General features: G+C 43.8%; 2 protein-coding genes and 2 long non-coding RNA genes across 12 annotated transcripts; 2 read left to right on the forward strand and 2 right to left on the reverse strand.

Annotated features, from left to right (window-relative positions):
• Positions 1-53,129: 53,129 nt before the first annotated feature.
• LOC117185936 (neurogenic protein mastermind-like) lies at positions 53,130-223,450 on the reverse strand. 8 transcript variants are annotated; one of them, XM_033398865.1, is made up of 7 exons: positions 222,533-222,830; positions 151,514-152,492; positions 77,793-79,850; positions 55,388-55,676; positions 55,236-55,312; positions 54,170-55,175; positions 53,130-54,087 (listed from the first exon to the last, which is right to left on the reverse strand). In XM_033398865.1, the coding sequence occupies exons 2-7, from the start codon at positions 152,195-152,197 to the stop codon at positions 53,420-53,422; spliced, it is 4,782 nt and encodes a 1,593-aa protein (XP_033254756.1). In that variant the 5' UTR covers positions 152,198-152,492; positions 222,533-222,830; the 3' UTR covers positions 53,130-53,419. The 8 variants fall into 8 exon arrangements, with proteins under 8 accessions (XP_033254756.1, XP_033254750.1, XP_033254749.1 ...); XM_033398859.1 differs by lacking the exon at positions 54,170-55,175 and adding an exon at positions 223,255-223,450 and having other exon boundaries at positions 53,131-53,947; positions 55,248-55,312; positions 222,533-222,634; XM_033398858.1 differs by lacking the exon at positions 54,170-55,175 and having other exon boundaries at positions 53,131-53,947; positions 55,248-55,312; positions 222,533-222,826.
• Positions 80,841-82,440, forward strand: LOC117194205. 2 transcript variants are annotated; one of them, XR_004474773.1, is made up of 3 exons: positions 80,841-80,983; positions 81,721-81,975; positions 82,060-82,440. It is a non-coding gene; the product is annotated as an uncharacterized LOC117194205 (long non-coding RNA). The 2 variants fall into 2 exon arrangements; XR_004474772.1 differs by lacking the exon at positions 80,841-80,983 and adding an exon at positions 81,438-81,534.
• On the reverse strand, positions 90,276-90,824 carry LOC117194204 (acylphosphatase-2-like). Its single transcript, XM_033398866.1, has one exon. The coding sequence runs from the start codon at positions 90,715-90,717 to the stop codon at positions 90,385-90,387; it is 333 nt and encodes a 110-aa protein (XP_033254757.1). The 5' UTR covers positions 90,718-90,824; the 3' UTR covers positions 90,276-90,384.
• On the forward strand, positions 110,094-110,353 carry LOC117194207. The gene is made up of 2 exons (XR_004474774.1): positions 110,094-110,255; positions 110,312-110,353. It is a non-coding gene; the product is annotated as an uncharacterized LOC117194207 (long non-coding RNA).
• Positions 223,451-259,502: the final 36,052 nt, after the last annotated feature.

Raw genomic sequence — 259,502 nt, forward strand, 5'->3', positions numbered from 1 at the left:
TTCCCATTGAGGCATTCTTGAGAGTCCATCTGCTATATTTAAGGTCCCTTTTATGTGTTCAACTGTATATTGAAAACCTGACAAAGTCAGTGCCCATCTTTGCATTCGTGCAGAGGCCATCAATGGAAGTCCTTTCAGGTCTCCAAATATGCTTAGTAATGGTTTGTGATCTGTTCGAAGGATGAACTTGTTTCCTAAAAGATACTGTCTTAATTTACTCACACAGAACACTATAGCCAGGGCCTCTTTCTCGATTGTACTGTAATTATGCTCGCTTTTGGATAATGCTCTTGATACAAATGCTATTGGTTTGATATCTTCATTGCATTTATGTGATAAAACACCTGAAACTGCATGACTGCTAGCATCAGTCGTTAATACTAACGGTTGATCTGGGTTGTAGTGAACTAAAACTTGTTCAGAAGTTACTTCTTTCTTTACCTCTTCATATGCACTCTGACATTCGCGTGTCCAATTAAATTTTGTATTTTTCTTTAATAATGCATATAAAGGACTCATTATCTGAGCGAAATTATTGATAAACTTTGAATAATAATTTACCATGACTATGAAAGCTCTAAGCTGTGATACGTTTTCCGGAGCCGGTGCAAACAATACACTCGCAACTCTATCATTGTTTTTGCTCAGTCCTATCCTGTCAATTGAAAATCCTAGGTAACAAATTTTGGATTTAAAGAACTCACATTTCTTGTCATTTAATTTAAGTCCAACTGATTTCAGTTTTCTAAGTACAGCTTTTAGGTTTGAAATATGTTCTTGAAGATCTCGTCCTGTAACTGTTATGTCATCTTGATAAACCACAACTCCTCGCATACCCTGAAACAACCCTTCCATTGTTTTTTGAAAAATAGCTGCTGCAGTTTTTATACCAAATGGTAAGCGTTTAACTTTCAATAGTCCAATATGTGTGCTCCAAGTACACAAATTTTGAGATTGCTCATCTAAATTTAGCTGATTGAAAGCATTTGACAGGTCAAGTTTTGAATACAGTGTACCCCCTTCAAGCGCTGCAAAAATGTCGTCTATTCGAGGTAGTGGATAATTTACGTCGACTAAAGACCGGTTTAATGTAACCTTATAGTCACCACAAATTCGTATGTCACCGTTTGGTTTTAAAATCGGTACCAAAGGTGTTGCCCATTCAGAACTAACAACTTGCTCTAAAATTCCATCATCTATGAATTTTCGTAACTGCACTTCAATCTTTTCTTTCCATGCTAATGGTACTGACCTAGGCTTGAAAAATATTGGTTTTGCATCTTCTTTTAATAGTAACGATATCGTATTCGTAGTATATGAACCTAAACGAGGCTCAAAAACTTCAGCAAACTCCGATTTAATCTGTTCTGTAATTACAGAATTTGGTTCATTTACGTAAACATTGTTCACCTGCATTAACTCAAAATTAAAAGCTCTCAAAAATGTTCTACCTAGCAAAGGTGGACTCACTGCATTGGTTACAACAACAACAATTTGTTTTTTTAGACCTCGATATTCGATCGTTGCATCGTACTCACCAATAACTTTGATTGAATCTCCATTGTAATCTACATATGGAACTAGACATTTTCTAAGTGGTCTGCTGGTATTTAAGCTTTCGTAAAATGTTTTTGGAACCAATGTGCACGGTGCACCAGTGTCGCAAGCAATTTTCGTTATGTTTCCATCAATTTTTACAGGTAAATAATATACTCCACTAGTTGAGGTTGTATCAACGCTATAGATAGAAGTTATAATTATTGTACGATTTCAACGAAAGTACAAAATTGTACGATTAGACCTAGACAAATAGCTAACCATAAATAGGTTAAGATTTCCCAGCCACCTAAAGAAATAAACGATAATATGCTCTAAATATAAATATGTGACATGCACTACTGACCTAAATAAATATACAACGGACAGCTGCATGCATTTGTGTACATACACTGTTAAGATATTTACGGCACTATCATAAAACACATTCTGGATGACCTGCATGTGGTCAAATCACACACCATCTGCATGATAACCATTGTGACCGTCATAAATATGACCCTTGGAATATTCCACTGTTGGATTTGTAGTAATTGCTTAGTCCTAAATAGAGATAACACATTTCCCTAGCAATATGATACTCAGAGCTAATTAAACATACCTAAGATCCTAAGTAAACAATCATACTCATAGAAATTGTATATAAACCTTGCATTTTACCAAATAAAATCAGTACGAAAGAAAACTCTGACGTATTCACATCTCCGAAGCCCAATTTGTTCAAGTACCGATTGCGGCGACCATTTGTTACTGGTACATGAACCGGTGGCATACATACATAACATTTTCAGCATACGATTGTCATATTGACAATCACACAAAATCAAGTGAATCTACATCAACAGATTCATTTGATTTATTCATTTGGTGACCCCGACGTGATGAATTGACATTCACCACAAAATCAAGTGAATCTACATCAACAGATTCATTTGATTTGTTCATTTGGTGACCCCGACGTGATGAATTGACATTCACCACAAAATCAAGTGAATCTACATCAACAGATTCATTTGATTTACTCATTTGGTGACCCCGACGTGATGAATTGACATTCACCACAAAATCAAGTGAATCTACATCAACAGATTCATTTGATTTGTTCATTTGGTGACCCCGACGTGATGAATTGACATTCACCACAAAATCAAGTGAATCTACATCAACAGATTCATTTGATTTACTCGGAATGTTCTGTAGTATGTGCACGTTGTTTGTGCACCATTTTCTCAGCTTAAATCCAGAATTTTGTAGGAGTTGGTTAAGTTCCTTCTGTTTCTGGAGGGCCTCTGGTATGGAATCTGCTCCTGTTAAGCAATCATCCACATAGAAATCCTTTTCTAGTGCATCAGCTCCAGCCGGGTATTCTATCTTGCTCAAAAGGGCAAGAGAGAATACCCGGCTGGAGCTGATGCACTAGAAAAGGATTTCTATGTGGATGATTGCTTAACAGGAGCAGATTCCATACCAGAGGCCCTCCAGAAACAGAAGGAACTTAACCAACTCCTACAAAATTCTGGATTTAAGCTGAGAAAATGGTGCACAAACAACGTGCACATACTACAGAACATTCCGAAGGAAGACATGATTCCAAATGTACAACTGGAGGATACCACTTATGAAGACTGCAGCGTGAAGACCCTGGGAATAACGTGGATGCCTAAATCCGACCATTTCTGTGAAAAAACGGAGATTGCCACTAAGGAAACAATATCCAGAAGAGATGTCGTATCCGAAATTTTTAGGATCTTCGATCCGCTTGGATTGTTTTCACCTGTTGTGATGAAAGCAAAAATCTTTATGCAGCATCTCACAAAGGAAGGTTTTGACTACAAAGAAGCGCTTCCACTTCATCTCCAGGAGGAATGGAAAAGGTACAGGGAGGAGTTAAAATTATTAAACTCCATACAAGTACCACGTCATATATTCCAAGGACAAAGTCCGATATCATCAGAGATACATACCTTTGTTGACGCATCGGAGAAAGCATTTGGAGCTGCAGTATATATCCGAGCAATACATAAGGATAAGCGGGCAACGATTCAATTGCTATGTGCCAAATCACATTTAGCGCCCATCAATGCATTAACATTACCCCGTTTGGAACTAAAAGCGGCGGTGTTAGGTGCTCAATTGACAGCAAAAGTAAAGGAAGAGTTATCAATGGAAGATGCATCAACCTTCTTTTGGTCTGACTCAAGGATCGTATTATCATGGATTAACTGCTCGTCATCCATCCGAGACAAATTCGTAGCTACAAGAATAGCTACGATTCAAGAATTGACGATACAAAGACAGTGGAGGCATGTCTCATCCGAAAATAATGCAGCAGATGTACTCTCCAGAGGAATGACGGCGACGAAGTTCATAAAACATAGCATGTGGTTTTATGGACCACTATTTTTACACGGCCCAACATCTACATGGCCACCACCATTTGTGGCTACAAAAGAGGAGTTGATCAGTGCAAATCCCCAAAAGATTGGTCAGTCATCAATTATGACTATCACTCAGGAGGATGACCTAATCTACAAAATAAAGCACAACAACTCATACAACAAGCTATTGAGAATAGTAGCTTACATGATGCGTTTTCGAGGAAAGAAAACGCACACAAGCAAGACTGTCCAAGTCAATGAGATGAAAGAAGCTCAGAAAATTGTCATTCGTTACATACAACAGAATGACTTCAAAGAAGACATACGTCATTTAACAAAACATAAGGAAACACAAAAGGGAAGTTCGATTAACTCTCTAACACCATTCATGGATCAGGAGGGAATCTTACGAGTAGGTGGTCGACTGGAAGCGGCAAACATTTCATTTGACGCCAAACACCCAATGCTCCTGCCCTACAACGATCCAATTGTGAAGTTGATCCTTGGTAAGATACACAAGGAAAACATGCATTGCGGCCCCCAGGCATTGCTGACAGCATCACGACAACAGTACTGGATACTCAAAGGAAAAAACATGGCCAGAAGTATTGTGCAGAACTGCGTGAAATGCACTAGAGCCAAGCCTAAGCTACTAGAACAAATCATGGGAAATCTGCCACCTCTTCGAGTCACCCAAGCACGGCCATTCCTCAATTCTGGTGTTGACTACTGTGGACCATTCAAAATCCACTATAAAATTCGAGGAAAGAAGCCTAATACAGCGTACATAGCTATATTTTGTTGTTTCGCGACTAAAGCAGTACATCTGGAGCTTGTCAGTGATCTCACCACAGAAGCATTTTTAGCGGCACTTCGGCGATTCATCTCTCGTCGAGGAAAATGTCAAGTGCTCCATTGCGACAATGCTACGAATTTCGTAGGAGCCAGGAACAAACTTCAAGAATTAGAAGAAGCCATATTCTCGGAAAAGGCAAAAGAACATATTGTACAAGAGTGCAACAACAAAGGGGTACAGTTTAAATTTATACCTCCTCGCGCACCACACTTCGGCGGCTTATGGGAAGCTGCAGTAAAATCTGCCAAACATCTCCTCTTAAAAAAATGTGACGACGGCAAATCTAACTTATGAGGAGTTAGAAACGGTTATAGTCGAAATAGAGGCCATACTAAACTCTCGACCATTAACACCGATATCTGACAACCCAAACGACGTAACAGCACTAACGCCAGGGCATTTCCTGATAGGAGAGCCGTTAACCGCACAAGCTGACAGTGAGCCATCCCAGCAGCCAAAGACGCTAGGAAATCGATGGCAAGCAGTGTCAAAGTTGAAGCACTCATTCTGGACACAATGGTCCAATGAATATCTTCAGCAGTTGCAACAGCGTCAAAAGTGGAGGAAGTCTTCGGCTAACATTAAGGAAGGAACATTAGTAATACTAAAGGAAGACAATACACCAGTATTACAATGGCCACTAGGAAGAATCATTCGATTGTTTCATGGCAAGGACAATTTTGTACGAGTGGTGGAAGTAAAAACGGCAAAGGGGATTTTCAAACGAGAGATCCAACATGTAGCTCCACTATTCAACGAAGAGAAACCCACACATAAACATCCGATAGATGATCCATCAGAAAACGAAGAATCATCCGAGGACAGACAGCCTAGGAAAAGGACACAGCCGAATAAATTGTCGTTAACCATGACAATGTTTGTAATGTTTTGCTGGTACCGTTAGCGATGGCACAGTCAATCAACATAACCCAGTTTGGATCAAAACCGGGTATATACTTTGAAAGAGTAGGAACCAGCCAACTTGCGACAACTGATTGGACCATCATTGTCTATTACAATTTAAAGCCCTATTGGAAAGACATGAACACATTCACCATGGGGACTACAAAAATTGGACATCTATGCACACAACTTCAACTAGTAGACGCATGCACCAGTATGTATCAGCACTTCAAACATATAGAAGAGGACCTGCAAGCTGAAAATACACTAATAGCAAGAACACGGAGGCAAAGGGCACCGCTGGACATCATTGGAAACATCGCAAGCAGTCTATTTGGCGTATTAGATTCAACATATGCCCGAGAAATGTCGGAAACTATAGCAAAGGTTAAGGATAACGAAGATCACCTATTAACCTTGCTTAAAAATCAAACATCATTGATTGACTCTACAATCAATGTGATAAAACGGGATGAAATCTCAAATTCCAAACGATTAAGTCGAATTGAGGATTTCATCACCGAGTCAAAGGGAAGGGCTGATCATTTTAGCGCCTTTCAATGGTACACTACGTTGTCTACTCAGTTGACTCTATTATCTGCAAATCTTCAACGAATGCAAGCAGAGATCATCAATGTCCTGACAGATATCCGACACAATACAATTAGCCCTATGCTAATATCCCCCCGACAACTTAAGGAACAACTGGAGCAGATACGGGATCATTTAAGGCCAGGACAAGCACTTCCAGTAACTCCCGACAATATGCTCATGGTGTACCAGATGATGAAAGCAGAAGGCACTATAATAGAGGATCATGCAATTATCAAGGTTACATTTCCATTAGTCTCAATAAACGAACTGGAAATATACAAATTGACAGCGATTCCGGTGCCAAATAAAAATGGGATAAGCATGTTTGAAATAAAAACACCATATATGGCAATCAATAGTCACCGAGACGAATTCGTTGAACTATCAGAGACTGAATTCAAAAACTGTCATCAAAGAGCAAACAATGACTTTGTTTGCTATAATAAACAAACAATGTTCTCAGCCGAAACAAGTTGTGAATTACAAATGTTTCACAACAAAACGGACTCTTCATGTCACCTAGTCAACACAAAAAAATCATTTTTATGGTTGAGCATGCATAAAAGAAATCGATGGATTTTTGCAACAAAGTCATCATTAAAGCTATCAGCGGTATGTGCAGATGGCATTTCGGATATTAAGCTACAACACTCAGGAATATTGATCGCCGAACCTGGATGCATCATTCGGAATTCGCTAATGACTGTCACAAGTCAGAGCACATTGGAAACTACTCTGCAGTTATCATACGCTCGGTTTGGAGATAGTGATCTCAACGAAACATCAACTGAACGTTCTACAAAGAAGGTTTCAAGGAACAATGAAAAACTGAACTACGAGGAGCTGTATCAAATGGAAACGAATCTGCTACCACCTAAAGGTTTCAAGTTACCCCACAATCTTGAAACCATTGATCATCATCATATTGCCATCTACATTGCACTGCTCTTCATCATGATCATTGTAATGATTCATCTGGTTAAAAGGTGGTACACAACAAGACTCCCTTCTCAGCAGAGACATACACTTAGCTCATCAGCTAGTGAAGAAAACGCACCAAGGCATCCGTTCACAATCAATATTGATGATGGTTGAGCATACTATGTTCAACGGCCGGGAGGATGTACGATTTCAACGAAAGTACAAAATTGTACGATTAGACCTAGACAAATAGCTAACCATAAATAGGTTAAGATTTCCCAGCCACCTAAAGAAATAAACGATAATATGCTCTAAATATAAATATGTGACATGCACTACTGACCTAAATAAATATACAACGGACAGCTGCATGCATTTGTGTACATACACTGTTAAGATATTTACGGCACTATCATAAAACACATTCTGGATGACCTGCATGTGGTCAAATCACACACCATCTGCATGATAACCATTGTGACCGTCATAAATATGACCCTTGGAATATTCCACTGTTGGATTTGTAGTAATTGCTTAGTCCTAAATAGAGATAACACATTTCCCTAGCAATATGATACTCAGAGCTAATTAAACATACCTAAGATCCTAAGTAAACAATCATACTCATAGAAATTGTATATAAACCTTGCATTTTACCAAATAAAATCAGTACGAAAGAAAACTCTGACGTATTCACATCTCCGAAGCCCAATTTGTTCAAGTACCGATTGCGGCGACCATTTGTTACTGGTACATGAACCGGTGGCATACATACATAACATTTTCAGCATACGATTGTCATATTGACAATCACACAAAATCAAGTGAATCTACATCAACAGATTCATTTGATTTATTCAATTATCATTATCAAAATTATTATCAGAATAGGTGTCATGTTTTGTTTGAGATACATAATTTACGGATTTTTTTGATTTATTTTTACAAATGCTCGCCAAGTGACCTATTTTTCCACAGCTGTGACATTTGCATGCCTTATACTTGCAATTGTTTGAGTTATGATTTCGCCAGCCACAGTGTGTGCATGGCTGCTGCTTCTTTTCTCTGCCAGCGTCGCAGTCGTTTTCGCCGTCGCTTCTGCCGCCTCTGTAACTCACATTTCGGTTGCCCTTGAAATGACTTCTGCCGTTGCTCTTTGCTTGATCTCTGTTCTCGCCTCTTTGCCTCTGCCATTGACTAGTCCCGTTCTTTTGATGCATGTAGTTGACGTTGTGTTCTGTCTTCCTTGTGCTGATCTTCGTCTCCATGATCATCGCCTTCTTGAGTGCATCAGCCAGAGTTAGATTTTCGTCTTCTTCACATATTCTTTCATATATAGGGTTGGGAAGGCTCATCACAAATTGGTTTAATACAAACCACGCTTCCAGATTTGAGCCAAATTTGCATTCCAATGCCAATTGTTTAACTCGAGCATACCATTCCGCTACAGTCTCATCTTCACTTTTTGTGGACATGTGAAATTTTTTTCTTTCTCTGAATATGAGTGTAGGTGGTGTGTAGTGTGTTTTTAAAATTTCACATAATTCTTTGTATGCTTTTGATACGGGTGATACCGGATTGCACAAACTATGTAGTACAGTGTAAGCCGCTGTACCGATCGACTTCAACAAAACTGCCTTTTTTGTGTTTTCCTCTTTCACATTCAATTCGCACAAATGTATGTCGAATTTTTCCTTCCAAATGCAGAACGTTTCTTGGTGTGGCGAAAACTCAGCAATTGTTGCCATTTGATAGAATGTTGGTGCTTCATTTTTCGTCATGTTGCTATTCATATATTATATGCACTTTTAACATGTGTATGTATATTAATACGTTTTATTTTATGCTCGTCGCCAATTATGTAGTGTATTGACACTCAGACTTAAGCACGCGTTGTCTTCAAGATTCTCTTTTATTCTATATCCATTGGATGGTGTGACCGTATATAGATATTAATATAATACCTAACAGGGACTTACGAATTACAGTTGAACATTTTGTCGCTATTCGATGTCGCAAGTGAACGTAAGTCACTGCCGTTCAACAAAAAAATGGACAGGGAGCGACGGACACATTGCCTGGTGGATTGTGATATCGAATAAATCTGTGATGGAATGTGATATTGGAATAAGTTAGAGTAAGTCATGTAGGTAAATGTTCATTGTAGTTTCGCACCAGTTTGTTTAAAACAAAGCCGCTTTCGTGTTTTTATACCCGATACTCAAAATGAGTATTGGGGTATATTAGATTTGTGGTAAAAGTGGATGTGTGTAACGTCCAGAAGGAATCGTTTCCGACCCCATAAAGTATATATATTCTTGATCAGCATCAAAAGCCGAGTCGATTGATCACTGTCTGTCCGTCTGTCCGTCCGTCCGTCTGCCCGTGTGTCCGTCCGTCCGTCTGTCCGTCTGTCCGTCCCCTTCAGCGCCTAGTGCTCAAAGACTATAAGAGCTAGAGCAACGATGTTTTGGATCCAGACTTCTGTGATATGTCACTGCTACAAAAATATTTCAAAACTTCGCCCCGCCCACTTCCGCCCCCACAAAGGGCGAAAATCTGTAGCATCCACAAATTCAATAATACGAGAAAACTGAAAGCGCAGAATCGTAGAGGATGACTATATGTTCTAAAGTGTGAAATCTGAACCAGGTCGTATAATTATTATAGGCTGAATCAAGAAAACAATTTCATTCTTTCTCGCTCTGTCTCTCTCTAACACACAGGTTTCATGGTCGGTTTTGCCAATTGCAAAATATGAGTTCAAGGATCTCAGAACCTATAAGAGCTAGAGCAACCTAATTTGGTATCCACACTCCTGTGATATCGGACCTTGGCCGTTTTGTGTCAAAATTTCGCCACACCCACTTCCGTACCCGCAAAGGACGAAAATTTGGGGCATCCACAAATCTCAGAGACTATTAAGGCTAGAGTAACCAAATTTGGTATCCGCACTTCTGTTAGATCTCACTATAAAACGTATATCTCAGAATTTCGGCTTACCCCCTTCCGCCCCCACAAAGAACGAAAATCTGTTGCATCCAGAATATTGAGGATACGAAAAATTCAAAAACGCAGAATCATAGATATTGACCATATCTATCAGATCGCTGAATCTGGATCAGATCAGATAATTTTTATAGCCAAAAGGAACAAATCAATTTGCAGTGGATACGCAGCGCCCGACGTCACGCTCAGACTGATTTTCTGTCTCTCTCGCACGCACTCTTTGTCGTGTCGTTTAATATTAGCGGCGTCTGCCGGAGAGCCATACTGACTTAGAATCGGGTTTAAATGTAGAGTTGCGGTGTCCGCAGCAACGCACAACGTTCCCCCTCGTTGAACCTGTTGTCTGTCTGCCGAGAGGTGGTGAGGAGTAGGTGGCCCGGGAGTCGTAAAGACAACCCGCGATGCATCTGTTGTCATGGAAGATCGGTATGATGGATGACAGGAACAAATCACAAGCAAAGTGAGCTCATGCACCGTGAGGCTTCTCGTTTATCGGCCATCGCTTAGAGCGATGACTAGAGTAGATGACAGGCCACACAAAGGTGGTGTTGTAGGATATCCGTAGGGCGACTGTCAAGTGGAGCGCAGAAACTGGAGCGGTTACTGGTCCCGGCTAGTCACGTGTCCCCCTCTTAATGAATTTTGTAAGAAGAAGAAGAACTGTTAGGAATTTTTATACCCGATACTCAAAATGAGTATTGGGGTATATTAGATTTGTGGTAAAAGTGGATGTGTGTAACGTCCAGAAGGAATCGTTTCCGACCCCATAAAGTATATATATTCTTGATCAGCATCAATAGCCGAGTCGATTGAGCCCTGTCTGTCTGTCCGTCCGTCCGTCTGTCCGTCCGTCCGTCCGTCTGTCCGTCCGTCCGTCCGTCCGTCTGTCCGTCTGTCCGTCTGTCCGTCTGTCCGTCCCCTTCAGCGCCTAGTGCTCAAAGACTATAAGAGCTAGAGTAACGATGTTTTGGATCCAGACTTCTGTGATATGTCACTGCTACAAAAATGTTTCAAAACTTCGCCCCGCCCACTTCCGCCCCCACAAAGGACGAAAATCTGTGGCATCCACAATTTTAAAGATATGAGAAAACCAAAAACGTAGAGTTGTAGAGAATGACCATGTCTTTAAGACTGCGGAATCTGAATTGGATCGTATTATTATTATAGCCAGCATCAAGCAAACAATTTCATTTTTTCTCGCCCTGTCTCTCTCTAACACACACGTAGCATAGGCGGCTTTGCTTAGAGTAAAACATTAGCGCCTAGATCTCAGAGACTAAAAAAGCTAGAGCAACCAAAATTGGTATCCACACTCCTAATATATCGGACCGAGACGAGTTTGTTTCAAAATTTCGCCACACCCCCTTTCGCCCCCGCAAAGGACGAAAATCTAAGAATATTCAAAAATCTCAAAGACTATTAAGGCTAGAGTAACCAAATTTGGTATCCGCACTTCTGTTAGATCTTACTATAAAACGAGTATCTCAAAATTTCGCCGTACCCCCTTCCGCCCACACAAAGGACGAAAATCTGTTGCATCCACAATATTGCACATTCGAGAAAACTAAAAACGCAGAATCATAGATAATGACCATATGTATCAGATTGCTGAATCTGGATCAGATCAGATAATTTTTATAGCCAAAAGGAACAAATCAATTTGCACTGGCTACGCAGCGCCCGACGTCACGCTCAGACTGATTTTCTGTCTCTCTCGCACGCACTCTTTGTCGTGTCGTTTAATATTAGCGGCGTCTGCCGGAGGAGAGCCATACTGACTTAGTATCGGGTATAACCGTAGAGTTGCGGTGTCCGCAGCAACTCACAACGTTCCCCCTCGTTGTTGTTATACCCAATACTCAAAATGAGTATTGGGGTATATTAGATTTGTGGTGAAAGTGGATGTGTGTAACGTCCAGAAGGAATCGTTTCCGACCCCATAAAGTATATATATTCTTGATCGAGATCAATAGCCGAGTCGATTGAGCCATGTCTGTCTGTCCGTCTGTCCGTCTGTCCGTCTGTCCGTCCGTCCGTCCGTCCGTCCGTCTGTCCGTCTGTCCGTCTGTCCGTCCCCTTCAGCGCCTAGTGCTCAAAGACTATAAGAGCTAGAGCAACGATGTTTTGGATCCAGACTTCTGTGATATGTCACTGCTACAAAAATATTTCAAAACTTCGCCCCGCCCACTTCCGCCCCCACAAAGGACGAAAATTTGTGGCATCCACATTTTTAAAGATACGATAAAACCAAAAACGTAGAATCGTAGAGAATGACCATATCTTTTAGACTGCGGAATCTGAATTGGATCGTATTATTATTATAGCCAGCATCAAGAAAACAATTTCATTTTTTCTCGTCCTGTCTCTCTCTAACACACACGTAGCATAGCCGGCTTTGCTTAGAGTGAAACATTAGCGCCTAGATCTCAGAGACTATAAAAGCTAGAGCAACCAAATTTGGTATCCACACTCCTAATATATCGGACCGAGACGAGTTTGTTTCAAAATTTCGCCACACCCCCTTCCGCCCCCGCAAACGATGCAAATCTGGGGATATTCACAAATCTCAGAGACTATTAAGGCTAGAGTAACCAAATTTAGTATCCGCACTCCTGTCAGATCTCACTATAAGACGTATATCTCAAAGATTCGCCCCACCCCCTTCCGCCCCCACAAAGGACGAAAATCTGTTGCATCCACAACATTGAGAATACGAGAAAACTAAAAACGCAGAATCATAGATAATGATCATATCTATCAGATTACTGAATCTGGATCAGATCAGATATTTTTTATAGCCAAAAGGAACAAATCAATTTGCACTGGCTACGCAGCGCCCGACGTCACGCTCAGACTGATTTTCTGTCTCTCTCGCACGCACTCTTTGTCTTGTGGTTTAATATTAGCGGCGTCTGCCGGAGGAGAGCCATACTGACTTAGTATCGGGTATAACTGTAGAGTTGCGGTGTCCGCAGCAACTCACAACGTTCCCCCTCGTTAGGTTTTGTGTTGTTGAATGTGTTTGAAGTTTGAGTGTCTTAGGTGTCGATCGAATATATATATGTATGTTATTATTTTTTTATTTATTCAAATATTTAATTGCATATATCTCGTTAACGGCGCTAGTTGGCGCAATATTTATATCGGTATTTATTTATTTATCGGAGTATTTATTGGTCCGAAACGTGGTGTTATTTATTCTTACTAGTTATTTCTTTGGGTATTTATTTCTTTATTTATATATATTATCTTAGTTTAGGAGTTTCCCTTTTTATACCCGATACTCAAAATGAGTATTGGGGTATATTAGTTTTGTGGTAAAAGTGGATGTGTGTAACGTCCGGAAGGAATCGTTTCCGACCCCATAAAGTATATATATTCTTGATCAGCCCTGTCTGTCTGTCCGTTTGTCCGTCTGTCCGTCCGTCCGTCTGTCCGTCCCCTTCAGCGCCTAGTGCTCAAAGACTATAAGAGCTAGAGCAACGATGTTTTGGATCCAGAATTCTGTGATATGTCACTGCTACAAAAATATTTCAAAACTTCGCCCCGCCCACTTCCGCCCCCACAAAGGACGAAAATCTGTGGCATCCACAATTTTAAAGATATGAGAAAATCAAAAACGTAGAGTTGTAGAGAATGACCATGTCTTTAAGACTGCGGAATCTGAATTGGATCGTATTATTATTATAGCCAGCATCAAGAAAACAATTTCATTTTTTCTCGCCCTGTCTCTCTCTAACACACACGTAGCATAGGCGGCTCTGCTTAGAGTAAAACATTAGCGCCTAGATCTCAGAGACTACAAAAGCTAGAGCAACCAAATTTGGTATCCGCACTCCTAATATATCGGACCGAGACGAGTTTGTTTCAAAATTTCGCCACACCCCCTTCCGCCCACGCAAAGGACGAAAATCTGGGGATATTCAAAAACATCAGAGACTATTAAGGCTAGAGTAACCAAATTTGGTATCCGCACTCCTGTTAGATCTTACTATAAAACGTATATCTCAAAACTAAAAACGCAGAATCATAGATAATGACCATATCTATCAGATTCCTGAATCTGGATCAGATCGGATCATTTTTATAGCCAATAGGAACAAATCAATTTGCAGTGGCTACGCAGCGCCCGACGTCACGATCAGACTGATTTTCTGTCTCTCTCGCACGCACTCTTTGTCGTGTCGTTTAATATTAGCGGCGTCTGCCGGAGGAGAGCCATACTGACTTAGTATCGGGTATAACTGTAGAGTTGCGGTGTCCGCAGCAACTCACTACGTTCCCCCTCGTTTTTTGTAATATTGGTGTTGCTCGGTGCAGATGCCACAAGAAGGGGGTAGTCGACAGTATCATACGCGATCACGCGTAAACAAAACAGTGGACCAGATAGGAGAAGTGTCAGGGGCACTGTTTGATCAAGATCGGGAGGAACTTGGAGCTGTGGGTGGGTTGCCAAGAACACCGGTCCAAGCCAGGTCAGAAGAATGGCCAATGTCCGATCCTACACCCACGCTTGCTTCCGAGATGGCATCAGCATCGTTGGCCCAGGCTCATGCGACACACAGGGCAGCGAACACTGACTCGATTAGTCGGGTGTTGCAGGAGGAGTTGCGTAAGGGGTTTATCGAGATGATGCACCAACTCAACGAGGTACTCCAGCCGGTTAGACAGCTGCAGCAGCAGAAGGATCCGCAGCGGGAGGAGGTTCACCACGAGCAGGAGTATCGAGGAGCGATCCCGAAAAGGAAGCGGTCTAGCACGACTGATGCGCCGATTCCGCCACCAAAACCATTTTTGGCTCGCTCGGGGCGAGGTGGTATTGGTCCGGAACCGTCTTCAGGAGTAAGACCGACCGCATCCAGTGAGCAGCATCAACGGGGTGGGCATCAAGCGCGAAATTGGCGAAACCCGATAGCACTCAGACACTCGGGTCAGGGTCGTGGCGAGAGTAGGAGAGCTGGTGGGATTCCTCGAGAAGATCCGCATCCAAATCCCCCGGGTTATAGACCTTGGCCACGGTGGGGCCGAGTCGAAAAATGGGACGTGACGTTCGACGGAGACAGCAACAAAATGACAGTCGAGGATTTTGTGTTCCGAATTGAATTCCTACAAGCCCAATGCCGCTGTCCGTGGGATGAAGTTCTAAAGGGATTTCATCACCTGGTTACAGGAAACGCGCGGGAATGGTACTGGCAGTACATCCGTGATCATGGCGGTGGTGTTTGGCAGGAACTAAGGGGCGACTTAATTGCTCGTTTCCGAGGCACGGCGTCCGAGTTCGACCGCATGAGAGAACTGCGAGAAAGAATGCAGCGGTCAAACGAGAGTGTGGAAGACTTTTTCCATGTCATGAGAAAGCTCGCGTCGAGGTTGGAGATGCCACCACCTGAAAAGGAGATGGTACAAATCGTCAAAAAGGCACTCACAGATGAGATAGCGAGTTTCGTCTACGGCTTACGGGTTTATTCCTTAGACCAACTGCGGGATGAGTGCGTGGAAATAGAGGCACATCTGAAGAGGAAGGCTCGATCTTCGTGGCGAGGAGCACCCAAAGCCACAAACTATGGTCGCGGGGCGAATGCGAACGTCAGCGAGGTCGCGCATGATCGGTCGAGTAGCGATGAACAGGCAGAGGTCATTGAGGAAGCGCAAGTGCTGGCGTTTTTCTCTGCCAAACTGAATTGCCACCAAAAAAACTACTCGCAGAATCATAGATAATGACCATATCTATCAGATTCCTGAATCTGGATCAGATCGGATCATTTTTATAGCCAATAGGAACAAATCAATTTGCAGTGGCTACGCAGCGCCCGACGTCACGATCAGACTGATTTTCTGTCTCTCTCGCACGCACTCTTTGTCGTGTCGTTTAATATTAGCGGCGTCTGCCGGAGGAGAGCCATACTGACTTAGTATCGGGTATAACTGTAGAGTTGCGGTGTCCGCAGCAACTCACTACGTTCCCGCTCGTTTTTTGTAATATTGGTGTTGCTCGGTGCAGATGCCACAAGAAGGGGGTAGTCGACAGTATCATACGCGATCACGCGTAAACAAAACAGTGGACCAGATAGGAGAAGTGTCAGGGGCGATGTTTGATCAAGATCGGGAGGAACTTGGAGCTGTGGGTGGGTTGCCAAGAACACCGGTCCAAGCCAGGTCAGAAGAATGGCCAATGTCCGATCCTACACCCCCGCTTGCTTCCGAACTGGCATCAGCATCGTTGGCCCAGGCTCATGCGACACACAGGGCAGCGAACACTGACTCGATTAGTCGGGTGTTGCAGGAGGAGTTGCGTAAGGGGTTTATCGAGATGATGCACCAACTCAACGAGGTACTCCAGCCGGTTAGACAGCTGCAGCAGCAGAAGGATCCGCAGAGGGAGGAGGTTCACCACGAGCAGGAGTATCGAGGAGCGATCCCGAAAAGGAAGCGGTCTAGCACGACTGATGCGCCGATTCCACCACCAAAACCATTTTTGGCTCGCTCGGGGCGAGGTGGTATTGGTCCGGAACCGTCTTCAGGAGTAAGACCGACCGCATCCAGTGAGCAGCATCAACGGGGTGGGCATCAAGCGCGAAATTGGCGAAACCCGATAGCACTCAGACACTCGGGTCAGGGTCGTGGCGAGAGTAGGAGAGCTGGTGGGATTCCTCGAGAAGATCCGCATCCAAATCCCCCGGGTTATAGACCTTGGCCACGGTGGGGCCGAGTCGAAAAATGGGACGTGACGTTCGACGGAGACAGCAACAAAATGACAGTCGAGGATTTTGTGTTCCGAATTGAATTCCTACAAGCCCAATGCCGCTGTCCGTGGGATGAAGTTCTAAAGGGATTTCATCACCTGGTTACAGGAAACGCGCGGGAATGGTACTGGCAGTACATCCGTGATCATGGCGGTGGTGTTTGGCAGGAACTAAGGGGCGACTTAATTGCTCGTTTCCGAGGCACGGCGTCCGAGTTCGACCGCATGAGAGAACTGCGAGAAAGAATGCAGCGGTCAAACGAGAGTGTGGAAGACTTTTTCCATGTCATGAGAAAGCTCGCGTCGAGGTTGGAGATGCCACCACCTGAAAAGGAGATGGTACAAATCGTCAAAAAGGCACTCACAGATGAGATAGCGAGTTTCGTCTACGGCTTACGGGTTTATTCCTTAGACCAACTGCGGGATGAGTGCGTGAAAATAGAGGCACATCTGAAGAGGAAGGCTCGATCTTCGTGGCGAGGAGCACCCAAAGCCACAAACTATGGTCGCGGGGCGAATGCGAACGTCAGCGAGGTCGCGCAGGATCGGTCGAGTAGCGATGAACAGGCAGAGGTCATTGAGGAAGCGCAAGTGCTGGCGTTTTTCTCTGCCAAACTGAATTGCCACCAAAAAAACTACTCGCAGAATCATAGATAATGACCATATCTATCAGATTCCTGAATCTGGATCAGATCGGATCATTTTTATAGCCAATAGGAACAAATCAATTTGCAGTGGCTACGCAGCGCCCGACGTCACGATCAGACTGATTTTCTGTCTCTCTCGCACGCACTCTTTGTCGTGTCGTTTAATATTAGCGGCGTCTGCCGGAGGAGAGCCATACTGACTTAGTATCGGGTATAACTGTAGAGTTGCGGTGTCCGCAGCAACTCACTACGTTCCCCCTCGTTTTTTGTAATATTGGTGTTGCTCGGTGCAGATGCCACAAGAAGGGGGTAGTCGACAGTATCATACGCGATCACGCGTAAACAAAACAGTGGACCAGATAGGAGAAGTGTCAGGGGCGATGTTTGATCAAGATCGGGAGGAACTTGGAGCTGTGGGTGGGTTGCCAAGAACACCGGTCCAAGCCAGGTCAGAAGAATGGCCAATGTCCGATCCTACACCCACGCTTGCTTCCGAGATGGCATCAGCATCGTTGGCCCAGGCTCATGCGACACACAGGGCAGCGAACACTGACTCGATTAGTCGGGTGTTGCAGGAGGAGTTGCGTAAGGGGTTTATCCAGATGATGCACCAACTCAACGAGGTACTCCAGCCGGTTAGACAGCTGCAGCAGCAGAAGGATCAGCAGCGGGAGGAGGTTCACCACGAGCAGGAGTATCGAGGAGCGATCCCGAAAAGGAAGCGGTCTAGCACGACTGATGCGCCGATTCCGCCACCAAAACCATTTTTGGCTCGCTCGGGGCGAGGTGGTATTGGTCCGGAACCGTCTTCAGGAGTAAGACCGACCGCATCCAGTGAGCAGCATCAACGGGGTGGGCATCAAGCGCGAAATTGGCGAAACCCGATAGCACTCAGACACTCGGGTCAGGGTCGTGGCGAGAGTAGGAGAGCTGGTGGGATTCCTCGAGAAGATCCGCATCCAAATCCCCCGGGTTATAGACCTGGGCCACGGTGGGGCCGAGTCGAAAAATGGGACGTGACGTTCGACGGAGACAGCAACAAAATGACAGTCGAGGATTTTGTGTTCCGAATTGAATTCCTACAAGCCCAATGCCGCTGTCCGTGGGATGAAGTTCTAAAGGGATTTCATCACCTGGTTACAGGAAACGCGCGGGAATGGTACTGGCAGTACATCCGTGATCATGGCGGTGGTGTTTGGCAGGAACTAAGGGGCGACTTAATTGCTCGTTTCCGAGGCACGGCGTCCGAGTTCGACCGCATGAGAGAACTGCGAGAAAGAATGCAGCGGTCAAACGAGAGTGTGGAAGACTTTTTCCATGTCATGAGAAAGCTCGCGTCGAGGTTGGAGATGCCACCACCTGAAAAGGAGATGGTAAAAATCGTCAAAAAGGCACTCACAGATGAGATAGCGAGTTTCGTCTACGGCTTACGGGTTTATTCCTTAGACCAACTGCGGGATGAGTGCGTGGAAATAGAGGCACATCTGAAGAGGAAGGCTCGATCTTCGTGGCGAGGAGCACCCAAAGCCACAAACTATGGTCGCGGGGCGAATGCGAACGTCAGCGAGGTCGCGCAGGATCGGTCGAGTAGCGATGAACAGGCAGAGGTCATTGAGGAAGCGCAAGTGCTGGCGTTTTTCTCTGCCAAACTGAATTGCCACCAAAAAAACTACTCGGTAACAGAGAAGGAGTGTCTGGCAGCCCTCATGGCGATCCTTAAGTTCCGTCCTTACGTAGAGCTTATGCCTTTTACAGTCATAACTGACCACGCCAGTCTCAAATGGCTCATGACCATGAAGAACCTGGATGGTCGCTTAGCTCGTTGGTCCCTTCAACTGCAGGCCTTCGATTTCGGCATAGAACACCGGAAAGGAGCGGACAATGTAGTGGCAGATACATTGTCGCGCAGTATTGAAGAGCTGGAAGTGGATCCGAGTAGTATCCTGGGGTTTGAAACGGTGGAGTTTGAATCTGGAGAATATCAGGAGTTAAGGAAGGAAATAACAGAGAACCAAGACCGCTTACCTGATCTCCAGATTGTTGACGGCATATCAGCGCATATCAGCGCTTGAATATCAGCGCATGCGCTTTGAACGATTGGATGATCAACTGGAGGGCGCCGTCTGGAAATTGTGGGTTCCGAGTTCGCTGACGGCCGCGTTGATAGACAAAGCACATTCGGAAGAGAAGACAGCGCACGGAGGAATCGCGAAAACCTTGCACTTATTGCGTAGGCAGTTTTACTGGCCGCACATGGCGATAGAGGTGCGGGATTATATCCGACGGTGCACCGTGTGCAAGGAGTCGAAAGCGCCGAATTATCGGATGCAGGTCGGGATGGGGCAAGAAGTGGTCACTAAGCGCCCGTTCCAAAAACTTTATATTGATTTTTTGGGCAAATATCCGCGGTCAAAGAACGGTCAGGCGTGGATATTTATTGTAGTTGACCAGTTCTCTAAGTTCACATTCCTAAAGACCATGACCAAGGCCACAGCAAAGGAAGTTGTAAGATTCCTCGTTCACGAGGTGTTTTACAAGTTTGGAGTGCCGGAGATGATGCACTCGGACAATGGGGCTCTGTTCGTCTCGAAAACTTTTAAGGAGATGACCGAAGCATTCGGAGTCACTCATATGAGGACGCCAGTGTATCCTCCGCAGGGTAACGCAGCCGAACGCGTGAATCGCACAGTACTCAGCGCGATTCGGGCGTATCTGGAAGACGATCACCGGGACTGGGATGTGCATCTGCCGGAGATAGAACTGGCTATTAGGAACTCGGTTCACGAGGCGACAGGCGTAACACCATTCTTTGCAGTCTTCGGGCAGCAAATGTAGTTGCATGGGTCATGCTACAAGCTGGCAAAGCGACTGCGGTCAATCGGCGAGCATGACATATCGCTGCTGGAGGGTCAGGACAAGCGACAACTCATCCAAGAGAGGATTCGCGCTAGTTTACATCAGGCATACGAGCGTAGTAGGGTAAGGTACAACCAGCGAGCTCGGGTGTTTTACGCGAGGCCGGGACAAGAGGTATTCCGCCAAAATTTTGTCCTTAGTGACTTCGGAAAAGGCTTTAATGCCAAGTTCGCGCGAAAATTCATCCGATGCTGGGTAGTGAAGCCAGTAGGAGAGAACGCGTATGCTCTGGAGGACCTTAACGGCCGTCCCATAGGAGTGTACCACGCCAAAGACCTGAGAATGTAGTGAGGTGTGGGTGTGGCCTACGTTGGGCGCGGCAGAAGAATGCAGGGCACGCCGGCGTGTGCTCAATAGTGTTCCGGAATCCGGTGGGCATGCCCACGCGTATGTTGTCCCTCCTGGGACTGACGACATACTCGTGGTGATGTTCCAGTCCCACCTGAACGATAGGTGGCCAGGGCTGAGGGCGACGCGCCATCTAGCGGAAGTCCAAGGAGGCTCGATGGTGTATTGGGAAATCGGGGGGAGCTGGAGCCGTACTGGGGATATAAGTAATAGAATAGGATTAGTTATATGTATTAGTAAGGGAAAAAGGGGATAAATAGGAGTGAAAATATTAGAAAACGTGGATTGGATTATGGAAATCGTGGAGCGTGGACGGAAGAGTAACGTCGAAATTTGAAATTTTGTGCTTAAAACAGAAAGTTTGAAGTGAGTACAGAACGAGGGGGAACGTTGTGAGTTGCTGCGGACACCGCAACTCTACATTTATACCCGATACTAAGTCAGTATGGCTCTCCTCCGGCAGACGCCGCTAATATTAAACGACACGACAAAGAGAGAGACAGAAAATCAGTCTGAGCGTGACGTCGGTGGCTGCGTAGCCACTGCAAATTGATTTGTTCCTATTGGCTATAAAAATGATCTGATCTGATCCAGATTCAGCAATCTCATAGATATGGTCATTATCTATGATTCTGCGTTTTTAGTTTTCTCGAATGTGCAATATTGTGGTTGCAACAGATTTTCGTTCTTTGTAGGGGCGGAAGGGGGTGGGGCGAAATTCTGAGATAAACGTTTTATAGTGAGATCTAACAGAAGTGCGGATACCAAATTTGGTTACTCTAGCCTTAATAGTCACTGAGATTTGTGGATGCCCCAGATTTTCGTCCTTTGCGGGGGCGGAAGGGGGTGTGGCGAAATTTGGACACGAAACGGTCAAGGTCCGATATCACAGGGGTGTGGATACCAAATTTGGTTGCTCTAGCTCTTATGGGTTCTGAGATCCTTGAACTCATATTTTGCAATTGGCAAAACCGACCATGAAACCTGTGTGTTAGAGAGAGACAGAGCGAGAAAGAATTAAATTGTTTTCTTGATTCTGGCTATAATAATTATACGATCTGGTTGAGATTTTACACTCTAGAACACATAGTCATCCACTACGATTCTGCGTTTTTGGTTTTATCGTATCTTTAAAAATGTGGATGCCACAGATTTTCGTCTTTTGTGGTTGCGGAAGTGGGCGGGGCGAAGTTTTGAAATATTTTTGTAGCAGTGACATATCACAGAAGTCTGGATCCAAAACATCGTTGCTCTAGCTCTTACAGCACTTGAGCACTAGGCGCTGAAGGGGACGGACGGACGGACGGACAGACGGACAGACAGACAGGGCTCAATCGACTCGGCTATTGATGCTGATCAAGAATATATATACTTTATGGGGTCGGAAACGATTCCTTCTGGACGTTACACACATCCACTTTTACCACAAATCTAATATACCCCAATACTCATTTTGAGTATCGGGTATAAGAAGCGGGCGAGAAAATAGGTTGTAATGCAGAAAATTTTACTCACAGCCGGCAAGGAAGATAGCCACCAGAACCGGGCCAGAAGGCTTCCTGGAGAGGAACACTGGAGTTCGAGAAAGTCGACTGCAGAGAAGAAGACTGTCCAACGTGAACCTGAGTGAGTTCGTTCCAGTTGCGCGTGTGTGAGCCAAGTAGCGTGGGACGTGTGAAGGGGGAGGGTGAAAGAGGACGATTTAGCTGCCAGGGCGATTCTAGCCACACCGCACGATCGTTGCATCGCCTTCCAGTGCGTGCCACACGTTTAGTCTCATTCACCACGTAAAAACCCGAAACCCTATTCACACACACACACGCGCACACGTATACACGGACCTATATAAATTTAGGGCTGACCGGCCACGGCCAGCGATCGCCCGCGTCGTTTGAACTTAAAGGAAAAAAAAACATAATCCGCACTCCAAACACCGTTCCACATTAAATGTTATTTTGTTCTGTGTGTTTTCCTTTATTTAGTATTTAGTATTAGAGTAAACTGTTTAACGTAAAATCTTGGCCATTGAACTAAATATGTAAAAACACCAACACCTTTCACGAACCTAAATCTGCGATCAGCTGTTCAGTGCCAGAAGATTAACCCTTAGTGGGTGACGCCGGGGTCCCATCAGTCCACCGTACTTGGTCGAGCGATTTGTGGAAAAATATTGTTTATTGTTTATGTCCCGGGGACCCTTAACAAGAGCTCTTGGTAGGTTAAGTCTCCGTAGGGGCCTGAGTTAAATTAACTCCTTTAAAACTGGATCCACTCATCTACACATATTCCATTACGTATGGGTGAGGGTATCCCTGTTGATTGAACGAAATTTCAGCAGTTATTTCCTTGTTTGCCTTTGTGTCGAACGTTTTGGTGTTTCTTTGTGGTTAGTGATAATTTTGAGTATAGCTATTTATTAATGAGAAAGATGAAATTGTTAATTTATAATTATTAAAGCTTGGACTTATACTGAAGCATGATACCGTAAATTTAAAATAGAGGGAGGACGCGTGGCGGACGCCATGGATTAGGCCAGCCGTTACCGTTCCAGCAGAGGGTGGCCAAAATGAACGTTGTGTTTGGTCACAGGTAGGGCGGGCGCGCGAAGTGATAACACCCAAGCTTCACCCACTTGATAGCCGTCTGTTTATGATTTTCTTTGTCTGTAGGTTGTTGTTAGTTTTGATGTCCCGAGAAGTAGTATGTCTCCTTTTTATACCCTTTACTCAAAATGAGTATTGGGGTATATTAGATTTGTGGTAAAAGTGGATGTGTGTAACGTCCAGAAGGAATCGTTTCCGACCCCATAAAGTATATATATTCTTGATCAGCATCAATAGCCGAGTCGATTGAGCCCTGTCTGTCTGTCCGTCCGTCCGTCCGTCCGTCTGTCCGTCCCCTTCAGCGCCTAGTGCTCAAAGACTATAAGAGCTAGAGCAACGTTGTTTTGGATCCAGACTTCTGTGATATGTCACTGCTACAAAAATATTTCAAAACTTCGCCCCGCCCACTTCCGCCCCCACAAAGGACGAAAATCTGTGGCATCCACAATTTTAAAGATATGAGAAAACCAAAAACGTAGAGTTGTAGAGACTGACCATATCTTCAAGACTGCGGAATCTGAATTGGATCGTATTAATATTATAGCCAGCATCAAGAAAACAATTTCATTTTTTCTCGCCCTGTCTCTCTCTAACACACACGTAGCATAGGCGGCTTTGCTTAGAGTAAAACATTAGCGCCTAGATCTCAGAGACTACAAAAGCTAGAGCAACCAAATTTGGTATCCACACTCCTAATATATCGGGCCGAGACGAGTTTGTTTCAAAATTTCGCCACACCCTTTTCCGCCCCCGCAAAGGACGAAAATCTGGGGATATTCAAAAATCTCAGAGACTATTAAGGCTATAGTAACCAAACTTGGTATCCGCACTCCTGTTAGATCTAACTATAAAACGTGTATCTCAAAATTTCGCCCCACCCCCTTCCGCCCACACAAAGGACGAAAATCTGTTGCATCCACAATATTGCACATTTGTAGTGGCCAGTGAAGCAAACCCAGATTAAATTCCCTAATAATTTCCCAGATATAAAGCAGATTCGAATCACGCGCCAACTTGATTAGTTCGAACACCAAGGCTTTAAAAACAGCTAATTCGAATATGGAGCTTTAATTGCTCGAATGTTCCTTTTCGTCTCTCGAGACCGAATTCCATGGAAGGGTCCCGTTAAAGCTCGTCTATGCCGCTTAAGCCGACAGCGACGGTGAACACGCGGATCAATTCCATTTTTCTCCCAAAACACTTCGGTTGTGCCTGTGCCAATAGTGCCAAACTCTAGTGGAAGTTCACGTGACCCTGTATTACATAATACATACCAAATTACATAACTGCAAGTCGGCGGAGAATCGACTAAAAAAAGGCAAGATCAAGCTATATTGTGTGGTCAAAGTGCAAAGTGCTACGTAGAGAAAAAGAAGGTGATTATAGAGGAAAGCAGGTTTGGTACATTCAATGAATTCCGAATCTATTACAGAATCTCTTGGTCACTGGAGGTCTGCCGTGCTTTAGCGCTCTCACGCCTAAACCCCCCAAGCAACCTCCAGTGTCTCATTTTGGGCCGCTTCGAATTACCAGCGTTTCCGTTGTACGGACGATCTGTATCGACCTTTGAATGCCCTCTAAGCGTATCTTGCGAGATGCAACTCAACATCCTTGATGCGGAATCGACAACGCCTAGGAATTAAAGTGGAAATTTATGTCAGCTAAAATTGTGCAGAAGATGTGAATACAAGATCAGGAATCGGAATTTAGGGTGACCTGTGTCGTGGACAACATGTGATCATCGATTCGTGAGTACGAACATACCCGCGAAATAGCAGGGTATAGCAGCGGTGCAGCGTAATGAAAGGGAGAGCGTGATAGCTCACACGCCAAGAGCGAGCTTTCGTTCGAAGAGAATTCGGACATATGCGTGCGTATGCACACACATATAAACGTGCATTAATTGATCATCGACATTCTCTTTGCTTTGTCTTGTTCTTTTCTTTTGCTTGCATTCTTGTGTTTGCACTGCAATTAAATTTGACTTTAAATGTAAAATCATATAAACATATACAGTTATATTAAGGAATATCTTTCCTATAGAATTAATTTCTTTATCATATGTCTTAAGTCCTTTCCTAATCAACTCAATGTTAAGCGTTGGTTCACTCTGGCAATGTCGGCCAGAATATCATTCTTTAGTGTGGACGTTGACATGCAATGACTGCATCTTTCAAGAGGCGATGCAGTTACTGCACCGTCAAGTGGCCCGTGTGACACCAGCAGAAGGCTGTTACGCGCGGATCCCAGGCAAAACGCAGCCCTCCTCCCGCCCAACCGACCGAGGGGCGCTGCCGCATGACGCGCGGTGCGTAGCCGAACCAAACGCGAACATGCAAGAAAGATAGCTATTAGACTAACATTCGAGGAAAATTAGTACTAAACTAACTAAGAAACTAAGCATGCAATCAAAGTACAAATACCACTACAGTTACTAATTAATAGAAAGGTGTGTAAGGATTAATAATTTAATAAGAGGAAGAGAATTAGTGGTGGATATAATATGGTAGAGGGAATTATAATCCGAGCATAAGACCCTAAACGGTTCATGCAAGGAATAATTCGATCTACAAAGTGGAAGGAAGTTGTGCATAAATATCACACCAAGCATTTTTCTACGGTTAACTAAGGATGGGAGGTTTACTAATAGTAGTCTACTAGAGTAAGATGGGAGTCTTACACCCGCATCCCAGTTAAGGCCCCGCAGAGCAAAGAGTAAAAAGTTTTTCTGTCCTGAGTCTATACGGTCCTGGTGTACTTTGTACTGAGGGCACCATACACAGGAGCCGTATTCTAAGATCGGACGAACAAGCGAGGTATAGAGAGTCTTTGTTATATAGGGGTCGTCAAATTCCTTTGACCACCTCTTTATAAACCCAAGCACGCTCATGGCCTTATTTACCATGGTAGAAATGTGTTCGGAAAACTTTAACTTGGGGTCTAACATAACACCCAGATCATCCACCAGGGTAATTCTCTCAAGAGAACCACCAAATAGGGTGTAAGGAGCCAACAAAGGGCTAGAACGATGAAATGTCCTAACTTTGCATTTCGAGGCATTAAGGTGTAACAAGTTTGCACAACACCATGACTGAAAGTTATTGAGATCGGATTGCAAGCGAGAATGAAATGAAATGTCCTTGTACTGGACACAGAGTTTAACATCATCCGCATACATAAGTACTCGAGAGTATGTTAATACTGAAGGTAAGTCATTAATAAAGAGTGTGAAGAGTAAGGGGCCTAGATGGCTGCCTTGTGGTACTCCCGAAGAAACCTTTACTGGGAAAGAGAGGGAGTTTTTGAAGAGGACTCTTTGAGACCTAGAACAAAGATAGCTAGAAATCCATCTCAGGAGGTTGGGCGGAAACCCTAAAAGGTCAAGTTTATGCGCTAAAAGGGAATGGTTTACAGAGTCGAATGCTTTACTAAAGTCGGTGTAAATAACATCCGTCTGTAAGTTACCTTGAAAGCCTTTAATAATGAAAGAGGTAAACTCTAACAAGTTCGTGGTGGTTGATCGCCGCCTTATAAATCCATGCTGAGTTGGAGATATAAGTGACTTGCAGAGATGTTGCAAGTGCGGAGTTAAAACCCTCTCAAACATTTTAGGAATAGCGGATAACTTTGCTATACCTCTATAATTTTTTGCATCAGACTTGCTACCTTTTTTATGGAGAGGAATTATAAACGATTCCTTCCAGATCGGGGGGAAGCAAGAAGAATCAATGGATAGGGTGAATAGTTTAAGCAAAGGTCCACACAGAGCCTCGGCGCAGTACCTGAGTACACAACCTGGAACCCCGTCTGGACCCGGTGAAAACACCGGCTTAACTAGTCGAAGATCATGAAGTAGGGAACATTCATTTAACAAGGGACTGAAAATGCCGTTCGACCTCGGTAAACCGTATGGGTACGGATGACCAGAGTAGCTTTCCTCAGAATAGGTGGTTTGGAAGAATTGGGCAAAAAGATCGGCAATTGCCTGATCATTATTTGCCGACGTATTACAAAATGATAGCGAGGATGGGTGTGCGGACGTTCTACGCTTACTGTTTACGAAGCTGTAAAACTGTTTAGGGTCCTGAGAAAAACGTATCCTGCATCGAGATAGGTAGTTCTTATAGCATTGAGCATTAAGAACTGAAAAGTTTGACCGAGCTAATACATAGCGAGAGTGAGAAGTAGGAGAACCCACTTCTTGAAATTTTTTATAAAGTCTTGATTTTAAGTTTTTTAGACTGGATAACTCTTTGGTAAACCAAGGGGGTTTTCCAGATCTAGTCGGACAAGAAAGCGGGACACAAGAATCGAAAAATGTGCCAAGAGCATTGTAAAAAATGTTTGTGCCTTTTATGATATCAGTGCACAAGTACAAAGCGGACCAATCAAAATCCCTAATGAGGTTATTAAGCTTCGCAAACTCGGCTTTACGAAAGCAGCGGACACGTTCGGGCAGCCTACTCGACCGATCCAATACAGTTGGTCCTATATCTAGCGACACCTCGAAAGTAGGGTGGTAGGCGTCTTCAGGTATAGTGAGCGGAAGGGCTCGGGTTAACAACACTATGGTCGGATCCGATACAAAGCACAGATCAAGCAATCGACCCAAGGAATTATTCACATGGTTGACTTGAGACAGGGATAGGTCAAGCAAGCCGTCAACAAAGTCATGTCGTGACATGGGCACTAGGATACTAGACTCGTTTACCGAAGACCAAACAGTTCCTGGCAAGTTGAAGTCACCAAGAACTATCATACGATCTTTATCAGATAGCGAGGAAGAAACAGCGGTTAAAGCGGACAAGTGCTGCTCATAAATTGAAATATCCGAAGAAGGTGGGATATACGAGCAAGTAATGAATATAGCGAAAGCGGGAAGAATCAGTTTTACACACAGGAATTCCAGTTCCTGTTGAACTTGGACTGTGAAGTGTTCCGACGTGAAGTAAGAGTCCACTGCAATTAGAACCCCCCCTGCCCGTCGAGACGAACGGTCCTTTCTAAAAGTTGTGTACCGACCTGCCAAAACCTCGGAACTAAGAATGTCCGGCTTTAACCAGGTTTCAGTAAACACAATAACGTGGGAAGCAAATGCAACACTATCCCGGAAAAGAATGCTGAGCTTACTACGCAAGCCTCTTACATTCTGATAGGTTACTAAAAGAGAAGTTAGTTTTTTGGAAAGGTGGAAGCAAGACGGGAAGTTGAGGAAGAGGAAGTTGAGGTTGAGGGTGGCACACTGGAAAGGTTTGGAAGGGATATGGGGGGCCTATTCTTCTTCTTAGCCTTAAACTCCTTCACCACCAAATGCTCCGGCCAAAATTTGGCGGAGCAAATGGTGTCAAATTGAGTTGGGGAGATGCTTATCTTAAACGAGGCTATCTCCCTGGCATAAGAGAAGTTAAATTTCTCCACCTTTAAACCCACGGCTTTTATTTTGCTTTGAATAAAAGCAATTACATCATTAGATGTGAGGTCAGGGGCCAGCCGTGAAACAAAAACTTGTCGTTTTGGTGGGACTCCCACCAGTGGTTTAGTCACCACAGGCCTAGTACCTGTGGTGGCAATATCCGGAGGTCCGGAACGTCTATTTACTGGTGGGATCGGTATAGACGGGACAACTAGCGAACTTGCGGACACCACGGACACGGACGCTGCAGACGTACTTGGCTGCACATTCTCCGAGGCGATGAATTCGGCTACCGAATCTGCGTCGCCAGCAGCTGTCGTTGCCCTTGGAGTGGCAAACGAGATCAACTCCTGCACACTTGGAGTGGTCGGAGTCAGTTTTTCGGCGGCGCACGGCTGAGTGACGGTTGGCAATTGCAGATCCCGCGGAGTGACCTTTTTGCGCCTCGGAGACTCATTCAGCAGTTTTAAACCGCTAAACTGAGCCTCCATGGCTAGGAGCCGATCGTATTGGTTTTTAAAACCAACGGTCAGCTCCTTAAAGCCACTCCGCGTCTGCCTCATGAAAGCCACCATGTCTTTCTCCACCGCACGGCATGCCTCGCAACTGTAATGCAAGCCATTACGTTTGGCTATAGCATCACTCACGAGGCCAGAAAATCCAGCGCATTTTGCGTGCACTACGCTGTCGCAGAGCCAGCAGGGGACATTCGGCTGATCGTGGGTGATCTGCTTCTTACAGCTTTTTTTGGCACAGACCACAGCGTATTCCATTTTATTTTATTATTTATTTATATATATACTATTATTTGCTTTTCTTTAATTAATTACTATTTTTATATCCGATACTCAAAATGAGTATTGGGGTATATTAGATTTGTGGTAAAAGTGGATGTGTGTAACGTCCAGAAGGAATCGTTTCCGACCCCATAAAGTATATATATTCTTAATCAGCATCAATAGCCGAGTCGATTGAGCCCTGTCTGTCTGTCCGTCTGTCCGTCCGTCCGTCCGTCCGTCCGTCCGTCCGTCCGTCCGTCCGTCCCTCCGGCCGTCCCCTTCAGCGCCTAGTGCTCAAAGACTATAAGATCTAGAGCAACGATGTTTTGGATCCAGACTTCTGTGATATGTCACTGCTACAAAAATATTTCAAAACTTCGCCCCGCCCACTTCCGCCCCCACAAAGGACGAAAATCTGTGGCATCAACATTTTTAAAGATACGATAAAACCAAAAACGCAGAATCGTAGAGGATGACTATATGTTTTAGAGTGTAAAATCTCAACCAGATCGTATTATTAACCAGATATTATTATAGCCAGAATCAAGAAAACAATATCATTCTTTCTCGCTCTGTCTCTCTCTAACACACAGGTTTCATGGTCGGCTTTGCCAATTGCAAAATATGAGTTCAAGGATCTCAGAACCTATAAGAGCCAGAGCAACCAAATTTGGTATCCATACTCCTGTGATATCGGACCTTGACCGTTTCGTGTCCAAATTACGCCACACCCCCTTCCGCCCCCGCAAAGGACGAAAATCTGGGGCATCCACAAATTTATGAGACTATTAAGGCTAGAGTAACCAAATTTGGTATCCGCACTTCTGTTAGATCTCACTATAAAACGTATATCTCAGAATTTCGCCCCACCCTTTTCCGCCCCCACAAAGGACGAAAATCTGTTGCATCCACAATATTGCACATTCGAGAAAACTAAAAACGCAGAATCATAGATAATGACCATGTCTATCAGATTGCTGAATCTGGATCAGATCAGATCATTTTTATAGCCAAAAGGAACAAATCAATTTGCACTGGCTACGCAGCCCCCGACGTCACGCTCAGACTGATTTTCTGTCTCTCTCGCACGCACTCTTTGTCGTGTCGTTTAAGATTAGCGGCGTCTGCCGGAGGAGAGCCATACTGACTTAGTATCGGGTATAACTGTAGAGTTGCGGTCTCCGCAGCAACTCACAACGTTCCCCCTCGTTATATAATTAATATTGTTCCACAGCTACCGAAGCAGTTCATTGGGCCCAACGAGCTCGTCAAGGAAAGTGTTTGAATTTGGTAATGATCATTAGTTTCGTATTGAATGGAAATGATGACCTTCGTCAGTAAAAAGGCTCAGTTTTGCTATGAATTGTATTTTATATTCTTAAGTTAATGAACCTTTTGTTATATATGAATCTTTTGAATCTTGATTAATAGAACTATTTTGAATTGACATGAATTTGGAATAAATAACAACCATTCTGTCTAAGTACATAAAGCCAATGATGCATCGAGTGTAATAATGCAGCGGTAGTTACGTTAGGGGCCATGCCAACATCGTTCCACGCATTGCCGAAGGTAGGGAGGGTATAGAGGAACTAGTGATCTCCTACACCTAGGATCACTAAATTAAATACGCGACTACCGGATTCCTTCTTGCCATCTATGCCGACCGGGGATTGATTACATTTGTTTTTTTTTGTTTTGATCAAAGTAGATTCTGTGTAAGTGCACTTAAATTTTTATAATATGGCGAGAACAAGGAAGTATAGGGATAGGAAAGACCCCGACCCCATCCGGCGAGCTGAGCCCAGAGCGCAGTATAGTGCACTAACCCCGATTCCCTTTCCTGCTGAGGCTGCATTGCCAACAAGATTTAACCAGCCCGTAGCCGTAACATTATAAAATGGCGCCCAACGTGGGGCCGAAGACGAAACGACGTGCTATAATCGGAAAAGTGTAGAAAAGATACGATTATTTCCAGATGAGGATAATTCCGAACGGTTGGAGTAACCTTCGTGCTTCACGGTTAAGCTCTGTTAATACATCCATTAGCCTGTTAATTAGAAAATTCGGTATATCGTGTAGACAGCTTTTGGAATGGAGATTTCTATTCGACTGAGTAGGGATTGGTCTACCAAGAAATGACGGCGTGAACTGTATAGATGTCTGAAGAAAATATTTTATTAGAATAAAGATGTTAGTGCCGTGTATCTGAGCTGTGGAATTTGCGATTGCAATTCAGGATTTTGTATTGATCGACCCAACCAGACGCACGACCACTTTCAACTTTATAGGAACATGACTTGTTCGGTACTTGGAATGGCGGGTCTTAGAGAAACTTTGAGTTCCCGACGAGTATCAAACATAGTCTAATAGGAACCTTTACTATCCATTTAATTCAATAATCATAGAGGCAGAAGAGAGGAGTTACACATCGATGCAGAATTGGCATTTGTGGAAAAGACAGAAAATATTTTGCTGATTGAAAAAAAAAAAAAACTAAGAGGAAATATGGCCAGTAAAGATAATAGCTTTGAAACTGCATTAAATCAGCATGGCTATTGTCGCATTTGCCACGATAAACTTGAGAAAGATCAATTGTTTGCCACGACACCGTGTCAACATCAATTTCACCATTCCTGTTTGACCGATTGGCTTAAGAGTTCACCGAGTTGTCCAACCTGTCGCGGACTATGCACTACAGAATTGTTAGTTCGGGGAAATGTTGATTTGGCGACGGAATTAAATAACGCGGACCTTGCAGAGGTAGTAGATTCGAACACTGAAGGAATTCCCCTCGATGCGCCAGGGCCAAGTGGAAGTAGATTTCGAGGTAGAGGCAGAGGCGCTATTCCCAAGTCAAATATAGTAACGAGATCTAAGCAAAGGGAGGGAAATCCTACCCCTACAGACCCAACTAGCCAATCGCTGAATTCATCTAACGCCATGGATAAAAGTGAAATTGTTAATTTGGTAAGGTCAATGATGGGCACCCAACAAAAGACGTTGTTGGAGAAGCTAACCGCCCATATAGAGACAGCATTGGGCCATCAGCTGAGTTCGTTTCAATTGAGATCGGGACTTGCGGAGCAGGCTTCGAATTATCAGCATGTACCAGCAGACGTTAGGAGTAGAGCAAGCCAAGAGGCAGACTTAAGGAATACTAGCAATCGCTCTTCAGTTTCAATTTCACCAGAAAAGGTAGGACATGTTATTCAAAACTGGAAGGTAAAGTTTGACGGTAGTACGGACGGTCTATCGGCCACAGAATTTATTTACCGGGTACGTTCCTTGACGGCACAGACCCTGGGAAACAATTTCCAGCTGGTTTGCGATCATTTGCACTTATTGTTATCCGCAAAAGCAGGTGATTGGTTCTGGCAGTTCCATCGTAAACATGAAGAGTTCGCGTGGGAGACTTTTTGTCTGGCATTTAGGGATAAATATGACGATGCTGCCACTGATGTCGACATATGGCGTAGAATCGCGAAACGAAAGCAAGGGGAAAATGAACCTTTTGATTCCTATCAGAATAGTATAGAAGAGTTGGTGAATAGACTCGAGCGTAGCCTACCAGAATGCGACCTTGTTAAGCTGTTGATTGACAATTCGAAAAGTACACTTCATCACGAGCTACTACATTTGAATATCACTTCGATAAAGAAATTACTTTTAGAGGTTAAAAAGCACGAACAATTTTATTCGGAACTTCGAAACCCTTCTTACAAAACGCCTTTTGTAAACCGGCGCAACATCTCCGAGATCTCTCCGGAGAGGGAACACCTTGAGGAGCCTGAACCAACAATATCAGCGATCATGCGTAATAAGATGTCCTGCTGGAGTTGTGATAAGATAGGGCATAGATGGGATGATTGTGTGGAACCTAGAAGCATATTTTGTTACGGTTGTGGAACCAAGAATGTTTACAAGCCACGTTGCTCTAAGTGCCATCCTTCGGAAAACCGGCTGCGGGATGTGTCAACGAACCCCCTGTAGGCACATCCGTACCAAAACATAGCGAAAGCATCAGTCAGACTATGGATGAGGGTTTAGCTAAAACCGCTATGGACTCAGGATTTTTATAGGATAAACGACCAACTAGATATTTACCCTTACATGTAAGACTGTCAAATTACAAGAAAGCTAGAAATAGGATATTTGGCGATCTTTGTACCATATCAACTACGACAAAATCTAAAAGATTACGCAAATTTGGGAAAACAGTTGTTAGCACTCGACAATGCTTAATTGCTTCCATATTCAGTACGGGAGATAACCGACAAGGTTTACAACGCCTTGTTAGATTCTGGAGCGTCGGTTAGTTGCGTTGGCAACAATGCCGCCCGTGCTCTCCTTAACCATCCGAAATCACGTAAGTGTTCGGGAAGGGTTAAAACAGCCAGCGGAACCAAATGCTCGGTTGAGGGCATTTTCACAGCGACTATTACATATCGTAGTCTCACGGAAAGTATAGATTTTTTCATCATACCAAACTTAACCCAAGAGGTTTACTTAGGAATTGACTTTTTTAGGAAATTTAAACTTGCTGATCGACTCATGAGCGAAAGTGTCTCTGAGTTAGATATAGGTCCCACGGAGGATGAGGAAAGCTCACCCAAGTTACACAAACTTTCTAGTAAAGAGCAGGAGAGACTGCAAGGTGTCGTCGAATTTTTTCCTTCGTACGAACGAGACGGATTGGGCAGAACCTGCATTATTTCGCACTCGATCGACGTAGGTGATGCTAAGGCGATTAAACAAAGACACTGGCCAGTCTCCCCTGCGCGCGAAAAACTGATGTTTGCTGAGGTAGATAACATGTTAGCTCTCGATATCATAGAACCTTCTTGCAGTCCTTGGAGTAGTAATTGTGTTCTTGTTCAAAAAGGTGATAAGGTTCGGTTGTGTTTAGACTCTCGCGAGATCAATAAATACACGAGGAAGGATGCTTACCCCTTACCACATATTGACGGGATCTTAAGCCGCTTACCTCCAGCGCGGTATATAACTGGTCTTGATATGAAACATGCTTTCTGGCAAATACCATTGGACGAGCCATCACGACCGTATACTGCGTTTACCGTTCCGAATCGTCCACTGTACCAATATAAGGTCATGCCATTTGGTCTGACAAATGCACCTCAGACCTTATGCCGCTTAATGGACCATGTCATACCCCCACATTTACGGAATCGAGTTTTTGTATATCTCGATGACTTGCTTGTTCTATCGGATGACTTTGATTCGCACTTGATTCTTTTGCAAGAAATCGCACTATGCTTAAGAAAAGCGAATATCACTATCAACGTTCGAAAATCTAAGTTCTGCATGAGAGAGATTAAATATCTCGGTTTCATAATTTCGGATGGTCAGATCAAGACTGATTCATTTAAGATTCAGGCAATCAACGACTTCCCAATTCCAACAACGGTAAAGCAGTTACGACGGTTTCTCGGTTTATCCGGATGGTATCGACGTTTCGTCGAGAATTATGCCTCCGTGAGCTATCCATTGACCGAGATGCTTAAGAAACAGAATACTTCCTTAATATGGAATGAAACCGCAACCAATGCTTTTGAAGAATTGAAACGAAGATTAACATCCTCCTGATTTTCTTTTGGTCTCGGGTGCGTCCTAGCTCAAGAGAATGAAGAAGGCTTCGAAATGCCAATTGGATACATGTCGGTTAAGTTATCCAAAGCTCAACGGAATTATTCCGTTACAGAACTAGAATGTCTAGCAGTTATTAAGGGAATTAAGAAATTTCGAGCTTACATAGAAGGCCAGGAATTCTTAGTAATAACCGACCATGCAGCATTGCAGTGGTTGATGCGACAAAAGGATTTGTCTGGAAGGCTCGCGCGATGGGCTATACAGTTACAGGGATTTGATTTTCGCATTGAACACCGGAAGGGTTCACAAAATGTTATTGCTGACACTAGTAGTTATTATATAGGCACTTTGCTATGGGACAGTGTTAGGTACACAAAGGAGGAATATAAATTATAGAGAAAGTAGAAAGGTTCAAGGGCATCGAAACCGTTTTTCAGGAAACACTTAAAAAATACCTCTAAACTATCACATTAGATTCATTGCAAAGGGATGACCTACCTGTTTGAGGGTTGTTTGAATCGCAACACGGGACCAATCGTAAAAACAGGTTCATTGACAGAAAGAGGGAGGAGAGAGAATATAAATGAGTGAAGGATCGATTTGAGAGGATTTTACATGGTTGAGAAGGAGGATTGAGATCGAAGTTAGTTCACATTATCACCGATAGGTGGCGCCACCAAGTAGTAAAGGATAAGGGACGGCCGTATATTTAATATAAGTAGCTTAATTAATTTGTATGTCTTCCTATTATAATTTTATTCTTTGTGTGCTCCTGTATATATCTCCATTAATTTGTGTTCTCTTACCATTCAACCCTCTATACTTATAAAATATCCTATAAGTATTTATTTAACTTGACTAGTTAATAACATAGCAGAAATTGTTTCCCAATTCAATGTTAATAAAATATCTTATAAGTATTTATTTAACATGATCACGTAATAACATAGCAATATGATGCACATTTACATTCAACATGTTGCCAAGCTGCACATTCTTAAGCATATGTTGCTGCAACATGTTGCGAATTTGGTAATTCAGTCTAAAATATGACCGTCCCTTATCATTTACTATCGGTGATAATGTGAACTAACTTCGATCTCAATCCTGTTTCTCAACCATGTAAAATCCTCTAAAATCGATCCTTCGCTCATTTATATTCTCTCTCCTCCCTCTTACTGTCAATGAACCTGTTTTTACGATTGGTCCCGTGTTGCGATTCAAACAACCCTCAAACAGGTAGGTCATCCCTTTGCAATGAATCTAATGTGATAGTTTAGAGGTATTTTTTAAGTGTTTCCTGAAAAACGGATTCGATGCCCTTGAACCTTTCTACTTTCTCTATAATTTATATTCCTCCTTTGTGTACCTAACACTGTCCCATAGCAAAATGCCTATATAATAACTACTAACACGAATATTTCTATGTTTATCAATATCAATCATTAAGTCATATTCACAGTATACCAGACAAGTAACTGCTTCTGTAAGAGGCTCCGAAAATCGTCCTTCAATTCGGATGGCTCCTTGTGATATTAAATTTGAGCATACAGTTGAATTGTGATGGTCTGCAGTTAGGTCAAATGCTAATATAAAACTATTTTTATCAAACATTTCCTTTGTAATTTGTAAGCCTCGATCATAATGTTTTATTCCACTTGATCTGAATAGCATATTATATCCTCTAGAGCTTTGAGCATTTTCAGAGTTCGAGAAATCAAACTCAAGTGCCTGCGATGGTACTTGTACTCCATTAACCAATAGATTAAAGCGTTGAATTTTAAAATGATCCAAATGGAAGGGGTTTAATGCCCGATTTCCAGAATATGATTTGTTTTTTACCATGCAAAAAGCCAAAAAATTGGGAAGCTGTCCAATAACTGCATTGTCAATTGATAATGTATTATTTCCTGGATATATTGTAAATGATTTTACTTGAACTTTGCTGTATGGATAAATGGCATTTTTAGTTTGTAAAACATGATGATGAGCCAATAAAATGCTCGGATTAATAGTTATGTGGTTCATGAATAGTTGGGCCTCCAATATTTTAAGATTTGATTCAGTTTCAGATTCCATTAAATAAAATGCTGTTTTTTCAATGTTAAAAGTAATCCTCAAATCTACATTATTTATAAGCAGTTTTGGTTGATTAAATATATCTCCATGAACTTTTCCGAATAGTTCAACCTTATTACTGTTTTGAAAAATATTTTTGAGCATAATGGATCCATCGGTGTTAACGTATCTACCAGATATTAATTTACCATAATTAGGATAATAACCTTGAGTGGCTAAGTGACTTTCACTGGCATCACTACCATAGTTTAAAATCGTTTGCAAATACGATCTATAATGATAGTTATTATCACTCTGAGAAACCAAAATATTATTTAAATATACGGACGAACTTCTAAACATTGAATGCAAAATATTATTCACTACTCCAACATCGTTTCCTTCAATGTTGGTATTATCACTTTTTCTTAGTTGCACAACAAGTCTTAAGTAAACACTTGACAGGTCTCGATATGTTTCCCCATTTCCTAAGCAAACGAATTCAATTGAAGAAGCACTGTCCAACGAAGCTATGGGGTTATATGAAACTTCTTCTGTTCTCAGAATAGAGCTTTGTGTAGGATGTGGCTCAAAGAGATCCAATTCGCTTTTCATACATTCAATATGGGTGGTCATTTTGATTTAGAAAAAATGTCTCTTATAGTTAATTTCTTTGTTGATTTTTTTTTTTTTGGTTCTCGACTGCGTATGTTTGCTTCCTTCTTTAGATGATAAATGAGATAGTTTTTTCCTAGACCTTCTCTTTTTATTCTTTTTACCTGCCCCATTCTGGAATCGGGTTAACTTATTAATGGCTTTATTTGACAGGTTTTGCAAAGCAATTTTACTTTGTTCTTGGATAATAGTTCTTAAAGGTTTTCGACCAAACTCATTTATTACTGCCTTTCCAATCTCAGAAGCTTGGTTTTTAATAGCGTTTATCCCCGAAAGGAATAGTGGTTTTATGTAATTAAAAAGACCACTAAAAAAATTCCCAATTCCTCTACCTTGTTGGATAACTCTGGGTGAAACATAAAGACTTCCTATATGATTCAACCCTCCTCCACACTGATTTAAATAATATTGTTGATAAGATTTCGTCATGGTGGTTATTTCTACTCTGAATAAATTTCCATCTTTACAGTATTATTTATAGCATTTCTTTTCGTTTTTTAAAGTGAAGGGTAACAAAAATTGGAATTGCTGAAGATTCAAATGGTACTTTATACCCTTTGGAATCGGTAATTAAGATCGAAATTTCTTTTGGAGACCATATTTCAATGGGATAATATTCAATATTGTTGAATTGTATAAGTTGCTCTTTTCCATTATAATGTAATACTCGAAGACATCGAGGTCTTTTATTTCCAACACATCTTGGTTTGATAATGTCAGTGTAAACAAAAATCAACCCATTTTGAAACTGTTCAGACTCTATTGACTCATTTTCATATCGAAATGTTTCTCCATTTACTAAGCTAATAACGAATTCTGTTGTTTCTTCAGATGCGATTGAGGTATTCTCAGGCCTGCTTTTTATACATTTATTTAAATATAAGTCTGTAATTCCTACTTCCCAGTCATCGTTCATGTTTTCAGGAACATTTACAATGTTTGTAAATGCACACTTAACGTTATCATGATATACATTTAACGAATCATTACTAAGTACTGTCACGAAAAACTCTGTTACATTTACCATTTTTAGTTCTACGTTCTTTGCAGTTTATTAATTATAGGAAAACCAATTAATTTTGTTTTTTCCAATTTGCACGGCCTTACTGTTTCTAACAGCCCTCATCAACTTTTCTCGTCCACTTACGTATTTCAAGTCTTGAAATGGATTTGGTTCACTTTTATACCTCTTAAGTTTTACTCTTAGCTTTCGCTGTTTATCAGTAAGCTTCACTTTAGTCAATGCTGATTTTTTTGATGCTTGAGTGTCTAAAAATGAAGTATCCTCAACTTTACGCTTATTAGGTTTTGAGTTGAAAGATTTTTCGGTCAGAAAATCTTCATCATCGATGTCGTTAGGTAAATCAGAGAACTCATTTGTGATAGAGAGTTCTTTTTTTGAGGACTCATTATTTGTATTGTTAAGAATGGAAGTGTTAGGTTTTACATCTAACCAAACTGACTCGTCTTGTGTTTGTATTCCAATGCTTTGAGGTGGTGAAAGTCGTTTGTTCTGCGTAGTTCGTATATCCATTGTCTTATTTCTTTTTTATTTTGATAGTAACACAATTCTTGATCCATAATCCATTTATTAAAGTCACTAGTTTTTTTATCATTTAAAATAGGCAAAAACGTTATATTTATTAAATCGTTTTTCTGGGCATTATTTACCAATTTTTGATATGCATTCGGATGAATTAAAATAACTTCGGTTAATTGATGCTTATTTTTAAGCATTGTTCAATATTTTTCCAAAAATCCCCGAAAGCAATGAACTCATTTATTCCCTGAGTAAGATCAATAAGTAAATAACCATGTGGTTCATTTGTCACCTCCTTATATATTCTGAAGAGCTCCTGAGAATTTTCAGGAATTTTCAGGTAAAAATCCTCCTTTTTGGATGAGAACTTTTCTCTTAGAATTTATTGACCGTTTTGGACATGAAATAAGACGTAATGCATTTTTATACTTTTTTAGAGCATATAGTTGCTTTTTTGATATCTTATGATTTCCTCGTAGAGTATTCAACACTATCTCCACTAATGCTTTTACTAACTCAATGTCACAATTACTTATAATTGCATTACGAAGTTTATTATTTGCCCTTTTGAGCACATACAATAAATGTTTGTTCGCTTTCAGTCGATTTAGATTCTTTTTGTAAACCATTTTCATCTGAAAAGCAAACCGTATACTCAGAATGAAAAATATGTGTACGAAATCTAAGGAGATCATTTATTCCCTGAGTAAGATCAATAAGTAAATAACCATGTGCTTCATTTGTCACCTCCTTATATATTCTGAAGAGCTCCTGAGAATTTTCAGGATAAATTTGTCTTGCTAAGCATTGAAATTGTAGCTTATCTCTAGGATTTTTGAACGCAACGATGTATTTTGTGTTTAGTGAAATATCTCGAGTATGTGATGATTTATGAAATATATTTTGTGTAACCACTATTACGGATAAATTCCTGTGGTGTGATCCTTTTGTAAATAGCTCACAGACATTTTTATTAAATGCACCCATCATTAAGTCATCTAGTATTAAAAGAATAGGCTCATGATTTTCATTTTCAATTGTTTCGGGAACTCCTTTATAGTATTCGATGGTATTAAAATTTGGCTTAGCATGCTCCTCTCCATAACACCAAATTATTCGATTAATTGAAATGCTCAGCAAATAATTCCTTTTGTTTATTAAATTTTCTAAAAACGTTGTCTTACCAGATCCTGAAGGTCCGCAAATAAGCATTGTAAAAGGATGTATAAATTGCTTAAACATTTTTGGGGTATGTTTTATTTATTAATATTTTATAAATGTTTTCTAACATCTAAGATATTCTAATTACGCGTCTCCTGATCGCGCTTTTTGGGCAGTTTTTTTCTAAGTGAGTATCAGATCCGCAATAAACTGAAAATCTAAACATATGAGTCACTATTACAGTAGATAGCGTAGTTAGAATTTTCCAAGATAACAAATAGCTTAAATAAATTATTTAGAGCACATCTCAGAGGAATTTTTTTGTGGATTCTACAGTTTTGTAAAAAAATTTGGATAAAATGTGAGACTTTTTCCTATATCGATATCAATAATATTATTTGTTAAATACTTAGATAAAAACTTTTTTTTAATTTCACTACGTACAATAACGGTGCTAAATCTATTTAGTGGTGAAAGTATTTCACCTAAACTTAAATATGATATTTCACCATCTGACCATTCCAATCCATTTATGGTTTGACGATTAATATTTTGTTGTTTAATCATTTCATTATCCAATTCATTCAGATGATATGTTGGTTTGAAATGAAAGAAGTTTGGTGTTACTGTTCCGGTTTGCATAAACGCCAATTCCTTAATAAAAAGTTGTTTATTATTTCCAAAGAGATATTGAAAATCAACTATAACGCTTGAATTCCTGTCGATTGTGTTCATGTTGGTTTGAGATTTTGTAATAAACTGAATGAGTCGTTGATTCCTATCTCCTTTATATACAGCCCAATTCAGTAAGAGTTCTTAGTTTAACAAAAGCATTCAACCCAAATGGACACGCTTCAATCAAAAAGAATTAGGTCCACTAGAAAGAAGCAGGATCACGAAGTCATTTTCGGTCTCGAATATTATGTAGTACATAATTTAAAACTTAAATGCGGTTTTTCAACTACAAGAAAATTCACTCCAATGATATGGATGCAGCAAAGCAAAAACAATTTCGTCGGTTTAGATAAAGATGAATGGATGCAATTAGTTACATACAAGGAGTATATCCAATTGAAACTTGATCAGTATGATTTTTTGATGCCTGATACAATTATAGACCATCCATTATTGCCCACAATTAAGTGTAAGTTTAGATTTCGAAAATCAGATAAGCAGTATGTGTTTATAGTAAATCAGTTTGGAAATAAAATTGAATTTGATAGTGAGTCCTGGAGATCGTTTTTAAGATTAGGCATTTTTTTTACCACATTTTTATGTTGGAATACGATACTTAAGCAACAAATTATATACCTCTACTATAATAATATTATTCCTAAGTGTGCAGCCTTACAAAAATTTGATGTTCAACTAGCTGATTTAGACGGTACTTATGATAGAAATGTGCAAATAGATTTAACTCGTTTATGCTTTGAAATTTCCAAAAAAAATGTGTAATCAAATAAAACGCGATGTCCTTGAGTATAAGCGAACACTTTTAAATAAGCAATCATCCCAACATAACAATAGAAAATAAAAATTATATTAAAAATGAGTGAGCAACAAGTTGTTAATGAAATACATAAGCCTGCTAGAAGAAATTTCATTCGTCGTAAATTCGTACAAAAGGGAATTAATGGCAAATCGTGGCAAATCGATTTAGTTGAAATGATACCCTTTTATAAGGAAAACAAAGGATATAGGTACTTGCTGACAGTAATTGACACGTTCTCGAAGTATGCATATGCAGTTCCCGTTAAGTCTAAAACAGCTTTGGATGTTTTATCAGCATTGAAGAAAATATTAAAAATATCTAAACTTAAACCTATAAATATTCAGTCTGATCAAGGAAAGGAGTTTTTTAATGTAGCCTTCGGAGAGTTAATGAAAAAGAATAACATTAACCATTACCATACATATACACACCTTAAGGCATCTATTTGTGAACGTTTTAATAGAACATTAAAAAATCGTATGTGGAAAATCTTTAGTATGCAGGGTAATCATACGTGGATTTATACCTTGCATGACTTACTAAAAGATTATAATAATTCCTATCACCGTACTATAAAAATGAGGCCTATAGATGTAAACAAACAAAATGAAGAGTTTATTTTGAAAACAGCTTATAATATTTGTAAGGTATTTCCTAAACACAAGTTTTCCATTGGTGATCCTGTTAGAATAAGTAAATATAAAGGTATTTTTACAAAGGGCTATGATCCAAACTGGACAACCGAAGTTTTTAAAATTTTAAAAGTAAAGTCTACTAATCCTGTAACATATGAACTGGAGGACTATAAGGGGGAAATGATCAAAGGCTCATTTTATGATCAAGAACTCCAAAAAGTTAAAGATGAAAATGCTTTCTTAGTGGAAAAAATACTCAGAAGGAAAAAAGATCAAGTTTTTGTTTAATGGTTAGGTTTCGATGAAACCCACAATTCATGGATAGATAAAAAGAGTATATTAAAATAATTAAGCACGAAAAATATTTATCAGATTTAATTTATTTTTGTGTATTTTTTACATTGAAATATAGTTTTAATTATACACAAATTAAAAAATAATAATAATATAATGTTAAATTTACTTATACCATATTTTGTGTATTATTACTAGCACCTAAAATATTTTTAATTTCATAGTGATTATGAGCTAATGTTGAAATATTATCAGGTAATATACATCTTTTGTCATCCTTATAATTTAGACTTATCTTATTTACAATTTCAGTATAAATTTTATGACCTCTACTTCTAATAACTCTCTGTTGTCCATAATAAGTTTTTTTATGTTTAATGCATTCAATATAATGAGTATGAGTTAATCGTTTCACTACTGACTTTTTTACGCCTTTAACCTTTTTTACGTTATAGTCAGTGTTATCATCTTTAGCAATTAAATATGAGTATGCTTTCGCTTTTAATCCTGCAAACGACGTCATTATTTTTCCTGCATTTTCGTCTTTCATTAATCCAAGCTCTTTGTTATTAGCGAGATTGATACCGAATCTGATTGAGGCTAGGTAATTGGTTGTATCAAAGCGATTAGGATTGAATTTAATTACATCATAAAAATCTTCTTCTGATGATATAATAAATGAATCTGTATCCATATAGAGTATTTTTGATGATGGACATTTTACAGAATGAAAATTATAGAAATAGTCATACATTAACCATTTTGAAAGTTCTAGTACACTAACTCCAATGTATATGGGCTTATCATAAAAAATTCGGGACTTAGTTGATTCAATGGCAGCCAAATTATCTCCAAAGATTTCAACACTGTGGAAATTATGTCTTGCTATGCGTTGTCTAAACCCTGCTGAGTTTTGTCTTGAATCATAATGCTTAACTAATGCAACCTCACGACGTTTTTCTACATTCTCCATTGTTTTACCGTAAACGGCATTAACCATTAATTTGTAAAAGTTTATCTCAAAGTCATTGCTAGCTAATTTTCTAAGAGATGTATTGAGGTCAATATAAGGTTTCAGCCAACAGGACTGATTAAATGATAAAACTCTAGATATTTTTTCTAAAATCATATGTATTCGTATTATTAAAATTTCGCCTCAGCTAATTTTACCGCAGCAATTAAGTCATCATCATCTTCATCCCGAAGTAGTTCCTGGAGTTGAGATCTTTTATCATCATCCTGATTATCTACTAAATCGAAAATGTTGTCATCATCCGGGAAAATGTATGATGGATTATCATTATTAGGCGTTGCATTCCTTGGGTCATCGTCGTCATCATCCCATTTAATGTCACTTAACCAGGTCAAGTTGCTCTCGAGATAGGTTTGGGTCTTAATCCCAAAAATCAAGGACAGGTCTACGGAGCTCGGCTGAGAGTCCAGATTTATGGTTGATTCCGGTTGGGAATCGATAAAAATGATTTCGAGGTCATCCATCGTTGTTGAAAGATTACTAGTTTATGTACTAGCTGTTAGCTGTGAGTAGTTATTATATAGGCACTTTGCTATGGGACAGTGTTAGGTACACAAAGGAGGAATATAAATTATAGAGAAAGTAGAAAGGTTCAAGGGCATCGAAACCGTTTTTCAGGAAACACTTAAAAAATACCTCTAAACTATCACATTAGATTCATTGCAAAGGGATGACCTACCTGTTTGAGGGTTGTTTGAATCGCAACACGGGACCAATCGTAAAAACAGGTTCATTGACAGTAAGAGGGAGGAGAGAGAATATAAATGAGTGAAGGATCGATTTGAGAGGATTTTACATGGTTGAGAAGGAGGATTGAGATCGAAGTTAGTTCACATTATCACCGATAGGTGGCGCCACCAAGTAGTAATGATAAGGGACGGCCGTATATTTACTATAAGTAGCTTTAATTAATTTTTATGTCTTCATATTATAATTTTATTCTTTGTGTGCTCCTATATATATCTCCATTAATTTGTGTTCTCTTACCATTCAACCCTCTATACGGACATCTAGAAACCTAGTTTTCCAACCTATGTTTTCTATAGGATGTAAATTTCAGAAACTACACACATTTGTTTTCCCAATTCAATGTTTATAAAATATCCTATAAGTATTTATTTAGCTTGACCAGTTAATAACATAGCAGAAATTGTTTCCCAATTCAATGTTAATAAAATATCTTATAAGTATTTATTTAACATGATCACGTAATAACATAGGAATATGATGCACACTAACATTCAACATGTTGCCAAGCTGCACATGCTTAAGCACATGTTGCTGCGAGCGTCCCTTATCATTACTACTTGGTGGCGCCACCTATCGGTGATAATGTGAACTAACTTCGATCTCAATCCTCCTTCTCAACCATGTAAAATCCTCTCAAATCGATCCTTCACTCATTTATATTCTCTCTCCTCACTCTTACTGTCAATGAACCTGTTTTTACGATTGGTCCCGTGTTGCGATTCAAACAACCCTCAAACAGGTAGGTCATCCCTTTGCAATGAATCTAATGTGATAGTTTAGAGGTATTTTTTAAGTGTTTCCTGAAAAACGGTTTCGATGCCCTTGAACCTATCTACTTTCTCTATAATTTATATTCCTCCTTTGTGTACCTAACACTGTCCCATAGCAAAGTGCCTATATAATAACTACTGACACTCTGTCAAGGCAAAATGAATCGTCAGTAGATGACTTTATAGATCTAGGGCCGATCATCGATTTAGAGTCCGAGCATTTCACTTCGTTGGAATATCTTGATTTAATTGAACGCATTCAGCAGAACCAAGAGAAACTTCCAGATTTAAAAATAACAGATGGCTATGTATACAAACGCACCGAAGCTTCGATTGGAGATTCTGAATCTGACCACCAGTCGTGGAAATTATGGGTACCCTCTGGCCTAGTCAGTAGTGTTATCAAACAAGCCCATGATTCTCCTAGCGCATCACATGGCGGGATGGGTAAAACCGTTGAAAAACTTAAGAGATACCTGTTCTAGCCCAAGATGTTGGTTCAAATCCGAGAGTATGTGAATAATTGTGTCATTTGTAAACAGACCAAAAGTCCCAATATAGTATTACGACCACCATTGGGAAAGCCAATGCAATCAGAGAGACCGTTTCAACGACTCTACATGGATCTGTTAGGTCCATACCCTCGTTCAAAGGCAGGGAATATCGGATTATTAATAAACGTGGATCATTGTACAAAATTCCATTTCCTCTGTCCATTGAAACGATTCACTTCCGGAAAGATTTGCGAGTACTTAGAAAATTCCATTTTCTTTACGTTTGGAGTGCCGGAATCCATCTTAACGGACAATGGTTCTCAATTTCGATCAGGATTCTTTGAGGCTTTTCTAACTCGATTTTCAATTAAACATATTTGTACCGCTTTTTATTCGCCTCAAGCGAATGCAAGCGAGCGCTTAAACCGATCGGTTTGGCGGCGATCCGTGCGTACGTGGGAAAGATCACACTACCTGGGATCAACGACTGAATGAGATTAACGGTGCTATTCGATCCAGTCTACATACAACCACCGGAAATTCTCCTTACTTCCTTACGTTTGGGCAAAACATGATTTTGAATGGCAAGGATTACGAATTGCTCAGGAAACTTAACTTGCTATCAGATGATTCTAGAGTTAATTACCCCGATGCTCTGCAGTTGGCAAGGTATGCAGCAAAGGTCAACAATGCAAAGGCTCATGCAACCAACGCGAGGGTATACAATTTGAGGAGTAGAAACATACAATTCAACGTCGGAGATCAGGTTTACGTTCGCAATTTCTCCCAAAGCAACGCGTCTAAACAATTCAGCCATAAATTAGCGCAGGTGTTTGTGACAGCAACAGTAACGAAAAAGCTAAGTCCTGTTTATTACGAATTATCGAACGAGAAAGGAAAGAAAATGGGAGTATACCACGTAAAGGATATTCAAACCCGCTAATTCACTGTCCTTCTTTTCTTTTCGATTACGATCCCTGTCGATCACTCCGGGACATAATCTGGTGGTGGAGGGTGTAGTGGCCAGTGAAGCAAACCCAGATTAAATTCCCTAATAATTTCCCAGATATAAAGCAGATTCAAATCACGCGCCAACTTGATTAGTTCGAACACCAAGGCTTTAAAAACAGCTACTTCGAATATGGAGCTTTAATTGCCCGAATGTTCTTTTTCGTCTCTCGAGACCGAATTCCATGGAAGGGTCCCGTTAAAGCTCGTCTATGCCGCTTAAGCCGACAGCGACGGTGAACACGCGGATCAATTCCATTTTTCTCCCAAAACACTTCGGTTGTGCCTGTGCCAATAGTGCCAAACTCTAGTGGAAGTTCACGTGACCCTGTATTACATAATACATACCAAATTACATAACTGCAAGTCGGCGGAGAATCGACTAAAAAAAAGCAAGATCAAGCTATATTGTGTGGTGAAAGTGCAAAGTGCTACGTAGAGAAAAAGAAGGTGATTATAGAGGAAAGCAGGTTTGGTACATTCACTGAATTCCGAATCTATTACAGAATCTCTTGGCCACTGGAGGTCTACCGTGCTTTGGCGCTCTCACGCTTAAACCCCCCAAGCAACCTCCAGTGTCTCATTTTGGGCCGCTTCGAATTACCAGCGTTTCCGTTGTACGGACGATCTGTATCGACCTTTGAATGCCCTCTAAGCGTATCTTGCGAGATGCAACTCAACATCCTTGTTGCGGAATCGACAACGCCTAGGAATTAAAGTGGAAATTTATGTCAATTGTGCAGAAGATGTGAATACAAGATCAGGAATCGGAATTTAGGGTGACCTGTGTCGTGGACAACATGTGATCATCGGTTCGTGAGTACGAACATACCCGCGAAATAGCAGGGTATAGCAGCGGTGCAGCGTAATGAAAGGGAGAGCGTGATAGCTCACACGCCAAAAGCGAGCTTTCGTTCGAAGAGAATTCGGACATATGCGTGCGTATGCACACACATATAAACGTGCATTAATTGATCATCGACATTCTCTTTGCTTTGTCTTGTTCTTTTCTTTTGCTTGCATTCTTGTGTTTGCACTGAAATTAAATTTGACTTTAAATGTAAAATCATATAAACATATACAGTTATATTAAGGAATATCTTTCCTATAGAATTAATTTCTTTATCATATGTCTTAAGTCCTTTCCTAATCAACTCAATGTTAAGCCTTGGTTCACTCTGTCAATGTCGGCCAAAATATCATTCTTTAATTCTTTACTATTTTTATATAATTAATATTGTTCCACAGCTACCGAAGCAGTTCATTGGGCCCAACGAGCTCGTCAAGGAAAGTGTTTGAATTTGGTAATGATCATTAGTTTCGTATTGAATGGAAATGATGAGTAAAAAGGCTGTTTTGCTATGAATTGTATTTTATATTCTTAAGTTAATGAACCTTTTGTTATATATGAATCTTTTGAATCTTGATTAATATAACTATTTTGAATTGACATGAATTTGGAATAAATAACAACCATTCTGTCTAAGTACATAATGCCAATGATGCATCGAGTGTAATAATGCAGCGGTAGTTACGTTAGGGGCCATGCCAACATCGTTCCACGCATTGGCGAAGGTAGGGAGGGTATAGAGGAACTAGTGATCTCCTACACCTAGGATCACTAAATTAAATATGCGACTACCGGATTCCTTCTTGCCATCTATGCCGACCGGGGATTGATTACATTTGTTTTTTTTTTGTTTTGATCAAAGTAGATTCTGTGTCAGTGCACTTAAATTTTTATAATATGGCGAGAACAAGGAAGTATAGGGATAGGAAAGACCCCGACCCCATCCGGCGAGCTGAGCCCAGAGCGCAGTATAGTGCACTAACCCCGATTCCCTTTCCTGCTGAGGCTGCATTGCCAACAAGATTTAACCAGCCCGTTGCCATAACATTATACATTCGAGAAAACTAAAAACGCAGAATCATAGATAATGACCATATCTATCAGATTGCTGAATCTGGATCAGATCAGATCATTTTTATAGCCAATAGGAACAAATCAATTTGCAGTGGCTACGCAGCGCCCGACGTCACGCTCAGACTGATTTTCTGTCTCTCTCGCACGCACTCTTTGTCGTGTCGTTTAATATTAGCGGCGTCTGGCGGAGGAGAGCCATACTGACTTAGTATCGGGTATAACCGTAGAGTTGCGGTGTCCGCAGCAACTCACAACGTTCCCCCTCGTTTTGTCTACATTTGGCGGGCAAGGAGAACTACCCAGCCCTGGGGTCGACAGCTAGCCGGCGTTGCCCTCTGGGAAACAAGCCAAGTGTAACAAATGTCTTCGGTTGTTCTGCCACCGGGGAGCCCTTATGTGCTCAACTGTAAAAAAAAACCTTCCTAGGGAGGTTCCCATTCGCAGGTTGGGAGGCTCAACCTATACTCCCTCCTGAGGCTTCTCCTCATCCTGGAGGGCGTTCGTCTGAGTTGCGCCTGCTTCTTTAATGGAATGACATTTCACTCTCTCAGCATAGATTGGTATAAAAACAAGTTAAAATTTATTTACAAAAGAAATATTTTTCTATTTTATTTTGTTACCTTCGTTCTGTTTTCTTTAATATTCCCAACATTTTCCTTTGTTTCTCGGAGGACAACAAACGGCAATCAGAAGACCCGTGCACCAATCAATTTTGACCAAACAAAAACTAATCCAAAACGCTCTCTCAAGCAGAATTAGACTTTCTTCGAATTCAGAGACGTAGGCTAACAGAAAATATCTCGCTGTTTTCGTATTTTAAATAATTAAAGTTTTGGTTTGCCTTCTCGTTAATTGATATTAAGTTATGATTTTCTCGTTTCTTTCTGGCCCAAGCTTCGCAGGGCAACTGATCAATGGATCTGCGAAGCGAGGTGGCATCTCAACGATCAGATCACCGTACGGTCTAGCTCGCTAGTTTGCTTTCGCGTTGAAATATATACATATGTAATAATAATATGCCATATTGTATATAGTAATAATATGCGTGTATATATATAATATATAATTTGTATTTAATAATAGTTTATATATAATTTGCGGTTTTCGTATAATAATTATAAACAAACATAATTATAAACACTATATATTGTAAGTAGAAGATCTGTGGAAGTGGCATCCGAGTGCCTGGTTCAAAATTTCTATGGCCTCAACGGAGCGTCTAACTTATGGACTTATGGAATTGCTCTAATTAGTTGTCGTACAATAATTTCATTGCTGGAATCTCAGGCGTTTTCTTTAGCTTATTTTCTGCTGAATAGTGTCCCGTTTCTCCTAATACTCTCTATCGTTTTCTGTGTGGGCGTGGCATGGCATCACTTGGTAATGAGGCCAGGCGCATGCATTAAATATAAATTTCGATCTCTCCTTTATTTCTCAAAACATTTTGTGGCTCCTTAGCACTAATTACACATACACTATACTCGTAAATCGAATCGTTAGCGCTGCTTTTACAATAGTCAAATGTATATATATATATATATATCGAGTCGCTTGTATACGCGTATATGCGGATGTGTATGTATGTATGTTTGAATATTATGTGTGTGTTTGTGTTTTTATATCAATTTATTTAACAAACTACTAAAAATTACGTTTCACTACCAAAAACTACGCATAGTTGTATGTATATATAATATTTCCGTATATAGTGTATATTTGTTAAATATGTTTTGTTTGCGCTTTTGTCGCACTGTTGCTCCGCTTTTAAAAATTCCATTTAAAAATGAATTCAATTCAAAAATCAATGTACAATAATAATTATAATTATAATAATAATAACTGTTTCTCATTCACGAATGGATTTTGTTTTGTTTTTAAAAGTTCTCCCCTCTCCTCTCGCTCCTACGGTTCCTCCTTTGTGTCTGTGTTTTTGCTTTTTGTTGCTTTTTGTTGATTTCTTATTTGATTCGTAATTTCTCTTTTATTTTTCAATTTTTGTTTAAGCATTTAAAATATCACCAATATTTTTGCTCATTCTTCCGATTGATTCTCGATTTCGTTTTCCCCCCATTTTTTTTCTTAATTTTTTTTTTTTGTAGTCTTTTGCTTGTTTGTTGATTTTTTGTTTTATAAAAACTAAATAAAACGAGGGGGAACGTTGTGAGTTGCTGCGGACACCGCAACTCTACAGTTATACCCGATACTTAGTCAGTATGACTCTCCTCCGGCAGACGCCGCTAATATTGAACGACACGACAAAGAGTGCGTGCGAGAGAGACAGAAAATCAGTCTGAGCGTGACGTCGGGCGCTGCGTAGCCAGTGCAAATTGATTTGTTACCTTTGGCTATAAAAATGATCTGATTAATTTTTATACCCGATACTCAAAATGAGTATTGGGGTATATTAGATTTGTGGTAAGAGTGGATGTGTGTAACGTCCAGAAGGAATCGTTTCCGACCCCATAAAGTATATATATTCTTGATCAGCATCAACAGCCGAGTCGATTGGGCCATGTCTGTCTGTCCGTCTGTCCGTCTGTCCGTCCGTCCGTCCGTCCGTCCGTCCGTCCGTCCGTCTGTCCTTCAGCGCCTAGTGCTCAAAGACTATAAGAGCGAGAGCAACGATGTTTTGAATCCAGACTTCTGTGATATGTCACTGCTACAAGAATATTTCAAAACTTTGCCCCGCCCACTTCCGCCCCCACAAAGGACGAAAATCTGTGGCATCCACAATTTCGACGATACAAGAAAACTAAAAACGCAGAATCGTAGAAGATGACTATATCTTCTTGAAAGCAAAATCTGAACCAAATCGTATAATTATTATAGCCAGAATCAAGAAAACAATTTCATTCTTTCTCGCTCTGTCTCTTTCTAACACACAGGTTTCATGGTCGGTTTTGCCGACAACGTTTTGCTCACAACGTTCCCCCTCGTTTTTTTTTGTAGTCTTTTGCTTGTTTGTCGATTTTTTGTTTTATAAAAACTAAATAAAACGAGGGGGAACGTTGTGAGTTGCTGCGGAGACCGCAACTCTACATTTATACCCGATACTAAGTCAGTATGGCTCTCCTCCGGCAGACGCAGCTAATATTGAACGACACGACAAAGAGTGCGTGCGAGAGAGACAGAAAATCAGTCTGAGCGTGACGTCGGGCGCTGCGTAGCCAGTGCAAATTGATTTGTTCCCTTTGGCTATAAAAATGATCTGATCTGATCCAGATTCAGCAACCTGATAGATATGATCATTATCTATGATTCTGCGTTTTTAGTTTTCTCGTATCTTCAAAATTGTGGATGCCACAGATTTTCGTCTTTTGGGGGGGCGGAAGGGGGTGGGGCGAAATTAAGAGATATACGTTTTATAGTGAAATCTAACGGGAGTGCGGATACCAAATTTGGTTACTCTAGCGTTAATAGTCTCTGAGATTTGTGAATATCCCCAGATTTTCATCCTTTGCGGGGGCGGAAGGGGGTGTGGCGAAATTTCGAAACAAACTCGTCTCGGTCCGATATCTTAGGAGTGTGGATACCAAATTTGGTTGCTCTAGCTTTTATAGTCTCTGAGATCTAGGCGCTAATGTTTTACTCTAAGCAAAGCCGCCTATGCTACGTGTGTGTTAGAGAGAGACAGGGCGAGAAAAAAATGAAATTGTTTTCTTGATGCTGGCTATAATAATAATACGATCCAATTCAGATTCCGCAGTCTTAAAGATATGGTCATTCTCTACAATTCTACGTTTTTGGTTTTCTAATATCTTTAAAATTGTGGATGACACAGATTTTCGTCCTTTGTGGGGGCGGAAGTGGGCGGGGCGAAGTTTTGAAATATTTTTGTAGCAGTGACATATCACAGAAGTCTGGATCCAAAACATCGTTGCTCTAACTCTTATAGTCTTTGAGCACTAGGCGCTGAAGGGGACGGACAGACGGACAGACAGACATGGCTCAATCGACTCGGCTATTGATGCTGATCAAGAATATATATACTTTATGGGGTCGGAAACGATTCCTTCTGGACGTTACACACATCCACTTTCACCACAAATCTAATATACCCCAATACTCATTTTGAGTATCGGGTATAACAAAGTAACTTCATTGGCAGGGACGGGGCATGGGAATGGGCAGGGGCAGGGGCCTGGGTCGGGTTCGTTTCGTTTCGGGATGGGGTTGGCCAAGACCAATAACAACAATAGGCAACAAAACAAAAATTGTGAACAAAACTGAGGCAACAATGTGGTGGTGCTAGTGGTGCTGGTGGTGTGTGTGGTGGTGCTGGTGTATGGTGGAGACTACTTCAACGAATCTACGGCATATTAAAGTCCTGCAGATTGAAGTTGTCGTTGTCGAGGGAGTTGATCAGATCCTGCGTGGAGAAATTGCTGTCCACGGGCAGGTTGTCCAGGAATTCGAGACACAAGTCATTTGAGTTGGCCACCACCGAGTTGATCGTCTGGCTTATCGAGCTGGTGCTGGCAATCGTGTTGGATGCGTTGCCACCACCCGCTCCCACCCCACCGGCACCGACGCCGCCGCCACCGCCACCGCCACTTCCGTTGTTGTTGCTGGCCGATCCCGGACCGCCTCCCTGGCCCTGACCCTGCATCTGCAGCAGCTGCTGCTGCTGGTGCGTGGTCGTGGTGGTGCTTTGGACAAACTGCTGCTGCTGCTGCACAGTGATCTGCTGCTGGGTCTGCGTCATGTGCATGCTGGACATCTGCATCTGGCTGGCCATCATGTTGCCGCCGGCCGCCGACTGCTGCTGCTGCAGTAGCTGTTGCATCTGCATATTACCGCCTGCTCCGGGTCCCATGTGCTGTTGCTGCTGCTGCTGTTGCTGGCGCATCAGTTGCTGCTGCATCTGGGCTGGAGTCAGTTGCATTTGCGGTACATTCGGACCGGACATCATGCCGGCGCCGCCGCCATTTGGTCCATTGCCAGGCGCATTAGGGGCTCCGTTGGGCATGAAGTTTCCTGTTAAGGGAGGGAGAGGTGGAGGGGAAACCAATCAAGTTAATAAATGCAGCGACACGGATGCCATCTTCATTCCACTCACCACTATTGAAACCGCCTGGGCCCTGCCGCATGGGGCCCCCGGGTGCGGGGCCACCGAAGCCCATCTGCGACTGTTGCTGGGACATCATCATGTGCCGCCATTCCTGCTGCGATCCCATGGGCATGCCGTCGGGAGTCACTTGGACATTGGGTGGACGCTGCTGTGGCCCACCCATTGGTCCGCCCGCCCCGCCGCCGCCGTACGGACCTCCCATTCCGCCACGCGGACCGCCGCCAGCTACGCCGTGCTGCTGCATGTACATGGCCGCGTGCTGGGGCCGCATCATCCGTCCGGAGGGAGGGATCGGCTGCTGAGTCATGCGGCGCATGGCTGCCGCCTGGGCAGCGCTGTTGGGGAAGCGCCCGCCGCCGTTTCCGCCTCCACCGCCGCCCACGCCCACTCCTCCGACTCCGCCCACACCAACACCGCCCCCACCCACCGTCTGCTGCATCATCTGGGCCTTCATCAGCTGCGCTTTGGTGGCATTGTACTCAGGCGGAGGCGGACGCGCGCCCGACATGTGCTGCTGCTGCATGGCTTGGGCGCGCATCATCAGCTGTTGCTGCAGGAACTTGGCCTGGTTAGGCCCAGGGCCTGGAACGTGACCGGGACCTGACCCAACCCCGCCTCCCCCGCCGCCCATCATCATCTGGGCATTGGGGCCAGCCGCGTTCGGGTTCATTTGCATGGGGTTCATGGGTCCGCCCATCTGCATGCCCGGCATGCCGCCCATGGGTCCTCCCATCTGATTCATTGCACCGTTGCTGGGTCCACCGGCGGTCCCATTGCTGGGCATGCCTCCGCCGCCTCCGTTGCCGACGCCTACCCCAACGCCCACACCCACTCCAACGCCCGGACCCTGGGGTCCCTGCTGCATGAGCGGGACATTGGGTCCGTTTGCATTTGCCGCTGCCTGCGCCTGCGCCGCTGCTGCCGCCGCTGCTGCAGCTGCCGCTTGCGCCTGCGTCTGACGCTGCCGCATGTTGGGCGGCACCTGCTGCTGCTGCTGTTGTTGGGCGGCTGCCTGTTGCTGCTGGGCAGCCGCTGCTGCCGCCGCCGCAGCCGCCGCCTGTTGTTGCTGCTGCTGCTGTTGGCTGAAGCTCATGCTTTGGCTTTGGGAGAGCGAGAAGCCATCGGAGGTTACTGCAAGGGGAAGGTTATCGATTATCGATTTGGATTAGCTTTTGCGGAGGGAGGGAGAGGGGTAGGGACACTTACCGTTTGCGTTGCTCATATTTTGATTTGGTTGCTGCTGCTGCTGTCCGGGATTAGGTCCGCCATTGCCCACGCCCACTCCGACGCCCACTCCAGCTCCAGCATTTCCGCCATGCGGTTGCTGTTGCTGTTCTTGGGGATTGTTTCCGCCGTTGCCAGGCTGCTGCTGCTGCTGCTGCTGCTGTTGCTGCTGCTGGGCCTGCTGCTGGCTGAAGAAGACGCCCTGTTGGGCGGCCACGGAGACATTGCTCTTCATATCGCCACTCAGATGCAGATGCTGACCAGCCGACACCTGTTGGGATGGGAAAGAAAGGAAAGGAAACGATGCGTTGCGTTGCGGTTAAGGATGTTATTCATATGGAATTTTGCGGTGAGTCTGTCCCAGCCGCTCTGCCACTCTGCTAATTTGCCATCCCATTGCCACTCAGACGACACATTTTGGCCCAGGCCAAGACCTGACACATTGCTTGGCATCCGCAGGCAAAGCCGCAGCCAGAGACAGATCTGCAGCAGCCACGCCATCCCTAGGCGCCCAACACCTACTCCATTCGAAGCTGTCCCCACTTTGGCTGTCAGCTCCATGTGTCACACGCACTCGCAGACAGAGTGAAAAAGAGAGAAGGAGAGAAAAGGAGAGAGAAAGAGAGGCTTTCAAGCTTATTATCGCCACGATGGCTTTCGAATCCTCATTGACTGCCAAACACTCACACACTCCCTCAGAGGCAAATGCAAAGAGAGGGATAGAGAGGGAGAGAAGGGACGATGACAACAGCAAAGCATAAATCTTTCTTTTTCCTAGTCCACTACGTGCGTCTCTTTCTGTCTGCTGCTTTTCGCTCGCACGCACGCACGGCCGGGCACGGGCTCGGGCAAGCAACAAATTTGCCATTAATTTGTTATTGTAATGGGCCCGAGAACGGCGCAGCCGTAATGCAAAATAAACGGAGGACAGAGACAGGAGCGATCGACCTCCGCTATGCTGGCATTTCAATGCCATCCCTCTCCAACCTGTCGTCCTCGCTGCTGTCCTCGTCTCGGGTATCGTCCTCGTGCCAGTCGACTCCTCTCTCTCTCTCTCTCCCGCTCTCACGCATCAGCAGAGGCAGCAAAAATAAATCTTGAGGCCGCAGCGTCGCCTTTGCAATGGCCACTATGGAAGCACCGAACACCCTGGATTTGAAGTAATCCACTGTGCGTTTTCATTGCTCCCACTTTGTGTTCATGTCATGCCATGCAGAGAGACAACACCAGATTTCTGATCGCAAAGGCTTTCACTGCACAAGTATTTGTTCTAGTTGTTGCTTCTTCCTGCCTGCTGCTTCCGCTGCGGCATTACCCCTTTACCTGGCATTACTTGGCCGTTCGAGGGTATCAAGAGCTTCGGCCCTACCAAAGGATGCATGTTTCTTTTGCTGCCGCTATTGTTGTTGTTTTGTGTGTCTGTATGTGTGTGTGTGTGTGTTTTCTGCAGCTGCACGCATTTTCATTTCATCCCGGCCCGGCCCGGCGAACGCTGGCGCAAAGTACACTGATTAAAAGTCATGGACTCTAGTCGGGGGCCTAATTGAAGTTTAGTGCCTTGGCTTTGGCACTGGACTGCTCTTGTTGCTGGCCGTTTTCGACTGCTTCCCATAAATCATTTCGCCTTCGAGGCCTGAGGTGTGAAAGAACCGAGCCGCCCTCCGGTTAGTGTGCGAAACACAGAGCCACAGAGGGCAACAATCGCTTGGTTTGGTACATGTTGTACCCTGCGAGTGTGTCCTGTCCCTGCCGTAGCATACATTTTGGGTTCAGTGTTGCCGCACAAATTCCCCCATCAAGTGGAGTCGATGGGCTTCGATTGGCTCCATGGGGGAGGCAGGAAAGATCGATGTACAGAACGGTACCGAAGGAAACAAGTTCATAAAACAAATCATTACTGCAGCTTTCATAAAAGAGCAAACAGACATACGCCCACACACCACCCACCACCCAACACCCACTAATACATAAAATATCAATAAAAAAAAAGTTTAAAGGTAACTGGCGAGGACGAGGACGACGGCTTGGCGGCCATGTAACCACACCAGGAGCAGGGGAGCTGAAGCAGGGGCAGAAGCAGGGGCAGAAGCAGGGACAAGGAGCTGTACAGCTTTAGAGGGGTGTTGAGGCTTCTGGGGCAAGCCGGAGACACACAAGAGAGTGAAAGAGCGGCAGCAAGGACTCTTCTTCTAAGCAGGAAATGCGCATTTAACAAGCCAAAAAGATTGGCGCACGCCCCACGCGCTGTCAAGGGAATGATATCCTACTGGGTGCTTCGAGGGAAGTCAGGGGGCGGCTGCCTCTGGGGGTGGGTGGGTGTTTAGATGGTTTGGTTGGTTTGGGTATGCCTTGCATATAGACTTGACAATGATATATGTGACTATCCTGCACGTGTGTGTGTGTGTGTGTGTGTGTGTGTGTGTGACATATGTAAGCCTGAGAGCGCAAAGAAAAAAAGAAAACGGAACAAACCGAATGAAATAAAACTCCAAAAGAAGTTCGGTCCCCTTTTAAGTGTTCGAGGAGCAACAGAGCGACAAAGCTGGTAACACTGTATCTGGTACTTCAGGCTTCAGGCTTCAGACTAAGGATGACCAGGCACAACTGTACTACAGCCCGGGTACACTTGCACTTAGGATAATCGAAAATCCCCCAGTCTCCGTTCCGAAAGCAGGTGCGAAAAATCCCAACAAAAAGGTACAATTTTGATTAATTATTTTACAGACAAAAACCATCCTCCTGCAGTCTAGACTCTAGACCACACCACCAACCCACATCCCACTAGAGTAAGCAGAAGAAGCCTCTTTTCTATGCTAAACTACTCGTTTAATTGAAGTTACTTAAACATCCAACAACCAATACATAATCCACACGCCTACTGACGGCCACTAACAACTACCCAAAACATGATTTAGTCTGCGCTTTGCTTTAGTTTCGCTTTTCGCTCTTCGCCCTTCACTCCCATTTTCCATATTTCTCCCCTACTATTCTTTTTTTTTTGGCAACTGAAGCCAGAAAGTCCAAAATGAAGCCAAGAGAATGTACGGCAGGCGTACAGGGTGGGGAGTGGTTAGAGCCCCACAGGGCCACCCTGTTGGGTGTGCTGTCATTTGATATTTGTGCCCTGCCCTGCTCTCCTTCTCCACTGCACTCTCTGTGTTCCGTAACAAAATTATGACAAGGAGAGAGAGGGAAATGGAGCTGAAGAAAACCTAATTTGGCAAAGCGTTAAAGCGGAGCGAATTCGTTTTTTAATTGCCAAAGACAGGCAGCAAAAACCAGAGCCTGAAGCTGGACTAAAAGGCAAAGTAATGAACGGAAAACAAGTGAAAATCGTACGGAAATGCATTAGAGTACTATCAGGAGTGATCCATTCACTAGCGAGCATCGAACGAGAAATCCCTAAAGCAAACCTAAACTACCCACCTTTCCCAGCAAAAGAAAGGGCTTAAAAGGACTTCCAAGGTTGATCTCAGGAATCCATCGTTGTTGGCATTCCTTTAATTATGATCTAATTGGGTGTCGAATTCCCTGCACTGACTGACTGAACGACTGCTCCTTAGCACACTCAATCCAAACGCATTCCTGGCTGGCCTGAAAGTGCAATCTGCAAACTGCAATCGTCGACAGGATGCCAGGATGCTAGGATGCCAGCGGAGTGGCTATAACTTTCACAGACATTCCACAACAACATGAGAGGCCATAAATCCATTTCCATTCTCATCCACAGACCCATCATCGTCATCATCATCATCATCGTCCTTGTTGTTGATGCTGGCATATCAGCTAACTTTCAGCGCGGCAAGCGGTGGGCTCTACTCTACCTCTCCTCCCCAAGGACATGAGGGCCCCAGCGGGAAATGGAGAAAGGTGGATGGGTGTGTGAGAACTTTTGAAACAGTTGCAGTTTGCACACAATGCCAGACAATCTGCAACCAGCGAACCCCCAACTATCGAGGGAACACAGAGAAACGGGGAGGGAAAAAGGATGGATGGACACAATAGCTGAATCCTCCACTTCCACTCCGCCCCCCCCCTGTTTGAATGCGGTTGCTGCAACATCGGTGTCCGTGTCCAATTCTCTATGTGTGTGTGTGTGTATCTGTGTGTTTGGTCTGCATTTGTTGGCCAAAATGAACTGCACTATATGCATTTGTCATTCGGTCTGCAAAAGGGTCCTCCAGCAGAGGAGCTCGCTTAAATTACTGGGGCTTGGGCGGCGATGGATCGATTCGATTCGACTCGATTTGGTTTGTTTGTTCGTTCGGGGTCTCCATACAGAGACAGAGACAGAGTCAGATACAGATACAGAGCCTGTGACGGCAGTTGCAACTCAGACACACCTGTGTGAAATTTATGAAAACATTTTAATTGATCGCCTGTCGGAAAGTAAACCTGCCCAGCCTCTCTTCCTTCCTCCCCCTCTACTTTTCCTCTCTGCCAGAGCCGGAGCATCGGACTACCCTACTATTCGCTTGGGGTTGTTGTTAAAGCATTACACAAATTTTATGGCTATCAGAGAAGCAATTAAATTTACTCCCAAACTAAATTAAACATGAAATACAATAAAGAATATGTATCAGATCAAAACCAATCCGAAAGTGTTGGGGAAACACTTGTAATTTGCTTATATACAGATTATATGTATATACAGTTCCCAAATAGTTCGCCCGAGTCAGAGCCCAGGAATGCCCACCAATCGACAGATATAGAACGCTGCTCTGGAAATCTGAACAGTGATTTTATTACTTAGATTCATGTCTTGCCATCAATTACGAATACAAGGCGGTGGCAGAGGCGGAGGCGGAAGAAGGGAGAGCATAAAAATAAAAATTAAAATAAAATAAAAAGGCATTTCGCAGTTCGTTATTCCCATTCCATTCGCATTCGTTTGCTTAATTGTCTTGATGGATTTTTAAATTAAATTTAATTTTCAATTGCATTTTTAATCTGTTGCAGTGGCAGTTGCAGTTGTAGATGTGGTTTGCTTTAATGGCCCCCAAGAGCCTGAAAGCCTCGAAGCAACAAAAACTCATTCGCAAGTCATTTGGAGAGTGGAGAAAACGGCATCGATTTAGTAGAAATATTTTGCGTGGCGTTTCCGGTTCAATATTTGATTTGCACGGTAATTGCCGTGGATAATTCTGCAGCAATTGCCGGTGCACCGGCACCGTCAGCGGCAGCGGCAGCTAATTGGCATCATTAAGCGATCTGATCCAATCCCAATCATAATTGGATGATCATACTTTTATCCACTAACGAGCATCTGGAGAAATAATCCATCAGATCGGATCAGATGAGATCAGAGCAGAGTGCGGATGGGATGCTTATCGCCACACCATTGCTGGCCGATAAGAATGCGGAAAGCAGCAAGACGACGCAGCAGAGTCTTCGAATGAGTCACACGGCTGGCATCTGATAGATAAAACAGCTGCATGGCAACTACAACAAACAAAAGAGCGATGACAATGTCGGATGCTACATCGAAATAGCAATGAGAAGAATTCTTCCACCTCCCTTTCCCTTTCTCTCTCTCTCTCTGTCTCTGGCTCTTCTCTGAGTGCATCTATGCTGTGCTAAGCTGATAAAAACAAGAAATCAGTGAATGAATGCTACACAAAAAGCACCAAGAAAGGCCCATTTAATTGCCGAAATTCGATTAATGATAGTTTTATCAAGCGGCCTATCCACAGTATTCCAAATGAGATATAAAACTTTCTCTAATTTTATCAGATTTTTTGGGGGGGACCTACAATATTGCGCGTATTTTGTTTTTGCATACTCGGGACCGAGGTTCAATTACACAACTGCATCCCCGCACGCTGTATATTTTTATTGTGTTTTGCATTTCGGATGGAAAGACCGATTGCAAAAGAATAAATCTCGGAGCAATGAGACATGTTGGAAGCATGGGCGTCCGTCCACCCACCAGTAATTAAGCGAAATATTCAACAGAAGCCTCATCGAAAATGCCAAAGCTAGACCTATGCTTGCTCTGAGACTTCAGTAGAAGGCACAGGAATACCTTTGTGAAACATTTTTCGGATTCGTGTAAATTTCGGAAAATGGGAAAATCAGTTTTCCTCTTTGAAATTTTGCTGCTGGATTTTGCCCAAACTTTTGTCGGCACAAGGATCAACATTCGTTAATTTTATTTGCTCATCACACACACACGCACACACACACCGACATGCACACACAGACATTTTGGCAAACAGACGACAAAACAGAATGCAAAATAAACAAAATTTGGTCGAAAGAACCGACTGGCAGAGCAAACCTGCAAATTTGGCAAAATTATCGAGGTGTGCCGTCTCCCCCTCCCACAGGATCAGAAAATCACCTGCATGAAAATTCAACTTTGGGAATTTCCTTTTGGAAATTTTCGCATTCATTTTGTGCCAACCAAGAAACGGACTGTTAAGAGCAGAAAGAACCAGTTTTGAACCGAGCAAAAAAGCAGGGGAAATCGTTCAAGTTAATTATGTGAATCATGGGACTAAAGCCGCAATAAACTTCCATTAGAATAATCAACAACCACTCAATCAACCACCTCAACCACTGAAAGGGAATTAACTTATCCAGAGCAGGCCGCCCTTCTCCTCTCCGCTGTATGAGTATCTCATCCCTTCATCTGCCACTCTTCTGTGCCACATGCTTCCGAAAACTATACTTTTTTTCACTGCCAACATCATCCCTTCATTCCTCATCCTGCCACACACTAACCTCAACCATTTACATTTTCAATTAATTTGGCTCGACGATCTTTCAAGTGACTGGCATTAGACACGCACCGCAACCACGCCCCCACGCCCCTTCTATGCTGCCGCCACAGCAAAGATCAGATGAACGCATCCGCCAGGTGTTTTCGTCAGGAGTTGGGTTGAGGCTCTTTTAAGACTTGGAAGAACGATAGAAAAGTGAGGGCATTAGAGGATAATTAATAAAATAACCAACTTCGAATGGAATGGTCTGCATCTTGTGTTGGGCTAAAGCATGACGATATACATAAGTCACTTTCTTCACCTTTTCGCATTATAACAGGACATCTTAAGCCCCACGGACCTGTTACTCTAAGCCGTTTCATTCACACTCACTATACTATGTGCCTTTCACTCGCACTTATTGCTGGCATATTTTAAGGGACAGCTTTTTGGCCGATAAAAGTATAAGCTTGGAATTAGAGGAATACTTCGTGTCACGTCTCGAATCGGCACGAAAAAACACGACGAACGACGAAATAAGTAATCGTCAAGTGTTATCGGTTGTGCCGGTTCCTGTGATTTTTTAGTGCGTTTTATAAAATGAACTAAAAAATCACAAACGCTTCGTAAGTGATCATGCCGTATCGATAACTGCCACTATCATCACTATCTATTCATTTCTAAACACCGGCATTGCTTCACTCTTGTATAAATGGAAAATGGATTCGCAAGCACAAACCGAGTTCTAAACTTCTGTTGGAGGAGCTTCACTTTTCTGTTCAAAGACAGCCAAAACTGTTGTCATATGTACGTGTACTCGTATTCCAAAAAGGGCAAAACAAATAGGCACAAAAATTACTTAATTATTTAGCGTGACAATAGGTGCTCCTAGAGCGTGGGGCATGGGGCACGGAGTTACTGGATTCTCGTCTCGTTTTTATTGATTTTTCTTGGGAGCCGACTTTTTCTGCATGTTCTATTTTTAAGCAGTATTCCAAAGAATTTATTCGTTGACGTCAACAGCTTTTCCAACGTGTAAAAGTGTCATGAAATCTAGTGGCGGGATACATACATATGCATAAAATAGTATCAGGACGATCAAAGATCGCCACAATCATATCTGAAAAGAACTTGAAACCATACAAATCTGAGATTTCCCAGCCCAACAATTGCCGCACCCTGGCTAATCCCTTCAGCGTTTTCCGCAGTCTGATTTCGTGTTTGGGGCCATAAAAATCTGGCAAATGTACAACAACTTTTCAGACCACTTGGCTGGTGTTGTGCTGTTGACCTCTCGCCCTGCAACTGGCCACTCGATTCTTTCCTACTGCTGCTGCTGCCGCTGCTGGAAAAGTAATTAATTTGATAAAGTGGCCGGGCAAAACGTTTGTGGCACGGGGCACGTGGCACGGAGCACGGGTATGGGGATGCCCAAGGTGTCGTTATGAGGGAGCGAGAGTGAGGGACTTGTTTGGAATAGCAGACATATTAATGACTACGCACACTCGCGTACATGTGTATGTATCTAGGAGGGGGAGAGGGGTGAACTCTTGTATGGCGCCTTCCGCTATACACATTGTTGGTGGAGTTGAAGCAAAACAATTTTCTCACTCAAATTTTTCTTTCTTTTCTGTTTACGGTTCTCGCCGGGAGCCTCCCACTCAGCAGCTGATCACTGAGCTGCCAGTCAGGTGATCGCGCAGGGTGGCAACTCGGAACAGGGCTGCCGGAGTGCCGGAGCAGAGTTACGCGCCAAACGAAATTTGAAATTTTAAATTAAAATCGACCCAGAATTAACTGGAACATCGATCAAAGGAATGGAAGAGGACGAAAACCTGGCTTTCATGAAGATCAGCAAGCTCGCCCGATCGCCAGCAGCTGCGTCAGCTCCAGGAGCAGAGTTACAGAGCATGGACCCGGACGCCCGGGAGACCCCTAAGAGGGTACGGGACCCAGCCAGCCCAGAGAGTTTGCAAAGGAAAACGCCGCCTAAGAGAAGTAAGGCCTGCCAGGAGGCAACCTGCCTCGAAAACCTCCAAGAGCTGGGAAATATCTTGGATGAAGTCCATAGCAGAATGATGGATAAGAATCCGCGCCACATCAACATGGCGACGAGAAACATGTTCGTGCGAATGAAGGAGCTTCACACGAGCATTAATGAAGCAAGCCAAGCATCAGCAGCGGGCAGAAGCGCCAGGCAGGAAGGACTCGACGCCGCAGTCCTGTGCTCAAAATGCTCACAGAGCACCAAGAGCATGAGCATGGACAAAGAGCAGCAGACAACGACAGTTTGGAAGAAGGATGCCGCGGCGCAAACGGAGCCGTGGCGTAGGCTAAGCCAGCCACTGGTGGATCCGGGTCCCCCCCCTCCCCCCACGCGACCAAGGCAGCCAAAAGGCGCCAACGCAACCAGGAGGCCGCAGAAGAAAGCCCCGTTGCCGCCACAAGAAGACGTGGCGACGCCCAGCGTTATGAGCCAGACTAAGAGCCCCGTGATTCCGGTCAGCGGATGGAGGGAGGTGGCCAAGAAGACGAGGGCAGCCAAGAAGCCGGCTAGGAAACCTCACCGCCCGGACGCCGTGGTCGTCGAGGCGAAAGGAAAAACCTACAGCGAGGTGCTGGCCCTGGTTACCCGGAGAGAAGACGGTCAGCTTCAGGACCTGAGTACGAGCGTCAACAAGGTCCGCCGTACCGCAAATGGTAACCTGCTCCTTGAGCTGAACAGAGGCGATAAAGAAAGCGCAACAAGGATTAAGGAGAGCCTCGAATCGGTACTGGATGGAGTAGCGGAGGTACGAGCCCTTTCCGAAGACACGAGGACGTGAGTCCTAGCGATCAGCGACCTGGACCCGCTAGTAACCGCGGAGGACCTTGTCAAGGCCTTAGCGGAACAATTTGCCATCAAAGCCGACTCGGTGAATGTGAGAAGCCTACGCCCATCATACCGGGATACCCAGACTGCCGTAATTGGACTGCCGAGCAAGGATGCTCAGGTGGTCCTCGGCAAGGGCAAGGTCAAGGTGGGATGGACGGTATGTAAGATCAAGGAGAAGGACTCGCAGCCTAGGTGCTACAAGTGCTTGGAGATTGGGCACATTGCGCCAAACTGCCATAGTGCGGTTGACCGAACTGGGTGCTGCATTCGCTGCGGCGTCAATGGGCACAAGATAGCAGACTGTCCAAACAAGGCAACCTGCTTCGTCTGCGCCGGGAGAGGCCGAGAGGACAGAGGCCACCAATCGGGAAGCCGGCAGTGTCCCTTCTCGAAGCTAGGAGAGGTAGCCGGAACAAGAGGATGGAAGTGATCCAGCTCAATCTGAATCACTGTAGGGCCGCACAGGACCTGCTCCTGCAGACGGTGAGAGAACTCAAATCGGACCTGGCCATACTCAGCGAGCCGTACAAATCAGGTGACAACGAATCCTGGGCGACCGACAGAACAGGGAAGGCATCCCTGTGGGCATGTGGAGGCGATCCCTGCAAACTCAGCAATGTGCTGGCAGGAGACGGATTTGTGCGCGCGAGAGCTGGCAACCTATGGGTATACAGCTGCTCCCTAGCGCCCAGTCTACCCCTCGAGTCCTTCGCCCGAATCATTGAGGAACTAGCTGAAGACGCAAAAAACCGCGGGGCAGTCCTAATCGCCGGGGACTTCAACGCGTGGGCACACGAGTGGGGCTGTCAAGTCACCAACGCAAGAGGCCGAATCCTGCTAGAAACTTTAGCATCGCTAGACCTAGCGCTACTGAACGAGGGCTCCCAGGAAACCTTCTGCAGGGGTAGCGCTGGGTCAATCATTGACCTAACGTTCGCGAGCCCTTCGCAGCTGCGCAATGCAAGGTGGCGAATAGGAGACGTGTACACCGGAAGCGACCACGAAGCCATAGTATGCACCATTGGCGAACGCCCCAGACCCAGCAGACCAAGCGCGAGGAGCAAAGCCTACATCGTGGACACGCTCAACACCAGCGCTCTGGCTAGAAGCCTCGAGACGTGGGAGGCCCTCGGGGACCCAAGTGCCAACGAATCGGCCAACCAGCTCGCCTTGCGAATGGAGGAGGCCTGTGACAGGAGCATGAGACAGCGGAAGCCATTCATGCGGCACCACGAGCCAATCGTGTGGTGGAACGCCGACATCGACAGGCTCCGGACAACGTGTCTAAGGGCCAGACGAGCTATGCAGAGAGCGCGACGCACGACTCGGTTCGTCACATCGCATGAGGAGTATAGGACCGCCAGGAAGGCACTGAAGCATACAATTCGGAGCAGCAAGCGGGAATGCTTTCTCCAGCTCTGCGACACAGCGGAACAAGACCCCTGGGGCAGGGCTTACAACATCGTTATGAAGCGGCTAAGTGCCGGGAGCAAGGCGCCAACGGACCCCAGCACCCTCGAGGACATAGTGCACACCCTGTTCCCCAGCGAGCAAAAGAGGCGTCCAGGCCCCTTAGAAAGCGACGCACAGATCACGGGCATCGAAATGGTCACGGAACCGGAGATCCTGGAAGCCGGTAGGAGCCTGCCCAGCAAAAAAGCCCCAGGCCCGGATGCAATCCCAAATAGGGCTTTAAAACTGGCATTGGCACTACAGCCATCCGCCTTCGCCGAGGTCTTCAATAAGTGTCTGCTAGAAGGTACCTTCCCCGATAGGTGGAAGATTCAAAAGCTACTGCTGCTCAATAAGCCAGGGAAACCACCAGGCGAGCCTTCCTCGTACAGACCAATTTGTCTCCTGGACAACGCGGGGAAGGTATGCGAAAAGCTCATTGCACGTAGGCTCAGCCGTGCCATTGAAGATGCCGGCGGCTTGTCGCCCAACCAGTATGGCTTCCGGAAAGGCAGATCAACCCTGGATGCCTTTGGCATAGTCACCAACATAGCGGAGAATGCAATAAGTGGGACCCGCTGGAGAGCGGGCCAAAAGCGGGGCAAGAGCGCTTTCAACTCTGCGGACTGGGGTAAAACGATGGAAGCCCTACGGAGGCTACGGATCCCGGAACACCTCCTGAGAATAGTGGACAGCTACCTCAGTGAGAGGGTGCTGCTGTACGAGACGAGCGAAGGGATAAGATCATATAGAGTGACTGCTGGAGTCCCGCAGGGGTCGGTGCTGGGGCCGCTCCTGTGGAATACGATGTATGATGGAGTTCTGCGACTGAGCCTTCCCGAGGGCACGACGGTCGTCGGGTTTGCCGATGACGTCGCCATCGTAGTGGTAGCCAAGGACCTTGCAGCAGTTGAAGCAGCTGCAAACGGGGCAATGCGTGCCGTGGAGACGTGGCTCGCCATAGCGGGATTACAGCTGGCGGCCCACAAGACCGAGGCTGTTCTAATTAGCAGCAGGAAGAAGGTGGAGACGGCCCGAGTGTCGGTCGGCGGACACGACATTACTTCGCAAAGGGCTCTTAAATACCTAGGAGTAATGCTGGACACTAGGCTTTCATTTAGAGAGCACTTGGAGTACGCCAACACAAAGGCCGCACAGACTTGCCGAGCACTCTCGCGAATCCTGCTCAACACCAGGGGGCCAAAGCAAGCAAGGAGGAAGCTGATCCCAGCGTCGTCTCCTCTCAGCTCCTGTATGCTGCCGCAGTGTGGTCCAAAGCGACGAAGGTGCCGAGCTATATGCGAGGAGTCGAAGCAACGCACCGCTTATGTGCCATCAGGATCGCCAGCGCGTTTAGAACCATATCTGACGACGCCGCACTGGTCATCGCGGGACTAGTCCCAATAGCAGAGCAAGCGAGGGAAAGGGCCGAGGTGTACGAGCTATCTCGCAGGGACACCCACAATCCTCCCACCGGAGTCGAGAGAGAATCACCCAGGCACGAGACCGTCAGGAGGTGGCAGATGAAGTGGGATTCCTCGACTAAAGGACGCTGGACCCACCAGCTGATTCCGGATATCAAGCTGTGGTTGGAGAGGAAGCACGGACAGGTGGACTTCCACCTCACTCAGGTGCTGAGCGGCCACAGATGCTTCAGATCGTACCTGAAGCGGTTTGGACACGAAACGGAGGACTGGTGCCCATCATGTGGTCGAGGTATCGTGGAGGACGCTCACCACGTCTTCTTTGAATGCCACCGTTTCGAGTACGAGCGGCGCCAGCTAGAGGATGAGCTAGCCACCAGCATTAGCGTCGGAGGGATCGTGCCGCTCATGGTAGCGAATCCCAAGGCGTGGGATGCCACCACTAGGTTCGCCGCCACTATAATGCGTGAACTACGGAGAGCGGAAAGGGAAAGGAAAGTTTCGGAGGAGTAAGGAGGAACGGCTGTGCGAAGCAATGCTTTTTTTTTTTTTTTTTTTTTCATGTGGAAAATTTGTATTTTATTGTAAACAAGTTTACTGCTACCTTTCGTGGCAACTTAATCTAGTTTTACATTTAAGGGGAAAAACAATTGATCACAGGAGATACATACTTAAACTTAATGTTACATATATGGAGTAGGTACATACATTATTTAGAATATTTACAAAAAGTTAATGAGATGTTATAGGAGGGATCTAGTAGGGAGATCCAGTGGATGACTCCTTTTGAGTCTTCTTTTCCTTGGCGGGTTAATTAGACGTCTGGCTAGCGCATTAGGGTGACCACCAAGTCGTTCCAAGTACCTTGCTGCATGTAATTGAAGCAATGCTTTGCGGCCGTACCGCATAGCTACGCCCCATTACCCCACCAACAAACCACAGTCCCAGACCCCCACAACTAGTTGCTAACCTTATATAAGAACTAGTATTAAAGCATAATAAAAGTAATAGAATACAAAAAAAATGTGTATGTATGTAAGTGTCACTCTGTGAATGTGTGTGTGTGTCTGTGTGCGTATAGGGGCAACAGATTGTGCGTCCTGTTTGGGGGCAGTTAATGAAATGAGTTTTGTTGTTAACGCGGAACGAGGGAAACCCAGGAAAATGCCACTTGAAATTATTTTGTGTGTGACCAGAGCAACACAATTTAATGGAATTTGAAATGCTGTTAGTGCCGTTAGCCCATCTCCATCGCACGCCCTTCCTTCCTCGTTGGCAACAATTGTCACTTGACCAAAGCCGGCCAGGATTCTTGTCTGGGCTTTGACGGGGAGATTTTTCAGTTGGGGATTTATACATGGGGGAGTGGGAGGGGCATGAAATTTCCACAAATTGTGCAAATAGTACTTGGGTTTTTACTCGCTTGTGATACGAGTCTCTGTCGGACTGCAGTCGGTGATAACAAAAAACTTTTAGCTTTTCTCCTAAGCAAATGCAAAGGGAATTGGCTAATCCTCAACCCCGCCCCCTAAAAACGGGGCAAGTCCAGACTATCTCCAGATACACCAAAAGAAGGAGAGGAAGGGAAACTGGAGGCTCGTGGTAAAACATTTTGTAAATCTTTTTGGCAAGCCCTGAGCCTCCTGGTTGGAATCGTTTTTTATGCCATGGCAGCCTATAAATATGGGACGTGAGATGTTTGCAGAAGTGCTACTCGGCTTCGTCAATGGCTCGGTCAGCGCGAGCTCGAGCCAACCCAGAAATATGCTTGTAGTTGTGTATATGTGTGTATGTCCTAGGTCGGCACGGCCATAAACCGGTTTCGCCCGCAGCATATACGGCTTTTAGCTTCACACACAAGCGCACTGAAAGCATGTCAGTGTCTGCGTGCCGAAACCGTAGGGCAGCGTGGTCGCTGATGTCTTTGGCGCGGCACAGTGGGGACTCAGCCGATCTAGTCAAAAAATTGTATGAGTGCTTTAGATAAATTTAATGTACGCATCTAATAGAGAATTTTCCAATCGAATTTTCAAGATAGTTTTAGTTTAGGAGATATAAGCACTCAAAGTTTAACCTTATTTTTAGTGTGCAAATATTTATTGACTAACTAACTAATTTAGCAAGCTGAGACGGCCAAAGGTCCCACTGTGCCGCTCCAAAGACATCGGCGATCCGCGACCACCGCTTCGACGGTGAAGGCATTGCCGAACAGACGAAACCGATGGGCAGCGGGGTCGCGGTAGAGACGAAGTACAGGCGAAAAGGGAATTGAAACCCCGCGCGCTCCCTCGTGCTTTTTGGGTCCTAATGTTGGGCCCCGCCATAGAACAGCTTTTTGGTCGCTCATGCGACATCTTGGTATTGTATAGTCTTTGGCAGAAGCAAAAGAGTTATACGAAAAGTGTAGCATACTTTTTCGCGTCCGCAAGGATTTGTTTTCTTTCTTTTCGCTCTTTGGCTAAGTCGAGATTAGAAAAATTCAACCGAAAGAGAGGGAGAGAGAGCAAATTATAGAAGATAAAATGCAGAAAACATAGTACAAACAGCAAAAGGAGAAGCTAAACTTAGTTGTTCGCGAATAATTTCCATTAAAATAGATTAAATGCTGAAATATTTAAATGTCTATCTGTGTGGCTTGTGCGTCTGTGTGTGTGTGTGTGTGTCTACCCCACAAAATACGCAGTCTTCTTTCTTTGATAACCCCAGGCGATGCCTCCGAGAAGGTGAAAGCCGGCATAATAATCAGCTTGAAGATGGGGAAACTCACACACGCACACATCTGTAGATGGGGTAGTGGATAGTGGGGGGGAGGGTGGTGCAAGCACACGCGCAAATATTAAATGTTTTGCAGAAAATACAGAAAATGAACGAAGCAGTTCTGGGAAAATTGTGAATGGACACAAAAAGCGAGCAGCAATCACTACGGAAAAGTGGAGCCAGGAGGCAAAAAAGTGGGAATGGTCATGGAAACAGGAAACAGGAAAGGAGTGAGAAAAGCTCAGGAAACAGAAATACAAGAGTTAAATGCTGGCAAAGTGTGAATAAACTGAAGGACATTGCTGCCATAAGCTGCCAGATAATCCCCAAAAACACACACACACACACACACACACACCCGTATGTGTGTATGTACATGGAAAGCTCGTGTGAGGAAGAAAGAGGATCGTTGCCGGAAAGTAAAGGAATGAACGATCAAAAGTTTTCTTTATTGGACAGCGAAAAACCAACAAGAAAGGAAAAGCTTGATAGAGAGAAAGACGTAACGTAACTGTTCAAATCACTTAACCAAATCCTCGCCTTTTGCATTTCCCATTTTCCAAAACACCTGAATTTTTCAAATGAAAATATTACGAAATATCCTTCTCCACCAGAGGCCAAAAAAGCAACGAGCTAGCGAGAGAGCCAGAGGGAAGAAAGAGAGGGAAACATTTCGATGCGCCAAAAAGCATCAGCGGCTTTAACATATCTCCCCTCCCTGCCTCCCCACCCCACTGGTAACTGACACGAATGGGAATATAAAAGGTAAATAATGTGACCTTTGAGAGCATCAAATGCGTTAGGTAATGGCAGGGCCTCAAACGTAAAAGGAAACCAGAAACTGAATCAGAAACAGAAACGAAGATAGGGAGAAGGGCAAGCGTTTGATGGGGCTGTGTGTATCCAAACAGGGGGGATACATGGCTACAGCAGCAACAATTTCGTTGAATTATGAATGCATGGAGGGGATAAAAGGGGGAAAGTACTGGGCAATTACAACTCCATGCATGAGCATTGCTCCATTTGATGGGTACCTTTTCTCTCAGTGTTCATTCTACTATTAGTTGGCCATAAAAGTTCAGGCTCGTAAATAGGTTCCCTCTCTCCACTCCCTTTTTTTTGGCTGGAGGGGGGGGGGGGGGGCAAAATTTATAGAGGTTAATCCCTCGCATCGGGGCAAGCAATAATCAACGAGGAGAAGCGAGTTATGCGAAGAGTTCGCGAGCATCTTTGCTGGCGTCCCTATATCTCCCCCTCATGAAAAGTGACTTTCCAGGATTTGCTTTTATTGCCTTGACGCCTGCGCATTGTCCTGTTACGCCTAGATCTCCCCCACTCTCCCACTCTCTCCTCTGGCTTTCTCTTTGTTTGCGTTTTGGAGGTTATAAATTATTTATTGTTTTTTTTTTTTTGTTTGGATACAACATGATTTTGAATTGGGAATGGAGTTGGCCTGCGACTGGAGCCTGGAGATGCCTGTGGGGTCGCATGTGTTACTCGCTTTCGTGCTACTTCATTAAGTCGCCCAGGCCAGGCCAGGCCAGGTCATAAAATCTGATATGACTATGACCCTATCTCTTTCACTGCCTCTCTCGCTCTCGCTCTTTGCTATCCCCCCTCTCTGCTGATACCCTGCCACCCAGAAAACCATCCTGGCAAGTATAATGTCCGCACATTTTCACGTTTTGCACATTTCCGTTGCATACTTTTGTGCGCCCTGTCATTTTGATGACGCTTTAGGCCGGGGATCTTCTCCCACATCCCTCATCCACTACTCTCCTCTACCCATTTTTATAGGACAATATTTGAAACAAATTTGTTGGTTGCTAGAACTACAGCTCTCGCTGTTGTTCTTGTTGTTGTCGATTGCAGTTTGTTGCTGGTGGCATTTTAACGAGTTAATGCAGGACATGCAGAATGGCCAACATTTTTGAATTCATTGAACTTTCGTTCTGTTCGGGGTTCGCTTCGACTGCGTTTCGTTATGCAACTGCTGCCCGAAGAAGGCATTCTCGGAGAGCATTCTCCCCCTTTCTGGTCGAAATTCTTTTTACATTTTTAATATCCCTGAGCTGTGCTCCGCTTTTCTTGAAAATCTTTTTCTTCCTTCACTTCCACTCATTCGCTTCCATTTATTCTTGTCATATTTTAGGGTACATTTTACACGTTGCCTGTTCCTGCTGCTGCTCCTCCTCCTTTATTATTTGTATTATTATTGGGCGATGGGAGAAGGCAAGGAACAAACTCGTTGAATCCGATGATGTTTTTGGCTTTTTGCAACCCCTTTCGCTACGCCACTTTTGGGGTCATTTTTAATGAGTCCTATGCAAATATATCGTTAGACCTGAGTGTGTATACGAGTTGTGTTGCGTTGTGTCTTGGACCTGATAAGCAGCTAAAGATGTGGCTAAGGATTTATTCCTCTTTGATTATGGCAGCCAACTCCTGAAAGGTTCAACTGAAACTAGATGCAAATTCCTCGGGCTCACACAATCCATATCCGATGGGCAGTAACAGTAAAACAGAAAAAACGAGGGGGAACGTTGTGAGTTGCTGCGGACACCGCAACTCTACAGTTATACCCGATACTAAGTCAGTATGGCTCTCCTCCGGCAGACGCAGCTAATGTTAAACGACACGACAAAGAGTGCGTGCGAGAGAGACAGAAAATCAGTCTGAGCGTGACGTCGGGCGCTGCGTAGCCACTGCAAATTTATTTGTTCCTATTGGCTATAAAAATGATCTGATCTGATCCAGATTCAGCAATCTGATAGATATGGTCATTATCTATGATTCTGCGTTTTTAGTTTTCTCAAATGTGCAATATTGTGGATGCAACAGATTTTCGTCCTTTGTGGGAAGGGGGTGGGGCGAAATTCTGAGATATACGTTTTATAGTGAGATCTAACAGAAGTGCGGATACCAAATTTGGTTACTCTAGCCTTAATAGTCTCTGAGATTTGTGGATGCCCCAGTTTTTCGTCCTTTGCGGGGGCGGAAGGGGGTGTGGCGAAATTTGGACACGAAACGGTTAAGGTCCGATATCACAGGAGTGTGGATACCAAATTTGGTTGCTCTGGCTTTTATAGGTTCTGAGATCCTTGAACTTATATTTTGTAATTGGCAAAACCGACCATGAAACCTGTGTGTTAGAGAGAGACAGAGCGAGAAAGAATGAAATTGTTTTCTTGATTCTGGCTATAATAATTATACAATCTGGTTGAGATCTTACATTCTAAAACATATAGTCATCCTCTACGATTCTGCGTTTTTGGTTTTATCGTATCTTTAAAAATGTGGATGCCACAGATTTTCGTCCTTTGTGGGGGCGGAAGTGGGCGGGGCGAAGTTTTGAAATATTCTTGTAGCAGTGACATATCACAGAAGTCTGGATCCAAAACATCGTTGCTCTAGCTCTTATAGTCTTTGAGCACTAGGCGCTGAAGGGGACGGACAGACGGACAGACGGACGGACGGACAGACGGACAGACAGACAGGGCTCAATCGACTCGGCTATTGATGCTGATCAAGAATATATATACTTTATGGGGTCGGAAACGATTCCTTCTGGACGTTACACACATCCACTTTTACCACAAATCTAATAAACCCCAATACTCATTTTGAGTATCGGGTATAACGATGGGCAGTAACAGTAAAACAGAAAAAAACATTATAATAAACCCTCCCACCTCCGAGAGAATTTAAACCTCAATCGTCAACAAGTCTCTCCTGTCTCTTCCTCCCACCATCTAGTGCCTCTTCTTTTGGCCACTCTCAACTTGCTTCAACTAGTTTTATATGCACAGAGGTGGGAGAGGGAGAGGCGGCGGGGGTGGCACTGCTGAGGGTTAATGCATGAACGAAATTCATGGCAAAACTTGAGCTGAATTGTGCTCGGAATGGGCTTGGCTTGGACCGTTGCCGTGGCCGAAAAAAACCGAAAAACCGAACCCTGTTTCCAGAGCCGTGTCCTTTTTCGCCAAAGCCAAGCAACGGTCTCTCTTTCTCTCTCTCTCTCTTCTCTATTTTCGTACTTTTTGGCTAGTTTCTCTGATGAAAACTACTCAGCGACATGGAACTTAACTTAAAATGTTTTCCACTTTCATTTTGTAAATGAAATGTAGTTGTTGTTGCTGTGGAAATAGCAGGAAAACAATTCGAAGCGGATAATGAATATGGGTTAGGTTGTGCCTGACTCAGTGTGTGTGTGTGTGAGCCCATGTGGCTTGGGAATATTGCTTTTGTGAGAGCACTGCTTTAGGCTGCGACTCCTCCACATGACAGCGATGCCAGCCCCCGGAGGAGATACACTGAATGATTAAATGAATGAACAATTATAAAAGTCCGAATATACACATGAAAGTACTTTACGAGTGTAAATGCAATAATGGGTTCAAAAATCGTTAATTTCACAAAAGTCTAAAAGATTTGGCATTTTTATTTGGTTTTTTTGTTGCTTTTTTGGGTGGCAATTTAGTTTGATTTGTGATATATAATTCTGATAATTCTTTTATCATCGATCGTTGAATTGAAACGTAATAGTTCTGTTAGAAATTTGCCATATTTGTAGCTCTTCCAACAGTCATTTGATGTATTGAAATCCCTTAAAAAGTAGGATTCTTATAGCAATATATCTTTTGTCTTCTATGTACTGACTCCTTCTTTCCCGTGCAGTTTCCCACAGCCACAGCGATTCATTTTCATTCTTCCCAATTTTCGTTTTTTCTCGCTTCATCTTTTACAGCTCTGCTCGTGGCTCACGTAATGAAAATGGTGCACATAACGGGACACTGAGGGGGGAAAGAGCGAGAGAGCGTTGACAATGACGAGAACGCCGACACCACACGCCACTCGTTGCCGAGGACGAACTGAAGCCGAACGCCGAGCAGTGCCGGGCAATTTTCTGAACAGATGTGTGGTAAAATTAATGGACAGAGATAAAGTTGTGCTTGGAGCAAGGGGCTAAGGAGGGTTAAATGTCCAATGGCAGCGTGAGAGCACGGCCAAAAGAGAGCGCAAGCACATAGACAGAGAGAGAACGAGTGAGCGAGTGAGCGGAAGGGAGGGAGAAAGTCAAAGGTTCGTTTGCGAGGCTTGTTTGCCCAACATGATTTATGATCCAGCCACAGTGACAACTGAGTGGAAAGCTCCGCACAAAGAGAGGGGAGGGTGAGTTGAGTGAGTGTTGTGTTGTTCACTCAAAGCTCGGAGAGCCACCCCCGGACAAGCAATTCGCTCTTTCTCTCTCTCTCTCTGTGTGCGGTGTCTGTGGTTTATGTGTTTTGGTGCTTCGCTTCGGGACTTTGCGGAAAAGCCGTTGACTTAGTTACGCTGATAATTCAAATATTCATGGAAATTTACATACAGCTGCGCCGAAAAAAATAGCACCAGGGGACTAATGTTTCTATATTGACGGATTTAGCTTAAACAATGGTTCTAATGAACGTTGTTAAGACCAATATGTAAACTTTAAGGTATAATTTATCGTATCCCAGAGCACTGGTATGATTTGCAAACTCCAAATGAAAATATTTGAAAAGAGAAGAATTTTATCAAAAATTTGGGCACCAACAAAAATAGCACCAATTTACAAAGAAATCAAAAAACTATAAAATACAAGGAAACTTTCCAAATTTTTTTGTAAAATATGTTACTTTAGTTGTATTTAAAGGTTGGCGTTTTGTTGTAAAGCCTTTGGCAGCAAGAACAGCAGCTCAACATATTGGCATTAAAGCTCACCTAATTTCCGCATCTTTTCCTTGGGATATTGATCCACGAACCATGCAGGATACCCCAAAGATCTTTATTGCTCTTTGGTTCCGCACTAGCAACATATTTTTTAACTTGACCCAAAATATTAGCAATGGGGTTCAAGTCTGGAGACTGAACAGGCCAATCCATTGCACTAAGAGAATTGTGCTCGAACCACTTTCGAGCTCTCTTTCTAGATCGTTTTGGGTCATTTTCCTGCTGGAAGACACAAAACAACTCTATTTCGTATTCTGCATAAATCAGAATCACTGTTTCTTTGATATTGACATAGACATGTTGATCCATAATGGGGTTGTGCCATGTATTGGGTCACCTGCATAGTACGAAAATCATGCCCATACGATTTTTCTTGCTTTTCTATGTCAAATGAATTTACATGTGAGTCAGGGGGTTGTATTCTGCATTCGGTAGTCGTTTCACACAAGAACAAGTCCCTTTTACACCAAAAAATAAATTTTGTCTTTAGTCGGACCACAGGATGTTTATACATTTTCTTTGGCCCAACTTCAGTGCTATTTTGCATACCAACATTTTTTTGCCCTATGCCTTCCCGTGAGAAGTGGAATTTTCTCGGACTACGAGTACCCATTTTACGTTCTTGTAAACAAGATCTAACTTTCCTGGTACTTGCCGATTTTTTAAGATCCTTGCTTTAGCTCTGTGGCCGACTTAAATGGGTCCTCCTTGCTCTCACGAACCAGTAGTTTTACCAGAAATGGGAATATCGCGGCCTTTCTTCCACGTGTTTCTTGTTGGAAACATATTTCAAAGCATTTCTTATCATTTCTTTTCAACAACCGACAATTTGCCCCACCTTAGCACCTTAGCCACCTGCCTTCTGAAATGAAAGTTTTGATCCTTTGGCTTTTTTCTTCACTTTAGGGCTTTCCAAGACCCATAACTACTTAAATTTTGTAACTTTCTTGTCACAATCACCTAAAGCCACCGATCTTTAATTCAGTCAAGAACTTAAAATATCAAGAAGCTCAGAGAAGTATAAGCTTTTACATAAAACAGTTACTGGTGCTATTTTTGTTGGTGCTCCATTTCGCTCCTCTTTCGCAAAATTGCCTAATGTTATAAGAACCGTTAGAATTGAGAGAGTAAGCACACTTCTCTCAGAGAGGAGACATATAAAGCTACATGATATTATAGTAAAGTCCAGTAAATGTTGGACAGTCATGTTTTGAAGGAATAAAGACGGTCGTCCCTACTGGTGCTATTTTTTTCGGCGCCACTGTACGTGTCAATGGTATTAAGTGGCGTTATATTACGGTATGGTATGGCATGGTATGGCACGGGCTACTTCTGGGCCCTGTGGCAGGGCCTGAAGATACCCTGGGATACCCTTAGCCAACGAGTAACACTGGGAACACTGGATGTCGGGCATATTGACTCACCTGAATGCCGTGCGCGCCTTCCCCCTGCTGGCTGATGTGCAGCTGTTGCGTCTGCTTCATCTGCAGCGTTGTTGTAGTCGCTTGCTGCTGCTGCTGCGCCGCATTGCCACCGGGCCCGGCATTTGGATTGTTCTGCTGCCCATTGGCTCCACGCTGCTGCTGCTGGGGACCACTCTGTGGCCCGCCGCCCGGCTGCTGCTGCTGTTGCTGCTGGGGCAGATTACCGGGCTGCTGCTGCTGCTGGCTGCCGTTGGGACCGCCACGGGGCGGACAGTTGAGGAAGTTGGCAGCGGCAGCTGCCGCATTTGCGTTTTGGTTGCTGAAGGGCGAGTACTGCTGTTGCTGTTGCAATTGCTGCTGCTGGGGCACCTGTTGCTGCTGCTGCTTGTTGAAGCTGGGCACGCCACCCATTTTGGGGCCATTCGGGTTGGGATGCTGCTGCTGGTGATGTTGCTGTTGTTGTTGTTGCTGCTGCTGTTGCTGCTGCATGGCCTGCTGCTGCTGCAGGCGCTTGAGATCGAAATCGTTTTGAGAGGAATAGAAGAGCTCCTGCTTGATGTCCAGGAAATTCTGCTGGACATTCATGCCAGGCCCGGGACCGGCACCTGGGCCAGGACCCTTCTGGTGGAACTGCGGCGGCAGATGCTGCTGCTGGGGCTGCTGTTGCTGCTGCGGGCCATTGGCACCCAGGCCGAAGTCGTTCGGAAAGCCGCCCCCATAGTCGTTGTAGCGCCCGGGCTGGCCCTGACCAGGGCCACCCATCATCTGGCCATGTTGCTGCTGCTGGGCCTGCTGCTGCTGTTGTTGCGGTTGCATGCCATGCGGGGGGCGGGGGAAGCCACCCATGCCGCCCATCGCACTCTTGTGCTGGTGCTGCTCGGCCATCTGCTTGAGGGTCTGGGCGGCCAGCGGATGCTCGGACATGAGATTCCCGCCACCGGAGGCTTGTCCTCCGCCTCCTCCTCCTCCCACGCCGCCGGCACCAACACCGCCACCGTTGGGGCCATTGGGGAAGCCACCACCACCGCCGGCGCCACGCATCTTCATGGCCTGATTATCCATGCCCATTCCGACGCCAAAGCCCCCAAAGCCGTGTCCCAGACCGCCCTCCGACTTCACATTCAGGCTGTTGATGAGGTCCTGGGCATTCAGGGGCTCCACCTTGATGCCGTCCTCCGTCTTGATGTCCAGCAGCGGCTTCTCATCGAAGCCGTCGAGGAAGCTGGGATTGAAGTCCTGCAAATTGTTGATGAGATCCTTGAAGGTGTCGTTGTTCTCCGAGTTGTCATCGCCCAGTAGATCGGGAAACCCGGGAAACTGCCCGTTGCCCCCGTCCTTGTCCAACGAGCCCAGAGCGGGAAAGCCGTGGTCGGGCTCCCGTTTGCACTCGACCAAATTGGCCAGATTGCCGAGGGCCGACTTCTGTTGGGCGGACATCATGTTGGGTCCCATGCCCATTCCGACGCCGACTCCGAGGCCACCGAGTCCGCCAGCTCCGGGTCCCTGGGCCATTCCGCCAGGACCCCCGCCACGCCCATTATTGCCGAGGCCACCCAGTCCGCCGCCTTGTTGGTGCTGGTTCTGGTGCTGCTGCTGCTGGTGCTGATGCTGCTGGGGATGATGTTGCTGTTGTTGGTGCTGCTGCTGCTGCTGATCGCCTCCGCTGTTGCCACCACCGCCGCTGTTTCCACCTCCTCCGTTTCCACCACCACCACCGCCGCCCACTCCTGGTTCGCTCTTCACCGAGGTGTTGGTCAGGGCCTTCACTGTGACATTCGTGCTGATCTGCTGCGGCTGTGAATTGGCCGCAGAGGTCGTGAACTCCAGCTGCTGGACGATTTCCACCGAGAATTTGGTTAGATTCTCAGAGCCGTTGTTGTTGCTGTTGCCGGAGTTGTTTCTACCGCTGTTGCCGTTGTTGTTCCCATTGTTGTTGGCATTCGAGCCGTTGTTGTTGTTGCTATTGTTGTTGTTGTTGTTGGGCAACTTATGCGGCGGCTCAAAGTTCTCGGCGCCATTGTCAAAATCCTCCGCTGGTCGTTTAAGGAATTTTTGTTGCTAAAAACGGATCGAAAGAGGCACAAAAAATGCATGAGTAACGGTCAAAAAAATATATAATAAATAAATTAAAAATTTAATCATTTAAAATTTAATGGTAATTAAAAAGACTTTTCGTAATATTTTTTAAGAGTGGAACGATATGAAAGGCATAGTTATAGGGTGTTTTGGCATCTTCCTTTTTAGCAGAAAGGTTTAATTAAAAATAAATCTAATTACTTATAAAAATGATATCCTTTTAGTAGCGTAATTCTTACCCAAATATTCATAGATAGTTTGTTTATAGATTTTCTTGTTGGACTTGGGCAAAGTTCAGTTAAGTATTGAATAAGTTAGACATTCACAGTCAGAGGCGATGTTTGGACACATACGTATACGCGATATATGTACTTATAGCAGACAAGATTGGAGTTCGAGTTTGGAGACGCGTTTAAATTAAAGATTTAATCCGATTGGTTCGTGGAGAGATTTTAGGCCACAGCCTGACGACAGGGAGTGCAATGTCGTACAGTGCTGGTGTTGGGCAAGGGCGTCGACAGTGTTGGATAGCAATGTCGACTGTTTTGCATTTTGTTGCGTTTGCTTCGTGGGCGCATTTGGCTTTTGATTTGTTTGTTCTCTTTTATTCGGTTTTTTTGTAGTTTTTAATTTTTGTTTTTACTGTTGGTACTGTTAACAGATACCGTTTGCTGCAAGTTCTCGTTCTTTTGTTTGCAATTTGATTTTCTTAGCTGCAGCACACACACACACACACACACACACACACACACACACACACACAATAAAGAAAATATTCAGATACGCTCGTTTGCATACACATACATACATACGTCCATAGGTATGTATGTGTGTGTATGCAACATACATACATACGTCCATAGGTATGTATGTGTGTATCTTTGAGAGTCACAATTCGATTAACACTCTGGACAAAAGCTCGACAACAAAAAGAACAGCACCGCGCCGCAGCAGCAGCAGAGCGGCTCTTCGCTGACTTGGCAAAAGTAATCAAAAGAAATGCACTTCCAGAGACGTGCACAAAGTCTACAACAAAAGCGACAGCGACAGCTACATTTTGTTGAAAATCGCAAGTGCAGAGCGAGCCCGCGCCGAAAGCTACGCTGTAGATCCACGTAAGTCCACCATTCCGACTAGGAGGTATCCACTGTTTCGCAATACTGGCTGTGCATTGTGATAGAAATATAGACATCAAACTGCTCTTGAAACAATCTTGCAATGAGAGCATCTCATTTCAAATACAGCCCCTTTTCCCCCACAAGTACAGGGTGTAAGCATAACAGATTGGACGACCGCGAGAGGCGAGAGGCAGGGCGGGCAGGCGGCAATAACATAAAAGCCAAAGACACTTCTAATCAGTGGCGTGGCAGAGGGGGGCCAGCGCAGCACAGCTCTGGCGTCGACTGCAAAGCTCTCAGCGAGCAAAAGAGAACAAGAGCACGCACACGCAACTGTATGTGTATACGTGTGCAGCTGTGTCTTGCCGCCGAAGCAGGCGCCGACGCCGATGACGACGACGACGACAACGACGACGACGCCAGCGTCGCCACATTCGTTGTTGCGTTCTGTTCTGTTCTGTTGTATTTTTGTTTTTATTTGACTTGTGCGCCGTTCGCTTGTTGCCTGCTGCTGCCTGCAGATATAACCAGAGTATGTTGAACATAAGGTAAGCCGGAGTACATCGCACTTAATGCCTAAAACTAAAGCGTGGCAATGGAGAACACAAAGCCTTACCCTTCCATGTCATACGCCCCGAGCGGAACAAGATAAGTGGCGGAGGCAGCAGAAGGAGGCGATGAAAAGCAACACCAAAAAACAATCACATTTAAATCAGAATGTGTTTTCTTTTCAGTTTTATTTTCTTTTCTACGACAGAGAGCGCGCGATCGCTGCTTTTGCTGTTTATTCTGCTTTTAATTAATGCAAAATGTATACAAAATGGCCGCGAATAGGCGCAGCGCCCTGCCACAGCAACAGCAACATCAATATCAACATGTGAGTGAGGTCGCAAGGTGTGCGTGTGCGTGAGGAGGAGGATGGAACGAGGAGAATCCTCAACTAAAAAGAAGCACCAGAAAGAGCCAAAGCTGAGGAGAACTACTCTGATGTAAGTGCAAGGAAATTTTCGAAATGCATTGAATAATAAAATCATTCACACGTCCTCTCTGGGGGAATGTTATGCCTGCCACAGAAGCCTGGGACTACTGTAGAGTGGAAAGAACTCGGGAGCTCAGGATTGCACTCACAGATTTAAATAAATAAACAAAAAAAATGAATATCCCAGAAATATAATCGAACAGCAGCAATTGAAGGGGATCTGTGCCATATGAATAACAAAAGCGAATGCCACTCATTATGCATTCACATGCAGGAACACACTCACCGCCGCCGCATTCGACTGTGATAAGTTTATGACGCTTTACAACACTCGAAATGCAATGCACACGCACACACACAAGCCAGACTCGCTCTCTCTCCCCACCAGACTCTCGTATACCCTTTCCTTCGATACACTCGCCAACAGTTTTTCCCATTCGCCAAAGCTCATTATGAATAAATGACGTTTCATAAATTTGTTTTTCTGCCTCTGCCTCTGCATCTTCTCCGCCGACAATCTATCATGCGCTCTCTCTCTCTCTAATACGCTCACCATCTCTTTCTTGTTGTCTTTTTTGCTGCTCTCAGTTCTGGCATCTAGCGATGGAAACGTGACACAAAGAATGCAAGCCTGCGTTGACCAAAGCGCTTAAGGGGGAGGGTGGCACTGGGTGGGGGATTAAGCTAGTGGCAAACTATGAAAGAGATAGATACAGTAAGAGAGAGAGAGAGACGCAACATCTCAGAGAGAATGTTCGCTCAAGCAGTGCTCGCACAATTTACAAACTTAAAAATAATTTAGTTTTTTACGACTTCACTTCGGTAATAAAAATGCTTTTCCCCCCCCTGCCCTGCTCCTCCTTCCCAACCTATTGCCATCTCTTTCACCTATAACTATAACATAGCTGTACCCTTTACCCCCACACACCGCCACTCTTCACTCACCCTCTCCCTTCACACTGCACATTTACATTTATCGATGTCCCCGACTCCTTCGTCGAGCTCTTCTTTTTCAGTGCCTTCCGATGGTGCTAGGGGGCAGGTCTGATAACTTTGTTCGGGGGTCTCGTCTCATGTCTAGGGTATGTCTAACCGAAAACGAGCGGGCAACGAAGGGGGGCGGAGTAGGAGTAGGAGTTCCTGTGGTGTGGAAATTTGAACAAGTTCAGAGAGATGGAAATCATTCGGTTTGGGGAGATGTGCATCTACGCTGATCGATTGTTTTCGATACATTACATCCATTGATTGCATATATCGATCAATCAGTTACTTTTAGATCACCTTCTTATTTTTTCCAGATAAATTCATGTTCTATTTTGTTCGTTTAGTCAAAAAGAAAGTCAAATATGTCACAGCTTATGACTCGTTTCTCTATCTTTCATTTGTCATTGTATCTCTCTCTCTCTCTTTCTATCTCTCTCTTTTTGCCTCTTTCTTTAATATATATGTATTTGTGTACATATATTCTGTTTGCTTTAAGCGCAAATTAAATAAAGCAACAGAAATTATGCCGCGAACCTTGACACATTAAAAATAAAGCAACAACAAAAGGCAAAGCGCGTAAGCAAGAAGACGTCGCTGCTGCTTCCTCTGCTCCCCTAAACCATCACCCATCCCTCTCCCTCTCCCCCTCTCTCTCTCTTTCTATCTCTGTTTCCCTCAGACAGTCAGTACATTTGTTTGCGTGTAAAAATAAAATGTGGAAAAGCTTCTTTCCACGTTGACGACGCCGCTCCGTTCAGTTTCTGTTTTTTTTTGCGTTTTTGTGTGTTTTTTTTCATGATTCCAATGCACAATCAAAAGCGAGCGTCCAACGCGTCGTATGATTAATGCGAATTAGTGGCCAAAGCGAGAGTCCCAACACTCAACAGTCTCTCGAACACTCCACCGACGGACGAACACTCGCCAGAACAAAAAAGAGCACCACCCAAAACGGAAATCGTCTCGTTCCGTTCCGTTCCGTCTCGCCAGCAGCAACAACAACGAAAGAAAAACAGCAAGCGATTCGTGGAAAGCCTTCGAATCGGGTTCGTGATGATGGCTAGTTGACTACTATGGAGGCGGGGTGGGGTGCTGCGTAAGCCGTGAATAAATATCATTGAAGATCTGCATATTGAGAAACAAAGAGAATCTGTTTGGATTCGAGAAATCTACACATACAGATCGCTAGATGACTGCAGTAATCGATAACAGTATTGTATTTCCATGAAAAACTCCCAACTCTATCTCTCTCTCTATCTTTTCGTGCTGCTCCTCTCGCCATTACCTTGTCATTTACTCGCGATAATTAAAGAAGAATAAAACTTTGAACGAGCGCTCGAGTGTCAGCTATAACACACAGACCCACCTCCTACAGACCCACTCCATCCAAATCCTGCTCCTGTTTCAGTTCCCCTGCCATCAATTAATTCCTGGCCATTTCGAAACCCGTTCCCCTGGACCCACTCTACATATTGGGGCACACACATGGCGTATGCGTAATGTTTTTGGCCTTGTTGAGCGCTCTACTCGCTGCGTGCACCCCTCCAAACACTCCTTGGCTATTACTCGTAGCATTCTGTTCCGCCCGGCCCCTCCCCATGCCGCCCGACATCGTTAGCTCGCATTACATTTTCCATACTATTAATTTTTTGCACATTATTAAAAAGAGCGGGGGAGAAATATGAAAGAAAATTATAAATCAGTATTCAACTCATTTAATGGCAAATTATGTTGGCCGAAAATTAATTAATAACAACAGTAGCAACAGCCCCCGCCCCCGCACCAGCAGAAATGGCAATAAAAGTAAGATTAATGTAAACCAAAACCAAAGCAGCAGCAGAGGAGAGTGGCAGAGAGGGCAGAGTATCAGGCGGCGGGCAACAACAATTTCTGCATTGCCAAAAGGCTAACCGCAGGGTATATTAAATAGGCGGTAAGGCAGTCCGAGAGAGAGTCCCGCTACTCTGTTGGTATAAGCCAGATTTTCCAATTGAGTTTCTCTCTGCGGCTTGTTGCTCGGTTCGCGGTTATTGTCGCTCTTGGGCCTGAGAATTTCTTATAGCTACTGTTGTCGTTGTCCCTTGCCAACCAATTACTAGCAACAGAGTCGAAAGATGGAACACACTCGAATGCTCTCTAGGAAAAACTGAGTAGAAAGAAGATAGCTTTATGCAAAGATCAAGGATATCCATCTGAAAATGTTCACCTCGGAAAGGTTATTCTTTAAGAAAAGATCATGCCCACAGATTTATACAATTTCCAACCCGTAGTCAGTCCAATTGTTTCCCACAAACGCACAAGAATTAATGAATAAACGAGTGGTAGGTGTATACAATACGGATATATGTATAATTGCAAAACTGTGTGCTCTACTTCATGGCACTGTGAGCATGCCCCACATTTGGTGAGGGCATAGCAAACGACCAATTTCTCGCTCGGATCCTGCTCACTTCTTGGCCAGCCCCAAAAGCAGCCACCAATCACACACACACACACTAATATGTAGTATTACACACACACTTTCGGACTAGCAGGCAGGCAGGCAGGCCACTGAATATATACATTTTAATTTATTCACAATTTTATGGAAAACGAAATTCGGCAGCAAAACCGAATACTCGTAGATACATATTAATGTAATTAATGATTTTAATAAAGCGCCCAATACAGAGAGAGTGCAGTCACTTTTTGGTGAATTTTCCTGTTGATTTATTTAGAAAATTTGATTTATGTATCTTAATTCTGGTCTTTTTACGTCGTTTGGTTGTATCTTATACAGTCTGCACCTAATAAATTTGCATTTTCCATGCACACGAGCCAGCAGAATAATGAAGAAAGAAATGTCACAGAAATAATCCAAAAAGAAGGAATTCTGAATAAATTGATGTATTCGTAGAGAAACAGCTGCAGAATAGATCTGTGCCCCGAAGAAGATGAATTTCCAAGAAATATTGAGCTTATCTCACAAAATTTTAAGAGGAATATAATGCATTAATAACTTCACCCGAATACACTAGACTACAGTGGCTAATCGTTTGTAGGCTTTCAGTGGAATAATTTAATCAATAATTATTGGTAATTTCACGGCTTTGCTTTACCATGAAAGTGATCATTTTTCCTTGATAATGTTTTATATTCTATGTTTTTTCTTGGTTTTATATTAATTCAACGATTATCAAGAGTTTTTGAATGTATTTACTGGTATGGTTCTTTATTTTTATTTTTTTAATTTTCATTTGTTTTCACTTCATTTCTTTGATATATAAACATTTTGATAACATAATAACACTAGTTTTGAAAATGTTTCAGTTTATTTTGTTTGTTTTTATTCTCGGTGTAATTTTTTTTAATTATTAATTTGTTTTAATTAAAAATGAAACCTTGTTTTAAATTAATTTTAATATTCTTTAGAATTGTTGTTGTTTTACTTGTTTTTTTGTTAACACTTTTTAGGATTTGCCCTGCGTCAAATGCCACTTTATGTTGCTGCTGCTGCTGTTGGTGCTGCTATTGTTGCTGCTGCTTTTTATCGCTGAGGAAACGAACCGCAATGAAAACTACACGCGCACAACAAAAAACCCACACAGCTTTTCTTTTGCTTTTGCTGGTGCTGCTGCTACTGGGGCTATTACTGCTTCAACTGCCACTTGCCACTGGTGCTGCTGCTAGTGCTAGTGCTGGTGCTGCTGCTGCTTGGGGCTGCTTGGGTGTCGTGCGCCGTTTGGCAGTCGGTTGAGTACTGGCACGAGCCACTGTCAGCGAAGCCCCAAACGGCTCGAACGACCCCAACGAGCGACGGCACCGTCGACAGCGACAGCGACGCCAGCAGCGAGAAAGTTTGCGTTTTGCATTGTTGCAGCGACGCTGACGGACGCCCTGTGTCTCTGGCTGTATGTGTGTGCGTGCGTTCGTGTGTGCGTGTGTGGGGGTGGCTGTCAGGCATGTGTATGTTAGCTTTAACAGCGGACTGTTGGTAAGCCTGCGATTCTGCTGCTGCTGCTGTAACCATGTTGCATGTCAGCTGCCTCTCTCGGTGCTCTCGCTCGCTTGCTCGCTCGTTTCGGCTTTCATGTTGAAACCAATTCGTTTGTCATTTGTTTAATGACACAAATATTTGTACAAAGTGTTTACATTTGTGTAAGCGTACCCAAGCGATGGATGCCAATCTGTACGGGACCACCGGCCCCTACGCCATTCCCAGCTCCTTGGCGGCATTTTCAATTTCCATTTTCTTGGCGGCGTAATAATGTCTTGGCGTCATGAAAGTTTACCCCCACCCCCACAAAAACAGAAAAAACTCGGCCCATCAATTTGATTGCCACTAATAAACTAATAACGAGGGGGAACGTTGTGAGTTGCTGCGGACACCGCAACTCTACGGTTATACCCGATACTAAGTCAGTATAACTCTCCTCCGGCAGACGCCGCTAATATTAAACGACACGACAAAGAGTGCGTGCGAGAGAGACAGAAAATCAGTCTGAGCGTCACGTCGGGCGCTGCGTAGCCACTGCAAATTGATTTGTTCCTATTGGCTATAAAAATTATCTGATCTGATCCAGATTCAGCAATCTGATAGATATGGCTATTATCTATGATTCTGCGTTTTTAGTTTTCTCGAATGTGCAATATTGTGGATGCAACAGATTTTCGTCCTTTGTGTGGGCGGAAGAGGGTGGGGCGAAATTTTGAGATACACGTTTTATAGTAAGATCTAACTGGAGTGCGAATACCAAATTTGGTTACTCTAGCCTTAATAGTCTCTGAGATTTTTGAATATCCCCAGATTTTCGTCCTTTGCGGGGGCGGAAGGGGGTGTGGCGAAATTTTGAAACAAACTCGTCTCGGTCCGATATATTAGGAGTGTGGATACCAAATTTGGTTGCTCTAGCTTTTGTAGTCTCTGAGATCTAGGCGCTAATGTTTTACTCTAAGCAAAGACGCCTATGCTACGTGTGTGTTAAAGAGAGACAGGGCGAGAAAAAATGAAATTGTTTTCTTGATGCTGGCTATAATAATAATACGATCCAATTCAGATTCCGCAGTCTTAAATATATGGTCATTCTCTACAATTCTACGTTTTTGGTTTTCTCATATCTTTAAAATTGTGGATGCCACAGATTTTCGTCCTTTGTGGGGGCGGAAGTGGGCGGGGCGAAATTTTGAAATATTTTTGTAGCAGTGACATATCACAGAAGTCTGGATCCAAAACATCGTTGCTCTAGCTCTTATAGTCTTTGAGCATTAGGCGATGAAGGGGACGGACGGACAGACATACATGGCTCAATCGACTCGGCTATTGATGCTGATCAAGAATATATATACTTTATGGGGTCGGAAACGATTCCTTCTGGACGTTACACACATCCATTTTCACCACAAATCTAATATACCCCAATACTCATTTTGAGTATCGGGTATAATAATCCGCATAGTAATACTAATGATCATAATGCGACTGAAGAGCGCTAGTTGTTGTTCTCTGCTTTTGTATGTGGATGTGGATGTGGCGGCCTTTCAGGCAAATTGAATTGCCTTCGATTTGGAGGGCTGTTGAATTAGGTTGAGCCAACAAGGACACTTTACTCTCTCTGGCCAAAAAAAAAAATCGCAAACCCTTACCAAAATTGAACTCCTTCCATCCAGCTCCTCAACAACCACAAACAACAAAATAAATAATTAAGTAGAAAAAAGCCGACTACAAGACACTCTACACTATATCCTAGCCCCTATCCGACTAGAAATCAGTGAGAAAATCAATCAATAACTGCTTTTGCTAAGAGTTTCGAATCCTTTTGGATTGTGAACGTATTTCTAGCTCGAGTTTATTCTCAGAACTGAGAATACCCTTTGTGTAATACGAGAGTACCAGGTATAACAACTAAATAATGCGCAAAGGAATGCGAGGAAAGGAGAAGGAGGCTACAGCGGCGGCAGCACGAGCGAAAAGCTTTGGGCTTGCAGAACAGGATAAAGTTGTTTGAAGGAGAAGGCGATAACAGCAGCAGCCCACGGGCAAGGAATATCACTCAAAATTGAGTCGAACAAGAGGAAGAGAAAGAGAGGTAGAGAGAGCGAGCAACACCATCCATCCATCCGTCCATCCTTCCTCTCTGGCATCGTTCTCTTTGTGTTGCGCTGGCCTGGCTCTCACTCGGTTACAAAGGCAACGACACCGGCCGGCTGAAACTAGTTAGAGCCCACCGCCAACAACCCTCAATTCTGGCCACAGCTATGCTCGGCTCGGCTCTGCCCTCCTCTCATCCTGCCCCACACTTTGCAGCTTAACCTATAAAAATTCCGCAACAACAACAACAGCAACAGCAGCAAAAGCAACAAATAGGAACAACATTTCGGATGAGAATAGTATGCTTACTTTGCTCACGTCGCTCTTTCTCTCTTTTCTCTTTTGCAAAGTCTGGGCTCCTGTTACACACGCAAAGAAGTTCCCAACACACATGCACACACACGCAACACGCACACACACTGTTAGAGTGGTTCTGTTACGAAGCGAAGCTGTTGCTGCTGCTGTTGCTGCTGCTGCGCTATCGTCTCTGTCAGTGGCGTACGTCGTACATTTGTTTGATTTTGTTGTGTTTATGCGCGATGGCGACGCCAAAGCCAGCGCCAACGCCAGCGTCAGCGTAATCAGCGACCCATGGAGGGCATTCGGCACTGGCAACGGCAACGGCACCGGCAGAGCAAGGCCCCCGAATAGCAAATCCGAAGTTCTGATACACTTGATAGGAATGTGCATGTGGAATGTGTTTCTCGGAAATTGTAAAGGAAGGGGTTCCTCATTTTCATATTCCCAGGAATGAAACGAAATATTATAACGAAGAAACTTCTAGTGTTTTTCAGCATCACGAGAACCCCCGATCAATTTCCAACATTCCAGGACGCACAAATTGACGCCTTCGTTCACAGTTCTCGGAATTGGTTAACTTTTACAACAAATTGTAGTCTTTCGTACTTAAGGCCTCTCAAATGTTGCCTATAAACAGGTCTTAGATGCCTTTTTATTTGCTACTGATTCAATTATAAACAAATTCGATTGTATAATCGATATCTTTGGAAGAATTTAGCCATAATCTTTGTGCGGGAGAGCCAGCGGCTGCTGCAGGTGTCTGTCTCTAACCAAGTCTACTAGTCATCATCTAGTATATACATACATACGCTTGTGGTATGTACATGAGTGTACATGAGATTTATACCCGTATGTAATTGCGTTGAGCATTTCTTTGTGATGCTTAATTAGCAGCTGGCAGCCTGTTTTCCACTTTTGAGGTTTACAAATTACGTTCGGCGGGGCAAAAGCCTACAGAACTATAGCTAACAAAGTACATGTATTTTCCACAAAATTTCAAAGCTCAAAAGACAGTTAACACGAACAATATGTATATATGAGATAATTGGTCCCGTTTCCTTGCATCCTTCTCTACAGATCAAGCTGCCCGATCTGACTGGGGTGGTAGCGTATGGTAAAACCGTTAAAAGTGAGGGCCGGTATCTCCTTGGTGGGCGTAAACTCGGCCCGCTCGATGATGGACCGCGGACTGCCAAAGTTGAGGAGCCAGAACTTAAGCTCGTTGACCTTGGGCAGGGTGCCCTCCAGCTGGCCCTTGACCGTGCCCTCGTCGGTGTTCATTACCCAGCCGCGCACATGGTTCATTGTGGCCAGATCGCGCGTTTGTTTGCGCAAGCGGACGCCCTGCACTTTGCCGAAGATCTCAAAGCCGCAGGCGAAGATCTGGTCCGATGATCTTAGCATTATCGAAAATAACAAAAAAAGATTTGGGAATACTCGTAGTTTTGTTGTTGTTTGAACTGAACAATTTTCGATTAGTTTTGGGGTTTGTCGGGGACGATGAGTACTGGAGCGAGGCACCCTGTACAGAATGGATTACTTTTTGAACAGTTTTTTGAAAAGGGGAACTTTTAATCGAATTAAAATTGAAAATTAATCGATTTATATGGATACTTTTCTTGGACTATCGGTAAACACCATTGCCCAGTGAAGGAAGGCCTGTCTTGGCATACCCTCTGCAGAAATGGCGTTGGAGGAGTCCTGCTAATGACATTGTATCTATTGTATACTCGTATCTATCGCATATCCCGTATCAGCACGGGGGACCCATAAATCACATGCCACACACACTCTGCACAGTTCATCTGATGGCAATCCAATCAACTGGCAATGCCACAAAAGTTTTGCAACCACCGAAACATGCCCCTGCAGGGGCAGCACACACACACACACACACACACACACCCATTCTGCCCCACATACGAAGTCTCAGCCGGAGTCCCGCAGGGCTCCGTTTTGGGACCTCTGCTCTGGAACGCCATGTACGACGGGGTCCTACGCCTCCCGATGCCAGCCAACACTAACCTGGTGGGTTTCGCTGACGACGTCGCAATAGTGGCGGTAGCGAAGGAACTTGCCGCAGTGGAGGAGCTTGCCAACGTCGCCATACAAGCCGTCGAGGCGTGGCTAGCCGCCGCGGAGTTGGAACTGGCGGCCCAAAAAACGGAGGCGGTCCTGATATCCAGCCGTAAAGTGGTCGAGACCGCCAGAGTGCAGGTTGGTGGGACCGCGATCGAATCGCAGAGGTCCATCAAGTACCTTGGAGTCCTCATCGACACGCGCCTGTCCTTCAAAGAGCATCTGGAATACGTCCACACGAAGGCCGGTGGGACCGCGGGAGCGCTATCCAGGATGCTGCTAAACACCAGAGGGCCAAAGCAGGCAAAGAGGAAACTGCTGACGAGCGTCGTGACGTCGCAGATGCTCTACGCCGCACCGGTGTGGGCAGAAGCCGCGAAGGTGAGGAGCTACATGCGAGGAGTGGAGGCAACGTACAGACTGTGCGCCATTAGGATCGCGTGCTCGTTCCGGACCATCTCAGACGAAGCCGCGTTAGTCATTGCCGGGCAAGTTCCGCTCAGGGAGCTGATAAGGGAGAGGAAGGAGATCCATGATGCCATGACGGACAGTGCAGCCGAGGTACGCTCCAAAGCAGAAATTAAGGACGCCGCCAGAAGGACCAGCATAGACAGATGGCAGACTCGATGGGACCACTCACCCAAAGGCCGATGGACCCACACCCTCATCCCAAGCATAGCATGCTGGGTTGAAAGGAAGCACGGCCAGGTGGATTTCTACCTTACCCAGGCACTGAGCGGACATGGCTGCTTCCGCGGCTACCTCAAGCGCTTCGGCCACGAGACAGAGGACTGGTGCCCCGAGTGTGGCACAGGCATAGAGGAGGACGCTCGCCACGTCCTCTTCGACTGCCACAGGTTTGACCTCGAGCGTCAGACATTGGAGACAGCAGCAGGGTCTAGGGTCAGCACCGAGACTCTGGTGCCGCTGATGCTGGCAGACCCGAAGGTGTGTGAAGCGGCCGCGGAGTTCGCCTCTAGCGTGATGCGAACGCTTAGGTCCTTGGAGAGAAGGCGGAAGGAGCAGACGGAGTAGGTGTCCACGCCACTGCGAAGCAATGCTTTGCGGCAGTACCGCAGTCCGCGGTGCCCCTAGTCCCAACATACTCTTGTCCGTTAAATTTAGTTAAATATAAATTGTATAGTATATATTATAGAGCAAATAAATAAGTATATGAAAATAAAAAAAACCCATTCTGCCCCGCACCCACACTCATACCAGCACAGCAGCACCACCTATGGACAGCCGGCAATAACTAGCGCTAGGGACGATTCTAAGGCAAATCTTTAATATGATATTTATGGGCCAAGGCGAAGGAGCAGAAGGCCAGCAGAGCGAGAGAGGGAGAGAGAGTTAAAGGCGAGTGATAAATGACTACAGCTACATCTACGGACCACCACTCTAGCTCCTCCTCCCCCTCCTCTAGCAACAGCAGAAGCTCAAACTCCAATTCCAAGTCCAATTCCAACTCCGACGTCGACGTCGACGTCAACGTTGCTCATTCAAATGTAACAGCACGAGCCTCAGTCACAGTCTCAGCTTCAGCCTCAGCCCGTTGTCGGTTCGCTGTCGCTGTTGAGCCGAAGGTGAGCAAGTCCAAGGTGTACTAATCTGTAAGGTGGGGATTCCATTCCCGCTCTACCCAGTGTCAGAGATTGTATATACGTTGCTAGCATCCTAGTATCTTCGTAGATTATTAAGTCTTAAAAATCGTGAGAGTGCACTGTAAAATGCCTCACCTTACTATACATCTTGAGCAAGCCAAATCAAACAAACCGAAACCAACACACGAGCACACACACAAATGAAACGAGGGGGAACGTTGTGAGCTGCTGCGTACACCGCAACTCTACATTTATACCCGATACTTAGTCAGTATGGCTCTCCTCCGGCAGACGCAGCTAATATTAAACGACACGACAAAGAGTGCGTGCGAGAGAGACAGAAAATCAGTCTGAGCGTGACGTCGGGCGCTGCGTAGCCAGTGCTAATTGATTTGTTCCTTTTGGCTACAAAAATTCTCTGATCTGATCCACATTCAGCAATCTGATAGATATGGTCGTTATCTATGATTCTGCGTTTTTAGTTTTCTCGAATCTGCAATATTGTGGATGCAACAGATTTTCGTCCTTTGTGTGAGCGGAAGGGGGTGCGGCGAAGTTTTGAGATATACGTTTTATAGTGAGATCTAACAGGAGTGCGGATACCAAATTTGGTTACTCTAGCGTTAATAGTCTCTGAGATTTGTGAATATCCCCAGATTTTCGTCCTTTGCGGGGGCGGAAGGGGTTGTGGCGAAATTTTGAAACAAACTCGTCTCGGTCCGATATGTTAGGAGTGTGGATACCAAATTTGGTTGCTCTAGCTTTTATAGTCTCTGAGATCTAGGCGCTAATGTTTTACTCTAAGCAAGGCCGGCTATGCTAATAATACGATCTTATTAAAATTCTGCAGTCTAAAAGATATGGTCATTCTCTACGATTCTGCGTTTTTGGTTTTCTCGTATCTTTAAAATTGTGGATGCCACAGATTTTCGTCCTTTGTGGGGGCGGAAGTGGGCGGGGCGAAGTTTTGAAATATTTTTGTAGCAGTGACATATCACAGAAGTCTGGATCCAAAACATCGTTGCTCTAGCTCTTATAGTCTTTGAGCACTAGGCGCTAATAGGGACGGACAGACGGACGGACGGACAGACGGACAGACAGACATGGCTCAATCGAATCGGCTATTGATGCTGATCAAGAATATATATACTTTTTACTTTTTTATACCCGATACTCAAAATGAGTATTGGGGTATTTTAGATTTGTGGTAAAAGTGGATGTGTTTAACGTCCAGAAGGAATCGTTTCCGACCCGATAAAGTATATATATTCTGAATTGGATCGTATTATTATTATAGCCAGCATCAAGAAAACAATTTCATTTTTTCTCGCCCTGTCTCTCTCTAACACACACGTAGCATAGGCGGCTTTGCTTAGAGTAAAACATTAGCGCCTAGATCTCAGAGACTACAAAAGCTAGAGCAACCAAATTTGGTATCCACACTCCTAATGTATCGGACCGAGACGAGTTTGTTTCAAAATTTCGCCAAACCCCCTTCCGCCCCCGCAAAGGACGAAAATCTGGGGATATTCAAAAATCTCAGAGCCTATTAAGGCTAGAGTAACCAAATTTGGTATCCGCACTCCTGTTAGATCTTACTATAAAACGTGTATCTCAAAATTTCGCCCCACCCCCTTCCGCCCACACAAAGGACGAAAATCTGTTGCATCCACAATATTGCACATTCGAGAAAACTAAAAACGCAGAATCATAGATAATGACCATATCTATCAGATTGCTGAATCTGGATCAGATCATTTTTATAGCCAAAAGGAACAAATCAATTTGCAGTGGCTACGCAGCGCCCGACGTCACGCTCAGACTGATTTTCTGTCCCTCTCGCACGCACTCTTTGTCGTGTCGTTTAATATTAGCGGCGTCTGCCGGAGGAGACTTAGTATCGGGTATAACCGTAGAGTTGCGGTGTCCGCAGCAACTCACAACGTTCCCCCTCGTTTATTATTAATTTGTTTTAATTAAAAATGAAACCTTGTTTTTATTTAATTTTAATATTCTTTAGTATTGTTGTTGTTTTAATTGTTTTTTTGTTAACACTTTTTAGGATTTGCCCTGCGTCAAATGCCACTTTATGTTGCTGCTGCTGCTGTTGGTGCTGCTATTGTTGCTGCTGCTTTTTATCGCTGAGGAAACGAACCGCAATGAAAACTACACGCGCACAACAAAAAACCCACACAGCTTTTCTTTTGCTTTTGCTGGTGCTGCTGCTGCTTGGGGCTGCTTGGGTGTCGTGCGCCGTTTGGCAGTCGGTTGAGTACTGGCACGAGCCACTGTCAGCGAAGCCCCAAACGGCTCGAACGACCCCAACGAGCGACGGCACCGTCGACAGCGACAGCGACGCCAGCAGCGAGAAAGTTTGCGTTTTGCATTGTTGCAGCGACGCTGACGGACGCCCTGTGTCTCTGGCTGTATGTGTGTGCGTGCGTTCGTGTGTGCGTGTGTGGGGGTGGCTGTCAGGCATGTGTATGTTAGCTTTAACAGCGGACTGTTGATAAGCCTGCGATTCTGCTGCTGCTGCTGTAACGATGTTGCATGTCAGCTGCCTCTCTCGGTGCTCTCGCTCGCTTGCTCGCTCGTTTCGGCTTTCATGTTGAAACCAATTCGTTTGTCATTTGTTTAATGATACAAATATTTGTACAAAGTGTTTACATTTATGTATGCCACGACCCAAGCGATGGATGCCAATCTGTACGGGACCACCGGCTCTACGCCATTCCCAGCTCCTTGGCGGCATTTTCAATTTCCATTTTCTTGGCGGCTTAATAATGTCTTGGCGTCATGAAAGTTTACCCCCACCCCCACAAAAACTGAAAAAACTCGGCCCATCAATTTGATTGCCACTAATAGACTAATAATAATCCGCATAGTAATACTAATGATCATAACGCGACTGAAGAGCGCTAGTTGTTGTTCTCTGCTTTTGTATGTGGATGTGGATGTGGCGGCCTTTCAGGCAAATTGAATTGCCTTCGATTTGGAGGGCTGTTGAATTAGGTTGAGCCAACAAGGACACTTTACTCTCTCTGGCCAAAAAAAAAAATCGCAAACCCTTACCAAAATTGGACTCCTTCCATCCAGCTTCTCAACAACCACAAACAACAAAATAAATAATTAAGTAGAAAAAAGCCGACTACAAGACACTCTACACTATATCCTAGCCCCTATCCGACTAGAAATCAGTGAGAAAATCAATCAATAACTGCTTTTGCTAAGAGTTTCGAATCCTTTTGGATTGTGAACGTATTTCTAGCTCGAGTTTATACTCAGCACGAACTGAGAATACCCTTTGTGTAATACGAGAGTACCAGGTATAACAACTAAATAAGGAAGTGACACCGGAAACAGGCAGCAACGTCAGCGTCGGCAGCGACGCGTGACGGAATGCGCAAAGGAATGCGAGGAAAGGAGAAGGAGGCTACAGCGGCGGCAGCACGAGCGAAAAGCTTTGGGCTTGCAGAACAGGATAAAGTTGTTTGAAGGAGAAGGCGATAACAGCAGCAGCCCACGGGCAAGGAATATCACTCAAAATTGAGTCGAACAAGAGGAAGAGAAAGAGAGGTAGAGAGAGCGAGCAACACCATCCATCCATCCGTCCTCTCTGGCATCGTTCTCTTTGTGTTGCGCTGGCCTGGCTCTCACTCGGTTACAAAGGCAACGACACCGGCCGGCTGAAACTAGTTAGAGCCCACCGCCAACAACCCTCAATTCTGGCCACAGCTATGCTCGGCTCGGCTCTGCCCTCCTCTCATCCTGCCCCACACTTTGCAGCTTAACCTATAAAAATTCCGCAACAACAACAACAGCAACAGCAGCAAAAGCAACAAATAGGAACAACATTTCGGATGAGAATAGTATGCTTACTTTGCTCACGTCGCTCTTTCTCTCTTTTCTCTTTTGCAAAGTCTGGGCTCCTGTTACACACGCAAAGAAGTTCCCAACACACATGCACACACACGCAACACGCACACACACTGTTAGAGTGGTTCTGTTACGAAGCGAAGCTGTTGCTGCTGCTGTTGCTGCTGCTGCGCTATCGTCTCTGTCAGTGGCGTACGTCGTACATTTGTTTGATTTTGTTGAGTTTATGCGCGATGGCGACGCCAAAGCCAGCGCCAACGCCAGCGTCAGCGTAATCAGCGACCCATGGAGGGCATTCGGCACTGGCAACGGCAACGGCACCGGCAGAGCAGGGCCCCCGAATAGCAAATCAGAAGTTCTGATACACTTGATAGGAATGTGCATGTGGAATGTGTTTCTCGGAAATTGTAAAGGAAGGGGTTCCTCATTTTCATATTCCCAGGCATGAAACGAAATATTATAACGAAGAAACTTCTAGTGTTTTTCAGCATCACGAGAACCCCCGATCAATTTCCAACATTCCAGGACGCACAAATTGACGCCTTCGTTTACAGTTCTCGGAATTGGTTAACTTTTACAACAAATTGTAGTCTTTCGTACTTAAGGCCTCTCAAATGTTGCCTATAAACAGGTCTTAGATGCCTTTTTATTTGCTACTGATTCAATTATAAACAAATTCGATTGTATAATCGATATCTTTGGAAGAATTTAGCCATAATCTTTGTGCGCGTTAGTGTATCCTCTATATATATTTGTTGCCGTTGTTCTGCTGTTGCTTCGACGCTGTTTGGCCGTGTCGTAAAAACTCATTGCCAGTTTGGGGCGTCGCTCAACTGGAAATGTGGCCGGGCCCGGAGAGCCAGCGGCTGCTGCAGGTGTCTGTCTCTAACCAAGTCTACTAGTCATCATCTAGTATATACATACATGCTAAGCAAAGCCACCTATGCTACGTGTGTGTTAGAAAGAGACAGGGCGAGAAAAAATGAAATTGTTTTCTTGATGATGGTTATAATAATAATACGATCCAATTCAGATTCTGCAGTCTAAAAGATATGGTCATTCTCTACGATTCTGCGTTTTTGGTTTTCTCATAACTTTAAAATTGTGGATGCCACAGATTTTCGTCCTTTGTGGGGGCGGAAGTGGGCGGGGCGAAGTTTTGAAATGTTTTTGTAGCAGTGACATATCACAGAAGTCCAAAACATCGTTGCTCTAGCTCTTATAGTCTTTGAGCACTAGGCGCTAATAGGGACGGACAGACGGACAGACGGACGGACGGACAGACGGACAGACGGACAGACAGATAGGGCTCAATCGACTCGGCTATTGATGCTGATCAAGAATATATATACTTTATGGGGTCGGAAACGATTCCTTCTGGACGTTAAACACATCCACTTTTACCACAAATCTAAAATACCCCAATACTCATTTTGAGTATCGGGTATAAAAATACTGAGCCGTGCGAAATCCCTTGAAGCGTTTCAACGTTGTCTTTTTATACCCGATACTCAAAATGAGTATTGGGGTATATTAGATTTGTGGTGAAAACGGATGTGTGTAACGTCCAGAAGGAATCGTTTCCCACCCCATAAAGTATATATATTCTTGATCAGCATCAATAGCCGAGTCGATTGAGCCATGTCTGTCTGTCCGTCCGTCCGTCCGTCCGTCTGTCCGTCTGTCCGTCCCCTTCATCGCCTAGTGCTCAAAGACTATAAGAGCTAGAGCAACGATGTTTTGGATCCAGACTTCTGTGATATGTCACTGCTAACATCTGGGGCATCCACAAATCTCAGAGACTATTAACGCTAGAGTAACCAAATTTAGTATCCGCACTCCTGTTAGATCTCACTATAAAACGTATATCTCAAAGTTCGCCCCACCCCCTTCCGCCCCCACAAAGGACGAAAATCTGTTGCATCCACAATATTGCACATTCGAGAAAACTAAAAACGCAGAATCATAGATAACGACCATATCTATCAGATTGCTGAATCTGGATCAGATCGGATCATTTTTGTAGCCAAAAGCAAGAAATCAATTTGCAGTGGCCGCGCAGCGCCCGACCTCACGCTCAGACTGATTTTCGGTCTCTCTCGCACGCACTCTTTGTCGTGTCGTTTAATATTAGCGGCGTCTGCCGGAGGGGAGCCATACTGACTTAGTATCGGGTATAACTGTAGAGTTGCGGTGTCCGCTGCAACTCAGAACGTTCCCCCTCGTTTTTTTCTCTTTTTGCTGTTGTTGTGGTTGCTGGTGTGTTGGTGGTGGCTGGCCCGAAACTGCGCTTCAATTGCGACAACAACACGCTCCAAGGCAGTGCAGTACAGTGCAGAGAAAGAAAGAGAGCGAAAGCCGATAGAGAGGAGAGATCGGGCAGCTTAGCAGAGCAAAGGCGGCTGGCCTTATCCGTTTGAATGGAACTTTTGCCGGTGAGTCAGATCTTTCTGATTACCACTTAAGCTTTTCAGATGCTTTGTTACTGTCGGTAAACTTTTTTATTCACACTATTTGCATCAGTACTCAAAATAGAACAAAAATTGTGCACGAGCACATCCTTGCTTTGCAGCTGGATAAAATAAATTGAAGAACTAAAGTGGTGTCAAATATTCGCTCTTGAGTATTACGATTTCTTTACAATTCGAATTTCGAATCATAGAAAAATCAAATGAACAAATGACTGCTGTACTCTGACGCTGTCCTTTGGTGACGCGCTCTCTGGGCTCTAGCTTATCTTTAATTCCCAACGAATCACTCTGATGTTTACTTACGGTTCCATCTGCATCTAATGCATTTTTACACGACCAAATAATGCCAGAACTCACCTGCAACGAGAGAGAGAGAGAGAAAGGAAGACATAGAGTAAGACGGAATGATGATTAGCAGCAAATGCAGCGTAAATGCAATTCGAATGATAAATCAACGATCTAAAAATACAGCCAGCAACAACAAAAACAGCGTCAGCGGCCAAATAAGGCAACCAATTGCAAAAATCTGCATGTGGATGGCTGCCTGCCCCCAGACGACGACGACGCACAGCAAAGCTAAAAATAATTCACGCTGTTCGCTTAGAAAATCCAAAATTAGCCGCGGCTGAGTTGCACAGTGGTCGGAGTTTACATCAAAACCAGAGAGAAATCCAAACAGAGTCGAAAGCATTACAAAAGAGAAGAGAGACCTCGCTTTGTATGAAAAATATCTCAAATTTGTTTTGTTTATTTACAGCAGATAAACTACAGGTCCAAGTGAGCTTGGGAGGGTTTCATCACTCCCCCAGGCTACCGCCTGAACCTAACCTAACCGATTTTACTTTTTTCGCGCACCCACTGTAGCTGGCGTCACCGTTGAGCGTGGACAGAGCTGTAAGCAGCGACGCCAACGCCGATGCCGAGCGACAGCAGGTTGGCAGAAAGTCTGCCACTGATAACGGGAAATGGCATGCCATGCCAGCAACAGCAGCCACAATAAGGAGGGCCTCACCTCACTCTAGTGCCGGTACGTGGACCCTCTCTCACACTCACACACACTCTCTTTCTCTCTCTCTCTCTCTCTCAGGCCGTGTGTGTCTTTCTTCAAGCTCTCTCACGCCAAAATAAACAAAACAAATGTAAAGTGCGCCTCCGCCTCGCCCTCTGGAAATGCTTGGTACAGCCACCAGACCGCCCAACCACCCCTCCACACACCCCCCCTCGACCCACAACCTAGGGCAAGCCATGAAAATAAATATGTGGGCACAACAAAAATGAAAATTGTACGCGAAATGTGCCGCAAATGGCAGCAGATTTTCCATTAAAATTTACAAAGGTTCTCGGTCTCATCGTTAAGGCAGAGAGAGAGAGAGAGAGAGAGAGAGAGAGAGCCAACGCGTTGGGGCACATGGTATATAAGGCCGATTGTATGGCCGTGCAACAGAGAGTGACCAAATGTTTTAATGTTCGAGCGAGCGAGAGTAGAGATTAAGCCTGGGACCTTACCTTTGCTTCAATATACTTTTGAGGGGGGAGGCTAGGATACGCAGGTAGACCCAACTCCAGAGAGTCAGAAAGAGAGAGAGAGAGAGAGTGGGAGGCGGAGTAGACGAAAGAAAAAGCAAATCAAAACAACAGAAAGAAAACAATCACAACTGCAGGCAAAAACGAGGGGGAACGTTGTGAGTTGCTGCGGAGACCGCAACTCTACAGTTATACCCGATACTAAGTCAGTATGGCTCTCCTCCGGCAGACGCCGCTAATATTGAACGACACGACAAAGAGTGCGTGCGAGAGAGTCAGAAAATCAGTCTGAGCGTGACGTCGGGGGCTGCGTAGCCAGTGCAAATTGATTTGTTCCTTTTGGCTATAAAAATGATCTGATCTGATCCAGATTCAGCAATCTGATAGATATGATCATTATCTATGATTCTGCGTTTTTAGTTTTTTCGTATCCTCAATATTGTGGATGCAACAGATTTTCGTCCTTTGTGGGGGCGGAAGGGGGTGGGGCGAAATTTTGAGATATACGTTTTAAAGTGAGATCTAACAGGAGTGCGGATACCAAATTTGGTTACTCTAGCCTTAATAGTCTCTGAGATTTGTGAATATCCCCAGATTTTCATTCTTTGCGGGGGCGGAAGGGGGTGTGGCGAAATTTGGAAACAAACTCGTCTCTGTCCGATATATTAGGAGTGTGGATACCAAATTTGGTTGCTCTAGCTTTTATAGTCTCTGAGATCTAGGCGCTAATGTTTTACTCTAAGCAAAGCCGGCTATGCTACGTGTGTGTTAGAGAGAGACAGGGCGAGAAAAAATGAAATTGTTTTCTTGATGCTGGCTATAATAATAATACGATCTTATTCAAATTCTGCAGTCTAAAAGATATGGTCATTCTCTACGATTCTGCGTTTTTGGTTTTCTCGTATCTTTAAAATTGTGGATGCCACAGATTTTCGTCCTTTGTGGGGGCGGAAGTGGGCGGGGCGAAGTTTTGAAATATTTTTGTAGCAGTGACATATCACAGAAGTCTGGATCCAAAACATCGTTGCTCTAGCTCTTATAGTCTTTGAGCACTAGGCGCTAATAGGGACGGACAGACGGACGGACGGACAGACGGACAGACGGACAGACAGACATGGCTCAATCAACTCGGCTATTGATGCTGATCAAGAATACTTTATGGGGTCGGAAACGATTCCTTCTGGACGTTACACACATCCACTTTTACCACAAATCTAATATACCTCAATACTCATTTTGAGTATCGGGTATAAAAAGCTCTGCCTAACGGACTGACTAAGTGACCTGTTCTCTCTCTCTCACTCTGTCAGTCTATGTAGACTGTTAAATATCAGCTGAAAATTAACAGTGAGTGTTTTTTTTGAACAAGCAATTAAAGCTGTAATCAAGCAATTACAAGTACAATTACCAAAAAGTTGGAGCAAATTGTGTGTGCGAAAAGAAAAGAAAAGGGAGATCTGCAGAGACGGATGGATGTACATGCAAGGGCAATACGAACCCCGCTCGACGTCTCTTCATAAATCTACTGCCACATTACCCATACGCAGCGTGTTGCAGCTGAAAACCGAACATTCCTGCGGCCACGGATCTGTTGTCAAGCGGCACTAAAAGTGTCGCATATGTTTTGTAAATTAATTAATATATCTTACACCCCATAAAGTGCCACACAACAAAAAGTGCCAGATAAATCATTAACAGTGACGGAAAAAATGTTAATTTTTTCATGCAAATAATTTACAAACATAGACAGTATATAATCATCTCTATTTTTTTCATTTTTGAAGTGCTGCAGGAAAAATATTCATATCATTATGGCTTAATGACAGTGGGCCAGTGATGCCGACAACACCAATTAGGCAAAAGTGTTGGCCAAAACATGACAGCCTCCAAAATGCGGAAGAAAAGCAGTACGGAGTAGAAATTGGAGAAAGGGACAGCAAATGCAAGCTATAATTAACTTAAAATATAGCAAATATTGACCACCAATTTTCCAAGCTATTAAATGTTAAAACATTTCCTGTTTTTCATTTCCTGGCTTTTCGTTACCAAATTCCCTGCTAATAAAAGTTCAAAAATCTACCAATTGGCTTCATTTTCTGGGGTTTTCTTTGGGTAGTTTTAAATGTTAGAGAGACTTTTAGGCACAACTTTTATCAAGAATCATCTTTCTTATGGGAGTTATTGGCAAAGGAAAACATGAGTAGACAAATAACAAAAAAAAGTGAGCTGTTGCTTATTTTAAAAAGGTTTTCAGATTAAAATTAATGAAATTAAATTTGTGAATTTTCAATAAATTTAGAAAATAATATCTATTATAATCGGTTTTTATTGACTTTTAATTTAATTTTTTTGCCCATTTCGAAAAAAGTGAATCCATTTTATGGCAAATCAAAAATTGTACATATTTTTTCTTATATTTTATTTCTGTGATATTTTGAATTCATCACCTAGCCACGCCTACTAAAACATTGACTTTAGCCGCTCGTTCCGTATGGTTAGGGTTTTTTATTGGTTTTTGTTGTTGTTGTATCTTTCATTTTGACGGCAACGATTTGCAATCAACCTAATTGAATTCTGTTTGAATGCAATGACAAAGACATGGAGAGAACGAGAACGGGAAGGAGACAGAGAGAAAGGGCTGTCACGCCTTGCAATTGTCTTAGCTGCCTTGTCGTCAAGTGGATTTTATATCCGAGAACTGTAGCTGTGCTAAGAGCCCAACGATACCCTTTGGTATGCCAAAGGACTGAGTGAATATGAAATTTACTTTTCCCACTACTCATTATAGTATTATGTAGCTGCATATTCTCCAGATCAATCCTTTTTTGAAGATAGCCCCGCTTGGGGCTCCCATGGAAGCTCCCCTAGGAACACTAGATCTGCGAGGGTATCCAAAGCTTCGATCTTCAAAAACTCGGCTCTGTTGCTGTTTTTGCTGTTGCCCGATATTCAATTAAGCAACATCGTCGCCATCGTCACTTTGGTGGCATTTAATCAAAAGAAATTTGCACTCTATTTATTTATTTTTTATACCCGATACTCAAAATGAGTATTGGGGTATATTAGATTTGTGGTAAAAGTGGATGTGTGTAACGTCCAGAAGGAATCGTTTCCGACCCCATAAAGTATATATATTCTTGATCAGCATCAATAGCCGAGTCGATTGAGCCATGTCTGTCTGTCCGTCTGTCCGTCCGTCCGTCTGTCCGTCCCTATCAGCGCCTAGTGCTCAAAGACTATAAGAGCTAGAGCAACGATGTTTTGGATCCAGACTTCTGAGATATGTCACTGCTACAAAAATATTTCAAAACTTTGCCCCGCTCACTTCCGCCCCCACAAAAGGCGAAAATCTGTGGCATCCACAATTTTAAAGATACGAGAAAACCAAAAACGCAGAATCGTAGAGGATGACTATATGTTTTAGAATGTAAGATCTCAACCAGATCGTATAATTATTATAGCCAGAATCAAGAAAACAATTTCATTCTTTCTCGCTCTGTCTCTCTCTAACACACAGGTTTCATGGTCGGTTTTGTCAATTGCAAAATTTGAGTTCAAGGATCTCAGAACCTATAAGAGCCAGAGCAACCAAATTTGGTATCCACACTCCTGTGATATCGGACCTTGCCCGTTTCGTGTCCAAATTTCGCCACACCCCCTTCCGCCCCCGCAAAGGACGAAAATCTGGGGCATCCACAAATCTCAGAGACTATTAAGGCTAGAGTAACCAAATTTGGTATCCGCACTTCTGTTAGATCTCACTATAAAACGTATATCTCAGAATTTCGCCCCACCCCCTTCCGCCCCCACAAAAGACGAAAATCTGTTGCATCCACAATATTGCACATTCGAGAAAACTAAAAACGCAGAATCATAGATAATGACCATATCTATCAGATTGCTGAATCTGCATCAGATCGGATCATTTTTGTAGCCAAAAGCAAGAAATCAATTTTCAGTGGCTACGCAGCGCCCGACGTCACGCTCAGACTGATTTTCTGTCTCTCTCGCACGCACTCTTTGTCGTGTGGTTCAATATTAGCGGCGTCTACCGCAGGAGAGCCATACTGACTTAGTATCGGGTATAACTGTAGAGTTGCGGTGTCCGCAGCAACTCACAACGTTCCACCTCGTTTTTTTTGAATTCCTGTTGAATTATTCCTCCCAAATCCCACGGCTGTCCAGTGACTTTTCTATTGCACTGTAGGCACGCCAAGCGTCCTAATACTTAACGTTACATGAGCTCTCGCCCGCTCTTGCTCTCACTGCCTTTCGCTGCCTATATATCCCTCTACGGCTATCTCTGCCGCAGCCGCAGCCGCTGCCTCTGCCACTGCCTGTGCTGCTGCTGCTGCGCTTTGCAGACAAAATTTCTATAAATTATGCATTGTGTGTGTAAACACGACAAGTTGAATTGAAATTACGGATTTAAATGTGAACCAAAGATACATTTTATGGCTCTCAGGGCACTTGTGCGTGTGTGCGGTGTTTTTTTTTTTTTTTTTTTTTTTTTTTTTTTTTTTTTTGTTGTGTGACTACAGGAAAGCTTCATGCCGACTCAGCCGAAGCCGAAGTGAGGGACTCTAACCGCTCTAAAACCAACCACACCTATCCCGGATCCCGGCGGTACTGTCGCGAGATATTACTTCGCGGGGGGGAGATGCCCTTAGGGCTCTTCTCTTAATAATCTCCTTTCTCCTTTATCTCCTTGCATTGCGTGCTCTTTCTTCGCGACGCAGTTTGGTAGCCATAGTTACGGCCATGAATCTATTCGAGGCCCAGTTTCCTTCCGACTCCAGCAGGCATTCTGCCAGGTTTGACACCGCTGGCATTCTTCCAAGCTTGTTGCTTAGATCCTCTCGTTCTTGCCGAAATCTTGGACATTCGAAGAAGCAGTGCTCTGCGTCTTCGATGACCCCTGCGCAGACCACGCAGAAGGGGTCGTCCTCGTGCTTAAACCTATGCAGGTAGGCTTTAAAGCAACCGTGTCCTGTCAGCAGTTGTGTCAGGTGATACTCCACTTGTCCATGGCTACGGTTCAGCCAACTCTTCAGGTCTGGGATTAGCCTATGGGTCCATCGCCCTTTGCTGCTGTTATCCCACGAATCTTGCCATTGCAGGATTGTGCGCTGCCTTAAGGCACCTCTGGTGTCCTGGTCCGTAGTCCCCAGGGTTCGCTGTGCCCTGATTCCTGCGGCTTCTCTTGCCAGCAGATGGATGGGAATCATTCCTGCGACCACAAGTGCGGCGTCTTGGGATACCGTTCTGAATGCGCAACACACCCTCAGGGCACACAGCCTCTGGACTGCGTTGCATTCTCGGGCATATGTTTTATGCTTCATTGCATCAACCCATATTGGTGCAGCGTACATTAGCGTTGAGCCAACTACGCTCGCTAGTAGCTTTCGCCTTGGCTGTTTCGGGCCTCCGGTGTTGGCCATGATGCGGGATAGGGCCACTGCCGTCTTTCCTGCCTTGCTGCTTGCATACGCCATGTGATGCTTGAAGCTGAGTCTGTGGTCAATCATGACCCCCAGGTACTTCAGGCTTGGACTGGAGCTAATAGTGCAGTCTCCTACTCGGATCGTGGCCGTCTCCACTACTTTCCTGCTGCTTATGAGCACCGCCTCCGTTTTGTGGGTGGCTAATGAGAGATCCCTCCCTGATAGCCATGTTCTGGCTCTCTCTACCGCGTCGTTGCAGATTTCTTCCGCCGCTTCTTTCTGTTTTGCCACTACGACTATTGCTATGTCGTCGGCAAAGCCTATCACCGTGGCGCCCATTGGCATATCCATCTTGAGGATTCCATCATACATGATGTTCCACAGCAGCGGGCCGAGGACCGATCCTTGGGGAACTCCTCCAGTGATTTGGTGCTCACGTGTCCCTTTATCCGTCTCATATATGAGCACTCGGTCTCTTAGGTAGTCCGCGATGATATTCTGCAGATACGGCGGTATTTGAAAGTTTCTCAATTCTTCTAGTATGTGATCCCAATTGGCAGAGTTGAATGCATTTTGGACATCGAGTGTTGCCACTATGCAATACTCTTTGGTCCCGTACATCCATCGGGTGCCATCGATAGCTCGCTTTGCTATCTCACATACCTCGCCGATTGCGTCCACCGTGGACCTGCCTTTGCGAAACCCGTGCTGTCTCGGTGAGAGCTGACGCGTTACTGCCTTCTCCAGCCTGGTGTGGATTATGCGCTCGAGGATCTTACCCACTGTGTCGAGCATGCAGAGTGGTCTATAGGATGATGGCTCCTCGGTCGGCTTGTTCCCCTTGGGTAAGAGGACTAGCCGCTGTCGCTTCCATGGTCTGGGGAAGGTCCCTTCGGACATGCACGCATTGAATAAATCCACGTACATTTGTGGATTGGTCTCAATAGCCGTGCGGAGAACGGCATTTGGGACCCCATCAGGTCCTGGTGCTTTGCCGTTCTTGATCCGTTGTAGAGCTTCGAGGACTTCTGCTCCCGTGGTGGCTTCTATTTCAGGTGGCGGTATTCTATCCATCACCCTCTGGGCTGCCACTTTCTCTGGAAATAGGGTTTCTACTATGTTAACCAGCAGATCTGCACACATTGGCGGCGGGGGACTGAACACTCGCAGTCTCTTCATTACCAGCCTGTATGCGTAGCCCCAAGGGTTCGCATCTGCGTCATCGCAGAGCTTTTCGAAGCATTTGCGCTTGGCATCCTTGATCTGCCTCTTCAAGCAGCGTCTGCTTTCCTTATATTCTCCTTGGAGCCTCTCGAATTCCGGGGAACCTCTCGAACGCTGGTATAGTCGTCTTTTCCGCTGGCACTCCTGCCTGGCGCTACCTATTGCAGCGTTCCACCAATACGTTGGCCTGCGGTTGTTCAGGCTTCTTCTTTTCCTTAGCATGGAGGCATCACATGCTTCCAGCGTATGTATAGCCAGTTGGCGTGCTCTCTCGTCAGCCGTACCGTTGGTCTCGTAGTCCTCAAACATGGCCCGGACCATATCCGGCTCTAGCGTTTCGGTCTTATAACCGATCTGCTTACCAATGAACGGGTTAGGTGCGCCCGTTTCCTGGATTTCACATATGAGGGCTTGGTGGTCACTCCCGGTGTATAAGCCACTAACTTCCCACGTTGTCCTGCGGCTGAGGCTGCTGCTCACGAACGTAAGGTCTATTATAGACCCCGTTCCAGCTCTGCCGAACGTCTGCTGTGTGCCTGTGTTCAGCAGTACGGCATCCAACGTCGCAAAGCATTCTAAGAGCGCCTGTCCCCTTGGGTTCGTTCTCGGGCATCCCCACTCCGTCGCCCAAGCGTTGAAATCGCCGGCTATGAGCGTAGGGTGTTTCTCCCGCGCATCTTCAGCAATCCTTTCCAGTGCCTGCGTCGCCTGCTGTAGGCTGAGGCTCGGGGGCAGGTAGCAGCTATATATGTGCACTCCATTTATCCGGGCTCTGCCGAATCCGTCTCCGACGTATGTTTGCAGTAGTTGCTGTGTGGGACTCGCACAGCTCCATATCGCTGCCTTCTTGCTCGAGTCAGCAACCCACTCTCCCGAGTTGCGATTCCGGTATTGCTCGCTTATGACTGCTACATCAATACGGTGCTCCCTTATGGTCTGGTCCAGCAGCTGCTGTGCCATCTCGCAGTGGTTGAGGTTTAGTTGGATGATTTTCATCTATCCTTCATTTGCTGCATCGCCTTTTGGTACTGCGGGCACCTCGAACTCGTCGTTTGGTGCTTCGGGTCCTTCACCCGGTGGCGCTTGCAAAGAATGCAACTTGGTTCGTCTTTGCAATCTTTGGCCTGGTGGTCGGCTCCTGCGCAATTGTAGCAGCACTTCGTGAAGTCTTGGCTGCTCTTACAATTAGGCGCGATGTTGCCAAATTCCATGCACTTGTAGCATCTTCGGGGAGTTGACTTGGGTCGGATTCTGCAATACCCCCACCCCAGGCGAATTCTTCCTTTCTCCAGGAGGGGCTTTGCTATAGCCGGTGGAACTTTCAGAGTCAGGGTCTGCGTGCTCCTATAGGCTGGTCTGATGGAGATGGCTGCGGCCTCGCAGATTTCCACCCCTGCCTGCGCTTTGAGTTCCGCTAGGACTTCCTCTTGGGTGGACACTTCGTCTATGTCCCTTACCTCCAAGATGACAGTTTCGGTAAGACTCCTTACTTCAACCGTGCTTCCTAGCGCTTCCTTGACTGCTGCCTGCATCTCGTGGGTTCTCGGGTCCGCCGATTTTTCCAGCATCAGCAACAGCTCTCCTTTTGCCGTGCGTCGCACCCCTTGCACCGATTGCCCTAGCTTTTTAAGACTTGGCTCTGTCTTGACCTTCCTTAGAATGTCTGCATATGAGACAGTGCTGGTGGCGGCGATGACTATTGCATCGCTGCGTGGCGGTCTTGGTCGTTGCTGCTGCTTTGGCTTTGGCCTTTGCCTAGCTACGACCTTCACCCACCCCACATCTCGATCCTTTGGGGCGTCCTCCGGTCCCTTGCGAGCTACGGCGTCCCTCATTTGGCCTTCCTGCGGCTTCTTCTCCGTTTTTTTTTACTTTTTGGGTCCATGTTTTGGCTTCTTCGGCCTTGGGGACGGGGACGGGTGGGTGGTGTTCCTGGGCTCTGGCCGTGCCCTCTTTCCCGCCCTCTCCGTCACTGCCGGCTGTGTAACCTTGGCTACAGCCTGCTCCGCAGAGATCGCCTGCCAGCACGATTCCAACTCTCGCTGCAGATATTCGATCTCATCCACCAGATCCCTCATTGGGTTCGTGATGGACCTCTTTGGGAGCACCATCAGCTTCCTCAACTCTCTGGCCTTTTGGCCCAAGCTCGCCAAATGCGCCATGGCCCTCTCCTTCTGGTCTGCTTGCTCCTCTTGGGGGCGCTGCAGCGTTGGAGGAGAGGATCTTGCGCGCTCCTCCACTGCTTCCGCCAGCTGGTTTGGCGATCGCGCCAGAGCATTTTTCCGGCGAAAGGGATTCTCCTCATCCCAGGCGAATGAGCTTGTCAGTGGAGTGCTGCAAGCCGCAGCTTGTTCCCGCTGATCGCTCATCTCCGATCTGGCCGTTGATCTGGCAACTCCGGTTGCTGTGGCCGCGCCCTCTATTGGCCAGACGCTGTCGTTTTCCCGCACTTAGCTCCGTGCCTTTAGTCAGCTGTTCTTCCGTCGTTATCCAACACCACTTGCGGTGTGCTTGGCCAATTTTGCCAAAAACAAAAAGAAGGCAGCAACCAACAAGTGGCGCCAAGAATCACAGCGAAGAAGAATAGGAAAACAGGCACTTACCTGCTGTTCCTTCCCCCCCCCCTTCGGCCTAGGGCTCGACGGCGTCCCACTGGGATTTCGGCCAGTACTATTGGCCAGGTGGCCGCTTCTCTGCTTGCGGACTTGCGTTCCGCGCAGGTGAGTAACGCAGCACTACTATGGCTCGCGCTAACAACTCTTTGCCTCTTTTCCAGGCTAACTTCCGACGTTTTCCACTGAATTATACGGAACGATTTTAAAACACGACCGCACTCACTAGAATACACACTATGTGTATACACACTGTGTGTGTGTGTGTGTGTGTGAGTGCTTGATATATACTTCTTTATGGGGCTTATTACGGCAGATACGTAACCTTTCGACGTTTGGGTCTCCAAAAGTCTCAAGATTCGCCGACTCTCATCAGCACTTCTGTTGGATTGCCTTTTCGGTTAGGGGATACTTGTATCTTTTGTGGTACGATACTATGATACGATAGCTAGACTTTTACCAAATATTCCATAATTTCCGATTCATAAAGATGGAATACGCTAAATATATGGTCGTATTTCCCTTCCGTTTCGTACACTAATCTCTTTCGTGTTCTGCGTACCCTGTAGTACAGTAAACAATCTCATAAATTTAATTGCTTAAAGCGAATTCTGCCGCCAATTGTCCAGCTCTTCCCCCACCCGGGTATCCCCGGCCAGCCTTCTCTGACTGTCTCCATTGTCACCTTTTGAACTTCCGGCGGCGGCATCGACAGCGACGAGTCGCTCGCTTTCGAGTGTATGTATCACCCTGTCCGGTTTAGCAACAAGAAAAAAGTTCACTCAAAAGTAAATTTGTTGTCCACATGTCGGGATGGACTTCATTGTCTCAGACCCCGCATCCACAGACCCCCCCCATGCCGCACGATTCATTTAACATTTAACATTTCGTCAGCGACTGACATTGATGACGATGACGTTGCCCCTCCAGCGACCGATAGCCACCTCCTTTTGTTGACTTTTGTTTTGTTGTGTCAAGTGTTGAAAACGTACAGTTTTTTTCACAAAAGGTAGGCGGCCCCTCGGGGATCGTTCGAAGAGAAGGAGTATAAAATATCCATTCCCTGAGCTGAAGATTTCAATGATTTTTCAAAGTACGAAAGGAAAACTTTACAGTCGGATTCGTCTGTAATTTAAATCATAATTTCTGTAATCTTAGGACCACTTGGTAACCGAAATCCGATTTTCTGACTCTCGACTCTCGATAGGCGGTTTGGCCAAAGGGGATTTGGATGGTTTCGATGGTGCCACAGGGTGTGCAGGGAAATGAATAAATGAGCATACACGACGCACACTGTGTCCGTGTATTTGTGCAGTTAATTTGCCATTTCCGCTCCAGTTCAGTAATGACGAGGGGGAACGTTGTGAGTTGCTGCGGACACCGCAACTCTACAGTTATACCCGATACTAAGTCAGTATGGCTCTCCTCCGGCAGACGCAGCTAATATTAAACGACACGACAAAGAGTGCGTGCGAGAGAGACAGAAAATCAGTCTGAGCGTGACGTCGGGCGCTGCGAAGCCAGTGCAAATTGATTTGTTCCTTTTGGCTATAAAAATTATCTGATCTGGTCCAGATTCAGCAATCTGATAGATATGGTCATTATCTATGATTCTGCGTTTTTAGTTTTCTCGAATGTGCAATATTGTGGATGCAACAGTTTTTCGTCCTTTGTGGGGGCGGAAGGGGGTGGGGCGAAATTCTGAGATATACGTTTTATAGTGAGATCTAACAGAAGTGCGGATACCAAATTTGGTTACTCTAGCCTTAATAGTCTCTGAGATTTGTGGATGCCCCAGTTTTTCATCCTTTGCGGGGGCGGAAGGGGGTGTGGCGAAATTTGGACACGAAACGGTCAAGGTCCGATATCACAGGAGTGTGGATACCAAATTTGGTTGCTCTGGCTCTTATAGGTTCTGAGATCCTTGAACTCATATTTTGCAATTGGCAAAACCGACCATGAAACCTGTGTGTTATAGAGAGACAGAGCGAGAAAGAATGAAATTGTTTTCTTGATTCTGGCTATAATAATTATACGATCTGGTTGAGATCTTACATTCTAAAACATATAGTCATCCTCTACGATTCTGCGTTTTTGGTTTTATCGTATTTTTAAAAATGTGGATGCCACAGATTTTCGTCCTTTGTGGGGGCGGAAGTGGGCGGGGCGAAGTTTTGAAATATTTTTGTAGCAGTGACATATCACAGAAGTCTGGATACAAAACATCGTTGCTCTAGCTCTTATAGTCTTTGACCACTAGGCGCTGAAGGGGACGGACAGACGGACAGACGGACGGACGGACAGACGGACAGACAGACAGGGCTCAATCGACTCGGCTATTGATGCTGATCAAGAATATATATACTTTATGGGGTCGGAAACGATTCCTTCTGGACGTTACACACATCCACTTTTACCACAAATCTAATATACCCCAATACTCATTTTGAGTATCGGGTATAAAAAGTGTTTGTTTTTTCGCTCTCTCTCTCTCTCTGTTAATCTCTTTCGCCCGTTTTTGCCTGGGCACCCAATGGTCAAGAGTTGTTCCATTGTGTTCCAGGATATCTCAACGCTAAGCTGATTAAAAATCATGGCAAATATTACGCATACATCGCATATGCCAGGCAAAACGGATCAGCTCCATTTTGGACCCCTCAGAGCATGAAGAAGCCCATTAAGAGTCCTCCCTCCCCCACTGAACCTAAACGACTACAGCTGGATGGATGGTACAGTGCAAACAGCATCTAATGAGGACTTTCTACAGTTTTATTTAGTTTAATAATTCAACAAAATGAAAGGCAGAACAGGAAGAGGTGAGAGGAAAGCCCCCTCTCCCCACCGTATCCTAGACACCAGTTTTGTAACAAAATACCAAGGAATTTCCCGACAAATATCGATATATCTCTGGACGGTTTTCTAAGGGTTAAACTACAAAGAGAGTGAGAGCGCTCTAACTGCGATTGCCCACTCGGAGAACGGCGTCGTTTCATGCTAGGGCGGCGTAACCTCGTCTCCGATCACCTTGAAGAGTCTTCGTTTGCGTGTCGACGAAATCACAACGACAATTAGCAGTTGCAGCCGGCCGCGCTTAAGCCCGTATTACCCATTACATTGTACTCTATACGCGATTACGATTAAAGTTTAAGTTGATTGAAGTCCAAATGAATAAATCTCGAATTGTCTATATCGTGTAGTACATTATTAAACGCAAAGATTCCTCAGAGCATTTCTGCTCAACATTGAAATCTCGTATCGAGGATTTCACAACATTTTTGGTGGCCCATGGGGGAACCGCGTTTAATTCGTACTATACGCATATGATTCTACCTCGTTCCGCGTTCAGTTAAATGTACAAATAAAATCATATTTTACCGGCTGCAACTGTAAACGGCAAACACAACGCAAACCAACGGTTTATCCAAAAGCCGCTATCTCTCGCACGAAGCAGGGACAAAGAAGACCAGACGATAGCTCTGCGCCTGGACAGTAGCACACAACAACAACACAAGCCGACGGTTAGACAGCAGCCTCTCTCTCGTGCAAAGCAGAGACCAAGAGACCAACGAGCGTTCTGTTGCTGCACATCATCTCTAGACACAAGGCCTCAACTCAACGCTCACAGTAGCACAGTTTCTGCTCTCCGCTCGGACAACACCAACAACAACGACTCGCAAGTTCTCTTAAGCTACGCTTTAAGCAAAGAGAAGCACTCCCGAGTACCAGAGTAAGTGTTTCGTTATGGGTATTTTGTACTCGCACTAAGGGTGAGAACGGTACATACACATATAACAGCAACATGTCAACAGCCGAGTCCCACGACCTCGAAGCCGATCCTCAGGTGGAGATCGACAATCTCAGTGTTATTCAGACAAATCTCATTGCGAGGGTTAATCAAACGGTGCGTAATTTCAGAAAGGATGGCGCAGATCGGAAAACAAAAGCTTATTTTCAAACGCGCTTACAAACTTTGCAACGGTTCTTAGGTGAATTTGAGCAAAATCATCAACGTTTACTAATACTTCGATGTCCAAGTACGCATAGTTATGTGTCCAGCGAAGTGGCCTTTCGCTTTGATGAAGACTATACAACGGCATTCAGCATCATATCAGAGGCCTACGAAAATGTATGTCCAAGAGCACCACCGGTACAGCAGAATCCGGACCCAGCAAATCCATCTGTATCATCAGTGCAATTGCCCAAGCTACCTGTACCGACATTTACAGGCAAGTTTGTGGATTGGCCGGCATTTCACGATGCATTTGTTCAACTCATCCATAACAACCAGAAACTGTCCGACGTCCAAAGGTTTCATTTCCTGAAGCAAGCTCTTCCCTCGGATCGCGACGAGGATATTCAGCAGATAGCGCTTGCGGGAAATAACTATGCAACAGCTTGGAGTCTCGTCCTCAAGCGATACGACAACAAACGGCTGCAGTTTATGTACCATATGAACGGTTTGTATGACTTGCCACAGTTGACAAAGGAGCAGTCTGCTGATATAAAACATATGCTTAATGTTGCGACGGTTTGTCTCAATGCTTTCAAGAATCTAGATGTTCAGCATTGGATGGCTCATCATCTCACTTCCAGACTGCCAAGCACGACACTGCAAGCTTGGGAGCTCCATCTCGGTAGCTCTGCCGAACTTGCCACATTTTCTCAGCTACAATCATTTCTCAACTACCGTCTCGTCAGCATCGATGTGTTCGAAAATCGAGGCCACTCCACGACGCGGACACCTGTGCCGCAGCCTGTCAATCAAAGGCACCCGAAGAAGTCAGTTGGCAACGTAACATACAAGGGCAAGTTTCCACGCCAAGACTGCGGTTGCCGAACACACTCGCTGCCCTCACTGTAGCGACAGTCACAATCTTCGGCATTGCCCGGACCTTTTGTCCAAGGACTGCTTTGCAAGGAAAGCCATCGTCGATCATGCAAAGGCATGCCTTTGTACCAGTAAAAGGAACTGCACGCAGTGTGGTCAAGGACACCATACACTGCTGCACTTCCCAACTCCTGCTCAGGTGCCAACACAGCCTCACGCAGCCTCCCATAGCGCTCGTTCCGGTAACTCCTGGCAGTATACAACGAGCGACTCATCTGGCAGGGCTACACCTACGCAACTCTACGATAGGACCCCACTTCCTACTCAGAGCACTGCACAGCCTCTCCCAGTTGTTCCCAACACTAGTTCCGGTGGTCATCCACAGTCTGCAGCGACCGACTCGTCTGTGAGAACACACTCTGCGCAACTAGTCTCCGCTACGGCAACGCATCACGGATCCAGCACTGTCCTTCTGGCCACTGCCCTGGTCACAATCCACAACCCCCACACTGGCCAATCAGCTGTGGTACGTGCGTTAGTGGATTCAGGCTCGGAAGGAACCCTCATTACAGAGCACACAGTGCAGCCTCCCAACCTCAAGCGGCATTCAATTTCGGCAGAAAGTGCTGGAGTTGGGACCACCTCCAAGAACAGGTGTACCTACACTACAGAATTGTCATTAAGTTCTTTTACTTAGCAGTTTTTTACTACCATTGATACTGCGTTTATACTTAAAACGCTTACATCGCAATTACCTTCAAAATCCATCAAATTGCAGCAATGTCCTCATTTGAACGGAATAGAACTCGCCGATCCCAGGTTCTACAAATCACAACGGATTGATCTTCTGCTGGGAGCGGACGTAATCCCACAGATCCTGCTTTCAGATATCCGCAGAGGAAAGGAGAACCAACCAATTGCACAGCACACCCAGCTTGGCTGGATAGTCTTTGGTCGAGCCACTTCCACACGCTCACACGCTGTCACCATTAGATGTCACCACAACAGGCTAGAGAATCTCGTCCAGAAATTCTTCGAAATGGAGCATCTCGGTTCTGCAAAACAGCTCACACCAGAAGAGCGATGGTGCGAGGAGCATTTTAAACGAACTCACATCCGTCAACGAAACGGCAAGTATTTGGTACGGTTACCACAAGCGTTTGTTTGACCCTTCGCAGGTGCTAGGCAAATCACGTCAAATCGCGATTAATCGATTCCAAATGCTTCAACGAAGATTCCAAAGGCAGCCGGAGCTGCAAGCCAAATATTCGGAAGTCATGAATGAGTACTTTCAACTAGGCCAGCTGACCAAAGTAACAACCAAGGAGCAGCAGCATTGCACCATTAGCAAGGAGAATGGAATCGAGTCCACATGTTGCACCTTGCCTCATCACGCAGTATTCAAAGAGGAAAGTGAGTGAGTGTTAGAGTAGTATATGACGCCTCCTGTAAAACGTCAAACGGAAAATCGCTCAATGACGTCCTATGCACCGGACCAGCGCTCCAAAACGATCTAGCCGGCGTGGTCCTGAATTGGCGTTTCCATCGTTTTGTTTTTGCTGCCGACATTCAGAAGATGTATAGATGCATTGACATGAATGCAGAGGATTCGCAAAATCAACGCATCTTTTGGCATGACGAACACAACCAAGTAGCTGAGTATTATCTCAACACAGTTACGTTTGGAAGCGCTTCAGCTCCTTACACAGCCATTCGCGTCATACATCAACTGGCGCAGGATGAACGCGACCGATACCCACTCGCGGAAAGGGTCCTTCGACACGAAATATACGTTGACGACGTACAAAGCGGAGCTTCCACTCGCGAAGGAGCATTAGAAATTCAAAATCAATTGATCGGAGCCTTACGATCAGCCGGAATGGAACTTCGAAAGTGGTCTGCGAATGACGCTTCTCTGCTACAAGACATACCTCCAGACCATTTATCTCATAAGACATTATTAGAGTTTGAGTACCAAGATCCCGTTAAAACCTTAGGCCTCTATTGGCATCCAGATCAAGACTATTTTGGGTTCAAGATAAATTTTGAAATCAGTCACGCACATACTAAACGTTCTTTACTTTCCACAGTCGCCCGACTGTACGACCCATTAGGTTTCATCACGCCCTGTGTCACGACCGCGAAGGCGATACTCAAGGACTCATGGATGGCCCGCATCAAACGCAACGATGGCAGCCTAGCACAACTGGACTGGGATGAACCGCTGCCAACCGAACTGCTTGATTGGATCACTGGCGTATGCAGCATGTGCATATATTCGTGCAGAGCTACCAAACGGAATGATTCAAACTCATTTGCTAGCTGCACGCAGTCGAGTCACACCCACGAAACCGATCACAATTCCACGAGTCGAACTTTCGGGTGCGCTGCTGGCAGTTAAACTGGCAAAATGGATCCGGGACCAACTTCGCACTGCAGGACCACCTATGGCAACCTTCTATTGGTCAGATGCTACAATCGTTTTGTTTTGGATAAATGGAGATCCCCACCGATGGCAAACCTTTGTGTCAAATCGCGTTGGACAGATTTTGGAGCATAGTACATCAACTCAGTGGAGACATGTACCTACTGCGGTAAACCCAGCGCACTGCGCAACTCGTGGCTTAACACCACAAGAGAGTACATCCATTATGGTGGTCTGGACCATCATGGCTACAGCAGCCGGAAAGCCAATGGCCGGCAAACGGAGTTCCCAGTCAGGACATCGACAGGACTATAATCGAGGAGAAACCATCAGTTTTGTTCCAAAATGCTGTGCAAGTCTCGGAGGCTCCAGAAGCCTTCATCCAAAACTCGTCCTCATACGACAGGTTAATATCAGTCATGGCATATGTTCTACGTTTTATACATAACATTCAAGCCAAAGGGGACAAACTGTCTGGACCACTGAGTGTGCAGGAGCTCGACAACGCTTTAATTCATCTCGTTCGCAGCATTCAACAGGAGGTCTACGCGACAGAGATATTGAGGTTGAAGGGAAACAAGGCACTATCGGGCACACACAAGCTGTGTCAATTATCCCCATTTCTAGATGACCAACAAATTCTACGAGTCAGAGGTCGACTGCGAAATGCAATGCACCTTCCGATAAGCCAGCGACAACCAATGATCATTCCCAATCATCATCATTTTACCGATCTCGTCGTGCGTAATGCCCACCGTCTCGCACTCCACGGCGGCACCGAATTAACGCTGGCCACTATTCGACACAAATTCTGGATAGTCAACGGAAAACAAACTGTCAAACGCATTCTTCGACAATGCGTCCGATGTTTTCGTCACCGACCGAAACCAGCAGCACAATTGATGGCCGATCTTCCCCTACATAGAGTCAATCCGCCAACTCGTGCATTCATCGCCACCGGAGTGGTCTATACAGGCGCGGTTCGAAATTCAAGCATCCAGCTTCCGTGGACACACAAACTACAAGGCGTATATCGCAGTTTTCATCTGTTTGGCTACAAAGGCAATTCATCTTGAAGCGGTCACGGGCTTAACCACCGAACACTTTCTCATGGCCCTACAACGTTTCATCGCGCGTCGGGGCTACTGTCAACACATGTATAGCGACTGCGGCACGAACTTCATTGGTGCCGACCGGGCTCTTCAAACCTGGCAAATACATTTGAAACGAGGGCTACCCACAACTGTAATACCTGCTTTAACGGCCCGAAACGTCCAATGGCATTTTAATCCACCGCATAGTCCTAATTTCGGAGGCCTTTGGGAGGCAAATGTAAAGTCTGTCAAAACACATCTCTATCGAGCCTTTTCAGGATATAAAATGACCTACGAACAACTTGCTGCCGTGCTAACACAAATTGAAGCCTGTTTAAATTCCAGGCCATTATGTCCACTAAGCGCGGAGCCGGAGGACCTAGCTGTCCTCACCCCGGCACATTTTCTTATTGGAGATTCATTATTAGCACCGCCGGATGTAACGACAAGGGATGTTCCACTCACAGTCCAATTTCTGGAAGGACAGAAAATGATCCGGCAATTTTGGAAGCGTTGGAGTTCGGATTGGCTATCCCATCTTCAAGCCCGTCCAAAGTGGCGACATGAAACCGACAATCTACAAGTCAGCGATCTAGTAATTGTCAAGGATGACCGACTGCCACCCAACGAGTGGAAACTGGGAAGGATAATAGAAGTTCACCCTGGAGCTGACACTTTAGTCAGAGTCGCAACTGTTAAAACAGCATCAGGCGTATACAAACGATCGGTCTCTAAACTATGTCGGCTACCGTTGCCACAGACCTCAGAATAATCCTACCACCGTTGCTAGCTCTATTCGACCATACATGTACCATAACGAACACTTTATTTATTCACAGAGCATTCACATGTGACATCCTTTGGTTTCTAATACTGGTCCCAGTATTGGGGCCGGCATGGACGGTTTTCTAAGGGTTAAACTACAAAGAGAGTGAGAGCGCTCTAACTGCGATTGCCCACTCGGAGAACGGCGTCGTTTCATGCTAGGGCGGCGTAACCTCGTTTCCGATCACCATGAAGAGTCTTCGTTTGCGTGTCGACGAAATCACAACGAGAATTAGCAGTTGCAGCCGGCCGCGCTTAAACCCGTATTACCCATTACATTGTACTCTATACGCGATTACGATTAAAGTTTAAGTTGATTGAAGTCCAAATGAATAAATCTCGAATTGTCTATATCGTGTAGTACATTATTAAACGCAAAGATTCCCCAGAGCATTTCTGCTCAACATTGAAATCTCGTATCGAGGATTTCACAACAATCTCATTAGAGCATTCCACATTGATGGGCATCGCGGAAAGTTCACTTAATTAGTGTTTTCTTCTATTAGTGACTCGAATTTCTCATTAACGGCCAAATCAATCGAATATTTGCCTTTGGCTTTTGGTCTGTGGTCCCCCCCAGCCTCTGACAAGAGCTTCATGTCGTGTAATCGATACACAAATTGAATGCAAGCCTGGGGTCGTGGCCTCGGACATGGCCGACTCGTTCTGTTCGGGATGCCAATGGAAACGCAGCAGGGTGGACCCCCCCCCCCCCACCACCTTATCCAAGGGTTAACCACTATTCTCATCAACGTCGAGTAATGGGCCAGCAATGTGAGGCAATCTGACAGCGTGAAGCGCTGATTGAAATTTCGGTAAACGTTTAAGCATCGATGGGACATGCTCTGGATTGAACGGCAGGTGGAAAGTGATTGACAAACGGACAATTGTTCGTAATGATAATCATTAAATCTTTAAAACCTGACAGAAACTCTACTCTCATTCATTCTGTAGGATAGGATAAGGTTAGATCTGCCATTTGTGACTCCCATACTTGTCTCTAATTGGGGAGGTTTTCCAAACCATCCCGAGGCCACATTTATTGCAGTCAAGAGGATACACAGCAGAGTCCACCACGCTAGTAAGCGTCATGCACACGACATTTATTTGGTCTTTGGATTCTCCAGCATTCTCTGTGCCCATTTGGGCAGCGTTGTTTGCCAAAGAATAAATCTCTCGCTGCCTTTTAAAGCGCTAAAGAGAGCAATCTTGGGATTGGTTTTGGCTTCAATGGGCGGGCGCGGCAAGGGAGGTTAGTAGGCGCATAGAAAATAAAAGTAGGTACAGTCTATTCAAGTGTGTGTGTGTGTGTGTGTATGTGCTTTCCTTACTGGTGTGTGTGTCTGTGGGTACAACTTCAAAATGAGTTTATCGATTTTTAAAGGCAAAACCGAAAGAGCAACGCCAGCAACAGAGCGGGGGGGCAAGAACCAAGGAGCCAAGGTATCACAAAGGGGTCCACCGGGGGGGCCATTGGGTGTAGGAGGGGATGTTCGCCTGGATTGTCTTCAGAGCGTTCAGGTGCGGCAAGGAGGGGACCTTGTTGATGATGTGTGGATGGATGGATGAAAAGGCCACGAAAAAAAGTAAAATAAATAAAGTAGCGACAGGAGAACAGTCTTCACGTCCCTCATTTTCCTTTAACCCTCCTTAAAGTCCCCGCCTTTAACCAGCATCCTCTCAATTTTGTCCTCAAATAAAAGCGGACAAAAAAGATAACGTTTATCAAACGATTATTGCGAGTATTTAAGGGTTAAAAGTCTGCTTTTCATTCACAGGCCTAGCCCCCTCCTGCTTTTGGGATGTGTTACGCCTTTGTCTTGTTTATTATTTCTGTCCTGGCAACAACAAAAACAACAAATGCAAACAACAAAACGTAAAGCAATTAAAATGTTTCGAGACAATTGACAAAAAGCCAGCCCCAAGGAACTTAAAGCTTTCGGCAGTAGGAAGCGAAGCTTTGAAAGGATAGGCGGACGGCAGCGGGAGGGGGGTGGGGCTTGGTGCGAGGATAATGGGGAGGAAAAACCGTTCTTCCTCTTGCGGAAAATTGCATCTTTAATATGCAATGAAATTTGCCAAACATAATAAATAAAATATGCACAATTTTTGGTGTTTGAGCAACCCACAGACACACACACAGCGGCTCAACTCTTGGCACAGGACCCCACTGCACCACAAGGATATCATGCACCGAAAAGGGAAGCCTTTGAAGTGCCACTGGTAAAGGATGTGTATACCCTCAGAAAAACGGGGCAGAAATGTGTGTGCAAATGTGTGGAAATGGAGGCAAAGGCAGCACTACTGTGCCACTGGAAGGGCAACAAAATGGAAATGTGCAAGTTCTTTTTACTCAAAATTATTACTCTGTATCCGAAGTGCTATCCAGCTAAACCTGCCATAAAAAATAGATCATTCCGTTTGGAAGTCTTGAAAGCACTAATGGAAAAATCACTGAAATTACATATACCATGTAATTTCCTATAAATATATACGGAATATATCAACGCGGTGGCAGGCCCGCCTTTGGTTTTACGTCTGCATTTCAGAGTGCCTTCGTTTCCTGTCCCTTCTTTTTTTCGGGTCTCCTTCCTTTTTGGCCATTTGTCGAAATGGAATCGATTTTGTCGAAAACCAACCAGAACTGTTTCGTGGCTCCAACCCCTTCGTCAGCTCTCCCGCTCCTCCGCTGCACACATCTTTCCATTTGGGGGCGCACAGCAGAGCCACGCAAGGGGTGCAGGGGTGCACGGGTGTTACACACTATTAAGGTGAATCGCCTCTGCGCTGGTAGGGGGATGTCGAAAATTTTTTGGTCTGCCCTTTCCATCGATTGCGAATCGAAGATAAATGATGCATTCAATATAAATTGATTTGTTCCTTTTGGCTATAAAAATTCTCTGATCTGATCCAGATTCAGCAATCTGATAGATATGGTCATTATCTATGACTCTGCGTTTTTAGTTTTCTCGAATGTGCAATATTGTTAACGCAACAGATTTTCGTCCTTTGCGGGGGCGGAAGGGGGTGTGGCGAAATTTGGACACGAAACGGTCAAGGTCCGATATCACAGGAGTGTGGATACCAAATTTGGTTGCTCTGGCTCTTATAGGTTCTGAGATCCTTGAACTCATATTTTGCAATTGGCAAAACCGACCATGAAACCTGTGTGTTAGAGAGAGACAGAGCGAGAAAGAATGAAATTGTTTTCTTGATTCTGGCTATAATAATTATACGATCTGGTTGAGATCTTACATTCTAAAACATATAGTCATCCTCTACGATTCTGCGTTTTTGGTTTTATCGTATCTTTAAAAATGTGGATGCCACAGATTTTCGTCCTTTGTGGGGGCGGAAGTGGGCGGGGCGAAGTTTTGAAATATTTTTGTAGCAGTGACATATCACAGAAGTCTGGATCCAAAACATCGTTGCTCTAGCTCTTATAGTCTTTGAGCACTAGGCGCTGAAGGGGACGGACAGACGGACAGACGGACGGACGGACAGACGGGCAGACGGACAGACAGACATGGCTCAATCGACTCGGCTATTGATGCTGATCAAGAATATATATACTTTATGGGGTCGGAAACGATTCCTTCTGGACGTTACACACATCCACTTTTACCACAAATCTAATATACCCCAATACTCATTTTGAGTATCGGGTATAAAAACACACACACATTATAAACAAAAGTTTTTGTTGCTGCTGCTGTTGCTTTCTTGTTTTGCATGTTGCACCCCGGCTACGATGGCCGCAATTTGCAGCGATTTTCACTGCCACCAGCCGCGGGCGGCAGTAAAAGTTTTCCAAAAACATTAAAAGCCGCGCAAATAAATGAAAAGAAAAGTGAAAAGCACTGTAAGATTAGGCACCCCCGTCCAGCCGTCCACCCAGCCATCAATCCATCTCATTGATGATTAATTCATTCGAGAGATGCCACACGGCAGCTAGAAATGTGGCACCTTCGAGCTACTGCTGCCGGATGCTGCGGCAATTTGATTTGAGAGGAAGCTGCGTTAAAATGTCAACTGATAATCGAACTAAATATTTGTTTATACATTTTTAGAACCTCCTTAAAGATAAACGTATATTATTTGCTAGAGTCCTTTCGTTTATGGGCTATTTTTGCAGCGAATCAATTTGAAACATTATCCAAAATCATATTTACACAATTTTAAATCAAAAATCTCTCTCTCTCTCTCTCTGCCTATCTACCTATCTCCTTTTCTTGTTGCCCCTTGGGGTTCCATAGACCACTGACTAAGCAAAGTTTTTGCATATGAAAAGAACTTGAATTAAGAGGGGAACGGAACCCAAGCAAACAACAAAAACTCAGCAATGAATAATTATAAGATGAGGCGGTGACGGAGATGGAGACGAAGACCTGACATTGGCAGGCGGATGCGAAAAAACTTTTCCACTCAAAACTGATCTCAGAATAACTCACGTTCTTTGTGTGCGACAGATAAAAGATATATATGTATGTACATATGTATGTATATGTATGTACTCGTAGAAGCTCGACTCGAACTGGGGTCTGTGGAGGGGTCTCTTTCTGGTAATTACAGAGATAAAGTCGCTTTTGACGGATTGTCAAGAGAACTAACAATTATGTACGTCTGCAGCAGCAGCGACTTGCATCATACCCCACCGCATGGAAACAAATCAAACGAGGTGGAACGTTGTGAGTTGCTGCGGGCACCGCAACTCTACAGTTATACCCGATACTAAGTCAGTATGGCTCTCCTGCGGCAGACGCCGCTAATATTGAATGACACGACAAAGAGTGCGTGCGAGAGAGACAGAAAATCAGTCTGAGCGTGACGTCGGGCGCTGCGTAGCCAGTGCAAATTTATTTGTTCCCTTTGGCTATAAAAATGATCTGATCTGATCCAGATTCAGCAATCTGATAGATATGGTCATTATCTATGATAATGCGTTTTTAGTTTTCTCGAATGTGCAATATTGTGGATGCAACAGATTTTCGTCCTTTGTGTGGGCGGAAGGGGGTGGGGCGAAATTTTGAGATACACGTTTTATAGTAAGATCTAACAGAAGTTCGGATACCAAATTTGGTTACTCTAGCCTTAATAGTCTCTGAGATTTTTGAATATCCCCAGATCTTTAAAATTGTGGATCCCACAGATTTTCGTCCTTTGTGGGGGCGGAAGTGGGCGGGGCGAAGTTTTCAAATATTTTTGTAGCTCTTATAGTCTGACAAGACAGACAGGGCTCAATCGACTCGGCTATTGATGCTGATCAAGAATATATATACTTTATGGGGTCGGAAACGATTCCTTCTGGACGTTATACACATCCACTTTTACCACAAATCTAATATACCCCAATACTCATTTTGAGTATCGGGTATAAAAAGTATACACTGGCGGTTTTTTATACCCGATACTCAAAATGAGTATCTTGATAAGTTTCAATAGCCGAGTCGATTGAGCCCTGTCTGTCTGTCCGTCTGTTCGTCCGTCCGTCCGTCCGTCCGTCCGTCTGTCCGACTGTCCGTCCCTATTAGCGCCAAGTGCTCAAAGACTATAAGAGCTAGAGCAACGATGTTTTGGATCCAGACTTCTGTGATATGTCACTGCTACAAAAATATTTCAAAACTTCACCCCGCCCACTTCCACCCCCACAAAGGACGAAAATCTGTGGCATCCACAATTTTAAAGATATGAGAAAACCAAAAACGCAGAATCGTAGAGAATGACCATATCTTTTAGACTGCAGAATCTGAATTGGATCGTATTATTATTATAGCCAGCATCAAGAAAACAATTTCATTTTATCTCGCCCTGTCTCTCTCTAACACACACGTAGCATAGGTGGCTTTGCTTAGAGTAAAACATTAGCGCCTAGATCTCAGAGACTATAAAAGCTAGAGCAACCAAATTTGGTATCCACACTCCTAACATATCAGACCGAGACGAGTTTGTTTCAAAATTTCGCCACACCCCCTTCCGCCCCCGCAAAGGACGAAAATCTGGGGATATTCAAAAATCTCAGAGACTATTAAGGCTAGAGTAACCAAATTTGGTATCCGAACTTCTGTTAGATCTTACTATAAAACGTGTATCTCAAAATTTCGCCCCACCCCCTTCCGCCCACACAAAGGACGAAAATCTGTTGCATCCACACTATTGCACATTCGAGAAAACTAAAAACGCATTATCATAGATAATGACCATATCTATCAGATTGCTGAATCTGGATCAGATCAGATCATTTTTATAGCCAAAGGGAACAAATAAATTTGCACTGGCTACGCAGCGCCCGACGTCACGCTCAGACTGATTTTCTGTCTCTCTCGCACGCACTCTTTGTCGTGTCATTCCATATTAGCGGCGTCTGCCGGAGGAGAGCCATACTGACTAAGTATCGGGTATAAATGTAGAGTTGCGGTCTCCGCAGCAACTCACAACATTCCCCCTCGTTTTTATACCCGATACTCAAAATGAGTATTGGGGTATATTAGATTTGTGGTAAAAGTGGATGTGTGTAACGTCCAGAAGGAATCGTTTCCGACCCCATAAAGTATATATATTCTTGATCAGCATCAATAGCCGAGTCGATTGAGCCCTGTCTGTCTGTCCGTCCGTCCATCCGTCCGTCCGTCCGTCTGTCCGTCCCTTTCAGCGCCTAGTGCTCTGTCACTGCTACAAAAATATTTCAAAACTTCGCCCCGCCCACTTCCGCCCCCATAAAGGACGAAAATCTGTGGCATTCACAATTTTAAAGATATGAGAAAACCAAAAACGTAGAATTGTAGAGAATGACCATATCTTTAAGACTGCGGAATTTGAATTGGATCGTATTATTATTATAGCCAGCATCAAGAAAACAATTTCATTTTTTCTCGCCCTGTCTCCCTCTAACACACACGTAGCATAGGCGGCTTTGCTTAGAGTAAAACATTAGCGCCTAGATCTCAGAGACTACAAAAGCTAGAGGAGCAACGAAATTTGGTATCCACACTCCTAATATATCGGACCGAGACGAGAGACAGAAAATCAGTCTGAGCGTGACGTCGGGCGCTGCGTAGCCACTGCAAATTGATTTGTTCCTATTGGCTATAAAAATGATCTGATCTGATCCAGATTCAGCAATCTGATAGATATGGTCATTATCTATGATTCTGCGTTTTTAGTTTTCTCGAATGTGCAATATTGTGGATGCAACAGATTTTCGTCCTTTGTGTGGGCGGAAGGGGATGGGGCGAAATTTTGAGATACACGTTTTATATCAGACTGCTGAATCTGGTTTAGATCAGATAATTTTTATAGCCAATAGGAACAAATCAATTTGCAGTGGCTACGCAGCGCCCGACGTCACGCTCAGACTGATTTTCTGTCTCTCTCGCACGCACTCTTTGTCGTGTCGTTTAATATTAGCGGCGCCTGCCGGAGGAGAGCCATACTGACTTAGTATCGGGTATAACCGTAGAGTTGCGGTGTCCGCAGCAACTCACAACGTTCCCCCTCGTTATACCCGATACTCAAAATGAGTATTGGGGTATATTAGATTTGTGGTAAAAGCGGATGTGTGTAACGTCCAGAAGGAATCGTTTCCGACCCCATAAAGTATATATATTCTTGATCAGCATCAATAGCAGAGTCGATTGAGCCCTGTCTGTCTGTCCGTCTGTTCGTCCGTCCGTCCGTCCGTCTGTCCGTCTGTCCGTCCCTATTAGCGCCTAGTGCTCAAAGACTATAAGAGCTAGAGCAACGATGTTTTGGATCCAGACTTCTGTAATATGTCACTGTTGTGAAATCCTCGATACGAGATTTCAATGTTGAGCAGAAATGCTCTGGGGAATCTTTGCGTTTAATAATGTACTACACGATATAGACAATTCGAGATTTATTCATTTGGACTTCAATCAACTTAAACTTTAATCTTAATCGCGTATAGAGTATGTATGTATGTAATGGGTAATACGGGTTTAAGCGCGGCCGGCTGCAACTGCTAATTGTTGTTGTGATTTCGTCGACACGCAAACGAAGACTCTTCATGGTGATCGGAAACGAGGTTACGCCGCCCTAGCATGAAACGACGCCGTTCTCCGAGTGGGCAATCGCAGTTAGAGCGCTCTCACTCTCTTTGTAGTTTAACCCTTAGAAAACCGTCCATGCCGCCCCCAATACTGGGACCAGTATTAGAAACCAAAGGATGTCACATGTGAATGCTCTGTGAATAAATAAAGTGTTCGTTATGGTACATGTATGGTCGAATAGAGCTAGCAACGGAAGTATGATTATACTGAGGTCTGTGGCAACGGTAGCCGACATAGTTTAGAGACCGATCGTTTGTATACGCCGGATGCTGTTTTAACAGTTGCGACTCTGACTAAACTGTCAGCTCCAGGGTGAACTTCTATTATCCTTCCCAGTTTCCACTCGTTGGGTGGCAGTCGGTCATCCTTGACAATTACTGACTTGTAGATTGTCGGTTTCATGTCGCCACTTTGGACGGGCTTGAAGATGTGATAGCCAACCCCAACTCCAACGCTTCCAAAATTGCCGGATCATTTTCTGTCCTTCCAGAAATTGGACTGTGAGTGGAACATCCCTTGTCGTTACATCCGGCGGTGCTAATAATGAATCTCCAATAAGAAAATGTGCCGGGGTGAGGACAGCTAGGTCCTCCGGCTCCGCGCTTAGTGGACATAATGGCCTGGAATTTAAACAGGCTTCAATTTGTGTTAGCACGGTAGCAAGTTGTTCGTAGGTCATTTTATATCCTGAAAAGGCTCGATAGAGATGTGTTTTGACAGACTTTACATTTGCCTCCCAAAGGCCTCCGAAATTAGGACTATGCGGTGGATTAAAATGCCATTGGACGTTTCGGGCCGCTAAAGCAGGTATTACAGTTGTGGGTAGCCCTCGTTTCAAATGTATTTGCCAGGTTTGAAGAGCCCGGTCGGCACCAATGAAGTTCGTGCCGCAGTCGCTATACATGTGTTGACAGTAGCCCCGACGCGCGATGAAACGTTGTAGGGCCATGAGAAAGTGTTCGGTGGTTAAGCCCGTGACCGCTTCAAGATGAATTGCCTTTGTAGCCAAACAGATGAAAACTGCGATATACGCCTTGTAGTTTGTGTGTCCACGGAAGCTGGATGCTTGAATTTCGAACGCGCCTGTATAGACCACTCCGGTGGCGATGAATGCACGAGTTGGCGGATTGACTCTATGTAGGGGAAGATCGGCCATCAATTGTGCTGCTGGTTTCGGTCGGTGACGAAAACATCGGACGCATTGTCGAAGAATGCGTTTGACAGTTTGTTTTCCGTTGACTATCCAGAATTTGTGTCGAATAGTGGCCAGCGTTAATTCGGTGCCGCCGTGGAGTGCGAGACGGTGGGCATTACGCACGACGAGATCGGTAAAATGATGATGATTGGGAATGATCATTGGTTGTCGCTGGCTTATCGGAAGGTGCATTGCATTTCGCAGTCGACCTCTGACTCGTAGAATTTGTTGGTCATCTAGAAATGGGGATAATTGACACAGCTTGTGTGTGCCCGATAGTGCCTTGTTTCCCTTCAACCTCAATATCTCTGTCGCGTAGACCTCCTGTTGAATGCTGCGAACGAGATGAATTAAAGCGTTGTCGAGCTCCTGCACACTCAGTGGTCCAGACAGTTTGTCCCCTTTGGCTTGAATGTTATGTATAAACCGTAGAACATATGCCATGACTGATATTAACCTGTCGTATGAGGACGAGTTTTGGATGAAGGCTTCTGGAGCCTCCGAGACTTGCACAGCATTTTGGAACAAAACTGATGGTTTCTCCTCGATTATAGTCCTGTCGATGTCCTGACTGGGAACTCCGTTTGCCGGCCATTGGCTTTCCGGCTGCTGTAGCCATGATGGTCCAGACCACCATAATGGATGTACTCTCTTGTGGTGTTAAGCCACGAGTTGCGCAGTCCGCTGGGTTTACCGCAGTAGGTACATGTCTCCACTGAGTTGATGTACTATGCTCCAAAATCTGTCCAACGCGATTTGACACAAAGGTTTGCCATCGGTGGGGATCTCCATTTATCCAAAACAAAACGATAGTAGCATCTGACCAATAGAAGGTTGCCATAGGTGGTCCTGCAGTGCGAAGTTGGTCCCGGATCCATTTTGCCAGTTTAACTGCCAGCAGCGCACCCGAAAGTTCGACTCGTGGAATTGTGATCGGTTTCGTGGGTGTGACTCGACTGCGTGCAGCTAGCAAATGAGTTTGAATCATTCCGTTTGGTAGCTCTGCACGAATATATGCACATGCTGCATACGCCAGTGATGATCCATCGCAGAAAACATGTAGCTGTAATGACGCAAGCTCGTGGATGTTGAAGCGCAGCCATCGTGGTACTTGAATTTGCTCGACATATGGCAAGTTCTGTATGAATCCCTGCCATCTATCAAGCAGTTCGGTTGGCAGCGGTTCATCCCAGTCCAGTTGTGCTAGGCTGCCATCGTTGCGTTTGATGCGGGCCATCCATGAGTCCTTGAGTATCGCCTTCGCGGTCGTGACACAGGGCGTGATGAAACCTAATGGGTCGTACAGTCGGGCGACTGTGGAAAGTAAAGAACGTTTAGTATGTGCGTGACTGATTTCAAAATTTATCTTGAACCCAAAATAGTCTTGATCTGGATGCCAATAGAGGCCTAAGGTTTTAACGGGATCTTGGTACTCAAACTCTAATAATGTCTTATGAGATAAATGGTCTGGAGGTATGTCTTGTAGCAGAGAAGCGTCATTCGCAGACCACTTTCGAAGTTCCATTCCGGCTGATCGTAAGGCTCCGATCAATTGATTTTGAATTTCTAATGCTCCTTCGCGAGTGGAAGCTCCGCTTTGTACGTCGTCAACGTATATTTCGTGTCGAAGGACCCTTTCCGCGAGTGGGTATCGGTCGCGTTCATCCTGCGCCAGTTGATGTATGACGCGAATGGCTGTGTAAGGAGCTGAAGCGCTTCCAAACGTAACTGTGTTGAGATAATACTCAGCTACTTGGTTGTGTTCGTCATGCCAAAAGATGCGTTGATTTTGCGAATCCTCTGCATTCATGTCAATGCATCTATACATCTTCTGAATGTCGGCAGCAAAAACAAAACGATGGAAACGCCAATTCAGGACCACGCCGGCTAGATCGTTTTGGAGCGCTGGTCCGGTGCATAGGACGTCATTGAGCGATTTTCCGTTTGACGTTTTACAGGAGGCGTCATATACTACTCTAACACTCACTCACTTTCCTCTTTGAATACTGCGTGATGAGGCAAGGTGCAACATGTGGACTCGATTCCATTCTCCTTGCTAATGGTGCAATGCTGCTGCTCCTTGGTTGTTACTTTGGTCAGCTGGCCTAGTTGAAAGTACTCATTCATGACTTCCGAATATTTGGCTTGCAGCTCCGGCTGCCTTTGGAATCTTCGTTGAAGCATTTGGAATCGATTAATCGCGATTTGACGTGATTTGCCTAGCACCTGCGAAGGGTCAAACAAACGCTTAAGTGGTAACCGTACCAAATACTTGCCGTTTCGTTGACGGATGTGAGTTCGTTTAAAATGCTCCTCGCACCATCGCTCTTCTGGTGAGCTGTTTTGCAGAACCGAGATGCTCCATTTCGAAGAATTTCTGGACGAGATTCTCTAGCCTGTTGTGGTGACATCTAATGGTGACAGCGTGTGAGCGTGTGGAAGTGGCTCGACCAAAGACTATCCAGCCAAGCTGGGTGTGCTGTGCAATTGGTTGGTTCTCCTTTCCTCTGCGGATATCTGAAAGCAGGATCTGTGGGATTACGTCCGCTCCCAGCAGAAGATCAATCCGTTGTGATTTGTAGAACCTGGGATCGGCGAGTTCTATTCCGTTCAAATGAGGACATTGCTGCAATTTGATGGATTTTGAAGGTAATTGCGATGTAAGCGTTTTAAGTATAAACGCAGTATCAATGGTAGTACAAAACTGCGAAGTACAAGAACTTAATGCCAATTCTGTAGTGTAGGTACACCTGTTCTTGGAGGTGGTCCCAACTCCAGCAATTCCTGCCGAAATTGGATGCCGCTTGGAGTTGAGAGCCTGCACTGTGTGCTCTGTAATGAGGGTTCCTTCCGAGCCTGAATCCACTAACGCACGTACCACAGCTGATTGGCCAGTGTGGGGGTTGTGGATTGTGACCAGGGCAGTGGCCAGAAGGACAGTGCTGGGTCCGTGATGCGTTGCCGTAGCGGAGACTAGTTGCGCAGAGTGTGTTCTCACAGACGAGTCGGTCGCTGCAGACTGTGGATGACCACCGGAACTAGTGTTGGGAACAACTGGGAGAGGCTGTGCAGTGCTCTGAGTAGGAAGTGAGCCTAGCGTAGAGTTGCGTAGGTGTAGCCCTGCCAGATGAGTCGCTCGTTGTATACTGCCAGGAGTTACCGGAACGAGCGCAATGGGAGGCTGCGTGAGGCTGTGTTGCCACCTGAGCAGGAGTTGGGAAGTGCAGCAGTGTATGGTGTCTTTGACCACACTGCGTGCAGTTCCTTTTACTGGTACATTTTGAAAGTGCATGGGAACGGCTCAGACAGTTGAGGCATGCCTTTGCATGATCGACGATGGCTTTCCTTGCAAAGCAGTCCTTGGACAAAAGGTCCGGGCAATGCCGAAGATTGTGACTGTCGCTACAGTGAGGGCAGCGAGTGTGTTCGGCAACCGCAGTCTTGGCGTGGAAACTGTTGCCCTTGTATGTTACGTTGCCAACTGACTTCTTCGGGTGCCTTTGATTGACAGGCTGCGGCACAGGTGTCCGCGTCGTGGAGTGGCCTCGATTTTCGAACACATCGATGCTGACGAGACGGTCTTTGAGAAATGATTGTAGCTGAGAAAATGTGGCAAGCTCGGCAGAGCTACCGAGATGGAGCTCCCAAGCTTGCAGTGTCGTGCTTGGCAGTCTGGAAGTGAGATGATGAGCCATCCAATGCTGAACATCTAGATTCTTGAAAGCATTGAGACAAACCGTCGCAACATTAAGCATATGTTTTATATCAGCAGACTGCTCCTTTGTCAACTGTGGCAAGTCATACAAACCGTTCATATGGTACATAAACTGCAGCCGTTTGTTGTCGTATCGCTTGAGGACGAGACTCCAAGCTGTTGCATAGTTATTTCCCGCAAGCGCCATCTGCTGAATATCCTCGTCGCGATCCGAGGGAAGAGCTTGCTTCAGGAAATGAAACCTTTGGACGTCGGACAGTTTCTGGTTGTTATGGATGAGTTGAACAAATGCATCGTGAAATGCCGGCCAATCCACAAACTTGCCTGTAAATGTCGGTACAGGTAGCTTGGGCAATTGCACTGATGATACAGATGGATTTGCTGGCTCCGGATTCTGCTGTACCGGTGGTGCTCTTGGACATACATTTTCGTAGGCCTCTGATATGATGCTGAATGCCGTATAGTCTTCATCAAAGCGAAAGGCCACTTCGCTGGACACATAACTATGCGTACTTGGACATCGAAGTATTAGTAAACGTTGATGATTTTGCTCAAATTCACCTAAGAACCGTTGCAAAGTTTGTAAGCGCGTTTGAAAAGAAGCTTTTGTTTTCCGATCTGCGCCATCCTTTCTGAAATTACACACCGTTTGATTAACCCTCGCAATGAGATTTGTCTGAATAACACTGAGATTGTCGATCTCCACCTGAGGATCGGCTTCGGGGTCGTGGGACTCGGCTGTTGACATGTTGCTGTTATATGTGTATGTACCTTTCTCACCCTTAGTTGCACTCTCTTTGACCTTGTACAAATACCCACAACGAAACACTTACTCTGGTACTCGGGAGTGCCTTCTCTTTGCTTAAAGCGTAGCTTAAGAGAACTTGCGAGTCGTTGTTGTTGGTGTTGTCCGAGCGGAGAGCAGAAACTGTGCTACTGTGAGCGTTGAGTTGAGGCCTTGTGTCTAGAGATGATGTGCAGCAACAGAACGCTCGTTGGTCTCTTGGTCTCTGCTTTGCACGAGAGAGAGGCTCCTGTCTAACCGTCGGCTTGTGTTGTTGTTGTGTGCTACTGTCCAGGCGCAGAGCTATCGTCTGGTCTTCTTTGTCCCTGCTTCGTGCGAGAGATAGCGGCTGTTGGATAAACCGTTGGTTTGCGTTGTGTTTGCCGTTTACAGTTGCAGCCGGTAAAATATGATTTTATTTGTACATTTAACTGAACGCCCAGTTCGCGCTCAGTTCTTTCCATACATTCGTCGAAGACGGACGTGTCGCGCATTGAAGTTTCTAAATAATCGCAAAGAGCATTCTGTGTGCTTATCTCGCACGAGAATCTATTTTTAGACACTGCGTAGCGGTGTCGGTAACACGAGAACAACAAAGAACAGTAAGCGAAGTAAGCTGTCGTACAGCGGGCAAGCTTTTGCCCTCGCCCTGCGCTCAACTTTTCTTAGTAGCAAGAATTCTTGATGCTAGGCAATCACAAATTTGTAACAAGCAAATTTCGTGAAGTGCCAAAAAATGGACGTAGACTCACCTGATCATTCCCAGCTTAGTGATAAGCTTTCAGCGACTGATAAGATGAGGAAAATAGCTGGTGCCCCTGCAGAATTCCGTGCCAGCTTGGCTAAAGACCTATATAAGGCAATTGGAACGCCTAACTACAATAGTAGCTTGATCGCAACGACTACAAGCACTATTACCACGAGCACACTATCTTTTTCAACAGGGAAATGTCCAGCGAATTACTCAATGGCAAATACCGTAACTGGCAGCATATGTTCAGTACCGAGCACCTCGAGAGCTGAGGCGTCTACTTCAAGCTTAGCCAAAAAAGTATCCCAAGGAAAAGATTGTAGCTTTCAGATGCCGATGGTCTCTTTTAGTAAAAAGCAAAAAAGAGCTGATAAAGTCTCAAAAACAATTAAAAAAACTACACCCCCAGCTATTCCAACAAATCACCCATTCAAGGGCCGCCAAAATTTTACACCTGTTACTACCCCTTCAGTAGCACTTCTAAATAATCGCTATGCAGCGCTATCTGAAGAAGCTGAATCTGTCATGGAACTGGACGAAGAAGAGCAACATGGGCTAGTAGCAAACGAAGCTAGCAATGAGCAGCAGCCAAGCATAGTGCCTAAGCCTCCAGCTATTTGCGTGCCGCAAGTGAATAAAATGGACAAACTCGAAGACGCCCTCAATTCTGTAATTCCAGCTGATGAGTATGACATTCGCACATCCAGATTTGGAGTTTCGCGTATATATGCAAAAAATTCCCAAGCTTTTCGAACAGTTATTGATATGCTGACGAAGCAAAACTGTGAATTCTGGCACCATCAGTTGAGAGAGGATACGCCGTACAGATTGATTATTCGAGATATCCATCCAAATGTACCAAAACACTTAATTGAGCACACTTTCACCGACAAGGGTTTCACAGTCATGAACATCTACTGCCCAGGAAGCCAAACTGGCGTAATATTGAAATAAATGAAGAGGATGATCATGAAATAAATAACTTAAAAACAAGACAGAGTATGTTCTACGTGAACCTAAAGAAAACACCAAATATTGCAGAGGCACTTAAGATTACTCAAATTGGAAGGCACAGAGTAACAGTAATTAAGGCAAAGCACAGTAAAGAATTGGTGCAGTGCTTTAGATGCCAAGATTTTGGACATACGCGAAACTACTGCCTTAAAAAGCCAGTCTGTGGAAAATGCTCTGGCGACCACTATACTGGATCAAAATCGTGCGAACTAAGTCTTAGTAACAAATCCATTTGTGCAAACTGCGGCGAAGATCACCTATCTAGCTATAAAAGTTGTTCAGTCCGAATTGAACTCAGCAAGAAGCTTAAGCCGACAGCCAGACTACCAGAAGATGGAATGCCTGCCAGTAGCAAAAATAAAAATCACCCAGTCGGATCGCAAGTCATCTCAAATGCCAATGTGAGGAGTGGGTTCTCCTATGCAGACATAACAAGACCGCGTGCAGAGAAAAATATTAACGTGAACACATTACATGACAGCTCCCGGTTGTTTAATGGTGCTGAAGATCAACATTTTAGTAGCAAATTCAAAATATTAGAAAAAGCTATAAACGACCTTAATAGTAGAATGGATCAAATGTTCAAACTAATACAGGATACGATGGAGGCAAACAAAGCCTTCCGCGACCTGGTACAGAAGCTTATTTCAAAATGAACAAGCTTCAATTAAAAATCGGATTATGGAATGCACGAGGGCTAGTCAAGAACATTGAAGAACTTAGACTTTTCCTTAATGCTAATAAAATCGATGTAATGTTGATAACAGAGACACATATGCGCCCTGGTCGGAGAGCATTCGTACCAGGATACGATCAATATTACGCTGATCATCCCAGCGGAACATCGAAAAGTGGCTCTGCTCTGTTCATACGATCGTCCATTGCCCATACTCAGAACGAACCTATGTCCAGGATAAACATACAAGTTGCCAGCGTGAGTGTGCCGACTAATGTTGGATGCATCAAGATCTCCTCAATATACCTGCCACCCAACCAACCTTGGAGTACAACTGATTTTGAGCAACTTTTTCTTAGCCTGGGGAACAGATTCATCGCAGGCGGTGACTTTAACGCAAAGCACCCATGGTGGGGTAACGTCAGATCATGCTGTCGAGGGAAGCGATTGCAAGAGGCCATCGTCAGTAGCACATGCGAAATCCTTGCCACTGGCGAGGCAACTTTCTTCTCATACAACACTCGCCTTACACCTTCTGCTCTCGACTTTTTCATTGTCAACGGGATTGCGCAAAACAAGCTGTCAGTCGAAACTAAATATGAACTCTCCTCGGATCACCTGCCAATTGTAGCATCAGTGCATCATTCTCCTCAAATCAAAACAATGAAGGAACAAATTCTCCCTCGAGGCTCTTGCGTTGAAGTATTTCAAGCCGAACTAGATAGTAGAATCAACCTCAACACGGAAATAAAAAGTCCCGATGATATAGAAGATGCAATCTCGATATTTATGAGAAACGTAATATTGGCTGCATCTTCTGCTGCGCCTGTAAACCAATGTTCACCAAGCCAACGACGACAAGATACTCTTCCCCCAAGTGCCGTAGTTCTCCTGCGCCTGAAAAGAAGAGTAAGAAGAGAGTATGCGAGAACGGGTGATACTCGAGTTCATCAAATCTACTTGAGACTATCAAACCGTTTGCAAAAGGTACTTGCAAAAGTCAAGCAGACGAGCATTGATAACATTTTAGAAAAAGCTGGCCGCGATGCATCTTTCAACTATACTCTCTGGAAGCTTACAGGCCGATTTAAAAGAGTAGTCATGCCTAAATCGCCAATTAAAAATCCAGCAGGCGGTTGGTGCTACTCCAGTCAGCAAAAGGCTGATATCTTCGCAGACAGTTTAGAGCAAAGATTTAAGCCATTTAATCTTACGTCTGCTGTTACACGAAGGGCCGTCGAGCTACAATTGGAAATGCCATTTCAAATGTCCTTGCCAGCAAGCCCAGTCACATTTCAAGAGGTGGTGCAGCAAATTAAGAAGCTGAAGGCCAAAAAATCCCCTGGTGAGGACCTGCTGGACAACAGGACTTTAAAACTTCTGCCTAAAAAAGCGCTGCTATTTATAGTGCTGCTCCTCAACAGCATTCTTAGGATAGGACACTTTCCTACCTGCTGGAAGATGGCGCTAATCTCCATGGTACCTAAGCCAGAAAAACAACACACAGAAGTCGATGGCTACAGACCAATTAGCCTGCTCTCAGCGCTAGGGAAGATGGCGGAAAGAATGATACTGAACCGCATCATGCAGCTTGAACCTGTAAAGAAAAGAATTCCAAAGTGGCAGTTTGGATTTAGACAAGGTCACGGCACGCCAGAACAACTTCATCGAGTGGTCAACTTCGCGCTTGATGCAATGGAGCAAAAAATGTATTCGGTAGCTGTGTTTATGGACATTCAACAAGCGTTTGACAGGGTGTGGCATGATGGCCTCCTCTTTAAGCTGAGAAACATATTGCCGCCGCAGCTATTCCAGCTGGTGAGTAGCTTTCTAATGGACAGAAGTTTTAGAGTTGTTGTAAATGGAGCAAAATCATCGAAGCGCCCAATCTGTGCAGGCGTCCCACAAGGCAGCGTTCTTGGACCAACGTTATATACCCTATATACAGCCGATATGCCTTCCTCAAGGGTAATAACTGGGTTGGACGAGGACGATGTGTTGATAGCAACCTACGCGGATGACACTGCAGTGCTGACCAGAAGTCCAAGCATAAATCTAGCTACGGAAGTTCTGCAACAATAAGTGAGCAGCTTTGAGGTCTGGGCTCAGAAATGGAACATAGGCATCAACAGCAGCAAATGTGCTAATGTTACTTTTGCTACGAGAACACTTTCGTGCGGAGGCATTAATATGCTGGGCTCCACACTTACGCACAAGAGCTCGTACAAATACCTGGGTGTTGTACTCGACAGGTCACTAAATTTCAAAACCCATACTACCATGGTTCGACAGTCTGTGATGGCGAAAGCGGGAAAGATGGCGTGGCTACTTGCACCAAGAAATAAGCTATCGCTGTACAGCAAAGTCACGATATACAAGTCCATCCTCAGCCCCATATGGAAATACGCACTTCAAGTTTACGGCATCGCGTCAAAAACCAACTTAAATAAAATTAGAGTTGCTCAGTCAAAAATTCTACGACGAATATGCAATGCTCCATGGTACATACGAAACAGCGACATCGAGAGGGACCTAAAGGTTCCCAAAGTGGGCGATGTTATACAATTACATGCAGCAAGGTACTTGCAACGACTTGGTGGTCACCCTAATGCGCTAGCCAGACGTCTAATTAACCCGCCAAGGAAAAGAAGGAGTCATCCACTGGATCTCCCTACTAGATCCCTCCTATAACATCTCATTAACTTTTTGTAAATATTCTAAATAATGTATGTACCTACTCCATATATGTAGTAGTTTAAGTTGCTTGATGGCAACGAGTAACATTTATTTGATAAGTATGTTGGACTTAAAATTATAACAGCTCCAAGTTTTACAAGTATGTTTGTGAATAATTATATGCGTGTACGTCTGATGCGTGGCTGAACTGACAACTGACTATCTCTCTCTCTTGCTATCGGCTCTCTCAGAGCCGATTACTGCTCTATCCCGACGACACGACGAAAACACGACCGCTTCGTGTCTCTCTCTTTCCTTCGTTTCCTACATTCGGCTGTCCTGACGGACCATTCGCCTCGGATGGGTCTAGCCAAGGTTTCATATATTCTGAAACTGTAGAGGTCTTATAGGGACCCTCAGTATCCCCAATCTTCTCGACTTCGTACCTTCCATGATTCTTTACCCTAACCACCTTATACGGCCCTAGATACTTTCCTTTTAGCTTTAATCCAGTACCATACTGAGTACGCTTGATAGCTACTAGCTCATTAACCTCATACTGTCTATCTAGTTTCCTTTTTAAGTCAAAACTCTTCTTGTTTTCCTGCTGTAACCGTGCAATGTTTTCAACTACTTCCTTTCTAATTTTTTCGCGGTCCTTGTTCAACTCTTCGATAAGTGATTCTTCCAACTGTAGAGGTCTTATAGGGACCCTCAGTATCCCCAATCTTCTCGACTTCGTACCTTCCATGATTCTTTACCCTAACCACCTTATACGGCCCTAGATACTTTCCTTTTAGCTTTAATCCAGTACCATACTGAGTACGCTTGATAGCTACTAGCTCATTAACCTCATACTGTCTATCTAGTTTCCTTTTTAAGTCAAAACTCTTCTTGTTTTCCTGCTGTAACCGTGCAATGTTTTCAACTACTTCCTTTCTAATTTTTTCGCGGTCCTTGTTCAACTCTTCGATAAGTGATTCTTCCAATATTTCTTTTATTTTTGGATCCATTCCTATACGCATGTCTAGCCCAGACACTATCTTGAAAGGTGTTACCTTGGTACTTCGCGGCTCAACACTGTTGATCATTTGCTGTACTTTTCCTAGATGCTTATACCAACTACCGGAATTACCCTGACACAATTTCGACAACATAGGCACCACTATCTTGTGCATCCTTTCGACTTGACCATTCCCACGTGGAACGCCTGTGGCAATCTTTAAATGCTGTATTTTCTCTCTCTCACAATATTCACGAAACAAATTGGACATAAACGCTGAACCCCTATCCGTCACTATTCTGTTCGGATTACCAAAACTAGTCCCCTGAATTTCCAAACACTTAACGACCTCTTCAACACCTGTACTACGTGTAGAATATAACCAAACAAACTTAGAAAATCCATCAACGACAACCAGTATATAATTGTACTGTTTTTTAGTCATTTCCATTGGTCCAACGTGATCAATGTGATACGTTTGTAACGGCCTATCACCCTTGTCTATTGGTTGCAAATAACCCTCACGTTTTCCTGTCTTTTCATTGACAATGATACACTCGACACAACTATTTATTACGCGCCATACTTTGTCTTTTAACTTCGGAATATAATACGACTTTTCAATGATATCTTGTGTCTTTTTAACTGAAAAATGTCCTTGCTTATGTGCTATTGATATAATCTCATTTTCCAACTGAGCTGGTACTACGATGAGCTCCTTATCCGGATCCTTAAACAAAATCTGATTCTGAATATAATAATCCTCATATTCCTTGTCCTCCACAATACTTTTAACAGCCTTAACCCAATCGTCGGTTAGCTGAGCTTCTTTCAAACGATGAGCTATACTTTCGGTCACCATAAAACAAGATACACGACTCAACGCGTCAACGTGCCTTATCTTCGTTCCTGAGCGATGTTCTATAACATAATTAAAATCTTGTAGGTACATGGCCCAACGTGCTACTCTCAAAGGAACGTCTTTCTTTTTGATCGTCACTGTAAATGCATTACAATCTGTGACAATTTTGAACTTTATACCCAAAACGTATACACGCCATTTCGCTAAAGCTTCGATAATTGCCAGAACCTCAAGGTCATAAGCAGGATATTTCTCTTCACATGGCTTAGTCCTACGGCTCATATATTGAACTGGATGGAATTGGCTGTCTTCCAAACTCTTTTGCAGTAACACGGCTCCATACCCCCATTTTGATGCATCAGTATGGATTTCTGTCTCCAACTTCGGGTTGTACATTTCTAAAACAGGTCTACTAATCAATGCTACCTTTAGTTGTTCAAACGCAACCTGATGTATCTCCTTAAATTCAAATTTAACATCCTTCCGCAGCAGATCTGTCAATGGTTTTGCAATAACAGCATAACCCTCAATAAACTTTCGGAAATAAGAAGTCAATCCTATGAAACGCTGCACTGTTTTTTTATCAACTGGCACTGGGAACTTTTCGACTGCCCTCGTCTTCTCATCACTTGGTCTTATCGTGTTCTTTTCTATTATATACCCCAGAAAATTAACCTTTTGTCGTAACAGCTGACACTTTCTCCAATTTATACGTAGCCCATTCATTTCCGCTATCTTCAGTACTTTTCTCAACTTTAACAAACCCTCTTCTATATCTTGACTACAAATAATAACGTCATCCATATAGACTGCTGCTTCATTATTCTTTACCAAATCTCTCAACACAGCCATTATAAATCTGGTAAACACCGCTGGAGAATTTGAAATTCCAAATGGTACATATAAAAATTCGAACTGACCATTCTGAGTCACAAAAGACGTATATTTTTGAGACTCGACTTCTACAGGCACATGGAAAAAACCATTCGTTAAATCCAACGTGGTGAAATACTTTGCACCCTGCAGTTTCTCCAACACTGTATCCATATGTGACATTGGAAAGTTATCGCGAACTATTTTCTCATTCAGCTTTCGGTAATCACAGCATAGTCTCTTGCTACCGTTCTTTTTCGGTACCAACACTACTGGTGATGCATACTCCGATGTACTTGGCTTTATAATCTTCTGAGCCAGCCACTCTTCCACTTGCTTGTCCACGATTTCCTGTTCACACAACGGTAATCGTCTCGGATGCTGGAAAACTGGTATCTCATCCACTAATACAATTTTCATTTTTATCGGCGCATCTACATTTCTCTGAGGTTGGTACTTTCCTACCATACCCCTAACCTCTCTAGCATGTACTTCACTGAGATGACCAACATCAATTGAAAACTCCTTCTCAACTTCGTCAATACTTGACATGCAAATGCCTTTATATTCATTAAACAATTCCACGCATGAGGACGATGCTACCTGATCAAGTTTCTTATCTTTATCCTCGCCACAAACTCTACGAACAAATCTTGTTCCTGTCTTAGAAACTTGCATGTCCACATGATCCAGAATAGTCCTTCCTAAAATGGCTTCAAAACCAATATCCTCGTCTGGAATGACATGAAATTCTACCTCCATTCCAATCTCATCGATTTTCACTGGTATCGAAAAGCTACCAAAAGTTACAACTTGACTATCTCCAATACCTGTTAAACATTTCTCCTGGCCGATCAGTTCAAGATTTCCAAATTTCAAAAATACCCTCCTGCGAATTAAACACAAATCTGCTCCAGTATCAATCAAACCTTGGAATACCAAATTCGCGTACTTAATATCCTTTAATTCCAAACCTGATGGAGTGAAAATACCTGACGGCTTATTGACGACTTTCTTATCTCGAATAATGTTCGTATTCGATCTCTTTTCTTGTCTGGTTTCGACCTTGACATTACAGCTTGCAGCACGGTGTCCTGGTTGGCCACATTTGAAACAACAAAAATCATTTTTGGGACAATCTTTCCTCAAATGCGATTTGTCTCCACACTTAAAACATTTCCTAAAATTCTCTGCCATCGACCCTTTCACCGAACTCTCACTTTTATTACTCAGCGGCCAATTCTTACTCATCGGCTTGGATCCGCCTCTAGCTTTCTGGTAAACATCGATCTGAAATTTAAGCTCCTTTAAGTTTCTAGCTTGGTACAGCATTGCCTTACTTGCCCTAGCGTCTGGTATACCATCCACAAAATATTCGATTAAACTCTCATCATCTAGTTTAATTGGCTTGGCTATCTCCATTAACGCATAAAAAAACTCATGCAACGACTCTCCTTTTTTCTGCTGGCGCTTTTGCAACATTCTATGTACTTCTACGGACGACAGTTTAACACTAAACTCATCCAACAGAGTTGCCTTCAACGAATTCCAGTTACGAATATCACGCAAACTACGAACGAAAGATTTTGCTGCACCAACTAACAACTGCTTGGCATAAATGAATAATTGTAATTGACTCCATTGAACAGTAGCTGCGCATTCTTCTAATTCCTCTATCCATTGATTGATGTCGGGGTTATTAGAACCAGAAAATTGTGACACACTACCTTCCACGTCTTTTAGCGTAAACCAAGATTTATACTCTGCCTGTCGCGTACCTTGTTGAACTGCTACGGTATCATCCTCTGCTGTTACTACGGACTCATTCTCTGACTCTTCTTCATCCTCAACTGGAAAGCCGTGATGTATTAATAGTCTATCTTGCAAATCGCGCTTTCGTCCCGTCGTCTGCAACGCAAGCTCTCTTAACTTCTCTCGCAAATGTGCGACTCTCAGTGTCATTATCTCTTCAACTTGCATCGTGACGATTTAAATACAAAATTATTGATATTAGCTTATATCTAAGAAAATGTAATTAAATCAACTTAAACAACCTTATTAGTGCTGGCCTGTTAACAATTTTCCAGTTAACATCGACTCCGAAAACGCCTTTAAAGTCGTCACTGTTAACGATCGCTTCTCTGCTAACGCTCACCTTACTATGGGTTTACCCTTGTTAACTCTCTCTTCTGCGCAGAACTTTCCAGACTCCAAATTTGACGCACACACACCACCACATCCAGATCTCGCTTGCCTGTCGATGTCGCTGTTGCCGTCCTCTCTTTGTTGCCTTGCCTTGCTCTCGCTGTTCGCCGTTAACTCGTTGTCGCTTCCCGAATCGTCGCTGCTTCTGCTGTTACAAAATGGTCGTCTCCTTGCTGCTTGTCTCTTCTTGTAGTTGTAGTCTCCGTCCGACGCAGTGCAACACAACAACAATCAATGTTCTTTGATTCTTGCTGTTTGCTGCCGTCGTTTTGTCGCTTCTGCTTCCTTTGGAACGAACGCACTCAGATTGTCGTCTCTGTGCCGCTTGTCTCCTTGTAGCTCTAGCCTCTCAGACGCAATGCACAACAACAACAACGAAGGTTTTGATTCTTGCTGTGTTTGCTTCCGTCTGCCGTCGTTTTGTCGCTTCTGCTCTCTTTGGAACGAACGCGCTCAGATTGTCGTCTCTGTGCCGCTTGTCTCCTTGTAGCTCTAGCCTCTCAGACGCAATGCACAACAACAACAACGAAGGTTTTGATTCTTACTGTGTTTGCTGCCGTCTGCCGTCGTTTTGTCGCTTCTGCTCTCTTTGGAACGAACGCGCTCAGATTGTCGTCTCTGTGCCGCTTGTCTCCTTGTAGCTCTAGCCTCTCAGACGCAATGCACAACAACAACAACGAAGGTTTTGATTCTTGCTGTGTTTGCTGCCGTCTGCCGTCGTTTTGTCGCTTCTGCTCTCTTTGGAACGAACGCGCTCAGATTGTCGTCTCTGTGCCGCTTGTCTCCTTGTAGCTATAGCCTCTCAGACGCAATGCACAACAACAACAACGAAGGTTTTGATTCTTGCTGTGTTTGCTGCCGTCTGCCGTAGTTTTGTCGCTTCTGCTCTCTTTGGAACGAACGCGCTCAGATTGTCGTCTCTGTGCCGCTTGTCTCCTTGTAGCTCTAGCCTCGTGTTCGCCAAAATTTCCAAATACACGCACAAATCTCACTTGCAAATGTTGTTGTCTTGGGCTTATTTTCGGACGAGCCCCCAATTTGTAGTAGTTTAAGTTGCTTGATGGCAACGAGTAACATTTATTTGATAAGTATGTTGGACTTAAAATTATAACAGCTCCAAGTTTTACAAGTATGTTTGTGAATAATTATATGCGTGTACGTCTGATGCGTGGCTGAACTGACAACTGACTATCTCTCTCTCTTGCTATCGGCTCTCTCAGAGCCGATTACTGCTCTATCCCGACGACACGACGAAAACACGACCGCTTCGTGTCTCTCTCTTTCCTTCGTTTCCTACATATATGTAACATTAAGTTTAAGTATGTATCTCCTGTGATCAATTGTTTTTCCCCTTAAATGTAAAACTAGATTAAGTTGCCACGAAAGGTAGCAGTAAACTTGTTTACAATAAAATACAAATTTTCCACATGAAAAAAAAAAAAAAAAAAAACTGAACGCGGAACGAGGTAGAATCATATGCGTATAGTACAAATTAAACGCGGTTCCCCTCATGGGCCACCAAAAATGTTGTGAAATCCTCGATACGAGATTTCAATGTTGAGCAGAAATGCTCTGGGGAATCTTTGCGTTTAATAATGTACTACACGATATAGACAATTCGAGATTTATTCATTTGGACTTCAATCAACTTAAACTTTAATCTTAATCGCGTATAGAGTATGTATGTATGTAATGGGTAATACGGGTTTAAGCGCGGCCGGCTGCAACTGCTAATTGTCGTTGTGATTTCGTCGACACAAAGGACGAAAATCTGTGGCATCCACAATTTTAAAGATATGAGAAAACCAAAAACGCAGAATCGTAGAGAATGACCATATATTTTAGACTGCAGAATCTGAATTGGATCGTATTATTATTATAGCCAGCATTAAGAAAACAATTTCATTTTATCTCGCCCTGTCTCTCTCTAACACACACGTAGCATAGGTGGCTTTGCTTAGAGTAAAACATTAGCGCCTAGATCTCAGAGACTATAAAAGCTAGAGCAACCAAACTTGGTATCCACACCCCTAACAAATCGGACCGAGACGAGTTTGTTTCAAAATTTCGCCACAACCCCTTCCGCCCCCGCAAATGACGAAAATCTGGGGATATTCACAAATCTCAGAGACTATTAACGCTAGAGTAACCAAATTTGGTATCCGCACTCCTTTTAGATTTCACTATAAAACGCATATCTCTTAACTTCACCCCACCCCCTTCCGCCCACCCAAAAGACGAAAATCTGTGGCATCCACAATTTTGAAGATACGAGAAAACGAAAAACGCAGAATCATAGATAATGATCATATCTATCAGGTTGCTTATTCTGGATCAGATCAGATCATTTTTATAGCCAAAGGGAACAAATAAATTTGCACTGGCTACGCAGCGCCCGACGTCACGCTCAGACTGATTTTCTGTCTCTCTCGCACGCACTCTTTGTCGTGTCATTCAATATTAGCGGCGTCTGCCGGAGGAGAGCCATACTGACTAAGTATCGGGTATAAATGTAGAGTTGCGGTCTCCGCAGCAACTCACAACATTCCCCCTCGTTTTTATACCCGATACTCAAAATGAGTATTGGGGTATATTAGATTTGTGGTAAAAGTGGATGTGTGTAACGTCCAGAAGGAATCGTTTCCGACCCCATAAAGTATATATATTCTTGATCAGCATCAATAGCCGAGTCGATTGAGCCCTGTCTGTCTGTCCGTCCCTATTAGCGCCTAGTGCTCAAAGACTATAAGAGCTAGAGCAACGATTTTTTGGATCCAGACTTCTGTGATATGTCACTGCTACAAAAATATTTCAAAACTTCGCCCCGACTACTTCCGCCCCCACAAAGGACGAAAATCTGTGGCATCCACAATTTTAAAGATACGAGAAAACCAAAAACGCAGAATCGTTGAGAATGACCATATCTTTAAGACTGCAGAATCTGAATTGGAATTATTATAGCCAGCATCAAGAAAACAATTTCATTTTATCTCGCCCTGTCTCTCTCTAACACACACGTAGCATAGGTGGCTTTGCTTAGAGTAAAACATTAGCGCCTAGATCTCAGAGACTATAAAAGCTAGAGCAACCAAATTTGGTATCCACACTCCTAATGTATCGGACCGAGACGAGTTTGTTTCAAAATTTCGCCACACCCCCTTCCGCCCCCGCAAAGGATGAAAATCTGGGGATATTCGCAAATCTCAGAGACTATTAAGGCTAGAGTAACCAAATTTGGTATCCGCACTCCTGTTAGATCTCACTATAAAATGTATATCTCAAAAATTCGCCCCACCCGCTTCCGCCCACACAAAGGACGAAAATCTGTTGCATCCACAATATTGAGGACACGAGAAAACTAAAAACGCAGAATCATAGATAACGACCATATCTATCAGATTGCTGAATCTGGTTTAGATCAGATAATTTTTATAGCCAAAAGGAACAAATCAATTTGCAGTGGCTACGCAGCGCCCGACGTCACGCTCAGACTGATTTTCTGTCTCTCTCGCACGCACTCTTTGTCGTGTCATTCAATATTAGCGGCGTCTGCCGGAGGAGAGCCATACTGACTAAGTATCGGGTATAAATGTAGAGTTGCGGTGTCCGCTGCAACTCACAACGTTCCCCCTCGTTTTGGTTTGTTTGCTGTGGTTTCAAGGCACATATTTTCAAATGCAGTCCACTAAGTAGTACCTATAAGACGAGTACGAGTACGAGTATGAGCAAAAGCAAAGAAAAAACACCAAAGGCAACAGCAGATACAGTATCTTGGTGGCTACAAGTTGGCGGCTCAGGCAGTTCGAATGCGAACTCTGGGTGAAACTGAACCGAAAACTGAAAGAAATATACCCGATACTCAAAATGAGTATTGGGGTATATTAGATTTGTGGTAAAAGTGGATGTGTGTAACGTCCAAAAGGAATCGTTTCCGACCCCATAAAGTATATATATTCTTGATCAGCATCAATAGCCGAGTCGATTAAGCCATGTCTGTCTGTCCGTCTGTCCGTCCGTCCGTCCGTCATTTTATCTCGCCCTGTCTCTCTCTAACACACACGTAGCATAGGTGGCTTTGCTTAGAGTAAAACATTAGCGCCTAGATCTCAGAGACTATAAAAGCTAGAGCAACCAAATTTGGTATCCACACTCCTAATATATCGGACCGAGACGAGTTTGTTTCAAAATTTCGCCACACCCCCTTCCGCCCCCGCAAAGGATGAAAATCTGGGGATATTCACAAATCTCAGAGACTATTAAGGCTAGAGTAACCAAATTTGGTATCCGCACTCATTTTAGATTTCACTATAAAACGCATATCTCTTAATTTCACCCCACCCCCTTCCGCCCACCCAAAAGACGAAAATCTGTGGCATCCTCAATTTTGAAGATACGAGAAAACGAAAAACGCAGAATCATAGATAATGATCATATCTATCAGGTTGCTTATTCTGGATCAGATCAGAGTTTTTTATAGCCAAAGGGAACAAATAAATTTGCACTGGCTACGCAGCGCCCGACGTCACGCTCAGACTGATTTTCTGTCTCTCTCGCACGCACTCTTTGTCGTGTCATTCAATATTAGCGGCGTCTGCCGGAGGAGAGCCATACTGACTAAGTATCGGGTATAAATGTAGAGTTGCGGTCTCCGCAGCAACTCACAACATTCCCCCTCGTTTTTATACCCGATACTCAAAATGAGTATTGGGGTATATTAGATTTGTGGTAAAAGTGGATGTGTGTAACGTCCAGAAGGAATCGTTTCCGACCCCATAAAGTATATATATTCTTGATCAGCATCAATAGCCGAGTCGATTGAGCCCTGTCTGTCTGTCCGTCTGTTCGTCCGTCCGTCTGTCCGTCCCCTTCAGCGCCTAGTGCTCAAAGACTATAAGAGCGAGAGCAACGATGTTTTGGATCCAGACTTCTGTGATATGTCACTGCTACAAGAATATTTCAAAACTTTGCCCCGCCCACTTCCGCCCCCACAAAGGGCGAAAATCTGTGGCAACCACAATTTCGACGATACGAGAAAACTAAAAACGCAGAATCGTAGAAGATGACTATATCTTCTAGAGTGCATAATCTGAACCAGATCGTATAATTATTATAGCCAGCATCAAGAAAACAATTTCATTTTGTCTCGCCCTGTCTCTCTCTAACACACACGTAGCATAGGCGGCTTTGCTTAGAGTAAAACATTAGCGCCTAGATCTCAGAGACTGCAAAAGCTAGAGCAACCAAATTTGATATCCACACTCCTAATATATCGGACCGAGACGAGTTTGTTTCAAAATTTCGCCACACCCCCTTCCGCCCCCGCAAAGGATGAAAATCTGGGGATATTCACAAATCTCAGAGACTATTAAGGCTAGAGTAACCAAATTTGGTATCCGCAAACCTGTTAGATTTCACTATAAAACGCATATCTCTTAATTTCACCCCACCCTCTCCGCCAACCAAAAGACGAAAATCTGTGGCATCCACAATTTTGAAGATACGAGAAAACGAAAAACGCAGAATCATAGATAACGATCATATCTATCAGGTTGCTTTTTCTGGATCAGATCAGATCATTTTTATAGCCAAAGGGAACAAATAAATTTGCACTGGCTACGCAGCGCCCGACGTCACGCTCAGACTGATTTTCTGTCTCTCTCGCACGCACTCTTTGTCGTGTCATTCAATATTAGCGGCGTCTGCCGGAGGAGAGCCATACTGACTAAGTATCGGGTATAAATGTAGAGTTGCGGTCTCCGCAGCAACTCACAACATTCCCCCTCGTTTTTATACCCGATACTCAAAATGAGTATTGGGGTATATTAGATTTGTGGTGAAAATGGATGTGTGTAACGTCCAGAAGGAATCGTTTCCGACCCCATAAAGTATATATATTCTTGATCAGCATCAATAGCCGAGTCGATTGAGCCCTGTCTGTCTGTCCGTCTGTTCATCCGTCCGTCCGTCCGTCTGTCCGTCTGTCCGTCCCTATTAGCGCCTAGTGCTCAAAGACTATAAGAGCTAGAGCAACGATGTTTTGGATCCAGACTTCTGTGATATGTCACTGCTACAAAAATATTTCAAAACTTCACCCCGCCCACTTCCGCCCCACAAAGGACGAAAATCTGTGGGATCCACAATTTTAAAGATATGAGAAAACCAAAAACGCAGAATCATAGAGAATGACCATATCTTTAAGACTGCAGAATCTGAATTGGATCGTATTATTATTATAGCCAGCATCAAGAAAACAATTTCATTTTATCTCGCCCTGTCTCTCTCTAACACACACGTAGCATAGGTGGCTTTGCTTAGAGTAAAACATTAGCGCCTAGATCTCAGAGACTATAAAAGCTAGAGCAACAAAATTTGGTATCCACACTCCTAATGTATCGGACCGAGACGAGTTTGTTTCAAAATTTCGCCACACCCCCTTCCGCCCCGCAAAGGATGAAAATCTGGGGATATTCACAAATCTCAGAGACTATTAAGGCTAGAGTAACCAAATTTGGTATCCGCACTCCTTTTAGATTTCACTATAAAACGCATATCTCTTAATTTCACCCCACCCCCTTCCGCCCACCCAAAAGACGAAAATCTGTGGCATCCTCAATTTTGAAGATACGAGAAAACGAAAAACGCAGAATCATAGATAATGATCATATCTATCAGGTTGCTTATTCTGGATCAGATCAGAGTTTTTTATAGCCAAAGGGAACAAATAAATTTGCACTGGCTAAGCAGCGCCCGACGTCACGCTCAGACTGATTTTCTGTCTCTCTCGCACGCACTCTTTGTCGTGTCGTTCAATATTAGCGGCGTCTGCCGAAGGAGAGCCATACTGACTTAGTATCGGGTATAACTGTAGAGTTGCGGTGTCCGCTGCAACTCACAACTCAGCAATCTGATATTTATGATCATTATCTATGATTCTGCGTTTTTAGTTTTCTCGTATCCTCAATATTGTGGATGCAACAGATTTTCGTCCTTTGTGGGGGCGGAAGGGGGTGGGGCGAAATTTTGAGATATACGTTTTATAGTGAGATCTAACAGGAGTGCGGATACCAAATTTGGTTACTCTAGCCTTAATAGTCTCTGAGATTTGTGAATATCCCCAGATTTTCATCCTTTGCGGGGGCGGAAGGGGGTGTGGCGAAATTTTGAAACAAACTCGTCTCGGTCCGATATATTAGGAGTGTGGATACCAAATTTGGTTGCTCTAGCTTTTATAGTCTCTGAGATCTAGGCGCTAATGTTTTACTCTAAGCAAAGCCGCCTATGCTACGTGTGTGTTAGAGAGAGACAGGGCGAGAAAAAATGAAATTGTTTTCTTGATGCTGGCTATAATAATTATACGATCTGGTTCAGATTTTGCACTCTAGAAGATATAGTCATCTTCTACGATTCTGCGTTTTTAGTTTTCTCGTATCGTCGAAATTGTGGATGCCACAGATTTTCGCCCTTTGTGGGGGCGGAAGTGGGCGGGGCAAAGTTTTGAAATATTCTTGTAGCAGTGACATATCACAGAAGTCTGGATCCAAAACATCGTTGCTCTCGCTCTTATAGCCTTTGAGCACTAGGCGCTGAAGGGGACGGACAGACGGACGGACGGACAGACGGACAGACGGACAGACAGACATGGCTCAATCGACTCGGCTATTGATGCTGATCAAGAATATATATACTTTATGGGGTCGGAAACGATTTCTTTTGGACGTTACACACATCCGCTTTTACCACAAATCTAATATACCCCAATACTCATTTTGAGTATCGGGTATAACAACACAAAAATCGCTGACCTCATTATTAGTTACCGTGTGTGTGTGTGTGTGTGTGTGCGCTGTTCCCCTCGTCTCCGCTGCAGTACACTGGCCAGTCTTTGGAGCTGCACCATGCACCAATATGAAGCAACTATGCATCGATGCGATTTGCATTTGACGAGAAAATGCTCAGACTCTTTCCCAATACGAATTCACAATCATTTCATAATTCCAATTCGAAGAGAGAAGCCGCTACTGGTGAGGGGGGGCCTCTGCACCATTCTTCAATGGAGATCGTATGGCACTTCAAGCAAATAGGATCATAGGATCATGGCCACGGAATGTCTAGAGTTTTACTTTACTGCCGCTACCTTTGTTATCCTTCTGTTATTGTCATCCATTTTCCAGGCATTCTGGCGAAACAACATACATTGCGTGTGTATGACTCGACTATTGTTACGGTGACTCTGTCATAGGACCCGAAATATTATACGTGATAGTTAACCAACGATCTGCTTGCATTTCTGCTTGGGATCTTAACGATTGAAGCCACAGATCCACAGATCAGACCTTATCCCAAATAATGTCATACGGATAATTGGGGCACTCACCACATGAACACTGCTCTGCAGTTGTCCGGCTAACATCGTCTGTGCCGCATGTTGATGCTGCTGTTGCTGCTGCTGATGTTGCTGCTGGGGATCGGGCAGCTTCTTGTCGGTCTTCTTGGCCGCCCGCTTGTTCTTGCTCTCGAGGAAGCGCTTCTGCAGGGCCGTGGTCTCCTGGTTCTGCTCCTCGCAGACGGTGCTGAAGGTCTGCTCGTATCGCGGCACGCAGTCCGTCTGCCGTCGTCGGTAGTTCTCCATGCGGCGTCGCAGTCGGTCCACAATGGGCTGTCGCTTGGGTGGTAGGGCATCGCTAGGCGATGGGCCGCCGCCCCCACTGTTGGGTCCGAGGCTGACTCCTGGATTTGGAGGGCCGCCAGCTCCGTTGCCGCCAGCAACAAGGCCGCCGACGATTCCGGCTGTTGCTCCCAGGTTGGCATTGTAGGGAGAGTGCTGCTGCTGATGCTGTTGTTGTTGTTGTTGTTGTTGTTGCTGCTGTTGCGCCTGTGCATTGTGTTGCAGTTGCAGTTGCTGTTGCTGTTGCAGGTGTAGGCCCAAGTGCTGCTGATGCAGTTGGAGATTCAGATGCTGATGCTGCTGCTGTTGTTGCTGCTGCTGTTGCTGCTGCTGCTGGGCGACGGCTGCGGCTGCTTGGCTGGCTTGGAAGACTGGCAGGCCTCCCGCATCCATAAATGCGTCCGTGGTGAGGCTTTCGCTGTGCTCTCGTTGCTTCGCTGCTCTCGTCTCAGTCGGCGTCGAACGCTGACAGCGACGAAATCACGAAGAACAAGACGCTGGGCCAAATCTATATATATATTGTATCTGATGTATGGCTACTAATGGCAGTGGCTGACGCTTTGATTGGAGCTGGTGAGGGTTTCCCCTCTGTGGAAGTCCGTGGGGGTTCTACGTCGAGCGGTGCAAAGGAAGCTGGAGAAAGTGGAACCAGCCGAACGGCGGCAAGGTCATCATCTTGGGGCAAGCTCTGGAAAGCGAAAGAGACAAAGGGTAGAAAAGGTTTATTAGTTTTAAAGTTTCTTCAAGAAATGATCATATTTTGGAAATAAATGGATTATGTGGAAACGGAACCCGAAATTCGCTGATAAGAAGCGACGACCCCCACAACCATAGAGTGAAAGAGAGCGAAAAGAGAGAGAGATCATAGCAAAAAAAAAAACCCCGCCAACAAATTATAAACAGAATAGATCGAAGAACTGATAAGAAGTCATCCGAAAATACTCCAAATAACAACAAAAGCGACAAAAACTGATTAAAACATTAATCGCTAGCGAAACGCGAGCGGCTGTACCGCGTTTCTTACACATACACACACACACACAGAAAATCGCGTGTCCAAAGCGCGGCGTCGGCCGGCAGCGGCAAGAAATTGACAAACTGAACAACTGCCCTGAGCTGCGTCTGGCGCTTGAATGAATGACTGAATGACTGAATGACGGACGACGGAGCTTTGAGTGGGGGAGTCGTTGGGTCGATCGATTGGAGCCCGAACCGAACGAATACGAGCCCGACGACGAATGACGGCGAAGACGAACAACTGTAGATGTTGCAAAGGCGCAAGTGGGAAGAGAAACGGCAAAAAAAAACGAGGGGGAACGTTGTGATTTGCTGCGGACACCGCAACTCTACGGTTATACCCGATACTAAGTCAGTATGGCTCTCCTCCGGCAGACGCCGCTAATATTAAACGACACGACTAAGCGTGCGTGCGAGAGAGACAGAAAATCAGTCTGAGCGTGACGTCGGGCGCTGCGTAGCCACTGCAAATTGATTTGTTCCTATTGGCTATAAAAATGATCTGATCTGATCCAGATTCAGCAATCTGATAGATATGGTCATTATCTATGATTCTGCGTTTTTAGTTTTCTCGAATGTGCAATATTGTGGATGCAACAGATTTTCGTCCTTTGTGTGGGCGGAAAGGGGTGGGGCGAAATTTTGAGATACACGTTTTATAGTAAGATCTAACAGGAGTGCGGATACCAAATTTGGTTACTCTAGCCTTAATAGTCTCTGAGATTTGTGGATGCCCCAGATTTTCGTCCTTTGCGGGGGCGGAAGGGGGTGTGGCGAAATTTTGAAACAAACTCGTCTCGGTCCGATATATTAGGAGTGTGGATACCAAATTTGGTTGCTTTAGCTTTTGTAGTCTCTGAGATCTAGGCGCTAATGTTTTACTCTAAGCAAAGCCGCCTATGCTACGTGTGTGTTAGAGAGAGACAGGGCGAGAAAAAATGAAATTGTTTTCTTGATGCTGGCTATAATAATAATACGATCCAATTCAGATTCCGCAGTCTTAAAGATATGGTCATTCTCTACAATTCTACGTTTTTGGTTTTCTCATATCTTTAAAATTGTGGATGCCACAGATTTTCGTCCTTTGTGGGGGCGGAAGTGGGCGGGGCGAAGTTTTGAAATATTTTTGTAGCAGTGACATATCACAGAAGTCTGGATCCAAAACATCGTTGCTCTAGCTCTTATAGTCTTTGAGCACTAGGCGCTGAAGGGGTCGGACAGACGGACAGACGGACGGACGGACGGACAGACGGACAGACGGACAGACGGACGGACGGACAGACGGACAGACAGACATGGCTCAATCGACTCGGCTATTGATGCTGATCAAGAATATATATACTTTATGGGGTCGGAAACGATTCCTTCTGGACGTAACGTCCACACACACATCCACTTTTACCACAAATCTAATATACCCAATACTCATTTTGAGTATCGGGTATAAAACAACAAACCTTTTGCAACCTTTTGCCTATGCAATATGGCACGTGGACAGCAGGGAGAGGTGGGAAGCTGGATGGAAAAGGACTGCTGCGACTTGTCCGCGGCGGGGCAAGCAAATTAAGCTGTAAACAACAGGCTATGGCTAACCTAACCCAAAGCAAGGCCCCGCCACCGTCTTTCACCCTTTCACGAAAAGACAGACATCAACAAAATCGAGCATTCGAAAACATCGCGACTTTACTCGCGTTCGATTCCCCATACAAACGAACGGCGGTTCGGCCGAACGTTTGAACAGGCGACCAGCAGCCGCAGCAGGTGTAGGCGAGAGAGAGAAAGACAGTGAGCGAGCGGCGAGTGTGAATGAACGAGATGACAGAAAAGCAAAATTGAGAGCGAGAGCATTGTTTACATTTGTCTTCTGCTGCTGTTGCTCTCTCCCCCCACAGGTGGGAGTGAGTGAGATGGTGTGTGCGTGTGTGTTCGCAGAGAGAGCCGAGAGCCAGAAACGAGAAAAAAAGGTCAAACTCTTTGCCTGGATTTGTTTTCTGCTCTCGACTGTTATTGCTATTGTTGCTACCTCTAGCGTTTGCGTTTAATTAGAAAAGAGAGCCAAGAGTGGAATTTCACCCATTGAGGTAGTCATTGATAAGCATTTACAATGCAATAAAATGATATTTGTGACGTCATAGAAATCATTGATAGCATTTTCTAATGTGTGAGAGAGACAGCGAGAGAGGGAGGCAGAGAGTACCGAAAATATTTCAGGGTCTTAGAATTTGTAATTAAATTCTTCGACTGTCTTGCGTTTCGGTTTCATTAATTTTGGCCATGGCTCTTGAGAAGATTCTTCCGCACAAAGAGCAAACGGGCAGATAGAAATCGATGGGACTCGTAAAAGTTCATTGAGTTCCTTCTCAATGGGAAAAGCAAGAAAACTTCAGCGTAAAGAGATTTGTACAGTAACTGTAAAAGTGAACCTAAGAAAAGGGGTAACAGGAGGAGGCTGGAGGCTGAAGCAGTGTCGTCACTGTGTGTCTGTACACACGCGCGCAGAATTTTGCAATCAGTAGCAACATTGTAAACGTCATTATTATCAATGCCTCTACATCTTCATCATCGTTGAGAGAACAAAAGGAAGAGTACAATAATATGACTTGATTTGCTTGGCATTTCATTCTTTTTACGAATAACTAAACATGCACAACACTTACCAAAGAGAATCGAAACCCGAACATGTATTTTCTCATCTTAAAAATATGTTTTTGCTAAATAAACTTCCTAATGATCTTTTTTTGTTGCGCCCCTCCAAGCAGCAACGCAACTGAGAGCACACAAAAAAAAACAGTCACAGCAGAGGGAGAGCAACAGCAGAGAGAGAGATAGAGAGCGCAATGTTAACTATTCTGTAAACATTTAAATTTACTGCCGGCGGCACAAAACATTGCAAAATCGGCGCGAATTAAAAAATCGCCGGCGACGACAAAACCGCGGCATATCGTTGGAGCCGTCGCACGATTCTAACCGCCGTCGACCCCCACTCAGTCGACAGACGAAAAATTTAAAGAAAACACCAAACGCGCCAAAGCATCAAATGCACGACGGCGACTTTTCAGGCAAAACGGCGGCGACTTATGTCGCCCGTCTATCGCAAAAACGAACAGGCGATCAGCAGGCATTAGTAGCACGATTGTGGCGAATTTTTACTCAGCTACGAGCTCTGTTACTGTTAAACGGTATTGAGAGAGTGGTAGACGCAAAATGGAACAACACAGAGAGAGAGAGAGAGAGAGTGAGTGAGAGAGTGAGCGAGTGAGTGTCTTGTCTATCTGTCTGACAGAGCGTGTGGCTGAGTGTCTGTGTGTGCGATTGTCTGTTAATGCTGTGAGCCAACAACAAAGAAGCAGAAAAGCGTCGGCAAGAATTGATTTTGTTTTTATGGCATTTGCATCTGATTATAATTTTATGAAGACACTCCGCATATACATACATACAAATATGTACATACATAAGAATACATAGATAAAAAAAATCAAATATATAGTGGTTTATAACCTACTGGTTCTAATGTACTATTTATTTAATAAATTAACAAAAATTAGAAGAAACGAGAGGGAACATTGTGAGTTGCTGCGGACACCGCAACTCTACATTTATACCCGATACTTAGTCAGTATGGCTCTCCTCCGGCAGACGCCGCTAATATTAAACGACACGACAAAGAGTGCGTGCGACAGAGACAGAAAATCAGTCTGAGCGTGACGTCGGGCGCTGCGTAACAACTGCAAATTGATTTGTTTCTATTGGCTAAAAAAATGATCCGATCTGATCCAGATTCAGGAATCTGATAGATATGGTCATTATCTATGATTCTGCATTTTTAGTTTTTCCGTATCTTCAATATTGTGGATGCAACAGATTTTCGTCCTTTGTGTGGGCGGAAGGGGGTGAGGCGAAATTTTGAGATATACGTTTTATAGTGAGATCTAACAGGAGTGCGGATACCAAATTTGGTTACTCAAGCGTTAATTGTCTCTGAGATTTGTGAATATTCCCAGATTTTCGTCCATTGCGGGGGCGTAAGGGGGTGTGGCGAAATTTTGAAACAAACTCGTCTCGGTCCGATATATTAGGAGTATGGATACCAAATTTGGTTGCTCTACCTTTTATTGTCTAGCCGGCTATACTACGTGTGTGTTGGAGAGAGACAGGACGAGAAAAAATGAAATTGTTTTCTTGATGCTGGCTCTAATAATAATACGATCCAATTCAGATTCTGTAGTCTAAAAGATATAGTCATTCTCTGCGTTTTTGTTTTTCTCGTATCGTTAAAATTTTGGATGCCACAGATTTTCGTCCTTTGTGGGCGGGGCGAAGTTTTGAAATATTTTTGTAGCAGTGACATATCACAGAAGTCTGGATCCAAAACATCGTTGCTCTAGCTCTTATAGTCTTTGAGCACTAGGCGCTGAAGGGGACGGACAGACGGACGGACAGACGGACAGACGGACGGACCGACAGACGGACAGACAGACATGGCTCAATCGACTCGGCTATTGATGCTGATCAAGAATATATATACTTTATGGGGTCGGAAACGATTCCTTCTGGACGTTACACACATCCACTTTTACCACAAATCTAATATACCCCAATACTCATTTTGAGTATCGGGTATAAAAACCGAGAGTGCGTGCGGCACAAAACGCACGCGTTTCCAGCAGCGTCTCAAGGCTGCGCCAGTGCCAGTCCAGCGGTTTTAAGCGCGCGTTCGTAAAGACGCTGCCTTCCAGTGCCAATGCCCACAGCCCCCTGCACCAACAAACAGCAATCGATGCGCTGCCACTGCTGTGGGCCCATTAGAAACCGACGCCAAACAAAATGGTGCCGTGGCGAGCCAACTGACGAAAGCGACACACGACAAACGGTAAACGACAAACGACAAACGACGAGGGCGACAAAAAGTCAATTTTATCGGAAATAACAGGCAACAAGCAAACGCAGCCAGGGACCCGCAACGAGGCAGAAAGAGAGCGAATGTGAGAAAGGTGGAGATACAAAGAGAGAAACAATGTTGCCTGCCTTTTCCCCAGTTTCCCCAGTGTTTGTGTGTGTGTGTGGGGCGGCCTGGAAAACCTCTGTTTTCCATCCCCCTTTTTGGCGCGCTGAGAGCCTATTCCAAATTGCGAGAAAAATCCGCTTTTCGAGCCAAAAAGCCAGCAAAAGCCCAAGGAGTTGTCGCACTCCGGACTACGCATAAAATCCCCCAAAAGCAGAACTCGCCGGCCGAACGCCACACGCCACAGGAGGAGCCCACATGGAGCGCAGCATCCATCCGGCGGCGCCAAAGGCAGGCGCCCGACTGAAGTCCGATGCGAGCGAACAGCCGCAAAGTCCTCCTTCACAGCGAGTCTCAAAGAAAAAGAGAGTGGGTGCCTGGTTGAGGTGCACCAGTATCTCCATGTGCAAAGTGTATTGATACGAGGTGAGGCCTTCCAGAGATAGGAAACTCAAGAACCGGGAGGGTCTCTCGCTCTGTCGTTGCTTCCTTTTTGGCCATGGCCCTGCACATGCGCCTTGGGGGCCAACTTTGAGTGAAATTTTCTCAATGTCCTTCCCTCCTTCCCTCTTATCTTCTGAATACGATTGTACAATTAGAGAAGTCTCACCCTTCAAGAAGGTTTTCTATGAAAACTAAATCCATTTTTACGTACAGAGTACCGGCAAGGCAAGGACTATTACGGGTACTTGATAGTGGAGTGTCGCGGCAGGTGTGTCGCTACTTGCAACGTAAGGACTGATTTTCCTGATGGGCAATTCCACTAACAATTTTTGATTTCTCAATGGAATGCTGCTCTCAATCAAAACACTTGAAAGCATTTCCTTGCTCTTTGAGTATTTATAATAATAATAAAATATTGTAATTCTATTCCATTCCAGGACTCCTTCCTGGCCGTTTCTTTCAGAGATTTCAGCTTGGTTCACACGCAGCGCAAAAACCGCAAGACGGACCCAGATACCAGATTTTAAATAAGACACGAGGAAGCCCACAAGTTGAATGCAAATTCCCCGGATCCAAACTGTTGTTGTTGTTGTTGCACAGCTGCCTGCAACATCAAGCAGCAACTACAACAGGTCCCGAAACAGATGTCGTCTGCATTTGGCTCTGGGGGGAGCGGAGTGGAGCTGAGGCGAGCTCAGGGTGGGATCTTGCACATGTGGCAAGCGACCAACAGCTGCAACATGCAACAATATCGTGCAACCTGGCGGCCCCAATGCTGCTGTTGCTGCTGCTGCTGCAACATTGGCAGAGGGCGCCACTGTTGTGTTTCGTGCCACCGGCGATGCGGCGCACAGCAAACGGCAGTGGACTCTCCAAGTGGCAAGTGGTCGCCGTTTTGCCCCATCAGGGGGATGCACATGTATAAGTGTTCTCCCATTTGTGTGTGTGTTTGTGTGTGTGTGTGTTTGCAGACGAATAAGGAAAATTCGCAAAAGCAACAAAAAGACAACTAAACAAGAAACAGAATCAGGGAAAACGCTGCCTGGGCGGTAGGCCGAAGTCTCGAATACCCTTTACGCAGAGTTGAGGGCCGATGGAGATCGTTCCTTGGTCAGCTTTCCAGATAGTTATGGAAAGCTCTTCAAATCTCACGGGACACTGTACTAGAGATGGCCATTGATTCGCTGTACAAATTTCCCATAAGCGAAAGGACACAAATGATTTGGCATTTGTGACAGATGATTCGTCATTCCTGAAAGGAGGAGCAAAAGCTGGTTTTCAATGATCATACCCTGAGCAAAGGGTATCCCCACAACAGAAGCAGCAGCAGCAAGAGACAATGGAACCGGTTCAAGCTCCAACGAAACTATCACAAAAAGTAGGCAAAGTAAAAGAAATACTCGTACAGAAGGCCCACCACTGGATGAATTGCACTACGGTCTTCGGTCTTTGTTTCGGGCTCGGCCTCTGCCGTGGCTCCTCGTTGCTGAGCTCCCGACTTGGACTAAGCTGGACACAGAAGAAGTAAATCTTAAAATTTATTAATGGTTCCCCTTAAGGGTAGAACAGTTGGTCCTTGGTTATCCTGAATGGCGGACAGTATTGCTGTGAACCCAGATCAAAGGCGAACTCAATTCTGTCCTAGTCGTAGAGGCACAAGCGTTCCATTGACAACCTTGTAAGAATGAGGAATCGGATGCCAGTTATAGCGAATATCAGCCTGCATCTCAGTTTGTATTTCCTCTTCGCTCACTGCAGCTAGCCACAGCAGCAGGACCAGTCCGAGGATCCGTAGTAGGAGCATTTTGGATGTTTTTGTAAAATTGATTCTTTAACAACTGGCTCCTAAAGAACTCCAGACCCTTGTTATATAGCCCAAGTAGATGACCATTATCTGTTTTGTTCTATATAATACTTATAGATCGATTACGGGGTTATCAGCACGGAGCACTCGCTGAAAGTATGCTCTACTGAATTTGCAATCTTGCAAGAAGGTTGATTGATGATTGGGAATGGGGGAACACATTCAGTTATCGGTGAAACGACAGAGTTATAAACGCCAAAAGCCGAGCCAAAGTGCACTTTAAAGTGTTGGAAAACGATATGAAAACGAGAACCGGTTCAGTTCTAGGCAATCAAGTGGTTCCCGGATAATACAAAGATACATTTAACATTGTAAGTCATTCGTTCAACCCCGAAGCGGTGTGAACAATTTGGCATTTGGAAAAGTGCCTCGTTCATCCTCAATCGACAATCGCCAATCGTCGGGGATATAACAAAACATAAACAAAAATAGAAATAGAAAATTAATTAAAGTTAACTGAGCGACGGACAGGCAGTCGGCCATTTATTCATTATCCCATCCCTTTACGGGAGTTTTTTTCCATCCATTCCTTTGTGGAAAGTCACCCCTGCGTGAGGCAGGCAGAGCAGGCGACGGCGGCGTCATGCCACTGCGCGCCCTCAACGAGTGGTTGGACGTTTGAATATGTTGTACAACATGGGTTAAATGGGCGCAGCTGTGCGGAGGACAGTCGATGATGTCCAACGTTTGTGGAAGCCCAAGAAGTGGCATGCAACAAAGGCAAAGCAACAGCAGACCGACTGCAGGCGGCGGGGGGTTGGAGTCGCAATTCTCGAAAACGGAAATCCAATACGAAGTGAAATGCAAAGATAGGGCCACCGAAAATCGGTATATTTTGCCATTCACCACGGCATTCGTATCGGTGTTACTTCATCGGAATTTGTGGGGGGAAAAAAAGAAAATAAGTATATTTATCCGATTTTTATACCCGATACTCAAAATGAGTATTGGGGTATATTAGATTTGTGGTAAAAGTGGATGTGTGTAACGTCCAGAAGGAATCGTTTCCGACCCCATAAAGTATATATATTCTTAATCAGCATCTATAGCCGAGTCGATTGAGCCCTGTCTGTCTGTCCGTCCGTCCGTCTGTCCGTCTGTCCGTCCCCTTCAGCGCCTAATGCTCAAAGACTATAGGAGCTAGAGCAACGATGTTTTGGATCCAGACTTCTGTGATATGTCACTGCTACAAGAATATTTCAAAACTTCGCCCCGCCCACTTCCGCCCCCACAAAGGACGAAAATCTGTGGCATCCACAATTTTAAAGATACGAGAAAACCAAAAACGCAGAATCGTAGAGGATAACTATATGTTCTAGAGTGCAAGATCTGAACCAGATCGTATAATTATTATACTCAGAATCAAGAAAACAATTTCATTCTTTCTCGCTCTGTCTCTCTCTAACACACAGTTTTCATGGTCGGTTTTGCCAATTGCAAAATATGAGTTCAAGGATCTCAGAACGCATAAGAGCTAGAGCAACCAAATTTGGTATCCACACTCCTGTGATAGCGGACCTTGACCGTTTTGTGTCAAAATTTCGCCACACCCCCTTCCGCCCCCGCAAAGGACGAAAATCTGGGGCATCCACAAATCTCAGAGACTATTAACGCTAGAGTAACCAAATTTAGTATCCGCACTCCTGTTAGATCTCACTATAAAACGTATATCTCAAAATTTAGCCCCACCCCCTTCCGCCCACACAAAGGACGAAAATCTGTTGCATCCACAATATTGCAGATTCGAGAAAACTAAAAACGCAGAATCATAGATAACGACCATATCTATCCGGTTGCTGAATCTGGATCAGATCAGATAATTTTTATAGCCAAAAGGAACAAATCAATTTGCACTGGCTACGCAGCGCCCGACGTCACGCTCAGACTGATTTTCTGTCTCTCTCGCACGCACTCTTTGTCGTGTCGTTCAATATTAGCGGCGTCTGCCGGAGAAGAGCCATAAGCCATACTGACTAAGTATCGGGTATAAATGTAGAGTTGCGGTGTCCGCAGCAACTCACAACGTTCCCCCTCGTTTTTACTGTTCTTTGAATCTTTACCTGAAAGTTTCTGCTTTTATTTGGTATTTTCTTTCAGTGTTTTTGCGATTCCGGTTGCCGCGGTCATCGGCCAAAGGATATGCGATATTTTTATACCCGATACTCAAAATGAGTATTGGGGTATATTAGATTTGTGGTAAAAGTGGATGTGTGTAACGTCCAGAAGGAATCGTTTCCGACCCCATAAAGTATATATATTCTTGATCAGCATCAATAGCCGAGTCGATTAAGCCCTGTCTGTCTGTCCGTCCGTCCGTCTGTCCGTCCCCTTCAGCGCCTAGTGCTCAAAGACTATAAGAGCTAGAGCAACGATGTTTTGGATCCAGACTTCTGTGATATGTCACTGCTACAAAAATATTTCAAAACTTCGCCCCGATCACTTCCGCCCCCACAAAGGACGAAAATCTGTGGCATCCACAATTTTAAAGATACGAGAAAACCAAAAACGCAGAATCGTAGAGGATAACTATATGTTCTAGAGTGCAAGATCTGAACCAGATCGTATAATTATTATAGCCAGAATCAAGAAAACAATTTCATTCTTTCTCGCTCTGTCTCTCTCTAACACACAGGTTTCATGGTCGGTTTTGCCAATTGCAAAATATGAGTTCAAGGATCTCAGAACGCATAAGAGCTAGAGCAATCAAATTTGGTATCCACACTCTTGTGATATCGGACCTTGACCGTTTTGTGTCAAAATTTCGCCACACCCCCTTCCGCCCCGCAAAGGACGAAAATCTGGGGCATCCACAAATCTCAGAGACTATTAACGCTAGAGTAACCAAATTTAGTATCCGCACTCCTGTTAGATCTTACTATAAAAAGTATATCTCAAAATTTCGCCCCACCCCCTTCCGCCCACACAAAGGACGAAAATCTGTTGCATCCACAATATTGCACATTTGAGAAAACTAAAAACGCAGAATCATAGATAATAACCATATCTATCAGATTGCTGAATCTGGATCAGATCGGATCATTTTTTTAGCCAAAAGGAACAAATCAATTTGCAGTGGCTACGCAGCGCCCGACGTCACGCTCAGACTGATTTTCTGTCTCTCTCGCACGCACTCTTTGTCGTGTCGTTTAATATTAGCGGCGTTTGCCGGAGGAGAGCCATACTGACTTAGTATCGGGTATAACCGTAGAGTTGCGGTGTCCGCAGCAACTCACAACGTTCCCCCTCGTTTGAAATGTTCTGGTGCCTGAGCAGGTGCGAGTTATCCTTTTGAGAGAGAGTTAGGGGAAGAACCTCTCGCATAAGTATATCCTATCATATCCTCGCAAGTATATATTTCCACTCTTTATTCAACCAACCATTCCCCCTTTGGCCGCTAATAAAGTCCCAAATAGTCCGCCATTTCAGCATGCTTTTTGCTAAATTAAACGAGGGGGAACGTTGTGAGTTGCTGCGGAGACCGCAACTCTACAGTTATACCCCATACTAAGTCAGTATGGCTCTCCTCCGGCAGACGCCGTTAATATTAAACGACACGACAAGGAGTGCGTGCGAGAGAGACAGAAAATCAGTCTGAGCGTGACGTCGGGTGCTGCGTAGCCAGTGCAAGCTGATTTGTTCCTTTTGGCTATAAAAATGATCTGATCTGATCCAGATTCAGCAATCTGATATATAAGAACATTATCTATGATTCTGCGTTTTTAGTTTTCTCGAATGTGCAATATTGTGGATGCAACAGATTTTCGTCCTTTGTGGGGGCGGAAGGGGGTGGGGCGAAATTTTGAGATATACGTTTTATAGTGAGATCTAACAGGAGTGCGGATACCAAATTTGGTTACTCTAGCCTTAATAGTCTCTGAGATTTGTGAATATCCCCAGATTTTCATCCTTTGCGGGGGCGGAAGGGGGTGTGGCGAAATTTTGAAACAAACTCGTCTCGGTCCGATATATTAGGAGTGTGGATACCAAATTTGGTTGCTCTAGCTTTTATAGTCTCTGAGATCTCGGCGCTAATGTTTTACTCTAAGCAAAGCCGCCTATGCTACGTGTGTGTTAGAGAGAGACAGGGCGAGAAAAAATGAAATTGTTTTCTTGATTCTGGCTATAATAATTATACGATCTGGTTCAGATTTTGCACTCTAGAAGATATAGTCAGCTTCTACGATTCTGCGTTTTTAGTTTTCTCGTATCGTCGAAATTGTGGATGCCACAGATTTTCGCCCTTTGTGGGGGCGGAAGTGGGCTGGGCAAAGTTTTGAAATATTCTTGTAGCAGTGACATATCACAGAAGTCTGGATCCAAAACATCGTTGCTCTCGCTCTTATAGTCTTTGAGCACTAGGCGCTGAAGGGGACGGACAGACGGACAGACGGACGGACGGACAGACAGACAGACAGACATGGCTCAATCGACTCGGCTATTGATGCTGATCAAGAATATATATACTTTATGGGGTCGGAAACGATTCCTTTTGGACGTTACACTCATCCACTTTTACCACAAATCTAATATACCCCAATACTCATTTTGAGTATCGGGTATAAAAACAGCTCGCGGAAAACTATAAAAAACACCGAATAAAACGAAAAACGGGGTCCGGTCTATGGTACCCCCAACCGTGTACCCCTCTACCGCCTCTACCCTAATCCACTGCTTTAAAATAAAATATTTATGACCTACACGTGACGCTGATGGGGAGAAACATTAAACGACAGAGCCCCAAACAAAACGGAGAGAACAAGAGAGCGGAAAAGGGGCTAGTGTTTTAGGGAAAGGAGTTAAGCCTTCTCCCTCTCGATGGTATCTCAAGATCAATAATGTCTTCGATCTATAATGGTAAATAATGGCATTTAAAATACAAATCTTATTCGATGTGGATTGTTATCAAATTATCAGATCGTCGAAGCTAAAGCCCCTGCCTAGCCGCCAAGTGGCCCAGAGACTCGTGCCGCAATAATATCGAATAGTCGTGTACTCTTGGGGAAACGTTTTCTTGTTTCGTGTTTTTGTTTTTCTATTTGTATTGCTTTTTATGGGCCTGAAAGTTGATTAACATTAATTAATTCCTGCTGTTGGAACAGAACAAATTGAACTAAACGAGATGTTTGAGTGTGCCCCGGAAATGCACACACGACAACAGATAACTAAAGATACATGTAAAAAGTAATACATTGTAATTGTTTATTTTTCCAATTATTTTTATTTATTATTATTCATTGTTGTCTGCTTTGTATTTTTTTTCTCTTGAGGTCTTCTGAAAATAACTATTCTTAATGTTGTGAATAGCCTTCCGAATGACTTTTTCTGCTGGCTCGTCGGGTATTTTCGTCTTCGCCGCCGCTGAAATAATTTTTTATTTAACACGCGTACAACACATATTATTAATTATTTAAAAACTGCACTTACCTGATAATAATAATAATCACAGATTACTTATTTTCACTTATTAAAACTCCGTGTGACGATTGCAAATAGCAAAGAACAAAGCAAAAGAGTTCTGTCGACGCAGGCGCAAAGAAGACGAAAAGATAAAACGAAGTTCTCTGCTACTGCGCACGGTCGGCAGAACCGAATTACGTTCGGCACGCGCGGAAAATAGCAAAGGCAAAGCGAAGAAAGAAAAAGAGTTCTGTCGACGCAGGCGCAAAGAAGACGAAAAAATAAAACGAAGTTCTCTGCTACTGCGCACGGTCGGCAGAACCGAATTACGATCGGCACGCGCGGAAAAGAAAGAAACAAAAGAAACGAGGGGAACGTTGTGAGTTGCTGCGGAGACCGCAACTCTACAGTTATACCCGATACTAAGTCAGTATGACTCTCCTCCGGCAGACGCCGCTAATATTAAACGACACGACAAGGAGTGCGTGCGAGAGAGACAGAAAAACAGTCTGAGCGTGACGTCGGGGGCTGCGTAGGCAGTGCAAATTGATTTGTTCCTTTTGGCTATAAAAATGATCTGATCTGATCCAGATTCAGCAATCTGATAGATATGGTCATTATCTATGATTCTGCGTTTTTAGTTTTCTCGAATGTGCAATATTGTGGATGCAACAGATTTTCGTCCGTTGTGGGGGCGGAAAAGGGTGGGGCGAAATTCTGAGATATACGTTTTATAGTGAGATCTAACAGAAGTGCGGATACCAAATTTGGTTACTCTAGCCTTAATAGTCTCTGAGATTTGTGGATGCCCCAGATTTTCGTCCTTTGCGGGGGCGGAAGGGTGTGTGGCGAAATTTGGACACAAAACGGTCAAGGTCCGATATCACAGGAGTGTGGATACCAAATTTGGTTGCTCTAGCTCTTATGGGTTCTGAGATCCTTGAACTCATATTTTGCAATTGGTAAAACCGACCATGAAACCTGTGTGTTAGAGAGAGACAGAGCGAGAAAGAATGAAATTGTTTTCTTGATTCTGGCTATAATAATTATACGATCTGGTTCAGATTTTGCACTGTAGAAGATATGGTCATCTTCACCGATTCTGCGTTTTTGGTTTTATCGTATCTTTAAAAATGTGGATGCCACAGATTTTCGTCCTTTGTGGGGGCGGAAGTGATCGGGGCGAAGTTTTGAAATATTTTTGTAGCAGTGACATATCACAGAAGTCTGGATCCAAAACATCGTTGCTCTAGCTCTTATAGTCTTTGAGCACTAGGCGCTGAAGGGGACGGACGGACGGACAGACGGACAGACAGACAGGGCTCAATCGACTCGGCTATTGATGCTGATCAAGAATATATATACTTTATGGGGTCGGAAACGATTCCTTCAGGACGTTACACACATCCACTTTTACCACAAATCTAATATACCCCAATACTCATTTTGAGTATCGGGTATAAAAACAAAGGGTTCGATTTGGCTGGCGTCAACGCCTCGATGACATTGTAGATGACATTCGTCATCGCTCACTGCTGGTACTGCAGGGCAGATACACACACACACACACACCCGTAGATAAACAGATGTGTACTATGGTTAGAGAAAGATGCGCAGATACAATATTTGACCCAGTAATTAAGGCAAGAGTTTAGCAGGCAGCTAATTAATGAAGTTCCCTCTATAGAGTATCTTTCTATCTTTCAATCTATCTATCTAACTATATCTCTTGTTACTCCTCCTCCTCCCATATCCATCTCCCTCTGTGGCTCTCTTCTAGTTGTTTTGGGGCAACCTGTTTGGCTCCGTCTTGTGTGCACAACACAAGCAATTTAATGGAAAACTATTTGTATACCCCGGGTAATGTACCTTAGTACTACAAGGGGTATATGGTTCTTGAGCAGATGAAATGTAACACAGACTCAGATGGAAGAATACCCTGTCTCTACGATCTAAGCAATCTAGATATAATTCCTGTATTGGCAGCATTCTCTTCTCTTTGTATAGGATTCCGTGTAATGGGTATCTTGTAGTCGTATCTTTTGTGGAGCTCGCATCTCTTGGATTTGTGGTTGCTGCTTTTATTCGGTAGATTGCAGCTAAAACGCTCGAAGCGAGCAGAAAATTAAATGTAACCCAAAGCGGCCGCAAATGAGGCACAGGGCGAACAAGAAGAAGAACAAGAAGAAGAACAAGAAGAAGAAGAAGAAGGAAAGGAAGGTGCAGACAGGCCATGGATGGCAAACGAGGCAAAAGAACGTCAACGTCAGCGTCAGCAGCGACGCATTCTGAGAGCAGCAGCAGCAGCAGCAGAGGCAGCCGATAGATAGCAGCAACGTGGGAGTTTCGTTAACAGCTGTACCGTACCCGAAAAATGCTCTCTGTCTCGCGCTCTCTCTATGTCGCTCTCCCTCCCTCCCCACTGCACACGCTCTGTCTCTGGCTGTTGAGCACGTAACAACATCCCTGCGGATGCGTCACACGGTGTTCGTATTCTCTGCCGCTGCCGCTGTCGCTGCTGCTGCTGTTGTTGTTGCTGCCTTTTTGTCACAGGTCGTTGCACTACAGAGGCACACACACATACACAAACATACATAGAAAGAGCGACACGAATGATGTTCGGTTTATGTACAGTGACACATGCAGGCCACGACTCTGCCTGCCGACGACGAGTGCTGCTGGACTGTCGTCGACTGCTGCAGCAGCAACAACAACAACAGCAAAAACCTCTGACCACCTCCCATACGTGCCCTTCCCCTCCCCCGCAAGCATGTAGGATGCAAATGTGTTCATCTGTCCCTGTGTGTGTGTATATTTGCAGATCTATGCAGATATTCGCTCCATGAAAGGCATATTCAAAGGAAGGTAGTGTAGTATGCTCATATTAAATTAAATATAATATACACATTCACATAAAGTATTCATTATTTCGAATACCCACTGTACCGACGGTACTTAAAGAATACACACTGTAACACTTTGTTGCGTAACAATAAAGTCCCAGACATTCTGGGTGATCGTATTACGATTCACTCAAGAATGCCTCGAGCGACCCAAGTGCAGCGTCAGCATGTTCCCATGACTTGACGGCACTAATATACATGCATACACACATATATCTTCCCTCGCGCTCTCGCTGCCAACAGCGCTGAGCATATTCACACATATACATACTAACATATAAGAGATAAGAACACATAGTTCTGCCGCTCCGCTGCCGGCGTCACTGGCAGCGCAGCTACGCGGCTTTTGGCTTATGAAAGCCCAAACACAATTGTTAAATTTAATCAACAAGAACCAACAAATCAGATCGGAGGGATAACTCCCGAAAGATCAAAATAAAGAAATACACATATATTTTTACAAAGAATTATACTTCTTTTCACATGGCGACCGTGACAGGACCCTTTGTGAAAAATAAATTAGTGAAAAATTATAAATACGCAACCGGAAGGAGCACCAATAACCATTCTTTAACTACAATGTAACAATTAACCAATAAACAATTAAAATTAAAAGTGAATTAAAAGAGAAGAAGATAAAGACCTCAAAAGGCACCGACAACGCTACAAAGAGCGTGTGTCACTAGAAGCACCTGTGCGATGACCAGCCCCGGCACCGCCTGCGCTCATAGGCCTAAAAGTAGAAAATACACTACAAATATAACATACAACGAGGTGGAACGTTGTGAGTTGCTGCGGACACCGCAACTCTACAGTTATACCCGATACTAAGTCAGTATGGCTCTCCTGCGGCAGACGCCGACAATATTGAACCACACGACAAAGAGTGCATGCGAGAGAGACAGAAAATCAGTCTGAGCGTGACGTCGGGCGCTGCGTAGCCACTGAAAATTGATTTCTTGCTTTTGGCTACAAAAATGATCCGATCTGATCCAGATTCAGCAATCTGAAAGATATGGTCATTATCTATGATTCTGCGTTTTTAGTTTTCTCGAATGTGCAATATTGTGGATGCAACAGGTTTTCGTCTTTTGTGGGGGCGGAAGGGGGTGGGGCGAAATTCTGAGATATACGTTTTATATTGAGATCTAACAGAAGTGCGGATACCAAATTTGGTTACTCTAGCCTTAATAGTCTCTGAGATTTGTGGATGCCCCAGATTTTCGTCCTTTGCGGGGGCGGAAGGGGGTGTGGCGAAATTTGGACACGAAACGGTCAAGGTCCGATATCACAGGAGTGTGGATACCAAATTTGGTTGCTCTGGCTCTTATAGGTTCTGAGATCCTTGAACTCATATTTTGCAACTGACAAAACCGACCATGAAACCTATGTGTTAGAGAGAGACAGAGCGAGAAAGAATGAAATTGTTTTCTTGATTCTGGCTATAATAATAATACGATCTGGTTGAGATTTTACACTCTAGAACATATAGTCATCCTCTACGATTCTGCATTCTTGGTTTTATCGTATCTTTAAAAATGTGGATGCCACAGATTTTCGTCCTTTGTGGGGGCGAAGTGGGCGGGGCAAAGTTTTGAAATATTTTTGTAGCAGTGACATATCACAGATGTCTGGATCCAAAACATCGTTGCTCTAGCTCTTATAGTCTTTGAGCACTAGGCGCTGAAGGGGACGGACGGACGGACGGACAGACGGACGGACGGATGGACGGACAGACGGACGGACGGACAGACGGACGGACGGACAGACGGACAGACAGACATGGCTCAATTGACTCGGCTATTGATGCTGATCAAGAATATATATACTTTATGGGGTCGGAAACGATTCCTTCTGGACGTTACACACATCCACTTTTACCACAAATATAATATACCCCAATACTCATTTAGAGTATCGGGTATAAAAATATATATATATATAAAAAAACAAAATATATTGATAAAATTTTAAAGAGTATAAAAAAAAGAAAGTGTATATAGATATGTATAATCAAAAAAAAAAAAAAAAAATTAATAATAATTTTTGTTTTTATTGAAAAGAATAAACGAATAGCAGATAATTTAAAAAAAACGAGGGGGAACGTTGTGAGTTGCTGCGGACACCGCAACTCTACGGTTATACCCGATACTAAGTCAGTATGGCTCTCCTCCGGCAGACGCCGCTAATATTAAACGACACGACAAAGAGTGCGTGCGAGAGACACGCAGCTTTTAGTCTCTAGCTTTTATAGTCTCTGAGATCTAGGCGCTAATGTTTTACTCTAAGCAAAGCCGCCTATGCTACGTGTGTGTTAGAGAGAGACAGGGCGAGAAAAAATGAAATTGTTTTCTTGATGCTGGCTATAATAATAATACGATCCAATTCAGATTCCGCAGTCTTAAAGATATGGTCATTCTCTACAATTCTACGTTTTTGGTTTTCTCATATCTTTAAAAATGTGGATGCCACAGATTTTCGTCCTTTGTGGGGGCGGAAGTGGGCGGGGCGAAGTTTTGAAATATTTGTGTAGCAGTGACATATCACAGAAGTCTGGATACAAAACATCGTTGCTCTAGCTCTTATAGTCTTTGAGCACTAGGCGCTGAAGGGGACGGACAGACGGACGGACGGACAGACGGACAGACGGACGGACGGACAGACGGACAGACAGACATGGGTCAATCGACTCGGCTATTGATGCTGATCAAGAATATATATTCTTTATGGGGTCGGAAACGATTCCTTCTGGACGTTACACACATCCACTTTTACCACAAATATAATATACCCCAATACTCATTTTGAGTATCGGGTATAAAAATATATAACTTGACCTGTGCGATGACCGGCACCGGCACCGCCTGGGCCCATAGGCCCATGGAAAAGGAACCAATGAAAAATGCTGTTCCTATTGAACAAAGGGACGCACCGACGCTGAAAGAGGGGCTTGATGTGTGTCCAGCTGATGGACCACGCCCACTCACAATAGCTGAGTACAGGGCAAGACACGAAAAAAGGCCAAGGAAGAAAACAAAGAGGGGCGGCCGGATCAAACGGCTGCTTCAACAACGATATCTGGAGCGGGATATGGAAAAAACCTTCACAAATGAAGAGGACCGACAACGCTGCCAAGAGCGCATCAAGGAAATTAATAAACAACTTCGCCAATAAAAGAGCGATGTAACGCAAATGAGCTGCAGAAATGCCATGCCTCATATTGCCAATAATTATAATTTTCTAACTCAAGTTGAAGCACCCTTAAAGTGCAACTTGAAAATACTAACCTCTGTTAGGCTATTACTAAAACCATGTGATCGATGTTGAATTATATAATGAAAAACCTGTAAATCGATCACATGTCCCTTAACATTTTTTTTTCCTTCCTCCATTTTGGTCAAATATTAAACGAGGGGGAACGTTGTGAGTTGCTGCGTACACCGCAACTCTACAGTTATACCCGATACTAAGTCAGTATGGCTCTCCTGCGGCAGACGCCGCTAATATTGAACCACACGACAAAGAGTGCGTGCGAGAGAGACAGAAAATCAGTCTGAGCGTGACGTCGGGCGCTGCGTGGCCACTGCAAATTGATTTCTTGCTTTTGGCTACAAAAATGATCCGATCTGATCCAGATTCAGCAATCTGATAGATATAGTCATTATCTATGATTCTGCGTTTTTAGTTTTCTCGAATGTGCAATATTGTGGATGCAACAGATTTTCGTTCTTTGTGGGGGCGGAAGGGGGTGGGGCGAAATTCTGAGATATACGTTTTATAGTGAGATCTAACAGAAGTGCGGATACCAAATTTGGTTACTCTAGCCTTAATAGTCTCTGAGATTTGTGGATGCCCCAGATTTTCGTCCTTTGCGGGGGCGGAAGGGGGTGTGGCGAAATTTGGACACGAAACGGTCAAGGTCCGATATCACAGGAGTGTGGATACCAAATTTGGTTGCTCTGGCTCTTATAGGTTCTGAGATCCTTGAACTCATATTTTGCAATTGGCAAAGCCGACCATGAAACCTGTGTGTTAGAGAGAGACAGAGCGAGAAAGAATGAAATTGTTTTCTTGATTCTGGCTATAATAATAATACGATCTGGTTGAGATTTTACACTCTAGAACATATAGTCATCCTCTACGATTCTGCATTTTTGGTTTTATCGTATCTTTAAAAATGTGGATGCCACAGATTTTCGTCCTTTGTGGGGGCGAAGTGGGCGGGGCAAAGTTTTGAAATATTTTTGTAGCAGTGACATATCACAGATGTCTGGATCCAAAACATCGTTGCTCTAGCTCTTATAGTCTTTGAGCACTAGGCGCTGAAGGGGACGGACGGACGGACGGACAGACGGACGGACGGACGGACGGACAGACGGACGGACGGACAGACGGACGGACGGACAGACGGACAGACAGACATGGCTCAATTGACTCGGCTATTGATGCTGATCAAGAATATATATACTTTATGGGGTCGGAAACGATTCCTTCTGGACGTTACACACATCCACTTTTACCACAAATCTAATATACCCCAATACTCATTTAGAGTATCGGGTATAAAAATATATAAATATATAAAAAAACAAAATATATTGATAAAATTTTAAAGAGTATAAAAAAAAGAAAGTGTATATAGATATGTATAATCAAAAAAAAAAAAAAAAAATTAATAATAATTTTTTTTTTTATTGAAAAGAATAAGCGAATAGCAGATAATTTAAAAAAAACGAGGGGGAACGTTGTGAGTTGCTGCGGACACCGCAACTCTACGGTTATACCCGATACTAAGTCAGTATGGCTCTCCTCCGGCAGACGCCGCTAATTTAAACGACACGACAAAGAGTGCGTGCGAGAGACACGCAGCTTTTAGTCTCTAGCTTTTATAGTCTCTGAGATCTAGGCGCTAATGTTTTACTCTAAGCAAAGCCGCCTATGCTACGTGTGTGTTAGAGAGAGACAGGGCGAGAAAAAATGAAATTGTTTTCTTGATGCTGGCTATAATAATAATACGATCCAATTCAGATTCCGCAGTCTTAAAGATATGGTCATTCTCTACAATTCTACGTTTTTGGTTTTCTCATATCTTTAAAAATGTGGATGCCACAGATTTTCGTCCTTTGTGGGGGCGGAAGTGGGCGGGGCGAAGTTTTGAAATATTTGTGTAGCAGTGACATATCACAGAAGTCTGGATACAAAACATCGTTGCTCTAGCTCTTATAGTCTTTGAGCACTAGGCGCTGAAGGGACGGACAGACGGACGGACGGACAGACGGACAGACGGACGGACGGACAGACGGACAGACAGACATGGCTCAATCGACTCGGCTATTGATGCTGATCAAGAATATATATACTTTATGGGGTCGGAAACGATTCCTTCTGGACGTTACACACATCCACTTTTACCACAAATATAATATACCCCAATACTCATTTTGAGTATCGGGTATAAAAATATATAACTTGACCTGTGCGATGACCGGCACCGGCACCGCCTGGGCCCATAGGCCCATGGAAAAGGAACCAATGAAAAATGCTGTTCCTATTGAACAAAGGGACGCACCGACGCTGAAAGAGGGGCTTGATGTGTGTCCAGCTGATGGACCACGCCCACTCACAATAGCTGAGTACAGGGCAAGACACGAAAAAAGGCCAAGGAAGAAAACAAAGAGGGGCGGCCGGATCAAACGGCTGCTTCAACAACGATATCTGGAGCGGGATATGGAAAAAACCTTCACAAATGAAGAGGACCGACAACGCTGCCAAGAGCGCATCAAGGAAATTAATAAACAACTTCGCCAATAAAAGAGCGATGTAACGCAAATGAGCTGCAGAAATGCCATGCCTCATATTGCCAATAATTATAATTTTCTAACTCAAGTTGAAGCACCCTTAAAGTGCAACTTGAAAATACTAACCTCTGTTAGGCTATTACTAAAACCATGTGATCGATGTTGAATTATATAATGAAAAACCTGTAAATCGATCACATGTCCCTTAACATTTTTTTTTCCTTCCTCCATTTTGGTCAAATATTAAACGAGGGGGAACGTTGTGAGTTGCTGCGTACACCGCAACTCTACAGTTATACCCGATACTAAGTCAGTATGGCTCTCCTGCGGCAGACGCCGCTAATATTGAACCACACGACAAAGAGTGCGTGCGAGAGAGACAGAAAATCAGTCTGAGCGTGACGTCGGGCGCTGCGTGGCCACTGCAAATTGATTTCTTGCTTTTGGCTACAAAAATGATCCGATCTGATCCAGATTCAGCAATCTGATAGATATAGTCATTATCTATGATTCTGCGTTTTTAGTTTTCTCGAATGTGCAATATTGTGGATGCAACAGATTTTCGTTCTTTGTGGGGGCGGAAGGGGGTGGGGCGAAATTCTGAGATATACGTTTTATAGTGAGATCTAACAGAAGTGCGGATACCAAATTTGGTTACTCTAGCCTTAATAGTCTCTGAGATTTGTGGATGCCCCAGATTTTCGTCCTTTGCGGGGCGGAAGGGGGTGTGGCGAAATTTGGACACGAAACGGTCAAGGTCCGATATCACAGGAGTGTGGATACCAAATTTGGTTGCTCTGGCTCTTATAGGTTCTGAGATCCTTGAACTCATATTTTGCAATTGGCAAAGCCGACCATGAAACCTGTGTGTTAGAGAGAGACAGAGCGAGAAAGAATGAAATTGTTTTCTTGATTCTGGCTATAATAATAATACGATCTGGTTGAGATTTTACACTCTAGAACATATAGTCATCCTCTACGATTCTGCATTTTTGGTTTTATCGTATCTTTAAAAATGTGGATGCCACAGATTTTCGTCCTTTGTGGGGGCGAAGTGGGCGGGGCAAAGTTTTGAAATATTTTTGTAGCAGTGACATATCACAGATGTCTGGATCCAAAACATCGTTGCTCTAGCTCTTATAGTCTTTGAGCACTAGGCGCTGAAGGGGACGGACGGACGGACGGACAGACGGACGGACGGACGGACGGACAGACGGACGGACGGACAGACGGACGGACGGACAGACGGACAGACAGACATGGCTCAATTGACTCGGCTATTGATGCTGATCAAGAATATATATACTTTATGGGGTCGGAAACGATTCCTTCTGGACGTTACACACATCCACTTTTACCACAAATCTAATATACCCCAATACTCATTTAGAGTATCGGGTATAAAAATATATAAATATATAAAAAAACAAAATATATTGATAAAATTTTAAAGAGTATAAAAAAAAGAAAGTGTATATAGATATGTATAATCAAAAAAAAAAAAAAAAAATTAATAATAATTTTTTTTTTTTTTGAAAAGAATAAGCGAATAGCAGATAATTTAAAAAAAACGAGGGGGAACGTTGTGAGTTGCTGCGGACACCGCAACTCTACGGTTATACCCGATACTAAGTCAGTATGGCTCTCCTCCGGCAGACGCCGCTAATTTAAACGACACGACAAAGAGTGCGTGCGAGAGACACGCAGCTTTTAGTCTCTAGCTTTTATAGTCTCTGAGATCTAGGCGCTAATGTTTTACTCTAAGCAAAGCCGCCTATGCTACGTGTGTGTTAGAGAGAGACAGGGCGAGAAAAAATGAAATTGTTTTCTTGATGCTGGCTATAATAATAATACGATCCAATTCAGATTCCGCAGTCTTAAAGATATGGTCATTCTCTACAATTCTACGTTTTTGGTTTTCTCATATCTTTAAAAATGTGGATGCCACAGATTTTCGTCCTTTGTGGGGGCGGAAGTGGGCGGGGCGAAGTTTTGAAATATTTGTGTAGCAGTGACATATCACAGAAGTCTGGATACAAAACATCGTTGCTCTAGCTCTTATAGTCTTTGAGCACTAGGCGCTGAAGGGGACGGACAGACGGACGGACGGACAGACGGACAGACGGACGGACGGACAGACGGACAGACAGACATGGCTCAATCGACTCGACTATTGATGCTGATCAAGAATATATATACTTTATGGGGTCGGAAACGATTCCTTCTGGACGTTACACACATCCACTTTTACCACAAATCTAATATACCCCAATACTCATTTTGAGTATCGGGTATAATAATTAACGAGGGAGAACGTTGTGAGTTGCAGCGGGCACCGCAACTCTACAGTTATACCCGATACTAAGTCAGTATGGCTCGCCTCCGGCAGACGCCGCTAATATTGAACGACACGACAAAGAGTGCGTGCGAGAGAGACAGAAAATCAGTCTGAGCGTGACGTCGGGCGCTGCATAGCCACTGCAAATTGATTTGTTCCTTTTGGCTATAAAAATTATCTGATCTGATCCAGATTCAGCAATCTGATAGATATGGTCGTTATCTATGATTCTGCGTTTTTAGTTTTCTCGAATGTGCAATATTGTGGATGCAACAGATTTTCGTCTTTTGTGGGGGCGGAAGGGGTGGGGCGAAATTCTGAGATATAAATTTTATAGTGAGATCTAACAGAAGTTCGGATACCAAATTTGGTTACTCTAGCCTTAATAGTCTCTGAGATTTGTGGATGCCCCAGATTTTCATCCTTTGCGGGGGGTGTGGCGAAATTTGGACACGAAACGGTGAAGGTCCGATATCACAGGAGTGTGGATACCAAATTTGGTTGCTCTGGCTCTTATAGGTTCTGAGATCCTTGAACTCATATTTTGCAATTGGCAAAACCGACCATGAAACCTGTGTGTTAGATAGAGACAGAGCGAGAAAGAATGAAACTGTTTTCTTGATTCTGGCTATAATAATTATACGATCTGGTTGATATTTTGCACTCTAGAACATATAGTCATACTCTACGATTCTGCGTTTTTGGTTTTATCGTATCTTTAAAAATGTGGATGCCACAGATTTTCGTCCTTTGTGGGGGCGGAAGTGGGCGGGGCGAAGTTTTGAAATATTTTTGTAGCAGGGACATATCACAGAAGTCTGGATCCAAAACATCGTTGCTCTAGCTCTTATAGTCTTTGAGCACTAGGCGCTGAAGGGGACGGACGGACGGACGGACAGACGGACGGACGGACGGACGGACGGACGGACAGACGGACGGACGGACAGACGGACGGACGGACAGACGGACAGACAGACATGGCTCAATTGACTCGGCTATTGATGCTGATCAAGAATATATATACTTTATGGGGTCGGAAACGATTCCTTCTGGACGTTACACACATCCACTTTTACCACAAATCTAATATACCCCAATACTCATTTGGAGTATCGGGTATAAAAATATATAAATATATAAAAAAACAAAATATTTTGATAAAATTTTAAAGAGTATAAAAAAAGAAAGTGTATATAGATATGTACAATCAAAAAAAAAAAAAAAAATTAATAATAATTTTTTTTTTTATTGAAAAGAATAAGCGAATAGCAGATAATTAAAAAAAAACGAGGGGGAACGTTGTGAGTTGCTGCGGACACCGCAACTCTACGGTTATACCCGATACTAAGTCAGTATGGCTCTCCTCCGGCAGACGCCGCTAATTTAAACGACACGACAAAGAGTGCGTGCGAGAGACACGCAGCTTTTAGTCTCTAGCTTTTATAGTCTCTGAGATCTAGGCGCTAATGTTTTCCTCTAAGCAAAGCCGCCTATGCTACGTGTGTGTTAGAGAGAGACAGGGCGAGAAAAAATGAAATTGTTTTCTTGATGCTGGCTATAATAATAATACGATCCAATTCAGATTCCGCAGTCTTAAAGATATGGTCATTCTCTACAATTCTACGTTTTTGGTTTTCTCATATCTTTAAAAATGTGGATGCCACAGATTTTCGTCCTTTGTGGGGGCGGAAGTGGGCGGGGCGAAGTTTTGAAATATTTGTGTAGCAGTGACATATCACAGAAGTCTGGATACAAAACATCGTTGCTCTAGCTCTTATAGTCTTTGAGCACTAGGCGCTGAAGGGGACGGACAGACGGACGGACGGACAGACGGACAGACGGACGGACGGACAGACGGACAGACAGACATGGCTCAATCGACTCGGCTATTGATGCTGATCAAGAATATATATACTTTATGGGGTCGGAAACGATTCCTTCTGGACGTTACACACATCCACTTTTACCACAAATCTAATATACCCCAATACTCATTTTGAGTATCGGGTATAATAATTAACGAGGGAGAACGTTGTGAGTTGCAGCGGGCACCGCAACTCTACAGTTATACCCGATACTAAGTCAGTATGGCTCGCCTCCGGCAGACGCCGCTAATATTGAACGACACGACAAAGAGTGCGTGCGAGAGAGACAGAAAATCAGTCTGAGCGTGACGTCGGGCGCTGCATAGCCACTGCAAATTGATTTGTTCCTTTTGGCTATAAAAATTATCTGATCTGATCCAGATTCAGCAATCTGATAGATATGGTCGTTATCTATGATTCTGCGTTTTTAGTTTTCTCGAATGTGCAATATTGTGGATGCAACAGATTTTCGTCTTTTGTGGGGGCGGAAGGGGTGGGGCGAAATTCTGAGATATACGTTTTATAGTGAGATCTAACAGAAGTTCGGATACCAAATTTGGTTACTCTAGCCTTAATAGTCTCTGAGATTTGTGGATGCCCCAGATTTTCATCCTTTGCGGGGGGTGTGGCGAAATTTGGACACGAAACGGTGAAGGTCCGATATCACAGGAGTGTGGATACCAAATTTGGTTGCTCTGGCTCTTATAGGTTCTGAGATCCTTGAACTCATATTTTGCAATTGGCAAAACCGACCATGAAACCTGTGTGTTAGAGAGAGACAGAGCGAGAAAGAATGAAACTGTTTTCTTGATTCTGGCTATAATAATTATACGATCTGGTTGAGATTTTACACTCTAGAACATATAGTCATCCTCTACGATTCTGCGTTTTTGGTTTTATCGTATCTTTAAAAATGTGGATGCCACAGATTTTCGTCCTTTGTGGGGGCGGAAGTGGGCGGGGCGAAGTTTTGAAATATTTTTGTAGCAGTGACATATCACAGAAGTCTGGATCCAAAACATCGTTGCTCTAGCTCTTATAGTCTTTGAGCACTAGGCGCTGAAGGGGACGGACAGACGGACGGACGGACGGACGGACGGACGGACGGACGGACGGACGGGCGGACGGACAGACAGGGCTCAATCGACTCGGCTATTGATGCTGATCAAGAATATATATACTTTATGGGGTCGGAAACGATTCCTTCTGAACGTTACACACATCCACTTTTACCACAAATCTAATATACACCAATACTCATTTTTAGTAACAAAACACAAAGAAAGTGAAACTACCAGCAAAACCAGAGAAGGAAGACCCCCAGAAGACCCAGTTAAACAACAAAGAAATTTACGAAGGAAGACCCGTTCGAAGAATTGTCAGCCAAAACAAGAAGGAAGAGCCTAAGAAGGACGACCCCTACCGGATAGTTAGTGAGCGAAAGTTGTAGTACTAAATATATAAGTTCAATTAGGTTTAAGCCCAGCGGTGGTCAAGAATATAAAAACAAACATAAAAGACAAATTTAAGGTGGATCAACTAACTTTAGAGGTTGGAAAACTAAAAATGATTAACTCGCAAACAAGGACCGATCTCACTGCAGATCTGGTCAAACAATTGATAGCACTTCAAATTTCACAAGTACAGGAGCAAATAGTAAATTTGAAACAACAAATAGAATCTAAATCCGATCAGGTATCAGATTATCAGGCAGAAACAATAGATGAGACAATCAAAGATGACACCACATTAAAAGTAATAGAATCCCTACCAATTTTCAATGGTGGATTAAACCAATACGTAGGATGGAGGGAAGCTGCAGAAACTGCAGTGAAATTATATAAAAAAGGAAGTAAGCAATATTATATTGTCTTAACAATTTTAAGAAACAAAATAACAGGACCAGCACATGACGCACTGACCAACCACGGGACAGCTGTAAATTTCGATGCCATACTTTCACGACTTGACTTTGTTTACAGTGACAGGAGATAGAACAGGAGCTAAGAGTTCTCCGACAAGGGAACCTTTCAATAATAGATTTCTATAACGAGGTTAACAAGAAAATGACCTTGTTAATAAATAAGACAATAATGACTCACGGAAAGGACAGTGAAATCACAAAAGAATCAAATAAAACGAGGGGAACGTTGTGAGTTGCTGCGGACACCGCAACTCTACAGTTATACCCGATACTAAGTCAGTATGGCTCTATCCGGCAGACGCCGCTAATATTGAACGACACGACAAAGAGTGCGTGCGAGAGAGACAGAAAATCAGTCTGAGCGTGACGTCGGGGGCTGCGTAGCCACTGCAAATTGATTTGTTCCTTTTGGCTACAAAAATGATCCGATCTGATCCAGATGCAGCAATCTGATAGATATGGTCATTATCTATGATTCTGCGTTTTTAGTTTTCTCGAATGTGCAATATTTTGGATGCAACAGATTTTCGTCTTTTGTGGGGGCGGAAGGGGGTGGGGCGAAATTCTGAGATATACGTTTTATAGTGAGATCTAACAGAAGTGCGGATACCAAATTTGGTTACTCTAGCCTTAATAGTCTCTGAGATTTGTGGATGCCCCAGATTTTCGTGCTTTGCGTGGGCGGAAGGGGGTGTGGCGAAATTTGGACACGAAACGGTCAAGGTCCGATATCACAGGAGTGTGGATACCAAATTTGGTTGCTCTGGCTCTTATAGGTTCTGAGATCCTTGAACTCATATTTTGCAATTGGCAAAACCGAACATGAAACCTGTGTGTTAGAGAGAGACAGAGCGAGAAAGAATGAAATTGTTTTCTTGATTCTGGCTATAATAATTATACGATCTGGTTGAGATTTTACACTCTAGAACATATAGTCACGACTCTACGACTCTACCTCTACGACTCTGCGTTTTTGGTTTTATCGTATCTTTAAAAATGTGGATGCCACAGATTTTCGTCCTTTGTGGGGGCGGAAGTGGGCGGGGCGAAGTTTTGAAATATTTTTGTGGCAGTGACATATCACAGAAGTCTGGATCCAAAACATCGTTGCTCTAGCTCTTATAGTCTTTGGGCACTAGGCGCTGAAGGGGACGGACGGACGGACGGACGGACGGACGGTCGGACAGACGGACAGACAGACAGGGCTCAATCGACTCGGCTATTGATGCTGATCAAGAATATATATACTTTTTGGGGTCGGAATCGATGCCTTCTGGACGTTACACACATCCACTTTTACCACAAATCTAATATACCCCAATACTCATTTTGAGTATCGGGTATAAAAATTAGAGACAATGCCTTACGCATTTTTATCACTGGCCTAAACGGCGGTATTGCAGAAATCCTATTCTCATTGAATCCTCCAGATTTACCGAATGCCTTGGCAAACGTACAGGAATTGCAATCAAAAAACATACGGGCCCAATTTGCCTTCCAATTCAGTGGGCCCAGAAATTCAGTGAAAAAAAAAAATTACAATACATTAAGATTCAACCAACGGCAACCAAGGATTAATAGTTCACCATTCGACCAAAAAAAGGAATTTTCAAAGGAATAACATGTCATGGGGACAACCCTATTTCTTGGGTAATAGACAACAAAATAAGGCCCCAGAACCAATGGATGTAGACGAATCAATAAAAATCCAGAACCGACAGAACAGTACTCAATACAGGGGTAATAATAATAATAATAATAATAATAGATGTTATCGGGAAAATACTAATGGTTATTATTGGAGAAATAATAACAATTATAACCAAGCACAGCAATTTCGAGCAAACGTAGTACCGAATAATCAATCTAACGCAAATCAAGCGCAGAAACGAAAATCAAATGAAACGTCGGAACAACCGGCTAATAAAGCAATGTGGATAAATAACATTGAAGAGGACCATTTTTTAGATTAGCCCCCGAAGTAGGTCTGCCCTACCTAAAAAGAGTAGATAAAAAATTAAACAAAGAATTAAAAGTTTTGATATATACGGGAGCAACTTCCTGTTATATAAAAAAGGGAATTTACGAAAATAAAAAAGAATTATCAATTTATAAGAAAGTTGCTGCAGTAAATGGGTTTTCGATAATTAAATATTTCCATAATATAACTATATTTAACACAAAACAAGTGTTTTACGAAATAGATGGAATGGAGGCGGATTTACTAATAGGATTTAACCTATTTAAGAAAATCGGAGCTGTTATTGATACAGGAAAGGGGACTTTAAGTTATAAAGACAATGAAGAGAAACTTATATATGATGAGGTTCTTTCTTTAAACAAATTAACCTTTATAGAAGGAAAAACCATCCTTCCATTAAAGGAATTTATAATAAAAAAATTTTTTGAAGAAGAAAAAGAAATGAAAATAGCTTGGGATCAAAAAATCCTGAGCACGCCGACGAAGAATTATCCGTCAATAGTTTGGGATTCAAATATCCTGAACCCGCCGTCGTTGAATTATCCGACATCCAAAGTTTTAATAGTTTGGGATTAAAATATCCTGAGCACGCCGTCGTTGAATTATCCGACACTAAAAGTTTGAATAGTTTGGGATTAAAGAATCCTGAACACGCCGTCGTTGAATTATCCGACAATGAACGATTTAAAAGTTTGCGATGCAAAAATCCTGAACGCGCCGTCGTAGAAATATCCGACATAAAAAATTATGCAAATTCTGAATTGAAAAAAATGAAATTGTATAACACAATAACCTACAAAGAAGACAATTTAGAAAATCTCAGAGAGAAAATGGTATCTATCATCGAAGAAGACCATGCCAATATAGATTTACAGTTACCGTTCAGAACGGATATAAAAGGAGAGATTAACACTGAACATGATAGACCGGTATATGGCAAACAGTATCCATACGCTTATTCGGTTAACGATTTCGTAAATAACGAAATAAGTAAAATGTTAGATGAAGGTATAATCAGACCTAGTAAAAGCCCATATAATTCACCGGTAATAGTAGTACCAAAGAAGGGAGTAAATGAGGACGGAACTCCTAAACATAGATTAGTAATAGACTTTAAGAAACTTAATGAAAACACCATACCGGATAGATACCCTATGCAAGATCCTTCAGTAATCCTTGCCAATTTAGGTAAGGCAAAGTATTTCTCGGTCATTGATTTAGAGTCAGGTTTCTATCAGATATTAATGAGGGAATCAGATATTGAAAAAACATCTTTTTCCATAAATAACGGTAAATATGAATTTCTTAGAATGCCTATGGGATTGACGAACGCTCCCAGAATTTTCCAAAGGGCAATGGACGATATACTTAGAGAACAAGTTGGGAAAACTTGTCACGTCTATATGGACGATATAATAATATTTTCAAAAACTATAGAACAACATTATAAAGATCTTATTCATATAATACAGATTTTGCAAAATGCTTATATGAAAATTTCCCTAGAGAAGTCTAAATTCTTTCAATTGGAAACCAAATTTCTGGGATACATTGTTTCCCATAATATTATTATTAAAACAGATCCAGACAAAATCTCCACAATACAAAACTATCCAATTCCTAAAAATATCAGAGAGCTACGTAGCTTCTTAGGACTAACAGGGTATTACAGAAAATTTGTCCGAAATTATGCCACAATTGCCAAACCATTAACAAAATATCTGAGTGGAGTAAATGGGAAAGTTTCACGAAGGGCATCCAAGAAAACATTAATACAGCTGGATGAACCAGCAATTGGAGCATTTAATAATTTAAAGGACAGTTTAATAGCACATATTGAATTAGTACAACCAGATTACAGTAAAAAATTCACATTAACCACAGATGCATCGGACATAGCAATAGGTGCAGTTTTGTCACAAGATGGGAATCCCATAACATTTATTTCTAAAAATTTAAGTAAAACCGAGCAATTATATGCTACTAATAAAAAGGAATTATTAGCTATTGTATGGGCATTAAAAAATTTGCGAATCATATGACAGATAGTGATGTCGACCAGACAGAATCAGAATCAGACATAAATACTCAGCATTCAGCAGAGAAAAGTTTTGAAAACCTCATTCAAGAGACTAGCAAGCCTTTAAACCAATTTAAACAGCAGCTTTTATTATCGCAAGGGAGATTCACAGTTCATGAGTTAGTAAGAGTTTATGAAAATACCCGACATATTGTTGAATTTGATACGGTTGACAATCTGCTAATCATTTTAAAAGAATTTATTCAGCCTCACTTAACCACAGGAATACACTGCACTTTAGAAGATTTATACCTTATCCAAAATAAGCTAAAGGAAAACTTCATAAATAAATTTCTCTTCACGAGAAAGTTCCTCCAAGATGTAGTAAATTCAGAAGATAAAGCTATAATTATAGAAGAAACACATTGCAGAGCCCATAGAGGGCTAGACGAAAATTACAAACAAATAACTAAGTTGTATTATTGGCCAAACCTACACAAAACGAGGGGGAACGTTGTGAGTTGCTGCGGACACCGCAACTCTACAGTTATACCCGATACTAAGTCAGTATGGCTCTATCCGGCAGACGGCGCTAATATTGAACGACACGACAAAGAGTGCGTGCGAGAGAGACAGAAAATCAGTCTGAGCGTGACGTCGGGCGCTGCGTAGCCACTGCAAATTGATTTGTTCCTTTTGGGTATAAAAATGATCCGATCTGATCCAGATTCAGCAGTCTGATAGATATGGTCATTATCTATGATTCTGCGTTTTTAGTTTTCTCGAATGTGCAATATTGTGGTTGCAACAGATTTTCGTCCTTTGTGTGGGCGGAAGGGGGTGGGGCGAAATTTTGAGATACACGTTTTATAGTAAGATCTAACAGGAGTGCGGATACCAAATTTGGTTACTCTAGCCTTAATAGTCTCTTAGATTTTTGAATATCCCCAGATTTTCGTGCTTTGCGGGGGCGTGAGGGGGTGGGGCGAAATTTTGAAACAAACTCGTCTCGGTCCGATATATTAGGAGTGTGGATACCAAATTTGGTTGCTCTAGCTTTTGTAGTCTCTGAGATCTAGGCGCTAATGTTTTACTCTAAGCAAAGCCGCCTATGCTACGTGTGTGTTAGAGAGAGACAGGGCGAGAAAAAATGAAATTGTTTTCTTGATGCTGGCTATAATAATAATACGATCCAATTCAGATTCCGCAGTCTTAAAGATATGGTCATTCTCTACAATTCTGCGTTTTTGGTTTTATCGTATCTTTAAAAATGTGGATGCCACAGATTTTCGTCCTTTGTGGGGGCGGAAGTGGGCGGGGCAAAGTTTTGAAATATTTTTGTAGCAGTGACATATCACAGAAGTCTGGATCCAAAACATCGTTGCTCTAGCTTTTATAGTCTTTGAGCACTAGGCGCTGAAGGGGACGGACAGACGGACGGACGGACAGACGGACAGACGGACAGACGGACAGACAGACAGGGCTCAATCGACTCGGCTATTGATGCTGATCAAGAATATATATACTTTATGGGGTCGGAAACGATTCCTTTTGGACGTTACACACATCCACTTTTACCACAAATCTAATATACCCCAATACTCATTTTGAGTATCGGGTATAAAAATTAAAAGAATATATAAAAAATTGTGAGATCTGTAACAAAAACAAATATCACAGACACCCTGTAAAAATTCCAACTGGGGAAGCTCCCACTCCAGCAAAAGAAGGAGATCAATTACACTTAGACATATACTATGCCCAAAACCTAACATTCATAACTTGTATAGATTCTTATTCCAAATACTTGGTGGTCAAGGAAATTCAAAGTAAATTAAACATTGAAAATAAGGTAATGTAAATTTTGCAACACTTTCCGTTAGCAACATCATTAATGACTGACAACGAACCAAGCTTTACTTCAGCACAATTTAGATCATTCATACAAAGAAGTAACTTAAATATTTATTATGCTGATCCCAGCCACAGCACCTCAAATGGTCAGGTAGAAAGGGTACACTCCACACTAACAGAAATAGCGCGGTGCATCAAGGATGAACTAAATCTAACAGATTATTCGGAAATAATAATAAGGGCGGCACTGAAATATAACCTGACGATACATTCAACGACCAATCAAATGCCATATGACATATTGTATAACAAAATAGAGCACAAAAATAAATAAGCTACATAACAAAGATAGAAGAGAAAAAGAATATAAAATAGGAGAAGCAGTTTATGAAAAGAAATTCGGGGAAAGAAATAAACTTCAATCCCGATACAAAAAGCAGGTAGTTAAGGAAAATCGACCGAATAAAATTATAATCAACAATAGAAACAGAATTATACATAAAGATAACATTAAATATTAAGGAAATGCTTTCCATTTTTTCCAGAAAATGTATGCGAATATACTTATACTGACTTTTGTTATATTGACGACTTCGGAAGTAATTGACTATACGCATAGTGACTATCTATTGCTCAAAGACGACAGAGACGTTTACCCTTATGAAACATACGCCGAACTTTTCCATATTACTAATTTGAGTTTTTATAGAGAGATAATTGATATAGAATCCAAATATGTCAACAAATCAATTAATTCAGACGATGAGTGGGAAATATCAATGGACTTAAGTCTATTAAAATTAATGATTTCAGAATTAGTTCCAAAACGGAATGAAAGGGGAATTAATGAATTAGGTACCATTTGGAAATGGATAGCAGGCAGCCCTGATCATGACGACTTTTTGAAAATACAAAATAAAGTAAATGAATTAACTGAAAATAATAATAAACAATTTATAATAAATTCCAAATTTTTCAAAGAAATTGAATTGTTATCAAATTTATTAAAAAATATCATCTTCAATGAAGAAACGATACTGAGAAAGCATCGTTTAAAATTAATAACTTTTGACCTACTAAATTTAGTTGATACCATAATCCTCTTAAAAGTAAACATTTTCAATACAAAAATTTTAAATAAAAATGAAATAAAGGACACTTATAAGCATGAAAAACATCCTGTTGAACTGTCTGATCTACTGGACATTGCAACGGTTAAAATAATTCGAAATGCAGATTTAATAATCATTTATATAAAATATCCTCAAATTAAAGATATTTGCAAGTTTTACCATGCAAGAGCCATCTCACAAAATGATGGAATGTTAGTTATAAGTGAAAAAGTTTGTGAATGTAAGGAGAAATACTATTTAATGAATATTTTTAAAACTGAAACTTTTAACAATTACGCACAAATAAATTGAAAGAAGACCTATTTCACCAATTTACTTAATGGCTTTAAAGCCAACTGCACTAAAAAAAGGAAACAAAACAAAGAAATAGTCATCATTCAGGATGGTGCCATATTAGTTTCAGGCAAAAATAACGTAGACAATACTACTTTGGTAGGTTCGTATCTCCTTATATTCAACAACACAATTATAATAAATAATATAACACATAAATGATAAGGGTAAAATTCTAAAATACATATCGCATCATAGATATAGCGATTTTTTATTAGTTGATTATATACAATCGAATGATAAGCAATTTTCTTTTGATAATGTTAATATTTTAAATCCCCCTATAACATTAGGTAATACGGCCTTACCATTAACAACATTATTTTTAATCATTTCTATATTGATAATGTTATTTTACTTCGGCTATAAATTAATCAAATTTGTACTTATTAAATCAATAAGAATACCGACAGAAGAAATAGTGGAAAGCAGCATTCAAATACTATCAGAAGAAATTAGAGCTCTATCAGAACTTCAAAATGTATCGGGACGAAACATTTAAGAATGGGGGGAGTTAACGTACCCAATTCTATTGAGCTCTTATACGAGTTGTAAACAATCTTTGGCTTTCTAAAACGAAAACAATTTCAATCTTGGGCCTCCGCCTAATTGATTTCTAAGATGTACAATCTCAATGGCTCCCGCCACAATCCCAATCTTTGACACTCGCCTAAATGGAAAAACAATGTTTGCCCACACCCGGCTTCCCATAAACAATCTCACACCCGGCTTTCTGCAGATCCTGCACTTTGGGCATTTTACAGTTCTCTCTTTGGATGACGAAATCCAATATTGAAAAACTATTCCCGAAAGGGATCGACGATGCAAAGATCAAAAAGTTCAAGTCAGTCTTGATCCAGAAGCGACACCGAAAAGTCGAGCTAAAAACTAAGATCGCGCAAACCCTTTGTCCGGAATCCTTTGTGCCCCTCAACTTAAATCTATATCTGTAAACTTTTTAAAAATGCAATCCGCTACCGCAGTTATTTAATTTGTATGTACGAGCAGCACATCCGTGCGATACATTCGTTCAGTTCATCTGCGGTGAGGTTCAGTTTCAGTTGGTTGTCGAGCGGCAACAGTCGAGAATATGCTTAAAGGGGAATTTAAATAAACTTAATATAAAAACGAGGGGGAACGTTGTGAGTTGCTGCGGACCACGCAACTCTACGGTTATACCCGATACTAAGGCAGTATGGCTTTCCTCCGGCAGACGCCGCTAATATTAAACGACACGACAAAGAGTGCGTGCGAGAGAGACAGAAAATCAGTCTGAGCGTGACGTCGGGCGCTGCGTAGCCACTGCAAATTGATTTGTTCCTATTGGCTATAAAAATTATCTGATCTGATCCAGATTCAGCAATCTGATAGATATGGTCATTATCTATGATTCTGCGTTTTTAGTTTTCTCGAATGTGCAATATTGTGGATGCAACAGATTTTCGTCCTTTGTGTGGGCGGAAGGGGGTGGGGCGAAATTTTGAGATACACGTTTTATAGTAAGATCTAACAGGAGTGCGGATACCAAATTTGGTTACTCTAGCCTTAATAGTCTCTGAGATTTTTGAATATCCCCAGATTTTCGTCCTTTGCGGGGGCGGAAGGGGGTGTGGCGAAATTTTGAAACAAACTCGTCTCGGTCCGATATATTAGGAGTGTGGATACCAAATTTGGTTGCTCTAGCTTTTATAGTCTCTGAGATCTAGGCGCTAATGTTTTACTCTAAGCAAAGCCGCCTATGCTACGTGTGTGTTAGAGAGAGACAGGGCGAGAAAAAATGAAATTATTTTCTTGATTCTGGCTATAATTATTATACGATCTGGTTCAGATTTTGCACTCTAGAAGATATAGTCATTCTCTACAATTCTACGTTTTTGGTTTTCTCATATCTTTAAAATTGTGGATGCCACATATTTTCGTCCTTTGTGGGGGCGGAAGTGGGCGGGGCGAAGTTTTGAAATATTTTTGAAGCAGTGACATATCACAGAAGTCTGGATCCAAAACATCGTTACTCTAGCTCTTATAGTCTTTGAGCACTAGGCGCTGAAGGGGACGGACAGACGGACAGACAGACAGGGCTCAATCGACTCGGCTATTGATGCTGATCAAGAATATATATACTTTATGGGGTCGGAAACGATTCCTTCTGGACGTTACACACATCCACTTTTACCACAAATCTAATATACCCCAATCCCAATAGTTTGGGATTCAAATATCCTGAACCCGCCGTCGTTGAATTATCCGACATCCAAAGTTTTAATAGTTCGGGATTAAAATATCCTGAGCACGCCGTCGTTGAATTATCCGACACTAAAAGTTTGAATAGTTTGGGATTAAAGAATCCTGAACACGCCGCCTTTGAATTATCCGACAATGAACGATTTAAAAGTTTGCGATGCAAAAATCCTGAACGCGCCGTCGCAGAAATATCCGACATAAAAAATTATGCAAATTCTGAATTGAAAAAAATGAAATTGTATAACACAATAACCTACAAAGAAGACAATTTAGAAAATCTCAGAGAGAAAATGGTATCTATCATCGAAGAAGACCATGCCAATATAGATTTACAGTTACCGTTCAGAACGGATATAAAAGGAGAGATTAACACTGAACATGATAGACCGGTATATGGCAAACAGTATCCATACGCATATTCGGTTAACGATTTCGTAAATAACGAAATAAGTAAAACGTTAGATGAACGTAAAATCAGACCTAATAAAAGCCCATATAATTCACCGGTAATAGTAGTACCAAAGAAGGGAGTAAATGAGGACGGAACTCCTAAACATAGATTAGTAATAGACTTTAAGAAACTTAATGAAAACACCATACCGGATAGATACCCTATGCAAGATCCTTCAGTAATCCTTGCCAATTTAGGTAAGGCAAAGTATTTCTCGGTCATTGATTTAGAGTCAGGTTTCTATCAGATATTAATGAGGGAATCAGATATTGAAAAAACATCTTTTTCCATAAATAACGGTAAATATGAATTTCTAAGAATGCCTATGGGATTGACGAACGCTCCCAGAATTTTCCAAAGGGCAATGGACGATATACTTAGAGAACAAGTTGGGAAAACTTGTCACGTCTATATGGACGATATAATAATATTTTCAAAAACTATAGAACAACATTATAAAGATCTTATTCATATAATACAGATTTTGCAAAATGCTAATATGAAAATTTCCCTAGAGAAGTCTAAATTCTTTCAATTGGAAACCAAATTTCTGGGATACATTGTTTCCCATAATATTATTATTAAAACAGATCCAGACAAAATCTCCACAATACAAAACTATCCAATTCCTAAAAATATCAGAGAGCTACGTAGCTTCTTAGGACTAACAGGGTATTACAGAAAATTTGTCCGAAATTATGCCACAATTGCCAAACCATTAACAAAATATCTGAGTGGAGTAAATGGGAAAGTTTCACGAAGGGCATCCAAGAAAACATTAATACAGCTGGATGAACCAGCAATAGGAGCATTTAATAATTTAAAGGACAGTTTAATAGCACATATTGAATTAGTACAACCAGATTACAATAAAAAATTCACACTAACCACAGATGCATCGGACATAGCAATAGGTGCAGTTTTGTCACAAGATGGGAATCCCATAACATTTATTTCTAAAAATTTAAGTAAAACCGAGCAATTATATGCTACTAATAAAAAGGAATTATTAGCTATTGTATGGGCATTAAAAAATTTGCGAATCATATGACAGATAGTGATGTCGACCAGACAGAATCAGAATCGGACATAAATACTCAGCATTCAGCAGAGAAAAGTTTTGAAAACCTCATTCAAGAGACTAGCAAGCCTTTAAACCAATTTAAACAGCAGCTACTATTATCGCAAGGGAGATTCACAGTTCATGAGTTAGTAAGAGTTTATGAAAATACCCGACATATTATTGAAATTGATACGATTGACAATCTGCTAATCATTTTAAAAGAATTTATTCAGCCTCACTGAACCACAGGAATACACTGCACTTTATAAGATTTATACCTTATCCAAAATAAGCTAAAGGAAAACTTCATAAATAAATTTCTCTTCACGAGAAAGTTCCTCCAAGATGTAGTAAATTCAGAAGATAAAGCTATAATTATAGAAGAAACACATTGCAGAGCCCATAGAGGACTAGACGAAAATTACAAACAAATAACTAAGTTGTATTATTGGCCAAACCTACACAAAACGAGGGGGAACGTTGTGAGTTGCTGCGGACACCGCAACTCTACAGTTATACCCGATACTAAGTCAGTATGGCTCTATCCGGCAGACGCCGCTAATATTGAACGACACGACAAAGAGTGCGTGCGAGAGAGACAGAAAATCAGTCTGAGCGTGACGTCGGGCGCTGCGTAGCCACTGCAAATTGATTTGTTCCTTTTGGGTATAAAAATGATCCGATCTGATCCAGATTCAGCAGTCTGATAGATATGGTCATTATCTATGATTCTGCGTTTTTAGTTTTCTCGAATGTGCAATATTGTGGTTGCAACAGATTTTCGTCCTTTGTGTGGGCGGAAGGGGGTGGGGCGAAATTTTGAGATCCCCGTTTTATAGTAAGATCTACCCGGAGTGCGGATACCAAATTTGGTTACTCTAGCCTTAATAGTCTCTGAGATTTTTGAATATCCCCAGATTTTCGTGCTTTGCGGGGGCGGAAGGGGGTGTGGCGAAATTTTGAAACAAACTCGTCTCGGTCCGATATATTAGGAGTGTGGATACCAAATTTGGTTGCTCTAGCTTTTGTAGTCTCTGAGATCTAGGCGCTAATGTTTTACTCTAAGCAAAGCCGCCTATGCTACGTGTGTGTTAGAGAGAGACAGGGCGAGAAAAAATGAAATTGTTTTCTTGATGCTGGCTATAATAATAATACGATCCAATTCAGATTCCGCAGTCTTAAAGATATGGTCATTCTCTACAATTCTACGTTTTTGGTTTTCTCATATCTTTAAAATTGTGGATGCCACATATTTTCGTCCTTTGTGGGGGCGGAAGTGGGCGGGGCGAAGTTTTGAAATATTTTTGTACCAGTGACATATCACAGAAGTCTGGATCCAAAACATCGTTGCTCTAGCTCTTATAGTCTTTGAGCACTAGGCGCTGAAGGGGACGGACAGACGGACAGACAGACAGGGCTCAATCGACTCGGCTATTGATGCTGATCAAGAATATATATACTTTATGGGGTCGGAAACGATTCCTTTTGGACGTTACACACATCCACTTTTACCACAAATCTAATATACCCCAATACTCATTTTGAGTATCGGGTATAAAAATTAAAAGAATATATAAAAAATTGTGAGAGCTGTAACAAAAACAAATATCACAGACACCCTGGAAAAATTCCAATTGGGGAAGCTCCCATTCCAGCAAAAGAAGGAGATCAACTACACTTAGACATATACTATGCCCAAAACCTAACATTCATAACTTGTACAGATTCTTATTCCAAATACTTGGTGGTCAAGGAAATCCAAAGTAAATTAAACATTGAAAATAAGGTAATGTAAATTTTGCAACACTTTCCGTTAGCAACATCATTAATGACTGACAACGAACCAAGCTTTACTTCAGCACAATTTAGATCATTCATACAAAGAAGTAACTTAAATATTTATTATGCTGATCCCAGACACAGCACCTCAAATGCTCAGGTAGAAAGGGTACATTCCACACTAACAGAAATAGCGCGGTGCATCAAGGATGAACTAAATCTAACAGATTATTCGGAAATAATAATAAGGGCGGCACTGAAATATAACCTGACGATACATTCAACGACCAATCAAATGCCATATGACATATTGTATAACAAAATAGAGCACAAAAATAAATAAGCTACATAACAAAGATAGAAGAGAAAAAAAATATAAAATAGGAGAAGCAGTTTATGAAAAGAAATTCGGGGAAAGAAATAAACTTCAATCCCGATACAAAAAGCAGGTAGTTAAGGAAAATCGACCGAATAAAATTATAATCAACAATAGAAACAGAATTATACATAAAGATAACATTAAATATTAAGGGGATGCTTTCCATTTTTTCCAGAAAATGTATGCGAATATACTTATACTGACTTTTGTTATATTGACGACTTCGGAAGTAATTGACTATACGCATAGTGACTATCTATTGCTCAAAGACGACAGAGACGTTTACCCTTATGAAACATACGCCGAACTTTTCCATATTACTAATTTGAGTTTTTATAGAGAGATAATTGATATAGAATCCAAATATGTCAACAAATCAATTAATTCAGACGATGAGTGGGAAATATCAATGGACTTAAGTCTATTAAAATTAATGATTTCAGAATTAGTTCCAAAACGGAATGAAAGGGGAATTAATGAATTAGGTACCATTTGGAAATGGATAGCAGGCAGCCCTGATCATGACGACTTTTTGAAAATACAAAATAAAGTAAATGAATTAACTGAAAATAATAATAAACAATTTATAATAAATTCCAAATTTTTCAAAGAAATTGAATTGTTATCAAATTTATTAAAAAATATCATCTTCAATGAAGAAACGATACTGAGAAAGCATCGTTTAAAATTAATAACTTTTGACCTACTAAATTTAGTTGATACCATAATCCTCTTAAAAGTAAACATTTTCAATACAAAAATTTTAAATAAAAATGAAATAAAGGACATTTATAAGCATGAAAAACATCCTGTTGAACTGTCTGATCTACTGGACGTTGCAACGGTTAAAATAATTCGAAATGCAGATTTAATAATCATTTATATAAAATATCCTCAAATTAAAGATATTTGCAAGTTTTACCATGCAAGAGCCATCTCACAAAATGATGGAATGTTAGTTATAAGTGAAAAAGTTTGTGAATGTAAGGAGAAATACTATTTAATGAATATTTTTAAAACTGAAACTTTTAACAATTACGCACAAATAAATTGAAAGAAGACCTATTTCACCAATTTACTTAATGGCTTTAAAGCCAACTGCACTAAAAAAAGGAAACAAAACAAAGAAATAGTCATCATTCAGGATGGTGCCATATTAGTTTCAGGCAAAAATAACGTAGACAATACTACTTTGGTAGGTTCGTATCTCCTTATATTCAACAACACAATTATAATAAATAATATAACACATAAATGATAAGGGTAAAATTCTAAAATACATATCGCATCATAGATATAGCGATTTTGAATTAGTTGATTATATACAATCGAATGATAAGCAATTTTCTTTTGATAATGTTAATATTTTAAACCCCTATATAACATCAGGTAATACGGCCTTACCATTAACAACATTATATTTAATCATTTCTATATTGATAATGTTATTTTACTTCGGCTATAAATTAATCAAATTTGTACTTATTAAATCAATAAGAATACCGACAGAAGAAATAGTGGAAAGCAGCATTCAAATACTATCAGAAGAAATTAGAGCTCTATCAGAACTTCAAAATGTATCGGGACGAAACATTTAAGAATGGGGGGAGTTAACGTACCCAATTCTATTGAGCTTTTATACGGGTTGTAAACAATCTTTGGCTTTCTAAAACGAAAACAATTTCAATCTTGGGCCTCCGCCTAATTGATTTCTAAGATGTACAATCTCAATGGCTCCCGCCACAATCCCAATCTTTGACACTCGCCTAAATGGAAAAACAATGTTTGCCCACACCCGGCTTCCCATAAACAATCTCACACCCGGCTTTCTGCAGATCCTGCACTTTGGGCATTTTACAGTTCTCTCTTTGGATGACGAAATCCAATATTGAAAAACTATTCCCGAAAGGGATCGACGATGCAAAGATCAAAAAGTTCAAGTCAGTCTTGATCCAGAAGCGACACCGAAAAGTCGAGCTAAAAACTAAGATCGCGCAAACCCTTTGTCCGGAATCCTTTGTGACCCTCAACTTAAATCTATATCTGTAAACTTTTTAAAAATGCAATCCGCTACCGCAGTTATTTAATTTGTATGTACGAGCAGCACATCCGTGCGATACATTCGTTCAGTTCATCTGCGGTGAGGTTCAGTTTCAGTTGGTTGTCGAGCGGCAACAGTCGAGAATATGCTTAAAGAGGAATTTAAATAAACTTAATATAAAAACGAGGGGGAACGTTGTGAGTTGCTGCGGACCACGCAACTCTACGGTTATACCCGATACTAAGGCAGTATGGCTTTCCTCCGGCAGACGCCGCTAATATTAAACGACACGACAAAGAGTGCGTGCGAGAGAGACAGAAAATCAGTCTGAGCGTGACGTCGGGCGCTGCGTAGCCACTGCAAATTGATTTGTTCCTATTGGCTATAAAAATTATCTGATCTGATCCAGATTCAGCAATCTGATAGATATGGTCATTATCTATGATTCTGCGTTTTTAGTTTTCTCGAATGTGCAATATTGTGAATGCAACAGATTTTCGTCCTTTGTGTGGGCGGAAGGGGGTGGGGCGAAATTTTGAGATGCACGTTTTATAGTAAGATCTAACAGGAGTGCGGATACCAAATTTGGTTACTCTAGCCTTAATAGTCTCTGAGATTTTTAAATATCCCCAGATTTTCGTCCTTTGCGGGGACGGAAGGGGGTGTGGCGAAATTTTGAAACAAACTCGTCTCGGTCCGATATATTAGGAGTGTGGATACCAAATTTGGTTGCTCTAGCTTTTGTAGTCTCTGAGATCTAGGCGCTAATGTTTTACTCTAAGCAAAGCCGCCTATGCTACGTGTGTGTTAGAGAGAGACAGGGCGAGAAAAAATGAAATTGTTTTCTTGATGCTGGCTATAATAATAATACGATCCAATTCAGATTCCGCAGTCTTAAAGATATGGTTATTCTCTACAATTCTACGTTTTTGGTTTTCTCATATCTTTAAAATTGTGAATGCCACATATTTTCGTCCTTTGTGGGGGCGGAAGTGGGCGGGGCGAAGTTTTGAAATATTTTTGAAGCAGTGACATATCACAGAAGTCTGGATCCAAAACATCGTTACTCTAGCTCTTATAGTCTTTGAGCACTAGGCGCTGAAGGGGACGGACAGACGGACGGACGGACAGACGGACAGACAGACAGGGCTCAATCGACTCGGCTATTGATGCTGATCAAGAATATATATACTTTATGGGGTCGGAAACGATTCCTTCTGGACGTTACACACATCCACTTTTACCACAAATCTAATATACCCCAATACTCATTTTGAGTATCGGTTATAACGAGGTGGAACGTTGTGAGTTGCTGCGGACACCGCAACTCTACAGTTATACCCGATACTAAGTCAGTATGGCTCTCCTGCGGCAGACGCCGCTAATATTGAACCAAACGACAAAGAGTGCGTGCGAGAGAGACAGAAAATCAGTCTGAGCGTGACGTCGGGCGCTGCATAGCCACTGAAAATTGATTTCTTGCTTTTGGCTACAAAAATGATCCGATCTGATCCAGATTCAGCAATCTGATAGATATGGTCATTATCTATGATTCTGCGTTTTTAGTTTTCTCGAATGTGCAATATTGTGGATGCAACAGATTTTCGTCTTTTGTGGGGGCGGAAGGGGGTGGGGCGAAATTCTGAGATATACGTTTTATATTGAGATCTAACAGAAGTGCGGATACCAAATTTGGTTACTCTAGCCTTAATAGTCTCTGAGATTTGTGGATGCCCCAGATTTTCGTCCTTTGCGGGGGCGGAAGGGGGTGTGGCGAAATTTGGACACGAAACGGTCAAGGTCCGATATCACAGGAGTGTGGATACCAAATTTGGTTGCTCTGGCTCTTATAGGTTCTGAGATCCTTGAACTCATATTTTGCAATTGACAAAACCGACCATGAAACCTGTGTGTTAGAGAGAGACAGAGCGAGAAAGAATGAAATTGTTTTCTTGATTCTGGCTATAATCATTATACGATCTGGTTCAGATTTTGCACTGTAGAAGATATGGCCATCCTCACCGATTCTGCGTTTTTGGTTTTATCGTATCTTTAAAAATGTGGATGCCACAGATTTTCGTCCTTTGTGGGAGCGGAAGTGGGCGGGGCGAAGTTTTGAAATATTTTTAGAGCAGTGACATATCACAGAAGTCTGGATCCAAAACATCGTTGCTCTAGCTCTTATAGTCTTTGTGCACTAGGCGCTGAAGGGGACGGACAGACGGACGGACGGACAGACGGACAGACAGACAGGGCTCAATCGACTCGGCTATTGATGCTGATCAAGAATATATATACTTTATGGGGTCGGAAACGATTCCTTCTGGACGTTACACACATCCACTTTTACCACAAATCTAATATACCCCAATACTCATTTTGAGTATCGGGTATAACGAGGGGGAACGTTGTGAGTTGCTGCGGACACCGCAACTCTACAGTTATACCCGATACTTAGTCAGTATGGCTCTCCTCCGGCAGACGCCGCTAATATTAAACGACACGACAAAGATTGCGTGCGAGAGAGACAGAAAATCAGTCTGAGCGTGACGTCAGGCGCTGCGTAGCCAGTGTAAATTGATTTGTTCCTTTTGGCTATAAAAATGATCCGATCTGATCCAGATTCAGCAGTCTGATAGATATGGTCATTATCTATGATTCTGCGTTTTTATTTTTCTCGAATCTGCAATATTGTGGATGCAACAGATTTTCGTCCTTTGTGGGGTCGGAAGGGGGTGGGGCGAAATTCTGAGATATATGTTTTATAGTGAGATCTAACAGAAGTGCGGATACCAAATTTGGTTACTCTAGCTTTAATAGTCTCTGAGATTTGTGGATGCCCCAGATTTTCGTCCTTTGCGGGGCGGAAGGGTGTGTGGCGAAATTTGGACACGAAACGGTCAAGGTCCGATATCACAGGAGTGTGGATACCAAATTTGGTTGCTCTGGCTCTTATAGGTTCTGAGATCCTTGAACTCATATTTTGCAATTGGCAAAGCCGACCATGAAACCTGTGTGTTAGAGAGAGACAGAGCGAGAAAGAATGATATTGTTTTCTGTATTCTGGCTATAATAATTATACGATCTGGTTGAGATTTTACTCTCTAGAACATATAGTCATCCTCTACGATTCTGCGTTTTTGGCTTTATCGTATCTTTAAAAATGTGGATGCCACAGATTTTCGTCCTTTGTGGGGGCGGAAGTGGGCGGGGCGAAGTTTTGAAATATTTTTGTAGCAGTGACATATCACAGAAGTCTGGATACAAAACATCGTTGCTCTAGCTCTTATAGTCTTTGAGCACTAGGCGCTGAAGGGGACGGACAGACGGACAGACGGACGGACGGACAGACGGACAGACAGACATGGCTCAATCGACTCGGCTATTGATGCTGATCAAGAATATATATACTTTATGGGGTCGGAAACGATTCCTTCTGGACGTTAAACACATCCACTTTTACCACAAATCTAATATACCCCAATACTCATTTTGAGTATCGGATATAATCAGATAATCACAGCTCATCTAATTTGATAGGAAACAAAACAAGACATACAGAATGCCAGAAAGACTTGTGGATGCTCTTTTCTTTTCATAGGAGAATGCTAGGGGAAAGTATTTTATTGAGTCTCTAAACTCTTCTAAGATTGAAGCGAAGGGACGGTAACACATTCTTAGTATTTATGATATTTACAGAGCTTACAAACAAGCCATTGTCGAAACTCGACTCGAGCAGCAATTTACACGTTATGTATGTTGTTTTTCTTTTTTTTTTGCACTTCTCAGGCATATTTTTTGGTACTCAGTAAATTGAGGAAGGTATCCTCAAATATTCTAGAAGATGTAGCACAAAATGAAGAAAATTTTATTCATTAAAAAACACTTTTTTAAAAAAAAAAAAAGTTCTCAATCTCGCACGATTCTTTTGCGGACAGTGTATGCCAAAGATGTGTACTAAAAAAATATATTCGCATGCGTCTCACCAATCGAAAGGCAAAAACCGGACACTATCGAATAGGTGGAGCAAGCAAACGGGCAACTTGGCTTTCATTTGAGGCATGTTCCTGTTTTGGCTTTGGCTTTGATTAAAAATGCAATCCACTTTGACAGCCAGAGCCAAAGCAGCAAATAATACGTAATATTAATGAGAGAAGAACGTTTCGATTCGTGGGACGATTAGCTCCAGCCGTTGGCCATTAATCCCCCAATATGTTGTGGACGATTGCCCATCCAACGGGCTATGCAAAGTGTCGAGAGACAGATACAGATACTTCGTAGCTCACAGATGCTTACGCGTGCCGGCCAGCAAGAGCATCAGCCGCGATGCGATGGCTGTGTAGTGGCTCATAAATCGCTTTTCAAATCTTTAAGATACACACATCGCTGAGACCCCCGAGGCAAGATCTTTGGCTATACGTATCCCCCGTGCGACACATACAAATATTCGCTGTGCTCTTTAAGTGCGCCCAAAACTGATTTATATATAAGACAAACCAGCAAACACGAAAGAATCAAATAAAATTGTACTACGAGACGCACGTTTAATGTTGTAGATACTCGTACATTCGGTTGTGTCTCTGTGTGGTTGTCGCAAGTACAACAACAACAACAAAAAACTACCAAAAAAGTACGAGAGTATCTCGGGGTCGGGTCTCTGAGCATATCTGGTTCCGCGACAACAGCAGCAGCAACAGCAACAGCGAAGCCACTCAGCACGTTCATTATGGCATTTTGTCAGATACAAATTTCAGAGTCTCTCCCTCGCGCTGTACCCTGTGGCTGCTTATGTATCTGTATCTGTATTTTTTTTTTTTTTTTTTTTTTTTTTTTTTTTTTTTTGTGTGACTACAGGAAAGTTTCATGCCGACTCAGCCGAAGCCGAAGTGAGGGACTCTAACCGCTCTTAAACCAACCACACCTATCCCGGATCCCGGCGGTACTGTCGAGAGATATTAATTCGCCGGGGGAGATGCCCGTAGGGCTCTTCTCTTAATAATCTCCTTTATCCTTTCTCTCCTTGCATTGCGTGCTCTTTCTTCGCGACGCAGTTTGGTAGCCATAGTTACGGCCATGAATCTAATCGCGGCCCAGTTTCCTTCCGACTCCAGCAGGCATTCTGCCAGGTTTGTCACCGCTGGCATTCTTCCAAGCTTGTTGCTTAGATCCTCTCGTTCTTGCCGAAATCTTGGACATTCGAAGAAGCAGTGCTCTGCGTCTTCGATGACCCCTGCGCAGACCACGCAGAAGGGGTCGTCCTCGTGCTTAAACCTATGCAGGTAGGCTTTAAAGCAACCGTGTCCTGTCAGCAGTTGTGTCAGGTGATACTCCACTTGTCCATGGCTACGGTTCAGCCAACTCTTCAGGTCTGGGATTAGCCTATGGGTCCATCGCCCTTTGCTGCTGTTATCCCACGAATCTTGCCATTGCAGGATTGTGCGCTGCCTTAAGGCACCTCTGGTGTCCTGGTCCGTAGTCCCCAGGGTTCGCTGTGCCCTGATTCCTGCGGCTTCTCTTGCCAGCAGATGGATGGGAATCATTCCTGCTACCACAAGTGCGGCGTCTTGGGATACCGTTCTGAATGCGCAACACACCCTCAGGGCACACAGCCTCTGGACTGCGTTGCATTCTCGGGCATATGTTTTATGCTTCATTGCATCAACCCATATTGGTGCAGCGTACATTAGCGTTGAGCCAACTACGCTCGCTAGTAGCTTTCGCCTTGGCTGTTTCGGGCCTCCGGGATAGGGCCACTGCCGTCTTTCCTGCTTTGCTGCTTGCATACGCCATGTGATGCTTGAAGCTGAGTCTGTGGTCAATCATGACCCCCAGGTACTTCAGGCTTGGACTAGAGCTAATAGTGCAGTCTCCTACTCGGATCGTGGCCGTCTCCACTACTTTCCTGCTGCTTATGAGCACCGCCTCCGTTTTGTGGGTGGCTAATGAGAGATCCCTCCCTGATAGCCATGTTCTGGCTCTCTCTACCGCGTCGTTGCAGATTTCTTCTGCCGCTTCTTTCTGTTTTGCCACTACGACTATTGCTATGTCGTCGGCAAAGCCTATCACCGTGGCGCCCATTGGCATATCCATCTTGAGGATTCCATCATACATGATGTTCCACAGCAGCGGGCCGAGGACCGATCCTTGGGGAACTCCTCCAGTGATTTGGTGCTCACGTGTCCCCTTATCCGTCTCATATATGAGCACTCGGTCTCTTAGGTAGTCCGCGATGATATTCTGCAGATACGGCGGTACTTGAAAGTTTCTCAATTCTTCTAGTATGTGATCCCAATTGGCAGAGTTGAATGCATTTTGGACATCGAGTGTTGCCACTATGCAATACTCTTTGGTCCCGTACATCCATCGGGTGCCATCGATAGCTCGCTTTGCTATCTCACATACCTCGCCGATTGCGTCCACCGTGGACCTGCCTTTGCGAAACCCGTGCTGTCTCGGTGAGAGCTGACGCGTTACTGCCTTCTCCAGCCTGGTGTGGATTATGCGCTCGAGGATCTTACCCACTGTGTCGAGCATGCAGAGTGGTCTATAGGATGATGGCTCCTCGGTCGGCTTGTTCCCCTTGGGTAAGAGGACTAGCCGCTGTCGTTTCCATGGTCTGGGGAAGGTCCCTTCGGACATGCACGCATTGAATAAATCCACGTACATTTGTGGATTGGTCTCAATAGCCGTGCGGAGAACGGCATTTGGGACCCCATCAGGTCCTGGTGCTTTGCCGTTCTTGATCCGTTGTAGAGCTTCGAGGACTTCTGCTCCCGTGGTGGCTTCTATTTCAGGTGGCGGTATTCTATCCATCACCCTCTGGGCTGCCACTTTCTCTGGAAATAGGGTTTCTACTATGTTAACCAGCAGATCTGCACACATTGGCGGCGGGGGACTGAACACTCGCAGTCTCTTCATTACCAGCCTGTATGCGTAGCCCCAAGGGTTCGCATCTGCGTCAACGCAGAGCTTTTCGAAGCATTTGCGCTTGGCATCCTTGATCTGCCTCTTCAAGCAGCGTCTGCTTTCCTTATATTCTCCTTGGAGCCTCTCGAATTCCGGGGAACCTCTCGAACGCTGGTATAGTCGTCTTTTCCGCTGGCACTCCTGCCTGGCGCTACCTATTGCAGCGTTCCACCAATACGTTGGCCTGCGGTTGTTCAGGCTTCTTCTTTTCCTTAGCATGGAGGCATCACATGCTTCCAGCGTATGTATAGCCAGTTGGCTTGCTCTCTCTTCAGCCGGCCCGGACCATATCCGGCTCTAGCGTTTCGGTCTTATAACCGATCTGCTTGCCAATGAACGGGTTAGGTGCGCCCGCTTCCTGGATTTCACATATGAGGGCTTGGTGGTCACTCCCGGTGTATAAGCCACTAACTTCCCACGTTGTCCTGCGGCTGAGGCTGCTGCAAACGAACGTAAGGTCTATTATAGACCCCGTTCCAGCTCTGCCGAACGTCTGCTGTGTGCCTGTGTTCAGCAGTACGGCATCCAACGTCGCAAGGCATTCTAAGAGCGCCTGTCCCCTTGGGTTCGTTCTCGGGCATCCCCACTCCGTCGCCCAAGCGTTGAAATCGCCGGCTATGAGCGTAGGGTGTTTCTCCCGCGCATCTTCAGCAATCCTTTCCAGTGCCTGCGTCGCCTGCTGTAGGCTGAGGCTCGTGGGCAGGTAGCAGCTATATATGTGCACTCCATTTATCCGGGCTCTGGCGAATCCGTCTCCGACGTATGTTTGCAGTAGTTGCTGTGTGGGACTCGCACAGCTCCATATCGCTGCCTTCTTGCTCGAGCCAGCAATCCACTCTCCCGAGTTGCGATTCCGGTATTGCTCGCTTATGACTGCTACATCAATACGGTGCTCCCTTATGGTCTGGTCCAGCAGCTGCTGTGCCATCTCGCAGTGGTTGAGGTTTAGTTGGATGATTTTCATCTATGCTTCATTTGCGGCATCGCCTTTTGGTACTGCGGGCACCTCGAACTCGTCGTTTGGTGCTTCGGGTCCTTCACCCGGTGGCGCTTGCTAAGAATGCAACTTGGTTCGTCTTTGCAATCTTTGGCCTGGTGGTCGGCTCCTGCGCAATTGTAGCAGCACTTCGTGAAGTCTTGGCTGCTCTTACAATTAGGCGCAGCCTAAAAGTCCGCTAGGACTTCCTCTTGGGTGGACGCTTCGTCTATGTCCCTTACCTCCAAGATGACAGTTTCGGTAAGACTCCTTACTTCAACCGTGCTTCCTAGCGCTTCCTTGACTGCTGCCTGCATCTCGTGGGTTCTCGGGTCCGCCGATTTTTCCAGCATCAGAAACAGCTCTCCTTTTGCTGTGCGTCGCACCCCTTGCACCGATTGCCCTAGCTTTTTAAGACTTGGCTCTGTCTTGACCTTCCTTAGAATGTCTGCATATGAGACAGTGCTGGTCTTGGTGCCCACCCTTCGGCCTTGGGGACGGGGACGGGTGGGTGGTGTTCCTGGGCTCTGGCCGTGCCCTCTTTCCCGCCCTTTCCGTCACTGCCGGCTGTGTAACCTTGGCTACAGCCTGCTCCGCAGAGATCGCCTGCCAGCACGATTCCAACTCTCGCTGCAGATATTCGATCTCATCCACCAGATCCCTCATTGGGTTCGTGATGGACCTCTTTGGGAGCACCATCAGCTTCCTCAACTCTCTGGCCTTTTGGCCCAAGCTCGCCAAATGCGCCATGGCCCTCTCCCTCGGGTCTGCTTGCTCCTCTTGGGGCGCTGCAGCGTTGGAGGAGAGGATCTTGCGCGCTCCTCCACTGCTTCCGCCGGCTGGTTTGGCGATCGCGCCAGAGCATTTTTCCGGCGAAAGGGATTCTCCTCATCCCAGGCGAATGAGCTTGTCAGCGGAGTGCTGCAAGCCGCAGCTTGTTCCCGCTGATCGCTCATCTCCGATCTGGCCGTTGATCTGGCAACTCCGGTTGCTGTGGCCGCGCCCTCTATTGGCCAGACGCTGTCGTTTTCCAGCACTTAGCTCCGTGCCTCCAGTCAGCTGTTCTTCCGTCGTTATCCAACACCACTTGCGGTGTGCTCGGCCAATTTTGCCCAAATAGTACAAGAAGGCAGCAACCAACAAGTGGCGCCAAGAATCACAGCGAAGAAGAATAGGAAAACAGGCACTTACCTGCTGTTCCTTCCCCCCCCTTCGGCCTAGGGCTCGACGGCGTCCCACTGGGATTTCGGCCATTACTATTGGCCAGGTGGCCGCTTCTCTGCTTGCGGACTTGCGTTCCGCGCAGGTAAGTAACGCAGCACTACTATGGCTCGCGCTAACTACTCTTTGCCTCTTTTCCAGGCTAACTTCTGTAAACTTTTAATAGCACGGTTTTATTATATGTTCTTCTTTCTTGATCGGCGTATTCGAATGAATGTGTGTTGGCATATCGATACTTGTCGAGGACAACTAATATAACTTATAAACTAATATTCATATCTTACATTCGGGCAACCTGACTACAGATCGCCCACGATCTACACACTAAGGCATACAGTTGGTTAAACATTTCTTATTCGGTATTGTCTTACTTAACATACTATTTCATCGATTTACAACATGAGACCATGGTTTTATCCTTGCACTCTACCCAGTGTTTAAGCCTTGCTGGTTCTAATATACTTCGGAATGGCATTTGCGTCAACTGACAGTCCTCAATGTCGACAACCTCATAACGATCATTATCCAATACTCTATTGATCCTGTACGGTCCGAACTTTGGTGCGAACTTCTTATTGATCCCCGGTGTTGTGTCCTTTGTGGGGGCGGAAGTGGGCGGGGCGAAGTTTTGAAATATTTTTGTAGCAGTGACATATCACAGAAGTCTGGATACAAAACATCGTTGCTCTAGCTCTTATAGTCTTTGAGCACTAGGCGCTGAAGGGGACGGACAGACGGACAGACGGACGGACGGACAGACGGACAGACAGACATGGCTCAATCGACTCGGCTATTGATGCTGATCAAGAATATATATACTTTATGGGGTCGGAAACGATTCCTTCTGGACGTTAAACACATCCACTTTTACCACAAATCTAATATACCCCAATACTCATTTTGAGTATCGGATATAATCAGATAATCACAGCTCATCTAATTTGATAGGAAACAAAACAAGACATACAGAATGCCAGAAAGACTTGTGGATGCTCTTTTCTTTTCATAGGAGAATGCTAGGGGAAAGTATTTTATTGAGTCTCTAAACTCTTCTAAGATTGAAGCGAAGGGACGGTAACACATTCTTAGTATTTATGATATTTACAGAGCTTACAAACAAGCCATTGTCGAAACTCGACTCGAGCAGCAATTTACACGTTATGTATGTTGTTTTTCTTTTTTTTTTGCACTTCTCAGGCATATTTTTTGGTACTCAGTAAATTGAGGAAGGTATCCTCAAATATTCTAGAAGATGTAGCACAAAATGAAGAAAATTTTATTCATTAAAAAACACTTTTTTTAAAGAAAAAGTTCTCAATCTCGCACGATTCTTTTGCGGACAGTGTATGCCAAAGATGTGTACTAAAAAAATATATTCGCATGCGTCTCACCAATCGAAAGGCAAAAACCGGACACTATCGAATAGGTGGAGCAAGCAAACGGGCAACTTGGCTTTCATTTGAGGCATGTTCCTGTTTTGGCTTTGGCTTTGATTAAAAATGCAATCCACTTTGACAGCCAGAGCCAAAGCAGCAAATAATACGTAATATTAATGAGAGAAGAACGTTTCGATTCGTGGGACGATTAGCTCCAGCCGTTGGCCATTAATCCCCCCAATATGTTGTGGACGATTGCCCATCCAACGGGCTATGCAAAGTGTCGAGAGACAGATACAGATACTTCGTAGCTCACAGATGCTTACGCGTGCCGGCCAGCAAGAGCATCAGCCGCGATGCGATGGCTGTGTAGTGGCTCATAAATCGCTTTTCAAATCTTTAAGATACACACATCGCTGAGACCCCCGAGGCAAGATCTTTGGCTATACGTATCCCCCGTGCGACACATACAAATATTCGCTGTGCTCTTTAAGTGCGCCCAAAACTGATTTATATATAAGACAAACCAGCAAACACGAAAGAATCAAATAAAATTGTACTACGAGACGCACGTTTAATGTTGTAGATACTCGTACATTCGGTTGTGTCTCTGTGTGGTTGTCGCAAGTACAACAACAACAACAAAAAACTACCAAAAAAGTACGAGAGTATCTCGGGGTCGGGTCTCTGAGCATATCTGGTTCCGCGACAACAGCAGCAGCAACAGCAACAGCGAAGCCACTCAGCACGTTCATTATGGCATTTTGTCAGATACAAATTTCAGAGTCTCTCCCTCGCGCTGTACCCTGTGGCTGCTTATGTATCTGTATCTGTATCTGTATTTTTTTTTTTTTTTTTTTTTTTTTTTTTTTTGTGTGACTACAGGAAAGTTTCATGCCGACTCAGCCGAAGCCGAAGTGAGGGACTCTAACCGCTCTTAAACCAACCACACCTATCCCGGATCCCGGCGGTACTGTCGAGAGATATTAATTCGCCGGGGGGAGATGCCCGTAGGGCTCTTCTCTTAATAATCTCCTTTATCCTTTATCTCCTTGCATTGCGTGCTCTTTCTTCGCGACGCAGTTTGGTAGCCATAGTTACGGCCATGAATCTAATCGCGGCCCAGTTTCCTTCCGACTCCAGCAGGCATTCTGCCAGGTTTGTCACCGCTGGCATTCTTCCAAGCTTGTTGCTTAGATCCTCTCGTTCTTGCCGAAATCTTGGACATTCGAAGAAGCAGTGCTCTGCGTCTTCGATGACCCCTGCGCAGACCACGCAGGAGGGGTCGTCCTCGTGCTTAAACCTATGCAGGTAGGCTTTAAAGCAACCGTGTCCTGTCAGCAGTTGTGTCAGGTGATACTCCACTTGTCCATGGCTACGGTTCAGCCAACTCTTCAGGTCTGGGATTAGCCTATGGGTCCATCGCCCTTTGCTGCTGTTATCCCACGAATCTTGCCATTGCAGGATTGTGCGCTGCCTTAAGGCACCTCTGGTGTCCTGGTCCGTAGTCCCCAGGGTTCGCTGTGCCCTGATTCCTGCGGCTTCTCTTGCCAGCAGATGGATGGGAATCATTCCTGCTACCACAAGTGCGGCGTCTTGGGATACCGTTCTGAATGCGCAACACACCCTCAGGGCACACAGCCTCTGGACTGCGTTGCATTCTCGGGCATATGTTTTATGCTTCATTGCATCAACCCATATTGGTGCAGCGTACATTAGCGTTGAGCCAACTACGCTCGCTAGTAGCTTTCGCCTTGGCTGTTTCGGGCCTCCGGGATAGGGCCACTGCCGTCTTTCCTGCTTTGCTGCTTGCATACGCCATGTGATGCTTGAAGCTGAGTCTGTGGTCAATCATGACCCCCAGGTACTTCAGGCTTGGACTGGAGCTAATAGTGCAGTCTCCTACTCGGATCGTGGCCGTCTCCACTACTTTCCTGCTGCTTATGAGCACCGCCTCCCTTTTTTTGGGTGGCTAATGAGAGATCCCTCCCTGATAGCCATGTTCTGGCTCTCTCTACCGCGTCGTTGCAGATTTCTTCTGCCGCTTCTTTCTGTTTTGCCACTACGACTATTGCTATGTCGTCGGCAAAGCCTATCACCGTGGCGCCCATTGGCATATCCATCTTGAGGATTCCATCATACATGATGTTCCACAGCAGCGGGCCGAGGACCGATCCTTGGGGAACTCCTCCAGTGATTTGGTGCTCACGTGTCCCCTTATCCGTCTCATATATGAGCACTCGGTCTCTTAGGTAGTCCGCGATGATATTCTGCAGATACGGCGGTACTTGAAAGTTTCTCAATTCTTCTAGTATGTGATCCCAATTGGCAGAGTTGAATGCATTTTGGACATCGAGTGTTGCCACTATGCAATACTCTTTGGTCCCGTACATCCATCGGGTGCCATCGATAGCTCGCTTTGCTATCTCACATACCTCGCCGATTGCGTCCACCGTGGACCTGCCTTTGCGAAACCCGTGCTGTCTCGGTGAGAGCTGACGCGTTACTGCCTTCTCCAGCCTGGTGTGGATTATGCGCTCGAGGATCTTACCCACTGTGTCGAGCATGCAGAGTGGTCTATAGGATGATGGCTCCTCGGTCGGCTTGTTCCCCTTGGGTAAGAGGACTAGCCGCTGTCGTTTCCATGGTCTGGGGAAGGTCCCTTCGGACATGCACGCATTGAATAAATCCACGTACATTTGTGGATTGGTCTCAATAGCCGTGCGGAGAACGGCATTTGGGACCCCATCAGGTCCTGGTGCTTTGCCGTTCTTGATCCGTTGTAGAGCTTCGAGGACTTCTGCTCCCGTGGTGGCTTCTATTTCAGGTGGCGGTATTCTATCCATCACCCTCTGGGCTGCCACTTTCTCTGGAAATAGGGTTTCTACTATGTTAACCAGCAGATCTGCACACATTGGCGGCGGGGGACTGAACACTCGCAGTCTCTTCATTACCAACCTGTATGCGTAGCCCCAAGGGTTCGCATCTGCGTCAACGCAGAGCTTTTCGAAGCATTTGCGCTTGGCATCCTTGATCTGCCTCTTCAAGCAGCGTCTGCTTTCCTTATATTCTCCTTGGAGCCTCTCGAATTCCGGGGAACCTCTCGAACGCTGGTATAGTCGTCTTTTACGCTGGCACTCCTGCCTGGCGCTACCTATTGCAGCGTTCCACCAATACGTTGGCCTGCGGTTGTTCAGGCTTCTTCTTTTCCTTAGCATGGAGGCATCACATGCTTCCAGCGTATGTATAGCCAGTTGGCTTGCTCTCTCTTCAGCCGTACCGTTGGTCTCGTAGTCCTCAAACATGGCCCGGACCATATCCGGCTCTAGCGTTTCGGTCTTATAACCGATCTGCTTGCCAATGAACGGGTTAGGTGCGCCCGCTTCCTGGATTTCACATATGAGGGCTTGGTGGTCACTCCCGGTGTATAAGCCACTAACTTCCCACGTTGTCCTGCGGCTGAGGCTGCTGCAAACGAACGTAAGGTCTATTATAGACCCCGTTCCAGCTCTGCCGAACGTCTGCTGTGTGCCTCTGTTCAGCAGTACGGCATCCAACGTCGCAAGGCATTCTAAGAGCGCCTGTCCCCTTGGGTTCGTTCTCGGGCATCCCCACTCCGTCGCCCAAGCGTTGAAATCGCCGGCTATGAGCGTAGGGTGTTTCTCCCGCGCATCTTCAGCAATCCTTTCCAGTGCCTGCGTCGCCTGCTGTAGGCTGAGGCTCGTGGGCAGGTAGCAGCTATATATGTGCACTCCATTTATCCGGGCTCTGGCGAATCCGTCTCCGACGTATGTTTGCAGTAGTTGCTGTGTGGGACTCGCACAGCTCCATATCGCTGCCTTCTTGCTCGAGCCAGCAATCCACTCTCCCGAGTTGCGATTCCGGTATTGCTCGCTTATGACTGCTACATCAATACGGTGCTCCCTTATGGTCTGGTCCAGCAGCTGCTGTGCCATCTCGCAGTGGTTGAGGTTTAGTTGGATGATTTTCATCTATGCTTCATTTGCGGCATCGCCTTTTGGTACTGCGGGCACCTCGAACTCGTCGTTTGGTGCTTCGGGTCCTTCACCCGGTGGCGCTTGCTAAGAATGCAACTTGGTTCGTCTTTGCAATCTTTGGCCTGGTGGTCGGCTCCTGCGCAATTGTAGCAGCACTTCGTGAAGTCTTGGCTGCTCTTACAATTAGGCGCAGCCTAAAAGTCCGCTAGGACTTCCTCTTGGGTGGACACTTCGTCTATGTCCCTTACCTCCAAGATGACAGTTTCGGTAAGACTCCTTACTTCAACCGTGCTTCCTAGCGCTTCCTTGACTGCTGCCTGCATCTCGTGGGTTCTCGGGTCCGCCGATTTTTCCAGCATCAGCAACAGCTCTCCTTTTGCTGTGCGTCGCACCCCTTGCACCGATTGCCATAGCTTTTTAAGACTTGGCTCTGTCTTGACCTTCCTTAGAATGTCTGCATATGAGACAGTGCTGGTCTTGGTGCCCACCCTTCGGCCTTGGGGACGGGGACGGGTGGGTGGTGTTCCTGGGCTCTGGCCGTGCCCTCTTTCCCGCCCTTTCCGTCACTGCCGGCTGTGTAACCTTGGCTACAGCCTGCTCCGCAGAGATCGCCTGCCAGCACGATTCCAACTCTCGCTGCAGATATTCGATCTCATCCACCAGATCCCTCATTGGGTTCGTGATGGACCTCTTTGGGAGCACCATCAGCTTCCTCAACTCTCTGGCCTTTTGGCCCAAGCTCGCCAAATGCGCCATGGCCCTCTCCTTCGGGTCTGCTTGCTCCTCTTGGGGGCGCTGCAGCGTTGGAGGAGAGGATCTTGCGCGCTCCTCCACTGCTTCCGCCGGCTGGTTTGGCGATCGCGCCAGAGCATTTTTCCGGCGAAAGGGATTCTCCTCATCCCAGGCGAATGAGCTTGTCAGGGGAGTGCTGCAAGCCGCAGCTTGTTCCCGCTGATCGCTCATCTCCGATCTGGCCGTTGATCTGGCAACTCCGGTTGCTGTGGCCGCGCCCTCTATTGGCCAGACGCTGTCGTTTTCCAGCACTTAGCTCCGTGCCTCCAGTCAGCTGTTCTTCCGTCGTTATCCAACACCACTTGCGGTGTGCTCGGCCAATTTTGCCCAAAAACAAAAAGAAGGCAGCAACCAACAAGTGGCGCCAAGAATCACAGCGAAGAAGAATAGGAAAACAGGCACTTACCTGCTGTTCCTTCCCCCCCTTCGGCCTAGGGCTCGACGGCGTCCCACTGGGATTTCGGCCATTACTATTGGCCAGGTGGCCGCTTCTCTGCTTGCGGACTTGCGTTCCGCGCAGGTAAGTAACGCAGCACTACTATGGCTCGCGCTAACTACTCTTTGCCTCTTTTCCAGGCTAACTTCTGTAAACTTTTAATAGCACGGTTTTATTATATGTTCTTCTTTCTTGATCGGCGTATTCGAATGAATGTGTGTTGGCATATCGATACTTGTCGAGGACAACTAATATAACTTATAAACTAATATTCATATCTTACATTCGGGCAACCTGACTACAGATCGCCCACGATCTACACACTAAGGCATACAGTTGGTTAAACATTTCTTATTCGGTATTGTCTTACTTAACATACTATTTCATCGATTTACAACATGAGACCATGGTTTTATCCTTGCACTCTACCCAGGGTTTAAGCCTTGCTGGTTCTAATATACTTCGGAATGGCATTTGCGTCAACTGACAGTCCTCAATGTCGACAACCTCATAACGATCATTATCCAATACTCTATTGATCCTGTACGGTCCGAACTTTGGTGCGAACTTCTTATTGATCCCCGGTGTTGTGTCCACATGCCGGACTGCTACATAGTCACCAGGTTCATACTTTAATGGGGCTCTATGTTTATGGGCATACATCTTCTCATTTCTTTTCTGCGACAACCGTATGTTCTCACTTGCTATTTCTCTTATAGTTTCCAACTCTCTAAGTTCTGACGCTAACTTCTCCTCTAGGTATTCGGTTAATTCATCTACAACGGGTCCTTTCTGGGGTATTCCAAATAACAATGTGCTAGGTGTCTTTTTCGTACTGCTGTTAACGGAGTTATTAATGGCGTGCTCTACCTTGCTCATCAACCTATACCAATCGGCTTGCTCAAGGGGCTCTGACAGTTTTCCTAACATAGGAGTAAGAACACGATTCACCCGCTCCACTTGGCCATTCGCCTGCGGTGCACCTGTAGCTACCTTAATGTGCTCTATCCCTCTCTCCTGCAGAAAACTAGAGAACTCTAACGAGGTGAAACAGGTCCCACGATCTGATTTTATCCTAGTAGGGCGACTATAGAAATCAAAATATTTACTTAAGGCATCCTTCGCTTCCCGCGTGCTGGTACTATTAACCGGGAACAATTTGACAAACTTAGTGAATGCATCTATTACCACAAGGAGGTGTTTTCGCTTAGATCTAATACTCGGCAACGGACCCAAATGATCAACATGTAGGGTATGAAAAGGAACACACGACTTTGGGATACTATGGAGCGTTCTGTTATGGATTGTTTTAGGCATCGAGTGTAGTATACACGGTAGACAGTTTCTGATGAAACTTGCCACCTTACTTCTCATTGACGGAAACCAGTAGGTCCTCAAAAGGTCACTCACGCACTTCTCTGCGTGTGACCGCCTTATCAACTGCTCTTCCATACACATTGGTACATAGAAACATAGTTTGTTTTCACAACTCCTCTTGTAAACAATACCATCTATCATTTCAAAATCTACTTCAATTCCATCCTCTATCATTTTTCGAATCCTAACTACTTCCTTGTCTCGCATCTGTTCTGTTTGCAATATCAAATCAACATCTTCTGGCGTTGCACCTACTACCCCAACTATCAATGATTTTAGTAATCTTTCCTCCTGAAACTCTAACTTGTCCCTCTCTACTGTATCCTCAACACATTTTTTCTCTTTATCTGAATTCCTACTACTAATGTACTTTACTCCCCCCACCACATCGTTAACGCTTCCTCTACATTGGCTCAAATCTCTAATTTCAATCTTCCATCCATCCTTTTCCCTATATTCACTATTCTCTATGTTATCTCTACAATCACCACCAAGGTTCTCTCTATCATCAGACTTCCACCTATTTCCCAACTACTTCCTACTGCACTTGATTCTCCACACTCAATCGCAGGGTTCTGTACGGTACTACTACGCTCTCTATTGATATTTAATTCTCTACACTTAATCACAGGGTTCTCTACGGTACCTCTATGCTCACTACCAGTGTTGTCTCTACTTACACTATTCCTTGTATATTGCTTTCTACTCTTATCTTTTTCTAAATTAGACTTTTCTAAACCGTATTTGACTCTATAACCATCCTCTAACATATTCGTCACTTGATCTTGTCTGCTCAGCGCATCAACGTGCGCCATACTGGCCCCAGGTCTGTGCATAATGGAGTAATCATAGTTCTCTAACTCTAGGGACCACCGTGCTATCTTGGGACTAATTGACTTTCTGGTTAACGTCTGTACTAACGAATTACAATCCGTGATTATTTTGAAGGACCTATGCTCCAAATATGCTCTAAAACGCCTCAATGCATAAATTATAGCCAATGTCTCTAGTTCGAAACTATGATAACGTGATTCTCTTTCTGTTGTTTTGCCGGAATAATAGGACACAGGGTGCATCTTCCCATCATCTTGTCTTTGCATCAGTATTGCGCCATAACCGTATGAACTTGCGTCTGTATGTAATTCCGTTTCTCTATTTGGGCTAAAAATGGCTAATACCGGAGGATTTGCCAACGCATTCTTAAGAGTTTCAACCGTCTTCACCTGTTCTCTATTCATGGGAAACGGACCACCTTCTTTTAACAACTGCACCAAGGGCTTAGCTGTCGTCGCAAATGACAACATGAAACGTCGAAAATACGAAAAGAATCCCAAGCATGAGTGCAGTGCTTTTACAATTTGTGGGACTGGGTATTTTTTCAAGGCCTCAATATGGGAATCACTAGGAACTATTCCGTTTTGATTAACTTTATACCCCAGGAAATCGATGTTTCGATTGACAAACCTACACTTTTTTAGATTTATCTCTAAATTTTGCTCGCTAAACCGAATGCATAGTCTTTTTAATATATCCATGTGTTCTTTAACTGTTTTAGTCGCTACTAATATATCATCCATGTACACTACAATGCTTTTGTTCCTAATAAAGTCTCTCAAGAGCTCCGAAATAAATCTCTGAAAAATAGCGGATCCATTTTTTAGCCCAAAGGGCATTCTCAAGTACTCATACTGTCCCTGCGGTGTCACAATCGATGTATACGGAACTGATTTTTCTTCTACGCCTATTTGATGATACCCACTTTTCAAATCTATAATGGAAAAACAGCACTTGTTTTCTAAAAACTCAAGACAGTCCTCAATAAGGGGCAATGGGAAATTATCTTTAACAATTCGTTTGTTCAGACCACGGTAATCGACACACATTCGAAGTTCTCCTGATTTTTTTTTTACTAGGACCAACGGGGAAGCATAAGGAGACTCACTATGACGGATTACTTTCTTTTCTAACAGATCATCTACTATTTCAGCTACTTTCTCTCTCTCATGGTAGGATAAACGACGCGGAGTACAATGAAATGGTGTTGTTTCTGTTACACGAATCTGCATCTGATACTTTGGTGGTGCTTTAAAGTCAAATTCTTTGTGTAAATAGTATGTCTTAATAACTTCCCTACACTTTTCTGCAAGAGTGAGGCCAAATTCGAAACCTACGTTAATATGTTCCTCTTCATCAATCTCTACCGACGCACAAAAGTTACTGAATTCGTCGCCTTGATTCATATTCTCGATGGCCATTTTGTCATTCCTTGAGTTTTCTTGTGTCTGATTTTTAAATGGATTAGAACGTTTGATTAGCTCGCTTCTTTCTGATTGATTACCATCTAACTTATCATATAGTCTTATGTTAATATTATTTTTACGTTCGGTGAATAAAGACGCGCAGGTTAAACTAATAGCTTTTTGCTTTAACGAACTTAATGATGTGTGTTGCTTCGCATTGATATTTTTCTTATGAACTAATTTTACTTCAATAACTTTAAGGGCATCGCGTCCCAACAATACCGGCAAAGGCAGCATGTTATCATCTACGATGTTTAATAAAACGATATATTTCTTTGTGCAAAATTCAATATGGCACTTAAATTTTCCCCATATGGGAATTGGTTGTCCTCCTAGTCCATAGTATTTCCTAACTTCATTATAGGCTTCAACTATAGCCGACTTCGGTATCAAAGACTTCTGAATAAAACTTACAGGGCTACCTGTATCAAATAGACTAAAAATACTGACGCCTCTTTGTTCACCAAACGGAAGTCATAAAGTGATTAACTGGACAGCCGCTAAATCGTCGTTGTTTTTTTCTCCTGGTCGCTCCTCATCTTGAACTGCAGCTACCCTAGTGGCCATCTTTCGTTTCGGGCACTGCGAATATAGGTGGCTGGTACTCCAACAGTTAAAACATGCCCCATCCGGTCTCTTTGGCTGACTGCATTCCTTCATAACGTGCCCAAATTGCCGACAGTTGTAGCAACGCATTGCGCCACCACCTTGCTGCTGCCCAACTGCCATACTCACATTTAGTTTTCCCTTTGTCATACCTTCGCTACGAATTGCTACGACGCCAGGAGCTCTTCTGACCTTATCATAGGTGACCATCTTGTCACGCAACTCGTTGAGTGTGCTGCAATATAGCATGGATGCTGCCATGCCCGTCTTGTCCTGCAGTCCCTCTACGATGAATTTGACCACATCGCTCGTGGCCATGTCTGCTTGCGACGCTATGCTGCACGTTGCGACGAAATATTGCAATGCGCTTTCATTATTTGCAATTTTCCGTGCCTCCAGTCGCTTTCCAATGTCCCACGCTGTCACTTTCTGCTCAAAGGCGTTGAGCAATTCTGCTCGCATCAATTGCCAAGTCAAAGGCGCCACATGGTCGATGTACGCCTTCGCCGATCCGCCTAGCAGCCGCATCGCTAATATCCAGCATTTGGACTCGGACACAACATGGAAATTCATAATGTCCTCAAAGTTACTTATCCAACTGGTTACAGCCTGGTCGTCATCTCCAGAAAATGGACGCATCAACGCCTCAATGTGTGTCAAGTCGATGCAATCTCTCGGCGTTTCCAACTCCATAGCCTCTTTCTCCGTTTTCAATATGCTTAATTTGAGATCAGCTAAGCGCTTGCGAGAAACGTACAATTGTTCCAACTGCTGCAAACGGCGCGATTCTTCTTCGTATTCATCTGATCGCATGGTCAATTTCGAACAAGCGTTGTCTTGTCGCGGCATGAATGCTTCTCGAGCCTTCTGCACATTTTCACCATATTCTTCTGGCGCCGCTTTTACTGCGTGTTGTGCACTACGGTTGTCTCTATCTGGCTCGCGCTCAACCGGGACTGCAAAAATGTCTGCCTGTATAGTCTCGTCTGCGCTTGGCGCCGTATTTCCTAGCTCATGCGTGTCTTCCATGATTTTTTTCACTGCTGTACGTAATTGGTGTATGTTGGCATCTTGATCAAAATATACGTTATGTCGCTACGCAATATGTCGCTAAGTTCACTTTTGGTTTTCGCTCTTATGTCTGCATTGTTCATCGCAGTTTTTTTTTTTTTTTGTGCAAACCCCACACCTGATATGTAAACTTTTAATAGCACGGTTTTATTATATGTTCTTTTTTCTTGATCGGCGTATTCGAATGAATGTGTGTTGGCATATCGATACTTGTCGAGGACAAGTATCGATATATCGAGTACATTGGTATTTCTTATAATACTATCGATGAGTAAATCTTAAACTAATATTCAAATCTTATAAACTAATATTCATATCTTACACTTCCGACGTTTTCCACTGAATTATACGGAACGATTTAAAAACACGACCGCACTCACTAGAATACTCTGTATCTGTAGTACTCGCTTATGTGTGTGTGTGTGTGTGTCTCGGTGACTGCTGCTGCGGTTTGTTGCGCGATAAGCATACGGATATGTCAGTTAATTATTTGTTTATATTCAGTATTTTCTTGTACATAGCCAGCATGAAGCTTGTACATATGTACACGAGGTGTATGTCCATCGGATATGTGCCCAAGTGCCATTCGTATACCCTTTTGCATAGGCACTGTATGTATTGTATACACGATTTCTTGCTGATTAAAGCAAAACTCACACTCGATCCACGTTTTAATGGGGCCAACAGACTGCTGTTAGATCTGTCCGGCCCTCGCTTTCATTTGCAAATGGAATCACTTTTTTGGGTGTCTGCAAGGAACCCCCCTGCCTGCAACCTCAACACCACCAAAACAGCAACAGTAATGCGGCAGCAGCAAGATGTGGCAGCACCGAAACAGGTGATAAGGAAGAAAGCGCAAGCAGACTGGACTCCCGGACCGACGGCTTGGAAAACCGGTGCAGAAATCGCTGTTGCAGCAGCGTCTGTTGTTGTTTTTACGCGTAAGTGTGTGTGTGTGTGGGTTTGGTGAGAGCATGCAACACTTGCAACACGAAAACTGCACTCGAATCGGATGCAGCATGGCGGCCACAGCTGAACGCCTGCTACCTTGCGCCGGCTCAACACCTGGAATGGGGCACAAATATTCGGGATAGGCCGGGACGAGCTGCAGTCCCACATCCCGATTCAAAGGAGTCACGATACTCCACAGAGGGCATGGCATGGGCCATGAGGCAGGCGGTGTGGAGGTGAGGCCAGTGCAGAGGGCGTGTGTTAGGGGCGGTTTGTGTGTGGTGTGTCTCTGTTCCAGAAGGGATGTTTCGCGTGTCTCCGTGGAGAGGGTTGGCCTTTACGAGGAGTGACTATGCGACTGTGGGTGAGGCTGTGGCTGTGGCGTTGCCGATGTCTTCGTCACCATCGAACGCTGCACAGACAAAAACCCGAATATCCGAATACAGACCTGAAACAGCAAAAGCTTCCCCATACCCTGCTCCAACGGGGTATGGCATATATTTTTAAACCGATTGCGAGTTTTGAAATTTAAATGAAGAAAATTTCGATTTTTTAAGGATGATTGTGGGAAAGTCTCAAGCGGCACATTTTTATAATCTAAAGTGTAATTCTCTTTAGATTTGAGCAAGATTTTTCGCTGGGTCTGAAAGGGTATTCGGGGAATCGGGGAGCCCGCCTTTCTGGTTGGAAACCTGTTTGCCCAGCCAGCCAGTTAGCCAGTAAGTGAGTGAGTGAGTGAGTGAGCAAAGAGCAGCATTGACCCCAACTGAGTCAACGACAAAATATGCCAGTGCCAGAGACAGAGCCCGAGACAGAGACAGAGCCAGCGCCAGATCCGCTGGAGCCCCAGGGCCTGCTCTCCAGAAGGGATCTCTCGAATCGAAATAATGCAGAACATGGTGCGAAATATTTAATACAACGACGGGGAACGTTGTGAGTTGCTGCGGACACCGCAACTCTACAGTTATACCCGATACTTAGTCAGTATGGCTGTCCTGCGGCAGACGCCGCTAATATTGAACGACACGACAAAGAGTGCGTGCGAGAGAGACAGAAAATCAGTCTGAGCGTGACGTCGGGCGCTGCTTAGCCACTGCAAATTGATTTCTTGCTTATGGCTACAAAAATGATCCGATTTGATCCAGATTCAGCAATCTGATAGATATGGTCATTATCTATGATTCTGCGTTTTTAGTTTTCTCGAATGTGCAATATTGTGGATGCAACAGATTTTCGTACTTTGTGTGGGCGGAAGGGGGTGGGACGAAATTTTGAGATATACGTTTTATAGTGAGATCTAACAGGAGTGCGGATACTAAATTTGGTTACTCTAGCGTTAATAGTCTCTGAGATTTGTGGATGCCCCAGATTTTCGTCCTTTGCGGGGGCGGAAGGGGGTGTGGCGAAATTTTGAAACAAACTCGTCTCGGTCCGATATATTAGGAGTGTGGATACCAAATTTGGTTGCTCTAGCTTTTGTAGTCTCTGAGATCTAGGCGCTAATGTTTTACTCTAAGCAAAGCCGCCTATGCTACGTGTGTGTTAGAGAGAGACAGGGCGAGAAAAAATGAAATTGTTTTCTTGATGCTGGCTATAATAATAATACGATCCAATTCAGATTCCGCAGTCTTAAATATATGGTCATTCTCTACAATTCTACGTTTTTGGTTTTCTCATATCTTTAAAATTGTGGGTGCCACAGATTTTCGTCCTTTGTGGGGGCGGAAGTGGGCGGGGCGAAGTTTTGAAATATTTTTGTAGCAGTGACATATCACAGAAGTCTGGATCCAAAACATCGTTGCTCTAGCTCTTATAGTCTTTGAGCACTAGGCGCTGAAGGGACGGACAGACGGACAGACGGACGGACGGACAGACAGACAGGGCTGAAGGGGACGGACAGACGGACAGACGGACGGACGGACAGACAGACAGGGCTCAATCGACTCGGCTATTGATGCTGATCAAGAATATATATACTTTATGGGGTCGGAAACGATTCCTTCTGGACGTTACACACATCCACTTTTACCACAAATCTAATATACCCCAATACTCATTTTGAGTATCGGGTATAAAAATGCTGAAAAGATGTTTTGCCTGACAAAAAGAGGACTACTGCAGCAGCAGCAGCGGCGGCAGGGACAGGGGCAGGGGCAGAGACCCAAACCTGTTTACGGTTCAAACGAGGGGGAACGTTGTGAGTTGCTGCGGAGACCGCAACTCTACATTTATACCCGATACTTAGTCAGTATGGCTCTCCTCCGGCAGACGCCGCGAATATTAAACGACACGACAAAGAGTGCGTGCGAGAGAGACAGAAAATCAGTCTGAGCTTGACGTCGGGCGCTGCGTAGCCACTGAAAATTGATTTCTTGCTTTTGGCTACAAAAATGATCCGATCTGATCCAGATTCAGCAATCTGATAGATATGCTCATTATCTATGATTCTGCGTTTTTAGTTTTCTCGAATGTGCAATATTGTGGATGCAACAGATTTTCGTCCGTTGTGGGGGCGGAAAAGGGTGGGGCGAAATTCTGAGATATACGTTTTATAGTGAGATCTAACAGAAGTGCGGATACCAAATTTGGTTACTCTAGCCTTAATAGTCTCTGAGATTTGTGGATGCCCCAGATTTTCGTCCTTTGCGGGGGCGGAAGGGGGTGTGGCGAAATTTGGACACGAAACGGTCAAGGTCCGATATCACAGGAGTGTGGATACCAAATTTGGTTGCTCTGACTCTTATAGGTTCTGAGATCCTTGAACTCATATTTTGCAATTGACAAAACCGACCATGAAACCTGTGTGTTAGAGAGAGACAGAGCGAGAAAGAATGAAATTGTTTTCTTGATTCTGGCTATAATAATTACACGATCTGGTTGAGATTTTACACTCTAGAACATATAGTCATTCTCTACGATTTTGCGTTTTTGGTTTTATCGTATCTTTAAAAATGTGGATGCCACAGATTTTCGTCCTTTGTGGGGGCGGAAGTGGGCGGGGCGAAGTTTTGAAATATTTTTGTAGCAGTGACATATCACAGAAGTCTGGATCCAAAACATCGTTGCTCTAGCTCTTATAGTCTTTGAGCACTAGGCGCTGAAGGGGACGGACAGACGGACGGACGGACGGACGGACGGACGGACAGACAGACAGGGCTCAATCGACTCGGCTATTGATGCTGATCAAGAATATATATACTTTATGGGGTCGGAAACGATTCCTTCTGGACGTTACACACATCCACTTTTACCACAAATCTAATATACCCCAATACTCATTTTGAGTATCGGGTATAAAACTCCACATTGCGGCAAGACAGTGTGTGTGTGTGTGAGTAAGCCTTGGTTTAGGCTCGGGTTATCTCGGCTTAATTGGGTCATTCACACGCGCCACTTGCTCCCGACAGAGAGGGAGATATACTCGTGAATGGAGAGCAACAGGGAGAGAGAGAGATGATACTTATTCCGCATAACTTAGGGTTTTACTGCTTATATTTTATATGAATGATTTAGGTTTAAGATCTATGTACATCTGTAATACCCTAACAGTACCCTTGTAGAGGGTATCTATCTCACATACACACACATGCCACAACTTCCGGTAGCAAGTAGCTGGGGCATACATTACACACTCGAAGATACTATTGTACATTTTGTACACGTTAGTTGTTAGACCACTCAAGACACCAGAAGACACTATGGAGAAGCAGAAGGAGAAGAGGAGTGGATACAAACAGAGAGAAAGAGAGATAGAGACAGAGACAGAAGTGACATTTGGTGGCAGTAACACGAGCATGAGTTTTGATGGCAAAGCGTAAAGAAAACTGTTCGAAATGTGTGGAATGTGTGCAAGCAAACAAATGAGCGTTGAGGGAAACTTTTTGGTAACTGGGAACGATTTGCTGCTCAAAATTTTCCAAAGAAAACTGAAGAATGTCCCGTCTATAGAGGGAAATGGCTTTATTGATTAAAATGTTGATTTCCTGTAGCTTTAAAAGTAGCGGGTTATAGAAATTTCAGTCGATATTATCTCAAATCGAATTGGTTTTAAAGAAGATTCGAGAGACCTTCAGGTTCCTGGGGCATTCAACACTCCCTCTCTCTGGCACTTTCCACAACTCGACTCTATCTCTCTTTCTCACACATACTGTGTCGCGCTGCTACCTACAGAACCACAAAGGATATGGGGATCAAGAATGGTTCTGCAACGAGCGATCAGGGAAAGCAAAGGGAAGGTACAGGGACAGAAACGCAAACCCAAACACAAGGCAAAGTCAACAGCGCAGCAACAGAGCAGCAAAGCCAAACAAACGCAAAGAGAGAGAGAGAGAGAGAGAGAGTAAAAACCGAACCGACAACTTCTGAGAAACAGAAGATAGAGCGAGAGAGAGAGATCAGAAATGCTCTCCCCGCAGCAGCAGCAGAAGCAGCAGTGGTACATTGTACATCCATCATTTTTTCTAGTCATTGCAACAACAAGAATGCAGTCTTAGCCACATTTATTTGGCAATTCCTCGGTTTCTCAATACAAAAAAAGCAACAACCATAGACAAACACACACAAAAACTGGTCTTGATCTATTTTTAAGTCCAAGCTTCGGCTTGGAAGCTTTTGCTCGAGCTTTAAGCAACACACATATGTACAAAGTACACGAAACATAAAAAACATCAATCAAACGAAGTTCTAGCAGCGCGAATGGCTCAAGGTCTGATCGAAAATAAACCACGAAACTGGTTTCGCCACCACCCACAGCAAATACAGACGGGCACCATTTGATACCCTATGGGAGATGTACCCTATTTGGGGGGTGAGATAAGAGGTGCGAACTTACCCCAGCAGCTGGGCGATAATCCAATTTGATTTTGTTTATTTATTATAGTATTCCATTTAGTAGTCAATTACTCGTAGTATTTCCACAGATATTGGTTGTTCACTTTTGTTTTTGTTTTTATTTGATGTTCGCAACAGCAACAAATGTAAGCATGGTAAGCAAAAACAACGAGCACGAGAGAGAGAGAGAGATCAAGTCAGTTCTCTCTTTACTCTTTCTCTTTCACACTCTTCCGCCAAGGTGTATTTTTATAACGTGAGGCATTCCAAGGAAGGGAATCGCCTCCCTCCACGATAATTGTTTATTTTTGATTAATTTAAGGCCACAATTTATGTGCCACAATGAGAGGAAAAGAGGCAATAGGCTACTCGATGAATGCCTCACATTTCATTTATACACCTTATGCCAAGCAATGCATGTTAGAGAGTGTTTGTGTGTGCGTGTGTGAAAACCAAAACAAAACACGCAAAAAACATTGCGAGACAGAGAGGAAGAGAGCGAATATTGGTTTTGTAGTTTCTTTTGATTTTGCTGTTAGCGGGCCCTGCAACATGTTGCATGTGTTTTTTTGCCGTAAATATCTGGCCGTAACGGTAAAGGCAAACGCAGCACAGCACTCTTTGGAAAAGTAAAAGCCGCAGAGCGGAAACAAAAACACAAACAAACACACACACACACATTCAGGGACAGGGGACGCTATCGCGGGGGTTGGTTTAAATTACTTGTAAATAATATTATAAACACTACATAAACAATCAATTGAGTAACTTTTTATCCAAGCTGTTTCGAGCAAACCGCACAGTTCAACACACAAGCCACTCTTTATTTAATTCTTTGTTTAAACATGTTCCCAGTGGAAGCACTTTTTAGTTTACTTGTTGTACCGAAAGTCCGAAAAAATTAAGAACCCGAAATGTATAAACAATGGATAATACATTTATTTAATTTTGCCGGAATTTTCGGAATTCAGAAGAAAATTCGGCGCAGTTTTGTTTTGTTGTTTCATTGATCGCGGCAGAAAAATTTGTGAGACCATTTTTTCATTTTTCTGGCTGCAATGTGCCCAATTTTACTATTCATGTTGCTGGAAACAATGTTGCCGGCAATCTAAAGAAATGTAAGGCAAAACGGACCAGAACACACGACCAGTAACCATACAGTATATAGATGTGCCAGTTCATACAACGAAAGCGTCACACACTGGCTAGCGCGTTCAGTACCCCAGAGTGACGTCATCATGAGAGAGAGAGCGCAGAGAGAACATCTTTGCATGTGTTAGTACACACGCAATATGTTTCGACAAAAATATGTGATTGTATGCTTTTTCAGATTTTTTTGAACTCTCTCAGGTCTGGTTCTGTTTTGCCACCAGCATGTTTTAGTGTATGGGTGCACATGCATTCTCACGTACTTTGCGTGTGTGTGTTTAGTATTGCTGGCCGCTAGAACTGAAATTTGAGTTTGGTTCTTGTTTTGGGTCTTTTGATGGACTGACCTACCGCCACAAAATAAATGAAAAATGGGCAGGGGGTGGGGGTATGGTACACTAGGGCGCGGGAAATGAAATAAAAGCTGTTATTTGTTTGATTTATACCACAAAATATAAAATATTACAATAATAAAATTACACATTTATTTCCTTATTTTAAACAGGTTTATTATAAATTATAAAAATTATGCAAACGCCGTCGGTTCTCGACTTTTTAGTTTATTATAACTAAAACAATGATGTATCTAAATATACAATATAAGAAAAAATATACACATGTAAGATATGAATATTAGTTTATAAGATTTGAATATTAGTTTAAGATTTCCTCATCGATAGTATTATAAGAAATACCAGTGTACTCGATATATCGATACTTGCCCTCGACAAGTATCGATATGCCAACACACATTCATTCGAATACGCCGATCAAGAAAGAAGAACATATAATAATAAAACCGTGCTATTAAAAGTTTACATATCAGGTGAGGGGTTTGCCCAAAAAAAAAAAAAAAAAAAAAAAAACTGCGATGAACAATGCAGACATAAGAGCGAAAACCAAAAGTGAACTTAGCGACATATTGCGTAGCGACATAACGTATATTTTGATCAAGATGCCAACATACACCAATTACGTACAGCAGTGAAAAAAATCATGGAAGACACGCATGAGCTAGGAAATACGGCGCCAAGCGCAGACGAGACTATACAGGCAGACATTTTTGCAGTCCCGGTTGAGCGCGAGATAGATAGAGACAACCGTAGTGCACAACACGCAGTAAAAGCGGCGCCAGAAGAATATGGTGAAAATGTGCAGAAGGCTCGAGAAGCATTCATGCCGCGACAAGACAACGCTTGTTCGAAATTGACCATGCGATCAGATGAATACGAAGAAGAATCGCGCCGTTTGCAGCAGTTGGAACAATTGTACGTTTCTCGCAAGCGCTTAGCTGATCTCAAATTAAGCATATTGAAAACGGAGAAAGAGGCTATGGAGTTGGAAACGCCGAGAGATTGCATCGACTTGACACACATTGAGGCGTTGATGCGTCCATTTTCTGGAGATGACGACCAGGCTGTAACCAGTTGGATAAGTAACTTTGAGGACATTATGAATTTCCATGTTGTGTCCGAGTCCAAATGCTGGATATTAGCGATGCGGCTGCTAGGCGGATCGGCGAAGGCGTACATCGACCATGTGGCGCCTTTGACTTGGCAATTGATGCGAGCAGAATTGCTCAACGCCTTTGAGCAGAAAGTGACAGCGTGGGACATTGGAAAGCGACTGGAGGCACGGAAAATTGCAAATAATGAAAGCGCATTGCAATATTTCGTCGCAATGTGCAGCATAGCGTCGCAAGCAGACATGGCCACGAGCGATGTGGTCAAATTCATCGTAGAGGGACTGCAGGACAAGACGGGCATGGCAGCATCCATGCTATATTGCAGCACACTCAACGAGTTGCGTGACAAGATGGTCACCTATGATAAGGTCAGAAGAGCTCCTGGCGTCGTAGCAATTCGTAGCGAAGGTATGACAAAGGGAAAACTAAATGTGAGTATGGCAGTTGGGCAGCAGCAAGGTGGTGGCGCAATGCGTTGCTACAACTGTCGGCAATTTGGGCACGTTATGAAGGAATGCAGTCAGCCAAAGAGACCGGATGGGGCATGTTTTAACTGTTGGAGTACCAGCCACCTATATTCGCAGTGCCCGAAACGAAAGATGGCCACTAGGGTAGCTGCAGTTCAAGATGAGGAGCGACCAGGAGAAAAAAACAACGACGATTTAGCGGCTGTTCAGTTAATCACTTTATGACTTCCGTTTGGTGAACAAAGAGGCGTCCGTATTTTTAGTCTATTTGATACAGGTAGCCCTGTAAGTTTTATTCATAAGTCTTTGATACCGAAGTCGGCTATAGTTGAAGCCTATAATGAAGTTAGGAAATACTATGGACTAGGAGGACAACCAATTCCCATATGGGGAAAATTTAAGTGCCATATTGAATTTTGCACAAAGAAAAATATCGTTTTATTAAACATCGTAGATGATAACATGCTGCCTTTGCCGGTATTGTTGGGACGCGATGCCCTTAAAGTTATTGAAGTAAAATTAGTTCATAAGAAAAATATCAATGCGAAGCAACACACATCATTAAGTTCGTTAAAGCAAAAAGCTATTAGTTTAACCTGCGCGTCTTTATTCACCGAACGTAAAAATAATATTAACATAAGACTATATGATAAGTTAGATGGTAATCAATCAGAAAGAAACGAGCTAATCAAACGTTCTAATCCATTTAAAAATCAGACACAAGAAAACTCAAGGAATGACAAAATGGCCATCGAGAATATGAATCAAGGCGACGAATTCAGTAACTTTTGTGCGTCGGTAGAGATTGATGAAGAGGAACATATTAACGTAGGTTTCGAATTTGGCCTCACTCTTGCAGAAAAGTATAGGGAAGTTATTAAGACATACTATTTACACAAAGAATTTGACTTTAAAGCACCACCAAAGTATCAGATGCAGATTCGTGTAACAGAAACAGCACCATTTCATTGTACTCCGCGTCGTTTATCCTACCATGAGAGAGAGAAAGTAGCTGAAATAGTAGATGATCTGTTAGAAAAGAAAGTAATCCGTCATAGTGAGTCTCCTTATGCTTCCCCGTTGGTCCTAGTAAAAAAAAAATCAGGAGAACTTCGAATGTGTGTCGATTACCATGGTCTGAACAAACGAATTGTTAAAGATAATTTCCCATTGCCCCTTATTGAGGACTGTCTTGAGTTTTTAGAAAACAAGTGCTGTTTTTCCATTATAGATTTGAAAAGTGGGTATCATCAAATAGGCGTAGAAGAAAAATCAGTTCCGTATACATCGATTGTGACACCGCAGGGACAGTATGAGTACTTGAGAATGCCCTTTGGGCTAAAAAATGGATCCGCTATTTTTCAGAGATTTATTTCGGAGCTCTTGAGAGACTTTATTAGGAACAAAAGCATTGTAGTGTACATGGATGATATATTAGTAGCGACTAAAACAGTTGAAGAACACATGGATATATTAAAAAGACTATGCATTCGGTTTAGCGAGCAAAATTTAGAGATAAATCTAAAAAAGTGTAGGTTTGTCAATCGAAACATCGATTTCCTGGGGTATAAAGTTAATCAAAACGGAATAGTTCCTAGTGATTCCCATATTGAGGCCTTGAAAAAATACCCAGTCCCTCAAAATGTAAAAGCACTGCACTCATGCTTGGGATTCTTTTCGTATTTTCGACGTTTCATGTTGTCATTTGCGACGACAGCTAAGCCCTTGGTGCAGTTGTTAAAAGAAGGTGGTCCGTTTCCCATGAATAGAGAACAGGTGAAGACGGTTGAAACTCTTAAGAATGCGTTGGCAAATCCTCCGGTATTAGCCATTTTTAGCCCAAATAGAGAAACGGAATTACATACAGAAGCAAGTTCATACGGTTATGGCGCAATACTGATGCAAAGACAAGATGATGGGAAGATGCACCCTGTGTCCTATTATTCCGGCAAAACAACAGAAAGAGAATCACGTTATCATAGTTTCGAACTAGAGACATTGGCTATAATTTATGCATTGAGGCGTTTTAGAGCATATTTGGAGCATAGGTCCTTCAAAATAATCACGGATTGTAATTCGTTAGTACAGACGTTAACCAGAAAGTCAATTAGTCCTAAGATAGCACGGTGGTCCCTAGAGTTAGAGAACTATGATTACTCCATTATGCACAGACCTGGAGCCAGTATGGCGCACGTTGATGCGCTGAGCAGACAAGATCAAGTGATGAATATGTTAGAGGATGGTTATAGAGTCAAATACGGTTTAGAAAAGTCTAATTTAGAAAAAGATGAGAGTAGAAAGCAATATACAAGGAATAGTGTAAGTAGAGACAACCCTGGTAGTGAGCATAGAGGTACCGTAGAGAACCCTGTGATTAAGTGTAGAGAATTAAATATCAGTAGAGAGCGTAGTAGTACCGTACAGAACCCTGCGATTGAGTGTGGAGAATCAAGTGCAGTAGGAAGTAGATTGGGAAATAGGTGGAAGTCTGATGATAGAGAGAACCTTGGTAGTGATTGTAGAGATAACATAGAGAATAGTGAATATAGGGAAGAGGATGGATCGAAGATTGAAATTAGAGATTTGAGCCAATGTAGAAGAAGCGTTAACGATGTGGTGGGGGGAGTAAAGTACATTAGTAATAGGAATTCAGATAAAGAGAAAAAATGTGTTGAGGATACAGTAGAGAGGGACAAGTTAGAGTTTCAGGAGGAAAGATTACTAAAATCATTGATAGTTGGGGTAGTAGGTGCAACGCCAGAAGATGTTGATTTGATATTGCAAACAGAACAGATGCGAGACAAGGAAGTAGTTAGGATTCGAAAAATGCTAGAGGATGGAATTGAAGTAGATTTTGAAATGATAGATGGTATTGTTTACAAGAGGAGTTGTGAAAACAAACTATGTTTCTATGTACCAATGTGTATGGAAGAGCAGTTGATAAGGCGGTCACACGAAAAACTAGGACATCTGGCCGCAGAGAAGTGCGTGAGTGACCTTTTGAGGACCTACTGGTTTCCGTCAATTAGAAGTAAAGTGGCAAGGTTCATCAGAAACTGTCTACCGTGTATACTACACTCGATGCCTAAAACAATCCATAACAGAACGCTCCATAGTATCCCAAAGTCGTGTGTTCCTTTTCATACCCTACATGTTGATCATTTGGGTCCGTTGCCGAGTATTAGATCTAAGCGAAAACACCTCCTTGTGGTAATAGATGCATTCACTAAGTTTGTCAAATTGTTCCCGGTTAATAGTACCATCACGCGGGAAGCGAAGGATGCCTTAAATAAATATTTTGATTTCTATAGTCGCCCTACTAGGATAATATCAGATCGTGGGACCTGTTTCACCTCGTTAGAGTTCTCTAGTTTTCTGCAGGAGAGAGGGATAGAGCACGTTAAGGTAGCTACAGGTGCACCGCAGGCGAATGGCCAAGTGGAGCGGGTGAATCGTGTTCTTACTCCTATGTTAGGAAAACTGTCAGAGCCCCTTGAGCAAGCCGATTGGTATAGGTTGATGAGCAAGGTAGAGCACGCCATTAATAACTCGGTTAACAGCAGTACGAAAAAGACACCTAGCACATTGTTATTTGGAATACCCCAGAAAGGACCCGTTGAAGATGAATTAACCGAATACCTAGAGGAGAAGTTAGCGTCAGAACTTAGAGAGTTGGAAACTATAAGAGAAATAGCAAGTGAGAACATACGGTTGTCGCAGAAAAGAAATGAGAAGATGTATGCCCATAAACATAGAGCCCCATTAAAGTATGAACCTGGTGACTATGTAGCAGTCCGGCATGTGGACACAACACCGGGGATCAATAAGAAGTTCGCACCAAAGTATCGAGGACCGTACAGGATCAATAGAGTATTGGATAATAATCGTTATGAGGTTGTCGACATTGAGGACTGTCAGTTGACGCAAATGCCATTCCGAAGTATATGAGAACCAGCAAGGCTTAAACCCTGGGTAGAGTGCAAGGATAAAACCATGGTCTCATGTTGGTAATCGATGAAATAGTATGTTAAGTAAGACAAAACCGAATAAGAAATGTTTAACCAACTGTATGCCTTAGTGTGTAGATCGTGGGCGATCTGTAGTCAGGTTGCCCGAATGTAAGATATGAATATTAGTTTATAAGATTTGAATATTAGTTTAAGATTTACTCATCGATAGTATTATAAGAAATACCAATGTACTGGATATATCGATACTTGTCCTCGACAATTATCGATATGCCAACACACATTCATTCGAATACGCCGATCAAGAAAGAAGAACATATAATAATAAAACCGTGCTATTAAAAGTTTACACATATACATATATACTTAAATAAATATGCATAAATATAAATGGAATTGGTTTTACATATATTTCAAATCAATTGTCAATCGCGAGCTTTTCGACGGGAATCTGCAAAGCAAAATTTAGATGCCGGTCGCACCTTGAATACTCTCATGGACAATACCCATAAATTTTCTAATTCAATTATAAAATATCTTATGTACATATGTACATAAATAATAAAGTTTATTACATTCGTATATTTTATTTTGATATATTTAATCAGCATTTCGAGACAAAGTCTCACAAATTCAATTTAAAAAGAAGCATAGTCCAAAAATGTATAATTTTAACGTCAAAAATAGATAAATATGCAGACTGTTTTAAATTTTCCGATCCGTGCTTTGTACACCGAAATCATCTCTCTTTGGACGTTGACATGCAATGACTGCATCTTTCAAGAGGCGATGCAGTTACTGCACCGTCAAGTGGCCCGTGTGACACCAGCAGAAGGCTGTTACGCGCGGATCCCAGGCAAAACGCAGCCCTCCTCCCGCCCAACCGACCGAGGGGCGCTGCCGCATGACGCGCGGTGCGTAGCCGAACCAAACGCGAACATGCAAGAAAGATAGCTATTAGACTAACATTCGAGGAAAATTAGTACTAAACTTACTAAGAAACTAAGCATGCAATCAAAATACAAATACCACTACAGTTACTAATTAATAGAAAGGTGTGTAAGGATTAATAATTTAATAAGAGGAAGAGAATTAGTGGTGGATATAATATGGTAGAGGGAATTATAATCCGAGCATAAGACCCTAAACGGTTCATGCAAGGAATAATTCGATCTACAAAGTGGAAGGAACAACGGTATAAAATTTCTAGTCAGTCTAATAGGAATCGTGAAGTTTATGCGGCTCAACAGATCAGGGCTGTCTATGTCACCCCTGATCAAGTTGTGCATAAATATCACACCAAGCATTTTTCTACGGTTAACTAAGGATGGGAGGTTTACTAATAGTAGTCTACTAGAGTAAGATGGGAGTCTTACACCCGCATCCCAGTTAAGGCCCCGCAGAGCAAAGAGTAAAAAGTTTTTATGTACTGATTCTATACGGTCCTGGTGTACTTTGTACTGAGGGCACCATACACAGGAGCCGTATTCTAAGATCGAACGAACAAGCGAGGTATAGAGAGTCTTTGTTATATAGGGGTCGTCAAATTCCTTTGACCACCTCTTTATAAACCCAAGCACGCCTATGGCCTTATTTACCATGGTAAATTTACCCACCAGGGTAATTCTCTCAAGAGAACCACCAAATAGGGTGTAGGGAGCCAACAAAGGGCTGCATTTCGAGGCATTAAGGTGTAACAAGTTTGCACAACACCATGACTGAAAGTTATTGAGATCGGATTGCAAGCGAGAATGAAATGAAATGTCCTTGTACTGGACACAGAGTTTAACATCATCCGCATACATAAGTACTCGAGAGTATGTTAATACTGAAGGCAAGTCATTAATAAAGAGTGTGAAGAGTAAGGGGCCTAGATGGCTGCCCTGTGGTACTCCCGAAGAAACCTTTACTGGTAAAGAGAGGGAGTTTTTGAAGAGGACTCTTTGAGACCTGGAACAAAGATAGCTAGAAATCCATCTCAGGAGGTTGGGCGGAAACCCTAAAAGGTCAAGTTTATGCGCTAAAAGGGAATGGTTTACAGAGTCGAATGATTTACTAAAGTCGGTGTAAATAACATCCGTCTGTAAGTTACCTTGAAAGCCTTTAATAATGAAAGAGGTAAACTCTAACAAGTTCGTGGTGGTTGATCGCCGCCTTATAAATCCATGCTGAGTTGGAGATATAAGTGACTTGCAGAGATGTTGCAAGTGCGGAGTTAAAACCTTCTCAAACATTTTAGGAATAGCGGATAACTTTGCTATACCTCTATAATTTTTTGCATCAGACTTGCTACCTTTTTTATGGAGAGGAATTATAAACGATTCCTTCCAGATCGGGGGGAAGCAAGAAGAATCAATGGACAGGGTGAATAGTTTAAGCAAAGGTCCACACAGAGCCTCGGCGCAGTACCTGAGTACACGACCTGGAACCCCGTATGGACCCGTCTGGTGAAAACACCGGCTTAACTAGTCGAAGATCATGAAGTAGGGAACATTCATTTAACAAGGGACTGAAAATGCCGTTCGACCTCGGTAAACCGTATGGGTACGGATGACCAGAGTAGCGTTCCTCAGAATAGGTGGTTTGGAAAAATTGGGCAAAAAGATCGGCAATTGCCTGATCATTATTTGCCGACGTTCTACGCTTACTGTTTACGAAGCTGTAAAACTGTTTAGGGTCCTGAGAAAAACGTATCCTGCATCGAGATAGGTAGTTCTTATAGCATTGAGCATTAAGAACTGAAAAGTTTGACCGAGCTATTACATAGCGAGAGTGAGAAGTAGGAGAACCCACTTCTTGAAATTTTTTATAAAGTCTTGATTTTAAGTTTTTTAGACTGGATAACTCTTTGGTAAACCAAGGGGGTTTTCCAGATCTAGTCGGACAAGAAAGCGGGACACAAGAATCGAAAAATGTGCCAAGAGCATTGTACAAAATTTGTGTGCCTTTTATGATATCAGTGCACAAGTACAAAGCGGACCAATCAAAATCCCTAATGAGGTTATTAAGCTTCGCAAACTCGGCTTTACGAAAGCAGCGGACACGTTCGGGCAGCCTACTCGACCGATCCAATACAGTTGGTCCTATATCTAGCGACACCTCGAAAGTAGGGTGGTAGGCGTCATCAGGTATAGTGAGCGGAAGGGCTCGGGTTAACAACACTATGGTCGGATCCGATACAAAGCACAGATCAAGCAATCGACCCAAGGAATTTTTCACATAGTTGACTTGAGACAGGGATAGGTCAAGCAAGCCGTCCACAAAGTCATGTCGTGACATGGGCACTAGGATACTAGACTCGTTTACCGAAGACCAAACAGTTCCTGGCAAGTTGAAGTCACCAAGAACTATCATACGATCTTTATCAGATAACGAGGAAGAAACAGCGGTTAAAGCGGACAAGTGCTGCTCATAAATTGAAATATCCGAAGAAGGTGGGATATACGAGCAAGTAATGAATATAGCGAAAGCGGGAAGAATCAGTTTTACACACAGGAATTCCAGTTCCTGTTGAACTTGGACTGTGAAGTGTTCCGACGTGAAGTAAGAGTCCACTGCAATTAGAACCCCCCCCCCCCTGCACGTCGAGACGAACGGTCCTTTCTAAAAGTTGTGTACCGACCTGCCAAAACCTCGGAACTAAGAATGTCCGGCTTTAACCAGGTTTCAGTAAACACAATAACGTGGGAAGCAAATGCAACACTATCCCGGAAAAGAATGCTGAGCTTACTACGCAAGCCTCTTACATTCTGATAGGTTACTAAAAGGGAAGTTAGTTTTTTGGAAAGGTGGAAGCAAGACGGGAAGTTGAGGAAGAGGAAGTTGAGGTTGAGGGTGGCACACTGGAAAGATTTGGAAGGGATATGGGGGGCCTATTCTTCTTCTTAGCCTTAAACTCCTTCACCACCAAATGCTCCGGCCAAAATTTGGCGGAGCAAATGGTGTCAAATTGAGTTGGGGAGATGCTTATCTTAAACGAGGCTATCTCCCTGGCATAAGAGAAGTTAAATTTCTTCACCTTTAAACCCACGGCTTTTATTTTGCTTTGAATAAAAGCAATTACATCATTAGATGTGAGGTCAGGGGCCAGCCGTGAAACAAAAACTTGTCGTTTTGGTGGGACTCCCACCAGTGGTTTAGTCACCACAGGCCAAGTTCCTGTGGTGGCAATATCCGGAGGTCCGGAACGTCTATTTACTGGTGTGATCGGGATAGACGGGACAACTAGCGAACTGTTTGCGACCACGGACACGGACGCTGCAGACGTACTTGGCTGCACATTCTCCGAGGCGATGAATTCGGCTACCGAATCTGCATCGCCAGCAGCTGTCGTTGCCCTTGGAGTGGCAAACGAGATCAACTGCTGCACACTTGGAGGGGTCGGAGTCAGTTTTTCGGCGGCGCACGGCTGATTGACGGTTGGCAATTGCAGATCCCGCGGAGTGACCTTTTTGCGCCTCGGAGACTCATTCAGCAGTTTTAAACCGCTAAACTGAGCCTCCATGGCTAGGAGCCGATCGTATTGGTTTTTAAAACCAACGGTCAGCTCCTTAAAGCCACTCCGCGTCTGCCTCATGAAAGATACCATGTCCTTCTCCACCGCACGGCATGCCTCGCAACTGTAATGCAAGCCATTACGTTTGGCTATAGCATCACTCACGAGGCCAGAAAATCCAGCGCATTTTGCGTGCACTACGCTGTCGCAGAGCCAGCAGGGGACATTCGGCTGATCGTGGGTGATCTGCTTCTTGCAGGTTTTTTAGGCACAGACCACAGCGTATTCCATTTTATTATTATTTATTTACAATTACTTGCAAAACAAATTGGTATCAGTCCAATGACACAATTACAATTTACAATTATTTGCAAAACAAATTGGTATCAGTCCAATGTGCCAGACAACGCTCAATAGTTTAAGCAAAGGTCCACACAGAGCCTCGGCGCAGTACCTGAGTACACGACCTGGAACCCCGTCTGGACCCGTCTGGTGAAAACACCGGCTTAACTAGTCGAAGATCATGAAGTAGGGAACATTCATTTAACAAGGGACTGAAAATGCCGTTCGACCTCGGTAAACCGTATGGGTACGGATGACCAGAGTAGCGTTCCTCAGAATAGGTGGTTTGGAAAAATTGGGCAAAAAGATCGGCAATTGCCTGATCATTATTTGCCGACGTTCTACGCTTACTGTTTACGAAGCTGTAAAACTGTTTAGGGTCCTGAGAAAAACGTATCCTGCATCGAGATAGGTAGTTCTTATAGCATTGAGCATTAAGAACTGAAAAGTTTGACCGAGCTATTACATAGCGAGAGTGAGAAGTAGGAGAACCCACTTCTTGAAATTTTTTATAAAGTCTTGATTTTAAGTTTTTTAGACTGGATAACTCTTTGGTAAACCAAGGGGGTTTTCCAGATCTAGTCGGACAAGAAAGCGGGACACAAGAATCGAAAAATGTGCCAAGAGCATTGTACAAAATTTGTGTGCCTTTTATGATATCAGTGCACAAGTACAAAGCGGACCAATCAAAATCCCTAATGAGGTTATTAAGCTTCGCAAACTCGGCTTTACGAAAGCAGCGGACACGTTCGGGCAGCCTACTCGACCGATCCAATACAGTTGGTCCTATATCTAGCGACACCTCGAAAGTAGGGTGGTAGGCGTCATCAGGTATAGTGAGCGGAAGGGCTCGGGTTAACAACACTATGGTCGGATCCGATACAAAGCACAGATCAAGCAATCGACCCAAGGAATTTTTCACATAGTTGACTTGAGACAGGGATAGGTCAAGCAAGCCGTCCACAAAGTCATGTCGTGACATGGGCACTAGGATACTAGACTCGTTTACCGAAGACCAAACAGTTCCTGGCAAGTTGAAGTCACCAAGAACTATCATACGATCTTTATCAGATAACGAGGAAGAAACAGCGGTTAAAGCGGACAAGTGCTGCTCATAAATTGAAATATCCGAAGAAGGTGGGATATAGGAGCAAGTAATGAATATAGCGAAAGCGGGAAGAATCAGTTTTACACACAGGAATTCCAGTTCCTGTTGAACTTGGACTGTGAAGTGTTCCGACGTGAAGTAAGAGTCCACTGCAATTAGAACCCCCCCCCCTGCACGTCGAGACGAACGGTCCTTTCTAAAAGTTGTGTACCGACCTGCCAAAACCTCGGAACTAAGAATGTCCGGCTTTAACCAGGTTTCAGTAAACACAATAACGTGGGAAGCAAATGCAACACTATCCCGGAAAAGAATGCTGAGCTTACTACGCAAGCCTCTTACATTCTGATAGGTTACTAAAAGGGAAGTTAGTTTTTTGGAAAGGTGGAAGCAAGACGGGAAGTTGAGGAAGAGGAAGTTGAGGTTGAGGGTGGCACACTGGAAAGATTTGGAAGGGATATGGGGGCCTATTCTTCTTCTTAGCCTTAAACTCCTTCACCACCAAATGCTCCGGCCAAAATTTGGCGGAGCAAATGGTGTCAAATTGAGTTGGGGAGATGCTTATCTTAAACGAGGCTATCTCCCTGGCATAAGAGAAGTTAAATTTCTTCACCTTTAAACCCACGGCTTTTATTTTGCTTTGAATAAAAGCAATTACATCATTAGATGTGAGGTCAGGGGCCAGCCGTGAAACAAAAACTTGTCGTTTTGGTGGGACTCCCACCAGTGGTTTAGTCACCACAGGCCAAGTTCCTGTGGTGGCAATATCCGGAGGTCCGGAACGTCTATTTACTGGTGTGATCGGGATAGACGGGACAACTAGCGAACTTGCGGACACCACGGACACGGACGCTGCAGACGTACTTGGCTCCACATTCTCCGAGGCGATGAATTCGGCTACCGAATCTGCATCGCCAGCAGCTGTCGTTGCCCTTGGAGTGGCAAACGAGATCAACTGCTGCACACTTGGAGTGGTCGGAGTCAGTTTTTCGGCGGCGCACGGCTGAGTGACGGTTGGCAATTGCAGATCCCGCGGAGTGACCTTTTTGCGCCTCGGAGACTCATTCAGCAGTTTTAAACCGCTAAACTGAGCCTCCATGGCTAGGAGCCGATCGTATTGGTTTTTAAAACCAACGGTCAGCTCCTTAAAGCCACTCCGCGTCTGCCTCATGAAAGATACCATGTCCTTCTCCACCGCACGGCATGCCTCGCAACTGTAATGCAAGCCATTACGTTTGGCTATAGCATCACTCACGAGGCCAGAAAATCCAGCGCATTTTGCGTGCACTACGCTGTCGCAGAGCCAGCAGGGGACATTCGGCTGATCGTGGGTGATCTGCTTCTTGCAGGTTTTTTAGGCACAGACCACAGCGTATTCCATTTTATTATTATTTATTTACAATTACTTGCAAAACAAATTGGTATCAGTCCAATGTGCCAGACAACGCTCAAAGCGGAATTGGTAAATAAAAAGAGAGAGTGGAGAGCGGTTATAGCGAGAGCTACTAAACAGAGAGCGCTATTGCTCAGAAAGTTTAAAGAGCGAGAGAGAAAGAACAGTTATTGAAGTTGAGGTGATAGCGAGAGAGTGATAAAACAACAAAAGCTACCAGACGAGAGCGGACTGCAATGCAATACTCACTCACTGCAACAACACAAACACAAGCCGACGCCGAAAAAGAAAAAGTTAAATAATGTTTTAACACAAATCAAAAGGCATGCAAGTTAACGTACCCAATTCTATTGAGCTCTTATACGAGTTGTAAACAATCTTTGGCTTTCCAAAACGAAAACAATTTCAATCTTGGGCCTCCGCCTAATTGATTTCTAAGATGTACAATCTCAAGGGCTCCCGCCGCAAACCCAATCTTTGACACTCGCCTAAATGGAAAACCAATGTTTGCCCACACCCGGCTTCTCATAAACAATCTCACTCCCGGCTTTCTGCAGATCCTGCACTTTAGGCATTTTACAGTTCTCTCTTTGGATGACGAAATCCAATACTCGGGATGGCGAAATCAATTGAAATGTTTATAGAAAAACTATTCCCGAAAGGGATCAACGATGCAAAGATCAGAAAGTTCAAGTCAGTCTTGATCCAGAAGCGACACCGCAAAGTCGAGCTAAAAATTAAGATCGCGCAAACCCTTTGCCCGGAATCCTTTGTGACCCTCTACTTAAATCTATATCAGTGAAGTTAGAAGTAAAATAAAAACTGTTTAAAAACACAATCCGCTACCGCAGTTATTTAAAAAGCACCGAATAATAAAAGTGTTGCGTCGTGCCGAAGCCCGAAGGACAATTAATTAATGGAATAAATCCTTCAGATATAAAAACGCGGAGTGACTGTGAGATATAAGATAAGAAAAAGTGAGATAAAAAGGAAACAAACCGGAGCTTAGGGTGTGCAAAAATAAATACAATATACAATACAAATACAATACAAAATACAAATAAATACAAAAGCTAATCAAGACAATTCAAAAATACAAAAAAACCAAAAAAAAACAAAGTTTTTAAACAAAACCAACCAAACCAAAACACAAAGAAAGTGAAGCTATCAGCTAAACCAAAGAAGGAAGACCCCCAGAAGACCCAGTTAAACAAAGAAATTTAAGAAGGAAGACCCGTTCGAAGATCTGTCAGCCAAACTAAGAAGGACGACCCCTACCGGATAGTTCGTGAGCAAAAGTTGTATTAATAAATATATAAGTTCAATTAGGTTATATTAGATTATAAAAACAAACATATAAGAAAAATTTAAGGTGGATCAACTAACTTTAGATTTTGAAAAACTAAAAATGATTAACTCACAAACAAGGACCGATCTCACTGCAGATCTGGTCAAACAATTGATAGCACTTCAAATTTCACAAGTGCAGGAGCAAATTGTAAATTTAAAACAACAAATAGAAACTAAATCCGATCAGGTATCAGATTATCAGGCAGAAACAATAGACGAGACAATAAAAGATGACACCACATTAAAGGTAATAGAATCCCTACCAATTTTCAATGGTGGATTAAACCAATACGTAGGATGGAGGGAAGCTGCCGAAAATGCAGTGAAGTTATGTAAGAAAGGAAGTAAGCAATATTATATTGCCTTAACAATTTTGAGAAACAAAATAACAGGACCAGCACATGACGCACTGACCAACCACGGGACAGTTTTAAATTTTGATGCCATACTTTCACGACTTGACTTTGTTTACAGTGACAAGAGACCAATTTACATAATAGAACAGGAGTTAAGCGTTCTCCGACAAGGGAACCTTTCAATAATAGATTTCTATAACGAGGTTAACAAGAAAATGACCTTGTTAATAAATAAGACAATAATGACTCACGGAAAGGACAGTGAAATCACGAAAGAATCAAATAAGAAAATTAGAGACAATGCCTTACGCATTTTTGTCACTGGCCTAAACGGCGGCATTGCAGAAATCCTATTTTCATTGAATCCCCCAGATTTACCGAATGCCTTGGCAAAGGTACAGGAATTGCAATCAAATAACATTCGGGCCCAATTTGCCTCCCAATTCAGTGGCCCCAGAAACTCAGGGAATAATAACTACAATACATTAAGATTCAACCAACGACAACCAAGGACTAATAGTTCACCATTCGACCAAAAAAAGGATCTTCAGAGGAATAACATGTCATGGGGACAACCCTATTTCTTGGGTAATAGACAACAAAATCAGGCACCAGAACCAATGGATGTAGACGAATCGATACAAATCAAGAACCGACAGAACAGCAATCAATTCAGGGGAAATAATAATAATAGAAATTATCGGGAGAATACTAACGGTTATTATAGGAGAAATAATAACAATTATAACCATGCTCAGCATTTTAGGGCAAACGTAGTACCGAATAATCAGTCTAACGAAAATCAGGCGCAGAAACGAAAGCCAAACGAAATGTCGGAACAACCGGCTAATAAAGCAATGCGGATAAATAACATTGAGGAGGACCATTTTTTAGATCAGCCCCCGAAGTAGGTCTGCCCTACTTAAAAAGAGTAGATAAAAAAATAAACAGAGAATTAAAAGTTTTGACAGATACGGGAGCAACTTCCTGTTATATAAAAAAGGGAATTTACGAAAATAAAAAAGAATTATCAATTTATAAGAAAGTTGCTACAGTGAATGGGTTTTCAATAATTAAATATTTCCATAATATAACTATTTTCAACACAAAACAAGTGTTTTATGAAATAGATGGAATGGAGGCAGATTTACTAATAGGATTTAACCTATTAAAGAAAATCGGAGCTGTTATTGATACAGGAAAGGGGACTTTAAGTTATAAAGACAATGAGGAGAAACTAATATATGACGAGGTCCTTTCTTTAAACAAATTAACCTTTATAGAAGGAAAAACCATCCTTCCGTTGAAGGAATATATAATAAAAAAATATTTTGAAGAAGAAAAAGATATGAAAAGTGATTCAGTAAAGGTAGAAGGAAGTTTATATAGCTTGGGATCAAAAAATCCTGAGCACGCCGACGAAGAATTATCCGTCAATAGTTTGGGATTCAAATATCCTGAACCCGCCGTCGTTGAATTATCCGACATCCAAAGTTTTAATAGTTTGGGATTAAAACATCCTGAGCACGCCGTCGTTGAATTATCCGACACTAAAAGTTCGAATAGTTTGGGATTAAAGAATCCTGAACACGCCGTCGTTGAATTATCCGACAATGAACAATTTAAAAGTTTGGGATGCAAAAATCCTGAACGCGCCGTCGTAGAAATATCCGACATTCAAAATTATGCAAATTCTGAATTGAAAAAAATGAAATTGTATAACACAATAACCTACAAAGAGGACAATTTAGAAAATCTCAGAGAGAAAATGGTATCTATCATCGAAGAAGACCATGCCAATATAAATTTACAGTTACCGTTCAGAACGGATATAAAAGGAGAGATTAACACTGAACAGGATAGACCGGTATATGGCAAGCAGTAGCCATACGCTTATTCGGTTAACGATTTCGTTAATAACGAAATAAGTAAAATGTTAGATGAAGGTATAATCAGACCTAGTAAAAGCCCATATAATTCACCGGTAATAGTAGTACCAAAGAAGGGAGTAAATGAGGACGGAACTCCTAAACATAGATTAGTAATAGACTTTAAGAAACTTAATGAAAACACCATACCGGATAGATACCCTATGCAAGATCCTTCAGTAATCCTTGCCAATTTAGGTAAGGCAAAGTATTTCTCGGTCATTGATTTAGAGTCAGGTTTCTATCAGATTTTAATGAGGGAATCAGATATTGAAAAAACATCTTTTTCCATAAATAACGGCAAATATGAATTTCTAAGAATGCCTATGGGATTGACGAACGCTCCCAGAATTTTCCAAGGGGCAATGGACGATATACTTAGAGAACAAGTTGGGAAAACTTGTCACGTCTATATGTACGATATAATAATATTTTCAAAAACTATAGAACAACATTATAAAGATCTAATTCATATAATACAGATATTGCAAAACGCTAACATGAAAATTTCCCTAGAAAAGTCTAAATTCTTTCAATTGGAAACCAAATTTCTGGGATACATTGTTTCCCAAAATATCATTAAAACAGATCCAGACAAAATCTCCACAATACAAAACTATCCAATTCCTAAAAATATCAGAGAGCTACGTAGCTTCTTAGGACTAACAGGGTATTACAGAAAATTTGTCCGAAATTATGCTACAATTGCCAAACCATTAACAAAATATCTGAGTGGAGTAAATGGGAAAGTTTCACGAAGGGCATCCAAGAAAACATTAATACAGCTGGATGAACCAGCAATGGGAGCATTTAATAATTTAAAGGACAGTTTAATAGCACATATTGAATTAGTACAACCAGATTACAATAAAAAATTCACATTAACCACAGATGCATCGGACATAGCAATAGGTGCAGTTTTGTCGCAAGATGGGAATCCCATAAAATTTATTTCTAAAACTTTAAGTAAAACCGAGCAATTATATGCTACTAATAAAAAGGAATTATTAGCTATTGTATGGGCATTAAAAAATTTGCGAAATTATTTATACGGAGTGAGTGGAATTGAAATACATACAGATCACCAACCTTTGTCCTTTGCAATGTCGCAAAAAAATCCAAATGTTGAAATGAAACGTTGGTATTACTTCATAGAAAGTTTCACACCAAAAATCATTTATAAGCCAGGCTCAACTAACGTAGTAGCGGACGCTTTATCTCGGATTAAAATAAATCATATGACAGTTAGTGATGTCGACCAGACAGAATCAGAATCAGACATAAATACTCAGCATTCAGCAGAGAGTAGTTTTGAAAACGTCATTCAAGAGACTAGCAAGCCTCTAAACCAATTTAAACAGCAGCTACTATTAGCGCAAGGGAGATTCACAGTTCATGAGTTAGTAAGAGTTTATGAAAATACCCGACATATTATTGAGTTTGATACGGTAGACAATCTGCTAATCATTTTAAAAGAATTTATTCAGCCTCACTTAACCACAGGAATACACTGCACTTTAGAAGATTTATACCTTATCCAAAATAAGCTAAAGGAAAACTTCATAAATAAATTTCTCTTCACGAGAAAGTTCCTCCAAGATGTAGTAAATTCAGAAGATAAAGCTATAATTATAGAAGAAACACATTGCAGAGCCCATAGAGGACTAGACGAAAATTACAAACAAATAACTAAGCTGTATTATTGGCCAAACCTGCACAAAAAATCAAAAGAATATATAAAAAATTGTGAGATCTGTAACAAAAACAAATATCACAGACACCCTGTAAAAATTCCAACTGGGGAAGCTCCCACTCCAGCAAAAGAAGGAGATCAATTACACTTAGACATATACTATGCCCAAAACCTAACATTCATAACTTGTATAGATTCTTATTCCAAATACTTGGTGGTCAAGGAAATTCAAAGTAAATTAAACATTGAAAATAAGGTAATGGAAATTTTGCAACACTTTCCGTTAGCAACATCTTTAATGACTGACAACGAACCAAGCTTTACTTCAGCACAATTTAGATCATTCATACAAAGAATTAACTTAACTATTTATTATGCTGATCCCAGACACAGCACCTCAAATGGTCAGGTATAAAGGGTACATTCCACACTAACAGAAATAGCGCGGTGCATCAAGGATGAACTAAATCTAACAGATTATTCAGAAATAATAATAAGGGCGGCACTGAAATATAACCTGACGATACATTCAACGACCAATCAAATGCCATATGACATATTGTATAACAAAATAGAACACAAGCATAATCCAATATTACTTAAGGAAGCTCAGACCAAAATGCTTAAGCTACATAACAAAGATAGAAGAGAAAAAGATTATAAAATAGGAGAAGTAGTTTATGAAAAGAAATTCGGGGAAAGAAATAAACTTCAATCCCGATACAAAAAGCAGGTAGTTAAGGAAAATCGACCGAATAAAATTATAATCAACAATAGAAACAGAATTATACATAAAGATAACATCAAATATTAAATATTTTCATGACGACTTTTTGAAAATACAAAATAAAGTAAATGAATTAACTGAAAATAATAATAAACAATTTTTAATAAATTCCAAATTTTTCAAAGAAATTGAATTGCTATCAAATTCATTAAAAAATGTCATCTTCAATGAAGAAACGATACTGAGAAAGCATCGTTTAAAATTAATAACTTTTGACCTACTAAATTTAGTTGATACCATAACCCTCTTAAAAGTAAACATTTTCAATACAAAAATTTTAAATAAAAACGAAATAGAGGACATTTATAAGCATGAAAAACATCCTGTTGAACTGTCTGATCTGCTGGACATTGCAACGGTTAAAATAATTCGAAATGCTGATTTAATAATCATTTACATAAAATATCCTCAAATTAAAGATATTTGCAAGTTTTACCATGCAAGAGCCATCTCACAAAATGATGGAATGTTAGTTATAAGTGAAAAAGTTTGTGAATGTAAGGAGAAATACTATTTAATGAATAATTTTAAAAGTGAAACTTTTAATAATTACGCACAAATAAATTTAAAGAAGACCTGTTTCACCAATTTACTTAATGGCTTTAAAGCCAACTGCACTAAAAAAAGGGAAAAAAACAAAGAAATAGACATCATTCAGGATGGTGCCATATTAGTTTCAGGCAAAAATATCGTAGACAATACTACTTTGTTAGGATCGTATCTCCTTATATTCAACAACACAATTGTAATAAATAATATAACCCACATAAATGATAAGGGTAAAATTCTAAGATATATATCGCATCATAGATATAGCGATTTTGAATTAGTTGATTATATACAATCGAATGATAAGCAATTTTCTTTTGATAATGTTAATATTTTAAATCCCCTTATAACATTAGGTAATACGGCCTTACCATTAACAACATTATTCTTAATCATTTTGATATTGATAATGTTATTGTACTTCGGCTATAAATTAACCAAATTTGTACTTATTAAATCAATAAGAATACCGTCAGAAGAAATAATGGAAAGCAAAATTCAAATTCTGTCAGAAGAAATTAGAGCTCTATCAGAACTTCAAAATGTATCGGGACGAAACATTTAAGAATAGGGGGAGTTAACGTACCCAATTCTATTGAGCTCTTATACGAGTTGTAAACAATCTTTGGCTTTCCAAAACGAAAACAATTTCAATCTTGGGCCTCCGCCTAATTGATTTCTAAGATGTACAATATCAAGGGCTCCCGCCGCAAACCCAATCTTTGACACTCGCCTAAATGGAAAACCAATGTTTGCCCACACCCGGCTTCTCATAAACAATCTCACTCCCGGCTTTCTGCAGATCCTGCACTTTATGCATTTTACAGTTCTCTCTTTGGATGACGAAATCCAATACTCGGGATGGCGAAATCAATTGAAATGTTTATAGAAAAACTATTCCCGAAAGGGATCAACGATGCAAAGATCAGAAAGTTCAAGTCAGTCTTGATCCAGAAGCGACACCGCAAAGTCGAGCTAAAAATTAAGATCGCGCAAACCCTTTGCCCGGAATCCTTTGTGACCCTCTACTTAAATCTACTTAAATATCAGTGAAGTTAGAAGTAAAATAAAAACTTTTTAAAAACACAATTCGCTACCGCAGTTATTTAATTTGCACTCGCGTAAATGAATAGGTTTCCAGATTGTTGTCTGGTTAGAAAGTATAATTAGAATTTAGTTAGGAAAACACCGGCTGTTTATTCAAAACAAAAGGAAACGAGGGGGAACGTTGTGAGTTGCTGCGGACACCGCAACTCTACGGTTATACCCGATACTAAGTCAGTATGGCTCTCCTCCGGCAGACGCCGCTAATATTAAACGACACGACAAAGAGTGCGTGCGAGAGAGACAGAAAATCAGTCTGAGCGTGACGTCGGGCGCTGCGTAGCCACTGCAAATTGATTTGTTCCTATTGGCTATAAAAATGATCTGATCTGATCCAGATTCAGCAATCTGATAGATATGGTCATTATCTATGATTCTGCGTTTTTAGTTTTCTCGAATGTGCAATATTGTGGATGCAACAGATTTTCGTCCTTTGTGTGGGCGGAAGGGGGTGGGGTGAAATTTTGAGATACACGTTTTATAGTTAGATCTAACAGGAGTGCGGATACCAAATTTGGTTACTCTAGCCTTAATAGTCTCTGATATTTTGGAATATCCCCAGATTTTCGTCCTTTGCATGGCGGAAGGGGGTGTGGCGAAATTTTGAAACAAACTCGTCTCGTTCCGATATATTAGGAGTGTGGATACCACATTTTGTTGCTCTAGCTTTTGTAGTCTCTGAGATCTAGGCGCTAATGTTTTACTCTAAGCAAAGCCGCCTATGCTACGTGTGTGTTAGAGAGAGACAGGGCGAGAAAAAATGAAATTGTTTTCTTGATGCTGGCTATAATAATAATACGATCCAATTCAGATTCCGCAGTCTTAAAGATATGGTCATTCTCTACAATTCTACGTTTTTGGTTTTCTCATATCTTTAAAATTGTGGATGCCACAGATTTTCGTCCTTTGTGGGGGCGGAAGTGGGCGGGGCGAAGTTTTGAAATATTTTTGTAGCAGTGACATATCACAGAAGTCTGGGTCCAAAACATCGTTGCTCTAGCTCTTATTGTCTTTGAGCACTAGGCGCTATTTTTATAGCCAATAGGAACAAATCAATTTGCAGTGGCAACGCAGCGCCCGACGTCACGCTCAGACTGATTTTCTGTCTCTCTCGCACGCACTCTTTGTCGTGTCGTTTAATATTAGCGGCGTCTGCCGGAGGAGAGCCATACTGACTTAGTATCGGGTATAACCGTAGAGTTGCGGTGTCCGCAGCAACTCACAACGTTCCCCCTCGTTTTTTATTTTCATTTATATGTATGTACATATATGTAACAGATTTAATTTTAGGCGGGGAACATGGATGTGACTTAATTACTTAAAAGTCTTGAAATTAAGTCATATCAAGTCGACTCAAAGGTCAGATTAATTTTTGACCCCATTTAATATATAATGGCCTCCTCGTGGTGTTCCCTGGGTATTGATCTTCAATCGGGAGCCAATTTGAGCGGCGACTTTAAGTACATATGTTGTAACGTGTCACCTACGCACGTCTGTGTATATAAATCCTGCCAGGCTAGCTGTTATTCAGCGAAGGGAAGCACACGCTTTGGGTTTCCGGCCTCTGCTCGTCGGGGGACAACTCTTTCTTCTCCTTTAGCCCTTCTCTTCTCTTCCCGCAGCACTTACCCCAATCGGACTCAGCGCTATACGGCTTCTGACGACTGAATAGCCCACTCGCCTTCAACCAAGAATCTCGCAGTCGAATCTTGGATTTAGGTATTTAGATTCCCTAGAGTTTTTTTCTTCACTAAATTCTTGCTTTTTCCTTTTCGTCGGACCGATACGCAACCGACTCAATTGACTTTCACGAGGGCATAGCCGATAGGGACGCCAACGTTCTGGCGGCAAATCCTCTAACAGGTCCCTGGATGCATTTTCAACAGAGATAGCCTGACGTTTTGACCTGTTACCGTCTTTTTGGTTTTCCCTTGACCCATCGTTCGCCTGCCACTCTGAGCACTAGATGGCGCCACAAAAAACTCAGCATTTCCTGCTACAAGCGCTACAACGTATATATGTATATGTACATATGTAGTTACGTATATGAACATTCTTAAGGCATATCCTCTTTTTATAGAAAGAAATATATATATTTATGCAAATTTATTTAAGTATATATATATATTTTTTCTTGTATTGTATATTTAGATACATCATTGTTTTAGTTATAATAAACAAAAAAGTCGAGAACCGACGGCGTTTGCATAATTTTTATAGTTTATAATAAACCTGTTTAAAATAGGGAAATAAATGTGTAATTTTATTATTGTAATATTTTATATTTTGTGGTATAAATCAAACAAATAACAGCTTTTATTTCATTTCCCGCGCCCTAGTGTACCATACCCCCACCCCCTGCCCATTCTTCATTTATTTTGTGGCGGTAGGTCAGTCCATCAAAAGACACAAAACAAGAACCAAACTCAAATTTCAGTTCTAGCGGCCAGCAATACTAAACACACAAAGTACGTGAGAATGCATGTGCACCCATACACTAAAACATGCTGGTGGCAAAACAGAACCAGACCTGAGAGAGTTCAAAAAAATCTGAAAAAGCATACAATCACATATTTTAATCGAAACATATTGCGTGTGTACTAACACCATGCAAAGATGTTCTCTCTGCGCTCTCTCTCTCATGATGACGTCACTCTGGGGTACTGAACGCGCTAGCCAGTGTGTGACGCTTTCGTTGTATGAACTGGCACATCTATATACTGTATGGTTAGTGACACGACGCATGTCAGATAAAACCCACCCCAATACTTAGCGTACTGCGATTGTTGATCAAACACGGTGAGGTGAGGTTTATAGAGGCCTTGGAATGTTGCTGGACTGATTTTCCACACGGTCCATACCTTTCTAAAGCCAGTGATAGATATTTAGAGGAAATTTAAGAGGGCATTTTTTCGAAGAATGAAAATCTTTTAAATTTCCTAAATGGCACATACAAACTTATTCTTCTGATGTCATGTAAATGTTTCCGTTTGCGGTTTATAAAACCGATGAAAAATAGTTTTATCTTTTACGATATTTTCATATCGATATATTAAGTTTTTTCTGGTGCATTTTTAAGCCGCGGAAAGATCGTCGTCGACAGGAAAAATTAGCTTATATACATTCTAGTATACATCGTAGTATAAGTCTTCAGTGTCTTCAGATTCATATGAAAACGATTTACGTGCTTTTCTCAAACTGATTACTGAACTAAGTTGATCCACCATACATATATCATCTAGAGAACAAAAACCTCTGAACTGTGGCACAGTGGCGCCACCATGGCGCATTTGTATTATACATTACACGGCAACTAACTACATGTAACTAATGATGTCTAATGATGCAGTGTGCCCAATTCACTATTTTATGGCTTGTACATCCCGTTGGGCAGAATACCGCCTCTACTGGTTCCATTACCTTTGCTACCACTCTCTTCCGCCTCCTTCTTCATCATCATCATCTTCTTCATAAATCTTGAGCCACCAGCAGTTGGTCGCAAAAGCAGCTTCCCAGCTGGCAGTCGAGCGTTTGGCGTGGAAATGCAGCCGCTTCGAGGACAGAAGAACTTATTGTTCTAATGCTCGGACACCACCGTACAAGCCGCTGTCCTGCAGAGCTTCTTGAAGCTCAACTTAAAGCAATATCTTGAGGAGAGTATAGGTGTTCGGAGCAGAACCCAGCCGATTAGCTGCTTGCCAAATAGCACCTAATTCTTGGCCCTCAGCCGCTCATTTTGTTTGTTACTTATGTCTATGTATGTCACTCATTTGCTTGTTAAAGCTTTGCGCTTGCTTGCCCTGCTAAACGCTCTCTGCCAGCTCGCTCTTCGCTATCTCCGCGTTGCGTCTGCCTACCGACGTCGGCCGAGCGAAGCTGCGCTTTGCGATCGGAGCGGCAATGTAAAGCCACACTTGCAATTTGGATGTCACGCATTAAAGAACATATCGTAATTTTATTTCTGCGCCGAGTTTTATTTAATTCGAAATAATTAGTCGGCTGATTGGGGATAAAAAACATTATCTCCACAATAGGGATAGAGCCATAGTCCAGGCTTAGGACACTTTATTTACCTTACTGTCGTCTTGTGGTCCTCTTTTACAGAGGTAACTCCGCTGCGAGTCTGGGGCAATGCAGCAAACGGCATGCAACAAGTACAAATCGCATTAGTTTGCGTCTCGTAGCATTGGGCAATGGACAAATGGAAATGCGCAATCCAAAGCCATGAAACTCCCAAAGGGAGACAAATATTTATTAGATTTATTAAATATTATTATGCGCAATTACAAGCGTTTTCCGTTTGGGGGAACGGGTTTCTGGGCCGGAGTGGCACGACAACCGACCTTGAACGCCGCCGCCACCCATTGGGACAGCCGAAGCCATAGCCAAAGGAGAAAACTGCTTACACCCACTGCTTTGGCTGAAACAAGCGTTGCCATTGTGCCGTGCGGGGGGGGGGGGGGGGGGGTGGGTTGTGAGCCCGAGCCCGAGCCCCAACCAGGGGGTTATGTCACTGTGGTGGCCTATTTGGAGGAGTGCCACAAATGGCACAGTTCCGCATCCCCGCTGGAGCCCATAATTTGTACATTAACCACATTAAACTCGAATGGGCCAATGCCTACAGCGATTTGTGGCACGTTGCACGGAGTCTCTGCTGGCGTGATGATGATCACATCGGATCACAGTGGATGGGGGGCGTTGACAATGAAAACGCGAATGTGTGTCATTGATTCCGTGATTTTGGACAGTAATTATCGATTGTCGCTTTGCCTCTTGCCATGAACTCAAGATCTCTTCGCCTCAAACAGATGTACGCTTGAGATGATCGCGGGTGTGTGGTGTGTGGCATGTGGGTTTTTCCTGCAGCAAATTGTTCGGAAATCGTTGGTTTCCCTAAGCACTCGAATTAGTGCGAGCGAAAACATGACTTCCTCTTTGCGTTTGTGTGTTTTTTGTGCGTCTGCCGTGGGGGCCCAGGGAGGACAGTGCGGCTAACTAGTCAGCGACTAGCGATTAGCCAGAGTAAGAGCAGCAGCAGCAGCAACGGACAACAACATGCAACTACTACAATGAAAGAAAAATACATAGATAGATACATATGTATGTACATGTTTTCTTCGATCGAAACCAGGAATGCATCAGTCAGAGTAAAAATTGTAATGTAAAAATTTCTTTGAATTTCAGCGCCTGAAAAGGGGACATTCCTTGTCCCAAGAACCATAGAATCAGGACTTTCGGATGAGCGTAAGGAATTATGTCTTGTAACCTTTGGTCGAATGATGTTTAGAGCTTTTTCCTCTGTGCAGCTGGAGCGACAAAAACTTGTTGCCTTTTGCCTGCCGCCCGTCTCTTCTTCTTTTCATTTTCGTTTTCAATACGCTTCTCTCACTGTCTCTGTCTCTCTGTGGCTCTATGTCGCCGTCTCTCTGCCTCTCGGTTTCCCTCTTTGGTGGTGCCTATTACTCAATAGCCGCTCGAAGGAGCCCCAGCCCCGGTGTTGATGGCATTTTGATTTTGAATTTGTCAGCCAACTGTTTACTAAGTGTTTTGACTCGAAGGCAAACTGTTCGCGAACGGCTGGCTGCTGGCTGCCAGTTGCGGACACCGCAACTCTACAGTTATACCCGATACTAAGTCAGTATGGCTCTCCTCCGGCAGACGCCGCTAATATTAAACGACACGACAAAGAGTGCGTGCCAGGGAGACAGAAAATCAGTCTGGGCGTGACGTCGCGACGTCGCGCGCTGCGTAGCCAGTGCAAATTGATTTGTTCCTTTTGGCTATAAAAATTATATGATCTGATCCAGATTCAGAAATCGGATAGATATGGTCGTTATCTATGATTCTGCGATTTTAGTTTTCTCGAGAAAGAATGAAATTGTTTTCTTGATTTTGGCTATAATAATTATACGATCTGGTTCAGATTTTGCACTCTAGAACATATAGTCATCCTCTACGATTCTGCGTTTTTGGTTTTCTCGTATCTTTAAAATTGTGGATGCCACAGATTTTCGTCCTTTGTGGGGGCGGAAGTGGGCGGGGCGAAGTTTTGAAATATTCTTGTAGCAGTGACATATCACAGAAGTCTGGATCCAAAACATCGTTGCTCTAGCTCTTATAGTCTTTGAGCATTAGGCGCTGAAGGGGACGGACAGACGGACGGACGAACAGACAGACAGGGCTCAATCGACTCGGCTATTGATGCTGATCAAGAATATATATACTTTATGGGGTCGGAAACGATTCCTTCTGGACGTTACACACATCCACTTTTACCACAAATCTAATATACCCCAATACTCATTTTGAGTATCGGGTATAAAAATCACCAAAGGTGTTGTGGAGATAATGTTTTTTATGTCCAATCGGCCGACTAATTATTTCGAATTAAATAAAACTCGGCGCAGAAATAAAATTACGATATGTTCTTTAATGCGTGACATCCAAATTGCAAGTGTGGCTTGCCTGCCCTTTACATTGCGGCTCCGATCGCAAAGCGCAGCTTCGCTCGGCCGACGTCGGTAGGCAGACGCAAAGCGGAGATAGCGAAGAGCGAGCTGGCAGAGAGCGTTTAGCAGGGCAAGCAAGCGCAGAGCTTTAACAAACAAATGAGTGACATAGACATAAGTAACAAACAAAATAAGCGGCTGAGGGCCAAGAATTAGGTGCTATTTGGCAAGCAGCTAATCGGCTGGGTTCTGCTCCGAACATTCACCCCCCGTTGGAAGGCAAAGGCTTTCAACAGATCCATCCTGAAGGGGCAGAACCGCTATTTTTCCAACGGCCCTCTTGAAGATGCTTGCTTGGGCGCAGCTGGCGGCTGCGCTGGGATGATCGTCGAACGCAGCAATCGGCGCTTCTTTACGAAGGCGGCTTGTCGTGATTACGTCTTGATCATCGGGAACCTCTGTAATTGTATAGAATGGCAGGAAATTTGGCAATGTAGAAATTGTTGAAAGTTGAATTTCATTTAGCGTGGATATGTAGGTTTTTAATATATGGAAAATTTCGCGCTGCAGTTCCTGATTCTCCGATCGCAGTTTTTCCACTTGCACCTGGCACTCGAGCAGCTGCTTCCTGCATTGCTGATCTAAGTTTTGGTACTCCAGCGTTGTGGGTCGAAAATCGTCAATAGAGATTCACGAGGAATTTTCAAAAGCGGCTAAAGCTGCACGCTTATTCTCCGAGCTATCAATGCTTCCTGATACTATCCAACCAAGTTTTGTCTCCTGCAATGTTGGCAATTGGGCTGATAGTCGAATCTGTCCGACGCACATTAAATCGAAGAACAAACCAGAACCTATCAACAGATCGATACGTTGGGGCTTGGAGAAATTAGGATCAGCTAGTTTTAGATTATTCGGCATTGGCCAATCCTTTGCGTCTACGCCGAAGTTAGGCTGCATTTCCGTAATTGAGTTGGTGACAATTGCAGCGAAGGAAGCTCGATAGCTTGCGTCCTGGGATTGTACTACTATATGTACAGACTTGCTCGAAGGTAGAATGGAATCTCCGATTCCAGAGATGTGAACATAAGACGAGCGATGATCCAACTGCAACTGATCAGCAAGTCTAGATGTTACAAAGTTTGCCTGTGATGCAGAATCCAAAATGGCACGACATGGGATAAGTGCTCCATAACGATCTGTTACATGGACGAGGGCAGTAGGTAGCAACACGTTCTGGCTAGGCTGAGATTTCTGAATCGAGGGGGAGGGCTGGAACACCCGCTTGCTAGAAGCACAGTCGCGGCCTCTTGCTGGATCGATTCCTCGGCCGGTGAAGAGGAAGATGAAGCACCAGTTCCCGATGGAATGTGGAGTAGCGTGTGATGTTTGGCCTGGCAATGCCTGCAAAGTCCTGACCTGCACCTCTGCAATTCATGGCCTTTGTTGAGGCAGTTCAAACACAAGCGGCTCTTCTTTGCTTCTTTGTATCGTTCAAACGCAGAGAGATTCAGGAATGCCTGACATCTAGATATGTAATGCTCGGAAGAATTGCAATGGTTACATATGGGGTTAGGATGGTCGTTACTGGAGGTGATAAGGGTGACAGGTTTGTCTTCTCCCACCTGTTGACTAGGACTTGTTGCCATGGCTGATCCCAAATTCTCCAGCATCCGACATCTCGCTTCCAAAAATGAGGCCATGCTTGACCACCGAGGCAATCCTGACGTCGGCAAGTTCTCTTCCCATTTCTCCTTTGTTTTGTGGTCCAGTTTCGTGCCTATGATGAAGATCAGCAACCCATCGGATATCTCCTGCGGGGTCGCCAAGGTCTGAAGTGCATGCAAGTGCGAATTGATTTTGTCGCTGAGCGCGCGCAAGCCGATAGCCGAGCCCTTCTCCACCCCTTGCAGCCCGAAAATAGCCTTGACGTGTGCCTGAAAATATAACAGTTTATTATCGAATCGCAACATTAGTAAATTCAACGCCTTGTCGTAATTCTCCTCAGAAAGTTCCAAGGAACGAATCGTATCCAGCGCAGCACCATCTAGACATCCACGAAGATATTGGAATTTTTCGATGATTGGTATACGATGGTCTTTGTGCACCATTGTCGAGAACATCGAGTGGAATTCTGGCCAATCCATGTAGTTCCCACCGAATCGCGGAAGCTGCAACTCGGGCATTCGAGAACGGCCTATACTATTATAGGCGAACAACGACGAATTCCCCTCGAGAGTATGCCGAGCCGTTGAATTGGCAACATTTACCGTGCGAGTAGCCATCAACTCCCGCGAAAGCCTGGACCTAACCTAACTGCAGGAAATCCAGCCTTTCAAGGCTCGTTCGAGCGGCATCGAAATCCGCATTCATTCGCTCGATTTGCTCTAAGCGAGCTTGAAGTTCTGCCTCATCTAACTCGGCAAGCTCTTCCTTGGTGAGAAAGCGATCCATGGCCTTTAGTTGGCGCGCGATGGACTCGGCCTTGTGCTTGTAGAAATCTACATCACTCGGCATTGCTGCGTTCGCGACATTGGTAGGCTCAGGTGCTGCCATGTTGAGGTTTTAAAAGAGTTACTCAGCACGACCGAAAAAGACACCCTGTATACGTATAAACGATGGAACCGAAAGCAAAGGGATTACAGCTAGTGCCTTTAGCTGGGCGGCTGTGCGAGCTGTCCGATTCCGCTTGTGTGTATTAGTGAGTTCGCTGCACTGCCTACCGCACTCCACTGACCGAATTGTCGCGACAGAGAAATTAATAGCCAGCAATGCGTGTATGTAGGTGTATGTAAGTGTGTTTTAGCACCGAATTGTGCTTAACCGCCGAAAATTTGGTAGGGCTAACGAATGTCGAGCGCGAATGATTATTAATTGACACTGCAACTCAGAGATCACGTCGGGGTCACCAAATTTTATGTGGAGATAATGTTTTTTATCCCCAATCGGCCGACTAATTATTTCGAATTAAATAAAACTCGGCGCAGAAATAAAATTACGATATGTTCTTTAATGCGTGACATCCAAATTGCAAGTGTGGCTTGCCTGCCCTTTACATTGCGGCTCCGATCGCAAAGCGCAGCTTCGCTCGGCCGACGTCGGTAGGCAGACGCAAAGCGGAGATAGCGAAGAGCGAGCTGGCAGAGAGCGTTTAGCAGGGCAAGCAAGCGCAGAGCTTTAACAAACAAATGAGTGACATAGACATAAGTAACAAACAAAATAAGCGGCTGAGGGCCAAGAATTAGGTGCTATTTGGCAAGCAGCTAATCGGCTGGGTTCTGCTCCGAACATTCACCCCCCGTTGGAAGGCAAAGGCTTTCAACAGATCCATCCTGAAGGGGCAGAACCGCTATTTTTCCAACGGCCCTCTTGAAGATGCTTGCTTGGGCGCAGCTGGCGGCTGCGCTGGGATGATCGTCGAACGCAGCAATCGGCGCTTCTTTACGAAGGCGGCTTGTCGTGATTACGTCTTGATCATCGGGAACCTCTGTAATTGTATCGAATGGCAGGAAATTTGGCAATGTAGAAATTGTTGAAAGTTGAATTTCATTTAGCGTGGATATGTAGGTTTTTAATATATGGAAAAGTTCGCGCTGCAGTTCCTGATTCTCCGATCGCAGTTTTTCCACTTGCACCTGGCACTCGAGCAGCTGCTTCCTGCATTGCTGATCTAAGTTTTGGTACTCCAGCGTTGTGGGTCGAAAATCGTCAATAGAGATGCACGAGGAATTTTCAAAAGCGGCTAAAGCTGCACGCTTATTCTCCGAGCTATCAATGCTTCCTGATACTATCCAACCAAGTTTTGTCTCCTGCAATGTTGGCAATTGGGCTGATAGTCGAATCTGTCCGACGCACATTAAATCGAAGAACAAACCAGAACCTATCAACAGATCGATACGTTGGGGCTTGGAGAAATTAGGATCAGCTAGTTTTAGATTATTCGGCATTGGCCAATCCTTTGCGTCTACGCCGAAGTTAGGCTGCATTTCCGTAATTGAGTTGGTGACAATTGCAGCGAAGGAAGCTCGATAGCTTGCGTCCTGGGATTGTACTACTATATGTACAGACTTGCTCGAAGGTAGAATGGAATCTCCGATTCCAGAGATGTGAACATAAGACGAGCGATGATCCAACTGCAACTGATCAGCAAGTCTAGATGTTACAAAGTTTGCCTGTGATGCAGAATCCAAAATGGCACGACATGGGATAAGTGCTCCATAACGATCTGTTACATGGACGAGGGCAGTAGGTAGCAACACGTTCTGGCTAGGCTGAGATTTCTGAATCGAGGGGGGAGGGCTGGAACACCCGCTTGCTAGAAGCACAGTCGCGGCCTCTTGCTGGATCGATTCCTCGGCCGGTGAAGAGGAAGATGAAGCACCAGTTCCCGATGGAATGTGGAGTAGCGTGTGATGTTTGGCCTGGCAATGCCTGCAAAGTCCTGACCTGCACCTCTGCAATTCATGGCCTTTGTTGAGGCAGTTCAAACACAAGCGGCTCTTCTTTGCTTCTTTGTATCGTTCAAACGCAGAGAGATTCAGGAATGCCTGACATCTAGATATGTAATGCTCGGAAGAATTGCAATGGTTACATATGGGGTTAGGATGGTCGTTACTGGAGGTGATAAGGGTGACAGGTTTGTCTTCTCCCACCTGTTGACTAGGACTTGTTGCCATGGCTGATTCCAAATTCTCCAGCATCCGACATCTCGCTTCCAAAAATGAGGCCATGCTTGACCACCGAGGCAATCCTGACGTCGGCAAGTTCTCTTCCCATTTCTCCTTTGTTTTGTGGTCCAGTTTCGTGCCTATGATGAAGATCAGCAACCCATCGGATATCTCCTGCGGGGTCGCCAAGGTCTGAAGTGCATGCAAGTGCGAATTGATTTTGTCGCTGAGCGCGCGCAAGCCGATAGCCGAGCCCTTCTCCACCCCTTGCAGCCCGAAAATAGCCTTGACGTGTGCCTGAAAATATAACAGTTTATTATCGAATCGCAACATTAGTAAATTCAACGCCTTGTCGTAATTCTCCTCAGAAAGTTCCAAGGAACGAATCGTATCCAGCGCAGCACCATCTAGACATCCACGAAGATATTGGAATTTTTCGATGATTGGTATACGATGGTCTTTGTGCACCATTGTCGAGAACATCGAGTGGAATTCTGGCCAATCCATGTAGTTCCCACCGAATCGCGGAAGCTGCAACTCGGGCATTCGAGAACGGCCTATACTATTATAGGCGAACAACGACGAATTCCCCTCGAGAGTATGCCGAGCCGTTGAATTGGCAACATTTACCGTGCGAGTAGCCATCAACTCCCGCGAAAGCCTGGACCTAACCTAACTGCAGGAAATCCAGCCTTTCAAGGCTCGTTTGAGCGGCATCGAAATCCGCATTCATTCGCTCGATTTGCTCTAAGCGAGCTTGCAGTTCTGCCTCATCTAACTCGGCAAGCTCTTCCTTGGTGAGAAAGCGATCCATGGCCTTTAGTTGGCGCGCGATGGACTCGGCCTTGTGCTTGTAGAAATCTACATCACTCGGCATTGCTGCGTTCGCGACATTGGTAGGCTCAGGTGCTGCCATGTTGAGGTTTTAAAAGAGTTACTCAGCACGACCGAAAAAGACACCCTGTATACGTATAAACGATGGAACCGAAAGCAAAGGGATTACAGCTAGTGCCTTTAGCTGTGCGGCTGTGCGAGCTGTCCGATTCCGCTTGTGTGTATTAGTGAGTTCGCTGCACTGCCTACCGCACTCCACTGACCGAATTGTCGCGACAGAGAAATTAATAGCCAGCAATGCGTGTATGAAGGTGTATGTAAGTGTGTTTTAGCACCGAATTGTGCTTAACCGCCGAAAATTTGGTAGGGCTAACGAATGTCGATCGCGAATGATTATTAATTGACACTGCAACTCAGAGATCACGTCGGGGTCACCAAATTTTATGGGGAGATAATGTTTTTTATCCCCAATCGGACGACTAATTATTTCGAATTAAATAAAACTCGGCGCAGAACAAAAATTACGATATGTTCTTTAATGCGTGACATCCAAATTGCAAGTGTGGCTTGCCTGCCCTTTACATTGCGGCTCCGATCGCAAAGCGCAGCTTCGCTCGGCCGACGTCGGTAGGCAGACGCAAAGCGGAGATAGCGAAGAGCGAGCTGGCAGAGAGCGTTTAGCAGGGCAAGCAAGCCCAGAGCTTTAACAAACAAATGAGTGACATAGACATAAGTAACAAACAAAATAAGCGGCTGAGGGCCAAGAATTAGGTGCTATTTGGCAAGCAGCTAATCGGCTGGGTTCTGCTCCGAACAGGTGTAAAAATATATATGTACATATATATAAAAAAAGACACTCACTGAGAGAGTGAGAGCAGCGGCATGTATGCGTACAGGTGGTGAAAATTGTAAACTTACGGGTAATTCAATTTACTGTGTCACTCCGATCCACTTCAGGGCAGACCCGGGCTATGCAAACGAGACGCGATTATTCAATCAAAAACTCGCGCCGCTACGTGAATTAAGTGAAACACAATTGCAGAAATCGGTGACAGCAAAAACAACCGAAAACAAAAAACCAACAACGAAAGTACACATTGCAAAATGCGCCTGCCCCTGCCCCAGTCCCCCTGGCTGCCACTGTTGCCCCTTCTGCTGCTAGTGCTCGAGAGTGTGGCGGCCGCCCAAAGCAGCTACAACTCCGTCTACAATGAAGTGATTCCGCCCGAGCTGAAGCAGGCCATCGACAAGGAGCTGCCAAAGCAGGCCAAGTTCTTCGATGAGCTGGATCGTAAGTAGTTCCCCCAGCCCCTCCTATACGATCGTCACCGTCAACTGAAATCGGGTTCGTTGCCTAAGTCTTTCGTCTTGCACAATTTGCATATTGGTTAACACGCGACGCGATGGGGCCTGGCCCGGGGTAACCTTGATCTTCGGCTGCTCCGCTTACCACATCCACCTCCGCTATCGATACCATGTCAAGTTCGGACGCTGACTCAGCGATGGAGCCACGCCATGGACCAGAGTCCCGTCCCAGCGAAAGTCCACATTCCACGTTCTTGGCGGTGGGGCACCCCAAACCGAACCCAGGGCCGACTGACCATTATTCATCGCGCTTAATTGGACTTTCCAAAAGACAGACCCGACAACCAATTAGCCGCCACAGAGCTGGAAATGATTACTCATTAACATATGTATGTACAAAAAATAAAACACACACTTTGAGACACATCCGAGCCAAAGAAAGAAAGCAAGAAAGCCCCGCTTTTTCGGAAAATTGTGAATGGCCATCACGGCAAAATATTATAAATAACAATTGCGCACAGAGCACCATATAAAATACATATATAAAGACACATATACATATGTACAAAGACAGATACAAGATACCTGAATGCTGCACAAGTTCAATGGCAGCTGAAGCAGATCGGAGCAGATCGGATCGGATCGACTCGGATATGTAATATGAGTAAAAGCAAAAGTGTTTCCAGATACATATATGTATGCCGATATGTGTATGTGTGTATGTGCTCGTACCACAGAGACAGGAAAATCAACTGCAATTAACTTCAATTGCACACTCGTCGCATTCGCCGCATTCGAAAGTGTTGCCCAGCATGAGTCGGCCAGTTTCCCAAACACCAAAGATTATAGATTATTTTGGCTGAAAAGCCAAGCAACATGTTGTTAGCTCCAAAAAGAAATAAAAATGTTGCACCGCTGATCCACTCTCTCTTTCCCACTCGACGAGTGAAATGCCGAAATGTTGGTGGCTCTGTTCGGCTTCTGGTTGGACTTCGGCTCGGCAGCAGCTGGCATCTGGCAGCAGCCTCGTGCTTTAACCGCCGCAAAAGCTTGGCTTAGTTCTGAGCTGATTTTCCCGACGCGCGGTCGCCTTTTGTTTGCTGGATTAACAGAGTGGAGCGGAGCGGACTGTGTGTGTGTGTGTGCGCATGCGTAAAGCCCAGAGCAGGACGGTTTCGGTGGAAAAGCATAGTCTGCGGCGAATCGAGAGTTTTCTTTTTTCGTGCGCCGTCGTTGCGCATGCGTAGGCCGCAAGAAAGCGCCAGCTAAATGAAAACAAAAGTGAAATCCTTAGCCACCGTAATAGCAGCATAGTGGCAGGATCACCGCTCTAGTGACAGCTCCAGATCGTATAAGAAACGAGGGGAACGTTGTGAGTTGCTGCGGACACCGCAACTCTACAGTTATACCCGATACTAAGTCAGTATGGCTCTCCTCCGGCAGACGCCGCTAATATTAAACGACACGACAAAGAGTGCGTGCGAGAGAGACAGAAAATCAGTCTGAGCGTGACGTCGCGACGTCGCAAATTGATTTGTTCCTTTTGGCTATAAAAATTATATGATCTG

This window comes from Drosophila miranda (assembly GCF_003369915.1).
Source record: "Drosophila miranda strain MSH22 chromosome Y unlocalized genomic scaffold, D.miranda_PacBio2.1 Contig_Y2_pilon, whole genome shotgun sequence".
NCBI lineage: Eukaryota > Metazoa > Arthropoda > Insecta > Diptera > Drosophilidae > Drosophila > Drosophila miranda.

Coding starts and splice junctions, on each gene's coding strand:
- LOC117185936 (XM_033398865.1), bottom strand. CDS start 152,197: ATGGATGCGGGAGGCCTGCCAGTCTTCCAAGCCAGCCAAGCAGCCGCA. Junction 79,851..151,513: donor TGCAGAGCAGTGTTCATGTG/GTGAGTGCCCCA, acceptor ATCCGTTTTTAG/CAACAAAAATTCCTTAAACG. Junction 55,313..55,387: donor AAATATGAGCAACGCAAACG/GTAAGTGTCCCT, acceptor TTCCCCTTGCAG/TAACCTCCGATGGCTTCTCG.
- LOC117194204 (XM_033398866.1), bottom strand. CDS start 90,717: ATGCTAAGATCATCGGACCAGATCTTCGCCTGCGGCTTTGAGATCTTC.